The sequence below is a fragment of the Peromyscus maniculatus genome, chromosome X (genome assembly GCF_049852395.1).
Source record: "Peromyscus maniculatus bairdii isolate BWxNUB_F1_BW_parent chromosome X, HU_Pman_BW_mat_3.1, whole genome shotgun sequence".
Classification (NCBI taxonomy): domain Eukaryota; kingdom Metazoa; phylum Chordata; class Mammalia; order Rodentia; family Cricetidae; genus Peromyscus; species Peromyscus maniculatus.
The window spans coordinates 1,015,743-1,265,202 of NC_134875.1; the positions used below are offsets into that span (position 1 = coordinate 1,015,743).

A 249,460-nucleotide genomic window follows, 5' to 3' on the forward strand; every position below is an offset into this window, starting at 1 on the left:
CTGTTTATTAGCTGTCCTTACACAGAATGTTAGCTTTATGAATGCAGGGAGATTTTTATTTAGTTAGTTCACTCCTATATACCTAACTCCTAGAAGATTCTCAGGCTTACAAAATAGAACCAAACTGGATTTCCCCACAAAAGATGTTCATAGAAGTATTCACAACAGCCAAAATTTGGAAACAGCTCAAATTTTTATCAGTAGATGAATGAAATGAGGTTTATCTATACATTGCAACAGTATTCAGCCATAAAAAGGAATGAAATACAGTGTGTGTGTGTGTGTGTGTGTGTGTGTTGTTATTGTTTGTTTGTTTGTTTGTTATAGGGTCTTAGTGTGTAGCCCTGAAATAGCCTGGAGCTTGGTTTGTAGATCAGGCTACCCTTGAACTCAGAAATCTGCCTGCCTCTGACTTCAAAGGCATATGCCACCATGTTTGGTTCTACTTAGGGTGTTTTTAAATTACAGAAATGTTCTAAAAATGGTATCGTGGTTATGGTTGTGAAAAACTAGGAGTTAGACAGACTCCCTGGTAGGCACACTGATTTAGAGAGGGGCCACGGCTAGGTAATAAAGGTGGTAAATTTCTGAGATGGCCAGCTTCTTCCTCACCTTCCTGAAACAAAGGCTTTGTAGGTTTTTGTCTCCCAGAAGCAGGCTCCTTGCTGATGGACTGACTCAACAAATTCAAGGCCAGATGAGGACATGCCTCATAACAGTTACAGGCCAATCAACCATCCTATATTTCTTCAAACCAACCCTACCTAAATCAGGCAAGGAAAAGTCTTCAGAGGCTTTAAAAAACGTCAGCCCTGGAAAAGAGACTGGACTTTTCCATTTCCTGATCTCTACCCCCCTTTACAGAGGGTCTTTTTCTCTGTGTCCTCTGTGCATCTGCTACATATGTATGTTTCCTCATGCCCAATAAACGTCTTTCTTCAATTGCTGATTCTGTCTGTGGTGCATGAGATTTTTCCACTGCCATCTGTGGTGCTTCAGATTTTTCCTGCCTTTTAATTCTTCAACTGGAAGAGAAAACAAATCCAATCAATAACCCTAGACTTTATGAGTTGCACATGATTTCAAGAATTGCTTATATTTTGATCTATCACTATTCCAAATTATAAAATTCAGTGAATTCTGTTGATTCTCTACAAGAAATTAAGGGCAACTTCGAGGATTGGGAGTCAGAAGGTTCCCTAACTCCTATTGAGCCTCTGTTGTTTTGTCTAACTGATGGTAGCTCCTTTCTTGAGTGAGTGAGTGATGGAGCAAGGAAGGGAAAGCTCATTCCCTTTAGGCAGACAATCTCAGCCACAGTTTCCATCTGTAGCAAAAGAGTTAACCCCTGCCTTGCCCCAGGACCAATTTAGCGAGCTAGAAGCTGCAGGAGAAAAACTTGTATTTGAAAACAATAGTAAGAATTCACTGAGTTTTATAAACAAATACCACATTTTATCTTGTGTGTAGTCTAGATTTTATGTTTGAAACAAAGTGTCATTGAGTAGTCAAGGCTGAACTCAAACTTGAAGCAATCCTTCTACCTCAGTTTCTAAGTACTAGCAGTGCATGGCCATGTTCAGTTTTTAACAAATTTTTAAGTTCTGTACTTTATTTATTTTTATAATTTAGTTAGCATACAAAATAATGGGTTTCAAGTTTGAGATCAGCCTTGACTATTCAGTGACACTTTGTTTCAAACATAAAATCTGTGCCATAGGCTTCTTCCTCTAAGCATCTCCTCAACTTTAGCATCTATATTACAATAATATGTTAGCTGACTTAAAATTATCTTTTTACTCCTGTTGGTCAAAAACCTTGACATTTCAATTATATAAATGTTCTCTGTGCACAGATATTTTTGTGGTGGTATGTATTCCCCAAAATATTGTGCACCCTAATAAACTTCTCTGGGGTCAGAGACAGAACAGCCACTAGATACAAAGGCTAGAAAATGGTGGCACTCACACCTTTAATCCTGGCATTCCAGAGGTAGAAATCCCTCTGGATCTCTGTGAGTTCAAGGCCACATTGGAAACAGCCAGGAGTGGTGACACACACCTTTAATCCCAGAAAAATGAGCCTTTAATTCCAGGGAGTGATGGCAAAAACAGGAAGATATATAAGGCGTGGAGACCAGAAACTAGTGGCATTTGGCTGGTTAAGCTTTTAACTGGTTAAGCTTCAGACTTTCGAGCAGCAGTTCAGCTGAGAGCCATTTGGGATGAAGACACAGAAGCATCCAGTCTGAGGAAACAAGACCAGCTGAGGATCTGGTGAGGTGAGATAGCTGTGGCTAGTTCTGTCTCTCTGATCTACCAGAATTGACCCCAATAACTGGCCTTGGGTTTGATTTTATTAATAAGAACTTTTAAGATTCCTGCTACATATTTTTTCTTTTTTGTTTTTGTTTTGTTTTATTTTTTGTTTTGTTTTGTTTTTCAAGACAGAGTTTCACTGTGTGTATCCCTGTTTGTCCTGGAACTCACTTTACATGGCATGAAAATATAAGGGGGACTATTGGGACAAACCTTCTCTTACCTCAGTTTCAAGTACTAGCAGTGCATGACCATGTTCAGCTTTTAACAAATTTTTAAGTTCTATATTTTATTTACTTTTTATAAATTAGTTTTAAAATCTCTGAAGAGTGTTCCTTCCCTAACTTAGGGTTGGTCAGTTTGAAGAAATATAGTATGGCTCATTGGCCCACAACTGTTGTGTAACATAACCTGGTCAGGTCTTGAACTTGTTGAACCAGTCCATCAGCAGGGGGCCTGCTGGTGGGAGACAAAAGCTTGCAAGGCATTTGTTTTAAACTGCCAGGCCTTTGTCTCAAGTCAGGAAGGTGAGGAAGAAAATAGGCCATTTTGGAAATTCTGCACCTTTATTGCCTAGCCATGGCTCCTCACCTTTATTGCCTAGCCATGGCTCCTCTCCTTGTCTGTGTGCCAACAAAGGTGTCTGTCTAATTCCTAGTTTCTCATGATGCTCTCCAGTTGTATTGATTTTTCTGCAAATGCCTCAGTTCCATTTCATTATTCCGTATGGCTGGGTAAAATTCCATTGAGCATGTGTGTGTGTGTGTGTGTGTGTGTGTGTGTGTGTGTGTGTGTGTATGTGTGTGTGTGTATCACTTTTTCTTTATCTATTCATCTGTTGGTGGACATATAGGCTGTTTCTATAACTTGACTTTTATGAATATTGCTACAATAAACATGAGTATGCTTAGATACTTTTCTTTCTTTTTTTCTATTTATTTATTTTGTTTTTTTTTTTTTTTTGAGATAGAATTTCTTTGTGTAGCAAGTAGCCTTAGCTTTCCTGGAACTCGCTGTGTAAACCAGGTTGGCCTCAAACTCAGAGATCTGCCTGCCTCTGCCTCCCAAGTGCTGGTATTAAAGGCCTGTACCATCACTACCCAGCTATGAATTAGATTCTTTAGTTATATTCCCAAGAGTGGTATAGTCGAATTATATGATAGTTCTAGTTTTAGTTTTTTGATCTCCACAGTGCTGTGGGATGGTCTGTATGTCAAATTGCTCTGATTGGTCAATAAATAAAACACTGATTGGTCAGTGGCTAGGCAGGAAGTATAGGCAGGACTAACAGAGAGGAGAAAAGAAAGAACAGGAAGGCAGAAGGAGACACTGCCAGCCGCCACCAGGACAAGCAGCATGTGAAGACGCTGGTAAGCCACGAGCCACGTGGCAGGGTATAGATTTATGGAAATGGATTAATTTAAGCTATAAGAACAGTTAGCAAGAAGCCTGCCATGGCCATACAGTTTGTAAGCAATATAAGTCTCTGTGTTTACTTGGTTGGGTCTGAGTGGCTGTGGGACTGGTGGGTAACAGAGATTTGTCCTGACTGTGGCAAGGCAGGAAAACTCTAGCTACACCATAGTTGTGAAACTGGTTTATATTCCTACCAGTAGTAAATAAGGGTTCCTCTTTCCCCAGGTCATTACCAGCATTTTTTGTCATCTATGTTTTTGATGACAGCCATTCTGATTATCCCAGACCTTTACCTGAAGGGGACAGTGGAGTTCAGTTGACAATAAACATTGACTTAAGAAAGTGTTTTGCTAATATATACTTCAGGCTATTAGAGTCCCATCCCAGACTGTATTTCAACATACTGTCTTCACCACAATCTGGCCAGTTTCCAAAACAATATTCCCACAGTTATTTGAAAAATCATCACTGAACATGAATGACTGCTTCTGGCATTAAATGCTTTACTAGTAAGAAATGGGTTATTGTATCATTACTTATTGATGGGACAGTTTCTTAAAAAATTCATCATTAGGTGATTTAACTGTTAGACAAACTTCACAAAATGCACTTACACAAGCCTAAACCTAGGAAGTATAGTCAGTTATAGTGTAGTCTCCTGATGCAATCACAAGATGAATAAATTTTTTTTTATTTGTTTGTCTTTCAAGACAGGGTTTCTCTGTGTATCCCTGGCTGACCTAGAACTCGCTCTATAGACCAGGCTGGCCTCAAACTTACAGAGATTGTCTTGCCTTTGCCTCCTGAGTGTTGAGATTAAAGGCATGTGCCACTACTGCCCAGCTAAGATGAATGAATTCTATAGTGAGCTTTTTAAATGAATATGTATACACTCTAAAATAATGATAAATGTAGTAGGAAAGTTTCTCTGGTCCCACCAGGCCCCTGCAGTCCCATGACCCACTTATAAAATAATCATTCAGAAGCTCATATTAATTATAACTGCTTGGCCATTAGCTCAGGCTTATTACTGACTAGCTCTTACACTTAAATTAACCCATATGTTTTAACTATGTTTAGCCCTGTGGCTTGTTTCTTTTTCTCAGTTCTGCCTTGACATCTTGCTCTCTCTTTGTCTGGCTGGTGACTCCTGACTCAGCCCTTCCTCTTCCCAGAATTCTCCTCATCTCCTCACCCTGCTATACTTCCTGCCTGGCTACTGGACAATCAGCATTTTATTTATCAACCAATCAGAGCAACATATATTCACAGTATACAAAATGGTATCCCACAACACTTCCCCTTTTCTGTCTAATCAAAAAGGACGGTTTTAACTTTAACATAGTAAAATTACATATAACAAAACAGTTATCAAGCAAGAATTACAGTTACAATATCTAGTCTATTTGTATTGGCAAAATTAAAGAAAATATTCTATCCTATATTTGTGAGTCTAAAGTTTCATATCTAATTTATTTTTTATCATAACCAAGGAAAATTATAATTAGAACTATCTAGTCTTCAAATACATCAAAGACTTCAGAAGGATATAATATTACCTAAGTAAACAGGAAATGCATTGTAAGCAACTTCCAAAATTCTGGAAATGACAGAGATAGCTGCCTGCCTGGACAGTCATCCAAAGTTCCTCTGCAACACTGGGGCATCCATCTTCAGCCTATAGGCCTAGTCTCTCAGTTATTTTTCTTTGTGTCCTGTAGAATGTCTGGCAGTCTCCTCTGTGAAGCAGGAACCTGAAGGATCATCTTGTCTTGCAAAGTTTAGTGGTCACCTTTCTATGGGTTCTGCATGTCCAGTTTATACAACATTTTTTCAAGTAGTCCAGGCAAGAACAGTTTCTTGCCCAAATGGCTATTTTTGCCAAGAAGAAGATAAATTCCATAAAGAGTGTCTTTGATGCCCATGTTTCTCTTTGAAATAAATCAGTGCTGACAGGAGCAGACATGTCTCCCTGTCCAGAAAGCCTAAGTTTTTAAAACATTTTAAATGCCATATTCTGTAGGTCTTTGAAGGGTTTGAAGATTACCTACCTAACTGAAATATATCTATGTATGCCTAGAAAACTTAACAAATATGACTATAAGTTTGACTATAATAGATGACTATTAATCTGTATTTCTTAAATATACACTACAATTTCAAGTGAGCTGCACAAACATAATACCTTAAACAAGAGTAGAAATATACATACAGTATAACAAAATTAACTTTAAATTTGTAAGAAACTAAAATCTATAGCAATGTAAAACATTTTAAACAAGTTGTTGCTCTTTAAAAGTAGGCTCAATAATCTATCCTTTTATTCTATCATATTTATACTATCACCTTTTCTTCTTTAGAAAGAGATTGCATTTATAATCAACCCCATTTCAATAAAAATAAACATGTTTAAACAATATTTGGGGAATTTGGGTGTAGCTTCTCATACCAGTTCTTGCTCAATGGGGGCACTGTCACTCTTGTATGGATCCCGAGAAAATTAGAAATTATGGTCAGGAGCTGGAGAGATGGCTCAGAGGTTAAGAACACTGGCTGCTCTTTCAGAGGTCCTGAGTTCAGTTCCCAGCACCCATATGGTGGCTCACAACCATATCTGTAATGAGATCTGATGCCATCTTCTAAATAAATAAATCTTAAAAAAAAAAAAAGAATTACAGTCAAGTCCTGACAGGAGTAGTCTATGAGGCTGCATTGTCTGAGCCAGTTGCCTTGAAGCTGATCTGGATGTTGGGACATCTGGAGACCTCTTAGGGGGTCTTCCTTGATCAAACCATTATAGCTTAGAAGCAATCCATAGGTTCTCATCTTCTGAGGAAACAAAAGCAGAACCTCTTTTTCAAAGCAACATATCCTTAGACACAAATTTTGATGTCTTTAAAATATATATATTGATTTAACTCAGCAGCCTTTACAATCAAATGTATTTCTGCAGTTAAAAATCCCAAAGATGACACAATCCAGATTCTCTGTGTAATATCCATCTTTACGTGGCTTATTTTTTTTTTTTTTGTTTTTTGTTTTTGTTTTTCGAGACAGGGTTTCTCTGTGTAGCTTTGCGCCTTTCCTGGAACTCACTTGGTAGCCCAGGCTGGCCTCGAACTCACAGAGATCCGCCTGCCTCTGCCTCCCGAACGTGGCTTATTTTTTATATTACCTTTACTGTCTCTATAAAGACTTTATTTTTTAGAACTATTTCTTTATATAACTGTCTATATTTGTTTTCTTCTCTCTTCCAAGCCTACGTACATTTTTACACACATTGTAGACTATTTAAAGTCTTATTTCATCTGAATCTGCCTTATTGTGAATCTATTGCTTTAAACTGCAATGGCTAGTACTGAAGCGCAAGCCTTGACTGCTGACTCTGCCCATTTTAGCTTTTCAACATTGCAGAGGTAATGCACCTCCACCTCTGGGAGCCATGCTCTCCCCTGACTCTGGGAGGCAATGGGTCCATGCCTCCATTCAGCAGTGTGTAGCCCAGAAACCTTTTTTTTCTGTACTAGCAAAAGCTAAATCCACCATACAGCGTACTGTGCAGCTTGGAGATGCCTCTGTGTACCATATCAGGAATCCACCATGCTTCAGGTCAAGCCCACACACTGCAAATCTGCCATACTGTAGCTCAAGTCCATAGTCCATGGCTGGCCTGAGAGACACACTAGGAAGCTGTTTTAAACTCTGTTTTGAATCTCTTTTTAAGTTCTCTTAAGTTTTAGGTGGAAAGTCAAGCCAACACATTGGGCAGCCAAATGTAGCTAGAAGATTTCTCTGTTCCTGCCTGCCCGGTTGGAACAAATCTCTCCCACCCGCATCCTGCAGCCACTTGGTCCCAAATAAACATACAGAGGCTTATATTAACTTTAAACTATATGGTCTGATAGCTCAGGCTTCTCACTAGCTAGCTCTTATACCTTAAATTAACCCATCTCTATAAATCTATACTTTGCCACATGACTTGTGGCTTACCAGTATTTTCACATCTTGCTTTCCCTGGTGGAGGCTGGCAGTGTCTGCCCCACTCTCCTTTTTTCTCTCCTCTCTTGGATTTTTCCCACCTAACTCCATTCTGCCCTGCCATAGGCCAATGCAGCTTTATTTATCAACCAATCAGAGCAACACATATTCACACCATACAGAAAGACATCCCTCAGCAGTTAAGAGTGTAATACAGTGAATATATAAGTCCTTTATTATCAAGTATATATTGTATGTAAATATCTGTGCTATACTTCTATGCCTCTGGCCATGATGTATGCCTGTTAATACCAACATCACCACAGAAACATGGTTAACTCATTGCTTTATGAGATCATTAGGCAACAGGAATTTTCAAGCTCCATTGTGCTCTTTCATGTGTGGTGCATGCATGTAAGTATGAGGGTGCATTCACTCATGAGTATGCATGGAGATACCAGAACAGAACATCAGATATCTTCTTCTATAATTTTTTACCTTACTGCTTTGAGATAGGGTCTCTCACTGAATCAGAAGCACACCATTTCAACTAAGCTGGTTGGCCAGAAATTTCTCAGGCGTCACCCATCTCTGTGCCATCCCACATAGGCATGTGTGTGTTGCTAGAGTTTTCCCCAGTCCTGCTTGGCCCACCATCAAGACAAATCTCTCTCACCTGCCCGTCCCACAGCCGCTCAAACCCAACCAAGTAAACACACAGAGACTTATATTGCTTACAAACTGTATGGCTGTGGCAGGCTTCTTGCTAACTGTTCTTATATCTTAAATCAACCCATTTCTATTAGTCTATAAGTTGCCACATCTCTTGTGGCTTAGTGGTATCTTAACATCTTCTCATGGCCATGGCTGGCAGCGTCTCTCCACCTCAGCCTTCCACTTCCCAGAATTCTCTTCTCTACTTGTCCTGCCTATACTTCCTGCCTGGCTACTGGCCAATCAGTGTTTTATTTATACAGAGCAATATCCACAGCATGTGTGGCTTTTTACAAGAGTGCTGGGGATTTCCACTCAGATCCTTGAGCTTGCAGAACAAGCATTCTCACCCACTGAGACAGCTCCCCAGCACCTGGTCTCTTAACCAAAAATGAAGTTTATTAGAAAGGTGGAATTTGGGTCATGGATCCAAAAAAGGACAAGTTTGAAGACTGAATATGATATATAGAGTTGGCCTTCATTATCTATTGATTCCACGTCTGAAGACTAAAAGATAATTGAGACAATATTGTGTCTTTACTGACCATGTATAGATCTTGTTTTCTTGTCATTATTCTTTAAAAAGTATAGTATAACAACTATTTACATGATATTTGTGTTGTTTTAGGTATTATAAGTGATCCAGAGATTGTTTAAATACACAGGGGGATGTGAGTATGTTCTAGAATCAATTCCTTATAGATACAAAAGGACTATTTTGTATCTGTATCATCTATTTATAAACAAGAAAGAGGAAGATTGAGATATCACAACTTACAGCAACCTGAAAACATTTATGTCCTTAGTTTAGGTTACCACTGCTGCATAAGAAACCATTACAAAATTTAGAAACATTAAGAAACCATTTCATTGGGCTGAGGAGTTCTTCATGCTACAAATTCAGGCAGGGTACAATGGAAATGGTTACTCTTGATCCATATTTGAGGCCTTGCCTGAGATGACTTGAGGATTAGCAGTGATAGAATAGTTATAAGCTATCATCTTCTGTAAGTTGCACCCCTAACATGTCTGTTGTCTGCACTAGGGTAGCTGGAAGTCTGGGTTCTAGTAATGAAGCACCCACTTTGTAGGACTTTCCATGTGCTTTGGACTTGCCATCATGGGATGACCATATAGTAGTCTGATTTTTCACTTTGTAGTTTGAGGTTTGAAAACTGAGTGTTAGAAGAATAAAATTGCATCACCTTTTGTGACAGCCTGGGAAGTCTCATAGCATCATGTTTTTAGTATGCTATGGTTGAAACAGACAAAAGCCTGTTCAGGTTATACTGACTCTTCCTCCCCCACCCCACCCCCCCACCCCGCCCCCATCACTCAGTGGAGGAACGTGTCAAAGAATTTTGGATTCTCAACTCAAAATTGACACATTTGCCAAGATGTGGAGGCCAAAATGGAGCTTAATAAGGCCATCATTTATACTTTGGTGAGAAGAACTTCCAGATGTTTTCACTTGTATTTTTCTGCTGTGATGATCTTATTCTTCAGGTAGAAAATCATTGTGGGGGAGGGGCTGGAAAGATGGCTCAGTGCTTAAGAGCACTGGCTGATCTTCCAGAGGTCCTGAGTTCAATTCTCAGCAACCACATGGTGGCTCACAACCATCAGTAATGAGATTTTGTGCCCTCTTCTGGCCTGCAGGCAAACATGCAGGCAGAACTCTGTATACATAATAAATACATCTTTAGAAAAAAAAAAAAGAAAATCATTGTGGTGATGCTGATGAATTTTTTACTTTAGCTATTCTGGTAGATTGTGATTTAATATACACTTCACTAACAGATAGTCAGGTCAAACATCTTTCCATGTATTTATTTTCCATGTTCATTTCCATGTGTTTATTTGTATGTTCTCTTTAGTGACATATTTCTTTATGTCTTTATTTTCTAATTGGGTTATTAGAGTTTTGTTCTTTTCTGTTGAGTTTTAGTACATCTTTCTCCAATTGGCTTTTTTATTTTTATTTTATTTTGAGACAGTCTCATTTTGTAGCCTAGGTTGGCCTGGTATTCACTATGTAGCCCATAGCCATTCATTCGCCTTGAACTTATGCCAATTTTCCTGTCTCAGCCTCCCACATACTGTGATTATAAGCATGACCACTACTGTCTGGCTCTCTTCATAGCTTTTTGTTAGACTGTATAATTTTAAAGTTTTTTCCCCAGTATGTAGCATGTTTTATTATACTCTTAACAGTGCAGTTTTTTTTAGAGCAAAGGTTTAAATTTCAATCAAGTGCAGTTTATTATTGTTTTTATAATTATATGTCTAAGAGTTTATCAAGTCCCAGGTCCCAAAGATATTCTCCTGCTGTCTTCTGAAATTTTTATAGCTTTATATTTTATGTCTAGGATTCATTTCTTGCTTATTTTTTTAATTTTTAAAGATTTATTTATTTTTATGCATATGAGTATTTTCCCTGCATATATGTTTGTGTACCACATGAGTGCTTAATACCATGCAAAATCAGAAGAGAGCATCAGATCCTCTGGAACTAGAGATACAGATGTTTGTGAGCTATTATGTGGGTGCTGGGAATTGAACCCTAGTCCTCTGCAAGAGTAGCAAGTGCTCTTAATAACCAAGTGATTTTCCCACCCGTGTGTGTGTGTGTGTGTGTGTGTGTGTGTGTGTGTGTGTGTTATTGTGTTCCTCAAAATATTGTGCACGATAATAGACTTACCTGGGGTCAGAGAAGAGAACAGCCACAATATTAAACATAGAGGATAGGCAGTGGTAGCACACACCTTTAATCCTAGCATTCCAGAGGCAGAAATCCCTCTGGATCTCTGTGAGTTCAAGGACACATTGGAAACAGCCAGGCATGGTGACACACGCCTTTAATCCCAGAAAGTGAACCTTTAATCCCAGGGAGTGATGGCAGAAAGCAGAAAGATATATAAGGTGTGAGGACCAGAAACTAGAAACATTTGGCTGGTTAAGCATTCAGGCTTTCGAGCGGCAGTTCAGCTGAGATTCATTCTGGTTGAGGACTCAGAGGCATCCCATCTGAGGAAACAGGATCAGCTGAGGAACTGGCAAGGTGAGGTAGCTGTGGCTTGTTCTGCTTCTCTGATCTTCCAGCATTCACCCCAATAACTGGCCTCAGATTTGATTTTATTAATAAGACCTTTTAAGATTCATGCTATGTGCATGCGTGTGTGTGTGTGTGTGTGTGCGTGTGTGTGTGTGTGTGTGTGTGTGTTGTGTGTGTGTGTTGTGTGTTCTTTTTTGAGACAGGGTCTTACTATATCAGTGGATGGCCTGGAACTCACTACGTAGACTAGGCTGGCCTCAAACTCACAGAGATTCTCTTGCCTCTGCCTCCTGACTGGAATTAAAGGTGTCCAGTTTTTCATGAAGTGTAGTGTTAGCCATAGGTCTTTGTAGACATGCTTTAACAAGTTAAGGGTGTTCTCCCTCTGTTCTTTGTTCACTGAGAGTTTTTGTCATGGAATGTGTGTTAGATTCTGTCAGATGCTTGTTTTGCACTTATTAAGATTAGGACATGGCTTTTCAATTTTTGTCTATCAGCCTAGAAAATTGTGTTTATTAGTATTTAATTACTGAACAAATCACCCTTTTCTTGATATAGCCCACTTGATCATGGTATACAATTATTTTTATGTATTTTTTTTTTAGTTCTGTTTCTACTTTGCTTAGGATTTTTGTGTATATATTCATGAGCCCTATTGGGTTGTAGTTTTCATTTCCTTTTCAAAACCTTTTTCTGATCTTGGTATCACAGTAATAGTGACTTCATAGAATGTGTTGAGATGTATTTGATCTAGATTTGGGACAATTTCTTATAATTTTTAAGTATATAAATAATGATTATGATGTTAGAACTTTCTCATGAGACATGAGAAACAGTATAATTTGCAATAAAATTTTAATAAAAACAAAATAAGAAAAAGCCAAGTTTCAAACTTAAGATGGATATTTGGAAATGGCCTTCATTTACAAAGAAGCACTTTGTAGATGTTTACATAGGAAAGAGTGGGTTAGTCTATCTAAACATATATTCTAGCACTTTAGGCTTTTAAGCCACATCCTTCATAGATTTACTCAAATAAAAGATGAGCAAGAAGTAGGAGATATAGAAAGGCACAGGCTTTCCAACCTTATTATTGGCCTTTATACAGAACATGTAACTCTTTCCCCAAGTCTGTTTATTGTGGTGGCATTGTATTCTCCAAAATATTGTGCACCATAATAAATTTATCTGTGGTCAGAGACGGAACAGCCACTAGATACAGAGGCTAGAAAATGTTGGCACTCACGCCTTTAATCCTAGCATTCCAGAGGGAGAAATCCATCTGGGATCTCTGTGAGTTCAAGGTCACATTGGAAAGAGCCAGGCATGGTGACACATGCCTTCAATCCCAGGGAGTGAGCCTTCAATCCCAGGGAGTGATGGTAGAAGGCAGAAAGATATATAAGCCGTGAGGACCAGGAACTAGAAGCATTTGGCTGGTTAAGCATTTGGCTGGTTAAGCTTTCAGGCTTCTAGCAGCATAGTTCAGCTGAGAGCCATTGGGATGAGGACACAGAAGCTTCCAGTCTGAGGAAACAAGACCAGCTGAGAAGTTGGCCAGGTGAGGTAGCTCTGGCTTGTTCTGTCTCTCTAATCTTCCAGCTTCACCCCAATAACTGGCCTCAGGTTTGATTTTATTAATAAGAACTTTTTAAGATTCATGCTACAGTTTATGATTTGGATTTTCCAATTTTTTCTTCTGAAAAAAAATTCTGTGGCAATGTTCTTTTCAAGTTTTCCCTCTTCTCATAGTGAAGAAGTCAAATGCACAGTCCTCATGACCATTTAAAAAATGTGGTGTGTAGGTAGAAGTTCAGGTGCCCATGGAGGCCCAAGGCACTGGTTCCTCTGGAACTAGAATTAAAGGCAGTTGTGAACTCCATGATTGTGAGTGCAGGGAACTGAACTAAGGTCCTCTGTAAGAACAGTATGTACTCTAAACCACTAAGCCATTTTCATGACCTTCTTGACATAATTGATAAAGAAACTTCTATAGCCGGGCAGTGGTGGCACACGCCTTGAATCCCAGCACTCGGGAGGCAGAGGCAGGCTGATTTCTATGAGTTCAAGGCCAGCCTGGGCTACAGAGTGAGTTAAAGAAAAGGCGCAAAGCTACACAGAGAAACCCTGTCTCAAAAAACCAAAAAAAAAAAAAAAACAAAACAACAACAACAACAAAAAAAACAATAAACAACAACAACAACAAAGAAACTCGGGGCTGGAGAGATGGCTCAGAGGTTGAGAGCACTGGCTGTTCTTCCAGAGGTCCTGAGTTCAATTCCCAGCAACCACATGGTAGCTCACAGCCATCTGTAATGAGATCTGGCTCCCTCTTCTGGCCTGAAGGGATATATGCAGGCAGAACATTGTATACATAATAAATAAATAAATTTTAAAAAAGAAACTCTTCTGTAATGGCAATCATTCATTTCTATGACTCCTTCTAGTCATAGGATTTAAAATACTGAATGAACTACAAAACTAACCCCAGAGATGAACACAATGCTACCCCGCCCATTTTCACTAGACCTATTTCAAGTAAATTGTAAAAGTTCCAAAAATCTACTTGCTGTTTGAATTCCCTCCCTTTCAAGGTTAGACTGCTCTTTCTTACAAAGGTGTGAACAAGGTTGAGAATCATCCATAAATGAGACTCCTAAAAACAGCTGATAGTTTCATAGTCAATGCTCCATCGCTCAATGTTCCCTCAACCAAGACCAACAATGAGTTCCCCTAATGTAGTTGAGTTCTTTGGGGGGACCAACCAGGCACCTGGCAGCAGAAATTGGATCACATCCACTGGAAGGGCAGCAATTTGTTTTCAGTTTAGTAGAAACTTACTTTTTCATGGATTTATTTTCAAAGCCATATTTCTGCTGGCTCTCCCACTTACTGGATTAGCTATCTGTTTGTATTTGCAATACTTCAAGTAACAACACTTCTCACCAAGGAAATCATCATAATACTTTGAACTAGTGACTATCATACAACATTGCTTCCCCAAGGTCAGGATTGGTAAGAGTCTGGAATTAAGAGCTGCAGTCTGCAGTATCTCCTCTTATGATTACTCATAACAAACCACTCTCTAAGTGTTTCTTTCCATAACCAGAACTTTGAGCTCTTCTGGTTAGAAAGTCTTGGTTCCCAATGGGAGGGATACTTCTCCAAGGATGAGACATTGGTTTTTGACACATTGAGAATTGAGATTGTCACCTGGCCATTTGACATTCTTTATGCCAGGAAACTTTGCAACCATAGATCCTACTTAATTGGCTGAATGACTTATGTGATTATCGAGTGGAAATTTTTATCAAGTGTTGTATTTAAACAAGGAGACCAGAGGGACTATGTTTTTTAATCCACAGGATCCTCAGGATATCTCCTGACAGTGAGATATCCAGGTAAGACCACTGGGGATCTAGACTTACCAGAAGGAAAGATTCTCAGCCTGCGGATCCTGACCCCTTTGGGGGTTGACCAATCCTTTCACAGGGGTCACCTAAGACCATTGGAAAACACAGTCATTTAAGATTCATACCTGTAGCCAAATTACAGTTATGAAATAGCAATGGAAATAATTTTATGGTGTGGGTGTGTTGGGGGGTCACCACAACGTGGGGAACTGTATTAAAGAGTTACAGCATTAGGGAAGTTGAGAATCACTGAACTAGACAAAGAATCTGGGTATCCTGGCTAGAAAGCAAATAGAGGAAAGAAATTAGACATACCAATTAGTCTTATGAGCAATCACAGAATATTGTAGTTCTGTTCTCCCTCTCCTCATCTTTTCCTGTCTTCCTTTTGTCTATATTTTATGCACATCAAGTAAAAGTTCATAAAGCTTGGCTTTATGATTTTTCTTAGCTTGTAAGTTATTGATATGGAATGGTACCTGATCTAGTAGAGAAATGACTATCCCAAAGACATGGCTACATTAAGTAATCGTACAATACAATGGAACCATTTATCTTTGTTTTAGGAGTGTTTTCTTAGTTTGTAGGAAAGATAATGACATTGCTTTGTGTGAATGTGTTGTTTCTTTCTTTCTTTCCTTTTTTTTTTTTTTTTTTTGATTTTTCAAGACAGGGTTTCTTTGTGTAGCCTTGGCTGACCTGGACCTCACTCTATAGACAAGGCTGGCCTTCAACTCACAGATCCGCCTGCTTCTGCCTCCTGAGTGCTGGGATTAAAGATGTGCATCACCACTGTCCAGTTGGATGTGTTATTTCTATACTTTTTCTAATTTTGTGTACAATGAATATGTATGTGTATTAAGTAGCAAGAGGAGTATTCTATGTGCCTCAACTTAGATTTCCCCTCTATATTTGGAGAGATAAGAAAGCCAAATAAAGATATTTAATTTTCTCTTACCTAGATTTCTCCATGAGAATTGGGTTTGGCTAATTATATAGGCTAGTATGAGACTTGAAAAATCAGAGAGGAGGCAGATGGTTGCAATGATAGAGTGAAATGGGGTCTGAGACATGAGTTGTCCAGCTTTGTGACAGAAACAGAGTCTCAGCCTCTGCTTTGCACTCTGGATGTGCCTTGAAGCCCTGACTAGTGGCACTCCTTAATTTCATTGCTCCTGTACAGCCAATGAGTTTGCTAAGAACCACCTTTGTGAAGTTAATCCCCTCCCCACATGAAACACCTCAAATGAATTCTTTTCTCTTCATTGATCCCTGGTTGTATAATGACAACAAATCCTGCCATATAGATAGTCCTCTCTCCCTAGACATTGTGAATGTGGTGTGATAAGTAAGTGTTTTGTAAATTTTTTATTTCTAAGTGTCATTTCCAAGGGAGACGCATCACACGAGGGGAAAAGACCATTGCAGATTAGGAAGCTGACCAGATGCCAGCAAACATCATGTGGATGCTATTTACATCTTGGATGCTAATTCTAACTTTATTATGGTGCTTTTCAGTTTTTAAAGTGTGTTCACAAAGAGCAAGTGTTGTTTAGAAGGATGAGACAGACAACTCCTGAGGCAGACAACTAACTAACTGCTGAGTGACTTCCTGAGTGTATGTTCTTTTTTTTTTTTTAAATTTATTTATTTATTATGTATGCAGTGTTCTGGTATATATACCTACACGCCAGAAGAGGGCACCAGATTTCATCCTAGATGGTTGTGAGCCACCATGTGCTTGCTGGGAATTGAACTCAGGGCACCATGTGGTTGCTGGAAATTGAACTCAGGGCCTCTGGAACAGCAGCCGGTGCTCTTAACCTCTGAGCCATCTCTCCAGCCCCAGTGTATGTTATAGAACAGGGGACATTATTGTTCTGTTTCTCATCTTACACATGGGCAAACTTGACTTAACAGTATAGTTTATAAGGTGTTTGTGTAGATGCTGTGAAGCACTTATGACAATGACTGGCATATGGTACTCAGTAAGGTCACAATAAATATTAGTTGTTTATTTTTGTTATTAGAGAACCCAGCACACAACCTGGCCCAATCAACTTTAGATTCATCCTTTAAAGCCCCAGAGTCAAAGAGGATGTAGATAGTACTACTTTTGAATTCGTATCATTTGTGTTCATTAGAACATTTAAACAGTTCTGCCCAGGCAACTTATCACTGAACACAATAATGTTTGGAAGAGGAGCATAAAAAAATCACAGTATTCTGAAAGCAACCAAGTGGAACAGGCAAGTGGAAGAGGAGTCCTTCTTCCTCTCTGAACTATATACATGACAGATGTGGGCCATAGGTTTTTGTTCTTGAACCTCTGAGGCCAACAGACCGACCCTTGTTGGCATGGCTTTTCAGGGATGGTGATGAAGGCAACAGGTTCCTTGTGATGCTGCCACTAGGTCACTTAATGCCTTTCCCGTGGGTGGGCTCCTTGCTTCCTTTGCTATGACTATGAAAATAGCACTCTAGGCACTTTGGTGAGAGCAGCAGGGCGTCCTGTTTGGGGTCTCCAGAGGCAGAGCCTCTTGTGGCACAGTAACTGCTCAAAGTGGTTTCCTTGACTTTGCTGCTTGTTTTTCGTCCCCGATGCCCTCTAGGCTCTAGAACAGCGGCTGGCTACTGTCCCTTCCTCAAGTCTAGGGGGGCGGGAGGTGGGGGCGTCGCTTGGCTGCTTGGGGCGGCGCTTTGCGAGCAGGCCCGCCCCGCAGCATCCCTAGCTAGACTTCCTCCTGCCGCAGGCGGCCAGCCCAGCTGGAGGAAGCAGCAGCAGCGGCAGTGGCAGCCACGATGAGCACGGGCGACGCCGTGTGCACGGGCTGGCTCGTTAAGTCGCCCCCCGAGAGGAAACTGCAGCGCTATGTGAGTAGGGGCGCCGACTCATCCCTGGCCTTCGTGTCCTCGGTTCTCTGCTTGTGGGGTGGCCGCGCGTGGTCCTGGGGAGTCCCTGGCTTTAGGCGCGCCAAACGTAGCTGTTCCCAGCGCCCTAACTGCAGGCGAGGCCAATGGACGACGGAAAGTGAAATCGCACGTCGAGCTGTGCTGCTGCTGCGCCCTGCAGCAGGCTAGCCTGGTACCTCTTGCCCGCTGTGTTCAACCGCTTTATACTACCAGTCAGCGGTGGAGGGAGGTGGGTTAAAACCCCCCAAAGTCAGTTTGTTTTCTGGAGCAGCCAGAGAGACATCTCTAAAGGGTGTTCCATTTCCCAGTGAGGACAACAGGGTGAGGGACAGGGAAGTGGATAGTAAGAGGAAACCTGTGTGGGCTACTTAGTGAAGCTGTTGCATTCCTCTTGGACTGTAATGAGTACTGTCATTGTAGCTATCGTAGGACACTCATGCTGGGAGCCTACCATACAGTGTAACTCTTTTCTCTTCATGTTCCTTCCCAGCATATTCTTGATGATGACACTATGCTTTTGTAGGACAGCAGGAACCATTGACATTTACTATTATGAAATAAGGGACACTTGGAAAAGCACATCTTTCTACACATTGTATGACCATCTTTAAGCTGCACACAACTCAAAAGTGCATTATATTTAGTGTTCTCAGGATAAGATCTTTAAAATATTCTGCTTAAAGACCTAACTGCTACTGATCTGTCTTTAGCCATTAGCAAAGCAAGAACCACTTTAGTCCCCAGGGAGCTGCATATAAATAGATATTAGGCTTTCTTGCCCCTTTGTGGGGGAGGGGGACTGGAAGTAGCTTGATGTATCCCTATCCTTCATAATTCCTAGTTTCCTAATTTCTCTGAGACACCAAACCATGCTATCCCGCTGAGGTTTGCACTCTGTTGAGGTATCCCACCCCAAATTGTGTTCTACCTGGTACTTGTGTTTATAGCTTTCCAACCAGTATCCCTATTTTGTCCTTATTTCACTAGTACTTTTCTGTTTCCATATTGAAGAGCATGTATCATGTAGAAGTTCAGGGGTGGGATTATAAGAAGAGTGCAATAATGCATGGATACTTCTAGAATCTGTAACAAAAGCTCTTCCTGAATATCAAGTTGCCCAGTGCTCCTCTCTCCTGCCCCCCATTTCTGGGTTAGACAGTACTTCACTCTTAGGAGTCTTTGGAAAGGTTTTTGTTGTTTGTGTTGCTAAATCAAAGAATGTTGTTCTATTTAGTATGTAGCCATCACAGATGCAGAAATATGAGCATTTCTTTGAATAATACCAGTATCCCCCTGCCCCCCCCTTTTTTCTTGAGAAAGGGCCTCTCTACATAGTCCTGCCTATCCTGGATCTCTCTCTGTAGCCCAGGCTGGCCTCAAACTCACAGAGATCTGCCTGCCTCTGCCTCCCCGAGTGTTGGGATTACAGGTGTGTGTCACCATGCCTGGCCCTGCATCATTTTTTTTTTATTCCACAAATTCCTAAGCACAAAGTACCACATCTGTCATCCTTTGCACCATCAAGTTGCTTCCCTAAGTTTTTGGCTGTTTTGAAGATGCGCTGATACCGAGGAGGCAGGAGGCAAAAACATGCTCCTAAGCGCTACATGTGCAGGTGAGGCTTGCAGTGCTGTTCCCTGGGTGGCTTTCCTTGCTGCCCTTAATAAGAGTCATTTAAAGGATTACTGGATATTTTCAGAGTGGCACAAACTTTCCAGTAGCTGATTCAGAAAGATGATGAATCTGGAGAACAAGGTTTATGGATGATCCCCCAACCCCCACTCCAATCTTGGTTTGTATTTTGTCTTCAACAGGCTGGTTTAGAAAAGTTTATTAATGTTTCATGATTTTGGGAAGACTTTGGTAGATCTTTTGTCATATGTAGTTTATTGTGGTGCTTTTTGTTGTTATTTTTGGTGAAATGGACCTGTGGTAAGAGTGGATAATGAATAGACTGCAGATGTGTGGAGTATATGATGATGGACAAGACTGAAAATAGAAGAGGACCTAGGTGACATATTACCAACTTTCTAAGGCGTAAACCTTGACTTTTTAGTCCCTGGTTGAGAACTTTTTTTTTTTTTTTTTTTTTAAGAGACTGCTTTTTTTTCTATCCCTGGAAAATCCCTCGGATTGGTAAGGGATGCAGGAATCCCCTTTTGCCACTAGAGGGCAACAATGAGACACTTCGACAAGGTCAGGCAGTGCTGTTAATCTGTTTAATTCAGCTCTTGTGAGTAGTTTCTACTTCCTTCCATTAACTGGGTGCCATCTCTAAACTAGGCTCAGTGTTTGGTGCTCAGAAGAAATAGAAAAGACTTTATTCTATTCCTCACACATTCCATAGTCATAGTATATTTAACACAGGAATGTAACAAAGCTAGTTAGCACAATTGGAACAATAACCCAGTTCTTTGTGTTGGCAGGCCATCAATGTTTGTATTAACAAATGGAAGCTCGGTCTGTTTTGAGGCAAATTTTTCAGTACATTGTATTTCATTTACTTGATTATATGAGCCAAGGCCATCAGAAAGTTAGTTTTTATCATTGCCTTTTTTTTTTTTTTTTTTTTTTTTTTGGAGGAAAGTTGATTCCTTTGTTGGGTTTCACAAGTAATCTAGACATTTATTCTTATCATCAGAATTCAAACACTGTAGGAATGAATAGAATGAAAAGTTCCCCCGCATCCTACCCTTCTCAGGATTGTCTCTAAGGACAAAAGATGTTAGCTGTGCGGTAGTATTCCAGAAATTTTCATAGAAAATACATAATTTTCTTTTCACATATATGGGATTGTCCAATAATTTTCTCTTCCTTTTTACAACCTGTCTATACATTGTTCCAAGTTAGTGCATATACATTGACTTCATTTTCAAACCACTGTGTAATATTCCTTATAATATATTTATTATAACTAGTTTTCTGTTGATGAACTTTTAGCTTACTTCTATTCCATTGGTTTAAGTAATGTTTAAATTGCTTAGAGGGTTAAGGAGATGACCAAGTCAGACCTGAGTTTAGGTTCCCAGCACCCATGTAAAAGCTGGGCACATGATGTATACCTATCATGCCAACAATGAGGTGGAGACATGAGGACGCTGGGGCGTGCTGGCTGTCCAGTCTAGCTGAATTGGTGGGTTCCAGGCTCAGTGAGAGGCACTGTCAGAAAAAATAAAGTAGAGAAGTGATTGAAGAATGAAGCCCAATGTAACCGCTGGACTTCACACACATGTGCAATGCCACACTAAGCTAATTTATTAACTTGTCAACATAACACTAAGAGACAGGTGTTGCCTTTGCCTCTGGATACAAAATTTTTTGTTGGATATGCAATATGCAAATATTTTCTACCACTCTATAATTTGTCTTTTCTTTCTCTTTACAGTATTGTTTTTTGGAACCAAGATTTTATTTTATTTTTTTTATTTGAGACAGGTTCTCATACTATAGTTCAGACTGACTTAGAATTCACTATGTAGTCTACATTGGCCTCAAACTCATGGCAATCCTTCTGCCTATGAAATGCTGGAATTAAAAGCATGAACTACCATGCCCAGCTAAGACTTTAACAAATGTGAAACTCAGAATATCAGATTTTGAATGTCTATTTTATTGACCAACTATTTGTTCATTTCTATGCCAGTATCATACTTTGTGATAAGCATAGCTTCATAAAAGTTTAGTTTCAGCCTTCTATCTTTGTTTTACTTTTTCTGAGTTGGTTTAGCCATTCTGAGTCCTTTGTTTTTCTGTAATAATTTTAAAATTACTTTGTAAATTGGTTTTATTGAGATTATATGCTACATCCTTGCTTAAGTCACTTATTAGTACTTGTGGCCTTGCTTGTACTTAGAAATTGCAGTATGATCAGTGTTTTATAGAAATGATGAGAAAAGACATCCTTCACATCTTAAGGATAACAGCATTTAATTTTTTAATTTCAAGTATTTTAACTATAGGTCTTTTTTTAGTTTGTTTTTTGTTGATTTATTTTTGGTTTTTTCAAGACCGGTTTCTCTATTTTATCCTTGGCTGTTCTGGAACATGCTCTGTAGACCAAGTTGGCCTTGAACTCACAGAGCTCTGACTGCCTCTGTCTCCTGAGTGCTGGGACTAAAGGAATGTGCCACCACCACTCAGCTAAAGTTTATTTGCATTTTATGTGTATGGGTGTTTTGCGGGCATGTATATCTGGATACCATGTGCATGCAGTACCTATAAAGGCCAGAAGAGGGAGTCAAATCCCCTGGAACTTGAATTATAACAGTTGTGAGCCACCCTGTGGGTTCTGGGAATCAAACCAGGGCCCTCTACAAGACCAAAAAGTGCTCTTAACCACTGAGCATCTCTCCAGCCGCAACTATAGGTATTTTGTAGACACTTTTTTTACCAAACTAAGTACGTTCCCTGTATTGCCAATTTACTGAGATTGTCTGTCTGTCTTTAGTTTTTTTGAGACAGGGTTTCCCTGTGTAGCCCTGGCTGTCCTGGAACTTGCTCTGTAGACCAGGCTGGCCTTAAACTCAGAGATCTGCCTGCCTCTGCCTCCCAAGTGCTGAGATTAAAGGCGAGCATCACCACCTCTCAGTTTACTGAGATTTTTAAAAAATGTGAATTGATACTTCTTTATCTATAAAGTAATAATTTGCTTTTTTTCTTTAGTCTGTTACTATGGTGGCTTCCTGACTTTTTATTTAATTTTTGCTGTTTTTGAGAAGGATCTTGCTGTGATTTCTTTCTTTGTGATACTGGAGATGGAACCCAAGGGCTTTCCACATGCTATTAGTAAGCACTCTATTACCAAGATACACCCCTAGACTTCTTTTTTTTTTTTCAATGCTGAGGCAGCCATGAACTCCCTGGATAAACTTCACGTGGTTGTCATGTATTCTTGGACTTGCTTTGCTAGTAGTTTGCTGAGGGCATTTGTACTTCCGTTCATGGTAGATACGGACAGTTTTCCTTCTTGTATGTGTGTGACTATCTTTGTTTGGTTCTGATATTAGCATAATGCTAGCCATGTAAAATAAAAAGGGAAGTGTTCTCTCTTCTCTTGCAATTTTCTGAAAGATATTTCATACAATTAGTATTCCTTCTTCTTTAAATATATTTGGTTGAATTCACCACTGAAACAATTTGAAATTGACCATCTCTTTCTGGGAAGGGTATTTATTAACTTAAAATTATATTTCTTTAAATAAGTATTTAGAGGATCCATATCTTCTTGAATGATCTGAAGTAGTTTAGCCTGTCAAGGCTTTTCTTAGTTTCTACTGAATTGTCAGATTTATTGAAATTAAGTTAGTTCTTAAGTTATTCTTTCTTGTCCTTTTTTCTTACAGAATCTGTAACAGTGCTTTGTTTTTCATTTATTATTCTGTAACTTAGGTCATCTGTTTTTTTGTTTTCCTCATCACTCTGGCTAGAGTTTTGTTAAATTTTCTGATACTTTCTAGGAACTAGCCTTCATTTTTGTTGATCCTTACTATTGTCTTTGTTTTTAATTTCATTGGTTTAGTTACTCATATTTATTATTTCTGATTGTTTTGGGCTTAATTTTATTGCTACTCTGGCAAGTTTCGTTAAATTAAAAATATTAATTTTATTTGTTGAGCTTTGAGATTTGGCTAGCAGTCCCTAAATCAGGGGAACAGTCTGTGGGAGTCTCATGTTTGTTGCCCAGACCCCGATTGTCCTTGCAAAGGAGTTCTTCCCTTATCACACTGGCTGCTAAGCTCAAGGAGACTGTAGTTTAAGATGGCCTTGAACTTGCATTCTTCCTGCCTCATCCTGCTGAGTAGCTAGAATTGTAGGCCAGATTCAACTCTTTCTTTGTCTTTGTCCTCCTCTTCCTCCTCTTCTTTCTTCCTCCTCCTCCTCCTCCTCCTCCTCCTCCTCCTCCTCCTCCTCCTCCTTCTTCTTCTCTCTCTCTCTCTCTCTCTCTCTCTCTCTCTCTCTCTCTCTCTCTCTCTCTCTCTCTCTTTCTTTTTTTTGAGACAGTGTTTCTCTGTGTAGCTATGCTGCCCTGAGACTCTCTCTATAGACCAGGCTAGTCTCAAACTCAGAGAACCGCCTGCTACTGCCTCCCAAATACGGGGATCAAAGGTGTGCACCACCACCACCTGGCCAGTTTGCCCATTTCTCTTTGTAGTTTGTTTTGTAAAAAAAAAAAAAAAAAAAAAAAGTGATACTTTTTTTGGGACAAGAGAAGTAACTCAGGCCTTACTTATGGTGCCCAAATCTTCTTTCAATGAGCTATACCTCTTAAATTATATCTTTTTGTGCTGATCTTCATAGAGTCAGTTTCTTGTGGTACTCATAGAAGTGTTTCACTGTCTGTCGGGCTTATTCTATGGTTGCTGGCCTGATAAGTACTTGATAGGAGTTGTGGAGAAAAAGCCTGAAAGAATTCAACTCCCCTATACTTACAATGTCCAAGAGCCCCACCTTTGACCAATATACCCCACCTTCTTAAACTGTGGGTTATCACACAATATAAGGTTGTATAATTGAATGTGGATATCGAGCAAAATTTGGCAACAGTAAAACCTTACTAAATGTGTACCTATCAAAAATTAATTAAAAACCAAATGAATAATGAATCCAATGTGTTTCTGGCAGTGCTTGCATGCTGTATCCTACAACTTTACTGAAGTCTTGGCTCTGAACATACATGCATACTTTTCATGTGCAAGCCACCACATCAACAAACACTTTCTAAAATACCTTGGCACAGGTTATTATGCCATTATTATGTTATAGAGTATATTATTTCTACAGTTCATAAAATTTTTCTGCTCTTATAGAAAGATAATGACAAAAAAATAATTTCAATATTTTCTTATTGCATTTCTCATTGTATATCTTTGCATTGTATTATGTTAGAATCTTTGGTCTTAAAAATTGCTGTGTGCTGGCTTGCATTTCATAAAAAAAATCATTAAATAAAATTTGACCTAGGATTAGTACAAAATTTCCAACAATTTCAGGAATGGCCCTAAATTTTTTGTCATTTTTTACTACATATTTATGCAAAGCAATATTCTCAACGTTGATGATTATAAAATCAAAGTATCAATCACCTCTGAAAAATACTCTATCATGAAGAATTAAATATTCAGGTAAATTTAATTTTTATATTTATTTGGTATGTGTGTATACAAGAACATGAGCATATGTGCACATAAGAACCATAGTACACATTATGAAGGTCAAAGGACAACTTGCAAGTGTCAGTTCTCTCTTTCCACCATGTGCGTTCCAGGGATCCAACTCAGGTCTTCAGACTTGGTGACAAGTGACTTTGTCTACAGAGCAGGCCAAAGATTTAATTCTTTATTTAAAATAAAGAATTTATTTAAAAATAAATAAGCAGCTGGGCGGTGGTGGCGCATGCCTTTAATCCCAGCACTCGGGAGGCAGAGCCAGGCAGAACTGTGAGTTCAAGGCCAGCCTGGGCTACCAAGTGAGCTCCAGGAAAGGCGCAAAGCTACGCAGAGAAACCCTGTCTTGAAAAACCAAATAAATAAATAAATAAATAAATAAATAAATAAATAAATAAATAAGCATATACATTATATTAGTATGAAAATTTGCTTTCATCGAAGTAAATGATAAGATTATATGTATACCAAAAACTTTAAAAATATTTTTCTTTATCATTTATTATCAATGGATGCTTGATTTATATACCTATTTTACATACTTATGTGCTGGTATTGAATAAAAAATTCTTGGATGAAAGGGGAGAATCACAAGTAGAAAAAAAGTTTAAGAAGCCCTGCACTGGACTACATTCTGCTTTCAACTCATTGTTTCAGCTGAATTTTTCTTACTGACACAGTAATCACTGACCAGGTAAGCAAGTGCTGTTTTTTTTTTGTCCCTCCCTGCAGGCTTCTGTATCTCCCCATATTTCAAATTCATAAGCTGCCTTGTAACCTGAGATCTTTTAGAATTGTTTGGCTAATTGGCTCATTTTTTCTTAGTTCTATGTATTTGTCATTTTACATTAATGTTTAACATTTTCATTTAAAGCATTCTTTTTGTAGGTGGCTATAGTTAATCATGCTTCTCTATTCAATTTGACAGCCTTTTTGTTTAGATCATTTACACTTAATGTGATTGATTTTTAGTCTGTCTTGCTACTTGTCTCATTTATTCTTTGTTTTTATAGGAACACTCCTTTTTGGGTTAATATTTTTTCCTTTTTGAGACAAAATCTCACTGTGTATCACTGGCTGGCCCAGAACTCATTATGTAGAGCAGGCTGGCCTTACACTCAAACACCCATCTACCTTTGCCTCCTGAGTATTGGGATTAAAGGAATGTGCCACCATGCCTAGTTTGGATTAAAATTTTTTATGATTCTGTTTTATCTTTTTTTGTGGTTGTACCTCTTTGTGCATTTGTATCCTAGTGATTGGTTTAGGGTTTTTAAAAATACTCACAAGCACTTTCATTGATGTCATGCTGTTATTGTCATGCATTTTACTTGTACAAATGTTATAATGGCCTACTCTAAACTGCCATATTTTTGCCTTAAAGGGATAGCTACTTTACTTCTACTCACCTGTTTACCACACCTGGAATAATTTATTTCTTTTTTACATCCACAGTTACTTTTAGAATAATTTTTTCTGCTCTGTAAGTCTACTATTAATAATTCTTCACTTTTGTATGGCTGAAAACATCTTTATTTATGTCAATTATTGCACTGGAGCTTAGTTTAGTTAACAGGTCAAAAAATGATTTACCTCAATTTTTGAATAATATTTTTGCTGGTAAAGAATTTTTTTTTTTCTACTTGACACAGCATCTCACTGTGTAGCCCTGGCTGTCCTGGAACTCACTATATAGACCAGTCTGGTCTCAAACTCACAGAGCTCTGCCTGCCTCTGCCAGCCAACTGCTAGATTCAAGGTATGCACCATGCCTGGCTATATTAATTTTGATTGTATATGTGTGTGTATGTGTATACGTATGTATGTATGTGTGTATGTATTTATGTATGTATGTATGTGGATGTGTGTATGACACCACATTGCCCTTGGAGGCCAAAGGTGTCATGTCAGGTTCCCTGGAGCTGGAGTTACCAGTGGTTATGAGCTGCCCAACTTGAATGTTGAGAACTGATTTTGGGTCCTTTGCAAAAGCAGTATACATTCTTAACCACTGAGCCATCTCTCAGCTTCTATCTTTTTAGAGACAGGGTCTTATTGTGTAGCCCTGGTTGGGTTGAAAATCACTAGGTTAGCCTTAATCTCAAGGGGATCTCTTGTCTGTTTCCTGAGTGCTGAGATCACAGGAGTAAACTACCCACACAGCATTAAATTTGATAGCTTCAGTGTTTCTTTACCTTGATGTTATTTCTTTTCTTCATTCAGAGAAGCTGAGCATTCTCATTTTTCCTTTCTTCCCTTTTACTTTTCTTTTCTTTGTGACAGTCTTATGCAGCCCAGGCCTTGAACTTCTGATCATCCTCCCTCTACCTCCCAAGCTCTGGTATTACAGGTATGTGCCAGGATAAAGAATTCTTCCTTTTGAATATTTTTTTTTTTTTGTTTTTCGAGACAGGGTTTCTCTGTGTAGCTTTGTGCCTTTTCCTGGAACTCACTTGGTAGCCCAGGCTGGCCTGGAACTCACAGAGATCCGCCTGGCTCTGCCTCCCGAGTGCTGGGATTAAAGGCGTGCGCCACCACCGCCCGGCCCTTTTGAATATTTTAAGGTGTTTTCCAATGTGCACATCATGGTGCTCATTGACCTTGGATATATGGGTCCATAATTATTCCTTAGTTCCAATTATACTTTAAATATTTATTCTTTTTTGGGGGAGGGGGAAGGACAGGTTTATTTGGTTCACACTTCCACATTACAATCCATCACAGAGCAAAACGAGGGTAAGAACTCAAGCAGAAACCATGGAGGACTGGTGCTCGCTGTCTCTCTCAATGACTCATGCTTAGCTAGTTGTTTGTTTATTTGATTTTTTTTTTCATACAACTGGGACCACCAGCCCAGGGAATAGTGAGTTGGGCTCTCCTACAGTCAATTAACAATCAAGACAACTCCCCTGCAGGGTGTTTACCCACCAACCCCACAGCTCCCCAGAGTTTTCTTGAGTGCGAGCAGTGGGAAATATTAGATAGAAGGATTTAGAGTGTGGAGATAAACAGACAGAAAATAAAGGATAGCCTCGAGAGGGCCTGGAACCTATTCCAATGGGCCCCGACTGTCTCTGGTCCAGGGTTTTTATAGAGACGCCAAGGGGTGGAGCAAAAGACCTCCTCCTCCAGCACAGCCAAGTGCAGACCATCTTCAGGCCTGTGGTCCTAATCATCCTCTATGTGGACCTGCTGGGTAAAGCCACTAGGAACCTGAAAATGGGCTCCCACAGGTCCCCCTTTCTTTATATATATATAATTAAATATTTATTTATTTATTTTTTTTTTTTTTTTAGTTTTTCGAGACAGGGTTTCTCTGTGTAGCTTTGCGCCTTTCCTGGAACTCACTCTGTAGCCCAGGCTGGCCTCGAACTCACAGAGATCCACCTGGCTCTGCCTCCCGAGTGCTGGGATTAAAGGCGTGCACCACCACCACCACCACCGCCCGGCCTAAATATTTATTCTTGACTTCATCACTTTCTTTTAGCTTGGAGACTCCAATTACACCTATAGTAGGCTGTTTGTTTCACACCTCACCGATGCCATATTCTCCGCACCTCTTTTGATCTGAGTATCATCATAAATGTGAGGAATTACTTAGTGCTTAAAGTTTATTACTTTCTTTTCTGCACTGTTTAGTCTGCTGTTAATTCTTTTGGGTAAATTGTTCAGTATTTTATGTCCTTCCTTAATATGTTCATGCTTTCCTCTTATTTCTTGAACATATATTAACTGTCTTAATGCTTTTGTCTACCAATAAATGATACAGCAATTTTTCTTTCCTTTTGGAAAGCATAGCATGTTCCATATCATTGTATCTGTAGAAACTTAACTTCAGGCCTCAGTCCTCTGATATTTATAGAATGAATCACACACTTTCTGGCATGCCAAGTTTAATAAAAGATACTCTACTTTGTGCTGAGCAGGCCTAATCAGAATACTGTCATTATTATAGTATTTTCTTTTCTTTCTTCCTTTTTTTCCCCCTTTGGTTTTTCGAGACAGGGTTTCTTTGTGTAGCCTTGGAGCCTGTCCTGGAACTCACTTTGTAGATCAGGCTGGCTTCGAACTCACAGAGATCCGCCTGCCTCTGCCTCCCGAGTGCTAGGATTAAAGGCATGTACCACCACTGCCTGGCTTATTATAGTATTTTCAGTGTGATGCTTTGTAACATTCTGAAGTTATCAGTGTCTCTGCTGACTAGATTAAATCAGGCAGCAGCAGACTTTACATACTTGAAGCAAGATCATAGGGTTGTATTATGTCTCTGAGAGTTGAAAGTGATTGCTTCAGCTGTCCCTGCAGCTTGATAAAAAGATAAAAAACATTTGGCATATCAAAAGCTGTATACCAGGTGTCAGGGCTGTGTTTATTTGGTTTAGAAAACAAATCATGTCTGGAAGAGTAGCTATAATAGACATCATTACTATATAATGTTTGTCTTGGAGTTTTTTATTGCTGTGAAGAGATATTATGACCACAGCAACTCATAAATAAAAACATTTAATTGAGGTGACTTGCTTACAGTTTCAGAGGTTCAGTCCATTATCATCAGGATGGAGAGCATGGCAGCATGCAGGCAAATGTGGTGCTGGAGCTGAAAGTCTTACATCTTGCATACAATGGAAGTTGACTGACACACTGGGTGGTATCCTCAGCATAGGAAACCTCAAAGCCTGCCCCTACAGTGACATACTTCATCCAACAAGGCCATACTTTCTAGTAGTGCCACTCCCTTTGGGGGGCATTTTCTTTCAAACCACCACAATGTTTATGATAACATACTCTTTATGCACATTCTGTGCAAGTCAAACAGGCATATCAAACTTTTACATATCTCAAGGGATTGATGGTGGCTAATTGTGTTGCAATATTGCTTTGAATTACTATTTTGGTAATTTGTGACTTTTGTCTACCTAGTATTATAGCCATCACTCCATAGACAAGGACTGGTGTGCAAATTTGATCAACTGACAGTAATATTACTTGTTCCAATTACAAGCTCAGAAACGTAGAAAATGATCATAGATCTGTTGTGTACTTGCTCAAGTGGAATTAGTCATTACTTCATGGAACTGGAGAGATGGCTCACTGGTTAAGAATATATATTGTGGGGCTGGAGAGATGGCCCAGTTGTTAAGAGCACTGGCTGCTCTTCCAGAGGCCCCAGGTTCAATTCCCAGCACCCACATGGCAGCTCACAACTATCTGTAATTCCAGTTCCAGGGGATCTGATACCCACACACCAATGCACATAAAATAAAGTTTAAAACATATTCTTTTTTTTAAAAAAAGTATACATATTGTTCTTACAGAAGACCTGAGTTTGGTTCCCAGCTCTCATATCAAGTGGTGCACAAATGACTGTAACTATAGCTATGGAGCATCCTCTGGCCTTGTGCTTATACACATATGCAGACACAGACATTTGTGTAAATAAAAATTAAATTAAAAAATTGTCTATTACTTAGCCTCCATAAATTCTTTTGGCCTATTTGTAGTCACTCTCCAGTCCCATCCCTAACTCCAGGCAGCAACTGATATCTTTCCTGTCCCTACTGATTTGTGTTTTGGGGACATACCGTATAAATGGAACCCTAGAGTATATGATTCTTTTTATATGCCCCTTTCCTTTAGCAGTGACCACAGTACACGTTCTAAGATTCAGTTAATGTAGAAACTGAGACCATTGGTAGGGTTGCGTGATGCTCACCTCTATGGGTATAGCAATATGTCAGTAGGAGCCATTTTATTGCTATATTACTTTAGTGGAATAATAGTGATACGTTTTCTCTAGGCCCACGACCTATCTAGTCTCAAGAACTTAGCCATTCTAGCAGTGTTGCATATGGGTTCTGTCTCATGGAGGAGCCTAAAATCAAATGAAAATATGGTTGATTACTCCCACAATATTTTTGCCACTATTGCACCAGTATAGCTTGTAGGCTGTTGTAGCTTATAGGGCTGAGTGAAAAATTGAAGATTACTTTTCTCCTCCAGTAGTGTGCAAAATAACTTCCAGCATCATGAACATTAGTCAGTAAGGGTGAAGTTGTGTACCAGCTCAATCTTTCCATGTTTGATGACATAATTTGTATCTCTAGCAATAGGGCCTTTCTATCAGGTTATGGAGAATAACTAATAGCCTTGGTAATAGCCCATATAGGAACTTTTTAATTTGATGTGATCCCATTTGTCAGCTTTTTCTGTTGTTTCTTGAGCTATTGGAGTCCTATTAAACAAGTCATTGTCTAGGCCTGTGTCTTAACTCATTTCCTTTGCGGTGCTAGTGATTGTACCCCAAGCCTTCTACATGCTCAGCAAGCACCCTACTACTGAGCTACATCATCAGCCTGCCTATACCTCTATCCTAAAGTGTTTTCCTTTCTTTTTTCTCCTTAGCTATTTTTATTTATTTAAAATTATTTAATATCTGGAAATTTTATTTAAAATATTACAAATGAAAAGGCACACACTGAAATTACCCAGACTCCTTTTTCTTTTTCATTGTTTTTGCATGAATTTGTGTGTGGTGTGCATGAATTTGTGTGCACATGCATGAAGAGACCAGAGATTGATGTTGGGTGCCTTCCTCACTCACTATTTATTGAGACAAAAGTCTCTCATTGAACCCAGAGCTTATTGATTCAGCTACTACCAGTTGGCCCCAGGGATCCTTTGCCTCCACTTCCTAAGTAGTGGGATTACAGATGGCCTACCATGCTTACCAGCTTTTTGAACAATTCTGGGGATCTGAACTCTAATCCTCATTCTTGTATAGCAAGTACTTTATCCACTGGCCATCTCCCCAGTCCCGGGAATATTTTCTATATGAGTTCTCCCAATAGTTTCAAATTTTCAGGTCACACATTAGGAGCTCTGATTTACTCTGAATTGATTTTTTTTTGTGTGTAGGCTGAGCCATAGGGATTTAGATTTAGTCTTCTACACATAGATATCTAATTTTTTAAGTACCATTTGTTGAAAGATAATGTTGTTCCTCCAATATACACTTAGATGACATCAGAAGTGTGGAGTTTTTTCTGAATCCTATATTTTATTTCATCTGTCTACCTGTCTATTTTTGTGCCAGTATCATGCTGCTTTTGTCTCTATGGCTTTGCAATATAGCTTGAAGTCAGACACTGTGGCATAGACAACTTAAGGGAGGACTTGTTTATCTTAGTTCAGGCTTTAGAAGTTTCAGTCATGGTGAAAAGGGTGTGACAGAGCAGAGTAATTCACATCATGACAGTAATAGGAAATGGCCAGCCAAAGTTTGCAGAACCTCTCAAAATAGTATCACCAACTGGGGACAAGTGTTCACAATATAAGCCTGTGGAGAACATTTTAGATTAAAACCCAAAAGATGTTAGTTATCTCATAATATAAAATGCAGTTAATTCAACTTCAAAGGTGCCTATAATCTTAATAGTTCAAACATTTTATACACTTATTCTATCGGACATGTAATTGGTAAACATTTTTTCCCATTCTGTAGTTTTGCTGAATGATAGAGTCCTTTGCTATACAAACAATTTTAAGCTTCAGGAGGTCCCATTTATTAATCACAAGTCTTAATACCTATATCATTTGGGTCCTATTCAGAGAGTTCTTTCCCTTGCTAATGGGTTCAAACATATTTCTCTCTTTCTCTTCTGTAAGATTCAGGATATCTGGTCTTATGGTGACATCTTTGATCTATTTGGAATTGAGTTTTATTCAGGGTGATACATGTGGATCTGTTTTCATTCTTCTACGGTTATCAGCACCATTTGTTGAAGATATTGTCTTTTTTACAGTGTATATTTTTGGCTTTTGTCAAAAATCAAGTGTGTGGAATTGTTTTTATGCCAGTGTCACACTTTTTATTACTATAGCTCTGCAACACAACTTGAAATCTGGGACGGTGATACCTCTAGCTATTCTTTCATTTTTCAGGATTTTCTTTTTAGCTATCATGTTTTTTTTTCAATTTCTGTGAAGAATTATCTTGGAATTTTGATGAGGATTGCATTGAATTTATAGAGTAGCCATTTTCACAATATTAATCCTACTAATTCATGATCATGAAAGATTTTTCTATCTTTTGATGTCTTTTTCAATTTCTTTTTTTCATATCTTAAAGTGTTCATTGTAAAAGTCTTTCACTTGCTTAGTTAAAGCCATCGCCAATTATTTTTGAGGCTATTGTGAAAGGTACTGTTTCTCAAAATTCTTTCTCCATATGTTTATTATTTGTATATAGGAAGGCTGCTAATTTTTGTGTGTTTATTTTGTATTCTGATACTTTGCTGAAGGTGTTTATCAGCTGTAGTTTTCTGGTGGAGTCTTTAAGGTTTTATATATGCAAATATACTTTGATTTTTTCTTTTCCTCTCTGAACCTCCTTGATCTCTGTCACTTGTCTTACTGTTCTAAGACTTCAAATACTATATTGATATATACAGAAAGAGTGAACATCCTTGTCTTGTTCCTGATTTTAGTGGAAATGCTTTGAGTTTCTTTCTGTTTAGATGATGTTGGTTAGAATATTATACAGCACTAAAACACCTGAACATTTAAAAAAAACCCACAAATAACCCAATTAAAGTGAGGCATAGAACTAAACAGACTTCTCAAAAGGCAAAATACAAATGACTGTGAAACACTTTAAAAATGTTAAACATTCTTAGCCATCAAAAAAACGCAAAGTAAAACAAATTACTTTGAGATTCCATTTTACCCCACTCAGAATGGCCAAGATCGATGAAACAAATGACAGCACATGCTGGCTGGTGAGAATACAGGGAAAGGGCAACACTTATTTATTGCTGGTGGGAGTATAAACTGGTACAGCCACTATGGAAATCAGTGTGGATGTTCCTCAAAAAGCTGAAAATTGCTCTACTGTACAACCCAGCTATACTGTTCTTGAGCATATACCCAAAGGATTTTACATCTTACTATAAAGATACTTGCTCTTCAGTGTCCATTGCTGCTCTATTCATAATAGCCAGAAATTAGAAACAGCCTAGATGCCTATCGACCAATGAATAGATAGTGAAAATGTGGTGTGGAATTTTATTTAGCTGTTAAGAAAAGTAAAATTTTCAGGTAAATGGATGGAGCTAGAAATAATCATCCTGAGTGAGATCAGAACATCACTCAACCCTTATCAGAGAATCTTTTTCTTGCAGTAGATGGTAACTAACAAGGAGAGTCACAAAATGGACTATGTGCAAAGAGCGAGAGATTTGAGGGCACTATGCTCTAAATGGGATGTCTTTATCAAACCCTTCCCCCTCAAGTCTCAAGGATCTATGTAGAAGAGGAAGCAGAAAGATTGTAAGAGCCAGAGGAGGTGGATGACTCCAAGGAAACAACATCTTCCTGACATAAAGAGACTGATACAGTATGAACTCACAAAGACTGTGACAGCATGCATAAGACCTGAACAAATTCAAACCATAGAAAATTCCAGAACTGAAAAGGGGAAGTGGACTCAAAGTCCCACTCCTAAGCACGAAGCTATTTACAATTGATACCCACTAGGAAAGGAAAAAAATCAATTTTCTCCAATAGAATGTCACTGGGTATATCAACCACACTCTAGGACAGGCCCCATGTCCAGGAGTAGTTGGCCAACACAAAATGGGTTCTGTGTGTTTGTGAGTTAGTAAGTGTGTATGTGTGTATGTGGTTTTTGTTTTGTTCTTTTTTAATCTTTTTTTTTTTTTTTTTTTTGGTTTTTCGAGACAGGGTTTCTCTGTGTAGCTTTGCGCCTTTCCTGGAGCTCACTTGGTAGCCCAGGCTGGCCTCGAACTCACAGAGATCCGCCTGGCTCTGCCTCCCGAGTGCTGGGATTAAAGGCGTGCGCCACCAACGCCCGGCGTTTTGTTCTTTTTTAATCTTATTGACTTTCTTTTTGGTTTTTCTTATTTTGATTTCACTTTTTGATTTTTGATTTAGAGAGAGAGAGAGAGGGAATGAAATTGGATGGGTAGAGAGGTAGAAAGGATCCCAGAAGAGATGTAGTAAGGCAAAGAATATGATCAATATACATTGTATGAACAATTTTAAATAAAAAATACTCTAGATACCTAGAAGTCAGGAAGAAGCTGGGGTGGGCTGAGGGGCCCCCAACTGGATCGGGCCCTCTGAATAGGTGAGACAGTTGATTGACTTGATCTGTTTGGGAGGCATCTAGGCAGTGGTGCCAGGTCCTGGGCTCGTTGCATGAGTTAGCTGTTTGAAACCTGGGACTTATGCAGGGACGCTTAGCTCAATCTGGGAGGAGGGGACTGGACCTGCCTGGACTGAGTCTGTCGGGTCGATCCCAGTCCACGGGGGTGGCCTTGATCTGGAGGAGGTGGGAATGGGGGGTGTGCTGGGGGGAAGGGGAGGGGGGTGGGGGGAGAGAGCAAGGGAATCTGTGGCTATTATGTGGAACTGAATAGTATTGTAAAATAAATAATAATAATAATAATAATAATAATAATAAAAACGTGTAGTTATATCTCCAGTTTCTGGGGCACATAATGGCATAATAAGCATTGCAACAGGTTTTGGAAGCCTCACTCCTGTGACCTTGCCATTTGCTGCACATACAGGCTCTATTTTGGGCTGGTTCCACTTGTTGCCTACAGTTTCTCAGCAGAGTTTCCATATTCTTGACATCTCTCTGTAGCTAGAGTTTTCCTGCCTTGCCCACAGTCAGGAAAAATCTCTGTCATCCGCCAGTCCCACAGTCGCTCAGACCCAACCAAGTAAACACAGAGACTTATATGGCTTACAAACTGTATGGCCATGGCAGGCTTCTTGCTAACTGTTATTACAGCTTAAATTAATCCATTTCCATAAATCTATACCTTGCCACATGGCTCATGGCTTACCAGCATCTTCACATGCTGCTTGTCATGGTGGTGGCTGGCAGTGACTCCTTCTGCCTTCCTGTTCTTTCTTTTCTCCTCTCTGTTAGTCCTGCCTATACTTCCTGCCTAGCCACGGCCAATCAGTGTTTTATTTATTGACCAATCAGAGCAATTTGACATACAGACCATCCCACAGCACTTCTCCTTTTCTTTTTTGTTTTTAAAGGAAGGTTTTAACTTTTACACATCTAAAAGTCCAGCTTGGTATATTTTCGAATTTGGGCATAGCTTCTCTTACTACTTCCTGCTGGAGGAGGGTACTGTATCTTATGGGGACACAAAGAAAATTTTAGGATTATGGAGTAGTCCATGAGGGTGTATCATCTGAGCCAGTTGCCTTGAAATGGTTATGAATGTTGGATCATCTGGGCCTTAGTGTCATCGGAGACCTTTCAGGGGGTCTTGGCTGGTGAAACCTGATGTATCAATCTGGAACAAATCCATAGCCTCTGGCTTTCTGTAGAAACAAAAGCAGAGCCTCCTTTCCAAAGCAACATATCCTTATATCCAAATTTTGAAGTCAAGGTACCTTTAAAATGTACATTTTGGCATAACTCAACAGCTTTTGCAATCAAATGTTTTTCTTCAGTTACAAATATCAAAGAGAACATAATCCAGATTCTCTGTGTGGTAGCCATCTTTATGTGGCTTATTTTGTATATTACCTTAAGCCTATTGCTTTAAACTGCAGCATTCTAAGACTGAAACAGTGCTGGCACTGTGGCTGCTGGCTCTGCCCACTTCAGCTTCCCAACATGGCAGTGGTACGTTTTCCACCAGCTTTAGGAGCCATCAATTCTCAGAAACAGTGGGTCTATGCTTCTTATCAAAGCAGTATGTAGCCCACAAACCTCTTTTTTGTTTTGTACTAGCAAAGGCTAAATCCACCACGCAGCTTAATGTGCCACTTGCAGAAGCCTCATTCCCGCCAAACTGCAGGTCGAGCGCACAGGCCAGGAACCCACCATAGTAGCTCAAACACGCAGGCTGCCACTAGCTTGAAAGACACAACTAGCAACTGTTTTTAGCTCCGTTTTAGAATCTTTTTTTCTCAGGTTTTAGGAGGAAATTCTTGCCAACACGTTGAGTGCCATTTGTAGAGTTTTCTTGCCTTGCCCACAGTCAGGACAAATCTCTGTCATCTGCCAGTCCCACAGCCACTCAGACCAAACCAAGTAAACACAGAGACTTTTTTTTTTTTTTGGTTTTTCGAGACAGGGTTTCCTGTGTAGCTTTGCACCTTTCCTGGGACTCACTTGGTAGCCCAGGCTGGCCTCGAACTCACAGAGATCCGCCTGGATCTGCCTCTGCTGGGATTAAAGGCGTGCGCCGCCGCCGCCGCCGCCGCCGCCGCCGCCACCGCCGCCGCCGCCGCCGCCGCCGCCGCCGCCACCACCACCACCACCCGGCCCACAGAGACTTATATTGCTTACAAACTGTATGGCCATGGCAGGCTTCTTGCTAACTGTTATTACAGCTTAAATTAATCCATTTCCATAAATCTATACCTTGCCACATGGCTCATGGCTCATGGCTTACCAGCATCTTCATATGCTGCTTTCATGGTGGCGGCTGTCAGTGACTCCTTCTGCCTTCCTGCTCTTTCTTTTATCCTCTCTGTTAGTCCCGCCTATACTTCCTGCCTAGCCACTGGCCAATCAGTGTTTTATTTATTGACCAATCAGAGCAATTTGACATACAGACCATCCCACAGCATCTCTCCAACATCCTGAGTCTGTATTGTTTAAGATGCAGCTCCATAGCTTCATGAATCACCCTTTCAGGAAATTCCTATGTGGAATCTGTCCCTTTCATACACTGCCTTGGAAGTTGGGGAGAAGCCTAGATGACCCTTAAGTCTTTCATTCTGAAGGCCTTTAAACCCAGAAGCATGTGGATAATGCCAAGATTTGTGATAGCTGGAACAGTAACCAGACCCCCTTGTCCTTGATTCCAGTGGCTTCTAATTGCCTGGGCAGAACCTGGAAAAAATTCTCTAGACATCTTGTATTAGTAGGAACCCTTAGAGGTGTTCCCTTATCATTGGAAAATCTTTCAAATTAGTTGACATATTTACATCATGGGAGCCTGAGATGAGTAAGATTTTGACAATTCCTGGAATGCTTTTAAGACACCCTTCTTGCTTCCTTACTGCAAAATGTTTTTCTTTAATGGTATTTAACAACTATGGCTTTGATTATTTAAAAATTATATGTATATATGTATGTCTGTGTATGGGCATGTGCATATGAATCTAGGTGCCCACAAAGTCCAAAAGAAGACTTCAGATCCTCTGGAACTGGACTTATAGGCAATTGTGAGCCACTTAACATAGATGCTAGGAACTGAACTCAATTCCTCTGTGAGAACAGTATATACTCTTAACTGCTGAGCCATCTCATCAGCCCTATAACTATGGTCTCTTGTGCACAATTTTAAGCATGCTCCTCTTCTAACCAAACTACATATTTTCTATATTTTTCTGCTCTGCTCATTGTTTCTGAGTCTCACTATAAATGTGGCTAAAAGCAGTCAGTAATAGCCATGCTTTACCCTGTATCCTATGCTATCTTGAAATTTCCTCCATTAAATTCTTAGTTGATTTCTTTTATTAAAAAATTTTTTGTTCATTTTACATATCAATCACAGATCCCCCTCTCTTTCCTCCTCCCCCACCCACCAGCCTTCCCCCCCCCCCCCCCCCCCGCCAAACCCATCCCTCATCCCCTCCTCTGAAAAGGTAAGGCCTCCCATGGGGAATTAGTAGAGCCTGGTACATTCAGTTGAGGCAGGTCCAAGGCCCCCACCCTTCATCAAGGGTGAGCAAGGTATCCCACCATAGGTAATGGGCTCCAAAAAGCCAGTTCATGCACCAGGGATAGATCCTGATCCCACTGCCAGGGGCCTCTCAAAGGGACCAAGCGACACAACCATCTCCCACATGCAGAAGGCCTAGTCCAATTCTATGGAGGCTCTACAGCTGTTGGTCTGAAGTTCATGAGTTCCCACTAGCTTGGTTCAGTTGTATCTATAGATTTCCCTATCAGTTGGTTTCTTTTTAATTCAGCTTCACTCAAATTTTTAGGACACAGGCAGAAGGTAGACAAATTTTCTGTTACAGTATAACATAAATGACCTCTTTCCTATTTCCCAGTAGACAGTTTATTCCTATATGCATCCTCGTGAGTGCAGTTTTTAAAATTGCGTGTCTCTGTGTGGGTATGAGCACATGAGTGCTAGTGCCTGTGAAGATAAGAGGCTCCAGATCTCTCAAAAGCTGTAGTTGCAAGTAGTTGTGAGCTGCCCTGTATGGGTGCTAGTAACTGAACTCAGATCCTCTACAAGAGCAGTATACTCCTAACCATTGAACCATCTTTCCAGCCCCAATGAGCACAGTTTTTAATATTTACATTTCTTCCTCTTTTTTGCTGCTACTGGAGATTGAAACTAGGATTTCATAAATGCTGGTAAAATGCTACATCAGTAATGTCCACACTTCTATTGGCATACTGGTATTCTGAATTCATTCTAGAAACACAATTAAACTTTTCATAAGCATTCTAGGACTTATGTATTCCACTTCTCCAAAATCTTCCAAATTCTTTCTGAAACCAGTTCTAAAAGACAAGAACCACATGGTCAAGCTTCATCACAACAACAAATCCACTTCCCTGGTATGATTTTCTATATTGCTTTTTCCTTTCTGTGAGCAAAATATCTGATATACACAACTTAGGAAGGAACAATTTATTTTGCCTCAAGATTTCAGAAGTATCAGTCCATCATGGCAAGTAATGCATGAAAGAGTAGAGCAGAGAAGTTGACAATATGGTACAGAAGATGCAGAAAGTGGCAACAAGTAGCCAGGGAAAGAATGTTCCTAAAGAGCTGATCCCAGTGGCCTACTTTCTTTAGATAGGCCTCACTTAAAGTTTCTAGGGCCTCCCAAAATAACACCTGTCAAATAACTTACAACACATAAAACAGCCCCCATCACAAGTGTGACACATATACACAATGTGGTTTTATTCAACCATAAAGAAAAATGTAATTATGAAATCTGCAGGAAAATGAATGGGCTTGAAAATTACTATTAACTGAGATAATCCAGACTGATAAAGACAAATACTGCATGTTCTCTTTCATATACAGATGCTAGCTTTTAATTTTTATATATGTGTACTTATGTGGATATGAATGTGGATAGAGGTCAGGAAACTAGAAAAGAGGTTTTAGGGAAGGGAATGTGGAGTGTACACATATGACATGAAAGTGGTGGAAGGGTACTGGGCCCAGGCAGTGTGGGAAAAAATATCAGCAAAGTACAAACGAAAATGCCATGTTGAAACCTATTACTTTGTCTGCTAATTAAAAAAAACAACACAAAAATAGAATTCAGGCTAAAATGCCAATAGTGTCAAATGTGAGGTATTCTGTTCTATGTGGAACAGTGAATTTCCTCAGTTTAAGTAAGAATCTTGGCCAATAGTATCCATTTTAATTACAGGAGCATATTTCTGGCTATCGTGAAGAGGAAGGTCAAGGCCCTGGGTTGGATGAAATAGTAGCTTATTCATGGGTCACGCAGCAGCTAGAGGCCTCTATACTTAGGATTACCCTGTAGGGAACTATCCTTCACAAACCCTATCCACCAGTCTTTGGAAGACAGTATTAAAGATGTATACTTGTAGATGTAACCAACCATTTTATTAAATAAGAAACACAAAGGCAATACAGAGATGAAAGCCAAAAGGTCAGAGCAATAGCTAAGAGCTAAAACCTTACCCTTCACTCTCGCGGTGGTCCTACCTCTCCAAAAGAGACCTATTTCCTGTGTGTCTGTCTTTATAAAGACTTTCTGTTTTGCCTTCTCATTGGTTGTAAACCCAAACACATGACCTCCTAGTCACTGCCCATCTATACAGACCTCCAGGTCTTCTATGGTTGGTATTGAGATTAAAGGTGTGTGTCTCCATGCTGGCTGTATCCTTGAACACACAGAGATCTACCTACCTCTGCCTACCAAGTGCTGGGATTAAAGGCATGCACCACCACTGCCCAGCTTCTGTTAAGGCTTGCTATTAGCTCTGACCCCCAGGCAACTTTATTTATTAACATACAAATAAAATCACATTTCAGTACAAATAAAATATCACCATATATACTTTTCTAACAATGTACATTTTCAAAATTGAGGTTTCACATAGCAAGACTTTGAAAGACATTAAACAAGCAGGCATGATGGCTCACACCTGTAATTCCAGTACTTAGGAAGCTGAGACAGGGGATTGCCATGAATGTGAGGGTACCATGGACTGTATGAGTTCCAGGACAGTGTGGGTTATGGAATGAGACTTTGTCTCAGCAAGCAAGTAAGTGACTAAATAAGAGAGTTAATATTCATGTTGCTGCAGAAATAAAGAAATGAAAAAAGGAAGGAAGGGAGGAAGAAAGAAAGGAAGAAAGGAAGGAAGGAAGGAAGGAAGAAAGAGAGAGAGAGAGAGAGAGAGAGAGAGAGAGAGAGAAAGAAAGAAAGAAAGAAAGAAAGAAAGAAAGAAAGAAAGAAAAAGAAAGGGAGAGTAGGACAGAAGGAAGGAAGGAAGAAAAGAAAGAAAGGAAGGAAGGAAGGAAGGAAGGAAGAAAGAAAGAAAGAAAGAAAGAAAGAAAGAAAGAAAGAAAGAAAGAAAGAAAGAAAGGGAGGTTAGGACAGAAGGAAGGGATAGAGAAAAGGAAGGAAGGAAGGAAGGAAGGAAGGAAGGAAGGAAGGAAGGAAGGAAGGAAGGAAGGAAGGAAGGAAGGAAGGAAAAAAGTTAAATAAAGTATAAGACTTGGTTTTAAAAAATGGTTGAACAAAATTGCTATTTGCTGGCATAATTGTGGGAGAGGTGAACATATAACATGTAGATAATAACCATATAGGCCCTACAGTGTTCGAAATAACTAAAGGAACAAACCATGTAGAGTTGAAAATGTTCTTAATTTCTAGAATTTTGGTTCCTTGTAATACTAAAAATATACCACTATTATGCTTGTTTTAAAACACCTAATCTGTCTACATTTCTTACATACTAATAAAATTTTGACACAGGGAATAGATTTAAAGATATAACTCAATACTGTATAAATTTAAAATGGCCATAGGGGGAGGGGACTGGACATGGTCCAGTGGTTAAGAGTGTTTGTTGCATAGTCCTGAGGACTGAAGTTCAGATTCCAGAATACACATAACAAGCTGAGTGCCCTGCAGATGGCCAGAACTCTAGCTCTGAGAGATCTGACACCCTCTTCTAGCCTCTGTACACAAATAGGCACAAACAACTACACACACACTTATGAAAACACACAGATGCACACACATAGACAGATAAACAAAATCTTCAAAATTTTTTTCATTTGGTCTGAATAGTAAGAGCCATTTGTGTGTGTGTGTGTGTGTGTGTGTGTGTGTGTGTGTGTGTGTGTGTGTGTTATGTCCAAGTTTGTGTGCCCTGTGTATGCACAAAGGCCAGAGGAAAATGTTGGATATCCTGCTCTTTCACTCTCCACTTTATTTATTTATTTTTTTGATGCAGGATCTCCCACTAAATCTGTAGCTAGGCAGGTGACCAACAAGCCCACCTAGCCTCCTGTCTCTGCCTCCTAAGGCACTGTGGCTGCAGTGGATGCAGTGGCTACATCTTGCTTTTTTGTGGATTCTGGGGATTCAAAGTCAGGTCTTTATGCTTATACATAAAGTATTCTTATCAATAGAGCCATTCTATCCAGCCCCTAAGAAGAACATTTAAAATGCTGACCAGAGAGAATCTTTTGCTAAATATTCAATACTAGGTTGATCATAACCCAAAAGTAGAAACTACAATTCTGCCAAGCATGTGTAGTAAGACTGCTCCTCAATACCCCTACAGAAGCTTCATTAGAATCATTTACCAAGTCATATGTTAACTAATTATGCACAATAAACTAGATTCCATCTGAAGTTCCACTTTTCAGGTAATAGCATCAGTCTATTTATTGGGCTAAATTTTATTTGGATAAACATTTGAGTCTCTGAAGTATAGCTGCAGTTTAGGATGATTCTTCTTCAAACAAAAAAAGTTGCCTGCTTTTAAAAGCTCTGTACCACATTTGAATTATACTACATCTTCCCATTTCACTTCACCTTCAATTCATGGTACAGTCACAAACACTTGAGATCTCCCAAGGTCTGCAGCATGGTAGGCAGCAATACAAGTGCCAAAATTTTATGAAAATTAACTGGTATGATGTAGGTTGAGTTTCTCTGTGTCTTAGCAGCTGCTCCCAAATAGCTATTCAGAGACTTATTATTAATTATGAATGCTCAACTGATAGCTCAGGATGGTTACTAGCTAACTCCTACTTTTTAAATTAACCCGTATTTCTTATCTACCCTCTGCCATGTGGCTGTACCTTCTTTCAACACTATACATTCATCTTGCTTCCCCCTGAGTAACTTGAGACTCCCAAGACTCCACCCTTCTTCTTCCCAGTGTCCTCTGTGTCTTGCTGTCTCGCCTATACCTCCTGCCTAGTTACCGGCTAGTCAGCTCTTTTATTAAGCCAATCAGAAGGCGCCTTGGCAAAGATATATCTTTAGATTGTACAAAAGGATTATTCCATAACAGTATGATACTTAACCAGCCATCGACAATCCACCATCAAAAGGCCACTCAATGTGAACACCTTTCTCCATAAAAGTAGTTTCACAAGTTGATTCACATACTCTTTCTATTGTGGTAACTCTATTCTCCTTAGATGTTGAAGGTTGCAGTTGATTGTATATAATGAGGAATCCTATGGTCTTGTATGTGATTTCCACTGGAATACAATGTTCATTCAAGTCATGTAATCTAGTTTAAAAACATTCAATAGGCTTATGAAATATTTTTTTAAATTTAATACAAAAAATGATGCAAAGAAACTGAAGTCTACTATATTGTACTCCACTTGAAATCCTCAGTGCTTTGAGTGTTAAATTGTGGGGGGGATGCAATATGTCACCTAAGAAGCAGCAGTGATTCTTCATTCTAGTAATACTGAGGCACTGAAAAGATGTTCACTAAGGTTTTACCCCATCCAGGTTGCAGTTCTTGTTAAATGCTCTGCAGATTTGAATTCAACATACCTGTGTATGTTAACTGTGCTTACAGGGCTTTGTAGTGAAACAGTAATAAATATCTATAGTTTAGTAATCTATAGAGTGGTCATGCTGTGCCTGACTGAAATCTCTACAGCAACTCAGAAATTCCACAGAACCTTTTATGTAAATGGGTTCTTTCTTGGAGTAAGGTCACAACAAAGTTGCTTACTGATAACTTTGCCCTCAGCTCTCCAAATGATTGTTGAACATTTCTCAATATGTTTATTTACCATTTCCTATGTCTATTTCTCCGTGTTTTGATCTCTATTTTGGATAAAAAGAGAAGAGCTGTATAGATTTTCTCCACTGGCCTTTTTTCATTTTCACTTTAAAATTATACTACATTTATTTATTAATTTTGGACGGGCACACGATGGAGCTTGTATAGAGACAAGAGGACCCTAGAGATTAAATTCATTTTTAGGTTTGGGGACAAGTGCTGAGCCATCCTATGGCTTCTTGACATTTGACTTTTGACATCCCGCATCCACATTTTGACTTTACTTAAGTTTTTTTTGAGTGTGTATGCATGTCCCCCCAAATTGTATCTTAATAAAAGTTGCCAATATTTTCTATTTTGTAGCATCTAGACTTTTATGTGGTGTGTGTGTGTGTGTGTGTGTGTGTGTGTGTGTGTGTGTATGTGTCTATATATTCATGTATAGAGGTCAGAGGTCAACATTAGGCATCTTCCTTAATTACCTTTCACCTTATTTTTTTGAGACACTGTCTCATATTGAACTTGGAGCTCACTGATTGGCTAAATGGGATGGCCAGCAAACCTACAGGATCTTCCTATGTTCTCTTGTATTGTCAAGCCTGGCTTTTTACTCTAGTCCTCATGCCTACATAGCAAATATTTTGCCTACTGAGCCATTTCCTTAGCTGCCAACATCTAGATTTTGAGTAGTGTTAGGAAGACCTTCACACTTAGTGGTTTGCAGGGTTTCTTTTTAACAGTTTTCCTAAATCCATGATGCATTTGGAGATTTTCATAGTGCAGATGTTAGGGATACAAAAAGATATAAGGGTAGCTAGGCACACTCCTTTAATCCCAGCACTCAGGAGGCAGAGGCAGGTGGATCTCTGTGAGTTCAAGGCCAGCCTGGTCTACAGAGCGAGTTCCAGGACAGTCAGGGCTACACAGAGAAACTCTGTCTTGAAAGACAAAAAAAAAAAAAGTTTATTTTGGTAAGTTTTCTTCATATTGACTTTCATATATTTATTAAGTTTATGCCTAGCATTTTTCAGTTTGGTTATTTGTAATTGAGGTCTTTCTCCATCATGTCTACTAACTGGTTGTTTGACTCTATAAAGCTATTGTTTGTGTCTTCACCCAGGTTTCTTAGAAAACAGGACTTCAGTCAATGCATTGTTAGAATCATAAACCTAATACAGTGAGGATAATGGAAAAAAGAATAGAAAAAAATATTTTCTTACTTAGTTTGCTACAGCTTTACAAGAAAATAGAGCCAGCTATTGAGTTATTTATTTATTTATTTAAACTGGTTCTATAAAAACTACTGCACCTCAAAATACTGTTTTGCAACAAGGAAGGAAGAAAAAAACATTTGCCACTTCCCTTAGAGCTCTCATCTCTTTTTGTCACTCTAGGCAGTCAGTGGGGAAGCCAGATTTCATTTTCTGTATCTTATCTGAATCAGGGATGGTAGAAGGAGTAAACAACACTTTTGAGAATTCCTTTGGGGTAGGCCAGGATATAGGTGCTGTTGTGGCTTTTGCCATGAAATGTGGCAGAAGGTGTGTCAGAGCCCAGCCTTTACTCTGGGGAAGTCAAACTAGTCAGGATAGTAGAGACTGTCATTTCAATAGGTCTGCTACCCTTGTTTTCCTGCTATGGAGGGTATTGGCTTTAAGGGCAAGAAAAGATGCATTTTTCCACATTGGTGAAGCATTTTACTGATTAAAAGATTTCAGAATTTCTAGAGATGATCATCTGATTGTTTTTCATTTTTTACTAGTAAAGCAACAATTCTTTTAATAGATTATTTAGTATTGGACCATTTGTACATTTCTGGAGTAAATCCCAGTTGTTCTGGATATTTATATTCATAAGTGAGATTAGTCTTTGGTTTTATCTTCTGTAAACCTTTAGAAGATTTTGGCATAAATGTTATATTTAGTTCATGAAAACTACAAACTTGCCATATTCTAGTAGAAGTCTTCTTTAAACCTGGACTGGTACTTTTTGTGTGCTTAGACAGTGCTGTCAACTTTCCCTATTTCTTCTATGGGACTTACTCTGTTTAGTTTCTGTCACTCTAAATCACTTTTGGTAAACTATGCTTTCCTAGAAACATGTCCATATCATCCTGGTTATCAGTTCTAGGTACAATGTCACAAAACAATTTCTATGATTTTTGTTTTGTTTTACTTTTTCCAGAGAAACTTTTTCATTGACATTGTGATTTTGTATTTCTCTTTTTCCCCTGCCATGAACTAGGTTTGCTGGTACTTTTTAAATTTTATTTTATTTTATTTTTATTTTTGCAGTGACTTTTTTTTGTTGATTGGTTAGTTCTATTTTTTTAAAAAAGATTTATTTACCTTTGTTTATGTGTTTGTGTGTTTGCCTGCTTGTCTGGATGTGCATGCCATGTGCTTGTCATGTGTGCAGGTGCCTGTGAAGTCTAGAAGTGGGTGTTGGATACTCTGGAGCTGGAGTCACAGGCAATTGCCAACTACCATATTGGTGCAGGGAACCAAATCTGGGTCCTCTGCAAGAGGAGCAAGTGCTCTAATCACCAATGTAGATGTAACCAACCGTCTTATTAAATAAGAAACACAGAACTGATGCAAAGAAGAAAGCCAAGAGGCCAGAACTAAGAGCTAGAACCTTACCCTTCCTCCTGCGGTGGTCCTACCTCTCCGAACCAGAGCTACTTCCTGTGTTAAAGTCTTTATATAGAGTTTCTGTTCTGCCTTCTCATTGGTTGTAAACCCAACCACATGACCGCCTCATCATGGCCTGTCTGTATAGACCTCCAGGTTTTCTATGATTGGTATTGAGATTAAAGGCATGTGTATCCAATACTGGCTGAATCCAATAACCCTGAACACACAGAGACTTATCTGCCTACCAAGTGCTGGGATTACAAGCATACGCCACCACTGCCCTGCTTTCCTATGGCTTGCTAATAGCTCTGACCCCCGGGCAACTTTATTTATTAACATACAAATAAAATCACATTTCAGTACAATTAAAATATCACCATATTTCCCCTTTTCTATTTTAATAAAAAGAAAAAATGAAAAAGCTTATAACTAACATAAGAAAAACTATATACAAAAGTACAATAACTATATATAATATATACAAGTAATAAATACCTAAACAATGTCTAGTTCATTTGTAATTGACAAATTCAGAGAAAATAATTCCATTATCTATACTATTGTATCTAATTCACTTTCTATCCTAATTAATCTTCAACTATAACTAATCTTCAACTCCCTCAGAGACCCAAGAAGGAAATAATATTAGCTAACAAAAATAAAAACAGGAAGTACATGCAAGCAACTTCTAAAAAATTGTGAATTGACAGAAACAACCAGCTGCTTGGACAGTCATCTGAGGTTTCTCCGCAGTGTTGGGGCATCATCTTCAGCCTATAGCCTTAGCATATCTGACAGACTCATTTGTGAAGTAGGATGTACACAAGGTCAACAGTTCAACCTCACATTGGGTGAGAGCAGTCTATATACCAGAAACACCTGAATTCCACTAGTGTCATGTCATGATTCAGGATTTTAAATTCTGGAAATTGTTGATGTTTTTTTAATTCAGCTGTCCATTCTTCTTGGCTATGTGTGTATGTGGCTTCATCTCAGCATCCCGTTCTTCTCCACATCCCTCTATTAAATGCCATTCTACTATTGAGAGGCGTGAACTTAATTACTCTTCAAGAATAACTGTTTCAGCTGCTGTCCTATTGCACATCAGAAGCCATCGACCCACTGCCTGTTCAGCTGCCTTTGAAGAAAAGGGCACTGTACCTTTTCCGGATTGCGAAGGCCACTTCAGGGATGGTGCCATATTGTCCTGGCCTCAGAAGATGCCTTTTAATAAAGCCATAACCACACTTGTTTTGGCAAGAATCAGTAGTCCTTTGTTTCGTGTCCTGTCTGTCCTGTTTGACAGCAGTTGATTCGAGGATACTTTGTTGTCCAGTGGCTAACTTTTGCCACAATGAAAGTTAATTCCAATTGCAGTTTTTTCAATGCCCATATTTTCTCTGAAGTAGATTGGTACTGCCAGGAACCGACATGTCTCATAGTCATGACAAAAAAGAAAAATTTTCTAAGTTATTAAAACATTTTAAATACCATATTCTGTAGATCTCTGAAGGGTTTGAAGATAACCTGTCTATCTAAAATATATCTACTCAATCTTGAAAACATACTAATATGACTACAAGTTCTATTATAATGTCTAACTATTAACTTTCATTTCTTTATATCCTAATAGTTGGTAATAACAACATTCAAGGATCAGAAAATTGCATTACATTGTTAAATGAATGGTATAAGTACAATTAGAAATATACATATAGCATTTTTTAACAATATCAATTTCAATATATATATAATTTGTATACAATATAAAACAATCCAATCCAATGTAAAGTATTTACATTTTTCTTTTCTTTTCTTTTCTTTTTTTAAAACAAGAACCTTAAATCTCATCTCCTTTGCTTAGCCCTTTTCCTAACCCTTGACAACAACTTGTAACCAACCCCCCTAAACAATGAAAATTATCCCAGACCCAAAACCCATTAAAAGACCAAAAAACCACCTGCCCCACACCACCTCTTTGGGAATGTGGGTGTCATATTCTTGAAATTGCTTCCTGCTGGGTATGGGCGAAGGTATCTTTATCCTGAAAAGAAAAAAATTTAGGTTAATTGTCAAATTATAGGAAAGGTAACTATATCCTTCCTTATCTAGTCTGTGTATAATGCCAAAGTTCAGGGTTTATCTCAAATCCTTATTCAAGTAGTCTTTGAGACTGGATCATCTCAGCTAGCTCTCTCAAAATTGCTCTGAGCGCCTTGTAGTTCAAAGCTGATCTGTAGATGATGTTTGTCAGCTTAGTGATGTTATTATTGTCCACGTGGAATTGTTGTTGTTGTGGGGCCCCATCTTCTTCCTGGAGACTTTATTTGATGTTAGGCCTGGCCATGAATTCCTGCAGAAAACTGATAAGAGACTCAAACACAAAGACATATATATGCAGCTAATTGAAGCCTTTTTTCTTTTTAGAATTAGTTAGTACTCTATATGACCATTCATATCTTAACAAAGTTTAAAATGCATATATATCTATATATATTAATCTTATAAATTTTGATATAAAATTCATACTTTAAGAAAAGTTTAAAGAATCAGAATAGAATCAAAGAGTTGAGATTAGTAATAGAATAGTCCCTTAATTAATTTGGCTTTTCTCCTGTCCCATAGCAGAAGATGGCTCTTTTATTCTGGCATGATACAGAGAGTTTGCATTTTCCTTTTAACAACATGCTTGAGTGTAAAGAAGGAGAGAGCCATTCTCCAATTCCAAAGTCAGCTTTAAATTTTAATTGAACTGGGACTATTAGAAGACCAATAGTGTTAAATCTTTAAAGAAAAGTAGAAACAAACATTTAGGAAGACATAAAATTTTTTAGATGATATACCCATACACCATTTCACTTTATTTCTTGGGATAGATGATTTGTCCCTTTTCTTCAGTTGTCTCATTTGTCCAGTGTTCTTCAAATTCCTTAACCTTCATTCTCCTTAAAGACAAAAACAAAACCTTTCCCCAAGGTTTTTTTGGGATGTTCCTTTTTGGCAAGTTATTATCTGATTAAATGAAAAGACGTGTGTTACTGGTATAAGTAAGTTTAAATTGGATGTTCATGCTAGTTGATGAACTATCACCTCCTCTAATTAAGAGGTCTCTCTTGCTCAAATCGAACCTTTATCAATTTTGATGGTACCCACAGCTTATCTTCTCCTGTAGAAACAAAAGCAAAACCTTGTCCCCAATGTAATACATACCCTGGTTTCCATTCTGAGGTCAGCACATCCTTAAAGTATATAGGCTGATTTAATTCTGTAGGTTTTTCTATTATTCAATGTTTCTCTGCAGCTGTTGTTCCTTTCTCATTGGCATTGAGAAAATTCAAAGTTAATAGAGCATTATGTAGTCTATTCCTGGGGGTTTTTGTTACCCCTTTCTGTTTATTTAGCATATCTTTTAGAGTTCTGTTTGATCTTTCTATAACTGCTTGACCTGTAGGATTATGTGATATACCTGTAATATGGTTTATATTATAATAAGCAAAAAACTGTTTCATTTTAACAGAGACATATGATGGAGCATTGTCAGTTTTAATTTGTGCAGGTATACCCTTGATGGCCGTAACTTCTAGCAAATGAGTGATCACAGAATCAGCTTTTTCAGAACTCAAAGCAGTCGCCCATTGAAATCCTGAATAAGTATCGATAGTGTGGTGTACATATTTCAATTTTCCAAATTCTGCAAAGTGAAACACGTCCATCTGCCAGATTTCATTCCTCTGAGTACCCTTTGGGTTATATCCTGCTGATAATGGCGTTTGATTATAGAAGGAACAAGTAGGACATTTTTTTACTATTTCTTTGGCTTGTTGCCAGGTTATGGAAAAATCCTTTTTTTAAATCTTTAAAACTATTGACATGATGTTTTTATGAAATTCTGAGGCCTCCAGCACATTTCTTATCAATAATTTAAATTTATCAATCTCATCATTGCCTTGTGCTAGAGGGCCTGGCAGACCAGTATGGGATCGGATGTGAGTTATATATAAAGGATGACTCCTTTTCCTGATTGTATCTTGTAATTGAATAAATAGTGAAGTTAATTCTGAAGCATCAGGGATAAATTCTGCAGTCTCAATATGTAACACCACTCTTTCAGCATACTGAGAGTCAGTTAATATGTTGAGAGGTTCTGAAAAATCCATTAATACCAACAGAATAGCATACAATTCTGATTTTTGAACTGAATTATAAGGACTTTGAACCACTTTACTTAAATTTTCTGATTTGTAACCTGCTTTTCCTTGTTTGTTGGTATCTGTATAAAATGTACGAACTCCAGATATGGGTTTTTTCCGCACAATTTGAGGCAAGATCCAATCAGCTCTCTTTATAAGATCAATTCTATTGCTTTTGGGATATTTGCTGTTAATTTATCCCAAAAAATTACTGCAAGCTTTTTGCTAAGCTTTACTTTCTATCCATATTTTTTTTTTTTTTCGAGACAGGGTTTCTCTGTGTAGCTTTGCGCCTTTCCTGGAACTCACTTGGTAGCCCAGGCTGGCCTCGAACTCACAAAGATCCGCCTGCCTCTGCCTCCCGAGTGCTGGGATTAAAGGCGTGCGCCACCACCGCCCGGCTCCTATCCATAATTTTTCAATGTCCTCCTTGGTTAAAGGTACAACAATTTCTGCTGTGTCTATTCCTACTAATTGACGAAGTCTCAATTTTCCTTTCCAAATCAAGTCAGAGATTTTTTCCACATAATTTTTTAATTTTTTATTTGGTTTATTTGGTAAAATATCCATTCCAATATAATATCTTCCATTTGCATTAATATTCCTGTTGGAGAATGCCTAGAAGTAAAATAACCAAAATGCAATCTAGCTTTGGATCAATACAATCTACATGCCCTTTATGTACTTTCTTTTCTACCAAGGCCAATTTTTTCTCAGCTTCAGGTGATAATTCTTTTGGACTATTCAAGTCCTTGTCACTTTCTAAGGTTTTGAACAAAATATTTAGTTCATCATTTTTTACCCCACCAATAGTTCTTAGATGAGAAATGTCTCCAAATAATCTTGGAAAGTCATTAAGAGTCTGTAGTGGATCTTTCCTAATTTGCACCTTTTGGGGTCTAATTTTTGTAACTCTATTTTATATCCTAAATAATTAATAGAATCTCCTCTTTGTATCTTTTCAGGAGCAATTTGTAATCCCCAGCAAGGCAAAATTTTCTTTACTTCTTCAAACATTCTTTCTAAAGTATCTGCATTTGAGTCAGCTAATAAAATATCATCAATATAATGATAAATTATAGATTTAGGAAATTTTTTACGTATCACTTCCAATGGCTGTTGTACAAAATATTGGCACAGAGTTGGGCTATTCAACATTCCCTGTGGGAGAACCCTCCATTGAAATTCTTTAACCGAATGATAATTGTTATAAGTAGGCACTGTGAAAGCAAATGTTTCTCTGTCTTTTTCTTCTAAGGGTATTGAAAAGAAACAGTCTTTTAAATCAATAACTATGAGAGGCCATCCTTTTGGTAACACCATACACCAAGTTATCTCGTTGGCTCTCAAATTAATTGTATTTAAATTTTTTCTGGAATTTTTAATTTCTTCTCTAAAAATTATTAATTTTATTCCAGTACTTTGATGTATTTTAGAGATAAGGAGACTTGGTCTGACCACATTCCATATAGATAATGTATTTGCTAGCCGGGTTTTACTTTGAAAGCAAACTGACCCTGACTGGTTTAAACATCAGTGAAAAGTGACTTATCAAAACAATATTGGGCCAGATAGTGGTGGCACACACCTTTAATCCCAGCACCTGGGAGGCAGAGGCAGGTGGATCTTTGTGAGTTCGAAGCCAGCCTGATACACAAAGTGAGTTCCAGGATAGCCAGAACTGTAACACAGAGAAACCCTGTCTCAAAAACAACAACAACAACAAAAAATTAGGTAGTTCACAGAAATATTGAGAGGGCTGGAGAACAAACTTTGAGGTTAAACAGCCAGGAAAAAACACCCCAAACCACATGTCAGATCTAGTGCTGGTGAGAAGTCTACTACCACCACTGCCTACTTGTTCCTTTCCTTTTGTATGAAAGGAGGTGGAATGGTCTGAGTGAGGCTCTTGTCTCTGCTGTGGATTCAGATGTAAATTTTACTCATGCCAACACATCCTAGACAAAATAGCAGGGAAAAGAAAGAAGAAAGAAAAGATTGATTACTAAAATGTCATAACAATGTAGAATAATGGCTATTTCATTCTATGATTTCCTTCTGTTCATCCAGTACCAGGTGCTTTACCAGTGAGAGGACCTAAACACTCAGTACTGAGAGGTCATCCAGGAGTTTCAGGCATTGGGAGATTAGTACTAAGAGTACTCTATTCCAGTTCTTAGGACTTCTTCAGCAAGCTCTCAGTTTCACATATGGTGCATGCCTTTGATCCCAGCAGTCCAGAAGCAGAGACAGGTGGATCTCTGTGAGTTCAAGGCCAGCCTGGTCTACAGAAGTGAGTTCCAGGAAAGCCAGAGCTACACAGAAGAACCCTGTCTCGAACTCATCCCCCCCCAAAAAAAAAAAGTTGTGGTAGAATAATTTGACCACTTCAAATATTAAACTCTGAAGCTTGGTTTTGTACTATTTCAGCACATGGTTGTGAGATATGAGAAAGAAAGTCCATTTTTAAAAACCATGCTTTGAGCCAAGAACTTAGGCCTTTGAACTTACTATCCTTCTTTGGAAACAATAGCTGTCTCAGAGTTCAAAAATGTCTACTGGTCTCATTATTATTTTGTGGTAGTGACAAATGGATCCCATACTCATCACCTATAGAATTCTCCTCAATCCATACATTATTTCAGACATGCGATTTTTTATAGGCAGCTAAAAAAACTACTGTGAGGTGTTAGGTCAGTGGTTCTCAACCTTCCTAATGCTGCAACCCTTTAATACAGTTTTTCATGTTGTGGTGACCCAAAACCATAAAATTATTTTATTGATACTTCATAACTGTAATTTTGCTACTGTTATGAATCATAATGTAAATATACGACATGCAAGATATCTATTATGAGACTCCTGTGAAAAGGTCACTTTACCCCAAAGGGGTATAAATCCACATATTGAGAAGCATTGCTTTACATAAAGTTATCAGCAAAAACTTTCAAAAGTGAAATCTAACTGTAAGGAACACTAGAAAAGACTATTTCTCTCAGTTATTGCTTCTATAAACTGCACTTCACCTTTTCTCTACCAAAACCTTACAAGGTAAGGGATTCATAAAAGGTAAAGATTTGGGGTAGCCAAAACAAATGGCAATGTTACCTACACAGATGCCTGCTTTACAGTCTGGAAGTCAGGTCAATTGAGATTAAATTGGAAAGTATCCTTTCTATTTGTTCCTAAGCAAGATGCCTTAGTCCAGGATATTAATATGAATGCAGCCTCAGAGAAAAGACTAGAATGATTTTAGAGAAATAATCAATGAGACTTGTAGATTGCTGTATTATAAGGTATGTGAGAGAGGGAGTATAAGCTTTTGAATGTAACAGGAGAAGGAACACTGAGAATTAGGATTATCCCAGGGTGAATTTCAGCAATCCCAACACTAGACACATTTTTTTTACTAGTCATTTGTTATTTGTATATATCCAGTGGCAGGAAAGTGGTGATATAATGTGCTTCTCAAATAATTTTGTGATATCTCTGTTTAGAAAAATTGCTTCTGGTGTTACCACTTCAGGATATACAGATCACATCAAATTATTTCTCAATTTGAAAGACCTGTAACTATCCATTCTAAATATTTGCAGTATATTCAGCTATTCCTTAGGGTAGAACAGCAAGTAGCATTGTGACTTCCCTCACTGCCTTGTCTGCCTTCCCTAAACTTATACCAGAGCTGAATAAACTACCCCTGACTTAGACTGTCCAGGGGCAGGCAGAGCAGTGCAATCACTCTTCATCAAAACTCTGCTTCTGAGAAGGCAGCTGGAGATTTCATTAGCTTTGTTCTGGCAGCTACACCATACTGTTGACTCACATTAACTTCCCTGTCAACTTAGTTTTCCTCTGTGCTTTTGCTAAGCTGTCTATTCTCCAGGCTGTTCTTGTGCTATTGGTGATTTTTTAAGCCAAGGAACACTATCTTATGTTATATGTTATTATTATTAAATCTCTCTCTCTCTCTCTTTCTCTCTCTCTCTCTCTCTCTCTCTCTCTCTCTCTCTCTCCCCTCTCCCTTCCTCTCCCTTTCCCCCTTCTCTCACACACAAACACACACACACACACACACACACACACACACACACACACACACACACACAAAACAGGTTCTTCTCACCAATACGTCAAAATCATTTTGCACACTGATTATGTCACAATAGAACCTGTGAAAGGGAGTATGTTAGAAGACTTGGTTTTAGGAGGACATATGGGTGAGACGGGTGTATTCATGCCAGAAAACGCCAAGTTTGAAATAACTGGAGAAAATGTGGAGAAGGACCTGAGCTCCAAATGGAGATTTGATTGCCCTTGTGTACTGAAATCATGGTTGTATATGAAATGATCTAAGCAAAATGTAATAAGTAAGAAAAAATGAACCTAGGATCGAATTCTGGAAGGTGCCCACAGTGAAAGAGTAAGAGGGAATGCATCATGAAGTTAGCTAGTTACCCTTTCTTCTTCTAAGCCCTTGACTGGTAGAACTGACAAGGAGGAGGAAATAAAACAGATAGAGGCAAAATAGCTGTTTCACAGCCAAAAATAAGCTGGATTAGAAACCATTTGGGCCTTAAACCAAAGTAGGATTTTTTTTTCTTATTAGTGAAACTAATTACTAATATTAGCAGTTTAGGAAGAGATCAGTGAAGTCAATGGGAATGATGACAGTGGTAGAGAAGAGGTAAAGTAGTAGTTGAAAGTCAAAGAGAGAAAGGCAAGGAGAGAGGGGCATTTTATTTCTAATAAATAAAAAGCCAGTGACCTAGATGACAAGACTTCGGACTAACAGAGAAAGAAATACAGCTAAGTGATGAGCAGAGATGAAAAAAATTCCCAAATGGACAGCTGTGTATCTAGGGCCTCAGTCACACGCTTTAGATGAATTCTGCTTATAGGCCCTTGGGACACTAAGGATAGCACCTTAATGGGGAAGCCTCCTGAAAAGCCCCTCTACAGTTCTTTCTCAGAATTTAGTAATAACCTAGAGCATAAGAATAAGATAGTGACCTGGTTCCTCTACAGGCCAGATTGGTTTTTTTTTTGTTGTTGTTGTTGTTGTTCTGTTTTGTTTTGTTTTTTTGAGGGGGCCACAACTCTAAAAGGCATTTGTGAGTAGTCTATAAATGTGATCAATTCATGGTTTTCTACAGAAAAATATGAGTGATATGCTCCTTTTACCTTGAGTAGACTCTTTCTCTTCCAGTATCTGCCCTCTGCAGTTCTTGTTTTAGGGACTGCTATTGGCCTGTCAGAAATCTTTTTACTTATACTTGAGAGAATTGAAAGTGCCTGGGAAATTGTATGCCCCATCCCTTAATTAGGAGATGGAATGGATGCTATTTCAAGAGTAGAGGACTTGTCTAGAGCCCAGGGGTGAGAGGTATAGTGGATAAAATGAAGGGAGTGATGAAAGGGCATGAGAACCCCTTATATAACTCTGGCAGCTGCAGGAATTGTAGAGACAAGTACAAAACCAAGGAGGCTAGCTAGGTCAGGAGTGATTGGAGTGCTGTAGGTGAGGGATAGTGATGACTACTACCAGGGAGAAGATGGTATAGTGGGTAGAGCTAGCAGAAGTCTAGAAAGATATCTTATGAACAGTCCATGCTTTAAAAAACTTGCTTTTATTTGGAAATTATCATCTTTGCTGTTTATTTTACTTAGACTGACAAATAGGATAAGACAACTAAAATTCAAGGAGTCATCTGTAGCTGGAGAGTTTTCTCTCCAGGTCCCGCCAAGCCCCCGCAGTCCGACAGCCCACTTATAAAATAAACACACAGACGCCTATATTTTTTAAACTGTTTGGCCTAATGGCTCAGGCTTCTAGCTATCTAGTTCTTACATCTTAAATTAATCCATTTCTTTAAATCTACACCTTGCCATGTGGCTCGTGACTTTCCGGCATCTTCGCATGCTGCTTGTCATGGCGGTGGCTGGCAGTGTCTCCCTCTGCCTTCCTGTTCTCTCAGTTCTCTTCTCTGTTAGTCCTGCCTATACTTCCTGCCTGGCTATTGGCCAATCAGTGTTTTATTTATCAACCAATCAGAGCAACACATTTGACATACAGACCATCCCACAGCACTTCCCCATACAAGAGCACAGAGATTTTGAAGGTATAAAAATGTGAGAACAGACTAGAATAAAAGGAAATATGTGGTTTGCTTATTCATACCAGAATTTATTTAACCCTTTTTATGGACATTTTGTTTCTAATTTTTAGCCGTTGTGTACATATATGAATGTTTTGCCAATATGACAGACAATGATTTTTTCATAAACTTTTTTTTTTTTGATCTTTCTATACAGGGTTTCTCTGTGTAGCCCTGGCTGTCCTGAAACTCACTCTGTAGACCAGGCTGGCCTCAGACTTAGAGATCTGCCTGCTTCTGCTTCCCAAGTGCTGAGATTAAAAGTGTGCACCACCATGCCTGGCTTCATAAAATATGTCTTAATATTTAGTTTTATTCTGTTTCATTTTCTATGAAAATCTTAATCATGTCTTTTGACCCTTTTCTATTAGGTCATTCATTTATATTTATTACGGTGCAACATAGTTTCAGTTTCATACATGTTTCACTTACTAAACTGTACAATTCCCTGTATATTAATCATCTTAACTTTGTTAATAGCAGTTCCTCACCATATAAATATTTTTTACTCTTAGTAAGTAAATCTGTTCCTTTATAGTTCTTGTGATTTTTTTAACCTTTATAATGACATTAATATAATAACTGAAGGTTTAAAAGAATTTTTTTATAGTCTTGAAACAGAGAAGGCCTTCAAACTTGTGGGGCATGCCTTAATTCAGTCAGGCTAGGCAGACAGGCCTGAAGAATGCTGTGAAGCCCTGAAGTGGTGATTGCAGATCTGTTGTCTCCATACCTAAGAACAGTGCTGGAGTTGAAACAGGGATCAAAGTTGGTTTCCTTCCTCTGTGGAGCACCCTTTCTGTTTATGTGTCTGTCTCCCTCCCTGAGCTGTTAGCCTGTGGGCACAGGGGCTGTGGTGGTTTTGCTCAATGCTACTGTCTTCCCAAGTCTCAGAGTGGACAACACCAAAGTTGGGATTCCTTCTCTTGTGGGTTGTACCAAGTACCTTGAAAATATACTGTAGCTGGGAGGAGGTGACGTATCCTTCAATCCCAGCAGGGATCTTCAATACCAGGCATATCTCTGTTAGTTTGAGGACAGCCTGGTCTACAGAGTGAGTTCCAGGACATCCAGGGCTACACAGAGAAAGCCTGTCTAGAAAAACAAAACACACGAACTAACAAAATATATGACTATGACTATATATCTATGATATGTGTATTCCTCCCAGAGCTTATAAGAATGTCCCAATGACCTGAAAAGTATGTGGGCAAAGACTTCACTATCCTTTATCACAAGCCTTTGGCCCTTCTTTATCACAATGCCTGTCAAGATAAATTGTGATTATTTCACTTATTCATATGTGTCACCTCAGTACCAAGCAAAGCTTTTTACTGAAGATTTTCTATCAGAGTAACTCCATTGACTATGTCTTCTCTGCAGACAAGAATTTATCTCCTTTTATGTTAATGTAAAGCTTTCTAAAAGGCAGAAGGAGCAGCATGATAGCAAGGCTACTTTCTCATGCCTTCAGATGCATCCTTATGTGTAGTTATTTCAGTTCATCACCACAAGGTCATGACTTCCTATTTCACAACAAGTGAGTCTGTTATGTTGTGGCTTTCAATGCTGACAAGAACACAGTGGTTTGGGGCCTTTTGGCCATGAGAACACCGTAATTACAAGTAAACTCAATCCAAGTTTTCTTACCAAATGAGACTTCCTTGTTTGACAAAAATCTACACATTTCAAAATCTTTATCTCCTAAATCTAATCACAATCCATATCATAATGTAAATATAAATGAGGTGACCTCCAAGAAAGGTATCTGACTCAAAAAATTTTTATATTTAAGTTATTTTATATTAAAATAAAAGATAATGCCCATGTTCTTGAAGCCACTTAGATAGAGGGGGATGAAGACTTCTTTAATTTTTTTTTGTATGATGCTACTGTGCTCTAATATCAAGTTGGATAAGGAAATTGCAGTATGGGAAAATGTCAGCTAATAGATATGACAAATCTATATTAAATAAAAATTAAATTTATATCTAAAAACTGTTTTTATTTAAAGGCAAAAATGAAATTATATAATCTTTAGAGAAAGCATTTTTTTTAGTCTTTCTTTCACATCATGCATGTCCATTCCATTCATTTCCCCATCCCTTCATATCCACCCTCTGCTCTTGCAACCTCCCCCCTCCCCCACACAAATAAAATAAAATTTAAGAGAAAAAAGAAAAAGAAGAAAGAGATGGGAAAAAAATAAACCTTGTCATGGAAGCTGTAGTGTGACAGACTGAGTCATGCAGTAAACTCTTTTATCCATATAGCTCTACTTGCAAGTGTTCATTGCAATGAACCATTAGTCAGGTTTGAAACCTCTGGTTTCTGCTATACTATCAATACTGGGCCCTCACTGGGAGTCCTCTTGGTTATCCTGTTATTGTCCTGTGTCATGGAGATCCTGCAGATTTGGATCTGCAGGACTGGTCCCTTTAAGTGCTCCAACAGATTGTGCTGTGGGATGTTCTGTATGTCAGATATGTTGCTCTGATTGGTCAATAAATAAAACACTGATTGGCGAGTGGCTAGGCAGGAAGTATAGGCGGGACTAACAGAGAGGAGAAAAGAAAGAACAGGAAGGCAGAAGGAGACACTGCCAGCCACCACCATGAAAAGCTGCATGTGAAGATACTGGTAAGCCACGAGCCATGTGGCAAGGTGTAGATTTATGGAAATGGATTAATTTAAGCTATAAGAACAGTTAGCAAGAAGCCTGCCACGGCCATACAGTTTGTAAGCAATATAAGTCTCTGTGTTTACTTTGTTGGGTCTGAGTGGCTGTGGGACTGGCCGGTGACAGATTTGTCCTGACTGTGGGCAAGGCAGGAAAACTCTAGCTACAGTAGATGGTGTGGATGTTGGGGTGGGTCACACATAACCCTGGTTCTGGGCCTGGTAGTTGCAAGGTTGGTCAGCCCACCAGCTCTCCCTTGTCTTCACCACCAGGGTGAGCTCTCCTGCATTGTCCTAGTGAGTTTACCCCTTGTAGCAATGAGCAAGGGGTGGGGCCAGTTCTCCTGCTTTCATGTCCTCAGAGATCCCCCACATCTACACCTTCAGGGTCATCTTTATTATGCTGACCACTCAAGGTATAGGGCCTTAGAGAGAACATTTTTAAACATAATAGTGGAATAAAAACTTGAGAGAGACTTCAGTTTTTTGCTATACAAAAATAAAACTTTTGTAAAAAAAATAGTATTTTCTGTTTATTCTTGGAAAATTCGACACATGTATACAATGCATTTTGATTGTATCCACTCCCACCTGTACAACTCCTTCCAGGACCCCCAACTACTCTTTTTGAAAAAATAACAACTAAAGTCAATTAGCACTGTGTCTTAGTTAGGGTTTACTATTGCTGTGAAGAGACACCATGACCACGGCAACTCTTATAAAGAAAACATTTAATTAAGGGTGACTCCCTTACAGTTTCAGAGATTCAGTCCATTATGATCATGATGGGGAACATGGCAGCGTTCAGGCAGACATGATGCTGGAGCTGAGAGTGCTACATCTTACAGGCAACAGGAAGTTGACTGACTGACACACTGAGGGAAGCTTGAGAAAAAGACCTCAAAGCCTGCCCCCACAAAGACACACTTCCTCCAACAAGACCACACCTCCTAATAGTGACACTCCCTTTGGGGGACATTTTCTTTCAAACTGTGACATGCTAGCTATATGCACATGAGTGTAGGGCCATCTGATGGGCCATGTGAAACCTACTGGTTGCTCTAACACCAGACAGAGCAAAGAGACACTTCTTTCCCCAGTAGCCATCAAGCCTACAAGTTCTCAGCTAGGGATGGAGCCTCAGGAGCCTTTCCTCCATCCATTCTGGAATTGATCTCATACAGGTCTTATTCAGGTAGCCACAACTGCTTTGAGTTCATGTCTACACTGCCTATGTCATGTCCTACAGAATTTCACAGGGCTCCTCCCCATACTCCTACGCTTACATTTTTTCTACCTTCTCTTTCTTGATGTTCTCTGAGTCTTGGGTTGGGGAAAACAAGTTTATAGAGATATCTCATCTAGGACTGAGTACTCACAGTCACTTATTCTCAGAATTTTGACCTGATATCAGTCTCTGTTTTAGCTGTTGCCTACTACAAATAGAAGCTTCTATGACCAAGATTGAGAACAGCACAAATCTATGCACATAAACATAGATATTTAGAAAATGTTTTGACAAAAATAATTGTAGGTTCTCCCTCTAAGCCCAATCACTTCCTAAGCCATGGTTTTGTTTTGTTTTGTTTTTACCAGGTTTATAGTACTAGACATGAATTCTATCTGCAGCAGGCCTCAAATGAAAAAAAGCAGTTGTTTACTCTTCTAACAGTTGCACCAGGGGTCATATCTTGCCCAATAGGGCAGTACTGTAGAATGCAGGATCCAGTGCTGGGTAAGATCATTGGTATCTTTTCTTCCCAAGAAGCCTGCAGCAAACATTCTGGTAGGGAGAGAGCTTCTTGGTCAGTCCAAGATTGATTTCTCTATGTCCTACACTCAAAGTATATAGTTTCTTCAGCTAGGTTTTTACCATTGAATACAGGCTCTTCATCTAGGGATGAGGCAATTCCTACCCCTCATCAATAATCTTCTTTTTACAGCAGATGGAGACTATTACAGAGATCCACAAGTAGCTAAAATGTAGAGAATAAGTGACAGTAGGGTGTCCAACTCCAGTTGGTTACATCTACAATGAAATCCCTACATCCAAAGCTTGGGGAACATCATCAAAACCAGGTTGGAAGGATTGTAAGGACCAGAGGGCCAGGATGCCTGCTGTGAGATAGTGCCTTCTAGACATGACAGGATGCTGCACCCATAAAACCTCAACAACATGGCTGCCTAAACAAGACCCATGTAATGACACCAGTCAACATGAAATTTTGACTGGAATTTCATTGAAACATATGTATGTTTCTTTGTAGGATGGCCTTTTTCTTAGTGGATTCTTTAGGGTATTTTATGTATAGAATCATATCATCTGCAAATTGTAATACTTTGACTTTTTCCTTTACTATTTATGTCCCTTTTATTTTCTTCTCTTATCTTACCGTTATAGCTAGATTTCAAGCGCTATATTGAATAGGAATGGAGAGAGTTGATATACTTGTCTTGTTCCTGATCTTAATGGTTATGCTTTTGAGTTCTTTTCTACTTAGGGTGTTGCATATTTTTTATATTGCTTTTATTATATTGAGATATATTCCCTCCATCCCTAACCTCTCCATGATTTTTTTTTATTATGAAGGAATGTTGAATTTTGTGCATCTGTAGAGACAATTATTTAATTTCTTTCCATGTGTTTATGTGGTAGTAACATTTATTGATTTACATATGTTGAATTATTTCTGAATCTCTAGAACAAAGCCAACTTGGTTATGACAAATGATCTTTTTGATATGATTTTAAATTTTGTTTGTGAATATTTTATTTAGAAAATTTACATCTACGTTCTGTAAGGAGAATGATTTGTAATTCTCTGTCTCTGTCTCTGTCTCTCTCTGTCTGTCTGTCTGTCTCTCTCCCTCTCGTGTGTGTGTGTGTGTGTGTGTGTGTGTGTGTGTGTGTGTGTGTGTGTGTGTGTTTATATAGTTTTGGTATCAGGGTAGTACTGGCTTCATAAAAATGTTTAGGAGCTGTCATTCTTTTTTTACCTTATGGGATAATTTGAGTAGTATTAGTAGTATTAGTTCTTTGAAGTTCTGGTAGAATTCTGCAATGAAATTATCTGATGCCAAGGTCTTTTGTAATTTTAATTTTTTACATTAGGAGACTTTTTTTTAATGCTTCAATCTCTTTGATAGCTATGGATTTGTTTAAATTATTTACTTCATCCTGGTTTAATTTTGTATATTGTGTGCACCTAGAAATTTATTCATTTCTCTTAGGTCTTTTTAATTTAGTAGAATAGATGTGTTTAAGGTATTTTGTTATGATTTGCTAAATTTCACTGGTGTCTATTGTAATAGCTCCTTTTTGTGGATTTTTGGTCTTTTGAGACAGGGTCTCTCTATGTAAACAGTCTTGGCTGTCCTGGAACTCACTTTGTAGACCAGGCTGGCCTCAAACTTACAGAGATCCGCCTGCCTCTGCCTCCCAAATGATGAGATTAAAGGTGAGTGCCACCACCACTGCCCGAAAGTATTTCCCTTTCCATGTCTAATTTTATTAATTTGATTTATCTCTCTTTCTTTTGGTTAATTTGGCTAAAGGTTTGTCAATCTTGTTTCTTTTCGAAGAACCAATTTCATTGATTCTTTGTGGTTTTTTTAAATATAATTTTTTATTGATTCTTTGGGAATTTCACATAATATACCCCATCCCACTCTTTTCCCAGTCCTTCCATATCTGCCTTCCACCCTTGTAACCTCTCCCACACAAAGAAATTTTAAAAAATAAAACAATAACAAAAATTAAAACATTTCATTGACCCTTCCGGGCAATGACATGCTCCTGTATTAACTGTAGTTTTCTCCCACATCCATAACAGCTATCTCATCTTCAACTCTGCTGTGTGTGTGCCACTACACTCCTCCTCCTTTCCCACCTTTGTATCATGTATTCATTTGTCAGTAGTAGCACTGGGAGCTGTGATATATCTTTTTGCCCAAACAGCTTTGCTTGCAAATGTTCATTGCAATGAGTAGTTGATCTGATTCAAGTCCTCTGGCTTCTGCTACATCAATACTGAACCCTCTTGTGGTTATGGTTCCTCCTGCTCTCCGGTGCCAATGCCACTGACTGCACTGCCTTGAGGTGGCCAGTGAAGGAGTGGCTGGGGGAGTAGGGGCAGCTCACCCTTGTCCACCCCATACCAGTGCAGTCCTTTGGCAAGGCTGGTGAGGGGTGAGGCCAACTCTCCCACTACTGGCTAAGGGTAGGGCCAGCTCAGCACTGCCCTCAGACATCAATATGGCTTCAATTAATAGCCCAGACCACAAGCATCCACATGGCTTTTGGTGATAATATGGGCCACAAACATCAACACAGACCCCTGGCTATGGTAGGACCATACAACCAGATATGACCCACAGCTGCAACATGAGCCTAGATGTCACCATGGCCTCAGGTGGCAGCACAGGCCACTCAGATCAGTATGGTCCTGGTAGCAGCCTGTCCTCGGAAATCAACTTGGCCTCTGACAACAGCCCAGACCATGGAAATCCACATAGTCCTTGGTGGTAACATGGCCACAGACATCAACACAAATCCCGCCTGCAATAGGGCCATACACATGGCCCAGATATCACGTGGCCTAAGGTGGCAATTCAGGCCACTCACAGCAGCCTGTTCTTCACTTCCTTTCTCCACACAGTACATAAACTGCTCTGCTTCTCTTACCCTCCCATCTCTCCACCACATACTTGCTCATCATAGTCGCACCAGCCCAGCCCTCAAAACGTGGTGGCTGGCTGCAGCTCTCTCCATTGATTTTTTGTATTGTTTTTTTTTCATTTCTATTTCATTATTTTCTGCTCTGATCTTGATTATTTCTTTGTATCTACTGTTTTTGGGGTATTGCTTGTTCTTTTTCCCCAAGAGCTTAGGGTGAACTATTAAGTTGTTTATTTAGGTTCTCTCTGATGTTTTTGATGTAGGCACTTAACATCATAAACTTTCCTATTAGAACTACCTTCAATGTGTTCCATAAATTTTGGTATGTTGTATTTTTGTTTTCATTCAGTTATAGGAATTTCTTTTATTTATTTCTTTAGTGATCCATTTATCATTCAATAATGTGTTGTTTTATGAGTTTGTGAACTTTCTTTAATTTTCTGTTTAATGGCTAACTTTATTCCATTGCAGCTAGGTAGAATACAGGATGTTATTTCAATATTACTATATTTGTTGATATTTGTTTTGTATCCTACTGTGTGGGTTGACTTTGAAGAAAGTTCCATAGACTTCTAAGAAGAATGTATATTCTTTAGTGTTTAGGTATAATGTTCTGTAAATGTCTTTAGGTATGTTTGTTTAAGGATGTCATTTAACCCTAGTGTTTCTGTTTATTTTTTGGGGGGATGCACTATCACTGTGTTGGGGTTAATATGTGGTTTTACATCTAGTACTCCAATGTTCAAGAGGTGTTACACTAGTTAAGAGCACATAATGACTGCTCTTCCAGAGGACCCAGGTTTGGTTCCCAGCACCCATATCAAGCATCTCACAATACCTGTAATTCCAGATTCAAGGGATCTGACACTTTTTTTAGCCACATTTGAGCGTGCGTGTGCACGCGCGCACACACACTAAATAAATAAACATACAAATAAGTAAATAAATATTTTTTGAATGATGGATACGGCTTTCTAATTCAATTTTCTAGTCTATGTCTTCTTATTAGAGAATTGAGACCACTGGTATTCAGAATTATTATTGAAAAATAAGAATTAGTTCCTGTTATTTTGTTAATTTTGAAATGTTTTCTCAGACCTTAAAAACATTTGTTTTTATCTATGTACCTGTGTATATGTATGTATGCCATGTGTATGCAGGTACCCACAGAGACCAGAAGAGTATGTCAGGTCCTCTGGAGCTGCAGTTATGGGTGGTTATGAACTGCTCAATGTGGGTGATATAAACTGAACTCAGGTTCTCTGGAAGAGCAGCAAATGCTCTTAATCATGAAGCCATTTTTCCAGTCACTCTTAGACCTTTTTTGGTGAATTGTCCTTGTATTGTTTATTTAAAAAGTGTGACCTCTTTGCTATGTTTATCCTTGTCTTCTGTCCAAAGAATTCCTTCCAGTGTCCTCTATTGAATGCCCTCTATGGCTTAGTGGTCATAAATTCCTTTAATATGTTTTTTTATCATAGAAAGCTTTTATTTTACTTATAATTTTAATGGATAGTTTTTCTGAGAATAATAGTCTGGGTTGGTAAAGCCCACCTTCAGTGACATACTTCCTCCAAAAAGCCACACTTACTCCAACAAGGCCACACCTCTTAATCCTTCTCAAGTAGAGCTATTCCTTGATGACTAAGCATTCAAATATATGAGCCTATGGGGTCCATTTTTTTTTACTTTAATAATATTTTTTGAGTTAACTTTTCTTTTTATTTTCTTTTACTATATAATTTAATTCTACATATCAGCCATGGATTCCCTTGTTCTCCCCCCTCCTGCCCCCCTCCCATTTCCCCAGCCCACCCCCCCATTCCCACCTCCTCCAGGGCAAAGACTCCCCTGAGGATTGAGATCAACCTGGTAGACTCAGTCCAGCCAGGTCCAGTCCCCTCCTCCCAGGCTGAGCCAAGCGTCCCTTCTTATTCAAACCACCACATTCCACATCCTGGTCCCATAGGCATGTAGCCATATCATGATGAAAAAAATGCATTCAGTCCAACTTCAAAAGTCCCCAGTAGTCTATAACAAGCTTAACAATGATTAAAAGTACAAAGTTCAAAGTCTCTTCTGAGACTCGTGGCAGTCTCTTAACTGTATGTAACCTCTGTACAATCAAAATGAAAAAGCAGATCACATACTTCCAATGCACACTGTCAATGGATATGCATTACCATTCCAAAAGGAAGGAAAGGGAACATAGTGAGGAAATACTGAACCAAAGCAAGATTGAAAACCGGCAGGACAAACTCCAAATTCTGCATCTTCGTTTCTGACGTCAAAGCACTCCAGATCTCCAACTCATTTCAGCTTTATTGACTGAAGCATACTTAGCTGTTTGGGGCTGGTTCCACACCCAGTCTGCAGGTTTCTTTCATTGGCAGGTATCTCACAACTCTGGCATCTCTAACATCTTAGGATTTTTAATAAAATCCAGGCTTCACCTCCATAGCTTCATATAGTGGCCCCTCAGAGCCTCCATGCAGGGATACCCCTGATACATGCCTGGCCTCAGCAGATTTCCTTAGCCACAGAGGGAGATTTCACAACTCTTTTCTTGTATCCTTGACTCTAAAGCCAGAACCACATGGCCAAAGCAGCCAAGCTCTTCTGCTTTCTGGGGCTGGAACTTGGCATCTCTTCTTTCAATTACATTTTCACCAGCTTTCTGTTTTTAATGATTTCCTTCACTGTTTAAATTTTTCTTTAATTCTTTTTTTTTTTTTTTTAAAGTTGTAAGCTTAGCTGGTTGGGGTCTTGCCCTGAGGTTACGAGTCCCTTTATTCCACTTAGCATCAGGATTTTCTTTAAACTTTTTATTTCCTGGAGCACCGGACTTAGCTCCATTACACTTCCTAGTGCCCTTTTTCTCCTAAAACCACACATTTTGTATTTTTCCTTGCTTAGCTTGCTTATAGATCTGCATAAGAGTGACCACTAATAACCACATGACAGAATCAATACTAGTCAATACAGATTTCAATACTTGAAATCTCCTCTGCCAATGGCATTAATCCAAAACTCTTAAATTTAGTCTCAGGAAGATTTTTTAGACAAGGACAGAAAGCAGCCACATTCTTTCTTGAGTTATGGAACTCCCTCACACCTGTGTGCCTTACCCTGGGTCCCACCCAAAAATATAGATTTAGATACATAGATGATATAGATATAGATAGATGATAAAGATATAATGAACTGGCTTTTCCTCATTTTCCTCTGTCATATAAACTTATAAAGTATATGATAAAGTATGAAAACCCTTTCATATCATATGTGGCAATCAAGGAATAATGCTTATCAATTATTATAACAAGATCAGCATAATTATTGTAAAAGATGTGACTAACAGTTTACATATGCCTTTAAAAGAACTCTACACATAGGAAATAATATCCAGGCTTATTAGGAATCAGATAAATACAAAATTAAACAAGATACTCTTGTTTGACCTACTATGTGACTGACAAAGCTTAAAAAGATGTTTCTGAGAAAAATATAAAAATGAAATTAATATAGACTTATAAGTATATGCTTATATAAATCCTCTCTGTTGTCTCATTTAAAAGAATTAAAAGTATCTAAAATCAAGAAAGAAATCCCATTAATTTGTGGGGAAGAATCTAATCCATTAATTAGATTCATTACACATCTCATCTTCCCTTAGAGATGTTACAAATTTGATAAAAGAAGAGAAAGATTTCTGAAGAATTTCAGTGAGAAAGTGTTTAACCTGGAGAGGAGATAGCTATGTCATGGACAACTGTCTTTTCTAGGGCAATAAGATGAAGAGGACCAGAGTTTAAGGAAAAAGTTATGTTGTGGAATAATCTTTTTGTACACTATGAAGACCTGTCACTCTGATTGGTTTAAAAAAAAAGCTGAATGGCCAATAGCTAAACAGGATTTTTGGGACAGAGAGGATGGTGGGAAGAAGGTGGAGATGTCAGGGGCACAGAAAAAGAAGAATGGGCACTATGGAGATGAGGTAATAAAGCCACAAGGCAGAAAGTAAATTAATAGAAATGGGTAAATTTAAGTTATAAGAGCTAGTTAGAAACAAGCCTAAGATATTGGCTGAGCTTTCATAATTAATAATAAGTCTCCCTGTCATTATTGGGGAGCTGAAAGTCCTGACAAAAAAGTCTGACTACAAAGCTAAGAGAGGGAGAAGAATGGGAACCAGGGACTTTCTTGCACCAAAGCAAACTTTGAGATGAGAGCTTATAAAGTAAACTGCTTGTTTAATTTATTATTAGCTTGTACCTATAGACAAGTTGTTTAAGCTCCTTGAGCCTCAATTTCTACATGTATATAGAATGGTAGGTGAGAATATATATCTCATGTGGGGTCCACAGAGAGTATCAAATGATGTAACCAACCCATCTAAAGCATTAGAAACAATTCTGGGACACATGTGTTTCTTATTATAATTGCATATTTTGAGGAGTCTGTGTTACTCCAGGATTTGTTGTTGCAATTTTGATTGTAATAATCCTCTTAACGGTGTGAAAATAATATTTCTTTTTCATTTTTTATTCTAGTAAAATATATAACAGTGACTATATTAACCATTTGTCATTGTGCAATTCAGTGACAGTAAATGCTTTCATATCATGTGGACATTATTGCTATTTATACCTAACACTTTGGTGTGAGAGTACTTTTAGAAAGCATATTCTTGGGCTAAGAGATAGCTCTATGGGCTAAATGTATACTGTATAAGCATGGGCATCTGACTTAATTCCTGAAAACATTTTTATGCCTTTGGTATGGTATTTTTCTCTTTCTTCTTTGCCAATAACTTTATTACAATTCAATCCTTTTCTTGAGTTTGATCCCTAGCACCTACATAAAAAAGCCAGGCATGTTTGTGCACACCCATAATCTCAGCTCTGGGAGTTGGGGAGGGAGAAGACAAGTAGATATCTGGGACTTGATAGCTGGCCAGCCTAATTGAATTGATGAGATCCTGCCTCAAAAAATAAGGTGGAGAGCAATTGAGAAAGACTTCCAGTGTTAACCTCTCATACAAATACATGTACCACAAAAGGAAGTATAGTCTCATGATTTCATACCTTTGAAAGTACCTTTGTTTAGAGTATTTTCCCCTCTCCCACACTGGTAGTGTCTCTTAAGGTCAGCACTGTCATCACTGTCTCTGTATTAAACATCTTTGAATCTGTCCAAACTTGATTATTTACTTTGTGTTTCCAGACTCAATCATAGCATTTATCAGTTTTAAATGCAGTTGTTCCTGACTTGGTCTTAGTTCATTATTCCAACCCATTTTGCATCTTGATGCTGGTACACACTATATTGGTGACTGGTGACACAAGTTTGTAACCCTCATGAGTCCATGTAGCAGCTCTTATTGACTGCTAAGAGTACCCACCCAAGGAATAATGAGGAATAATGCATAAAGAAGGTCAAGCATGTGTCATGCAGTGTGGCTATGCTTGAACATAACTCCCTTGGCTCACTTTATCTCTGCTGAACATTTAGTCTCAGGATTCCTCCTCCCAAAGCCCACATCAGTGCAGAGATACAAGATTTCCCTGCCTCTGTTGACAAACCATGGAAGTAGATCCTGTGGGCCAGGTCATCTCCAGCACAATCACAGGAAGTTATCCCATGCCTGGGACAAGTCCCAACTCTATCTGGCAGGGAGCAGAAGGTTACAGACCATCAGGCTGAAGGGGCACCAGCAATCCCTGGGCTACTGGAACTGAGCCAGGACAGAGAGAAGCAATGCAACCTGCTCCTGGAAATTCCCAACCCTCTGCCCTTGGGTCCCGTGACCTCTTTGGCAAGGAAATAGAGTAGACCTCAGCAGAAAATATAAGATTAACCAGAATTCTGTTTTTTCAATGATTCTCACTTTATGCAATTTATGAATACACCTAAACTTCCAGAGTGTATTCAAGGTGTAACTGCTGGAAAGAAAATAGGATCTCAGTGTACAGGAACAGGTCTTTAGAAGTTAGTAAAAACCTCCAAGTTGTTGCCAAATGTTTTCTTTCATTTCATGTTCTGGGATCACATCCAATATTCTTGGAGGCCTTACAAATTGCAGTCAGTAATTGAGTAGTTAGGTTTCGTAAACACTAACCAGAATTTACTAAGTATATATCATTTGCAGTAAGAGAAATGGAGCAGGGAAAACTTGTTCAGAGTCGGAGGGAAAAAAATGAGAAAGGACCCAAAAAGGAAATGAAGAATCATAATATCAGACAAAAGCACATCCTATTCTTCTTTTCTTTCTTTCCACTGTTTCTAGAGAATCCAAAGGAGAAGTTTTTAGGTGAAGTGAAAGACATGTTTTGAGTATAGAAGTAAATTTTGGAAAACAGCCTCGATAGTTCTATGTGATAGAACAGAATTTGCTGAAAGTGTTCTAACACATAGCTTTGAGGATGTTGTGCTATGTCACTACATTTGTATTCCAGTACCTCCCAGTAAACTTTCAGGTACGACAAGAACAACTAGCCTGAAAATCTTTCTGGTACAGTTTTAAGCTATCTTGAAAGCTCACCAGCTAACTTATAGAATGTACAATCTTCCTATTGTACCTCTGTTTTTTTATTTAAATTTCCTGTGTACATGTGTATGTGGCATGCACAAATGTTTGCATTTGTGTGGGCACACATGTATGCTAGTGCATGTGCACATGTGTGTTCATGCATGTAGAGACCAGAAGTTGACATCAAGTTTCTTCTCTATTCACAACATTTTAGAACATTACTTCAAATAAATGAGAAAATTAAAAATAAGAGAAGGGTCTAGGGAGATAGCTCAGTAAATAAAGCATTTACCACACAAGTGTGAGGACTGGAGTTCAGATCCCAGCACCCACATAAAAACTGGCAGGTGTTTTGACCTGCCTGTAATCCCAGGACTCAGGAGTCAGAGACAGGATCCCCAAGGCAGGCTGGTTAGGAAGACTATACTAATTAGCAGGCTTTGAGTTCAATAAGAAATATGGAGCCCTTGATAACATGTTACATGATAACAGTATCTTCCAAATGCAAACCAGATGCCTCTGCTGCAACCTGGAAACCTTCATCTTCCTTATGGCACACATACAGCTGGTGACCAAGTCTTATCAATCATGTTACTTATTTGTCTTCCATCATCTGGCCAAAGCCATCCTCCTAACTTCATTCTCTTTCACTTCAAACCTCCTGGTAGTTATGAACTTGGTTCACTGGACTGCTCTCAGCACTGCAGTTGCACACATCCCAAGGTTTAGCCCATAATAGGCATACGATAAGTACTTTTTCACTACAACATTGAGTATATTTCCATTTAAAGCAATAGTTGATGATTTTGGATTGAAATCCAACACTTGTATTTTATGCTTTTCTACTTGTCTCACCTTCTAGGGTTCTTTTATAATATAAAATCTATATTTTAAAATTATTTTGGATTGTGTATTTTTTAAGATTTATTATTTTTAAAATCAGTAGATTCACAGAAAGAAAAACATTCAGGAGGCTAGTGTAACATTTTCCCAGTTCTCTCATAACAAGCAAAGGACATTGATACCAACTAAGAGCTACTGTAGGTGGCTCCAGTTGCATGTGCACTTGTGTATGCATGTGTGCACACAGGGGTAGCTCATTACCTTGTAGATTCATGTAGCTACCTAAGAGGTCCATATACAGAATTGTGCCACCGCAGCAATCCTTCATATTGTCCTTTGAAGCTGCACCTCTTTCAGTCAATCATTTGATGAGCAATAATGCGCTGAGAATATCTTATATATTAAAAATACCTGTTGTACTTTAGAAACAAAGATAGGAAACATTCCTGCTGTCATAAAGCCTATAATCTTTGTCAGCACTGGTTAAGTTTCCAAGAAGCATTGGATGTCGGCTGGTGTTCATTGGCTATAGTTTGGTTTCTGGGCTTTTACTTGTAAAACTGCAGATGTTCCCAAACTAGTTCCACCCCTAAACTAACCTTTCTTCATATATAGTAGTGAAGAATATTGGGCTAGATCACATGCTATTTGAAGATAGGTTTATAGAAACAGTTTTTCTCCTCATTTTCTTCTAATCTAAGGCATCTTCTAAAGGTGTCTAATAAGACCAGTAAAAAAGCAGCTCAGAGAGATATCAGTGACTATAAGCAATCAGAATGTACGCACACAAATCCTGGAGCTATAGATACTTCTGGGCAGGACAGTGTGTAGCACATCTACGGTTCAAGAAAGGAAAAGGCCCACATACTTTTTTAAAAGCCAGTTAAGTAAGAAAAACAAAAATAAAACTGCCATTGCTGAAATGACAATACTAAAGATAAAAACTTGGAGCTTGAAATGAAGATAGCTGTGGGTTTTGCCCTCTCAGTCTGAGTAGGAAAGCCTGGTTGTGGAGGCAGGTTGCTGACCCATCCTGTGCACATGTGAAGGAAATGATTTCATAGCTTAGGGATTTCACCACTGCAGAGGGGCAGGGGGCCAATTCCGTTGAAACAAAGGGACAGTAATCACTCTTGCCAGAAAAGCAGTTTAAATCAGAGGCATCTCTTTATAGCCTCAGATACTTTCAGGATGTTTCCCAGTACACTTCAGTGTCTTTTGACAATGGATACAATCCAGACAGGTCACTTCATTTTATTAGAGTGAATTCTAAAGCCAAAGAAGTGACACTTGTTATAACCCTGCCTGGTTTGTTTTACTGTGCAAGTATAACCGAGTGCAGGAATAAAATGGTTCAACTTCAGCCTCAGTTGTCCATCCTACTGATTAATAAATGTTCATCCTAAATATGCTCTAGGTTAAAGTTACTATCTAGTCATTCTCACACCCAAACACATACTATAATATCTGGATAGAGCATTTGTCACATTTGAGTTAAGAGTGGAACTTTAAGCCTTCCCTGACAGCTTGAGTTCCAGGTTAGAGACCATGTGTATCTAATTGTTTCTAGAAAGTAAGTTTATGATGAGAAAATACTGGATATTAGGTTCATTGTAAACCCATAAAGAATCTCTCTCTCTTCATCTCCCTCTCCCTTTCTCCTTCCCCTTTCCTCTATGCTTCTGGTCCCCTAATCACTTCTTTAGTACGTAACATGGTGTGCCTATCTAGCAAATATTTCAGATACTGTAATATTTTTTTAACCTTTGCAAGTTCCATTTCTTCTTGTCTATATTTTCTGTTTCTCTCATAATGTACATGGTTTCCTTTAAATATCAAAGAGTAATTGATAAGATAAAAAGGGAGATCTTCCAGATAAATTTATTAGCGTTCACAATATTTTGGGGAACACAATACCACCACAAATAATAGTTGTTTTAGAGTTATTTATCTGTTTATTCCATAGTCTCTCTCATTTTTAGATCTCTTTCTGATGATGGTTGATTTTTTTGGTTATAGGTCACATTTTCCAGTTTCTTTGCATTTTTAGTAGCATTTTGGGATGTTGTACTTAGTAAATACATTGTTCAGCATCTTGATTTTGTTGTCCTCTCTTAAATTGTTGAATTTCTTGGGCAGGAAATTCAGTGATTTGTAGACCAGTTTGATTGTTCTAAGCCTTCTTTTAAAGTTTTTGTAGAGCAGACCAAGAGTAGCCTATACTGTGGGGCTAGCCTACCCTGTTGCTAAGGGTTGGGCTTTCTGGAGCTTGATAAATGTTACAAGTTTCTCCATCTTGGCAGATCAGAATTTACTCTGTGAGTTCTTGTAGTTACTCATTTAGTGAATCCTTTGAATCCAAGAACTGAATCCAAGAACTACTAAGTTCCTGGAGTTGTATCATGGAATTTCATTGTACATTATAGTATTTAGCCCTGCATTGATGGCCTTTCACACAATATTATTTATTGGGATAGTTTTTTAAATGATTTTTGTGGGTAGGAAGCAAGCTCCATTCCAGGTATACCAATAGGGCTGGCAGAAGATATGCTCCCCATATATGCTAAAGTTTAGGAAACAGCTCCTATAGAAAAACTCATTCTTAACAGAAGTTCATTGATTCTAAGTTTGAGAGATTACAGTCTGAAATCAAGGTTACAGCAAAGTCCATTACTTCTGAGGAATATAGAGGAAGGATTCTTGTTAGCTTTTTAGTAGCTGTCTTATCTCCGTGTTTCTTCAGTGTTTTTCTTGTGTACCACTTTGTGCCCTAGTATCTCCTTTTATAAGGACATCAGTATGTAATGGGCTATAATAATATGTAATTATAGCCCACCTTAATGGCCTTACTTTAATGTGATAAAGATCCTATTTCCCAGTTGGTTGACATTCACCCTATTTGGGAAGAGAGAATAAAATAATTTGTGTTGGGGAATACAATTCACCTGTAACAGGGAAACACAGGTTCGAGTGTCAATCCCTCTGCCATAGAGAGTGGATCATTAGTTAGAGGCCAGACTGGACTACATAGTGAACTGCAGACCAGCCTAGGCTATACAATAAAACCACTTCTCAGAACAAAAAGAACATCTGTGCACACTTAAGACTATGATACATCTTTTCAGCTTCGTGTAATTCACAGATCACCTCTCTATCATGTTATTTGTCTTTTAAAAATAAATTTTATTATGTATATTTCAGTTTCATAACATGATATTATGATAGTGAGATGGTTACCATACTGAGGTATATTACCATATATCTCACAGTTCTTGTCTTTGTGATACGAGTAGCTAAAATCTACTTACTATACAATAACATCCATTACAAAATATTTTTAAATTATAGTCCTCTATAAGTTAAACATTAGAGCTCTAGACTTATTCATCTTAAATGTCTTCTACTTTGTATGCTCTGACCTACATCTCCCTGTTTCCTTGTATGCTTTACCCTCATTAACCACCATTTCATCATCTCTGGACATTTGACTTTTAAAAAATAATTCCATATATAAATGGAGTCATATAATGTTTTTCTTTGTATATGGCTTATTTCACCTGACATATTTTCCAAATATACCTGATAAATGCTACACTGCTTCCTTTTTTAAGACTGAATGCCATTCCATTGTGTAGATGTACCACATTTTCTTTAACCATTTGTCCACTGTTAAACAAGTAATTCTGAAATGAACATGGCAGTGCAGACATTTTTACAAGGTGTTGATTTTTGTCTTCTTTTGGTATATATCCAGAAAAGGAATTTCTGGATCATATGGTAGTTCTAGTTTTAACTTTATAGTGGTCATACTAATTTACATTTCCCACTAAGCGTGTACAAAGGTATCCCTTTCTCTCTACCCTCACAAACAATTGCTCTTTCTTTTTAATAGTAGATAACCTAACTGGGGCGAAGTAATGTCCATTTGTTTTAATTTGTGTTTCCCTAATGATTGGTGATGTTGAACATCTTTTTAATACCTCTTAGCCATTTATGTCTTCTTTGTAGCGGTTTCTTTTCAGATCCTTTGCTATTTTCCCCCCTTAAGACAGAGTCTCACCATGTAGCTCTGAATGACTTGGAACTCACTAAGTAGACCAGGCTGGCCTTGAAATCACAGAGATCCTCCAGTCTCTGTCTCCTGAGTGCCAGAATTAAAAGCATGTGTTATCACACCCAACCCGTTTAAGTGGGGTTATTTTTGTCCTGTTACTGAGTTGTAAACATTCCATTTTAAAAATTTTATTGATTTAAAATATTTATTTATTTTTAATTATGTATATGTGTGTAGGGTGTTGTGTACATAAGTGCAGATGCCCTTGGAAACCAGAAGAGGGCTTTCTGGAGAGCCCCTGGAGCTGAGGTTATAAGAGGTAACAGGTGTGGGTACTGGGAAAGAATCTGGGTCTTCTTGTAGATCAGTGTGCACTCTTAAACAATGAGTTATCTTTCTAGTCCTAGAAGTTCTTTATAAATTTTAGAAGTTAAATCTAGTCAGTTGGATGTGGTGGTGCAAGCCTTAACTCCCAGTACTCAGGAGACAGATACAGACCAATCTCTGAGTGGGAGACCAACCTGGTCTACAGAGTGAATTTCAGGATAGCTAGGGCTACACAAAGAAACCATGTCTCAAAAACAACAACAACAAAACCAACAAAATAACAACAACAAAAAAACCCAATCTAATCAGAAGTGTAGCTTGCAATCTTTTTCACAGTCTCTTTTTCACAGTTGCCATTTAATTTTGTCATTTCCTTTGCCGTACAGAAGGCTTTTCTTCTCCATTATGTGTTGAACCTTGGTCTTTGACCTACTTACTTAGCAAACAGCTCCTAGGACACATTATTTTGGCTTTTGTTCAATCATAGTTCTCAGGCAGACATTTTAAAACCTAGGGAAATTCATGCTGGTAATCTTGAATGATTTAGCATTAAGATTGCATTATATCTTCCACAAGTTACTTATGTAACTCTTTTTCCTTCCAGCCCTGCCGAACTACTTGTGGACGACTTCATGTCTTTTCCTTCTTTGTGTCTTTGTGCATTCTTCTCCCTCTGTATGGCTTTAGTTATAGTGTAGTCACTACTTCTCTTTGGAGCCTTCCCAGACCTTGATCTGACAGAAGTCTTTCTTTTGTGTGTTCCCTTAGCATCTTGGTTATCTTTTATTACAACACTTGTCTTAGCATCTTGGTTATCTTTTATTACAACACTTGTCTCATTGACTGCAATTATCTAATTATCCATCTGCCCACTTCCCCTGCCACCCACACGACTGGGAGTGGCATGATATGTTACTTGCTCTTGACTTATCTTGACTTCTCCAATATCTGCACAGTATCTAGCATATTAGTAGATCAACTGATACTTTTTGAATCAATGAATTATAAACTTGTCTGTGTCATCTCCCTTCTGTGTTAAAAACACTTAACATGAAACTTGCTTCTGTGTTCATTTTTATTTCCTCTTTTGGAAACATTTTTTAAAGAAGTAAAACAAAGTTCCTCTTCACATTTCCTCACCAAAGTGGCCTATGGAAAGTTTGGGGTACTCCAGGCCTTCCGTGGAAGCTTTCCTTAGCAGGCATGCATGATATCACCCTGTTCTTTGTCCCTGTTAATCCCAAAGCTGGTTTCCTACCTCCTGTGTTCTATACCCCAAAGCAAGGTGAATTCCTCTCCTTGTTAATGACCCACTTCCATCCAGTTTTCTTGTTTCCAGCCATGATTTCTTGTTATTGTTATTGTTTTTTGAGACTGGGTCTCAATTTGTAGTCCAGCTGAACTGGAACTCACTTTGTAGGGTAAGATAGCCTTGAACTCATGGAGTCCCACCAGCTTCTGGCTCCCAAGTTCTAAGATTAAAGTATACATTACCATGCCTGGAAATGCCGTGTTTTTGCAACAGGCATTTGAGTCATTAATTTTTCTCTTTCTCCTAGATCATTCCTGTAAGCATACATTCATGTTGTTATTTCTCCTTAAAAACAATCATAGTGCTTCCATCTTCTAAGAGTCAAGTTGACATAAAACTGTCCAAAACACACACACACACACACACACACACACACACACACACACACACACACACACACTTATTTTATTTAATGTGTGCAAATGTTTTGACTGCATGTATGTCTGTGCATCACATGCATGCCTGGTGCCCATGAAATCAGAAGAGGACATCAGATCCCCTGAAACTGGAGTTAAAGGTGGTTGTGAGTTGCTATGTGGATGATGGGAACTGAACCCAGGTTCTCTACAAGAGCAGGAAGTGCTGTTAAACACTGGACAGCCAGATCAGTCCACAGCCCCTTAAATCAATAATTTGAGGTCATCTTTAGCTACACAGTGAATTTGAGTCTATTGTAGCCTCTATGAGACCCCCTCTCTCTCCAAAAATAAAAAGTGTTACTTTAGAATGGCAGTTTTTCTTCTTTCTTGCTGCCCTTGTCCTCCTATAAGGTTCTTGTCAGAGCTTGAGAAACACGAACAATTGGTCTAATAACTTCATGTCAAATTTCCTATACAGGCTTGGCGCAAGCGCTGGTTTGTCCTCCGACGGGGCCGCATGAGTGGCAATCCTGATGTCTTAGAGTACTACCGCAACAAGCACTCCAGCAAGCCTATCCGTGTGATAGATCTCAGCGAATGCACTGTGTGGAAGCATGCAGGCCCTGGCTTCGTTAGGAAGGAATTTCAGAACAATTTTGTGTTCATTGTCAAGACTACTTCCCGTACATTCTACCTAGTAGCCAAGACTGAGGAAGAAATGCAGGTGTGGGTGCACAGCATCAGTCAAGTCTGCAATCTCAATCACCTGGAAGATGGTGCAGGTAAGAGCAGGGTTGGAACTCTTATGAACAAAGGGATTGTCCAAGGTGCTTTGCTGGTGCTGGAAAGCTGCTGCAAATAAGTGATGCCTGCCTCTGTGAAGGTATTTTGGCAATCTAATGTATATTACAAGAGCTAATCCTACTAAACTCAATACAACACTGGAAAACACTGTCTTTTGCTTAGTAGTAGGACTCAAGTCCAAATGTGGAAAGGCAAAATCTGCCCATACATGTAACATTAGAGATCTCTGCTGGTAAACAACCTGGAAGTTGGCTCTGGGTCACTTTGGAGCATTGGGAGCAGTTAATTCAATCCTTTCCTCCTCCTTTCCCCTTTTCTTCCTCCTCCTCCTAATTCCACTCTCTCTCTTTCTCCAGCTCTTTCCCTCCCTCCTCTTTCACCCTGTTTCCACATACTACCATTCCCATGTAATATACAAGATGGTTATAACTTAGGGTTATAATTTACTTCCTTTTGTAGATTTTATTTTTGAGCCTGTAGTAGTAAAGGTTCTTTTAAGTAATAAAACTAATATAGTGTGTGTGTGTGTGTGTGTGTGTGTGTGTGTTTGTGTGTGTGTTTATTAGAGTGGCTTGTAAGTGTGGTCTGGCTAGTCCAGCAATAGCTGTCTCCTGGTGGAAAGGCCAAGAATCATATAGTTGTTCTATCCATGAGGATGTTTGTCACAGATGGTCTTCAGTCTACATTGGAATCCTTAAAAAGTAGGTTCTAATACCAGCAAAGGAATGCCTCAGTAGCAGGATAGATGAACTTGCCAGCGAGAGAGAGGGCAAGCAGGCAAAAAGCAAAAGCTTTCTCTTTCCATGTATTTTTATGTGGGCTGCTACCAGAAGGTATGGCCAAGATTTAGGTTGTTCCATCTCACCTCAAATGATCAAATCAAGAAAATCCTTCACAGGCTTACTCAGCCACTTGGGCTTTAGTTGATTCCAGATGTAGTCAAGTTGACAACCAAGATTAGCAATCACGGGGCCCTAGTATTATTTCACCAGATTCTGACATTTAGAATAGGAAATTTTGAATCTGGTTTTTTTAGCCTCTTTGTTTAGTAGAAAAAAATTGTATCCCTAATATTGGCACATACTTCAACATTTCAATAACTCCTTAACTCTTTTTGTCATCTACCATGGAAATATCCACATTCTAACACCAGGTGGCAATGCGGAGTCAGGGTTACATCTCTAAGGCAAAACATGCATGTGTGCTTCCTTTTCTTTTCATGAGCCAGCAAAGCTTATTAAGTGATACTATTTAGTAACATTGCTGAGCTTTGAAAGCACTCAAATAAAAGGAAATGAAGTGACAGCAAGTACTTTATCTTTGGTACAACAGAGAGAGCTTGCAAAGTTGCAGTATATCCATCATGCCTAGAGCCTGACATCAAGCAAACCCAGCAGAGCCTCCCTGACCAACTCTTCCAGTGGTGCTTGATGCTGGCCCTCCACTATCCTATTCTCTACCTTCAGCTAAACTTTTTTTTAACTTTCTTTCTATTTATTCGTTATGTCTTTCACATCATGTATCTTGATCCCATTTATTTCCTGCCCCTTCATATCTGCCCTCTGTCCTTGCAGCTCCCCCAAAATAAATTAAAATAAAATTTAAGAGAAAAAGAAATTATCTCATCATGGAAGCTGTATGGTGACACAGTGAGTCATGCAGTAAACCCTTTTTATCCATATAGCTTTACTTGTAAGTGTTCGTTACAAAGAGTCATTGGTCTGGTTTGAGACCTCTGGTTTCTGCTACACTATACATACTGGGCCCTCACTTCTCTTAGATATCCTGTTGCTGCCCTGTGTTGTGGAGATCCTGCAGCTTTTGAGTCTTCCAGACTGTCCCCTTCACATGTTCCAACAGCTCACAGATTGGGTGGATGTAGTCCTGGTTCTGGGCCTTGGTAGTTGCAGGATTTGTCAGCCCACCAGCTTTCCCTGTCCTCACCACCAGCGTGAACTCTCTAGCATTGCCCTGGCTAGTTCACCCTTTGCAGCAATGAGCAAGGGGTGGGGCCAGTTCTCCTGCTTTCTTGCCCTCAGCTTCCATGCTCATTCTTATGTCAATCTTGCAACATTAGTATAAGATTTTTTTCTTATTAAGTGAAAATATGTCACTTGTTTGTACTAACAGAAGCACTTTACAACTTTTATTTTACATAATTCAATTACTGAGATCATTATTCTTTTTTTTTAAATTTTTATCTATTTTATTTTACAATACCATTCAGTTCTACATATCAGCCATGGGTTCCCCTATTCTCTCCACTCCCACCCCCTCTGCTTACCCCCAGCCAACCCCCGATTCCCGCCTTCACCAGGGCAAATCCTCCCCCAAGGACTGCGATCAACCTGGTAGACTCAGTCCAGGCAGGTCCAGTCCCTTCCTCCCAGACTGAGCCAAGTGTCCCTGCATAAGCTCCAGGTTTCAAACAGCCAACTCATGCAATGAGCACAGGACTTGGTCCCATTGCCTAGTTGCCTCCCAAACTGATCAAGCCAATCAACTGTCACACCTATTCAGAGGGCCTGATCCAGCTGGGGGGCCCCTCAGCCTTTGGTTCATAGTTCATGTGTTTCCATTCATTTGGCTATTTTTTTTCAATAATTGAGTAAAAACGAAATTTATTATAAGCTACAGTCGTCCTAGGGACCTCCATGCTATATATATAGCCTCCATGGTTCTATGGGTTGTGGTCTGATTGTTCTTTATTTTATATCTAGAATCCACTTATGAGTGAGTACATACCATGACTGTCTTTCTGGGTTTGGGTTACCTCACTCAGGATGATTTTTTCTAGTTCCATCCATTTGCCTGCAAATTTCATGCTTTCATTGTTTTTCTCTGCTGAGTAGTACTCCATTGTGTATATGCACCACATTTTTTTTTTATCCATTCTTCCATTGACGGGCATCTAGGTTGTTTCCAGGTTCTGGCTATTACAAATAGTGCTGCTATGAACATAGCTGAGCATGTATCTTTATGGTATGAATCAGCATTCCTTGGGTATATGCCCAAGAGTGGGATGGCTGGGTCTTGAGGTAGTTTGGTTCCTAATTTTCTGAGAAACCGCCATACTGATTTCCACAGTGGTTGTACAAGTTTACATTCCCACCAACAGTGGAGGAGTGTTCCCTTTGCTCCACATCCTCTCCAACATTGACTGTCATTGGTGTTTTTGATCGTAGCCATTCTGACAGGTGTAAGGTGGTATCTCAGAGTCGTTTTGATTTGCATTTCTCTGATGATTAAGGATGTTGAGCATTTCTTTAAATGTCTTTCAGCCATTTGTGTTTCTTGTTTTGTGAATTCTCTGTTTAGCTCTTTAGCCCATTTTTTAATTGGACTGTTCAATATTTTGATGTCTAGTTTCTTGAGTTCTTTATATACTGTGGAGATCAATCCTCTGTCAGATATGGGGTTGGTGAAGGAGATCATTCTTCTTACACATTAAGGCTAATATTAAGAAAAAATACTTAAAAATAATCACTGTTGGTGCCATGACAACTAACTTGATAACAAAGAGGCTGCTGAGTGCCTGATGGGCACAATAGTGTAGATTGTGCATATGCTGGACAAAGAGAGGATTAAAATTCTAGGCAGCACACAGTTCATGGCACAAGAATTTATCAAACTATACATAATGCCTTACAATTTAAAACTTATGGCTTCTAGGATTGGAGAGATGGCTCAGTGGTGAAAAGTGCATACTGCTCTGGCAGAAGACCTAGGTTTGGTTCTCATAACCCACATCAGGCAACTCGTAACTTCCTGTAACTCCAGATCCAAGAGGTCCAAAGCTCTCTTCTGGCCTTCACAGTCACTGCATACACACACACACACACACACACACACACACACACACACACACACACACACACACACACACACTTTTAAAAAAAAAACATAGTACTTCCTTATTTCTGAAAATTCCATTTCATATTTTCAGACCAAGGTTAATTTTAGATAAATAAAAGCACAGAAAGGGACAGTGCAATAAGATGGAACAACTGTATGGTATTTACTTCTGTTTTGGGCAGTCGCTGTCTAGTCAACATTGCATCTTCCCTATGAATTTGTCTTAACCCATACTGACTCTGCCAGATATGCTGTTGTCACCTCTACTTTATAGTAGAGGACACTTGAAGAAAATAGATGCTAACTAGAACCTGGACATGATCCCAGGAAGTTCAGGGTCACTCTGACTGAGGAATCCTGTATCAAAAACTTGGTTCCAAGAAAAAATAAAAGCAAGCTTTTCATTGGCTTTTTATGATCTGGAGTTCCTATTAGTTCTTAATCCTGATTAATTTTTGAGCCCTGTTCTTAGGCTTTGGTGAGAATGTTAGTGTCCCTGAGAAACATGTGATACCCAGCCATAACAACACACTGTTCCTTTGTTTCTCCTTATATAAAACAATTATTAACACCATTCCATTTATGTGTTGCTTATGTGACTCCTCTGGTATAAGTGTAAACTCAAGTAAAGGCAGAATCTTTGTTTCTGCTACATTGCCAGAGTTAAAAAGGTTCCAGTCACATATGTAGATGTACTACTAGGTATTCTATACAAGAATATACACACACTTAATATAAGTATTTATGCATGCATAATGTGTTAGACTTGTTGATGAAGTTACAAAAACAAAGGGGGACAGATTTATTTTGCCTAGTGCTTTCAGTCCGTGATTGCTTGGTTCCTTTGTTTGTAGACCTATTGCTATGGGCCTGTTGTGAGGCAGAAGATGATAGCCACAAGAATATATGTTCATCACAGTTACTCACCTCACAGTAGCCAGAAACAAGGGGAATGAATGTTTATACTTGTGGGCTTCTTTCTTCTTTTTGTTCCATCCAGGACCCTAATTCATTGGGTGGTGTACACATTTCTCTCCCCTTAACCATTTGTGAAATTACCTATACTCAGAACTGTACCTGAATAACCTTTTAGTCATTTTTCAATCCAGTCAAGTTGATAAGATTAATCATCACAAGTCTCCCCTTTGTCTATCTGGTACCTTATCAAGTATCCTTAAACCATATTCAAACTCAAAATAAAGACGGTAACATGATCATAATTCTACATAACATGCTATAACTATCCTGTGTATAACTGAAAACACTCAAATTCTTTTCTCAAAGTGTCAACAGATTCGACATTGCTCAAATACAAAGACTTATATGGAAACTGGAGGCAATCTCTTGTCTGTGAATCCCTATAAAAAAATCAAGAAATAATTTACATACTCCCAACATAAGATGGCACAGAGTAAACACTCACATTCCAAAAGGCAGGATGGGGTATAAGAAAGGAGGGACAGGACCCAAGCAAATTCAAAACCCAGCAGGTAAAGTATTAAATCCTAGAGCTCCATGTCTATCTCCTGGAGCATAGTGTACTATGATGTGAGCTCCTCAGGTTTTGGAGAGCCATGCCCCTCTAGCTTTGTCAGCTACAGCCCAAGTGGTTTCCTCCCTAGGTTGGCTCTACTTCCTCCCAGTGCCTTTCTTTTTTATATTAATTTATTTTTATGTGCATTGGTATTTTGCCTGCATATAGTCTGTGTGAGTGAGGGTATCAGGTCCCCTGGAACTAGAGTTACAGACAGTTGTGAGCTGCCATGTGGGTGCTGGGAATTGAACTGGGGTCCTCTAGAAAAGCAGTCAGTGCTCTTAACTGCTGAGCCACCTCTCCAGGCTCCAGAGTGCTTTTCTTTAGAAGATGTTCCATGTTCTTGACATTTCCAGCTTCTTGTGTTCTCCTTTGTATCTTCAGCTTCATTATTACAGCTTTATACATTGTCCTCTCATTGGGCTCCTCCCAAAGACTCTAACCCTGATGCACATTGTCTGGTTTCTCAGGTTTTCCTTTGAAATTAGATAGACACCTCCAAGACCCTAAGACTTAGATTTAGTATCCTTGTAAAACCAGCATCTTGTGAATGATGCTAGTGTCCACCATCAGTTCATGGTGGTAGCTAGTCCTTCTTGAAACATATCTGTAGCAATATTCAAATACCTGGGCAACTGAACTTGGATAGCCTTGTGTGAGCAAGGCATCCTGTGAATAGCATTCTTCCTCTCAAGAGAAAGTCTTTCAAATGAGTTTATACCTTAACATTTTTAGACCTGTAATGGTTGGGTTATAATGATTCTTGAGGTATCATCAAGACATCTTTCCTATTTTCCTGGTGCAAAGTGCTTAACATTATTGTTGTTGTTGTTGTTGTTGTTGTCATTGCTACAAATTTTGAGATTGGGACCAGGTCCTTGGTCATGGTAAGCATGTACTCCATCACTGAGCTACATACCTTCCATCTAACTTCTTTTTAATGATGCCAATCTTGTTAAAAAACCATGACTTCTTTATTTACAACTTTATATGTATTTTTCAAGCCAAACTGAAGTTTTTTTTTTTTTTTTAAGTCTTTGCATTCTGAAGATAGAGAGATGGCTCAGCACTTAAGAGCACTGGCTGTTCTTATAGAGAACCTGGGTTTATTCCTAGCACCCACATGGCAGCTCACAACAATCTGTAACTACAGTTCCAGGGGGATTTGATGTCCTCTTCTGGCCTTCTTGAGCACTGCACACATACGGTGCACAGACATACATGTAGACAAAACACATGTATACTAAATAAAATTAAAAAATAAAATGAAATAAAAAAATCAGTTCTTACATTTTGCTTTTTGTTCCCTGATTCTCACTGTAAATGTGACTAAAATCAGCTAGCAACCCTGTAGAACAGAATGAAACTTGTGTTCCACAAGGTCTCAGGGCATGACAGAATGCAGTAATGTTCTTTTCTACTATGTAACATGAACTTCCTCTAATTCTATCCCCAGAACAATCTGCATTCTCTTGTGATACCTCAAGAGTACAGTCTTTTCTGTTTGGACTCTTACAACATTCTTATTTTCTAAATTCTTACTAGAGTCATCATGAAGTTCTGCTTACAGAATTCCAGATCTTCTCTAGCTCAGGTCTCAAAATTTCCAAATTCTTCCTGTAAACCAGTTCTAGAAGCATCTGAATCACATATTTAGGAGTAATTCCAGCAACATCCCCACCTCTAGCGCCAATTTTCTGTGTTAGATTTTTGTTGCTATGGCAAATACATGAGAGAGAGAAGTTGAAAGTAGAAATCTTCATATTTTACTCACCATTTCAAACGTTTCAAACTGTGGTCAACTGGCTCCATTACTTTGGGTCTGAGGTAAAACAGAATATTATAGTAGTAGAAGAGTTTAGCAGAGGCTGCTTGTCTTGTTATAGACAGGAAGGAGGTGGGGGCAGGATAGAATACAGCCCCCCAAACATGCCTCACTAGTGACCTCTTTCCTCCAAGGAGGCCTACCTCCAAAAGTTTCTACAACCTCCAAATAATACCATCAAATTATCAATCCTTCAGTAGATTAATTCATTCTTAAATGGGAATCTACATGATTCAGTCACTTTTCAATGATTAGATTCACTACTCAGTATCAGAGCCTTTAATACATGAGCCTTTTGGGAGGGGGGAGACATCATATCCAAATCATGATATTTATATGCCTGAATGCATATGTAAGTATATACATATAGATTTATTATGCATAAATTAAATACATATGCACAGATACATGATATTTGTTGAGTGAATAAACAATGATTCAAGGCTGTTGCTGAGGACTGTTAAGCTGTGGGTAGACTATTGAACTGCAGGTTTTGAGACCAAGAATGCTTATTTTTGTTTTTTTTTTCTCTTAATTGATTCAACACTTCACTCTTGGAACACTAGTCTCCTTTCCCAGACATTGTTTATAGCTTGAGGAAATGGTTGCCTCTACCAGTACAAACACCAGCTGTGATTTGCATCTTCTATTTGGGTCTTGGATACTGTTTGAGAAACTTTGATGGAGTGTTAGAGCCATTCTTAAAACACTAACCTGGGAAATGATTTTTCCAGCAGATTCTGTGGAGAGTCTCTCTCACATGCCCTCCTCCCTCCAGCCATCCCCTGCCAGTTCACTTCATACTGCCCATGTTGACAACTCTGCCTTGCCAAAAGATGACCCAAACACTAATGCCGTAGCCACTGAGGAAACCAGAAGTGAGTCAGAGTTTCTCTTCCTTCCTGATTATCTGATCCTGTCCAACTGTGAGACTGGAAAACTGCACCATGCCAGGTATGCTTACTTTGGGGACTAAGTTGGACCTTCTAGAATGTTCTACTCTGTTCACAGAACTCACACTGCCTTCTGCAGAGTCTGTCTCTGAAATGTACTCAAAGAACATAGCCAAATAAGTCTGTTTAGCAACAATGTTTTCTAGTGGGTGGGTATACTCTCATCTCTTTCTTACTACTGCTAATGATGAAGGAAGATCATTATCAATGTCACTATTGAAGATGAAGTAGTATACTAAATAAAATGAGCCAGGGGTTTCATTATTGTGGCTTTCATTTCTCACCTCACATTTCATACTCATCTGATGCTTTATAGGATGAAAAAAAACAGCAGATAGTTTTTCTTCACTGAGGAGTTGGTGTAACTGTGGGTTGTAAAAAGAATAAGTCTCTACAAGTAGAAAAAGGGTGACATATGACAACTTAGAATGAAGTACATTGTGGATTTTGTGTGTGGATGTCTATATATCATTCCAATTTATATGCTTTTCTTCAGTCTTCCCACCAGATGTGATAGTTGGTCAAATTCGGACCGTTCATTGGAACAAACTTCATTTGATGATGTTTTTCTTGATGGTCTGCAGCCATTTACCTCTAATAATTTGGTTCACCCCCTGCGCCATGGGAATGGATCTCAGGATGTGCCTTCCACAAGGCCCCAGGCTGCTCTAATCTGGAACAGAGAAATCAATGTCCCATCCAGGAACCACATGTCTTCTTCACCATTTTTGGAATCTTCCTTAAATCCCACAATTCATGTAGAAAAAAAGCAAGTTTCCTTACCCAGTGGGGCAAAAGAACTAAACATTATGTCCAACACTCCACCTCCTCGTCCTCCTAAGCCAAGTTATCTCTCTGAACGGCGCCAAGAAGATCAGCTCCTGTTGACTGGGTGCAGCAGTAGCAAGAAGCCAGGGTACACTATGGTGCCAAGAAGAATCTCTCTCTCTGGTTTAGACCATGTAGGGTCATGGAAAGGTAAGTGTTGGGTGCTAAGATTCAGGTACATAATTATGGGCAAGGACTATCCTTCACAACTCTTTATCACACCTTGTGTCCACATGGTAGCATTCATTGGTCAAACCAGCCCAGTTTCCTAATGAGGCTGAATGTACAATGAGAACACACAGAACTCTCCTGGTTCTAGGTACCTCCACCCCTCTTTTGAGCCTGGCCACCAGGGAAGATACTTAGGTTGCTAAAGATACTGTAAAAGGATGGAGTCCCTGTCCATTGTGAGTCCTTTCCCAACTGGTAAACTCCTCATCTGAGATTGAGCTGCTGAGTTTTGTTTGGAGTCACTTGAAGACATACTTAATACTGAAGGTCATGTGGTTTTGCTTTCACTGGATTCCATTCTCTTCTTCGCTTCTCACCTGCATAATGATCCTGGAGACTGTAGATCATAGCTCCTTGTGTTTCTTATCAATTTTGTTAGTCTCATTCAGCATCCCAATTCACAAGTTCTTTCTAGATCCTAACTGGCATATTTAATTCTCACCTAGCTTCATCAATTCTGGTCTACTGACATACCCTTCAGTGTGAATAACTTGCAGTTTTCCATATAGTGCCATTTTCTACCACTCTCTGCCCTTCCACTCCAGCTCTCTGAGACCGTCAGAAGCTGCTCAACACAAGTCCATACAATTATCCTCACTGTGGCTTTTTAGTAAACTCTTTACTGCTTTTTTGGGCAGTCTCATATTTTGCTGTGAGTTCATCAGCCTAAGCATCTTATTCCGTTCTCTCATGCCTATGGGTCTCAGACAGATAAAAAAAAAATATCTCTCTCTCCCTCCACCCAAATACAATCACACACTATTACTTACTAAGACTATATATCAAAAGAATTAGTCAAAGTGTAAGGAAGGCAAATTGGCTTTCAAATCTCTCATTCTGATTAGGAAATATGTCACCCTGGGAACACTCAAAGTTCTTTAATAATGTGACTAACCATCACACATCAGACAACCCCAGTGAAATGGGTGTGTGCTGATTACACAAAGGTTCTTAATGCATGAGAATAGTGACAAAAAGTGGGGGCAAATAAAAGATGGTAAGCAAAATTTAGAAACTGAAGCTGGATGGTACTTGTGCACTACTTTAATCCCAACACTTGGGAAGGAGAGGCAGGTGGATCTCTGAGTTCAAAGCCAGTCTGATCTACAGAGTGAGTTCCAGGACATCGAGAGCTGTTAAATAGAGAAACCCTGTCTTAAAAAAAATTAGAAACTGAAATTAATAAAGCTAGTAGAATAATAGAGTGTGACAATTGCTGTGGATATCAATCTATAGAAATAAAACACTGATGGCCAGTGACCAGACAGGAAGTATAGGTGGGACAAGGAGAGAGGAGAATTGGGGAAACAGGAAGAAGGGGAGAGAGACACTGCAGCCACCGCCAGGACAAGCAGCATGTAAAGATGCCGGTAAGCCACCAGCCATGTGGCAAGGTATAGATTTATAGAAATGGGTTAATTTAAGCTATAAGAACAGTTAGCAAGAAGCCTGCCACGGCCATACAGTTTATAAGTATTATAAGCGTCTGAGTGATTATTTTATATGTGGATTGTGGGACTGCGGGGCTTGGTGGAAGCTGGAGAGAAGCCCTCCAGCAACAGACAATGAATTGAAAGTTTTGAGACAAACAAAACAGCCAGGTTGTGTTCTTTCAGATAAAAACAAACACAGGTTAAAATAGATGAAAATAGGGGTTTTTACCATGAAGCAACAGTAAGGAGTAGAAGCAAATTGGGTTGGACAAAGCAGAGGGAACATGTGAAGTGGATCACTGCTTTTCCTTTGCCGTCCACCTGGATGTGGGGTTTGTGTGTGGAGGCAGAATTGGGAAAGGCCCATTTTTGTTGATTTGGATGTCCATCACATGATGGGGCTCCCTGTATTGAGAAGGCTGTTCTGTTCCCTCTGTCATAAATGAAACCATGTGTATAAGGGTCTCAGTCTGACTCGGCTTCCTGTCCTCTGCTATTCAACTTGTACCAGTACCACACTTTCTTAATCATTGAAACTTCCTGTCTTGATATCAGTTAGAAAATTCTTTCACCTCCTGTTTTCATATGCAATTTGTAAGGATGATCACAGATTACTTAGCACACTCATAACCATCTGTGTTTTACATTAAATCCTCAGAACTCACTTATGTTATAGTTAAAAGTTTAGACCTTTTGATAAACATCTAATTTTCTTGTACTACCATGTTTCTGGCAAACACAGGGCTAGGCCCCATTTTTATGAGTTAACTGTTTTAGATTTAACATGTGAGATCATGCAGCAGTTTTTCTTTGTCTGGTTGCTTTAATGTGATATATCTTTTCAAATTAAAAGATTTCCCATTTTTATGGCTGAATGACCTTCCACTGTGTACATGTACACGTTACTGTGTGCATACATGATGCTGTGTGTATGTATATATGCAAATGTATGTGCATGTATGTATATGACACATTTTTTCCTTTTACCTGTTGATTTTGCTGTTAATATATCTTAGTAAGTGTGGGACTGCAGATGTCTCTTTGAAGTAATGATTTCATTTCCTTTGGGCATATAATCCTGATCCTGGAACTGCTGGATCATATGGTAAGACTATTTTTAATTTGTTGAAGAAGCTTCATGATATTTTCCATAATTTCTGCACCAATTCACATTCCTACCACTGGTGTGTAAGTGTTTTCCTTTGTTCATATTCTTACCAGAACTTGTGATTTTTTTTTTTTGGTCATTTTTATGGTTGTTATTGTAGCTGGGCTGAGTTGATAATTTAATTTTGAACTTCCCTGATGGTTAACAATGTTAAACATTTTTCATATATTTGTTGGCCATCTGTTGCCTTCTTGGAAATGTCTATTCTTTTATGAAGGTTTATTTTTTTATATGTATGAGTGTTTTGTTTGCATGTATGTCTATGCACAGTGTTTGTGCAGTGCCTGCAGAAGCCAGAAGAAGGTTTAAGATCCTTTGGAACTAGAGTTATAGATGGTTGTGAGCCACTATGTGGGTTCTGGGAACTGAACCTTAGTCTTCTACAAGAGCAGTTAGTGCCTGTAACCACTAAGCCATCCCTGCAGCCTTTATTGACCACTTTAAATGTGGATAACTTGCTTTTTTGTTGCCGAGTTTTTGAGTTCCTTATAATATATTCTAACATATTTACTATTTTATGTTTATTTTTTATTTAAATCAGTTTTATTTAATAATTTCCAACAATGACCTATTTTATGTTTATTGTCAAAGACATTTTATTTGGCTCTTTTGCTGTTATATGAAACTCAAATTGACTTTGTATTTTGATATCCTATCCAATTTTTCTAATATGTAGATTATTTTTCATTTTTTGTATAGATATATCATCTGCAGATAGTAATAACATCAGTTCTTATTTTTAACTCCTATATCAATTTATGAATAAAGCTATTGTAAACATTATGTGAAGCTTTTTGTATGTTGACAAATTTTTAAGTCCTCTGGATAAATAGCAAGGAATTCAATTGCAGAACCATATGGTTGAAAATAGGTTTAGGTTTTTATAAAACTGCCATACTATCCTCCAAAGCAGTCATATCACTTTGCATTCCTACCAGCTAGGAATTATAGTTCCTCTCACTCTACATCTTCACTTAGTATGGGGTGGTGTCAGTAGTCTGGCTTTTAGCCATTCTATTGGTTATTTCATTTTCATTTCCTTAATATCATATGATGTAGAGCATCTTCTCACAGGCTTATTTGCCATCTGTATGTAGTTTATAGTAAGGTGTCTGTTAAGATATTTGGCCCATTTTAAGTAAGATTGTTTATTGTTTATTTTTAAACTTATTTGTATGTGTTGGATACCAGTCTTTTATCAGGTATGTTTTATTTTTGAAATGTCTCTTCCTTGTTTGTGCTTGCTTTCCCCTTCTCTTGATAGAGTTATTTAAAAAAAATTAATGACATCAGTTCTTTTTTTCATCACTAGATACAAGATCATCTAGGTTTTATCCTAGTAGCAGCACCTTAATTTTTCATTTTATAGTTAAGCCTAAGACCCACTCTGATTTAATTTTTGTGAAAGGTATAGGGTCTCTGTGTAGCAGGAATCTTAAAAGTTCTTATTAATAAAATCAAACCCGAGGCCAGTTATTGGGGCGAATACTGGAAGGTCAGAGAGACAGAACAAGCCACAGCTATCTCACCTCGCTGGATCCTCAGCTGGTCCTGTTTCCTTAGACTGGAAGCCTCTGTGTCCTCATCCAGAATGAATCTCAGCTGAACTGTGCTGCTCGAAAGTCTGAAGCTTAACCAGCCACATGCTTAACCAGCCAAATGCCCCTAGTTTCTGGTCCTCACGCCTTATATATCTTTCTGTTTTCTACCACCACTCCCTGGGATTAAAGGCTGGCTTTCTGGGATTAAAGGTGTGTGTCACCATGCTTGGCTATTTCCAATGTGGCCTTGAACTCACAGAGATCCAGAGGGATTTCTATCTCTGGAATGCCAGGATTAAAGGTGTGTGCTATCACCGCCTACCTAGTGGCTTTTCTGTTCTCTGACCCCAGATAAGTTTATTAAGGTACATAATATTTTGGGGAAAACAATACCACCACATCTCTGTTTAGATTTCTTTTATATGAGGACATTTAATTTGTTCCAGCATCATTTGTTAAGAAGATAATATGTTTTCTACAGTGCATAGCATTCACTTCTTTTTCAAAGTTTAGCTAAACATATTTATGTGGCTCTATTTAGCAGTCTCTATTCCAGTCCATTGAAATATATGTCTGTTCTTTCACCAATTCTCTCACCAGAGTTTTAGGAACAAATTTTAGGCCACAGGGTGGATCCCAGTGGACTAGGTTCAGCTACCTGTTTGAATATGCTAATTAAAAAAATAGGAAGAGAAAGAAGCTTTAACCAATGGGATTACACTAGATCAAATGAAACAAAACAATGAAAACAAAACAGATAAAGAGATTTCATTGACCCAGGTCTATCTTAAGGAAATTTTGAGAGTGTATAGGAGAGGAAATAAATCAAAAGAATTGAGGCATGCATAGCTGAGGGGGTGGTGATGTCAGATAGCTGACAGAGTTCTTGTTCAGGCTGGTGATATGACCAACCATTATCTCAGTTCTGGTTTTAGAGAAGTTATCACAGTCATGACTTGAAGGAAACAATCTGGTTTCCATGAGATGATTGCTCCTGATCCAGGGTGTTGCCTCTATTCCCTTCATGGAGAAACTGCCTCCATTTGTAGAACAACTTCATCATGGAGGTAATTTGTTTCTTGAGGCACATCATTTCTTGGGGAGAGTTTCAGTCCTTTGTTATAATGACATTTGTTCATTAGTCCTTACCTTCTAAGAATTCAAGGTACCTGAAGAAGAGTGAGTTAGAGGGAAAAATTTAGAAAGGGAACATAGAGCCAGAGCGGGATAAAATGGAATTAGTTAGGCTAGTGACTGAGTTTTCCTACAGTACTACACTGTCATGATTACTATAACATTAGAATAAATAATGGAGTCAGATAGTGTCAGTTCCTTAACTTTGTTCTTCTCTTTCAATATTATGTTAACATTTCTGTATTTTTGCCTTTCCATCCACTTAAACTTCATATGGAAACTATTTATATATATACACAATAGCTTTTTGTATTCTGATTAGAATTACACTGTATTTATAGATGAACTTGGGAATGGACAACTTGACAATATTAATTTATTCATAAATCAATAAGTTTCTTAAGAGAATGTGGTATTTCTTCATGTATTTAATTTAAAAATACGTATTTTTATGTTTGATCATGCATATATGTGTATGTTTGTGTGTGGATATGTACACATGTAAGTGAAAGTGCCTGTGGACTCCAGAAGAGGTCGTTGGATCTCATGGACCTGGAGCACAGGTAGTTGTCAACTACCTAGTGTGGGTGCTGGTAACCAAACTCAGTATGTCCTCTTAACTACTGAGCCATTTCTCTGGGTCCCATTTATTTAACTTACTGTGTATGGTATCTGCCTGGGTGTGTATATACGAATGTGGAGGCTAGAAGCCAGTGTTGAGTGTTTTCCTCTATTGTTTTCTATCTTATTTTTTAAACAGGCTCTCTCACTGAACCTGAAGCTCATCAATAAGCTAGATTATCTGGCCATTGAGCTTCAGGGATCCTCCTGTCTACACTTTCAGTTACAAATGTGGGATGCTGTAACAGCTTTTATGTGGATGCTGAGGATCCAAACTCAAACTCTAATGCTTACAAGATAAGCACTTTACTAACTTTATACCCCCTCCATTTATTTAGTTGTTTTGTTTTATTTCACCAAAATTTTCAGTTTTACACATATAGATTTTGTACATATTTTGTTAGGTTTATATGTAAGCAATGTATTTCATTTGGAGAGGTAGGTACTAGTGTAAATTATATTGTGCTTTTTTTTTTACTTAGAATTTCACTTAATTGCTATTGTATACGATACTGATGGACTTATGTTAACTTTATGTCCTGAAACCTTGCAGTGATAGCCTATTATTCCAGGAAAAATTCATTGATTTTTGTTCAAGGTTTCTTCTTAATCATATCTGTGAACAGAGACAGGATTTTGGGTGTTTTGTGAGACAAAGTCTTAAGTTGCCCATACTAACTTCAAACTCACCATGTACCCTAGATTGGCCTTGAATTCTTGGAGACCCTCCTGCCTTACCCTCCTGAGTGCTGGAATGACAGACATGCACCACCATGTCTATCAACAAAGACAAGTTTAATTTCTTCCTTCCTAATCTGTATATTTTTTTCTTTTCTTGTCACATTGCATTTATTAGTACTTATAGTACAATGTTAAAAAGCAATGTGGACAGAACTTTTCTCCAATGATTGATGGAGGCAGATGCAGAGATCAACAGCCAAACATCAGGCAGAGCTCCAGGCATCCAGTAGGAGAGAGAGAGGAGGGATTCTATGAGCAAGTGCATCAGGATCATGATAGGGAAACCTGTAGAGATAACCAAAGCAAACTAGTGGGAACTCATGAAAGTTGGGTCTATGGCTGTGGAGCCTGCATGGGACTGGACTAGGCCCTCTGCATAGTGAGACAATTGTGTAGCTTGATCTGCTTGGGGCGGGGGTCCTGGCAGTAGGATCAGAATCCATCCCTGGTGCATGAGTGGACTTTGTGGAGCCCACTACCTATGATGGGACACCTTGTGCAGCCTTGAGGCAGGGGGAAGGGCTTGGACTTGCCTCTACTGAATGTGCCTCCCTATGGGAGGCCTTGCCTTCTTGTGGGAGGGAGTGGGGGTAGGGCAGGAGGAGGGAAGAGGGGGAATCTTTGATTAATGTGTAAAATGAGTGAAAAAAATCTTAATAAAGAAAAAAAGCAGTGTGGAGAGGGAACATCCTTGGATTTTTCTTATTTTTAGGAGGAACATTTTGAGTTTCTTACCATTAATTATTGTGTTAGCTGTAGATTTCTTTGTAGGCTTACATTCCTTCCCCCCTTCCCTGTCTCCCTTCCTACCCTCTCTGTTCCTCACTACCTTCCTTTCTTAGTGCTACAGATTGAACTCATGGCTTTGAGCATGCTAGGCAGGCACTCTACCACCTAGCTACATCCCCTGCTCTGTAGCTTTCTTTACAACGTTGAAGATGTTCCTCTTTATTCCTAGTTTACTGAGGGTTTCTTTCTTTCCTTCTCTCTCTCTCTCTCTCTCTCTCTCTCTCTCTCTCTCTCTCTCTCTCTCTCTCTCTCTCTTCTCAGCAATGTACATGTATGCCTGTACAGTTACATGCATGTTAGTGCAGGTGCCTATGAGGTCAGAGGCATTGGATCTCCTTGGAACTGGAGTCACAAGCACTTATAAGCTAAGTGCTGGGAACTGAGCTTAGATGTTTTGCAAGAGCAAAACATGCTCTTAACCACTCAGCCATCTCTCCAGCCCCACTTTTTCTTTTTAAAATCATGAATGGGTATTCAATTTTGTCAAATGCTTTTTCTACATCTGTGGATATGATCATGTACTTTTATTATCCCCTTTTAAGTAACACGAGAAGTTTATTTGGCAAAAACTGTCATATTAAAATGCACATAACCCAATTTTACATCATAGTTAAACAGGCTTTTTGGGGAGGGCATGGACTTTTCTGCTGAGCAGCCACTGTTTAGGCTCTTTCCAAGACTTCTAACATGATGATGCTGTTATTTCCTCATATTATCACCATTCCAGTATTAATCTGGTGCCCACTAGTTGCCATCTCCACATACTCATCAATCTCAAGATTCATAAAGGGATCAAAGCCCTATAGTATTCCTTAAACTTAATGTGGAATATGGTAATTGATTTTCAAATGTTGAGCCAGACTTGCATAACTATTATAAATCCTACTTGATCGTGTTATGTAATTCTTTTTAAGCATCACCAAATCGAATTTATTAGTATTTTTAGAATGTTTGCATTTATATTCATGACATATCTTGATCTATAGTTCTCTTATAATATGTTTGACTTTGTATTAGAGTAATTCTGGCCTTATTTGATGAGTTAAGAACTCAATATGCCTTATAGACATTTCTTCTTTCAGTTAAACAACTACTCTAAATTTTGTCTCATTTTCACATCCATGTAACAAGTTCCTGATTCTAGATTAGTTCAAATACTCTGTCTTCCCAAGCCCATACCTGAGTATCTGTTTATTGTTGCAGAAAGATCACAGTCACTGACTCAAGGTAGCAGAGCTCAACTGAGCCCTTAATGCTGACCACAATGCTGTTGTTCTATGCTAAACTTGTTTTTTTTTTTTTTTGCTTACTACAATGGATATTTCAAACATTTTTTTCCTGAGACCCACAGGTCTATCCAAACTCAGAAGATTATTTTAATAAATTCAGCAAACATTTGTTAATTACTTGCTGTATCTTTTTCTGATTTATGAAGAGAACCAAAGCCATCAGACAACATAAGTATCTTTAGAATCTGGACTGATTTTCCATCTCTTGGGGAATGGATTCTGACTTCCAGTTACATTTACTATCAAGCTTTTTATATGGAAATTATGTATTATCCTTCCCTGCCTCTCTGGACCTATAGGCACAGGACCTGAGGAGTATAGGGACTTGGACTTTAGTTTCAATGGATATTGTCCTGCAGCACTCACCACTTTAGACTATCTTTCAGGTGATGTACAAATCCAGTCCTTAAGACACCGAGATAAGCGGCTCAGTTTAAATCTGGTAAGTTTGGCCCTTGCATTCCTTTAAGTTTCAGTTTGACCAGAAATAACCTGACCTATATGTGATATTTCCTTTAAGTCTTCTGAGATTCAGTACTCTGAATCTCTGAGAACTCTTCCAGTAATCTCCTAAAGATTTGAACTGATTTGGATAGCTATTAAAGCACTGCATTATACTTGAAGCATGTATTGTTATTTTTCTCGTTGTTGTGAAAAAATATCTGACTGAGCCACATAAGAGAAAGGTTTATTTTGCCTCCTGGTTTATTCAGTTCTGGATTCTAGGATTCCAGGAGGTTGGTACTGCCTACATTCAGAGTAGGACTTTCCTTCTCAGTTAAACCTCTCTAGAAATGCTCCGAAAGATGGGTCTCCAAGAAATCCCAAGTCCAGCCAAGTTGATAGTCAAAGTTAAGAGCAAATCTTAATTCAAAACCTTTAGTGTGCTAGCATTAGATCTTGGAGAGTTATCATCTATTCTCATGTGAATTCAGAGGCAGAACTTTGACTAGAGGCTTGTCCAATTTTCCCTAAGAAATTCAGAGTTACTTTGGGGTAATTTGGAACTCAAACTGTATGCACAGCTGTAGTGCCTACTAGTAGCAGTTTGAATTTGTGGTCTATAGTTTCCAACCTATACTTGCTCTGTTTTGCAGCCATGTAAGTTTTCACCGATGTATCCTACAGCTTCATTCAGTGCTGAAGACTCCTATGTGCCCATGAGCCCCAAAGGCACTGCTTCTAGTCTTAGACCCCATTACAGCCAGGATGACTACATCCCAATGAGCTCAAGCATGTTGTCGGAGTTACCTGCAGACTTGGAGCCACCTCCAGTGAACAGAGATCTCAAGCCCCAGAGGAAATGTAAGGCATTTGACTAGGATTGCTGTTTGGGTAGGAGGGCAAGCTCCTTCCATATTAGAAAGAGTCAGGCAGTGGTGGCCCACACCTTTAATCCCAGCACTTGGGTGGCAGAGGCAAACAGATCTCAGTAAGTTTGAGGCCAGCCTGGTCTACAAAGCAAGTTCTAGGACAGCCAGGATTGTTACTCAGAGAAACCCTGTCTTGAAAAACCAGAAAAAAATATTAGAAAGAAATAGATGGAGAAGAATTAGGAGATTGGGGATAACTTTTGTTCCAAGATTATTATAAAAAAGAGTCAGGGGACCTAAAGGTAATTAGTCTCTGCAAATAAACTTACAAATCCAATTTCATTCCAGAGGGCTTAGTTTTGTCTACTTCCATAATGAAGTCCCAGGAGTAAGTGATGAGAATCATAGTGGAAGCCACCAAACATCTCATGTAAATAACTCAAGTGTATAATACTGACCTTCTGGAAGGCAGGCAACAATGGTCATTGACAACAATTCTTTAATGTCCTTCATACTCAAGTACATTTTATAACTTATTGCTCTATGCATACCATATGTCAGCAGAGGTTGTAGTAGGGGAGGACTTCAGCTATGAATCATATGACTATTGTGTACAAAGAGCAACTTTTAGCCCCTGTGTTACTACTCTCAGGTAGCCCTTCTGATCTGCTAAACATCATGGACATACAAGGAGAAGAAAAAGAAAGAGAAAAGACAGATCAAAGTGAATTATTTTTTATTTTTTTAGATTATTTCATGTATGTGGGTATTTTACCTGCATTTATGTCTATGTACTACATGTATTCAGTGTCCACAGAGGCCATAAGGGGGTATCAAATCCCCTGAAACTGGAGTTACAGATGGTTGTGAGCTGCCATGTAGGTGCTGAGAACAGAACTGGGTCCTCTGGAAGGCCAGTAAGTGCTCTTCACCATTGAGACATCTCTCCCTCAAAGTGAATTCTTAACTTCATTGTTACCTTCACCTGCTAAGTAGGCTATATGATTATAAGGAAGCATTTGGCTATGTCTATGATCCTTGTCAGACAATATGGTCTGCTTCTGCTTCTCATTGCTCTTTGGAAAAACTACCCCTTCTGGTGGCCATGCCCAAAGCTGCTAAATGAGACCTTACTCAGGTCTGGTCCATTCCAGCTACACCTTTTTGGGTGTAAACCAACCATGTGTTGGTCATGCGTGCAGTGGTGTATTAGGCACCAGATAGTATGCAGGGATGGAAACCAAGGAGGGTCTTTGGTCTGAGGAGGAGGATCGTATATCAAAACCATGTGGAAGAAACAAAAAGAACTACAAAATCAGTATTAAATAGAACAGACTCTATCTTGAGCGGTACAGAGGAAATAACTAGCCATTCTAGTCAGAAACATCATTTAAACAAAGAGAAGGTATTTGATGGACTCAGGGGTAAACACTTGGTAGGTAGGTGAAAAGGTGGGAATATGAGCCAGGGTAGGTGAGTTTTGCAATGAATCCTGGAGTTCATGTAGGAGAGAACAGGTAGTGAAACCTGAAGACAACTGATTGTTATGCTATCAGGAGAGATTTTCCTTCCCAGGGACACTTCATTCATGTATTTCTTTTTATTTTTTTATTTTTTATTTTATTTTATTTTATTTTACAATACCATTCAGTTCTACATAACAGCCACAGATTCCCTTGTTCTCCTCCTTCCTGCCCCCCTCCCCTTCCCCCCATCATTCATGTATTTCTACATCCTGAGCCTAGATAGTTGCGTAGGCCCATGGTACCTAAGATAACAATTGGGCAGCAGGAAGGTCTCTGTCAGCATGTATTTCTGCCCATGTAGGTTAGTGAAGAAAATAGATATCAAAGCAGCCAGATAGGCCACTGAGGCAAGTACTAAGTGTGGAGGCTGCTGCCTTGAGCAAACCAAAAGGAAACCCTGTCATCTGGGATCACGGTATAGACTATAGTCAAATAATCACAGATAGTGTTTCATTAAAAACTGTGGGAGAAGTGCATGCAGCATAAGGAAACAAAAACATGAGGCCTGTGGTGAGGGATCTGGCACTGTCTGGAGGCCAGAGAAGACCACCCAAAGCAGGGGACATTGAACTGAGATGTGAAGATGAGTAACTAGGAAACAACATGAGGAAGACTATTTTAGGTGGGAGGACCATTAGGTGGAGACATGGAGACTGGAACCTGGTGATCATTTCTGCCTTTCAGACATGTAGAGTGTCTGGAATACATTGATTGGTCTTCCTGAGGCTACAGATTTCTGTATATTTGGTTAATATTGTGTTTCCAGTTTGGTTTCCTTTGTGATTCATGACTGATAGACTGAGTTTCCAATACGTGTTTGTTGACTAAATGTACAGTCTCATTTTGTTACCTCTAACATGCCATGAGGCCATTTATTTATTCAATACTTGTCCTTTTCCCCAGGGAATCAGGCAAGAATGGAATGTTGAAATTCTTACTCATTACCAGTAATTACTGTCAATACATTTAAATTTGGCATGTAAAAAAAGTGTATTGTGATAGCTTTTACAATCTTTAGATTCTCTGCTTCACCATACTGAATACTGTGCACTTTTTTTTTTTTTTTTTTTTTTTTTTTTAGCACGGCCACCTCCCTTGGACCTCAGAAACCTTTCCACCATTCGAGAACACACATCTCTAACCAGGACTCACACTGTGCCTTGGTAAACCTCAGATATTAGATCTCTTGTGGTTGAAGCTCATTTCATCTTGCTTAAGGGAGCCAAGGGAGGAGTTGATCTTGTTATCAAGAGCCAGGAGTGGTTTCTGGATCACAAAGGGGAAGGCATGTGACTGGGTTCCTCCAGATTCTGAATCCTGGAAATAGAGCAGTGTTGGGAACTTCTCTCTCGTCCTGCTGTACCTGTTCTCTGCAGAGCTCTTTTCTTTGTTGCATGATCCCGTTCTGTATTAGTCAGGGTTCTCTAAAGAAACAGAACTGATAAAATGAATATGTATATATTAAAAGAGGATTTGTTAAAGTGGCTTACAGGCTGTGGTCTGAGTAGGCCTACAATGGCTGTCTCCCAACATGAAGGCCAGGAATACAGTACTTGTTCAGTCTGTGATTCTAGATATCTCAACAGTTCCAATCTGGTACTGAAGACCAGGGAATGCCCAGAGGGATTCTGGCCTTCAGTCTATATTGGGATCCTAAGGAAGTAGGTTCTAACACCAGTGTAGAAATACCTCAGCAGCAGGATAGATTAACTTTCTAGTGAGAGTGAAGGCAAGCAGGCAAAAAGCAAAAGATTCCTTCTTCCACATCTTTTTATGTGAGCTGTCATTAGAAGGTGTGGCCCAGATTTAGGGTGGGTTTTCCCACTTCAAATGATCTAATAAGGAAAATCCCTCACAGGTGTACCCATCTGCTTCAGTTTAGTTGATTCTAGATGTCAAGTTGACAACCAAGATTACCCATTACATACTCCAAGTTTGTTTACATGCTTTAATTCCAGCACCAACAAATATGGACTATTTTTCGATCCCAATGCAGATATTCAAGGGAGACAAAATTATGGAATTCTGTCAGATTGGAATCCACTATGGCACAGAGTACACAGACAACACTAATAACTAGAGAATCTCAACTTTATGAATTATATCTGAGAAAAGAGCTCTCAGAGAAAGTGGGATAGTTTATGGGCTGGGTAAACAAACCTTAACACATCTGTGCCTGCTGATCTTACCTTCCAGAAGCTGCATTTTCCTAGCTCATGATAAATGTCACAGGACATGGTAACTTTTTTTTTGAGGCGTGGTCTCTCTATGTATCCCTGGTTGGCCTGGAGTTTACTATGTAGATCAGGAAGGGCTTGAACTCACAGAAATCTGCCTGTCTCTGCTTCCTGAGTTCTGGGATTAAAGGTAAAAGGATGCACCACCATACCCACACAGACATGCTAACTTTGTAAAGCAGAATTCTGCAGAGAGCTTTATTTCCAGGCCAAACTGCAGAGACACTTAGCCTGTTCATCCATCTCAGAAGGAAGACAGAAATTAATACACTATCTCTTCTTGTCCTGTTAGATGGATGAGTATACTTCCATACTTCTTCTGGCTACTTTGGAATAAAAAAGATCCAAAAGAAGTGGGAAGGGGTTGTTGTCTGGTTGCTTGTTTAGATTTTGCTTTGGAGTATTTTTTTAATTCTGTCAGTCAGCTTTATTACTTTGGAGTATTTTTGTTAATTTGTTGTCATTTGCTAAATACAATGTATTTGTCTGCATTATGTGGAGGGCTTAGGAAAAAACAATTGGGAAGCTTTTTCTTCTGAGTGAGACAGGGCTACTGGGAAGTGTCTTCTTCAAGAATTGCTTGGGCCAAAAGGAAGCTGTGTCTGGAAGGGGAGGGCTCAAACTCCACAGGACTGTGTTTGTTCCTGGCTATGTTTCAGAGCAGCTGTAAGACATTGCATTGATCTCATCTATATTTTTTGGTCTTAGCAATCGAACCAGCTTTCTCTCTTCACAAAGAAATGGTATTAATTCTGCAAGATTTTTTGCCACTCCTTCTTCCAAAGAAGAAGAAGAAAGCTACATCCAAATGGTAATCTTGTACTTTTTGTGTTCTTTTTCTTCTCCAAATCTATAATCTTGAGAATTCATTATGATAAAAGTACATTCCTCAGAAGTCTCTGTGTAGTCATAATGCACACTTGATTGTAAAACCAGGTCACCGTTTTTTTTTTTTTTTTTTTTTTTTTTTTTTAGATTGGGAGCAAATCAATTTGAAGCTAATTTCCTTTTTTTCTTTTTAATGTGTATTGTATGTGTGTGCATGTGTGTAGTATATGTGTATGCATGTGTGCATATTGGTGCATTTGTACATGTGTATGCACATGTGTGTGGGGACCAAAGGTCGACATCAAGAGTCTTCCACTATGTCTCTTCACCTTACCATTTTTTTCTTTAAGTTAATCTTAGGATAGGATCTCTCATTGAACCCAGAGCTCACTGATTTGCTAGGCTGCCTGGCCACAGAAATCCAGGGATTCATTTGTCTTCTCCTCCCAGCTAAGTACCTGAATTATAGATGTATATAATCATGCCCAGCTTTTATATGGGTTCTGGAGATCCAGATTCAGATCCTAACTTTTGAGTACAAAGCATTTTATCTATGGAGTCATTCCTCAGCTCCCTTGAAGCTGTTTTTCCTTCTTGCAGTATTCAGCTCCTTATACCATTTGAAGTTCATAATATTTCATGGGAACCTTGGACTTAGAGCCCATGCTGTGGAAAATAGAAATGGTAGTCAATTCTTTTTCCAAAAAACTGTGATGTTCTGTTTGATTCCAATGGATTTGTAATTCTCTAAATGTCCAAAGTCCAGGCTGTAAAAACAGGTTTATTGGAGGCTTTATTTTATAAAAACACCTGCTTCTGAACTTTCTGGAGATTTATGTTTTAGGGTCTTTCTGTAGACCTGAGTGTGTAGAAATGTGACATCTTTGTCTTTTGATTAGCCATTCACAGTTCAAGAGTGTTAGTATCTCCTCCCTGTCCTATTGCCCTATTCTCTTAATGTGGATTCCATTGAGATCACAAGTTTTGAAAATGCTTTTAGCATCCATAGCAATTAGAGAACCCTTTAGCCAGAACTATGTCTATCCACAACATAGAAACAGAGTTCCAAGAGAGAATTTCACTATGAACATTAGGTTTTGAAGAGATATTTTCTATCCTGCTAAGGCAAGATGATGTTCAAGGCACTGATATATGCTCTTAAGAAGATAATCTTATCCTCCTATGTGTGAGGAGACAAGGCAATTAAAGCACATTGTATACATTATGAAACTTGCATTTTCAAAGAATATATTAAAATATTATATAAAATTAAAGTCTAAAATGAATTGCCTCTAGGAAAGTAACAGCTGAATGCTTCATTTTGTCTCATTTGATAAAAGTTGTGCTGTGATACACTTAACTACATGCAGGTGGGAAGTGACACATGTATAAATCTGCTGTATTCTTCCCAATATTTCTTACACTTAGTAATGGCCCTTGGGAAATCCCTAGAAGAAAACATTCCTATAAAGGATTAAACAACTGTTCTCTGTTTCTGGAGAACAGAAAAGGGAAGTGAACCTTAAACATTATGGAAGCAAGTATAAAGTTATTCCAGATACCAACAGTTTGCTGATATCTGAGACAGTAAGACCAGTTATTTCATAAACAACACAATTAAATATTGGTTGCTTGCCTAAGTGTGTATAGGTTGTCAATGAATGTGTATTACTGAACAATATGACACAGAAGTTGAAGAGCTGGCAATACTGGTTGATGGTAGATGTGAGCGAAGAACTATGTGAAAAAGGTGAAGGGGTGTCTTACATCATTCAGGTGTGTTTGTTTAACTTCAGTTTACAATATACTCTGAAATGACTTGTTTATACCTAGTGCCACACAATGGCCCAATATGATAGTCAAAACTAACATGATTTATATTGATTTTTTCCATAATCATACGTGTTAATTTTTTTCACTGAAAAAAAGTTCTGATTTGATTGTTAAGAGTGATGCCAGGCAGCAGTTAAGATTACTGGCTAGGTTTGATTCTCAGCATCTACATGATGGCTCACCATCATCTGAAACTCCAGCTCCAGAGGATCTGATGCCCTCTTTTGGTCTTTGATAGCATCAGGCACACAAGTAGTGCCCAGATAAACATGGAGGCAAAAATATCATATACATAAATAAAATTAATTTTTTTTAAAAGGTGAGGCCGGGGATTAAAATACAGGTTTTGTCTTATTGCTATACAAGTGTTTTTATATATCCTTCAAATGTTTATGAAATGAAAGTTTAGAAGACTAAATATAATTTTAATGCTATTTCTTATATACCAGTTTTTCAAACTTTACAATTTAAAAAACTTGTAAGACTTCTTTTCTACTATATCTGTTTATGTATGTGTGCACGTGCATGTGCACATGTGCATGCATTCGTGTGCACATGCCACAGTTCATATGTCAGAACAACTTTTGGAAGTAGAATACTAGTGTTAAAACTCACATTAATAATTTTTATTATAGTGTTATAATACCCTTTTTGGAAAGAATCTCCTGTAACCCAGGCTGACCTTAACTCAGTATGTAGCTCAAGTTGACCCTGAACTTCAAATCCTTTTGCCCCCACCTCCCAAGTGCTGGGATTATAGATATGCATCATCATTTAAGGTTTATTTGGGGCTATATGAGTGCTAAGCAAGCACTACAACAATTAAACTATTAATAAACCCCAACCATACAATACTTTGTACATGTGTGTGATACACACACACACACACACACACACACACACACACACACATGTTCATGTATGAAGTTGTGGGGTGTTTACCCACCAACCGCACAGCTCCCCAGAGTTTTCTTGAGTGTGAGCAGCAGGAAATATTAGATAGAAGGATTTATTGCGGAGAATCTTGCAGAGATAAACAGAAAATAAAGGATAGCCTCGAGATGGCCTGGGACCTTTTCCAACGGGCCCAGACTGTCTCTGCCCCAGGGTTTTTATAGAGACTCCAAGGGGTCGAGCAAAAGACCTCCTCCCCCAGCACAGCCAAGTGCAGACCATCTCAGACACCTGCACTCAGGCCCGTGGTCCTAATCATCCTCTATGTGGACCTGCTGGGTAAAGCCACGAGGAACCCAAGAACAGGCTCCCACAGGTCCCCCCTTCTTAATATATAAAAAAATAACTATTAATGGCTTACAGCAATCTCCATAGCTGTTACACCTCCCAGTATGGGAGTAGAGGGTGATAAAGATGGCATTTCTCTTTTGAATTAAGTCCAAGGTGACTACAGCAGTCTTAGCTGCCTCAAGCCCTTTCTAAACCAAAAACTCTTAAGGCAACTACAAACTTAAAGAATCCCTTAGCTTCATCATTACCATTAACAGGTTAACATAAATATTGCTATACATAGTCACAATTCTCTCAATATTACAACTCAAAGCAAACTCTTAACAGAACCATTTGAATTAGAATATATGGTGCTATATATAGTTAACAATTTTCTCCGTCTTACAACTTTAACTCAATCATTTGAATTTTCTTGCTAACAGAACATAGAAAAAACTTTGATGTATTCACATCAAACTTAAATGTTTCCTTAACTCCACAAAACCAGGGTGCATTAATATCAATAGGTTAAATATAATTTCTGCAAACATACATTCAACCTTAATTCACTCATAACTCCTCCTTTTCTTTATAATTTTTTAAACAAAATCTCAAACAAAGTTAGAAAAAAACCCAAACTTATACAATTCCTACAAACCCATATTGAAAAGCAATATTCTCGCCGGGCGTGGTGGCGCACGCCTTTAATCCCAGCACTCGGGAGGCAGAGCCAGGCAGATCTCTGTGAGTTCGAGGCCAGCCTGGGCTACCAAGTGAGCTCCAGGAAAGGCGCAAAGCTACACAGAGAAACCCTGTCTCGAAAAAACCAAAAAAAAAAAAACAAAAAAAAAAAACCGAAAAAAAAAGAAAAGCAATATTCTCAATCTAATCATTAATACATTAATACTTTGAAAACTTTTAGCAAAACATCCAAAAGCAGTTTAGTAAAACTCTTTATACTTTAAAAGTAGTCTCTTAGGATACCCCATTTGCATTTCTTACAAAACATGACATTAATCCACTTAAACAATTTTTTAAATTAAGTAGACTAAGGAATATTAACGCTCCCTTTTCTTATAATTTTTTAAGCAAGATCTCAAGCCTAGTTAGAAAACCCAAACTTTTCTGTTTAAACAGTTCCATTTGTAACACAAAACCAGTTCCATAAGTAATTCCATTTTTACATAAACAGTGCCACAAAACAATTGCATTTTAAACACAGAACAGTTCATGAATCACCAGCATATATGCATACATAAAACTGCATCTTGAGTCAAGGTAGAAACAATAAAGTTCTTCATTTAAACATTCCATTTTTAACCTAATTCCAGAAAACAGTCCCTAGGTCATTACTATAAGTAAACTCAAAATTTCATTGCTATGAAATCTCTATTGTTCATTTCATTTCTTAAGTCCCAAAATTCAAATGATAAATTCTGGTACTAGGCTTCCAAATATGAAGAAATTCATAACAAAAGTCTTTTTGTAGTTTTATCTTATTATAAGTTCAAAAAGTTCAAACAAGAAATAAATTCTGGTATCAGGCTTTAACTTCCAAATATGAAGAGACGTTCTATAACCAAAAGTTTTTGCAGTTAACAATTTTAGTTCAAACAAGCGTCTCTGCAACTTTTATTCTCAAGCCAGAGACCTTTTTAGTTATAGTAATATTTTAAACTGCACCATTTTTGCCGTTAGCTCAGGTTTTTCTGTGCTGCGTTGATTTTCCACAGATCTCAGCTGCGGATGCCTTGTTGTGCTGGTTCTGGGGTCCGCCATTCTTAGCTTCTTAGCGGCTTCTGGAGCTTTTGAAACCATTCAGACTGCCTGCTTTGCCGTCTGCTAGGACACTAACATCTGTATCTCAGATTCTTTTACCATATACATTAAGCATAGACTCACACCCAGTATTTACAGTTTTTCACAAACTCACATATAACATGTACTTAAGCATAAAGTCACACAACATTTACACATTTTTACAAACTCACATATAACATTAACATCTACTTATTTATACTCTTTAAGGGCTACTTTAGCAAATATATTTTTATTACTTCTTATATACTTATATTCATTCCATCTTACTCTTATTTAAACTTACATTTACAACTAGTATCTTTACTTCTTATAAGCTTATTACTACATGTCTTAGGACTACCTTAGATACTTCTTGTAAGCTTATATTCTTAAAGGAACTCTATAGACTTATTTTACAAACTTATATAGGGCTACCATTAGCATATATTTAACTTAGCAAACACCTAAAGATTTCTTAATACAGAGATGTAAAAGACAGACTTTCTACAAACTCACATATCTTATTTTCATCTTTTTCTACTTCTTACTCTTAATTATCATCACTATCTCTATTAGATTTTCTTAACTAGACAGCAAATACATACATCATTTGTAAAGTTTAGAGTTTATAGTCAGCTTTGCTATAAAGCACTGGGATTTAGTGAGTGTTGTTGTTATAGAGTTGTGATACTTGTTGCTAGGGGACTGGAACCTTCTCAGGACGAAGCTACACCCCAAAGTTGCCAGTTCTCTCAGCAGTTCGGGAACTGGCAGAGATGCACTGTCAGCGGTAAACGATCTTTAACTAGAGGCTGTCCCTTCGCCCAAATTCATAATAGCTCCCCTAAGTGCTTCAATTCAGACAAGCGTTTCTATTACAGCAGTACTCTGGGTTTGCTCTACCGAAAAACTTCACTTCACGCTGAGGGTGAAATTACCGTATTTAGCTGCTGGAAAGCTCTTCGCCAAGTACTGCACAGCTATTAGGTGATATAAAGTATTTTTCTAAAGGAGCTAGTAAAACCAAAAGCAGCCCAGCTCTGAACTCTTATTTCCTCACTGTTTGCATTAACCAGTGACAAAACCTCAGAAACACTAATCGAGCCACTTTCATTCTGGTTCCTTTATAGGAACGTCATTGGAGCTGACTTTTCTTAGTTCCACGCTCTTTACAAACACCCTGGTAACCACCGAGCTTCATTCTCCTCTGGTGAAAAAACACAAACATGTCCTCGACCCTATATTAAAACAGAATCAGGACCCTTCCATAATCCCAAGCAGGGATCTTTCCATTTCACTTGAGCAAAAGTCGCTTGGGTGCCACTGTGCAAAAATCTATCTGCGGCAGACTGTTCATAGACATCCACATTCAAAAAGTTCAGAACAAAAAGAGCATGGTTTAATGCATTAATGTGGTGATTGAGGGTAAATTTCTTCCTTTTTTATTTTTATTTTTGAAGTTGTATTTTAAGACTGCTATGAGCCCTTTCCACAATACCTTGTCCCTGAGGACTATAAGGAATACCTGTTTTATGTATGATTTCCCATTGGACACAAAATTGTTGAAATGCCTTATTACAATATCCAGAACCATTATCAGTTTTAATAACTTTTGGTAAATCCATATATGAAAAACACTTCAAGCAGTGCATAATTGCATGTTTTGTAGCTTCCCCAGATTGTGCACTAGCCATTAAAAATCTTGAATAAGTGTCAGCCGGGCAGTGGTGGCGCACGCCTTTAATCCCAGCACTCGGGAGGCAGAGCCAGGCGGATCTCTGTGAGTTCGAGGCCAGCCTGGGCTACCAAGTGAGCTCCAGGAAAGGCGCAAAGCTACGCAGAGAAACCCTGTCTCGAAAAACCAAAAAAAAAAAAAAAAAAAAAAATCTTGAATAAGTGTCAATGGTCACATGTACATATTTTAATTTGCCAAATTCTGCAATATGCATAACATCCATTTGCCATAGATGATTGGGAAGAAGACCTCGAGGGTTTCTTTTTTACCAGACTTGCTTTCAAATTCTTGCCTGGGAGGTTTGAACAAGTTTTTTGCTTTTGCAACGGGAGATTTGAACAAGCATTTTACATTTTCAACTATGGGACATTGGGAGGTTTCTGGTCTCGCCTCAGCTGGCTTTAACAGGTGTCTCTTCTTCATTTGACACTGGCCTGGGATCAGAACCACACCTGCCTCATTAGCCAGCATTGAGGCTGGCATTTCTGATAGCAACTTTCCTAGGGGTTTGTGTTTGTCTTAGCCAGTCAGTGAAAAACAAGATCATGTACAATAGCTTTTCCATAGCTCTTTCAGAGAGATTTTCTCCCACTGATTTTATTCTCATTTTGCTTGTTCCTCGCCCCCGCCCCAGATGCAGAGCTTCAGGTATCTGTCTGCAGCTCTGTACCTCTGCTAGCTGCCTTTGGAAGTAGGGGCTTTTTTTCTCCCCCTGAATCTGCCTCAAATTCTAGCAGCTTTTCACGGGTCATGCATTTTCTGGGGAGGAATCTGTCCCTTCTGTTTCTTCAGAGTCTTTCTCCCAGACAGTTCCCAGTTTGGTCTCAGTTTATCCCCTCTACACCAGAAACAGTTTCCGACACTACAGTGGCGGCTTTCCCTGCTACTGAAGGTAGGAGCTTTTTTGTCCATTTGTTTTCGGGGTCTGTGTGGCTTGCATACAGACTGAAAATCTAACAAGGGAGGTTTTTGCCATCTCTAAACTCCCATTAAGACAGGTGTTTTGCCTCATCAGGCCTCCACTTGGCCCAGTCCCCCAGTGGGTTGGGTTTGTTTGTCTGGGAGCTTATGCCAGAGGCAATCATCCCTCAGGGCTACACTCCCTCATCTCATCGGAGAAAGTTGAAACAAAGCTTTTCTCAAAGAAGTGCTTTCTCTGACAGAAAAGAAAGCTTTACTCCTGGATAGTTCTGTCCTGCCCTGCCTGGGCTCTTTCCCCAGACAGCGTTCTGACTCAGCAGCACAACTGCTTCAGACACAGTTCAGCTTTACTGTTTTCCCAGAAAGGTCCTTTCTCTGATAGGAAAGCTTTTCTCAGATTTCTTTGTGCAGCTGTGGACCTATCAACCAGGGACTTGTAGGATAGCAGACAACTGTGCCTGTGCCGTTCCCACCAGCCTTAGCTTTGGTTGTTCATTATCAATCTTCCCCTGGGTCCTGCACCTTCCTGCCTCAGCTCTGTGCTCCAGGAAGTTTGCAACTGCAGGAACCCTAGTATCCCCGAAATGCACTCCAACTCAGAGACGCTGGCCACTTGCCTCTGGGTTTTTGGTCAGAAGAGAGGATACAATGCTTCAGGGGATCTTTGCCTTAGGAAGATTAGGAGCACCTTTTCAAAGATGCTCACTCAGAAACAAAACCCTTGATCCTTCAGCTTGGCTGTAACTGAAAGGCTTGGCTTTTTTTGCTTTTCTCAGGTAAAGTTTCCTGCCCTTTTGGGCTCTCTGTAGCTCTTTACCCACACTCTCCCAAGCGTTTCCCTCAGGGTACTCTGACCCACTGTCTTTTACTAGTTTAAAGAGACAGAGCTTAGAAGAGGTTTTTAGGAACTTGTCCCTGCCTCCTGCATTGCAGGGAGGATTTTTAAAGCTTGAAAGAGAACTTGGAGAGGTTTTGCCATCTTAAGAGGTTTGTTGTTTTCCCTTTGAGCTAATCACAGGTGGTCCCCATACTAATATCTTCAGGTGATTCTAATTTTTGTCATTCTGAGAAAGTTAAAGGCTTTAGTTTTTAAGAGAGCTTTTGAGAAAGATTAAAGCTTTTTTTTTTTTTTTTTTTTTTTTTTTTTTTTTTTTTTTTTTTTTTTTTTTTTTTTTTTTTTTGGTTTTTCGAGACAGGGTTTCTCTGTGTAGCTTTGCGCCTTTCCTGGAGCTCACTTGGTAGACCAGGCTGGCCTCGAACTCACAGAGATCCGCCTGGCTCTGCCTCCCAAGTGCTGGGATTAAAGGCGTGCGCCACCACCGCCCGGCACAAGATTAAAGCTTTTTAGAGAGATGTTTTCCCCCAAATTTTCCAAGAAAAGCTTTATAGTTTAAGAGAAAGATTTTTTTCCCCCAGGAGAAAGACCAACTTTTCCCAAAACTTCTGAACTTTAAACTTTTTGGCTTTTTACACCCGTATTTTTGCCTCAGGGAGAAAACACTTTCTCCTGCCGCTTGGACTTAGCATTTCAGCTGTCCCCAGGACAAAAGCTTCCATAGGAAACTTTTTCTTCCCCATAAGCTCAGAGAAGAGCTTTTTTACTACCCGTAAAGCCCAAAGAAAGATTTTTTCCCCCAGTTTGCATTCATAGCCCCCAAAGTTAGAAAATTGAAGTTTTTCTGACTTGTTGCCTTACTTATTTTTTCCTACATGATCTTATACTTCTAAGTTTTCTACACTATATTACTACCCTATACCTTATACTTATTTTTCACAGATAGAAATTGAGACAGGGATAGAAGATAGAAAATTTTGACAGAAGAGAATTTTGCTGCAGCATCGGACATCCTTCCAGTCCATTTTCCTTTTCTCTCGAGGATAAAACCCCTGCCTCTCAATAATATATATAAATATATACATATTTTTTTTCCATAACACTGGCATGCCTTTCCACTGGCAGGGCTGACTCAGCACTTTCACCAAAAACTCTGTAATAAAACTATTATTTTCCTTTATCTTTAGTCCCTATTACTTTGTCTTTAGTCCCCCCCTTTTCTTATTCCCCTCTTTTTTCTTTAGTCCTTTTTTTCTTTTTTCTTTAGTCCCTGTTCATGGCGCCATTCTGTGGGGCATTTACCCACCAAGCCCACAGCTCCCCAGAGTTTTCTTGAGTGCGAGCAACAGGAAATATTAGATAGAAGGATTTATAGCAGAGAATCTTGCGGAGATAAACAGATAGAAAATAAAGGATAGCCTCGAGATGGCCTGGAACCTATTCCAACGGGGCTCCAACTGTCTCTGCCCCATGGTTTTTATAGAGAGGCCAAGGGGTGGAGCAAAAGACCTCCTCCCCCAGCACAGCCAAATGCAGACCATCTCAGACACCTGCACTCAGGCCCGTGGTCCTAATCATCCTCTATGTGGACATGCTGGGTAAAGCCACCAGGAACCTGAGAACGGGTTCCCAAATGAAGTAATGCATATATATGTGTGCATACATGTGAAAAAATCAGAAAAACGTTGTCTTTCTTCAAGGGCTATTCACATTGCTTTCTGAGACAGGATCTCTCACTGGGCTAGAGCTTACCAAGCAGACTAAGCTTGCTGGGGGATATGCCCCAGGCTTTTACCTATCTCCACTTCCTTAGTACTGGGATTACAAGTTTATATCACTATGCCTGGCTTTTATTTGTCTGGGCTCTGGGTATTAAATTCAGGTCCTCATACTTGAAAGGCAAGCAGTTACTGAACTGTCTTCTTCTTCTTCTTCTTCTTCTTCTTCTTCTTCTTCTTCTTCTTCTTCTTCTTCTTCTTCTTCTCCTCCTCCTCCTCCTCCTCCTCCTCCTCCTCCTCCTCCTCCTCCTCCTCCTCCTCCTCCTTCTTCTTCTTCTTCTGAAGATTTATTTATTTATTTATTTATTATTTTTACAGTGTTCTGCCTGCATGTGTCCCTGCAGGCCAGAAGAGGGCGCCAGATCTCATTACAGGTGGTTATGAGCCACCATGTGGTTGCTGGGAATTGAACTCATGTCCTGTGGAAGAACAGTCAGTGCTCTTAACTGCTGAGCCATCTCTCCAGCCCCCTGAACTGTCTTCTTGTCCTATACTTTTTCCAGTTTGAAGAAAATATTTTTTTCCTTTTTATTTGTTTAGTTTTTTTGTCATACAACATATTTTGATCATATTTTCTCCTCCTTCAACTCCTCCCAGGTCCTCCCCACCTCTCTACCTACCCAAATTTATGTTCTTTCTCTCTTAAAAATCACACACACACACACACACACACACACACACACACACACACACAAACAGAAAAACAAAGACACAAAACAGAAAACTATACCAAAACAGAAAAAAATCAAAATGAAGAAAATAACCAAAAAGATTTTTTAAAATGCCAAAACAAAACAAAAAGGCACACAAAATAATCATGGAGTTCATTTTGTGTTGACCATCATTATTCTTGGGCATGGAGATTGCCCTAGAATGTAACTGATACACCTATTGGCACTCCATTGGACAAAACTTATTTTCCCTTTGCCAGTAACAATTGCAAATAGCTTCTTGGTTAGGGGTTGGATACTGTCTTCACTTTTTCTCAGTACTGGGACTTCATCTGGCTTGAAACTGTGTAGGTCTTTTGTGTGCTGCTACAATATCCATAGGTTCATATCTTCATCAGTTCTGCTGTATTTAGAAGACATTATTTCCTTGGAGTCATCTATTACCTCTGGTTCTTACAATTTTTTCACCTTCTATTCTCCATAGATTCCTGAGCCTTGAGGGGAGGGATTTGATGGACATCACATTTAGGACTAAGTGCTCCAAAACTGCACATTGTCCAGTTGTGGATCTCTTTGTTAATTACCATCTACTACAAGAAGCTTCTATGATGAAGGTTGATGGAGGCACTGATATCTGAGGATTTTGTTTGTTGTCCTGAGGTTTTTTTTTTTTATTTTCAGTTATATTTCAATTTGGGCTTTCTTTGGTGATTCTATTTCTTTATTAAATTCTACTTTTGTGTCTTAAGTTGTTTTCATTATTCCATTCAACTGATTGTGTTTTCATGGTCCTAATTAAGGCATTTGTTCATATCTCCTTTAAGGTCCTTGAACATATTCACAATTGATATTTTGAAGTTCTTCTCTAGTGCTTGTACTAAATTTGCTTTTCTTAGGGCCTATTGCAATAGGGTTATTGGCTTCTGGAGGAGGTATATTGTTGTTTGTTTGTTTGTTTGTTTGTTTTTGCTCTGGAATCTAGGCACCAGGAGTTATGATGTTTTACGTGTTTCTTGACATAGATATCTGGTCTTATCTTTGTTGGATAGGTGTTCCATTCTTTAGTTGCTGTTACCCTCTCTGGATTCTAGTTAAATATGTTGGTTGTGGGGGTCCCTGGTACAAAGTGTTTTCTGGGTTGGTGGTAACACAAAGGAATGGAGATGGGTTGAATCCCATCCTTGTGTGGTCACTAGGGGTCCCTAGTAGAAAGTGTTTGTGTAGGCAGCACAAAGGAATGGAGATGTGCTAGAAGGATGGGCTGAAGTGCATCCCTTTCTTGTTGGGCTTCTGTGAAGACAGATGCGTAAGCTACTGCTTTGTCTTCTATAAGACTTTTAAGTTTTGAAATCATACAGTGAAATTTCTTTCTTGGTTTGCAGTTCTCTTAGTTTGGGTATATGGAGATAGATGAATTTAGATAGATAGATGATAGATAGATAGATAGATAGATAGATAGATAGATAGATAGATAGATAGATGATAGAATTGTGTGAACTTTACCACAATCAGGATACTGAACATGGCCATCAACCCCAAGTACTCACTCATTCTGTCTCTTTATACTCTTTATACCATACTGCCACTCCTAACTCTTGGTAGTAACTGATCTATTCTTCATAACTATCATTTTAGCTTGTCAAGAATGTTGCATAGAGAGAATCATATAATATTTTTGAGTCTGGCCTAATTTACTCAGACTATTATCTGAAATTCATCCAAACTGATACATTTGTCACTACTTCTTTCTGTTTTATTGCTGAGTAGCATTCCCTTGTATGGGTATTCCACATTTTGTTTACCCATTCACCCACTGAGGGACACTTGGACTCTTTCACATCTGGGGACAAGTAGAATAGTTATAAACATTTTGTAGTATTTAATAAACAATTTACTGTAGTTATATACATAGCACAAAATTTAATTTTAACCATTTTTAGGTATATGATTAACAATGTACATACACATCACCACTGTTTATTTCCAGGCTATTTTTTTTCGTCTCAAGCACAAACCTCTGCCCATTAAACACTTATTCCCACTTCTGTTCTATTTTATATCTTTATATTCTAGGTCCCTTATAAAAGTGAGACTAGAGCTGTTAAAATGGCTCAACAGGTAAAGATACTGGCCTGACAACTGTTATGATCTGAGTCCTCTTCCACTATGGAGACAGCCAACTCCCACAAATTTTTAGGTATATGATTAACAATGTTACATACATTTTGTCCTCTGGCCTCTGCGTGCATGCTGTGGCATGTGTGTGAACACACAAATAAATAAATAGATGTTTAAAAAGTAGAATCATACAATATTAATTCTTTTGTATCTGTCTTTCATTTAGCATAGTGGTTTTTAAATATATATACATATATAGTATGTGAATAATATTTAATAAGAGCATACTATATTTTATTTTTCCACTTATTTGTTGATAGACGTGTGTTGTTGCCACTTTTGGGCTGTTGTGAATAATGATGCTGTAAATATCAGATACAAGAATATATTTGAGCACTTGCTTTCTCAAATCTTTTGAGTATTTGTCTACAGGTGAAATTGTTGAACCATATACATACATTTTATGTTGACATTTTAAGGAAACACCAAACTTGTCTTCCACAATGGCTGTGCCATTTTACATTCCTACCAGCAAAACACAAGGATTCCAAATTTCTCCACATCTTAACATTTTATTCTCCCTATTTTTGTAATAGTTACCCTAATCAATATGAAGTGGAAGGTCATTGTGGTTTTCATTTGTCTTTTCCAAATGAATAATGACATTAAATATCTTTAATGTGTTTGTTTACCATTTTGTTATCTTCTTTGGAAAAATTACTATAATATGTTGTCTATTTTTAATTAGGTTGTTTTCATTATTGAGTTTCAGGTGTTTATTCTATGTTATGAACATTAACCCTTATCCGATGCATAATTTATAGCTGTTTTCCCAGTTCTCTGAGTTGTCCTTTCACTCTATCATCTTTTCCCTAAACTTTGGGATCTTCTACAGGCTTTTATGTAGATAAAATTTTTCTTTTCTTAAGGGCAGTGTTCTGAATTGGCTATGATTTTGGCCCTCAAAGGACCCTGTCAGTGTCTAGATACAAAGCTAGAGTCAAAAGAGATGAAACAATTGGTTTCTAGTGGGAAGAACTAAAAAGTGATGCTACGGGGCCTAAAGAGATGTCTCAGTGGTTAAGAGCACTTGTTCTTACAGGGAACCTCGGTTCAGCTCCCAGCAAACCATGTTGTAGCTCAAAATCATCTGAAATTCCAGTTCTAGGGAATTTGGTGCCCTCTTCTGAACTCCATGGGCACCCAGCATGCATGTATCACATATATAAATGTAGAAAAAAACACTCATACAAATAACAATAAATAAAAATTAAAAGAAATGCTGTTATATATTCTACAATGTACAGTACATCCCCTAAGGGGGAAAAAAACCAAAACTGTCCAGCCTAAAATGTAAAGACACTACTATTCAGGTATGCATAACTAAGCTTTAGGTCAGTGCTTCTCAACCTTCGTAATGCTGCAACCCTTTAATATAATTCTTCATGTTGTGGTGACCCCCAACAATAAAATTATTTTGTTGCTACTTCATAACTGTAGTTTTGGAAACAATAGCTGTCTTAGAGTCCAAGAATGTCTACTGGTCTCATTATTATCCTGTGGTAGTGATATATGGATCCCACACTCCTCACCTATAGAACCCTTCTCCTCAATATACACATTATTTCATCAAATGTATATTTAACTTTGTAAAATACTTTATAAAGTACGTTTGTATCTTTATAAGACACTTTCTAAAGCATACTTTATAAGATATTGGCTTAGTGACTGCAGCATTTTCCCTCCTGCTAGTAAAGTATGAGGGCATCAGTGTTTCTCCATTCTTGTCTACATGATTTGAATTATCAATTTTTTAAAATTGTAGACATTCTAATAGGTGTACAGTGATATCTCAGTGTGGCTTTAATATTTATTTTTGCAAAAAGAAAATTAGCAGCCATTATTTATACAAAACATTGTTTCATTATGACATTTTCATCCTTAATCACCTTTCTCCTCCCATATAAAATTCATCTTGCTATAGTCACCTTCAAGTGTCACTTACAGTGTTGTTGATAATCAATTTCTACCATGTTATGCACCTAGGGACAGTTGCAATTCTCTACCTCTCAAGGGTACTTTACTTTTACTGTACACTGAGGTAGGACAAGCACAGGGACAGTTACATGGTGAAGTCTTTCCAACTCACACTAAAAAATGATTTGTTTATATTTAAGATTCTCTGGCATCTTATCACTGGTTAGTAAAAATAAATCTATTCAGTTTTCCCATTTCCTTGGAAAGGAACATAAGTCAAAGGTCACTTTCGGCCTTATTGCTCTGGGTAAGACATCAAACGTCATGTTGGAAAAGTTGAACATGAACATTCTTGTCTCATTCCCAATTTTAGAGGAAAACCTTTAGTTTTTTTCCCCATTTAGTGTATTGCTGGCTGTGTGTTTGTTCACTGAAAGACATTCAGATAGATAAATATCAAATGTTTTCTGTCATATGTGCAATATAAAGGAAAACAAAAGCAAAAAAAATAAAAATGGGACAATACTAGGCATTATTATATATATGTATATATATAATGTATTATATGGGTTTTTTGTTTTGTTTTGTTTTTCAAGACAGGGTTTCTCTGTGTAGCCTTGGCTATCCTGGAACTTTCTCTATAGACCAGGCTAGCCCCAAACTCACTGAGATCCACCTTCCTCTGCCTCCTGAGTGCTAAGATTAAAGAAGTATTACACCGCTCAGCTATATGTATTAGTTATTAAAGATAGGCATCTTATACCAGAAAATTAGATAAGGAGAGATGGAAAAAAAGAGGACAGATGAAAAAGATTTGGGTTAGGCAGTTGTCCAGTATCTTCAGGGTCTTGGGCCTTTAAACTGCACAGCTCCTTCGGTGTCTTACCAGGCCCGAGGCAATTATACTTCCTGCCTTGTTGCCCAGCATGGAAGGCTCTGCAATATGAGCCACCCACCATGCCAGATCTGCCAGCTCATCCATCGAAGCCATAGTGTGAGTGGAAAGAAAGCTAGTTTCTAAATATTATGTTGAGAAAAAATGTTATTAATGTATATTGACTGTACAAAGGAGTTTTATTATGACATTTCTACATATGCATATAATATACTTTGATCATATTCACTCCTCTATTACTCTTTGTTGTCTGCTCTTTCCTCTGTCTTTTGACACAATACTAAAAACAAGGTGAGCAAACAGATATGAGAATTCCCAGCAATTTCTCTGCCCTCTCTTTTCCAGGTCTGGTTGACACCCAGACTTTTATGACTGGTTCTGGAAGTTGGAAGATGATAGTTATCTAGGCTATTTCAGCAGCCCAAGAGGTCCTAGATCCTGATATTAGATGTTGCCAATCGAAACTAGCCAGTAAGATCCCCTTCAGTAAACTCCAGAGCTTACAAATCTCACTCACATATGCAAAGCTTTGTGTTAACCCTTTTAAAAAAGATGTGTGTGTGTGTGTGTGTGTGTGTGTGTGTGTGTGTGTGTGTGTGTGTGTGTGTATCTGTTTGGGGAGGGGTATGTGTTCATGATTGTAGGTCTTCTTGGAGACCAAAGGTATCAGATACATAATTTGATTTTTCTCTCTAGAAGAGCAGTATATGCTTTTAACTCTTAAGCTATCTCTCCAGCACTATATGTTAGTTTTCTGACCATTTGCTTTTATTGTTGTTTGGCTGCTTTATTTTTTTGGTGTTGGTGTTTTGTTTTGTTTTAAGACAAGGTCTCACCAGGTAGCTCTGACTAGTCTGGAACACTCTATGTAGACCAGGCTGGCCTCAAATTCACAGAGATTCACCTGTCTTTGCCTCCTTAGTGCTGGGATTAAAGACGTGTGCTTCCATTCTTTTCTTTGATCATTAATTTTTAAATATGAGTGACAACCAGTAATTTCACCTAACATTTTGGGAAAGCTATGGCATGAAAGACAGGGGTCTAAACAGATGGGAGGGAATAAAAACTGGCTATGTTGCTGGTTGTTTTTTTACTCTTTACTCTTTTGGGCTTTTTGGGGGGCAGCACCAGCCAGCTCCCAAATAAATCACACATTAAAAAATTCTTTTTTTTATGAATGCCTGGCCTTAGCTTGGTTTGTTTTTTTTCTAGCCAGTTTTTCTTTTCTTTTCTTTCATTTTTCTTTATTAAGAAATTTTCTACTCACTCCACATACTATCCACAACCCCCCACCTCCCTCTTCCCACTCTCCAGCCCTCTTTCCCAAGCCACCCCGCAACCCCACATCCCCCAAATTGAGGTCTCCCATGGGGAGTCAGCAGAGCCCCACACACTGAGCCTAGGCAGGTCCCAGCCCCTTCCCACTGCACCAAGGCTGTGCAAGGTGTCACACCACGGGAACCGGCTTCCCAGAAGCCTGTCCATAGACTAGTGTGGATCCCGATTCCCCTGCCTGGGTGCCCCCCAAACAGTTTGAGCCAAACAACCATCTTCCATATCCAGAGGTCCTTGTCCAGTCACATGGAGGCTCCACAGCCACCAGTCCACAGTTCATGGGCTTCCACTAGTGTTAGTCAGTTTTTCTTAACTCAAGTTGTCTCATCTATCTTTTGCCTCTGGTATTTTATCTTTCTCTATTCTATATACCTTTCTTTACTTCTTACTCTGTGTCTGGTTGTGTGGCTAGGTGGCTGGCCTCCGGCATCCTCCCTCCTTCTCTCACTCTTGCCCCTCAATCCCCCATCCTTTCCTCCCAGATCTCTCCTCCTATTTATTCTCTCTGCCTGCCAGCCCCACCTATCTTTTCTCCTGCCTCATTATTGACCATTCAGCTCTTTTTAGACCATTAGGTGTTTTAAACAGGTACAGTTAACACAGCTTCACAGAGTTAAACAAATGCAACATAAAAGAATGCAACACATCTTTGCATCATTAAACAATTGTTTCACAGCATGAACAAATGTCATACATCTTCACCTAATATTCTAAAACAGTGCTAGAAGGAGAAACCTTTTTAAAGTTGTGTTATTACCAATACTCTGTGAGATGAGCTATTAAAATAATAAGCCATAATATCTATTATGTTAATTATGAACATTAACAGATTAGAAGTTCCTGCCAGGAGGATATGAATTTAGATCCCCAGAATCCACATTAAAAAATCTGGACATGGCAACAAGTGCCCCTAACCCCTTACTGTATTATGTATGAAATGCCAACTTGTTTGTGTTTGAAGACAGGATTTCTCTCTGTGACAGCACTGGCTGTCCTGGAACTCACTCTGTAGCCCAGGCTGGCCTTGAACTCACAGAGATCCACCTGCCTCTGCCTCCCTAGAACTGGGATTAAAGGCATGCACCACCATTGCCCAGCTGAAATGTCAAATCTTACTCAAATGTGCAGGCCTCAGATCACCCTCTTATGATCCGGCAGCAGCTGCTTGGATGAAGCCCAAACTAGCTTTCTTTCCCAAATGCACCCTAGCTATTCGTTATTGATCTCAGTCTTATGATGTTGGTTCTTAGGAAGAATACAGAACAGTCAATTCTGTGAGTAGTAGTGCTCTTACTTGGAGAAAGAAATTCAGCCTGGATTATTTGGCCCTGGACTTCAATTCAGCATCACCAGCCCCTGTGCAGCAGGTAGGAACAATTCCCAGGTGATTTCACTTTTGCTTAGATTTTTCTTTTTTTAATTAAATATTTTCATTTATTTTACATACCAATCGCAGTTTCTCCTACCCTTCCCATTCCCTCCCCCATCTCCCCTCATCCCCCCCATATCCACTCCTCCTCTGTTCAGAAAGGGGCAAGCCTTCCATGAGAGTCAACAAAGCATGGCATACTAAGTTGAGGCAGGACCCAGCTTCTCCCACTGCATCAAGGCTGGGTGAGGCATCCCAGTGTAAGGAATAGGTTCCAAAATGCCAGCTCATGTGCTGAGCACAGGTCCTGATCACACTGCTAGAGATTTTTCTAATGATAAAACCATGTGTATTCTCCTAGATCTCAGAAGTACAAACACATATAATCAAAATGCTAAAATTAACCTTAATCCTGACACCTAGAAAGCATGAAATTCCAGTATGTTTCCTTTAGGATATTTTCTCTGGGTGCCTGTGTATAGATATGTGTAAGTTTCATGCTCTTAAAATTTGGGGCCCTAAAAGTTATAGAAAAAAAAAACCCTAAGCAGAGCTTAGGGTCAGGCACACACAGGCTATTGAGGCATAGGAAGGGTTTGTTTAGGGAACAAGTACTAGCCTTGTCTCTCTAGTTTTTAAGGAATGGTAAAAGGAGCTCTAAGTTAAAGTCGATCTCAGTGAATTACCTTGAATGTAGTTTCTATTCCATTGGGTAATATTCTCCTCTCTACAGTAGGGATCAGAAATAATGCCACCTACATCAAGGACTGTGAGAACTGAGTGATTAATAGGTGATATTAGCTATTAACTGATATCACTGACTTGACAGCCTCATGATGATGGTATGTGAGCAAGGGATGGCCATGATCTACACTAAGAATGTATTGTTTGGTGGGTAAAAAGCAGCCCATTGAACAGAATGTATAGAATGATTCTATTTGTGTGTCTCTTTACATTCCCAAACACTGCTCTGGCATTGAAGAAAAGCCAATGAGATGAGTGAGAGAAACTTCTGTATAGAAGGCCCATTTATCAGTTTGAGTAAGCTATCACACTCAAAGCAGAAAATTTCAGGTGCTTACAGCAACAAAGGAACATTTAGCTACCGCTACTGAAAAAGACTATTGTAGGCCAGGGCCTTTGTGTTACAGGGCTCTTGGCAGAGCATAAAAAGAGAGACAACTGAATTCCAGAATGCTTCTACTTAGTGCAGGATATATCACTTCCACTTGCATCCTATTGATCTAAGCAAATCAAATAACTAAAGAGATGCTTGCAAACATAATACACATATAGTATCAAGTTTCTATAGGAAGAAGAGGAAGCAAATGTAATCTGCCAAAGAACATTTAAATTAAGATGAAATTAAAACCTTTTTGTTCTCCCCCTTCAGAAACTTCTTCTTTCAGAAGAGCAGAGAGTAGACTATGTCCAAGTGGATGAGCAGAAGACACAAGCTCTCCAGAGCACCAAGCAGGAGTGGACCGATGAGAGGCAATCCAAAGTGTGAGAGGTGTGGGCTTGGGCAAAGTGTGCAACAGGGAAGCTTGGGAATATGTTTGCATTTTTTCCAATAAAAAATACACCAGTGGTCAGTGTAGGGCAAAACCAAGAGTAAATGTGTGGCTTAGGAAGTCTTAGCAAAAACCTTTAAAAAAGAGGGTATGCATTGAGTTCAGGGAGTCAAGTTCCCAATGCCAGAGCCTGTGGCAGAGATTCATTTTTCCAACCTCAGGGATGTTTGCCATTGATTCCACAGTCAGCAAGAAAGAGAATGCTAGAGCTACAGATGGAGATGTAAAAAAAAATGTCATTCATTCAGGCAAAGTAGGAACAACAACGACAATGACAAATGATTACAAAAATGTTTTTCCAAATACCCTGTTAAAGTTTTGTCAAATGGAGTATTTGGAGCAAAAGTTGGAACCAGTATTGATACCAACAGGATGACATAATTTGCCTTCAGTATCTGAAATTCTATCCTATCCCCTACATTTAGATCATCATAATAAACTATCCTAGCAAAGGAGACTTGGAGATGATCTTGTCACAATCTCTGAAGACATAGTTGAGGAGATCAAGTCTAGCAATGGTAGCAGGTGCATCTAAAGTCTTTACATCAAAGATTTCATCAGGTCAGTCATTTCTAGTCCCAAGACAGTACAATTGCAGCAATGGGTAGTGGGTATGTCTAGACATTAGGGAATGGCAAAAGTTGAAGTGTAACTCCTCAGTAAAGGCTCCATGATGAGCATATTAGATGACACTAGTAGCACTGAAGACATGCCTTCAATTTGCTATTCTGTTGCTGTTACCCTTTGCACAGCATGCTTTTGTATATATCACCTCCTATTTTCTAAAAGACTTCAGAAGCAAGACATAGCAGAGCCTATTGCTCTCACTTTCAAGAAAAGAAAACCAAGAAGCAGAAGAGTAAACTTATTGCCCAAGATCACATACAGAATTGGGACACAATGTCAGGCTTACAGTTGCCCAGACTGCTAATTGCAGTGTTATTCTTCTGCCTTTTATTACTGCTGAGAAGTCTGATTAATTCTAACAACTGAGTCAGTTTGGTGACCTGTAGGAAATACCTGCAGACATAAGATGAGCTATCACCTCACCTTTTCATGGTGATCTGCATAGGTGTTTTGGTACTTGAAAGGGAAACATTTCCAGTGAGGGGCTCTGTGTGATGCTACATTACCTCCTGGTGGCCAGTCTGAAATCCATTCTTGATCACATAGGCTCCTATGCAAGCCACATTTTTCTTTGCTTTGTGAACTGATGGATGCTGACAGAGAATTTTTTTTCAGGGAAGACATACATTGTTGCCAGATTCTCTATGAAGGACTGAAGCTTTTAAGTGATAAAAATGACCAGAAAAAACATTTATTCACTTATTTTACATCACGACTGCAGTTTCAAATTTAACAAACAGTTCTACCCTTTGGTTTCCTGGCTGTTTTTCTCCTCTACTTGAGAAATGACTAGGTCCTGAGACTGAAAATTCGGCTGATTTTTTTATGGTTCTGGAGGCTGAGGAACCCAAAACAAAGGTCTCAGTTGGGAATGGAGTGTTAGTTAATTTCCTTTCTGATCTTTCAGAGCACCTACCGATAGAAGATAAAACTAAATTGGCAAATTAACAGATCCAGCTCTGCCACTTCAACCTGGCTATTGTTTCTTATATATGAAGATGAATCAAATAGGAAGCCATCTCAATGAGGGTCAGTGTAGCCAGAGAAGTTGTAGGCTTTGTCATCAGGTATCAACATTTCACACTGCCTCAAATGAAAATAAATGACAAAATATTTTTTTCATATCATACAAGAAATCACTTTGATTTTCAAAACAGAATGTTGTGGATACATCTTTTTTTTTTCAATGTGGAAAATAGGGAAAATGTCAAGTACTTTAAACAAGTTCAAGGACCTTGGTATACTTGGACCTCATATCCAGCCCCAAACCACAACACACAGGCCAGAGCCTTCGAGGAGTTTCCTTCTTTTCCTTGTAACTGATAAACAATCACATAAAACCCTAGCAAGAATCTGGGGCTCCAGACTGTCAATGCCTATAGACAGGAGCAGAGCTTCCTCAGGTATGAGGTACTTATGTTTAGATCCTTAATTACCTGGAAAAAGCTAGTGCAGAAAATTATAACCCCCAGGGTCAAGGGCCACACAGGATGAAGATAGAAGTTACAGCTGAAGTTGCCAGTAGGGAATGTCACTCAATATACAAATTTATCTTACCTACAAAACATTTCTAAGAATGTATTTTAAGTATTAGTATATAAGTAATACAACCCTTTTAGATATATTAAAAACAAGAGTGCCCTAAATATGCACTCTTTTACAAGGTAAAAGATGACATAATTTCCAGGATGTATACAGTTATGCCCTCCTTTGATAAAACTGCTGAAGGATAGCTGCATAAGAGCACAGTGGAACAAAGTACAAGGAATTTGTAAGCTGGAAACAGCAGATGCTCTTAAGAAAGCTACCACTGAGACAAAGTGATGACATCTAAATCTTGTTTTTTGTGGAAACAGCATATATATATATATATGAAAAGGGCTGTGTTTCTAACCCAGGACCTGTTATTTCCTATAGGAATGATAGCAGAGGCCATTTTGAGTCAAATGCATATGACTAAGCTATACACTTAGCAGTGGACACCTTCTTGAGAACTCTAGGAACCAATTTAATAGGACAGTGCTGTTATTAATTTCAGTCTGTTTTCTGTAGCTCCTTTCAATTTTATTCCCAGTGCAGGATGGGGAACAGGAGGCCTTCAGCCTGCAAGTTGGGAAAGCTGCAAACCCAGGACCAGTGAGGAGTTAAGCTTTTCTTAGGAAAGAAGGAGGTCTGAGGTACACACAGCCTGCCTATAATGGCACAAAATAACCTAACTGTAGTTGCTTCACTATAGATCTGGAATCAGTTGAATCATCATGAAGAAGCCCCACAAACATTCCTCTTCTTAATGATCTCCTTAGTCCCCCCTGTTCATATCATCATCTCTGTACCCACAATGACACTGATTTCTCAATTTTATTTCACTTTTACTATTTCATTTCTGGCATTAATAAAAGTTTTATAAGGAGGAATTGTGACTGCAGTTTTTTCTTATTAATTTTAATTGAAGGCACTAGATGTAAATAAGGAACATGTTTGGAAAGCTGGATATTTGAGTAAAGCCTTCATTATAGTGTTCAAGTATGACAAAATTAACTGTACTCAGGTGCAACGATGCACCCATGTTACTTGAGTGCAAATAATTGAGTAGATGACTGTCAAACAATGCTTCTACTCAGCCAAATCTTGGCATCTCTTTTTCTTCATCAAAAACTAAATTCACAGCTGTGTAGAGGGTTCAATAGGTAAAACTGCTTGTTTTGCAAGTGTGTGGAACTGAGTTGGAATCCTCAGAACATATGTAAAGTTGGGCACAGTAGCATGTGTCCATAATCCCAGGGAGGGAAGATAGGAGGCAGGTGTTGGGTCCGGGATCATGCAATAATGGGTCCAGACCACCAAAGTCTATTAAACCAGAAGCAAATTTTATTCCAGAAGAAACCAAAGAAAAAAATCACATCAGGACACAAAAGCTTATCAGCTAGCTGAGACCACAGCCAGTGTTTGGGATTCTGGGGCTGTGGCAGTTGGAGGGGGGTTATGAGCCTCTTTTTATAGTCAGGGGAAAGCATTAGTCATGGACAAAGGAATTTTTACAATTTTTAAGTTAAACTTTTAGACACAAATTGCTTTTAGGTTTTTACAATTTTCCATTAACAAGGTTTTAGGGGGTTTCAGCTAAACGATATTTATATATCCCTGCAGCCCTTCCTGACTCAGTTAATTGATGTTTGTCCAAAACTACAACTTTTCCTGATATAACTGGGTTCCCATAGTGGGGGGAATATGAAACAATGCAAGGCAGGTTGTCACATAGAAATCATTAAAAGTTAACTTTGGTTTTGGTAGTGAGTGGTAGGGGGGTATCGAAAATAGCTAACCTATAGCTAGAGTTTTTGTGCCTTGCTCACAGTCAGGACAAATCTCTGTCACCCACCAGTCCCACAGCTGCTCAGACTCAACCAAGTAAACACAAAGACTTATATTGCTTACAAACTGTATGGCCATGGCAGGCTTCTTACTAACTATTCTTATAGCTTAAATTAATCCATTTCCACAAATCTATTCCCTGCCATGTGGCTCGTGGCTTCCCAGCATCTTCACATGCTGCTTGTCATGGCGGTGGCTGGCAGTCTCTCCCTCCGCCTTCCTGTTCTCTCAATTCTCCTCTCTGTTAGTCCCACCAATACTTCCTGCCTAGCCACTGGCCAATCAGTGTTTTATTAATTGACCAATCAGAGCAATTTGACATACAGACCATCCCACAGCACTGACCCCAGGTTTACAGAGGGCAATATTTAATAAAAAAGTAACCTTTGAGTTGTTGACAGAGCTGCCCATTGTAAAATGCAGAAGGGCCCAGTTAAAGGTTAATCCCTTTTTTGCTGGCCGGGCTGATGGCTGTCAGCTTCCGTCTCTTAAGCTTATTCCTATATTTCTATCTTATTCCTATATTCCTGTCTTATTCCTATATTTCTATCTTATTCCCATATTCCTATCTTATTCCTATATTCCTGGACACTTCACAGGGACAGGAGAATCCCCATGCTCACACATAGAAATCATATACATATACACAGAGAACAAAGAAAATTAAAAATATTTTGAAAAGCACCCTATATTCATTTATGACATAAGGGTTGCTGGAGAGCCACTGGGGTAGAATGGCTTTCCCAATGCAGGGAGCCCCATTGTGGGATGAATATTCAGATAAACAAAAAATGGGGCTTTCCCAATTCTGCCTCCACACAAAAATCCCTATTCAGGTGGATGGCAATGGGAAAAGAGTGATCAACTTTACATGTTCCTTCTTTGTCCAACCTAGTTTGCCTCTACTCCCCACTGTCTCTATTTCCACTAATTTTAACCTGTGTTTGTCAATGTGTGAAACAACACAACCAGTATTTATGTTAAATTTTCTAATTGTTTCAATGTTTGCCCTTATATTTCAAAATATTTCAAATATTTTGTTCTAAAATGTGAAATTTTTGGTTCAGTTCCATACTCTTTGGTGAGAGAAGTCAGAATAATGGTTTGACTGTATTAGAGAAATTATTTTTAAAAATATTTTATTTGTATTATTTTTATTTGTGTGTATGTACGTGCTGTGGTATTGTAGAACCAGAAGAGGGGTCCCAGATTCCTTGGAGCTAAAGTTATAGGCGGTTGTGAGCCACACAATATGTGTGCTGGGAACTGAACTCAAGTTTTTTGAAAGAGCAGTAAAAACTCAAAGTACTGAGCCAATTCTCCATGTCCTGTAGAAACTATTATTGATTGGAAGGGGGAATAAAGAACTTTCAGGAATGAAGGAAATATTCTGGTTCTCAGTATGAGTGGTGGTTACATGGATGTGTATACACACACAAAACTAATCAGTCTATGAATTTGATATTTGTCATTTGTTGCATATAAAGTATACCATGACAAAACAGTTACCATGGAGGAGGAAAGAAAGACTTTTGGGGCATTAGCAAGTTCCTGTAAGATACACAACTCTAAAACAACTAGAAGATAAGGAAACATCTATTACCTTGGATGTAGAAGATATTAAGCAGCAAGGCATTAAAAATGTTCATTTCTATTGACAGTGCTATTCAACAAATTTTAGTGACTACCTACTATGTTGCAGGCACTCTTGAAGACACTACAGATACATTACAAGTGAACTAAAGCTCTCTTTCATGAAGGAACTTACATTGTAGTAGGTTATAGTGGGCACTAATAGGGCTTCATCAAATTTCCAGGATCCTTTTTTCTGTTTGGTGTGCTACTATCAGCTTCAATGTGCTCCTGATTCTGAGATCCAGAATTTTGGGGACTCTTGTTTTTCTTATTCTGCTTCTCCCAATTTATAGGACCCAATTTTAATAATTCCCTTCTTGAGAAATAGCCACAGAAATGTTTCCTGTCCTGCTTACTTTTCTAGAATCTAGCCACTCTGCATTGAATGGTGAAGACTGTGTGCCTTCTAGAACCTGGGTAGAATTAGACAGTCACTATTTTGGCTACTGGCAAACTCTAGAGGGGATACTGATTTCTAAGGTAGGATCATATAAGGCAATACAGCTCACTATAGCTTCTCTTTTTCCTTTGCTTTTCCTCTCCTGCACCGTCCTTTGTGTGTTTGATGCAAAATTGGGATTTTAACACAGAAAAAAGTCCTAATGTTACCAGGATCTTGCTTTAGCCTACTCTTGGCTCTCTGGTCTTTGTCAAAAGAATTAAAACAAGGGGCTGGAGAGATGATTCAGTGGTTAAGAGCACTTGCTGCTCTTGAAAAGGACATAGGTTTGGTTTCTAGAACCCACATGACAACTCACAACCACCTGTAACTTCAGTTCCAAAGGATCCAGTGCCCACTTCTGGACTTCCTGGATACAAGGCACTCAGATGGTGCACATATATACATTTCCCTGAGCATCCTTACCTTGTTCAGGAGATGAATTGGTCCATTTTGATTAATGCTGTAGGACTATAGACCATTCCTAGGGGCAATGGTATGTTCTGACTCTTTATCAGAATGCTTCTTGCTGCACAACAGTCTTAAAAGTTTTAGGGTTCCTGTAAGCAGGTTTACATAGTTAGTCATTGTCTTATGGTTACTATTCCTTGTAAGACAAATTGCTAAATGATTTTATTAATAAAAACCCAGAGCCAAATATTTGGGTAAAAGCCAAGAGATAAGGGAAATAGGAAAAGCCACAGCCAACTTCACCTCACCAATGCCTCAGCTTCCAAAGAAACCTACTTTGTATATACCCATGCCTATATGCCTTTCTGTCCCTGCCATCTCACTTCCTCTCTCCACCCAGTTACATCACTTCCTCTTCCTGCCCAGCACTGTCACTTCCTGTTTGTCTGTCTGTACAGACCTCTAGACCTTTATGGCTAACTAGTGTTGGAATTCAAGGCATGTGCCACCATGCCTGGCTTTGTTCCCAGTGTGGCCTTGAACTGACAGAGATCTGAATGATCTCTACCTCCTGAATTCTAGGATAAAAGGCATGTCTACCATTGCCTGAACTCTACATTTACTATAGTGGCTGGCTTTCTCCTCTGATCCTCAGATAAGCTTTATTAGGGTCACAATATATTGGGGGACACAATGTATCACCACATTTCCCCTTTTTTGTCTAAAATAAAAAAGTTATAACTGACATAAGAGTGTATACAATAAGTACAATAACGATATACAATATATACAAGCAATAAATACATCAACAATGTCTAGTCCATTTGCATTTGACAAGTTCAGAGAAAATATTTCATTATCCATCCTATTCTTTTGAACCCAAAGGATTGTGTCTACTTTACCTTCTATCCTAATTTGCATTACCAAAACTATCTTTTGATGTCTTTCAAACTTATACACTTTACACCTCTTAGTGAGTTTCTTTTCTGAACTTCTTAATAAGGAAAACTATAACTATCTAATCTTCAACTCCCTCAGAGACCCAAGAAGGAAATAATTTTACCTAGTAAATCAGGAAATGCAAACAAGCGACTTCTAAAAAATGTGAGTTATGAGAGAAACAGCCAGCTGCCTGGACAGTCACCCAAGGTTTCTCTGCAACATTGGGGCACCATCTTTGGCCTATAGGCTTAGCATATCTGACAGACTCATTTGTGAGGCAAGATTTTCTAAAGAGCCTTCCTAACTTGTCTTGGCAAGAATCAGCAGTCCTTTGTTTTGTGTCCTGCTTGTCCATTTTGGACAGCATACTGTTAGCAGTTGATGAGAGGGCACTTTCATGCCCAGTGGATAATTTTTGCCACAGTGAAAGTTAACTCCATGTGGAGTTTCTTCAATGCCCATTTTCTCTGAAGTAGATTGGTGCTGCCAGGAGCAGACATGTCTCATTGTCATAAAAAAAAAAAAGAAAAGAAATCTATGTTATTAAAACATCTGAAATGCCATATTCTGTAGACCTCTGAAGAGTTTGAAGATGAGCTATCTAAAATATTTCTCTGCTTGACCTTGAAAACATAGCTAATATGACAAGTTCAATTGTAATAACTATATACTAACTTTCATTTCTTTATATCCTAATAGTTGGTAATAATAACTTTCAAAGATTAGCAAATTGCATTACATTGTTAAATGAACTATATAGGTACAATATCTTGAACAAGATTAGAAATATATGTACACTATTTTCTAACAAAATCAATCTCAAATGTGTATCAATATACATAATTTGTATTCAATACATAAAATCCAATCCAATGTAAAATACTTAAAACTAGTAGTTGCTTAGTGAAAGTAGATTCAATAATCTACCTTTTATCTTATCATATCTATATAAATCAATCTCAAATTTGTAGCAATGTACATAATTTGGATATAATATACAAAAATCTAATCCAATGTAAATATTTAAAACTACTAGTTGCCTTTTAAAAGTAGATTCAATAATCTATCTTTTTATCTATATCATATCTATATCCTCTCTTTTTTCAGAGTAGATTCAATAATCTACCTCTTTGCTCTACCCTCTATTTTTCAAACAAGACCCTTAAAACCAGTCTCCTTTGTTTAGCCTTTTTCCTGACCATTAACAATTACAACTTGTAACCAAACATCATAAACAATGACAATTATCCAAAACTCATTGAAGACCAAAAACCATGCACCCCACCTCTTGGGAATGTGGGTATCATATTCATAAAATTACTTCCTGCTGTTTGGGGATGAAAGCATTTTAGGGGATCCTGAAAAGAAAAATTTTGGGTTAATTGTCAAGTTCCGGGAGAGGTAGCTGTATCATTTGTAGTCCAGTCTCTGCATAATGCAGAGCTTATCTCAAGTCCTTTCTCAAGTAGTCTGTGAGGCTAGATCATCTCAGCTAGTCATCTCAAAATTGTCTTGCACAGTTTGTAATCCAGAGCCAATCTTTGGGTGATGTTTGTCAGCTTAGGTGTATTATTATCATCCTGATGGATTCGTCATTGTGGGGCCCCATTATTTTTTTTTTGGAGACTTCAAATTTGCTGTTAGGTGTGGTCAAGATTCCTTGCAGAAAAATGATAGAGACTCAAACATGAAAACATGTACAGGCAGCTAGATGAAGCCTTTTTTCTAGAATTAGTCAATACTCTATATGACCATTAAAATCATGACAAAGTTTAAGATATATATATCTTATAAATTTTGATATAAAATTCATACCTTAAGAAAAGTTTTAAAGAGTCAAAATAGAACCTCATAAATTATGAGATTAGTAGCAATAGAATAGTCCCTTAATTTTGGTTTTCTGTCCCATATCAGATTGGCTCTTCTGATATGATACAGAGATTTTGCATTTTCTTTTCACAAGCATGCTTGGGTTTAGAGAAGGAGAGAGCCATTCTCCAACTCCAAAGCCAGCTTTAATTTTTAATTCAACTGGCACTACAAAATACCATTTGTGTTAAGTGTCTGTAAAGAGCAGCAGAAACATTTAGGAAGACTTAAGAAATTTTGTATGTGATATACCAATAGGCCAATTTACTTTTTTTGGGGGGGGGACATTTTTTGTAAATAATTTGTCCTATTTCTTCAGATGTCTCATTTGTCCAGTGTTCTTCAGATTCCTTAGCCTTCATTCTCCTGAAAGACAAAAACAAAAACCCCTCCCAACCCTAACTTTGGGAAGGTTCCCTTTAGGCAAGTTATATCTGATTAAATGAAAAGCATTTGTTAGTGGTATATGTTAGTTTAAATTGAATGGTCACACTGGTTGATGAATGATCGCCTCTTCTAATCAAGAGGTCTCTCTTGTTCAAATCGAACCTTTATCAATTTTGATGGTATTCACAGCTTATCTTCAACTGTAGAAACAAAAGCAAAACCTCATCCCCAATGTAACACATATCCTGGTTTCCATTCTGAGGTCAGCGCATCCTTAAAGTGTATAGGCTGATTTACTTCTGTAGTTTTTTTTTTCTATTATCCAATGTCTCTCCACAGCTGTTGTTCCTTTCTCATTAGCACTGAGAAAATTCAAAGTTAATAGAGCATTATGTAATCTATTTCTGGGGGTTTTGTTATCCCTTTCTGTTTATTTAGCACATCCTTTAGAGTTCAATTTGATCTTTCTATGACTGCTTGGCCTGTTTCATTTTACCAGAGCACTGGAGCACTGTCAGTTTTAATTTGTGCAGGTATACCCATGATGGCCATAACTTCTAGCAAATGCATGATTATAGAGTCAGCTTTTTCAGAACTCAGAGCAATTGCCCACTGAAATCCTGAATAGGTATCAATGGTGTGGTGTACATATTTCAATTTTCCAAATTCTGCAAAATGAAACGCATCCATCTGCCAGATTTCATTCCTCTGAGTACCTTTTGGATTACATCCTGCTGGTAATGGCGTTTGATTATAGAAGGAACAAGTAGGACATTTCTTTACTATTTCTTTGGCTTGTTGCCAGGTTATGGAAAAATCCTTTTTTAAACCCTCACTATTGGCATGATGTGTTTTATTAAATTCTGAGGCCTCCAGCACATTTCCTATCAATAGTTTATCAATCTCATCATTATCTTGTGCTAGAGGGCCTGGCAGACCCATATGGGATTGGATGTGAGTTATATATAAAGGGTAATTCCTATTCTTGATTACATATTGTAATTGAATAAATAACAAAGTTAATTCTGACTCATCAGGGATAAATTCTGAAGTCTCAATATGTAAGACCACTCTTTCAGCAAGTTTCAGTCAGTAACTATGTTGAGAGGTTCTGAAAAAAACATTAATACCAACAGAATAGCATACAATTCCAATTTTTGAACCAAATTATAAGGACTTTGAACCATTTTACTTAAATTTTCTGATTTGTAACCTTCTTTTCCTTGTTTGTTTGCATCTGTATAAAATGTAGGGTCTCCAGCTATTGGAGTTTCCCATACTATGCAAGGCAGGATACAATTAGTTGTCTTTATAAGCTGAATTCTGACACTTTTGGGATATTTGCTGTTAATCTCTCCCAAAAAATTACCACAAGCTCTTTGCCAAGGTTCACTTTCTGCCCATAATTTGTCAATTTCATCATTAGTTAAAGGTACTACAATGTCTGCTGGGTCTATTCCTTCTAATTGATGAAGCCTCAATTTTCGTTTTAAAATCAAGTCAGAGATCTTTTCCACATAAGTTTTTAATTTTTTGACTCTGTTTATTTGGTAGAAATATCCATTCCAATAGAATATCTTCCCTCTGCATTAAAATTCCTGTAGGAGAATGCTTAGAGGGTAAAATAACCAAAATGCAATCAAGCTTTGGATCCACATGATCCCCATGTCCTTCTTGTACTTTCTTTTCCACCAAGGCCAATTCTCTCTCAGCTTCAGCTGATAATTCTCTTGGACTATTTAAGTCCTTGTCACTTTCTAAGGTTTTGAACAAATTACTCAGTTCATCATTTTTTACCCCAACAATAGTTCGTAGATGGGAAATGTCTCCGAATAATCTTTGAAAGTTATTAAGAGTCTGTAATCAATCTCTCCTAATTTGCAACTTTTAGGGTCTAATATTTTGTATGCCTATTTTATGTCCTAAATAATTAATAGAATCACCTCTTTGTATCTTTTCAGGAGCAATTTGTAATCCACAACAAGGCAAAATTTTCTTTACTTCTTCAAACATTCTTTCTAAAGTATCTGCATTTGAGTCGGCTAGTAAAATATCATCCATGTAATGATAAATTATAGATTTAGGAAATTGTTTACGTATTACTTCCAATGGAGGGTTGAGCTATTTAACATTCCCTGTTGGAGAACCCTCCATTGATATCTCTTAACTGGTTGAGAATTATTATTTAGACACTGTGAAGGCAAATCTTTCTCTGTCTTTTTCTTGTAACGATGTTGAGAAGAAACAGTATTTTAAATGGATAACTATAAGAGGCCATCCTTTAGGTAACAGAGTAGGCAAAGGAATTCCAGACTGTAGAGAGCCCATTTGCTGAATTACCTTGTTAATTGCTCTAAGGTCCGTTACCATTCTCCATTTACCAGATTTCTTTTTAATAACAAATACAGGATGATTCCAAGGGCTGGTTGATTCTTCAATATGCTGAGCATTTAACTGCTCTTGTACCAGCTCTTCTAAAGCCTACAGTTTTTCTCTTGTTAAAGGTCATTGCTGAACCCATACAGACTTCTCTGTCAACCATTTTGAAGATAGAGCTGTTGGTGTCTTTGGAAGATCAGCAGTTGTTGTGTCCTATTCTTGTACAATCCGGATGGCCAGTGACTGTTCTTTATAATACCTTCTAATATTTTTCTCAGAAATATGTATTAGTTTATTATTTATTTCTGGGGTTGGAGGAATGTTAATCTGGGTATTTCTCATAGCGGGAAAAATAACCCACCCAGAAATAAAATAAATGCCCAGCATGGTTATGCTGGTTAATTTCACTTGTCAATATTACACAATCCAGAATCACATGGGAAGAGATTCTCAGTGAGGTATTATCAAAATTAGGTTGCCCTGTGGGCATGTCTATGAGAGATTTTCTTTTCTTTTTAATTAAAAAATATTTTATGTGTATAGGTGTTTTGCCTGTATGTTTGTCTGCACCACTTAAGTGTACCTAGTGCCTGTGGAGACCAGAAGATGGTGTCAGATTCCCTGGGACTGGAGTTACAAAAGGTTTTGAACTAGCATGTGGGTGATGGGATTCAAGCCAAGATCCTCTGAAAGAGCATCTAGTTACCTTTAACCATGGGAGCCACCTCTCCAGCTAGACAAATTTTTCTTAATTAGAATAAATGAAGTGGAAATACACTGACATCATTTCATGGCCTGGGCCCTTCAACTGAATGAAAAGGAGAGAGCAACTGAGAATTGATATGTATGCATTCACTCCCCTTATGCTCTTGACTGTATGTGACCAGCTGCTTCAAGTTTCCCTGTTAACTTTCCTTCAATAATGGACTATAACCTGGAATTGTAAGCCAAATAAATCATTTCTCCATTAAGTTGCTTTTTTTCAAAGTATTTTGTCACAGCATTAGGAAATGAAAGTAGGACAAGAGGGAATGATCAAGCATCCTCAAATATATAGGCATTAACAAGAATGAATCAAAGATATAACATTTCATTTGGAAAGATTTACACTAGTTATAGAGGAGGAAAAGATTGCCAAAAATGTTCTTATGAGCTCAATTTTATGAAGCAGAAATGACAAAAATACTTGTATATTTATATGCCCATGAAAACAATTATCTTCTATTTTATTATACTGAAGGACATTAACATACTATTAACTAACTATTAACATAAATTACCCAAGGTTGGGTGATAGGAATCATATAAATGGAGATGCACAGGAAGGTGGGGTAGACAAAAGACAAAAAAAGAAAAGAAAAGAAAAATGTCTTCACTATATCTCCAGGATGCTTGAAATTACATTTATGTATTTTTGCAAAAGAAAATGAAAAGATAGGGAGATAACTCAATTGGTGAAGTGCTTGCTATGCATGAGTTTAAGTTTCATAACCTACATAAAAAAGTGAAGCATTCTCACTCATACAATCCCTCCTCTTTCTCGCCAATTGGACTCCCGGAGCTCCACCTGGGGCCTGGCCATGGATCTTTCCATCTGCTTCCCTCAGTCATTGGATGGGATTTCTAGCACAACAGTTAGGGTGTTTGGCCATCCTATGAGCGAGAATTGTTGAGACCAAGATTGGAAAAAGCACAGGGACAAATAGCCAAACAAATAGAAACACATGAACTGTGAACCAATAGCTGAAGAGCCCCCAACTGGATCAGGCCCTCTGCATAAGTGAGACAGTTGATTAGCTTGAACTGTTTGGGAGGCACCCAGGCAGTGGGACTGGGACCTGTCCTTAGTGCATGAGCTGTCTGTTTAGAACCTGGGGCCTATGCAGGGACACTTTGCTCTGCCTGGGAGGAGGGGACTGGACCTGCCTGGACTGAATCTACCAGGTTGAGCTGAATCCCCAGGGGAGTCTTTGCCCTGGAGGAGATGGGAATTGGGAGTGTTTGCTGTTTAAGCATGAGGACCTGAATTTGGATCCTCAGCACCTACATAAAAGCTTGGCATAGCTCAGCATGGCAGTGGGTATTTGCCAGTAACCATGTCAAAGGAACAGCAGATGGCAATTGAAGTTCAAGGTGTCAGCCCACCAGGAAGAAAATCCCTGATAACTAATTCCTGTATAGGCAAGGCTCCAAGACCACAGACTCCAGAATATCTTTTGCTTCTGCTGTGCCTTCACATGTCTGCTGCTGCCATCTTTCTCTGGTATCTGGCATGGTGTGATTGGGTGTGGGGAGATCCCCACTGCTTGTAATTTGTGTGTATTGCAAGGAAATACCCCATTCTACTGGCCATTTTTACCTGTGGATTATTATGAAGATGATCTCTTCCTAAGCTGTACTAACTAATAATAATAATGTTGCCTTAAGTAGAGATTTGATGATAAAAAATAAAACAAGGAAGTATCACACAGCTAGAACACATGAGTTTCTTTTGAGGAGTTATATAGACTATGGCTTAGGTTAATGATTAAGAAAAACAATTGTGGATAGCCCCGCCCATTGCAGCCCCAGTTGTAGGCCAGCAGGCAGGACTCCTGCAGGCAGACCTGACCACTACCAACTCCTACCAGATCATATTCCTACAAGCCCCACTCTACCTCTGAAACCCATCCTCTGAGACTGCACATATTCCCTGAGACACAGACTAAGCAAGCTCCAACTGGACCAAGAGCTCAAACTGGACCAAAAGGTGCTCACTGAGATATAGACTCTGCCAGTCCCCATTGAACCAAGAATGGCTCCCTGAGATACAGACACTGTTTGCACCAATTGGAGGAAGAGAAGGTTAGATACCAGCGCAAGAATACATTCAACAACATAAAGAATGATATGGTACCAACAGAACATAGTGGTTCTACATCAGCAAGACCTAAGCATGCCAATGTAGAAGAAGCAGAAGAAAGTGACCATAAAAATAACTTTAGGAGATGATAGAAGCATTTAAAGAAGAAATGAAAAACTCCCTTAAAAATTGAGGAAAAGACAAACAAAAATTGGAAGAAATCAATAAATCCCTTAAAGAAAGTCAAGAAAACAAAGAAAAAGCAATTAGACAGGTGAAGGAAACACTTCAACACTTGAAAACCAAAATAGAGACAATAAAGAAGACACAAACTGTGGGAATGCTGGAAATGGAAAAAATCTGAAAACAAACAGGAACTACAGATGCAACCATAACCAACAGAATGCAAGAGATGGAAGAGAGAAACTCTGGCATTGATACAATAGAGGAAATAGATTCATCAGTCAAAGAAAACATTAAAGCCAACAAAGTCATAACACAAAACATCCAGGAAATCTAGGACACCATGAAAAGACCAAACCTAAGAATAATAGAAGTAGAAGGTGGAGAAGAATATCAGCTCAAAGGCACAGAGAATATATTCAACAAAATCATAGAAGAAAACTTTCCCAACCTAAAGAAGGAAATGCCTATGAAGATACAAGAAGCTTACAGAACACCAAATAGACAGGAACCAAAAAAAGTCCCTTCACCACATAATAATCAAACCACTAAACATACAGAATAAAAAAAAAACATTAAGAGCTGCAACGGAAAAAGGCCAAGTAACATATAAAGGCAGACATATCAGAATAACACATGACTTCTCAATGGAGACTCTGAAAGCCAGAAGGTCCTGGACAGACATTATGCAGACACTAAGAGATCATGGATGCCACCTGAGACTATTATACTCAGCAAAATTCTTAATTGCCATAAACAAGATGTTCCATGATAAAACCAAATTTAAACAATACCTGTCTACAAATCCAGCCCTACAGAAAGCACTAGAAAGACCTCAACAATAAATCCAGCTACACTGAACTTGATAGAGGAGAAAGTAGGAAGGAGCCTAGAACACATTGGCACAGGTGACAACTTCCTAAATATAACATCAGTAGTGCAGACACTGAGAGCAAAAATTAATAAATGGAATCTCCTGAAACTGAGAAGTTTCTGTAAGGCAAAGGACACAGTAAATAAGACAAAACAACAGCCTACAGAATGGGAAAAGATCTTCACCAACCCCACATCTGACAGAGGGCTGATCTCCAAAATATATAAAGAATTCAAGAAACTAGACATCAAAATACCAATCAAATTAAAAAATAGGCTACAGATCTAAATAGATTATTCAAAACAGAAAGAATCCCAAATGACATTTAAGGAATTGCCCAACATCCTTAGCCATCAGGGAAATGCAAATCAAAATTACTCTGAGATACCATCTTACACCTGTCAGAATGGCTAAGATCAAAAACACTGATGACAGCTTATGTTGAAGAGGATGTGGAACAAGGGGAACATTCCTCCACTGTTGGTGGGAGTGTAAACTTGTACAGCCTCTTTGGAAATCAGTATGGTGATTTCACAGAAAAGTGGGAATTAATCTATATCAAGATCCAATGATACCACTCTTGGGCATATACCCAAGGGATACTCAATCCTACAAGGACTCTTGCTCACCTATTTTAATTGCAGCATTATTCATAATAACCAAAACCTGGAAGCAACCTGGATGCCACTCACCCAAAGAATGGATAAAGAAAATGTGGTACATATATGCAATGGAGTATTACTTGGCTGTAAAAAAAATGACATTTGCAGGCAAATGGGATGGAACTAGAAAAAATCATCCTGAGTGAGGTAACCCAGACTCAGAAAGACAAACATGGTATGTACTCACTCATAAGAGGATACTAGATGTAAAGCAAAGGATAACCAGACTACAACCCACAGCACCAGAGATGCTAAGAAACAAGGTGGACCCTAAGAGTGATGTACAGATCATCTTGGGAAAGGGAAACAGAGGAGATCCCCATGAGTAAACTGGGGATGTGGGGGTGGAGAATAGAGGGGAGAAGAGGGGGAATGAGAACATGAGGGAATGGGCTGGTCCAGATGGGGAAGGGACAGAGCGGGAGAGCAATGAAAGAGATATCTTGATAGAGGGAGACATTATGGGGTAAGGGAGAAACTGGGTGCTAGGGAAATTCCCAGGAATCCACAAGGATGACCCCAATTAGACTACTAGCAATATTTGAGAGGGTGCCTGAACTGGCTTACCCTGGTAATCAGATTGTTGAATAATCTAACTGTCATCATAGAGCCTTCATTCAGTAACTGATGGACGCAGATGCAGAGATCCACAACCAAGCACTAGGCCGAGCTCCAGGAATCTAGTAGAGGAGAGGGAGGATGGATTGTATGAGCAAAGGAGGTCAAGATCATGATGGGGAAATCCATAGAGACAACTGTACCAAGCTCAAAGGAACTCACGAACTTTGAACTGACAGCTGTGGAAACTGCATGGGACCGGACTGGACCTGCTGCATAAGGGAGACAGTTGTGTAGGTGGGTCTGTTTGAGGGGCAATGTGATCATGGTCTATCCCTGGTGCATGAGTTGGCTTTCTGGACCCCATTATGTATCGTCAGACACCTTGCTCACCCTTGATACAGTGGGGAGAGGCATGGTCCTGCCCCAGATAAATGTACCAGACTTAGCTGTCCCCCCATGGAAGAACTTACCCTGTTGGAGGAGGGGATGAGGGATGTGTTGAGGGCAGGGTGGGAAGGCAGGGGCAAGGGGTGAGCAAGAGGAGGGATGGGAGGGGGATCTGTGGTTGGTATGTAAAATGAATAAAAAATATACAAAAAAAGAAAAACAATTGTTTCCCAGTAGCCCATCTAGCTTAAATTCTTTTAACCTTAATGTTGAGAGATGTGTTCACAGGTTTCAGAGTGCATAATAACTGATACAAAGCTTTGAAAATAACTTAAAGTTAGACTAAGATGTTTTCATCAGATAACTTTGAGGTTTAAAAAAGCCCAAGAAGATAATCTAACATTTTAGAAAGGCACATAGTTTAATGCAGAATTCTTTAAGGTCAGGGAACAAGAACAAAGCAGCCCAATTATTACTAGCTGATGTACTTTTCTTGCTAGGATTGGTTGATGACCAAAGGTGATGATTAATTCCTTATACCCATTTTTGCCCTCAATCTCCTAATATAAAAAACTATTGATGAGTGGGTATGTACACTAAAGATTTAAAAGTAGAGCTGACTGATTGTTTCTTCATGTATAAAAGTTTAGGTTTGTGATTCTTTTAAGATTCCTTATAAGATTACCTTTCAATTCCCATCGGCCCCTCGTCGGGTTGCAGTGGTCGCAGCAGTTTCTGAGGTGGAAGCTAAGCAGTGAAACTCCATGACAGGTTCAGCGTCACAAGTGCCTCCCACTCAGCACCTCCAGGATGCCCAAGAAGAAGGTTAGCCAGGGTGAAGTGGCGAAGGCGGAGCCTGAGCCATGTGGCTTTTGGCCAAGCCTGCCCCTGCCAAGGTGGACATGAAGCCAAAAACGGTTGCAGGAAAGGATAAATCAGACAAAAAAAAGTGCAAACAAAAGGGAAGAGGGGAGCAAAGGGCAAACAGACTGAGGTGGCTGACCAGCAAACTACAAATGTGCCTGCAGAAAATGGAGAGACTGAAAACCAGAGTCCAGTCTCTGAAGTAGAAGAGAAAGAAGTCAAGTCCAACTAACCATCCATGTCTGTCAGTGTCCCCGCTTCCCTTCTTGTATAATCCAGAGGAATATCTTTATCAACTATTTTGTAAATTTGAGGGTAGCTCTAGAAACATTTTAAAAGGTGGGGGGAAGTCCCACCTCATCCCATTTTTTAAGTGTAAATGATTTTTTTAAAAAGGTTAAATCACTTGCTAGTTTTTTTTTTTCAGTACATCCAGAAATTAGCAGGATACTGAATCAGGAGAGGCTGTGACTATCTCGGGGGTCACCATAACATTCCGTAGAGGGGGCTAGCTTTATATCCTACAACACAAAGCATACTAAATGGTAATTTGTATGCATTTGTGTCTGGAATATTTTCAGTTATTTCTGGTCTCGTGTTTCTAGTAGAACTGTATCCTAGAAAACCACTCCTCAGTCCTTGCCCTGTCAGAACTGTCTCTGGTCATGGCAATCCATTTTCCTAATTGTGATAACGTGCTGTGAAAGACTGAAATTTTGAGTATGTACTGTATGTGGCATAAAATTGTGAGTCAGTGGAATTGAGGATTGTAAGCATTTGATTGTTATGTGAAGTCTTAGGGAAAACTAGTCAAGTTTAGGCTGGAACATCACTGGACGAAGTTGAAAGAGAAACAACATATGGCTCTTTTGGGTATGTAAACACAATGTAATTGTATGACTCTTAGAGTTTGGGTACATGTTTTAAGAATTGAAATGTCTGTGTATTCTGCTCCTAAACTAATAAAATCTTAGTTGTGAAAGAGTTAAACAATTACCTTTCAAGATAAGTAAAAAAGTAATTGGCCCGTTCTTTGTAACTGCAAAATGCAGCCTGCCAGTAAAAGGCCTGACTGAGAAGAATACCTTGATGATCACACGGTTAATCTCTAACAAGTTGCTCGGGTCTGAATGTATGTGGGTTCTTGGGATAATTTGTCTTTTACCTGTAATATGTAAAATTTTTAATCTTGTAGGGATATTAGAAAACATGCTGTTTTGTACTATTTGTTTTTTATTCATTGTAGTCATTCACTTGAAAAACAGAATGTAACCACATTGTAATTTTATATTGCCTGAAAAATTTTGCTGGGGTATATAAGCTGTAAGAGAAAGAACAAAGATAGAATTAAAATGAGCTAGAAGGAAAGCATCAAGAATGGGAGAGTTAAATGAATTAGAAGAAAAAGATCAGGAATGACAGAGTTAGAAGGAAAACAAGAATGAGAGAGCTAGAAGGAACTAGATGGGAAACATCAAGAATAAAGATAGAGTTAGAAGGAAAACATCAAGAATGAGAGAAGGAAATCACCAGAAGAATACAGAATAGAGAATGCAAAAGAAGAATAAAGAAAAGGTCTGAAGGGAACCATCAAGAGCGTGTGTGAGTGTCTTTTTCCTTAACCCCCTCAGATAGAAAAATCTTATTGCACACAGATGCCATGGATTCCTTTAGGTCCCTGTGCGGCAGAAAGCTGGTTCCCCAGATAACAAAAGGGATCTATAACCCTATTGCTGTCAGTATGGAAACAGGAAGATTCTGGAGGCTTACTGGTCAGCCAGCTCTTTGTTTAGTGACAGACTGTCTCAAAAATAAGGTAGAGAGCACTAGAGGAAGACACTTGAACTCAACCTCTATTCTCTACACACATGGGTAAACACACACCACACAGACACACAGAAACATACACATGTGTGCATGTGCACGCACATACACACACACACACACACACACACACACACACACACACACGAAACCTGAGGAGTGATATCTGATGTTATACATACATGCACACATGGAAGTACATGCACATCTACATGTGCACCCCCAAAGACACACACACACACACACACACACACACACACACACACACGTGTAGATGAATTTCTAAATGGCCTTATTAAATAAAAAACACGGAGCCAAATATAGGGGTGAAAGCTTTAGAGATCAGGGAAATAGGAAAGCCACCAACCTTACCTCACCAACTCTGCAACTTCCAAATGCAAGCTACTTCTCATCTACCCATGCCTTTATATGCCTTGCTGTTCTGCCCTCTCATTGGCTCTTAGACCAGCTACCTCACTTCCTCGTTACTGCCTGTCTGTATAGACCTCCAGGTCTCTATGGTTGGTACTGGGATTAAAGGCATGTGTCACCACACTTGGCTCTGTTCCCTAGTATGGCCTTGAACACAGAGACCCTGCCTGCCAAGTGATCAGATTAAGGGCGTGTGCTGCCTGACTTTGTTTACTTAAAATGGCTGGTCTTTTCCCCCTGATCTCCAGGCAAGCTTTATTTATCAAAGCACAAATAAAATATCACTACATTTCAGCACAAATAAAATATCACCACAAATAAGGAATTAGAAACACTGAATAACAGTAATCCACTAAGAAATATAAACTCATAAATTTATATACATAAAATTTCATAGATTTAAAATGTATAAGGCAAAAGCTGACATAATTATAGGAAGAAACTAACAAATAAATAATACTAAAACAAAATTTTAAGTCACTTCAACCAAAAATGACAGATCACAAATTACTGGTAAGGATATAGAATATTTGGACAAACTTAGATCAATATAAAAAACACATAAAAGCCCTGTCTTACTACATAAAGATTATGGGTTTTTTCTATTCATACATAGAAATGTTATAAAAATTGACCCAAAACTTGCTTTCAAATAAAGTTTTTATAAACCTCAAAAAAGTAAATATTATGAAGCTATAAAAATGGCTCAGAGTTTATGAGTACTTCCTCTTAAAGTGGACTAAGGTCTAGTTCCCAGCACCCATATGGTGGCTAACAACTTTTGTAACTCCAATTCTAAGGTGATCCCAATGCTGTCTTCTGGCCTTTCTTGGGCACTTCACTCATATGGTGCATTTATACACATGCAGGCAAAGCACTTATAGGCATACAAGAAAAATAAAATGTCAAAACCCATATCATAAACTGCATTCTTCAATTTCTATACAGTGAAATGCAAATCTATTCATTTTTTGTGTGTCTCTGTCTGTCTGTGAGATGTGGAAGTCAGAGGACAACCTAAGAGAGTCAGTTCTCTCCTTCCTTCCACCATGTGGGTCTGAGTGATCACATTCAGATTGTTAGGCTTGGCAGCAAGTGATTTTACCCATTAAGCCAATTCACCAGCCCCAAAACAAACTTTAAACAAAGCAAACTTTTAAAATAATAATTTAAGGTTGAATACATATATCTTTGGAACTCTAAAATGTACCCTTAAATAACATCAATAGTAAACAGAGCTAATAACGATACAGATTATGAAATTTTTTCTTTTTGTTTTTATATGCAGTGTAGTATATGTGCATATATATGTGTGTGTGTGTGTGTGTGTGTGTGTGTGTGTGTGTGGCATGAAAAGGCCAGAAGATGATGTTGGGTATCCTCTTCAATTGCTCTCTGTTTATTTATTTAGGTGGTGTCTCTCAGTAAACCAAGAGTGCTTTGTTTCAGGTAGTCTGACTGAATGACAACAAAATTATTACATACTAAAACCTATGGAAGGCACTGGCACTAGCCCTCAGAGAAAAATGTAGTTTTAAATTTAAAATATTGAGCCAGACATAGTGATGCATACCTATAATCCCAGCACTGGGGAGGCTAAGGTAGGAGACTCGCATCAGGTATGAGATCAGCCTTTGCTAGATAGAGAAACCATGTTTAACCCACTCCCAAAATAAAATAAAATAAAAAACAATGAAACAATAGATGGGGGAAACACAAAATCACCATTAGACACCAAACTAATCACTGCTGTTAGTGAGATATTTTGGTGCATGTTAAAATAAATAAATTGAAACTTTGAGGAATGTGAAGTTTCATAGCATCAAATATCATCAATAAAATGTTTATTAACCATCCCCAGAAGATAGAGCTTAATATTTCTCCATTTGAGGCTGAGCTAGACTTAATATTCCCTTTTAAAATTTATTTAAATGAGCTGGATGTGATGGTTCATGCCTAATACTTGGTAGATGGAGGTAGAACTGCCAGGAGTTCAAGGTCATCATCCTCATTTACATAGGTGAGTTTGAGGCCAGCCTGGAATATATGAGATGTTGTTGTCTAAAGAATTATAAAACAAGTAAGAATTTATTGAAAGGGAAAACAGTAACTCTTTAGTTGGATAAACTTGGGAACTACCATTCAAATCAAATGATCAAAGCTGGCTTAAGCAATGTTGAGATGATGTTCCCTTATGTTGGTGATGAGGCGTCCCCATGATGAGCTTTCTCAAACTCCAGAACCCAGCTCTAATCATGTGAAAAACACAGGACAAACCCAAATCAGGGCATATTTTACAAATGCCTCCCTAGAGCTCTTCAAAAGTTTCAGGGTAGGTAGGAATATGGCTCAGTGATAGAGTACATATACAGCATTTGTGAGGTCCTTGGTTCAACTACTAGCACCACAAAAAAGGGCAAGGTCATGAAAGACAAAGAAAGAATAAGAAACTATCACAGCTCAGAGAAGACAGATCCTAGATTAGATTGGAGGATAGAAAGAGACATTTTGGAAACGTGGGAAATATCTGATAAAATACACAGCTTGGCTAATTATACTAACTCAATGTTAACTTCTTGGATTTGAGTGTGCCATGTCTTTATCAGACATTAACTTTAATGAAAGCTGTTTGAAAGGTGTACAAAAATCATTGGTACTGTCTTTGCAACTCTTCTATAAAACTATTGTTTTTCATAATGAAAATATTTCAGAGATCTAAAAATATTTTAATGAAAATAAAGCATATTTGACTTGAGAAATTAATAGAATATGTATAGAATAAACCTAAAGAAAGCATAAGAAATACAAAGAGCAGTTATTAATTGAAAGGGAAAACAAATAAATGAGAATATTTAAAAAACATTCTTCAACAAGTGAGAAACTTTCAGGATGGTTGTGTAGACATTGCTAGCTGTCACTCAAAGCAGTATGGTGCCACACACCTTTAATCCCAGAACTCAGGAGGTAGAGGCAAATAGATCTCTGTGAGCTCATGGCCACTCTGGTCTACATAGTGAGTCCAGGACAGCCAGGACTACACAGTGAGCCTCTATATTTAAAGACATTTATATTCTTATCATAATATTTGTTACTTTCATTCTTTCACTACATTTCTCTGTCCTCCTTAAAACACAATTTATTAACTGAGAACATGTATACCACACCCCTAGACCTTCAATCACACCTACTTAATGCAACCTGACTGTTTTCTGCATTCTAGTTCATGGGTTGAGTAAACAACCAGAGGTTCACACCATAGGATGTTTAATTCTGGGCTACGAAGGTAATGTGAGTGCATTGTATTACATATTCTTGAAAATGCTTGTAAAGTAGTTTGTGGTATAGTATAATATTTTTCTTAATTCTTAATCCTTCCTTTCATCTATGTCCTCAGCCCTATGATGTTGAAAATTTCCCCTCTATTGACAAAATATACATACACTTTCTTATCCCACTGACATTGACTTAATCATATGACTACCACAACCTAATGCAATGTGGGCAAAGTAACAGCATGCTAATTTCATCCCCAGCTCTAAGAGCCATCACAGTTATCTCACTCACACTTACTTCTACCATAATTACAAAAGAACATCTTCAATATCCAGGTTACCTTCTTGCCCCAGAATAAGAGACTCATGTAAATATGGCCATTCTAGCTATGTGATGTTCTGTAGAATAGATGTACTGTAATTTATTTAGACATTACTCTAAAGGGCACTGAGGGCCTTTATTCAAAAACTTTCACAAGTCTAAAGAGTGTTTTAACAAGCATTTTGCACATACATGTTACATACATAGATAAGTACTTCTGTGGTGTAGATTCATTTAAGTAGCATGATGATATAAGATAACAAATAGTTTTTCCCTGTTTTCCTGGAATTGATGAGCAAAGTTCACAGTTATGAAAAAGCTTCACTATAAGGGAAAAGAGAAATTCCATTTGGATAAATCACCTCTCTGCACCTTTCTTACTAAAGGAGCAGAGGTGCTAGAATTAACTTTTGTGAGAAACAACCCTTTGTCTCAAGCTTTTCCGAGGTTGATAAGAATCAAGGGGCATGGTGAGTGACAGCTTGTTCCAGGTTGGATATTATAGAACTACCAGGCTTGCAAATATGTCACAGTGCTCTCTAAGCAGCCAGTTAAAAAGACAGTTGCCATATGGGGGCCATATCCCAAACAAATAGGCCACCTAAATGGTTGTTTTTCCTTGTTACTAAAATTGACCCCCTAAAGGCTGTTCAAGTTTGTATTCCACCTTGAATGACATTTCCTTAAACCCTCATCAACACTAAATGTTTTCATTTTGTTAATATAAGCAAAAAGTATCATCTATTGTTGCTAAACTGCAAATGCTTATTTCTTCTTTACAGAATTGAGTGTTTGTACTTTTTGACCATTTTCCGACTAAAATATTTATCATCTGTCTTAATTTCATGAGGTTCATCTATAAAGACCATTGGTCATTTTCTGTCATGAACTTGTAAACTTTGCTCATGTGGAGCTTGCATTTTAATTTTGCTTAGGACGCGTGCAGCATAAAGCAGTTTTATACTTCTGTCATAAAATTCCTGTTATTGTGTGACTTCAATTACTCAAAAGTTTTGCAAGTCCTTTCCCATTTCTGAAGTGAAAATCATAGATGTGATGTTACCAGGAAAACTAAAGCCAATCCAGGATGTTGTTGTGTGCTTGAGGCATTAGTACTTGACCCTACAAGTTACCCTCCTGAGAGCAGCTTTCACATCCTTATTTCTTAGGGTATAGATGAGTGGATTTAGCATTGGGGTCACTGCTGCATAAAATATTGAGACAATTTTGTCCCCATTGTGGGATGTTTTGCTTTGTGGTCTCACATAAATACATATAAGTGTCCCGAAGTATATAGTAACCACAATCAAGTGAGAGCCACATGTAGAAAAGGCTTTAAGCCTGGCCTCAGTTGGGTGAATTCTTAAAACAGCCTTGAGGATACAAAGATAAGAGATAAGAATAAAAATTAAAGGTACTGGCATTGAAATGACAGCACATGCCATCATCATAATTTCTAAAGAAATGGTATTAGAACAGAGCAATTTGAAGATGGCTTGAACCTCACAAGAGAAATGATTGACTGCATTATGCCCACAGAAACTGATTGGAAAGAGTAGAATGGGCAGAACAGTGAGAAGGAGGGCTGCCATCCAGGCAACCAAAGCCATGAAAATACATACTTGAGAAGACATGACCAAGTTATACCTGAGTGGATTTGTAATAGCCACAAGTCTGTCATAAGCCATAATGGCAAGCAGAAAACATTCAGTTAGTGCCAAGAAGGCCCTGATAGCTAGCTGGGTGAAACAGGAGCTGTAGGAGATAGTGGAAAAGTTGTACAGTGAATTCACCATGATTAGGGGTACAGCACTGGTGGAAAACAGAAGATCCAGTAAAGACAAGTTACCAAGAAAGAAATACATTGGAGTGTGCAGTTGAGAGTTGCCTCCTACTAGGAAAATAATCAAACTGTTTCCTGCCAAAGTGGCTATGTAAAGAAACATCAATGTCCAGAAAACAACACTCTGAGATGTGGGATGCCTAGAAAGTCCCACAAGAATGAATTCAGTCACTCTGGTATAGTTTTCCATTTCCTGGTAATTCATTTCCTTTATCCACAGCTACAGGAGTGGACAGAAAACAGAAGAATCAGCTCTTTGTCAACAGGGGATGCATTTATTATATTGCCACGTTGGTAAAAGCATAGCAACCCTTGGCACAAGTTCATCTCTAAAGTTTTAAGCCCCTAAACTGACAAAAGTTTCAGTAGCACACTCCTATCATTGATAGAAAAGCAAAAAAAAAAAAAAAAAAAAAAAAAAAAAAAAAAAAAAAAAAAAAAAAAAAAAAAAAAACCTTAGTGAAAATGATCAAGATTCTCAGACTTGTGTGGAGATAAGTATTTAATGAAGAAATACTAGATGATCCATTGAGCCTTCTGGACAACAAGCTTCCCATGAGTTTCCATTCTAAGCTAAATGAGGCCTAAGCACAGATGGAAACCAACTGATCCAATCACTCAGGCACCAAAAGATGATGCTGTGGCAGCACAGGATAGAGAAGAGACAAAAGAAAAATGGAAGATTGGTGAGTAAGGCTATTTAGGAAAAGGACCCTAAACAGGACCCTAAATTGAAGGCCTGACATGCTGGATGCATCTGCTACTTTCAGGGTGCCTATATGTGGGGAAGTGGATAGTGCTGACAGGCTGGGAAAACCAACCAAATATTCTTTCTAGTTGACAAAACATAGACTGATCTTCATTGCATCAAAATGATGAGATCTGAGATTTTGATCATTTTTAGCTTTTATCCTGAAGCAGCAATGACAGACTAAACAGACATAGGCAGCTTTTCATATGCCTAATAATTGTGGGCTTTCAAGATAAGAATTAGTGAGAAAAGTACTCACCTCAGTCCCAGAGAAACGGTCCTGATCCCTTACATTTTCAGTGCCCCAAAGTCTTTGAACAGCTTTTGTCAAGAAAAGAGGTCCTCCTTGCTGCCTCGTGACTGATGAGTCAAATCTCTGTCATATGACTCCTCACATTTCTCCAACTGCTTTCCCACCTTATGGCTTGGATGCTTTGAGTAGTGATGGATCCTGAAAAAAGTGTCCATCTTTCCCCAGAACTTAGAAAATGGTATGAACAAAACAGGGGTGCACAGTGGATGTAGAGAAGGTGAATTTCCTGTAACACATTCCAAGAAGTAATTATAATAACCATTTGCAGTGCTCCATATCACCTGCCAAAGCATCTGCCACTAGAATAGTAGACCTCAATATCTTTATTTATCTCCCCTCTAAAGAATTTTGGAAAACTGTTTACACACAGGCATTGAAAGATTATATTTGAATTTGTTTAGTGGCAAAGATATAATCTCTTGCTTACTACAAATACAATTTAAGACTACCCCTGCATTAGTATTCCTCAGAAAGTACTTGTTTACCATTAGCAGTGTGCACAGCTGATTTTAAATAGCACTAAGACCATTCAACCTGTCAAAGATCACTGGCAGAAATATTAAACGGTGAGCTCCTGATGAAAATGTTGCTGCCATAGTCTTCAGTCGAGAATACATCAGTCATTTTGGAAGGTGGTCATTTCTTGTTGTCATTTCCAACCTCACACAGAACTGTGTGTAACCTTTTCCTTGTCAAATCATAGCATGGTTCCCAAATTCAACAGTGTTTTAGAGAGCCATGAAGTCTTTGCTTACCTAAAGTATGGACTTCCAGTTCTCCTGGAAGATAATTGTCTATGTAGGCAGTGTAGTAGAAAATGAACATGGAAATACAGATGAGTATTTCTTCTTCCCCAGGGGCATTGGCCAAATCTCACTATCTCCATAACTATTAATATTTCCCAATGAGTTGTTCCCAAGATTCTGAGGTCCACCTGGGATAGGCAAAAGGGACATCTCCCTAGACACAAGCTTGCTAACTTCAGAGACTTGGGGTGTGGAAAGAAAATAATTTGAAATCAAGTTACTTATCTCCCTTCCATCATGTAAACTTCATTGCTTACAATTCAGGGCTACAGTGAAACCAGGCTACGTAATATGAAAGTCCAGTTGTCTTGGTGCAACTGATCAACAATATCTGGAAGAATATTAGGAAGAAATACTTCCTAGCCTTATGACTCAAAGTGTGGCACTGGAACAAAATCATGACTTTCCAATTAAGTTAAGGGGAGGAAGAGTTGGCTTAGCAGTTAACTTTGTTGGCCTTATCAGGCAGAGCAAGATTTAGATAGTACAAAAAGATCTTGGCAAAAAGAGCCTTAGGAGAAACATTTAGAAGTGTATGCCAGCTATAATACTGAAGTTGTGGGTAGCCTCTTTGGGTAGCTATGGTAGTAAATGTGCTCCATGGTGAGATAAAGAGAAGGACTCTCTGAGCCAAAGAATTACAAGTTCATACAGCAATATCACAGCCCAGCACATGGGATTTCTACACTTGGAATCTGTGCTGCCTAACCTTATGTCAACTTAACACACAAACTAGAGGTATATGAAAGGAGGGAAATTTAACTGAGTAAATGCCTTCATAATATCTGGCTATAAGACATCTTCTTAATTAGTGATTGATGGGAGAGGGTCCAGCCCATGGTGGGTGGTGCCATTCTTGGGCTGCTGGCTCTGGGTTCTATAAGAAAGCAAGCTGAGCAAGCCAGTAAGCAGCTACCCTCCATAGCCTCTGCATCAGCTCTTGCCTCCAGGACAGGATAGGTTTTGAGTTCCTGTCCTAATTTCCTTTGATGATGAACAGTGTTATGGAAGTGTAAGCAAAATAAACTCATTTTCTAATTTTTAAAATTTATTTTTATTTAATTTTTTTTTTTATTTTACATACCAACCCCAGTTCCCCCTCCTTCCCCTTCTACTGCTCCCCCTCACCTCCTCTGTCCCACCCAATCCCCTCCTCACTGGGGGTAAGGCCTCACTTGGTTAGTCAACACAGGCTGCCATACCAAGTTGGGGCAGGACCAAGCCCCTTCCCCCTGCATCACAGGATAGGGAATGGGCTCTAAAAAGCCAGTGCATGTATCCAGGATAAACACTGGTCCCATTGTCAGGGGACCAACAAACACATCAAGCCATGCAACTTTCACCCACATTCAGAGGGCTTAGTTTGGTCCCATGCAGGCTCCCCAACTGTCAGTCCAGAGTCCATGAGCTCCCACTAGCTTGGGTCAGCTGTCTCTGTGCTTTATCCCATGATGATTATAATTCCTCCTCCCTCTCTTCAACTAAACTCCAGGAGCTTGGCCAAGTGCTTGGCTGTGGGTCTCTGCATCTGCTTCCATCAGTCACTGGATATAGAATCTATGATGACAATTAAGGTAGTCACCAATCCGAGTACAGGGGAAGGCTAGTTCATGCACCCTCTCCACTATTGCTAGGAGTCTTAACTGGGGACATCCTTGTGGGTTCCTGTGGATTTCTCTAGCTCCAGATTTCTCCCTAACCCATTAATGGTTCACTCTGTCAAGATATCTTTTTCATTGCTCTACCTCTCCATCCCTCCCCCAACTCGGCCATCTTGAACATTCATGTTCCCACCATCTATTCCCTCCCCTTTACTCTCCCCTCCCAGTTTACCCAGGAGATCTTAAACCTTTGCCCTTTCTGGGGTAATCCATATGTGTCCCTCTTAGGGTATCCTTGTAGCACAAACCTTAAAAGGTCTTATTAATAAAAACAAACCCGGAGCCAGGTATTGGGGTGAACGCTGAAAGATCAGAGAAGCAGAACAAGCCACAGCCACCTCACCTTGCCAATTCCGCAGCTGATCCTGTTTCCTCGGACTAGAAGCCTCTGAGTCCTCATCCAAATGGATCTCAGCTGAACTGCTGCTAAAAGCCTAAGAGCTTAACCAGGCATCCTGATTTTCACGTCTTATATACCTTTCTGCTTCCTGCTAACACTTCCTGGGATTAAAGGTGTGTGTCAGCATGCTTGGCTATTTCCAGTGTGGCTTTGAACTCACAGAGATCCACACAGATCTCTGCCTTCAGAATGCTAGGATTAAAGGCATGTGTGCCACCATTTTCTGGCCTCTATATCTAGTGGATGTTCTGTTCTCTGACCCCAGATAAGTCTATTAGGGTGCACACTATTTTGGGGGACACAATATCACCACAGGTTCTCCTCTTTACCCAGCTTCTGGGGGGTGGAATATTGTCTGGTTATCCTTTGCTTTGCATCTAATATTCACTTATGAGTGAGTACATACTGTTTTTGTCTTTCTCAGTCTGGGTTACCTCATTCAGAACAATTTTTTCCAGTTCCATCTATTTGCCTACAAATTTCATGATGTCATTGTTTTTTTTACCACTGGGTAATACTCCATTGTGTAAATGTACCACATTTTCTTTATGCATTCTTTGGTTGAGGGGCATCTAGGTTGTTTCCAGGTTCTAGCTATTACTAATAATGCTTCTACGAATATAGTTGAGAAAAATGTCCTTGTGGTGTGGCTGAGCATTTTTGAGTACATGCCCAAGAGTGATATTGCTACATCTTGAGGGAGACTGATTCCCAATTTACTGTGATACCTCCATACTGATTTCCAGAGTGACTGTACAAGTTTGCATTCCCACCAACAGTAGAGGAGTGTTCCCCTTGCTCCATATTCTCTTCAATATAAGCTGTCATCAGTGTTTTTGATCTTAGCCATTCTGGCAGGTGTAAGATGATATCTCAGAATCATTTTGATTTGCATTTCCCTGATAGCTAAGGATGTTGAACACTTCCTTAAATGTCTTTTTACCATTTGAGATTCTTCTGTTGTTCTGTTTAGGTCTGTGCCCCATTTTTAATTGGATTATTTGATATTTGATGTCTAGTTTCTTGAATTCTTTATATATTTTGGAGAGCAACCCTCTGTCAGATGTGGGGTTGGTAAAGATCTTTTCCCATTCTGTATGCTGTAGCTTTGTCTTGTTGACCATGTCCTTTGCTCTACAAAAGCTTCTCAGTTTCAGGAGGTCCCATTGATTGATTGTTTCTCTCAGTGTCTGTGCTAATGGTGTTATATTTAGGAAGTGGTCTCCTGAGCCAATGCATTCAAAACTACTTCCTACTTTCTCTTCTATCAAGTTCAGAGTAGCTGGATTTATGTTTAGGTCTTTGATCCATTTGGACTTGAGTTTTGTGCATGGCAATAGATATGGATCTATTTGCATTCTTCTACATGTAGACATCCAGTTATGCCAGCACCATTTGTTGAAGATGCTTTCTTTTTTCCATTGTACAGTTTGGGCTTCTTTGTCAAAAATCGGGTGTTCATAGGTATGTGAATTAATGTCAGGCTCTTCAATTTGATTCCATTGATCCACATATCTGTTTTTATGTCAATACCAAGCTGTTTTTTTTTTACTACTATAGCTCTACAGTAGAGCTTGAAGTCAGGAATGGTGATGCCCCTGGAAGTTCTTTTATTGTATAGGATTGTTTTGGCTATCCTTGGGTTTTTGTTTTTCCATATGAAGTTGAATGTTATTCTTTCCAGGTCTGTGAAGAATTGCTTTGGGATTTTGATGGGGATTGCACCTAATCCATAGATTGCTTTTGGTAAGATTACCAGTTTTACTATGTTGATCCTACCTATCCAAGAGCATGGGAGATCTTTCATTTTCTGATATTTTCTTCAATTTCTTTCTTCAAAGACTTAAAGTTCTTATCATATAGGTCTTTCACTTGTTTGGTTAGAGTTACCCCAAGATATTTTAGGTTATTTGTGGCTATTGTAAAGGGTATTGTTTCTCTAAGTTCTTTCTCAGCCCTTTTATCATAAGGATATAGGAGGGCTACTGATTTTTTTTTAGTTAATCTTGTATCCTACCACATTACTGAAGGTATTTGTCAACTGTAGGAATTCCCTGGTAGAATTTTTGGAGTCATGTATACTATCATATCATCTGAAAATAGTGAAAGTTTGACTTCTTCCTTTCCAATTTGTATCCCCTTGATCTCCTTTTGTTGTCTTATTGCTCTATCTAGAACTTTTGAGTGCCATATTGAATAGGTATGGAGAAAAGTGGACATCCTTAACTTGTTCCTGATTTGAGTGGAATCACTTTGAGTTTTTCATCATTTAGTTTGATGTTGGCTGTTGGCTTGCTGTATATGGCCTTCATTATATTTAGGTATGTTCTTTTTATCCATGATTTCTCCAAGACCTTTATCATGAAGGGGTGTTGTATTTTGTCAAAGGCTTTTTCAGCATCTAATGAGATGATCACGTGGTTTTTTTCATGATCAGTTGTTTGTTTGTTTATATGGTGTATTACATTGACAGATTTTCATATGTCAAACCACCCTTGCATCTCTGGAATGAAGCCTACTTGATCATGATGGATGATTTTTTTTCCATCACAGGCAATTTATTTTGTTCTATTCACTCACAGTTAATACAGAAAATACTTGGAAACATTTCCATATAATGTTTGACACAGAAATTATCAAATAGAAGTATACAATGTTGACAGGAGACAGTACATTTATAATTTATAACCCCAAATGTATTTATAAATTAGAAATGGAAAGATCTACAAATGAAATTATGAAGGTTCACCAAAGTCATTTAATCTGTCAGTTTCTCATTCATTTTTATGTCTTAATAATATTCTATTGTATGAATAAGCCACATTTTATTTCTCTCCAGTATTTGATAGCTATTTGAGTTGTTTTAACTTTTTTACTACTAGCAACACACTGCTGTAAACCTTCATGTACATGTTTCATAGGTGCACATTTTCAGTAGTTTGAGGATATATTCCTAAGGGTAGAATTGTTGAGTAACAGAGTAACAATGTTTTGCATTTTGACCAACCACCAAACTGTTTTGCCAAAGTGGCACACCATTTTACAATCTCACCAAATCCTTGTTTTTAAGGCTCTGATTTTTGTACAAAAGCATTCAATCATTCTGTCAGACCAAACCAGGAAAAGTAAGCTATAGTTCAGAGCTGTTCTATTCAATTTACTATGCAAAGCCATTCTTGGCGTTTTCAACTCTCAGCCCTTTTGAGTATTCTTGCAGTGTTCACTTTTTCCTCCACCACTTTTTTTTTCTTCTTTTTTTCTGGTTTATTTCTATCTATTACAAATGTATAAAAAATCCTCCATCAACGCTGCTGATAGCAGCAGAACCTTGAGAAATATACCTTTGGTTTGCCTCAGAAAAGGAACACATATTGCACTGTAAAGTTTATAAAATTGGCGCAAAACATTGTGATAATGTTACAATACCAGTTTTAAGAGTTCAGTGACTGATGGGGAGCCGATGGGATACATGCAGAACTGTGAAAGCAATCTCACTTAGCCAACTGTACACGTAGACTGTAAATCTACATTTAGATCATTTCTGAACTAAGACTATCAGCTCAGTTTATCTGTTGAGGTCAACCAGGAAACCCTAGAATATACCTTGATTTTTGCAAAAAACAAAATAGGGGGAGGGGTTTCTTCAGCATTTCAGTCCACGAGTAACAGTATCCTAACAGGCAAAGTGTTCTCTCACTGTCAACATAGAATGAACTGCTGCTGGAGGTCAACTTGGGCTTTAATTTGCATTAGCACTTACATGCATAGTAGTCCAAGTTGTTGACCTCATGACTTTAAAAAGTAATTCTAAAAAAGTAAAATGGCCCTTCTTGGAAGACTAAAGAAAGACATCCAGCCACAGTTGTAAAAAGTCTCATCAAAACAATATACCCTTTTATGAATTATGCCTCAATTTAAAAAAAAAAGTAGCCCCCAAATAAGAAGCAGCTCTGAAAAAGAAAATATAACTTAAGATATTTGAAAAAAACAAGGTGAATACAGGTTCAAAAATAATTAATATACATTTTCCTAAGGTTACCTAGAATTAGGCTTTAAAGAATTCTACCATTTCAAGTTTACCACTAGTTACTAGATACCTATTTACAAACAAGATGTTCACTTTTTTGTTCCTTTATCAAGAGAAAAATCTACCTTCAGACTATGAGAGTGGTGATGGGGAGGGACTAGAAAACAAGATTCGAACAATCCCATGCAAATATCACATTTTTCAAATGGAAGAACTCCAAACTGCACTAGAAGTTCCAATCACTAAGACACTTTCCATTGAAATGATTTAAGTACAACTGCATGGCACCAAGGTTTAGGCCTAATATAGGCCTGACAACCTAGTCCTTGTTTTCTGGAAGAAAGGCCTCAAAAGTCCCACTCAATTCCACATAACAATACTTCAAAGATCAATTAGGTTTTCATTTCCTTAATATTTTTGTTTTTGACTTCTAATCTTAAAGACTAGATTAAAACTTAGCTCATTTCCCAGAAGGCATTGCTTCCCTTTGCTCTATGAAAGAGTCCACCAAGACCTCTTCCTCAAAACCATCTAGCCCCCAGCCTCCAGCCTGTGCTTGTGATGCATCTTTCTCAATATCCTGAAAAGGTAATGTAGGTAAAATATGCTCATAAACATTAAAACTAGTTGTTAGAAAGACGTAACTAGCTTTATAATTTAAGTTTTAAAACATAAATACTTGCAGCTTGATCTGCACTGACAATGATTGTCGGAGCCTAGAATTCAACATTTACAAATTCTCATTCACACACACAAAACACACTATTATCACACAACTTGTGTCTTAAAAGAATCTTCTGATTTTTAAATCTTTGGCCTCCCAGTCAATCCCAAGTTCAACCAACTTTAACTAAAACTTCACTCAGAATTTCACCAAGCTTTTCACCCACACATTAATGGTTGTCTTATCTTTCATCAACTGTCAAAATCTGAAGCCTGCTCAGAGATCGCCAGGTAAAAGAAAATAAATGAAATACACAGAGGTTATTTCAAAACAGAACATGACCATCATCAAAAAAAAAAAAAAAAGTCACGATTCCCGATTGGGATCATCCTTTGTTTACTACTAGTAAGAAAAATCCCACGTTGGACTATTTCACACTCCGGCATTGGCCAAAGGACACGAGAGCTGGTTCTGGAGCATGCAGTTTCTCACACAGGTGTCCCCAGAGGAACACCAGGAACAAAGTCACGTGAGGCCTCTCCCGTACAGAGGCTGTCTCACAGGGGCAGCGAGGACACCCACTAGTTTGTGGAGATCCCTGAGAAAGTATGATTCTTAAAATCTGGACTGTACATAATTCACATCAGCCCTGTTCAGGTACTCACTGGAAGAAAAGATGCAGCTGTTTGCCAGAACTCAGCACTTCACTCTAAATCAGCCATGTGGCCATGATGGTTTTCTCACAAGTGATATTCTCTAGTTTAAAGGATAATTATGTTGGGCTACAGATTTGCTATTTCCAAGGATGACTTGGAGTTCATCACTCATCACTTGATTTGAATAACCATCCCAACATCAACCATCTATTGAAAAAAGAAACTCTTCAAAGAATGACTTCTCACTCTGTAAGAAATAAGCTAGAAACAGCAAAGTAAAAAAACTCTAATGGCTGATACTGAGATTAAATTGTGTTCAATATGGGATCTAGTGGCTTACTGCAAAAACCAGACCCGGAGAGCTGTAGAATTACACATATGCTCACCATCAAAATAACTTACATGAAACTGCTTCTGGCATAGATCAAGAGGTTAAGATTAAAAAAATAAAAACAATGGATTGAACCTGCATGTTCCATTGCTCATAAACTTGCACACACTATTGTTCTGCAAAAAGACAACTGCAGCAAAGAAAAATGGCCCTTTTGCAAACAAGCCTAAAAGTAACCCCCAAAAAGAAAAAAAATAACATGCATATATGTATAAAGTGTTACTATTAAACACAATGCTATCTCTAGAGGGGGGGAATTAACTGCATATATTAAAAAAGAAAAACAAAAAACCATGTGCAACATCTTAAGCCACTAAAGCACCAAAATAAAAAAAAATTAAAAACCCACCAAAAATCACTTTTCATAATGATTAACATAGAAGCACAAAATATCGACCATAAGTCAGGAAGCTATTACCTGAACAGATACAATGTCCACTGTTGAAAGAATTTTTCTTCAATTTAAATGTCTTTTCTCATCTCTAAAGAAACCTTAAAGTGCTAACTTTACTTATATAAAGCAGGCAAATTCTTCAAGTAATTTGCTACGCCAATTTTAATCAGCCTAAACAAGAAACTAAAAATAGCAAGTGAAGTGAAAAGGGCAGAACACCCGACCGGTTCCACACAGGTAGACACCCCGGAGAACATCACCTACCATCCCGCCTTTCTTCGCTGCACTGCACAAGCTAACAGATTAAGTATCTGTTTTCTTACATTAACTCCCCAGGATTTACTAAGGTTTTTGCAAGTCACTAGGTAACACATACAGTCCTAAGGAAAAAATGTCACTTAAAAATCAGCACTGGACACTAATTAAAGCGAGCTTGTGTGTGTCTACTGCCTTAAACTAAAAGTGAGGCATTGCTTACAAACTGTGACGAGCTGCCCTCCACAGGCCGGCTCACTACTCCTGCCTCTCGGCTGCTTTTTCAAGGAAGTATACATTAACCAGATGGCGATTGAGGTGCTTGCTGCAATCCTTTTCCTTTCTGAAAGACTGATCACAGAAAATACAAACAAACTCTCCCTCGGTTATTTTAACTGCCAACCCCTCTTTCCCACTTTTTGAACTTGCTTCTTGTGGCACTGGCCGAGCCCCATGCAGCCCAGAATCATCACTTCACTCGGACATATTATCACTCAGGTCACCTCCATCATGGCTGTGGATGCCTTCATCTTCATCAATGTCCGGTGACTCGTTTTCAGCCAAAGTGATAGGAGGCGAGGCCGTTACTGTTGGTGATGGGACAGGAGGCAATGGTGACGCCGGTTCGGGTGCTGAGGCTTTCACAGGGACACTGTCTGGGTTCTGTTCAGTGTCCACTTCCATTTCACAAAGCCCAGCTGAACCAGTCTGACACTTAGCATGTAACATTTCACTACCTGACCCATTTGAGCCTTGTTCCAAGGGTAAGACACTGGTAGATTCCTTGGGAGCAGCAAGCGTAGATAGACTCTTGCCAGCTTCCTCTGTTCCTACTTTCTTGAGAGGGGCCATTTTATTTCCTTCCCCATCAGAGCCAATTTCTTGGTCCTTAGGTGTCTCGTCTCTTCTTGAGTTTCCCTTTGGAAGATCCTGTGCATGCCTGTTTCCCTTCAGAAGCTGGTTATCTCTAACAGACACCAAGCCAACTTCAATAAGGACTTGCTCCTGCCGTACCACCTCACTCCGCATGCCCGACTTCTCCTTGGTACTCTCTTTTCGGGGAGAAGACCTTTTGGTGACTGGTTTCACTTGAAGAGGTGGCTCCATGACAGCAGGAGGCTCTTTCTGAACAGATCCCATGTGAGGAGGCCCTGTCTGAGCAACCTCCACCTGAGCATGGTCCAAAGGACAAAGCAGCCTCTTCTGACAATGTCCCCGCTGAGACTCCATGGGAGGAGGCGGCACCTGTTGCTAGAGTTTTCCGCCTTGCCCACAGTCAGGACAAATCTTTATCACCCGCCAGTCCCACAGCCGCTCAGACCCAACCAAGTAAACACAGAGACTTATATTGCTTACAAACTGTATGGCCGTGGCAGGCTTCTTGCTAACTGTGCTTATAGCTTAAATTAGTCCATTTCCATAAATCTATACCTTGCCACGTGGCTGGTGGCCCACCGGCATCTTCACATGCTGCTGGTCATGGCGGCATCTGGCCATCAGTCCTTCTGCCTTCCTGTCCTTTTATTTCTCCTCTCTGTTAGTCCCGCCTATCCTTCCTGCCTAGCCACAGCCGATCAGGTTTTATTTATTGATCAATCAGAACAACTTGACATACAGACCATCCCCCAGCACAGCCAAGTGCAGACCATCTCAGACACCTGCACTCAGGCCCATGGTCCTAATCATCCTCTATGCGGACCTGCTGGGTAACGCCACAAAGAACCCAAGAAGGGCTCCCACAGGACATACAGAACATCCCACAGCAGGCACCATCTGATCAGGCTCCATGGGAGGAGGAGGCTCCCTCTGAGCAGGCTCCATGGGAGGAGGCTGCTCCATCTGAGCAAGCTCCATGGGAAGAGGCTGCTCCATCCCTGGAGGCTCCATGGGAGGAGGCGGCTCCCTCTGAGGAAGCTCCAAGGGAGTAGGCAACTCCCTCTGAGCAGGCTCCAGGGGAGGAGGCGGCTCCCTCTGAGGAGGCTCCAGGGGAGAAGGCAGCTCCATCTGAGCAGGCCCAGTCCGAGCAATATCCATGGGAGAAGGAAGCCCGGGCTGAGTAGAGCCTGTAGGGGTGACCACCACCTGAGTGAGTGCAGGACCAGAAGAGACCTCCTCCTGAGCCAGCTCCATGGAAGGAGGCTCTGCCGGAGCCGTCCCCTTCTGCGTCTCCTGAGCAGGTCTGCTGCCCTTCTCACTTGACCTACCTTTTTGAGGTTTCTTCTTTGCACCTTTTTTAATGGAAGTATTTTGCTTTTTATTGTCCCCCTTAGTCTCCTCCGTCTTGCTGTCATCCTTTGGCACCTCGGTACTATTTTTGGATTTGCTTTCCATCTTTTTTTTTTCCTTTTTGTCACTGGTTCCTCGTTTGCAGGCTCATCTGACGGATGGGCTTCAGCATCCACCTTTCTTTTGTTCTTCTTGGCTTTACTGACTTTTTCTTTATTATTTCCTGTATGTACATCTATGTGTTTCGTCTCTGCTGCCTTAGTTTCTGTCGCGGATTTCCGAGTTCTGGTAGTTACCTGGACCACTGAGGCATTGCCACAAGACTTCTTCTCTTTTGAAACATCCTTTTTCTCTAGATATTAGGATAGCTACACCAGCTTGTTTCTTAGGTCCATTTGCTTTGAAAGCCTTTTCCCAGCCCTTTACTCAGCGGTAGTGTCTGTCTTTGAAGTTAAGGTGTGTTTCTTGTATGCAGCAGATGGATGGGTTCTGTTTTCTTATCCATTCTGTTAACCTATGTCTTTTTATAGGTGAGTTGAGACTATTGATATTGATGGATATTAATGACCAGTGATTGTTAATTCCTGTTATTTTTTGTGGTTGTGTTGTGTTGTCCTTCTGTGGTGTATGTTGGTGTGGGATTATCTATTGCTTGATTTTTCATGGATGTGTTTAGCTTCTTTGGGTTGAATTTTCCCTTCTAGTGCTTTCTGTAGGGCTGGGTTTGTGGACAGGTATTGATTAAATCTGGTTTTATCCTGGAATATTTTGTTTACTCTGCCTATGATGATTGAGAGTTTTGCTGGGTATAATAGTCTGGGTTGGCATCCGTGGTCTCTTAGTGTCTGCATGAGATTTGTCCATGATCTTCTAGCTTTCTTAGTCTCTATTGAGTAGTCTGGTGTTATACTGATGGGTTTGACTTTATATGTTACTTGGTCTTTTTCCTTTATGACTCTTAATATTTTTTCTTTGTTCTGTGTGTTTAGTGTTTTGATTATTATGTGGCGAGGGGACTTTTTTTTTTTTTTTTTTTTTGGATCCAGCCTATTCGGTGTTCTGTAAGCTTCTTGTATCTTCATAGGCATTTCTTTCTTTAGGTTAGGAAAGTTTTCTTCTATGATTTTGTTGAATATATTTTCTGTGCCTTTGAGTTGGTATTCTTCTCCTTCTTCTATCCCTATTATTCTTAGGTTTGGTCTTTTCATGGTGTCCCAAATTTCCTGGACGTTTTGTGTTACGACTTTTTTGTCTTTAGTGTTTTCTTTGACTGACGAATCTATTTTCTCTATCATGTCTTCAGTGTCAGAGATTCTCTGTTCCATCTCTTGCAATAGGTTGGTTATGCTTGTTTCTGTAGTTCCTGTTCGTTTAGTCAGGATTTCTATTTCCAGCAATCCCTCAGCATGTGTTTTCTTTATTATCTCAAATTCATTTTTCAGATCTTGGAATGTTTCTTTCATCTGTTTAATTGCTTTTTCTTGGCTTGATTTGATTTCTTCCCATTTTTTGTTCGTTTTTTCTTCCATTTCTTTAAGGGAGTTTTTTATTTCCTCTCTAATGGAGTTTTTCATTTCCTCTTTAAGGGAAGTTTTTATTTCCTCTTTAAGAGAGTTTTTCATTTCCTCTTTAAGGAAAGTTTTTATTTCCTCTTTAAGGTAGTTTTTCATTTCCTCTTTAAGGAAAGTTTTTATTTCCTCTTTGAGGGAATGTTTTATTTCTTCTTTTAAGGGCCTCTATCATCTTCTTAAAGTCATTTTTAGGGTTGATTTCTTCTGTTTCTTCTGTCATGGTATGTTTAGGTCTTGCAGGTGTAGAATCACTAGGTTCTGATGTTGCCATATAGGTCTTTATGTTGTTGCCTGTATTTTTGCACTGGCGTCTACTCATCTTTTCCTCTGTGCGGTGCAGGTGGTGTCTGTGTCTGAGAGTGCCTTTCTTGTTCTAATTTTTAGTCTTGGTTTAGTAGGGGTTCTTGGTTAAATTGGTGCTATTGGGCTGTTTCTTCAGGGACAGCTGATTTCAGTCGGTGAATTATATACTTATGATTCTCATGATCTGGTTTAGTGGCTGGGTAGCTGTAGCAGGAATCTTAAAAGTTCTTATTAATAAAATCAAACCCGAGGCCAGTTATTGGGGTCAATGCTGGTAGATCAGAGAGACAGAACAAGCCACAGCTATCTCACCTTGCCAATTCCTCAGCTGGTCCTGTTTCCTTAGACTGGAAGCCTTTGAGTCCTCATCCAGAATGGGTCTCAGCTGAATTACTGCTCAAAAGCCTGAATGCTTAACCAGCCAAAATCTTCTAGTTTCTGATCCTCACGCCTTATATATCTTTTTGCTTTCTACCACCACTCCCTGGGATTAAAGGCTGGCTTTCTGGGATTAAAGGCATGTCACCATGCTTGGCTATTTCCAATGTGGCCTTGAACTCATAGAGATCCAGAGGGATTTCTATCTCTGGAATGCTAGGATTAAAGGTGTGAGTGCCACCATTTTCTAGCCTTTGTATCTAGTGGCTGTCTGTTCTCTGACCCCAGATAAATTTATTAGAGTACACAATATTTTGGGGAGCACAATACCACCACAGGTAGCGCCTTCTTCTGTGTTCCCAGGTCACGTTTTGTTCATTTGTCAACTCCTCAGCTGATCTTGTTTCTTCAGACTTCAAACTGTAGGCATCTGAATCCTCTCCCAGATGGGTTTCAGCTGAGCAGGGTAGTCTCACCAACCCCTCCAAGTTGTTGGGTTTCACAGGATCAGCAGTTGGGCCCTGGGTTGTCCCCAGATGGAGTGCCCAGACTCGCCCTGGTTCCGACCCACGGAGATAGCCTCTTCCCCAGGTGTTGGGGCTAGGGGCGTCCCCATTCCAAGCTGCGTCTGCTTGTCTCCATCCCCGGGCCTGTCCACCCCTGCGGCCCACCGCCACAGGCCCACCTGTGTCCGCTTTTCTCTGCCGCCGGGCCTGTATGTCCCTGTCAGCTGCCGCTGGGTCTGTCTGCCTCTGCGGGCCGCCACCAGGCCTGTATGTCTCTGCCGGCTGCCGCTGGGCCTGAATGTCCCTGTTGGCTGCTGCCACCGGGCCCGTCCACCTCCGAGGGTTGCCGCCGCGGACCCACCTGCGTCTGCTTGTCTCAGCCATGTGGCCTGTCTACTTCTGTGGGCCACTGCCGGGCCTGAATGTCTCTGTCGGCCGCCACCGCCGGGCCCATCCACCTCCGTCTGCTTATCTCCGCCACCAGGCCTGTCCACCTCTGTGGGCCGCCACTAGGCCTGAATGTCTCTGCCAGCTGCTGCTGGGCCTGAATGTCCCTGTCGGCTGCCGCCACCGGGCCCGTCTACCTCCGGGGGCCACTGCCACAGGCCTACCTGCATCTGCTGGATGATTTTTTTGATGTGTTCTTGGATTCAGTTTGCCAGTATTTTATTGAGTATTTTTGCATCAATGTTCATGAGGGAGATTGGTTTGTAATTTTCTTTCTTTGTTGCATCTTTGTGTGGTTTGGGTATCAGGGTAACTGTAGCCTCATAGAAGGAGTTTGGCAATGTTCCTTCTGTTTCTATTGTTTGGAACAATTTGAGGAGTATTGGTATTAGCTCTTCCTTGAAATTATAGTAGAATTCTGCACTGAAACCAAGTGGCCCTGGGATTACTTTGGTTGGAAGACTTAATGACTGCTTCTATTTCCATAGGAGTTAGTTATAGGTCTATTTAAATTGTTTATCTGGTCTTGATTTAATTTGGGTATATGGTACCTATCCAGAAAATTGTCCATTCCTTTTAGATTTTCCAATTTTGTGGAGTACAAATTTATGAAGTATGACCTGAGGATTCTCTGGATTTCCTTGTTGTCACTTGTTATGTCTCTCTTTTCATTTCTGATTTTGTTAATTTGGATGCTCTCTTTCTCTCTGCCTTTTAGTTAGTCTGGATAAGGGCTTGTCTATCTTGTTGATTTTCTCAAAGAAACAATTCTTTGTTTCATTGATTCTTTGTACTGCTCTGTTTCTATTTTATTGATTTCAGCACTCAATTTGATTATTTCTTGGCTTCCACTCCTCCTGGATGAGGTTGCTTCTTTTTCTTCTAGAGCTTTCAGTTGTGCCGTTAAGTCAATAGTGTGAGATTTCTCCAACTTCTTTTTTTTTAACTTTCTTTTTTTTGTATTATATTTTTTTCATTTTTAAAATTTATTTATTAAATTTAATTTTACATACCAGCCACGGATTCCCTTGTTCTCCCCCCTTCCGCCCCACACTACCCCACCCCAGTCCACCCCCCCCATTCCCATCTCCTCCAGGGCAAAGCCTCCCCTGAGGATTGAGTTCAGCCTGGTAGATTCAGTCCAGGCAGGTCCAGTCCCCTCCTCCCAGGCTGAGCCAAGCGTCCCTGTATAAGCCCCAGGTTCCAAACTGCCAGTTCATGCACTGAGGACAGGACCCGGTCCCACTGTCTAGATACCTCCCAAGCAGATCAAGCTAATCAACTGTCTTATTTATCCAGAGGGCCTGATCCAGTTGGGGGCTCCTCAGCTATTGGTTCATAGTTCATGTGTTTCCTTTCGTTTGGATATTTGTCCCTGTGCTTTTTCCAACCATGATCTCAACAATTCTCACTCATATAAACCCTTCTCTTTCTCGCTAATTGGAATCCCAGAGCTCCACCCAGGGCCTGGCCATGGATCTCTGCATCCAGATTCCTCATTCCTTGGATGGGGTTTCTGGCATGACTATTAGGGTGTTTGGCCATCCCATCACCAGAGTAGGTCAGTTCCGGCTGTCTCTCGACCACTGCCAGCCATCTATTGTGGGGGTATCTCTGTGGATTTCTGTGGGCCTCTATAGCACTTTGTTTCTTCCTTTTCTCATGTGGTTTTCATTTACCATGGTCACTTATTCCTTGTTCTCCCTCTCTGTTTTTGATCCAGCTGGGATCTCCGGCTCCCACAGGCTCTCTTTCCCTCGACCCTCGCCCTTCATTACTCCTACTCATGTCCAGGTTGTTCATGTAGATCTCAGCCATTTCTCCATCATTGGGCAATCCTCGTATCTTTCTTGGGGTCCTGTTTTCCAGGTAGCCTCCCTGGTGAAGTGAGTAGCAGTCCAGTCATCCTTGTTCCAACTCTAGTATCCTCCTATGAGTGAGTACATACCATATTTGTCTTTCTGTGTCTGGGTGAGGTAACCCAGGATGATTTTTTTCTAGATCCATCCATTTGCCTGCAAACCTCATGATGTCATTGTTTTTCTCTGCTGAGTAGTATTCCATTGTGTATATGTGCCACAATTTATTTATCCATTCTTCAGTTGAAGGGCATCTAGGTTGTTTCCAGGTTTTGGCTATTACAAACAATGCTGATATGAACATAGCTGAGCAAGTGCTCTTGTGGTATGGTTGAGCATTTCTTGGGTATATGCCCAAGAGTGGTATAGCGGGATCTTGGGGCAGATTGATTCCCAATTTTCTAAGAAAGCACCATATTGATTTGTAGCAGGAATCTGAAAAGTTCTTATTAATAAAATCAAACCCAAGGCCAGTTATTGGGGTCAATGCTGGTAGGTCAGAGAGACAGAACAAGCCACAGCTATCTCACCTTGCCATTTCCTCAGCTGGTCCTATTTCCTCAGGTTGGAAGCCTCTGAGTCCTTATCCAGAATGAATCTCAGCTGAATTGTGTTGCTCCAAAGCCTGAAAGCTTAACCAGCCAAATGCTTAACCAGCCAAATGCTTAACCAGCCAAATGCTTCTAGTTTCTGGTCCTCACGCCTTATATATCTTTCTGCTTTCTACCACCACTCCCTGGGATTAAAGGCTGGCTTTCTGGGATTAAGGGTGTATGTCACCATGCTTGGCTATTTCCAATGTGGCCTTGAACTCACAGAGATCCAGAGGGATTTCTATCTCTGGAATGCTAGGATTAAAGGTGTGAGTGCCACCATTTTCTAGCCTTTGTATCTAGTGGCTGTCTGTTCTCTGACCCCAGATAAATTTATTAGAGTACACAATATTTTGGGGAACACAATACCACCACATTGATTTCCAAAGTGGCTGTACAAGCTTGCATTCCTACCAGCAGTGGAGGAGAGTTCCCCTAGTTCCACATCCTCTCCAGCATGAAGTGTCTTCAGTGTTTTTGATCTTAGCCATTCTGACAGGTGTAAGGTGGTATCTCAGAGTCGTTTTGATTTGCATTTCCCTGATGATTAGGGATGTTGAGCAATTCCTTAAATGTATTTCAGCCATTTGAGTTTCCTCTGTTGAGAATTCTCTGTTTAGTTCTATAGTCTATTTCTTAATTGGACTGTTGGTCGTTTTGATGTCTAATTTCTTGAGTTCCTTATATATTCTGGATATCAGTCCTCTGTCAGATGTGGGGTCGGTGAAGATCTTTTCCCATTCTGTAGGCTGTCGCTTTGCCTTGTTGACCATATCCTTTGCTCTACAAAAGTTTCTCAGTTTTAAGAGTTCCCATTGATTGATTGTTTCTCTCAGTGTCTGTGCTACTGGTGTTGTATTTAGGAAGTGATCTCCTATGCCAATGCATTCAAGACTACTTCCTACTTTCTCTTTTAGCAGGTTCAGAGTAGCTGGATTTATGTTGAGGTCCTTGATCCACTTGGACTTAAGTTTTGTGCACAGTGACAGATATGGGTCTATTTGCAGCCTTCTACACATTGATATCCAGTTATGCCAGCACCATTTGTTGAAGATGCTTTCTTTTTTTCCATTGTACACTTTTGGCAACATACAAAAGTCAATGTAATACACCATATAAACAAACTCAATGAAAAAAACCACATGATCATCTCACTAGATGCAGAAAAGGCATTTGACATAATACAACACCCCTCCATGATAAAAGTCTTGGAGCAATCAGGAATACAGAGAACATACCTAACATAATAAAGGCAATTTACAGCAAGCCAACAGCCAACATCAAATTAAATGGAGAGAAACTCAAAGCAATTCCACTAAAATCAGGAATGAGGCAAGGTTGTCAGCTCTCCCTATACTTATTCAATATAGTACTTGAAGTTCTAGCCAGAGCAATAAGACAACATAAGGAGATTAAGGGGATACAAATTAGAAAGGAAGAAGTCAAGCTTTCCCTATTTGCAGATGACATGATAGTATACTTGAGTGATCCCAAAGATTCCACCAAGGAACTGATAAAGCTTATAAACATCTTCAGCAACATAGCAGGATACAAGATCAACTCAAAAAAATCAGTAGCCCTCCTATATACAATGGACAAAGAAGCTGAGAAGGCAATTAGAGATACATCACCCTTTACAATAGCCACAAATGACATAAAATACCTTGGGGTAACACTAACCAAGCAAGTGAAGGACCTATATGACAAGAACTTTAAGTCCCTGAAAAAAGTAATTGAAGAAGATGTCAGAAAATAGAAAGATCTCCCATACGCATGGATAGGCAGGACCAACATAGTAAAAATAACAATTTTACTAAAAGCAATCTACAGATTCAATGCAATCCCCATCAAAATACCAACACAGTTCTTCACAGACCTGAAAAGAATAATACTCAACTTCATATGGAAAAGCAAAAAACCCAGGATAGCCAAAAGAATCCTGTACAATAAAACAACCTTTGGAGGCATCACGATCCCTGACTTCAAGCTCTACTATAGAGCTACAGTAATAAAAATAGCTTGGTATTGGCATAAAAACCGACATGTGGACCAATAGAATCAAATTGAAGACCCTGACATTAACCCGCACACCTATGAACATATAATTTTTGACAAAGAAGCCAAAAGTGTGCAATGGAAAATAGAAAGCATCTCCAACTTCTTTATGTGGGCATTTAGTGCTATGAATTTCCCTCTTAGCACTGCTTTCATAGTGTACCATAAGTTTGGGTATGTTGTACATTCTGGCATATCTATCCAGTGGTGAGAGTTGAAATCTCCAACTACTAGTGTGTGGAGTTTGATTGCAATTTAAGCTTTAGTAATGTTTCTTTTTCATATGTGTGTGTTCTTGTATTTGGGGCATAAATGTTCAGAACTGAGACTTCATCTTGGTGGATTTTCCCTGTGATAAATATGTAATGTTCTTCCCAATCTCCTTTGACTGATTTTAGTTTGAAGTCTATTTTATTAGATATTAGGGTAGCTATACCAGCTTGCTTCTTAAGTCCATTTGATTGGAAAGTCTTTTCCCAGCCTTTTAAGTTGAGTTAGTGTCTGTCCTTGAAGTTGAGGTATGTTTCTTGTATGCAGCAGAAGGATAGATCCTGTTTTTGTATCCATTCTGTTAGACTGTGTCTTTTTATAGGTGAATTGAGACCATTGATATTAATGGATATTAATGACCAGTGATTATTAATCCCTGTTATTTTTTGGTAGTAGTGTTGTGTGTTTCTCTTTTTTTGGTATTTGGTGTGGGATTATCTATTACCTGTGTTTTATAGATACATGGGTGTATCTAACTTCCTTTGGTTGGGTTTTTACTTCTAGTGCTTTCTGTAGGGCTGGATTTGTGGATAGGTACTGTTTAAATCTGGTTTTATCATGGAATATCTTCTTTAGTCCATCTATGGCGATTGAGAGTTTGGATATAATAGTCTGGGTTGGCATCCATGGTCTCTTATTGTCTGCATAACATCTGTCTAGAGCCTTCTGGCTTTCAGAGTCTCCATTGAAAATTCAGGTATTATTCTGATAGGTCTGCCTTTGTATGTTACTTGGCCTTTTTCCTTTGCAGCTCTTAATATTTGTTCTTTATTCTGTATTTTTAGTGGTTTGATTATTATGTGGCTAGGGGACTTTTTTTGATCCAGTCTATTTGTTGTTTTGTAAGCTTCTTGTATCTTCATACACATTTCCTACTTTAGGTTGGGAAAATATTCTTCTATGATTTTGTTGAATATATTTTCTGTGTCTTTGAGTTGGTATTCTTCTCCTTCTTCTGTCCCTATTATTTTTAGGTTTGGTCTTTTTATGGTGTCCCAAATTTCCTGGATGTTTTGTGTTATGACTTTGTTTGGTTTTAGAGTTTTCTTTAACTGATGAATTTATTTCCTGTATCATATCTTCAATGCCAGAGATTCTCTCTTCATCTCTTGCATTCTGTTGGTTATGCTTGCATCTGTAGTTCCTGTTTGTTTACTCAGATTTTCCATTTCTACCATTCCCTCCGTTTGTGTCATCTTTATTGCCTCTATTTCAGTTTTCAGATCTTGGACTGTTTCCTTCACCTGTTTAATTGCTTTTGCTTGGCTTTCTTCAAGGGATTTATTGACTTCCTCCAATTTTTTGTTTGTCTTTTCCTCAATTTCTGTATTATTTCTTCCAATTTTTGTTTGTCTTTTCTTTGATTTCTTTAAGGGAATTTTTCATTTCCTCCTTAAAGGCCTCTATCATCTTCTTAAAGTCATTTTTAAGGTCAATTTCTTCTGATTCTTCTGCATTGGGATATTTGCGTCTTGCTGATATAGAACCACTAGGTTCTGATGGTGCCATATTGGTCTTTATGTTGTTGACTGTATTTTTACACTGGTGTCTACCCATCTCCTCCTCCATTCCATGCAAGTAGTGTCTGTGCCTGAGAGAGCTTCTCTTGGTCGATTGATACTCTTGGTCTAATGGGAGCTCTTGGTCTAATTCAGGTTCCTGGTGCAATTGGTACTGATGGATTCTGTGTCTCAGGGAACAGTTCTTAGTCCAGTGGGCACTAGTGGACTCTCTCTCAGGGGGCAGCTATTCCCAGTTGGTGCAGGGTGGGCTTATGACTCCAGTGGTCACTGTTATCATAGGTGATGGTTTTCTTGATGAGGGGGCAGGGGAAGAGACAGCTGCCTAGTCCCTGGGGCCCCAATGCCTGGGGGAAGGAGCACAGAATGTGCCCCCAGGGCCTAGGGGCTAGGGACATGGTCTGCCCAATCTGGAGATGGGATCTTACCTGTTCCCAACCGGTGCAGGGTGGGCTTATGACTCTGGTGGTCACTGGTGTTGCAGGGAAGCTGTTTTCTTGGCGAGGGGACAGGGGAAGAGGCAGCTGCCTGATCCTTGGGGCTCCAGTGTCTGGGAGGAGGGGTACAGAATCAGATCCTGTTTTCAATCCATTCTGTAAGCCTGTGCCTTTTTATAGGCTTATTGAATCCATTGATATTAAGAGATATAAATGACCAGTGACTGTTAATTCTTGTTGTTTTTGGTTTTGGTGGTGGTGGTGGTAGTGTGTATGTATATTTCCCTTCTTTGAGATTTGCTGGTGTGAGATTATCTATTGCCTGTGTTTTGGTGGTTGCAGCTAACTTCCTTGGATTGGAGTTTTCCTTCTAGTACTTTTTTGTAGGACTTGGTTTGTGGATATGTAATGTTTAAATCTGGTTTTGTCATGAAATATTTTGTTTTCTCCATCTATGGTGATTGGAAGCTTTGTTCAGTATAGTAGTCTGGACTGGCATCCATGGTCTCTTAGTATCTGCAGAACATCTGTCCAGGTCCTTCTGGCTTTCAGAGTTCCCATTGAGAAGTTGGATGTAATTCTGATAGGTCTGCCTTTATAAGTCACTTGGCCTTTTTCCTTTGCTGCTGTTAATGGTCTTTCGTTATTCTGTATGTTTAGTGTTTTGAATATTATATGGTGAAGAAAATTTTCTTTGTGGTCCAGTACATTTGGTGTTTTGTAAGCTTCTTGTACCTTCATAGGCATGTCTTTCTTTCTCTATGATTTTGTTGCATATTTTCTGTGCTATTGAGCTGGAATCCTTCTATCTCTATTATTCTTAGGTTTAGTCTTTTCATTGTGCTGTATTAAAATTGCTGGATTTACAGAATGGGAAAAGGTCTTCACCAACCCCACATCTGACAGAGGACTGATATCCAGAATATAAAAAGAACTCACGAAATTAGACATCAAAATGCCCAACAGTCCAATTAAGAAATGGGCTACAGAACTTAACAGAGAATTCTCAACAGAGGAAACTCAAATGGCTGAAAGACATTTAAGGAATTGCTCAACATCCCTAATCATCAGGGAAATGCAAATCAAAACAACTCTGAGATACCACCTTATACCTGTCAGAATGGCTAAGATCAAAAACACTGAAGACACTTTATGCTGGAGAGGATGTGGAACTAGGGGAACTCTCCTCCACTGTTGGTGGGAATGCAAGCTTGTACAACCACTTTGGAAACCAATATGGTGCTTTTTTTAAAAATTGGGAATTAATCTCCCCCTAGATCCAGCTATACCACTCTTGGGCATATACCCAAGGAATGCTCAATCATACCACAAGGGTACTTGTTCAGCTATGTTCATATCAGCATTGTTTGTAATAGCCAAAACCTGGAAACAACCTAGATGCCCTTCAACTGAAGAATGGATAAATAAATTATGGCCCATATACACAATGGAATACTACTCAGCAGAGAAAAACAATGACATCATGAGGTTTGCAGGCAAATGGATGGATCTAGAAAAAAAAATCATCCTGAGTGAGGTAACCAAGACTTAGAAAGACAAACATGGTATGTACTCACTCATAGGAGGTATGTTTTACATACTAGATGTAAAACAAAGATGACTAGACTGCTACTCACAACTCCATGGAGGCTACCTACAAAACAGGACCCCAAGAAAGACACAGGAATCACCCAATGATGGAGAAATGAATGAGATCTACATGAACAATCTGGACGTAAGTAGGGATAATGAAGGGCAAGTGTCAAGGGAAAGAGAGCGGGAGATCCCAGCTGGATCAAGAACAGAGGGGGAGAACAAGGAATAAGAGAACATGATAAATGAAGACCACATGAGAATAGAAAGAAGCAAAGTGCTAGAGAGGTCCCCAGAAATCCACAAAGATACCTCCACAATAGACTACTGGCAATGGTCAGGAGACAGCCGGAACTGACCTACTCTGGTGATAGGATGGCCAAAAACCCTAATTGTCATGCTAGAAACCTCATCCAATGACTGAGGGAACCGGATGCAGAGATACACAGCTAGGCCCCAGGTGGAGCTCTGGGAGTCCAGATGGTGAGAAAGAGGAGGGTTTGTATGAGCGAGAATTGTTGAGACCAAGGTTGGAAAAAACACAGGGACAAATAGCCAAACAAATGGAAACGCATGAACTATGAACCAATAACTGAGGAGACCCCAACTGGATCAGGCCCTCTGGATAAGTGAAACAGTTGATTAGCTTGAACTGTTTGGGAGGTATCCAGGCTGTGGGACCAGGACCTGTCCTCAGGGCATGTTTTGGCTGTTTGGAACCTGGGACTTATACAGGGACACTTGGCTCAGCCTGGGAGGAGGGGACTGGACCTGCCTGGACTGAATCTACCAGGTTGAACTCAATCCTCAGGGGAGTTTTTGCCCTGGAGGAGATGGGCATTGGGGGTAGGCTGGGAGGAAGGCAGGGGGGATAGCAGGAGGGGGGAGAACAAGGAAATCCGTGGCTTATATGTAAAATTAAATTAAATTACAAAATAAATTAATTAATTAAATAAATAAATAAAAATTGCTGGATTTAACATTTTCTTTGACTAATGAATCTATTTCCTCTATTGTATCCTCAAAGCCTGAGGTTCTTTCTTCCATTTCTTGTATTCTGTTTGTTATCCTTGCCTCTGTAGTTCCTGTTCATTTACTTAGATTTTCTTTTTCCTGAATTCCCTCAGTTTGTGTTTTCTTTATTGCCTCTATTTCAATTTTCAAGTCTTGAACTGTTTCCTTCACCTGTTTGGTTTTTTTTTTTTCTTTCTTGGGTTTCTTGGCTTTCTTTAAGAGATTTTTTTATTTCCTCCAATTTTTTGTTTGTCTTTTCTTCAATTTCTTTAAGGGAATTTTTCATTTCCTCTTCTCTTTTACAGCCTCTATCATCTTCATAAAGTTGTTTTTAAGGTCGTTTTCTTCTGGATCATCTGCTTTGAGATGTTCAGGTCTTGGTGTTATAGCAACACTAGGTTCTGGTGGTACCATATCGCTCTTTATGTTGTTTGATGTGTTCTTACACTGCTGTCTACCCATTTCTTCCTTTAATCTGTACAGGTGGAGCTCCAGGTAGCTCTTCTTCCAATTGGTTCAAGTGGGGCCTCTGGCTCCTGTGGTTGCTCTTCTTCCCAATTGGTGTAGGTAGGGAGTATGGCCCCAGTGGTCACTGGTGCTGCAGGTAATAGTTGGCAAGCAGGGAGGGAGGAGGCTGCTGCCTGGTCTCTGGGGCTGCAATAGCTGGGGGAAGGGGCACAGAATGTGCCCTGGGGGCTTAGGGGCTAGAGAACTTGGTTGTCTAGTTGGGCAATTAGGGCCTTACCTCTTCCCAGTCAGTGCAGTGGGGGTGTGGGGGGTGCATATTACAAAATAAACTCTTACATGTTGTAATGCTTAATGCTCAGTTCTAAATATGTACTTCAAGTATCTCTGTTTAGTTTCTTGTTAATCCATGAAATCTTCTGAACTCTACGTCCTTTAAGGCAAGAATTTGGATGTCTTCCTCAATTACTCTCACCTTATTCTACATTGAAACTTCAGTTTCCCCTCCCTCCTCTCCTCCTAGCCCCTCTCCCCACTCCCTCTTCGTTCCCACCCAGCCCCGAATCCATTCTGCCTCTGTTTCTCTTTAGGAAAGGGCAGGTCTCTTATGAATATCAACAAAGCATGGCATATCAAGTTGCAGTAAGTCTAAGCAACTCCCCAAGGGCAACGCAATGCAGTATGTGGGGTAGGGTCCCAAAAGTCAGTAAAAAAGTCAGAGACAGCTCTTGTTCCTACTGTTAGGAGTCTCACAAGAGGACCAAACTACAGAACTCTCACATATATATAGAGTGCCTAGGTCAGTCCCATACAGGCTCCCTGATTGTCAGTTCAGCTTCTGTGAGTTCCTATGAGCCCAGGTTAGTTGATTCTGTGAGTTTTCTTACACTGTCCTCTGGCTCTTTCAATCCTTTCTCTCCCTCTTTTGCAGGATTCCCCAAACTCTGTGTAATGTTTGGCTGGGGGTCTGCATCTGCCTCCATCAGTTGTTGGATGATGGCTCTCTGATGACAATTGGGCCAGGCACCAATCTGGACACAGGAGGTGGCCAGTTCAGGCTATTGCTAGGAGTCTAAGCTGAGGTCTCACTGGTAGATTCCTGGGATCTCTCACTGAACCTGGAGCTCACAAACATACCTTTTAAAAATTGGGTAATATAGCTGGGATCTCCCACTCCCACAGGCTCTCTTTCCCTCGACCCTCGCCCTTCATTACTCCTACTCATGTCCAGGTTGTTCATGTAGATCTCAGCCATTTCTCCATCATTGGGTGATCCCCGTGTCTTTCTTGGGGTCCTGTTTTCCAGGTAGCCTCACTGGTGATGTGAGGAGCAGTCCAGTCATCCTTGTTCCACCTGTAGTATCCTCCTATGAGTGAGTACATACCATATTTATCTTTCTGAGTCTGGGTTACCTAACTCAGGATGATTTTTTCTAGATCCATCCATTTGCCTGCAAACCTCATGATGTCATTGTTTTTCTCTGCTGAGTAGTATTCCATTGTGTATATGTGCCACAATTTATTTATCCATTCTTCAGTTGAAGAGCATCTAGGTTGTTTCCAGGTTTTGGCTATTACAAACAATGCTGATATGAACATAGCTGAGCAAGTGCTCTTGTGGTATGATTGAGCATTTCTTGGGTATATGCCCAAGAGTGGTATAGCTGGATCTTGGGAGAGATTTCTAATTTTCTAAGAAAGTGCCATATTGATTTCCAAAGTGGTTGTACAAGCTTGCATTCTTACCAGCAGTGGAGGAGAGTTCCCCTAGCTCCACATCCTCTCCAGCATAAAGTGTCTTCAGTGTTTTTGATCTTAGCCATTCTGACAGGTATAAGGTGGTATCTCAGAGTTGTTTTGATTTGCATTTCTCTGATGATTAGGGATGTTGAGCAATTCCTTAAATGTATTTCAGCCATTTGAGTTTCCTCTGTTGAGAATTCTCTGTTTAGTTCTGTAGCCCATTATCCCAGCTGGATCAAGAACAGAGAGGGAGAACAAGGAATAAGAGACCATGGTAAATGAAAACCACATGAGAAAAGGAAGAAACAAAGTGCTAGAGAGGCCCACAGAAATCCACAAAGATACCCCCACAATAGATGGCTGGCAATGGTCGAGAGACAGCCGGAACTGACCTACTCTGGTGATGGGATGGCCAAACACTCTAATTGTCATGCCAGAAACCCCACCCAAGGACTGAGGAATCTGGACCCAGAGATCCATGGCTAGGCCCCGGGTGGAGCTCTGGGAGTCCAATTAGCGAGAAAGAGAAGGGTTTATATGAGCAAGAATTGTTGAAACCAAGTTTGGATAAAGCACAGGGACAAATAGCCAAACGAATGGAAATACATGAACTATGAACCAAAGGCTGAGGGGCCCCCAACTGGATCAGGCCCTCTGAATAGATATCTGAAGTATTCGAAGGCCACCTGGCCAAACATCCTAATTTTCATGCTAGAAACCCCATCCAATGACTGAGGTAACCGGATGCAGTGATACATGGTCAGGCCCCAGGTGGAGCTCCAGGAGTCCAATTGGTGAGAAAGAGGAGGGATTGTATGAGTGAGTATTGTTGAGACCAAGGTTGGAAAAAGCACAGGGACAAATATACAAACTAGTGGAAACACGAACTATGAACCAATACCTGAGGAGCCCCCAACTGGATCAGGCCCTCCGGATAAATAAGACAGTTGATTAGCTTGATCTGTTTGGGAGGTATCTAGACAGTGGGACCGGGTCCTGTCCTCAGTGCATGAACTGGCAGTTTGGAACCTGGGGCTTATGCAGGGACACTTGGCTCTGCCTGGGAGGAGGGGACTGGACCTGCCTGGACTGAATCTACCAGGTTGAACTCAATCCTCAGGGGAGTCTTTGCCCTGGAGGAGATGGGAATGGGGGGTGGGCTGGAGGAAAGGCAGGGTGGGGGAGAGGGGAGAACAAGGGAATCCATGGCTGATATGTAAAATTAAATTTAATAAATAAATTTAAAAAATGAATAGAAAAAATTGGGTAATATAAAAGTGGCAAATAATTTTATTATCTGTTTAAGGATTTCCCACAATAGTCACTTAAAAGAGACTGCTATTTTACCTTTATCACAGTGGTGCACTTTAAACTACTAACATGCCAGCCACTCAGGCTGTGTAGCCTGGAGGGAATTCTATTCCCCCCAGATAATAGCTATGTTGCTGCCCTTAAAGGTAGCTTTAACTAAATCCCTATCATTCTAATAAAAGGCTAGGGTGAAAACATGTGAATTCCAGAGAGTTGGAGTAGCAACTGGCTAACTTTCTCTCTTTCCTGGCATCCCCAGAATCCCTCTCCTTCCATACCACCCCAACTAAAAAACCCATGCTATGCTCCTCCCAACTACTTCCTGACAACTAATTGCTAACCCCACCTCTATGAGCTCAGATTTATTTTATTTAATTAATGCAAATACAACATATCTTTACATAGTTAAACAAATGTAGCATAAACAAATATAACACATCTTTGCCTAGTAAAATATTCTACAAGAGACTTGTCAATAGTTAAATTTTTTCTTTTTCTTTTTTCTTTTTGTTGAAAATAGAGTCTTCTCTTATACATCCCAACCACAGTTTCCCCTCCCTCCACTCTTTCTACCTCTCTCCCACCTCAATTCTCCCCCAGAACCACTCCCCATCCATTTTCTCATCAGAAATGAGCAGGCCTCCAAGAGACAACAGCCAGACAGGACAAAACAAGATACAATCAGACAAGGCAAAAGCCCTCATATTGAGACTCAACAAAGCAACCCAATAGGAGGAAAAGAGTCTCAAAAGCAGGCAAAGAGTTAGAGATATACCCGCTCCCACTGTTATGAGTCTCACAAAAACAGCAAGCTAACAGCCATAACATATACTCAGAGGAACTGTGTAGTTTTGGTTTTCCTGCCTTGCCCAGTCAGGACAAATCTTTGTCACCCGCCAGTCCCACAGCCGCTCAGATACAACCAAGTAAACACAGAGACTTATATTGCTTACAAACTGTATAGGCATGGCAGGCTTCTTGCTAACTGTTCTTATAGCTTAAATTAATCCATTTCCATAAATCTATATCTTGCCACGTGGCTTGTGGCTTACTGGCATCTTCACATGCTGCTCGTCATGGTGGCAGCTGGCAGTGACTCCTTCTGCCTTCCTGTTCTTTCTTTTCTCCTCTCTGTTTGTCCCACCTATACTTCCTGCCTAGCCACTGGCCAATCAGTGTTTTATTTATTGACCAATCAGAGCAATTTGACATACAGACCATCCCTCAGCAGAACTGATGCAGGCCCTGTGTTTACCACTTCAGACTCTGTGAGCCCAGGTGAGCCCTGCTTAGTTGATTCAGTGGGCCATGTTCTCCTGGTATCCTCCATCCTCTCTGACTCCTATAGTCTTTCTTTCCCCTCTTTCAAAGGGTTCCCTGACTCCATCGGGAGGGACCCAATTGAGACCTCCAATTAAACTCTCTCTCCACATAATGTCTGGCTGTGACTCTCCACACCCACTCCCATCTGCTGCCAGAGGAAGCCTCTCTGAAAACGAGCCACTGATCTATGGAGTATAGCAGATTGTTAGAAATTATTCCACTGACTTTTTTTGCCATTGGTGTTTGCTTCTACCCTAGGTCTCTGGGCTATCCAGTCTCCAGTTCCTGGCCATCCTGGCAGTATTGAGCATAAGATCTCTCTCAAGGCATGAGCCTCAAGTTAATCCAAACATTGGTTGGCCATTTCCACAAGTTCTGAACCACCATTGCCCCAGTGCATCTTGCAGGCAGGACAGATTGTAGGTGGAGGGTTTTGTGGCTGGGTTGGTGTCCATGTTTCTCTTTCCATAGCCTAGAGAGTACCTTCCCACACCAAAGAGAATAAAACCCAGGGGTGAAGGCTCCAAGCCCACACCAGCTAGACCTCTCTATGTTCTTTAAGCTGAGTGGAAGTCCTCAACAATGGGGCCCCACTGTCAGTTTTCAGAGGACAAGCTTCTGTCCTAGCATCAGCCTGGGCTGTATAGAGATCTCCACAGGACTTCCTTGGACAACAACTCAACTAAGTGTAACCCAGTTCCAACACTGGAAGCCTTGCTGACTACAAAAGTTGGCCAGTTCAGACTCTAGATCCTCCATTATTGGGAGTCCTCACTATGGTCACTGCATAGATTCCAGGAAGTTTCCACGGCACTACGTTTCCACACCATTTCCAAATGCCCCCCAATTCCAGCTGTTTCTCACCATACTCTCCATCCCTCTCCCCCAACTGATCCCTCCTATTCCCATACACACCCACCCCCATCCACCTGTAGAATCTATTATGTTTCCCTTCCCACAAATATGGTGTATCAATTGACAAAAGTTTATTTATTCTGTTTTTTCGTCTCAAATTATCTCTAGCCACCATTGCCCAATATATCTCCCAGAAGCTTCTACAACAAGTTCACACTACAATTATTAGAATTTGCTCTAATTGTTACAATTTATTTAAAAATGGAAGGAAGGAGTCATACCATACAACAGGGCTCACATGAGAGGTTTATTGGAAGAGGATAAAGAAGGGACAGAGAAGGGGGCAAAGGAGGGGCAGGAGACCAGTCCCTGGGGACAAAAGCAGTGGAAGAGAAAGAAATGGGAGGTGGGCAAGGCCCACCTTTTATAAGGAAACATAGTGAATGAGCACAGGGTATGCTCTTAGTGGCTGCAGCTGAGGATGTATCCTGTCAGGACCCTAAGGATAGGCCCGTATAGATGCCTGAATGCTAACATTAATAATAAGTCCAGTCTGTTTAGTTGTTCCAAATATGAATTCTTTCCTACCATAGATTTTTTTCCCTGGGAAGACAATAAAGTTCAATAAAGTTCAAAATTCAAAAAATCAATACTATTTGCAAGTTTAAGTTCAATGAAATTATTTTAAAAAGCTCAAAATATGTCTATTGATCTATTAGGTAAAATTGAAAGAGACTGAAGTCCCAACTCACTCTCTCCAATATCTTTTCAGCCTTAAATGGGGTTCTGGGTAGTTTGTGCAGCCAGAGTTCTGAAACTTAAGCCAACATCTATGTTAGTTCAATGACTCATGATGAATTTTTTATTGTTTATTTATGACAACTATTTCACTTTCACAGTTACCTCCAGTGAAAGGTTCTTTGAGATGATTCTCTGAGCCTTTACCAATCATACAACAGAATCATCTGACTCACTCATCCTGTAATGGCCCCACTGATAGCACAGTTTCTAAACTGGCTATTTAACTTGTCTGTAACCTTGTTAATTTAAGCAACATTCATTTGGATTGATTCATGATCCTTGGTACCAATGATATGGTTGGGAGTGGAACATTTCTATGGCACATATGGTCTACAAAGTCACCTGTGTCATTTTGTATGTTCAAGCCATGCCTTCTCCCTCTGAATACAATGCAAGAGCAGAAAGCTCATGATGAATTTTATCTTCTAACTCACTGGGACTCACTTTCACTGTTTCAGAACATCAAACAATTTGCATAGGCAGAGTATCTTAGGTCTCATTTGAAGTGCCTTACTTTGAAAGTATTAAGTTTATAATTGAAACCTCTTCCTTTCCATTCCCTCTTTCAGGCCCATGCTCAATTATTATGGTTACAAAAGCTGCCTGCTACAAGAGTCCTATGGTCTCTGTGAATGAAAGCTCTCAGCTTCCAGGCCAGGCCTTTCCTGTGGTTTTCAGCTGTTTGCTGGCTTGGCTTACAGGTGTGTCCAACCTGTATCCCACAGGCCACATGTGTTCCAGCATAGCTATAATGTGGGATACCACATTTTTAGGTAACAACATATCTCAAAGTTAGAGTGGACATTCCTAGAAGTGGATCCAATGATGCTGTTACTGTCCCACATGATTTCTAAATGCAAAGAAAATAACGTCACAGCTTTTCTCAAAGCATATTCCACGGGTGCTAAGAATAATAGTTTTGAAGTCCTTTGTTTCCATTCAAAACAGAGTAGCTTTAGTTTTAGAAATTGTGGCCAAGAGGAGAGACAAAAAGACAGGAAAGAGAAAGAAGAAAGTCAAAGACCCAGAAAAGTCCTATTTCCTTGGAATAGTGGGAGCCCTTCTGGGAGTACATGCAGAGATAGAAATTACTGGAATGGTTCAAAGAGAATTGTGCATGATTCTAAGCTCATAGAGGGATGTTTGGGGTTCATGTTTCTCATTTTGTGTTGTACAAAGGGAGGCCTTCTCCCTGATGCTGTCTAGAACCCAACACTGCTCTCCCTCCTAGCCCCAGGAGGTTAGGCAACTCTATTATACCATTGTCAAGGTTCTGTAATTCTTATTACCTATGCTTTGTAATGATAGATGCCATTCCGGCAACTAAGAATGTAGATTGAAAATGGAAGTCTTTTAATTGGATTGTTTGGTATTTTGATGTCTAGTTTCTTGAGTTCTTTATATATTTTAGAGATCAGCCCTCTGCTAGATGTGGGGTTGGTGAAGACCTTTTCCCATTCTGTAGGTTGTCGTTTTGTCTTATTGACCATGTCCTTTGCCTTACAGAAGCTTTTTAATTTCAGGAGGTCCCATTTATTAATTGTCGCTCTCAGTGTCTGTGCTACTGGCGTTATATTCAGGAAGTAGTCTCCTGTGCCAATGCATTCAAGGCTACTTTCTACTTTCTTTTCTATCAGGTTCAGTGTAACTGGATTTATGTTGAGGTCTTTGATCCACTTGTTCTTGAGTTTTGTGCATGAGAATAGATATAAATCAATTTACATTCTTCTACATGTCTATATCCAGTTATGCCAGCACCATTTGTTGAAGATGAATTCTTTTTTCCATTGCATAATTTTGGCTTGTCAAAAATCAGGTGTTCATAGGTGTGTAGATTTATGTCAGGGTCTTTGATTCAAAACTAGACATCAAAATATCAAATAATCTTGTAGTTGAATTTCTAAATGGTCTTATTAAATAAAAAACATGGAGCCAGAAATTTGTGTTAAAGCCTTAGAGAGATAAGGGAAATATGGAAAGCCATGAGCTAACCTCACCTCACCAACTCCACAGCTTCCAAGGAGCGTGACTTCCTGCCTACCCAGGCTTATATTCCTTGCTTTCCTGCTCTCTCATTGGCTCTTAGCCCAGCTACCTGACTTTCTCTTCCTACACAGCTCTGTCACTTTCTGTCTGTCTGTACAGACCTCCAGGTCTCTATGGTTGGTACTGGGATTAAAGGCGTGTATTACCATGCTTGGCTCTGTTCTTTAGTGTGGCCTTGAACACACAGAGATCCTGCCTGCTAAGGGATTAAGGGCGTGTGCTGCCTGACTTCTTTGTTTACTTAAAATGGCTGGCCTTTTCCCCTTGGTCTCCAGGCAAGCTTTATTAATGCACAAATAAAATATCACCACATAATCCAATTAAAAATGTGGTACAAATCTAAACAGAGCATTCTCAACGAAAGAATCTCAAATGACTGAAAGACATTTAAGGAATTGCTCCATATTCTTAGTCATCAGGGAAATGCAAATCAAAACAACTCTGAGATACCATCAGAATGGCTAAGATCAAAAATACTGATGACAGCCTGTGTTGGAGAGGATGTGGAGTAAGGGGAACTTTCCTCCACTGCTAGTGAGAGTGCAAACTTGTACAGCTACTTTGGAAATCAATATTGTGGTTTCTCAGAAAACTGAAAACCAATCTACCTCAAGATCCAGCTATACCAATCTTGGGCATATACCACAAGAATGCTCAATCATACCACAAGGACACTTGCTCAACTATGTTCATAGCAGCAATATTTGTAATAGCCAGAACCTGGAAACAACTTAGATGCCCCTCAACCACAGAATTAATAAGGGAAATGTAGTACATTTACACAATAGATTATTACTCAGCTGTTAAAAAAAAATAATGACCTTATGAAATTTGCAGGCATTTAAAAAAATCATCGTGATTGAGGTAACCCAGGCCCAGAAAGACAAACATGGTATGTACCCACTCATAAGTGGATATTAGGAGTAAAGTATAGGATAACCAACCTACAATCCACAGCCCCTGAGAGGCTAGATAACAAGGAGGGCCCAAAGAGGGATGCATGGATTTCCCTGGAAATGGGAAATAGAAGATATCTCCTTGGTAAACTGAGGGTGGAGGGAGGGTGGAGGGATGGGAACTTGAGGGAGCAGGTTGGGTGGGTTGGGTGCAGGAGGCAGATTGGGGACAAGACACAGAGTGGGAGATTAACAAAGGAGATGTCTTAATGGGGGGCATTTTGGGGTTAGGGAGAAACCTGGCACCAGGGAAACCTCCAGGAATCCACAAATATAACACTAAATATAACCAGCTAAAACTCCTAGCAATAGTAGAGAGGGTGCCTGAAGTGGCCATCAATTGTAATCAGATTGGTGACTACCCTAATTGCCATCAGAGATACTCTATCCAGTAACTGATAGAAGCAGATGCAGAGATCCATGTAGCTGGAAGTTTCTCCTGTCCTGCCAGTCCCCATGGTCAGAACAAATTTCTTCCACTCATGTCCTGCAGCCAATCAGTTTCAAGTAAACACACAGAGGCTTATATTACTTATAAACTGTATGGCTTATGGGTCAGGCTTCTTGTAAGATAGCTCTTATATCTTAACTCCACCCATTTCTATTAATCTATATATTGCCATGTGGCTGTGGCATTACCAGTCTGATGACATCTTGCTGCTCCTTGGGCAGCAGGCTGGCATCTCTTCCTACCTGTCTCTTTCCCATATCTCTGCTTAGATTTCCTGCCTGCCTCTAAGCTGCCTTGCCATAGGCCAAAGAAGCTTATTTATTAACCAATGGCAACAACATATATTCACAGTGTACAGAAAGATAACCCATAGGAGATCCACAACCAAGCACTGGGCTGAGCTCCAGGAGTCTTGCTGAAGAAAGAAAGGGAAGAGGGATTGTATGAGCCATGGGGCCATGATGGGGGAAGCCACAGAGACAGCTGACCTGAGCTGGTGGGAGATTGTGGATTCTGGACCAACAATTAGGGACCCTGCATGGGACTGACCTAGGCCCTCTGCACAGGTGTGACAGTTGTGTAGCTTGGTCTGTTTGTAAGGCTCCTAGCAGTGAGAACAGGACCTGTCCCTGGTGCTTAGCTGGCTTTTGGGAACCTGGCCCCCATGCTGGATTACCTTGCCCAGCCTTGACACAAGGGCGAGGAGCTCAGTCCTGCCTCAACTTGATGTGCCATGCTTTGCTCAAGCCCATCGGAGGCCTGCCCCTTTCTGAATGGAGATAGAGGAGGAGTGGAAGGGGAGGGGATAGATGGGAAGTGGTTGGGGATGCAGGGGGACCAGGAGGAGAAGAGGGAAGGAAAACTGCAGTCAGTGTGTAAAATAAATGAAAAAAAAATGTTATCTAAATAAAATATAAAAAAAGAAAAAAATGGACATCTTGAGAGCCCTTTGTCCTTACTGTCCATTATAGAGAGCTGTGAAACTCAGCAGAGTGGAAGGAAATACTTATCGGGATATCAATCTCAGATTTCATTGCCCACTTTTGGCCTGAGCTGAATTTTATGGTTTTTGCCTTCCTTTCAAATCCACCCTGTTCACACTATAGTGATTGCACAACAGGGACTGAAGTTTCTGCAGAGCCAAAAGCTATAGTATATCTATATATCAAATCAAACAATAGTCACTGAGGTTTGGGCCTGGCCTCAGCTAGCTGTGTGACCTGGGGAAAGCAGTCCCCTTGGTGAGTGGATCCCAGAACGGCTCCCTTTCTGACCTCTCCTAGGACTTTCTGAGTTCTGCCTTCATTGCTATGTAAAGCAAGTAACAAACCATGGCAACTATTATAAAGACATGCTCTTCCTAAGGTGACACACTCTTCCTAGAGCCATCAGCAATATTTCTAAGGACTGTTCTCCATGTTCCAGACTAACAGTCTTGAAAACCACTGTCTGGGCTCTGGAAAGCTGTACTTCTAGGTAAGAGCCATTTGTTTGCTCTAGTGATCTCTGAACATGTCTACTTTGTTCTTTTCAGGTTACACAACAGAAGATGGTAACAGGGAGATACCTGATAAGGCAGGTTGCCATGTTCCCCCTCAGGCACAGATTTGGCACTCCCAGGTAACCTAGGCCTCTTTTCTAGGAGTGATCAAGAATGTGAGGAAAGATTAGAGGAAGATACGCTGGAAGTTTTCATAGTCTAGCAACTGCTCTGTGTCCTGGAATGTGCTTTGTAGCATCAAATATAATAAAAAAAGAAAACCACTTGAATGTCAAATAATGAGACTGATTAGACCTTAATTTATTTTTATTATGTTTTTCTTTACTTGTTATACTATGTGTTACTGATATGCAATTTTAATAAATTACAATACATTAACTTACAGAACACTCAAATAATGCAATGCAACAACTAGAAAAAATAAAGTAACTAATCTGTGCTGACTAAAATCCTCTCAGATATATTATTAAGGGTCATATTATTATAATAATCATCAGTTTGTATACCATAATCTCATTTAATATTTTAATGTGTTAGTGGTTACTGCATATATATATATATGTGTGTGTGTGTGTGTGTGTGTGTGTGTGTGTGTGTGTGTATCTATACACACACATGAGTGTATGTGTGGCAGTGCATATGTCTATCAGGACGTACAACTGTGTATGTCTGTGTTTGTATGTATGTGTGTGTGTGTGTGTGTGTGTGTGTATCTATACACACACATGAGTGTATGTGTGGCAGTGCATATGTCTATCAGGACGTACAACTGTGTATGTCTGTGTTTGTATATGTGTGTGTGTGTGTGTGTGTGTGTGTGTGTGTGTTTATGTGTGTATACAGAGTCTCATCTATCCCAATCTGGCCTGGAAATCACTATATAGCTCAGGCTGGCTTTTAACTCCTGATCATCTTGCCTAAGCTTCCCAAGTTCTCAGTTTACAGATGCATGCCACCATGCCCTGCAAAATGGGTGTTTATAGGCACAAGACAAAACAGAAGGAAATGGTTTTTCTTGGAGAATAAGAGAGAAGAATGGAAGGAGCAGAAAATTTTTACATTAACTGATCCTTCTTACTGTTAAATATTTTGATCATATATGATTTCTATTTTCAGAATTTTTGTATTTTCAAGGTTTAGGGCCTAATGAAAGAAAGAAATTCCCATATCTCCATAGCACTGACATGGGAGCAAAAAGTAGAAAAGACTGGTTATGGCAAAGCTAAAGTCAAGGGTATGCATCCAAAAAAGGACAGATACCCAGAATCACACTCTTATTCACAGTGTTATTAAGGGATAATGAAGAGACTGTGGGGGAGGCTGAGCATGAAGAAGGTAACTTGAGAGGCTGGGCTAAGTCATAGAAAGGGGTTAAGCTCAAGCTATTTGGGTTCCTGTTGGGGAAAGAGGCTGTTCACCTTGGCCTCTGCCAATCTTTTCACCAGAGTTTTTGTTACTATAGGTGGAGATGGCTGAAGAAGGAAGCTTGTGCTAGGATAGGCTCCAATAGAACACAGAAATTTGAGTAAGAGCTTATTGTAATATCTGGGGCAGGGCCAGTGATAGGAGCATGCTCAAAGGATGGGTCACTCAGGGAAAAAGGCTTTGTAGTACTCTGTTTTAATGTGAAAAGTTGGCATGTTGATCTGTCACGTGCACCTGTTAGGTAAATGTATACCAAAATACTACTCAATATGGAAACTACAAGTACAACCACCATCTTTGCCAAAGAAAGCCGTAATCAAAATCAGCTTTCTGATTTTGCTAGTACCACTCTGAGCCTCAGTGGTCCAAGTAGAAATGTCACATCCCCCCAAAATCAACTCTTTTGGTAGCAATCCCACTCCCATAAAGTCCTTAATGCTTAAAAAATTACATTTATTTATTTTGTTTTACGCATATGGGTGTTTTGTCTACATGTATGTATGTGTACCATGTGTGTGCCTGGTACCCACAGATGCCAAAAGCGAGTGCTATATCCCCTGGGACTAGAGATGGGGATGGTTGTGAGCCATCCTAGGGTGCTAGGAACTAAGCCTAGGTTCTCTGCAAGCACCTGGGCCATCTCTCCAGCACCTCTTAACGATTCTTGATTTTTCTGAATACCTAGAACCCCTGGAAACCTTCCCCATTTCTCATCCTGTGATGGAAGGGAGCATAGGACGAAAGCAGAAACTGACAATAAAACTTTTTGTTTCTATTTTGGACCAAGGCAAGGAGAAAGTAAGCATCTCTGAAATCAGACAAGGCATTGCTAATTTAACCACCCACTGCCCCTAAGTCTGTTCCAGCTCTGTCCTATTTATTCCCTGATCCTATCCTATAACCTAGTCTAGCCTTTTGCTACCTGTTCTTCTCTAGGCCAGACCTGGTGTCAACTGTGGAGCATGAAGAAATGAGAAACTGACATTCATTCGGAAACTCAACAGGTGAACAGGCTCACATTATTGGTGTAGTATTAAGGCAACTCTACGTAGTTAAAAGGGAGGTTTATTTTGTGGGGTAACTTACAAGTAAAGGGATAGGTTACAGGGTCCGGGAAAGGTGAAGCGCAGTCCAGCAGTGTTCTCTGGAGAACTCTGCTTGGTCTACATCCAGCGTCTAGGATCCAAGAACCAAGAGAGCCCATACATCTCAGGTCTTAAAGGCTCCCTCTCAGCCCTGCCTCATAGGTGTGACAGTTACTGGAAGCCTCAATGGGGATAGTACTTCCAGGTCAAAGCTGGAACACTCACATGATTATTAATGCTCCTACTATGTAACAGCCATTGCTTGAGAAGCAGAATGAAACACCAATCTTGCCATTCTGGAACCAATAAGGGGGTAAGGTAGACAGAGAAATAATCAGAGTTATAGGAATCAGTGGTAAACAATGTGGTTATAGGAGCCTGGAAGGCTGTGGGAGCATGAAGAAGGGACTAATTCAACCAAGAGGTAGGTTAGAGGAGACATTTAGGAGGTGACACAAAAATGAGAATATCCACAAAGAGCGAAGACACAAGGAAGAAAGCAGCTACTGCATGGTATGTGACGTTCCTCTCTGACTTCCTGTTCATAGCCCATTGAATGCAGAAATCCTAGGAGTTTGGAGGTGGTGGTAAGGAGATAACAATGTAACTTATGTACAAATTTGAAAGTATCTAAGGTTAACTAATTACACCTTCCTTCCTACAGGAATTCTGTATGTACATCACTTCCAACCAATAACCTTACAGGCTCAGTCTCCATGTAAACCTTATTTAATATACCCATCTCAGCCTCTACTCTTATCTCAGATAACTGTTCAAAATGTATAGCAACTCTGTTGGAAGCATTGCCTTAAGTTCTAGGAAAAAAACTTTATATTTAGATGAATTAAAGTACTCTCACACAAGCTGTCTTTCATTCTGTACCAACAAAGGGCAGAATTTTAAAAGCTGGTAGAATGAGGTCAAGGGTTATGCCTGGAAGAGCAGACTAGATCCCCATCTGTGAAAAGGGCTCTAGGATTTCTCACAGCTTAGAGAATTGCTAGAAGAATCTCTTTTCCAGCCCAGTAGTTCTACAAAGGAGACTAAAACATGGAACCATTGAAGAAAAACCACACCTTAAGCTCTGAATTTATTCTCTTAGGCTTTGGGGACCTGGCTGAACTACAGATTCTCTTTTTTGGACTCTTTCTAATTATGCATCTCATCACCCTAGCAGGCCATACAATTATTGTGCTCATCACCCTCATTGATACCTGCCTTCAGACACCCATGTATTTCTTCCTTAGGAACCTATCTGCCATTGAAATTTGCTACATATTAGTTATTGTCCCTAACATGCTGGCCAATTTCATGTCCAAAAACCAGCGAATGCCAGTCCTTGGATGTGCTCTACAAATGCACCTCTTCATTGCCCTGGGTGGAGCAGAGTGTTTCCTCCTTGCTGCAATGGCCTATGACCGTTTTGTGGCCATCTGCAACCCCCTGCGTTACACACTCATTATCACCAGGGCACTCTGTCTGCAGATGTTGGCTCTGGCATGCATCAGTGGTTTTACACTTTCACTTACCCTTACCACGCTGATATTCCTCCTGCCCTTCTGTCAGTCCCATGTCATCAACCATTTCTTCTGTGACATTCCTGCTGTTCTATTCTTAGCCTGCTCTGACACACGGGCCAATGAGATTGCAGTGTTCCTTGTTTGCATGCTGATTCTGTTGATACCCTTCTTGTTGATCCTGTTTTCCTATGGATTCATTATTGCTGCCATCCTCAGAATTCATTCAGCAGAAGGCAGGAGCAAAGCTTTCTCCACCTGTGCTGGCCACCTGTTGGTCTCTATTATGCACTATGGCTGTGCAATATTCATCTACATTCGTCCCAAGTCCTGCTACACCCCAGAACAGGATAAAATTGTATCCTTAATCTATACCAATGTAACCCCAATGCTCTACCCTATGATCTATAGCTTGAGGAACAAGGAAGTCAAAGGTGCCCTCAGGAGACTCCTGGTGAGCCACAACTGATGAGATGGCAGCCCAATACAAATTGAAAAGGAAGGCACAGACCAACAACTGTAACCAGATCATTTTTCAACAACTCAGTCATCTCAATGAACACTTTATATTCCCATGCTCTCTTTTGAGGCTTCTGCATGGTTCTGGGTGCACATGAAACTTACTGCTCACTTTTCTGTGTTTGGGAAGATGAACTGAGTCTTAAGATTTTTGAGGTGTGGAAACGATTTCAGAGTTTCTTATGGATTGGAGAATAACTAGAATATTCTGCATTTTAGATGCTTTTCTGTTCTCCATCATAAACAATTTGATCAGGAGCACTGCCAGAGAGGACACTGATGAGCAAGGTGATAGGATGACCCAAAAAAAGCTTCTCTGGCTAAAGAACCAAGGAGAATACAAATATAAGAAACTTCCTGATCAAAGCTAGGCAAAGAGTTAGAAGTGAATAAGCAGCCCAGAATCTGAATTCCTGTGCCACCAAAAGATAGCTTAGACATTACTTAAGAAACAATGCAAAGTGAAGGAGCAGCACTAACATTATGAATGAGGATCTGCAATCTGCCAACACTGTGATCTACACTCAACTTCCCCACTATCCTCCCCAAGGCACTTCAGAATTGGATTTCTTTCCTTTCACTCTGGGCCAAATGACCCCTCATGGCTTACTTCTTGCTAAAGGACCAACCTAACATTTAAAGCCATGCAGGCTGCCCATAGCTGACCCAGCAGCTGAAGGAGGTGTCCTTTCTCTTTGACCACATGTGCTTATGCATTTTTAGTGTTATAATTATTTGTATGCTCCATTTCCAGCCTGGGAGCTCCTTGAAGGTGAAAACTATGATTAATTTCTATTATCCCAGCACATAGCACATAACAGCTACCTAAGAAATGGCCATTTGGCTGAATTATGAAATCCCATGAGCTTTGGAACAAGAATGTATTCAGACGTTGATTGATTGTATACTTCTCTCTGTGTGTGCGTATAGTGCTTACATGTGTGTTCACATGTGAAGATACATGTGTATGTATGGGTATATGCAGGTAAAGGTACATGCATGGAGGGGAGCAGGTATATGCATTTATGTGGATGTAGAGGTCAAAGAACAACCTTGTATATTCTCATTCCACATTCCTTGTGTGCTGTTTACATTTTTTTTTTTAAAAAAAAAAAAAGGTCTCTCACTGGCCTTGAGCTCACAAAGCCAGCTAGACTGGATGTCCAGTGAGCCCTAGTGATACACCTGTCTCTACCCCTCCAGCTCTGGGGCTACAAGCACATGCCAATATGTTTAGATTTGTTAATATGTGTCCTAGGGATCAAATTCAGGCCCTTTTGCTCATACACTTTATTGATTAAGCTATCTCTCCAGTCTCTAAAACTATTTAATAACCTATCTAATTGAGATGTCACCTATGATCCTGGGACATAGTTTAGGTATACTGATTATGAGAAAGTATTTGATGATTCCATTCCTACCCCACAGACTGGACTGCATGTTATGGATGCTGTGATTCCCTCTACCATAATACTTAGAAAGAGATATATATTGAATGAATGAGCACCTCAATTGTCCAGGCACTGGATTAAACACTGAGAATACAGAAAACTTGAAGATAAGGTTCCTGTTCTCAAGGAGCTGGCAAACTAGCGTGGGCTATTAGACACTAAAACAATCAATTTTAATACAATGGTTACTTCCTATTTGTTCATTCCTCTCACCAAATATAGTAACTCTCATTTGTCTTGAGGGAGCTTGGCCCCTTGTTGGACCCTTCATTGAACAAATAAACATGACCATGGCCACATTTCTCTAGACTTTGTATTCAGTCAATTAATTTTTGTGTGGATTGAATTCAAGAAGCATTCTTAAATAAAACATGGAACAGAAAATCTTTAAAGACTATCTATCTACAACCTTGCTCAACTTTTTCAGTTTGTCCTTCCTATCACCTCTGTCATGATGCTTAAGTGGTGAGTCTGCCCTCAGAAGCACCAAAGGGTCAGAGATACCTGGAAGGACAATAACAATGAACAATGTAGCTTTATGGGGAAAACAGTCCTCCATATCCTGGCCAAAGTAATACCATTTAGTTGTTTTGTATACAGAGGCTGTGTGCAAACTGCAGCAAGCAAAACCATCTGTCCAATAGTTTGACAGTGTATGCTGTGATATTTGAAATTAATAATGAAGATAAAAATGTCATACTCCCCATCCCACACACAGTTCCTTTCTAGGTCTTCTTTACTTCTGCCATCTTCTGGAAGCTACTGAAGTGAGACTATTTTCTTAGAAGTATGTTGTATGATATTTTGATTACATTCTGACAACAAAGTTCGCTTTGAGTCAGAGGGCAGAGGTAGCCACTAGCTGAACAAAATTAACCATAGCAGTCTTGGAGGACTGAGGACAGATAGGAGAAAGGAAGTAGTAAGGCAGGGCTGAGAGGGGATCTCAGCCTTTTTGTATTGAGGAATGGAAGAGAGAGGAGGTCACTGGTGGCTTCTCCGTCATTTCTCTGATCATTCAGGTTCTTATATCTGACTCCCAATTGTTTTTGATAAAGAATAATTGGATAAATGCTTCAGAGGGAAATAGCTCAAAGGAGTAACTTAAGAATATGTGAGGAAGCCGGGCGGTGGTGGCGCACGCCTTTAATCCCAGCACTCGGGAGGCAGAGGCAGGAGGATCTTTGTGAGTTCGAGGCCAGCCTGGGCTACCAAGTGAGTTCCAGGAAAGGCGCAAAGCTACACGGAGAAACCCTGTCTCGAAAAACCAAAAAAAAAAAAAAAAAGAATATGTGAGGAGAAGCCTCTGAATTAGCTTTTGACTTGACGATAAAATTAGATGTAAGGGGACAATATAGAGAAAAGTACTCTTGATATCCCTGCCATCGCTAGACTCAACAGTGAGTTTCCTGTCCAGTCTACATCACTGGACTGTATCTTCTCTGGTCCTCTGTGAGAAAAGTATTCATTTAATATCTCCCTGTTCTCTGGGAAACTAGCTATCTTTTGTATCCTAAAAATAACTGTAATTATAGAGTTAACATATAAAGATTTGGGATCTTTTGCTTCTTTGCATGTACTGTTTTATTATGTAGTCATTTATAAATTTGTTTCTTTATGTCAAAAATACAATTTATATTCATCTCTTTTAAACAAATTAGTACATTTTGTTACATTATTATGTTTCATGACTAGATCTTTATGTAAAATATTTTTAGTAAACTAAAGAAAGCAATGAATAGAAAGGAACTAGTAAGTAGGAGATAGATGCAAAAAAAGTTGTAAGAGAATTTTTTTTATAAGAACTAATTTTGCATTGCAAAATAAGACTTTGTCCTGAAGTAAAATAAATGGATGGGAATAAGGGCAAAGCAAAAAGTTAAAAAAAACAAACAAACAAACATGTTGCAGAGATAATGTGGCAGGATCTGAGCCATGTTGGCATGCCACATGATATAGATGATAGTAAACCTAATATTGGTAAGTTTATGGAAAGCTCAGAACAGTAAGTCATCTAGGTAGAGATGGGGATGGGGAAGTGTATGCCGCATCTACAGCACTCCCTGTGTTGGAAACATAGAATTTCATGGAGTAGGAGCCCCCAGAATAGCTCCTCTGACAGAGTGGCAAAGGTTGCCTAAAAATGAGGGTCATACAGGATGACCAGAAGTTTCACACTGAAATATAAATATATTGATCCCCTTCTAATGTACAGACCACATGGGCTCTGGTGGACATGAGCATAGCACACTGTAACTTATGGCAATTTCATAAAAATAGAGAGGGCAATGGACATCTGTAGATAGATACAGAGAGGGAACGGTCTAAGAAGGCCAAACAGTTATTCTCCTCTAGGAATATATGGCTTCTTTTTATTCCCTGCAAGAAAACACACTAGGAGAAAAATGTACCTCTGAGACAAACTATACACAGCTGTCAGAGAATTTCACCTGTCTGAGAGTACAAATACTAAAGGCTGGGCAAAATGAGAGCCACATATGTGGTAGTTAAGGCTAAACCAGAGGAATATGAGGATATTATAGCCTCCCTCAAAAAAATTTAAAAAATTATTCATAGTGCTCTCTTTGCCACATCTACTTTGAGAGTGAAGACCATTCTCAGTAATCAGACTGTTGACATTCCAGAAAATGTCACCATCACTCTGAAGGGGATCACAGTCATTGTGAAGGGCCTCAGAGGGACTTCAATCACAGCAATGTAGAGCTGAGTCTCCCTGGAAAGAAAAAGAAGAGGCATTAGATTGACAAATGGTGAGATAACAGAAAGGAACTGGCCACTGTCTGAACCATCTGCAGTCATGTTCAGAACATGACTGAGAGTGTTGTGCTGGGCTTTCATTACAAGATGAGATCTCTGTAAGCTCATGTCCCCATCAAAGTTGTTATTCAGCAGAATGGATCTTTGGTTGAAATCTAAAATTTCTTGGGTGAAAAATACATCCACAAGGTTTGGTTGAGGATAAGTGTTGCTTGTTCTGTCTCTCAAGCACAGAAGGATGAATTCATCATTGAAGAAAATGATAATTGGACTTGTTTCAAGTTCAGTGGCTCTGATGCAGCAAGCCACAATAGTTAAAAACAAGCACATCAGAAAGTTTTTGAATGGCATCTGTGTGTCTGAAAAGGGAACCATGCAGCAGGCTGATGAGTAAGACTTAAGTTACCCAGCTCCAGAAACAAGATCCTGGATTATAAGAATGATTTGGCATGTCTCCAGGGACAATAAAAAAAACTTATATTAAAAAAATAACTCACAGAGCTAGAAAGACGGCCCAGCAGTTGAGAGCACGTGCTGCTTTGGTAGAGGTCCTGGGTTCAGTTCCAGCACCTACGTGGTGGCTCACAATGGCCTGTAACTCCAATTCCAGGGGCTCTGGTATCCTTCTTTTGGCCTCTGTGGGCACCTGCATGCATGTGGCACACATACATGCCCTCAGGTGTATACACACACGGATAAAAATTAAAATGAACAAATATTTTTTAAAAAATCATCCAAACAGTCTAAAGCCTCTTTAACACAGTCCAATATGGCCAGTAAAGAAGCCATGTGACTCCTGAATGACTGGATTATACAGAGATAATGAAGTAATACTCTCCCTGCTCATGCTGTTGTACCCAACATTACTCTCCTGACTAAACAATTGATACAAGTTATGATATCTCATATTCTTTGGGATCATCTTACATTTTTTCAGAATTCCTATTCCCATTGAGTCCCAGAACCAGTTTATATTTATTTTAAATGGACAACAATGGACCTTTAGCTTACTTGCACAAGGTTACTTGCACAGTCCCTCTATCTATTGTATGGCATAAGATGGTGGCTTGTAATCCTGCTTTCTTATCCTGGCCACCAACTGTAAAATGTTTCATTATTGTCTTAGGGTTTCTGTTGCTATGATAAAACACCATGACCGAAAGCAACTTGGGGAGGAAAGGGGTGTATTTCATTATACAACTCTCAGATCACACTCCATCACTGAGGGAAGTCAGGGCAGGAACTCAAGGCAGAAACCTGAAGGCAGGAGCTGATGCAGAGACCACAGAGGAGTGTTTGTTCTTTATGGTTTGCTCAATTTGTCTCCTTCTATAACTCAGGACCACTTGCTCAGGGGTGGCGCCACCTACAGTGAGCTGGGGGTACTCCCACATCAATCCTTAATCAAGAGAATGCCCCACAAGCTTGCTTATAGGCCAATCCTATGGATGCGTTTTCTGAACTGTGGTTCCCTCTTCTCGGATAAATCTAGCTTGTGTCAACAAAAAACTAACCAGGGCAGTCATATACATGAAATCATGTAAATCCATGAATATTTTATAGATTTAGAAAAAAATCTTGAAGATATATAATCAAACCTGAAGAGATGAAGGGGTCAATCCCCATAACATGCAAGGGCCTGACATAGCAGTAAATTTTTAGGAAATTTTGTGGTCATGTAAAACATCCATGGTATCTGAAAAAGTCATTGAGAAAATTTTACAGCAGCCTGTACTAATGAATGTGAAACAATGATGAGTGCTGTTTCTAAGACATCTGGGATACTGGCACATTTTTGTACCCCATCTTGTTTAAGTTGCCCATCCCTTATATGATGTGATAAATATGGGCCACATAGAATTGGAGTCAAGGGTTCAAGAAGCTTTTGATCAAGTTAAATTTTTTGTGCTGTATACATTGGACTTCCTTCTACGCTGTTTCATGACTGACACCAGAATCCTGTGGAAAAGGGTGGAAGCCAAACATACAACTACCAAGCATATATAAATCCATTGAACAGATAAAATCTATCACTGGACCTCCTTCAGTGAGGGATAAAACAACCTATCCATTAATGGGTTAAACTGAATTCCTTTTAGAGAAAAATTCCTTTCTGGGATTTCCCAAAATCAAACTCCATGAAAGTAGCACATGTACTTGTAAGGTTGTAGCAATGTGGTGTCTTATCTGCTAGTCCTGTGACAAATGCATGCAAGACATACGTATTGAGACTGATGGCCTCAACTATAACTACAGGATACCTGATGAATCTATCCACTGGGCACATGTAAAATCAGAGCATTGTGGTGGGGCAACATATCCTGGAAATTTACAAAGCCTTCAGACATCTTCAGAGAGTATTCTAACATTTCACATGATACACAGACACATAAAACTCATTCCCAGCTGGGACATCTAAAAGTGATTACACAAGCTGGACATAAAACAACATGTTGTTCAAATTCATAGGTAAGTATTTCTTTTATGTCTCCTTGGGAAATTCATGCAATGGGATTCTTTCCCCCTTGCGTCTATCTCAGTATATTCTTAGGTCAGAGACAAGGCTCAAAATGTCTTTGTGATAAAATGGTGAATATAATGTATGGCTGGAAGCTCAGAAATAAATGCAAAAGGTAGATTTTAAAAATCCCTGGTGTTATTGATTATAATGTTTAAAGATAGGCTGGCATTGAATCTGAATATAGTAAAACTGTTAACACCTCTTTGGATTGTAGTGAGGATTGCATGGAAAGATTCATGGAGAGTCACATTTAGCTCAAGGCCCAGAATCTAGGTGCCAAACCAATGACAATGAGGATTTTCCATAACTTAGGAAAGTATTGGGCTGTATTTCCATCTCAGAGTTGGGTAATGTCACAGCCTAGACTAGGCATACTTGACTATCATGAGGTCTTTGCTGGGAACTTAAGCAATTTATGTTTTTTGGAAGACAACCGGTGTGGTAGGTACATAAAATCCATATAGCTCTTGAGAGAGAAAAGGCAAATGGTAATAAGAGAAAGACTGGTCAAAAAAATAGCTGACAACTTTCTACTCCAGCCCCAAATGGCTTCTATGGTTCAAGGGACACACACTGCTCTTATATCCTATGGTGGGCAGCCATTCACTTGAGCAAGCTTAGGTTGGTTCTTCTTTTATTCCTTCAGGAAGCATTAGCTCACACTGCTTGACTCACTCTCCTGATTCTTAGGTTTACATCTTTGTGACTGGATGTGGTGGGTATGATTGTAAGAGACCAACATGAAGGAACTATTGTGTTGGAGCTATTCAGTATTATGACTGTGATAAACAGATACAAAGGTAATAAATCTGCTCCTACTTTCAAAATAAACCTATAAAATATTGACAATTACTTCAGCTCTGTGAAGCATAGTTTTTTTAAATGCTCTTTTCCCTCATGTTCTCATCCCCATTCCCTCCCCTCTAATGCTCCCCCACCCCCAGTTTACTCATGGAGATCTCCTCTGCTTCCCCTTCCCAAGGTGATCCTTATGTCCCTCCTAGTATCCTCCTTGTTTCCTAGCTTCTCTGCATCTGTGTGTGACTCACAAACATTAGACTAACAGCTGTGAAACCTGCATGGGACCAGACTAGACCCTCTGCGTATGGAAGAGAGATGTGTAGCTGAGTCTGTTTGAGGGGCCCCTGGCAGTGTGATCAGGATCTATCCTCAATGCATGAGCTGGTTTTCTGGATCCCATTACTTATGGTTGGACATCTTGCTCACCCTTGATGCAGCGGGGAAGGCCTTGGACCTGCCTCAACTGAATGTACCAGGCTTAGCTGTCCCGCCATGGGAGAACTTACCCTTTTGGAGGAGGAGATGAGGGGTGGGTCAGGGAGGGGAAGTTGGAGTGGGATGTGGGGAATGGAGTGGGAGGAAGGATGAGGAATGGGTCAGGGAGGGGAAGGTGGGTCAGGTGGGGGGTGGAGTGGGAGGAAGGCTGAGAGGGGGAATCTGTGCTTGATATGTAAAGTGAATAAAAAATTTTAAAAACGTTCTTTTCTCTGGGAGATCTGGGTGTTCCCCCATGAACTCTTCTTGTTACCTAGTCTCTCTGGATCTGTGGATTGTAGCATAGTTACCCTTTATTTTATAGCTAATATCCACTTATGAGTAAGTACATACCATGTTTGTCTTTATTAGTCTGGGTTATCTCACTCAGGGTGATTTTTTTTCTAGTTATATCCATTTGCCTTCAAATTTCCTGGTGTCCTTGTTTTTAACAACTGTGTAATACTCCATTGTGTAAATGTACTACATTTTCTTTATTCCTTGGTTACTCCATTGTGTATATGTACCACATTTTCTTTATCTATTCCTTGGTAGAAAGGACATCTAGGTTGTTTCCAGGTTCTGGCTATTACAACTAAAGCTGCTATGATCATAGCCAAGCAAGTGTCCTTGTGGTAGAATTGAACATTCTTTGGGTATATACCCAAGAGTGGTATAGCTGGGTCTCGAGGAAGATTGATTCCCAATTTTCTGAGAAACCACCATACTGATTTCCAAAGTGGCTGTACAAGCTTGCATTCCCACCAGCAGTGGAGGAGAGTTCCCCTTGCTCCACATTCTCTCCAACATAAGCTGTCTTCAGTCTTTTTGATCTTAGCCATTCTGACAGGCATAAGATGGTATCTCAGAGTCATTTTGATTTGCATTTCCCTGATGGCTAAGGATGTTGAACACTTCCTTAAATGTCTTTTCACCATTTGAGATTATTTTGTTGAGAATTTTCTGTTTAGATCTGCACCCCATTTTTTTATTTTTTTTTAATTTTACATATCAGCCATGGATTCCCCTGTCCTCCCTCCTCCTGCCCTCCCCCTTCCCCCAACCCATCCCCCATTCCCATCTCCTCCAGGGCAAGGACTCCCCTGGGGATTCAGCTCAGCTGGTAGATTCAGTCCAGGCAGGTCCAGTCCCCTCCTCCCTTCACCCAGGCTGAGCAAAGTGTCCCTGCATAGGCCCCAGGCTCCAAAAAGCCAGCTCATGCACTAAGGACAGGTCATTGTCCCACTGCCTAGGGGCCTTCCAAACAGTTCAAGCTAATCAACTGTCTCACTTACCCAGGGGGTCTGATCCAGTTCCACGGGGGCTCCTCAGCTATTAGTTCATAGTTCATGTGCACCCCATTTTTAATTGGATTATTTGGTTTGTTGATATCAAGTTTCTTGAGTTCTTTATATATTTTGGAAATCAGTCCTCTGTCAGATGTTGGGTTCCCATTATGTAGGCTAGTTTTGTCCTATTGATGGTGTCCTTTGCCTTAGAGAAACTTTTCAATTTCATGAGGTCCCATTTATTAATGGTCAGTCTTAGTACCTGTGCTATTGATGTTCTGTTCAGGAACTTGTCTACTGTGCCAATACATTTGAGATTATTTCTCACTTTCTCTTCTATCAGGTTCAGTGTATCTGGATTTTTGTTGAGGTATTTGATCCACTTGGACTTGAGTTTTATGCAGGGTGGTAAATATGGATCAGTCTGCATTCTTCTACATGCTGGCATCCAATTAGAACAGCACCTTTTGTTGAAGATGCTTTCTTTTTCTCCATTGTATAATTTCAGCTTCTTTGTTGAAAATCAGGTGTCCATAGTCTGTGGGCTTACATCTGGGGAAGGCTCACACAATCAACTAACCTGGGGTCATAGGGGCTCCCAGAGTCTGAACTGACAACCAGGGAGCCTGCATGAGACTGACCTAGGCACTCTGCATATATGTTATAGTTGTGTAGCTTGGACCTCTTATGGGACTCCTAACAGTGGGAACAGGGGATGTCTCTGACTCTTTTACTGGCTTCTGTGACCATACTTCTCATACTGGGTCGTGTTGCCCATCCATAATACATGGGGAAGTGCTTAGTCTTACTGCAACTTGATATGCCATGTTTATATATATGTAAAAATTCTTTTCTCCACTTTTGTGTAGATGTGCACTTTTGTATAGAAATAATGTGTGTACAGTAAACTGACTCTGATGACTATGGTGCAGGTGAGCCTACCCCGAGGGTGAGAGCATGGGAGAGCTAGCCCACTACCTGTCTATCACGTGGTGGCATGGGCTGGGCAGAGATGCCTCCCCCTTGCCCCTCACCCATTGTTGCCTATGGCAGGTGGAAGAGCAGGCCACTAGATCAGGAGAGTAAAAGGGTTGGCCATGCCCCTCACTGGTTGGAGCACTGAGGAGAGTGGGCCTTGCACCTCTCCTGGGCAGCACAGTAATGCTGACACTGCAAGCAAGGATGCAGGTGAGCTGGCCCAGAGAACATGAGTGTAAGAGATCTGCCCCCGCCCCTCATCTGCCATAGAGTAGTGAAAGCAATGGAGAGATACCCCCTTCACCCCACCCTACTCCCACCTCACCACCTGTAGCAAGTGGGAAAGCTGGCCCTGAGGTTATGAGAATCAATTAACTGGTTTGACACCTTACCAGCTGCAACACTCCAGAGATTAGGCTCTGCACCACACCTGGGCACCACAGTAGAGTTGGCCCTGCTGGTGGAGGCATGGATGAGGCTGCCCAGAGAGTGTGAGCATGGGAGAGCTAGCCCACTTTCTCTTCTATCAGTCTCTCCACTACTTGTCTGTCATGCCTCCCTTAGCCTCCCCTTGGCTCCTGTGTCAGGAAGGTGGAAGAGCTGGCCTTGCACCTCACCAGCTGCAGTAATTAGGGGAGCAGGCCATGCAGCTCACCTGGGCACCATGGTAGTGCCAACTCTGCTGGCAGGGGCATGGGTGAGCCTGCCCTGTGGTCTGAGAGTGGGAGAGCTAGCCCTAAACCCCTCGTCTGCCATGTAGTGGTGAGGGTGAGGGAAAGATGCCCTCCCCCCTCATCCCTTGACACCTGCATGCCTGGCACCTCACCTGGGCAACACAGTTGAGCTGACCATTGATGGAGGTATGGGTAAGCTGGTCCTGAAAATTTGATCGTGACAGATCTGTCCCCACCTCTCATCTGCCATATGGTGGTGTGGGCAAAGGAAAGAAACATGTCCCCTGCAGTCCCTTGAGGCCTGTAGCAGGTGGGAGAAGCTGTCCCTAAGGTCATGAGAGTGAGAGAGCTAGCCCTGCCTCTCACCAGCTGCAGCACTGGGCATAGTGGCCCCTACACCTCACCTGGGTGACACAGTAGAGCTGGCCCTGGTGGTGTAGGTGTGGACAAGCCAGCCCCAGGACCTGAGAGCATGAGAACTGGCCCTGCCTCTTGCTGCTTACTACATAGGGTGAGCTAGCTGGGGCAGTGCTAGAGAGCTTACTCTGGTGTTGAGGATGAGGGAGAGCTGGTGGGCTGACCAACCCAGCTACCACCCAGGCCCAGAATCAGGGCTATGAGTTGGCCCAACCCAATATCCACCCCACCTATGATCTGCTGGAGCACATGAAGGGGCTGATCCTGTGGACCCAAAGTTGCAGGATTTCCATGAAACAGGATAACAGGATATCCAAGAGGAACCCTGCTGAGGGATATCTTTCTGTATGCTGTGAATATGTGTTGCTCTGATTGGTTGATAAATAAAGGTACATTGGCCTATGGCAGGGCAGGATGGAGTCAGGCGGGAAAAATCCAAGAGAGATACGAGAGAAGAAAGGAGAGTGGGGCAGACACTGCCAGCCTCCACCAGGAGAAACAAGATATAAAGTACCAGTAAGCCACAAGCCATGTAGCAAGATATACATTTATAGAAATAGGTTAATTTAAGATATAAGAGCTAGCTAGCAAGAAGCCTGACATGGCCATAGTTTGAAAATAATATAAGCCTCTATATGTTTAGTTGGGTCTGAGCAGCTAGACCCAACTACTCAGGTCTGGGTGGGACATAGAAAAACTTCCAACTACAGAACCCCATGGAGGGCCCAGTATTGATGATGTAGCAGAAACCAGAGGCCTCAAAACAGACCAATGACTCATTGCAATGAACACTTATAAGTTATGATATATGGACTAAAGGGTATACTGTGTGACTCACTGTGTCACAGTACAGCTTCCATGACAAGATTTTTCTTTTCTTTTAAATTTTATTTTGTTTTATCCTGGGCAGGGGTATGTTGCAAGGATAGATGTTGGATGAGAAGGGACAGAGAGGTGAATGGGATTGAGATGCATGATGTGAAAGCCAAAAGAATCAATAAAAAGTTAAATTGGAAAAAAATGTGTAATAAAACATTTTAAAAGTTAAAGATTACTAATTGGACTCATTAGTCTAGACAGTCTAATTGTCCTTTCCCTACCACTCTATACACACACACACACACACACACACACACACACACACACACACACACACACACACACACATGCACACACTCATGCACTCATGTGCACATACATAGGTACACAGATTTTGGAGATAGGGTAGACAGGGATGGAATCAGGCCACTCCTAGTCAGGAAGACAAGGCTTTGGCAGCACACAAAGCCCCAAGCAAAAGTAGTGCATAGATCAGGCTATGGGGACAGAAAGGAAAAAGACACCATTGGTAGGGCCATCTATGGAAGGTGGCCTCCCAGTCAAGTGGGCAGCAACTGAAGAATAAGTTAGCTTCTCAAAGCAGAATGACTTCTGTTCCCAAACAGATATGCTGCCCCTTCGTGGCTGTTTTTCATTGTCATCAAATAGTGGGAGGATAGGGGAAAGGAATTTCAGAGCACACCATTGATACAAAGACTCCCTACCCCAAGTCACAGATCCAGAACAAGAGCCCCGAAGGAACTGGAGGTCCTCAGAGATCTCCAAGGGAAGGAAAAAGTTCAGGCCCACTATCTGTCAGGTGTAGCTGGGCCTTCCCTGGTCTATGCCAATTAAGCCTATGCCAGCTGCATGCCCCTTCCAAGAGGGAGAATGCCACCTAGACCAAATCTTTACAGGAAAAATTCCAAGAACATGAAATGAACAGGGGAAATACTTTGTCCTCACACAGGTGAGAGATGTTGCCCTCTTGGCATCTGGTAACCTAGGGAAATTGGATAGGACACAGCTAAGACAACTGGTCAGGTAGAAGGGGAACTAACAGTCTGTGAAAATGCATATCACCAAGACAGAACAAATAAGAGAGATACATTTGGGAACTGAAGGAAATACACAATAGAATTGGTTAGGAGTTGGTTAGATTTGATGTGACCATGGGTTATCTAAATTCATGTGCTATATACTTGGCCATCCAAAATTTTTAGAGAAAACTAACATCAAATGGATTTTTTTCTTTCTTGTTTATTATTATTATTATTATTATTATTATTATTTATTTTACAATACCATTCAGTTCTACACAACAGCCACAGATTCCCTTTTTCTCCCCCCTCCCACCCCCTCCCCTTCCCCCCAGCCAACCCTCCATTCCCACCTCCTCCAGGGCAAATCCTCCCCCGAGGACTGCAATCAACCTGGTAGACTCAGTCCAGGCAGGTCCAGTCCCCTCCTCCCAGATTGAGCCAAGCGTCCCTGCATAAGCTCCAGGTTTCAAATAGCCAACTCATGCAATGAGCACAGGACTCGGTCCCACTGCCTAGATGCCTCCCAAACAGATCAAGCCAATCAACTGTCTCACCTATTTAGAGGGCCTGATCCAGTTGGGGGCCCCTCAGCCTTTGGTTCATAGTTCATGTGTTTCCATTCATTTGGTTATTTGTCCCCGTGCTTTATCCAACCTTGGTTTCAACAATTCTTGCTCATATAAACCCTCCTCTTTCTCGCTAATTAGACTCCCAGCGTTCCACCCAGGGCCTAGCCATGGATCTCTGCATCCAGATTCCTCAGTCCTTGGATGGGGTTTATGGCACAGCTATTAGGGTGTTTGGCCATCCCATCACCAGAGCAGGTCAGTCCCGACTGTCCATCCCTAATCATCAGGGAAATGCAAATCAAAACAACTCTGAGATACCACCTTACGCCTGTCAGAGTGGCTAAGATCAAAAACACTGAAGACACTTTATGCTGGAGAGGATGTGGAACTAGGGAAACTCTCCTCCACTGTTGGTGGGAATGCAAGCTTGTACAACCACTTTGGAAATCAATATGGCGCTTTCTTAGAAAACTGGGAATCAATCTCCCCCAAGATCCAGCTATACCACTCCTGGGCATATACCCAAGAAATGCTCAATCATACCACAAGAGCACTTGCTCAGCTATGTTCATATCAGCATTGTAATAGCCAAAACCTGGAAACAACCTAGATGCCCTTCAACTGAAGAATGGATAAATAAATTGTGGCATATATACACAATGGAATACTACTCAGCAGAGAAAAACAATGACATCATGAGGTTTGCAGGCAAATGGATGGATCTAGAAAAAATCATCCTGAGTGAGGTAACCCAGACACAGAAAGACAAATATGGTATGTACTCACCCATAGGAAGATGCTACATGTGGAACAAGAATGACTGGACTGCTACTCACATCACTAGTGAGACTACCTGGAAAACGGGACCCCAAGAAAGACACGGAGAAATGGATGAGATCTACATGAACAGCCTGGACATGAGTGGGGGTAATGAAGGGCGACGGTCGAGGGAAAGAGAGCGGGAGATCCCAGCTGGATCAAGAACAGAGAGGGAGAACAAGGAATAGGAGACCATGGTAAATGAAGACCACATGAGAAAAGGAAGAAACAAAGAGCTAAAGAGGCCCACAGAAATCCACAAGGATACCCCCACAAAAGACTGCTGGAAATTCTTTTTTTTTAATTAAGAAATTTTTATTCATTTTACATACCAACCACAGATCCTCCTCTTCCCTCTTCCTGCCCCTCCAGCTTTCCCCTCACAACCATTTCCTCCTACGAGAAGGTAAGGCCTCCTATGGGGAGTCAGCAGAGCCTGGCACATTCAATGGAGGCAGGTCCAAGCTTCTCCCCCTGCATCAAGGCTGTGTGAGGTATCCCATGATAGGTAGTGGACTCCAAAAAGCCAGCTGATGCACCTGGGATGGGTCCTGATCCTACTGCCAGGGGGCCCCTTGAACAGATCAAGCTACACAACCATCTCACTTATGCAGAGGGCCTAGTCCAGTCCTGTGGAGGCTCCATGGGTGTTGGTCTAAATTTCATGAGTTCCCACTGGTTTGGTTTGGTTGTCTCTGTAGGTTTCCCCATCATGATCTTGGTGCTCCTTGCTCATAGAATCCCTTTTCTCTCTCTTTAACTGGATTCCTGAACTGGCTTATTCCAGTAATCAGAACAGTGAATACCCTAACTGTCATCATAGAGCCTTTCTCCAGTAACTGATGGAAGCAGATGCAGAGATCCACAGCCAAACACCAGGCTGAGCTCCAGGAAAATCTTTTTTAAAAAATTACATCTGTACTAAAATACAGAGTTCTTTTCTTACCATTGTTCTCTAAATAATACAGTATAACAACTGTTTGTGTAGACTTTACATTGTGTTAGAAATTAAATGTACCCTAGAAACCACTTAAAGTGCTGGGAGGATAGGTTACATGCAGATAATATGCCATTTTATATAAAGGACTTGAGTATGAGGATTTAGGCATCTAAGAGGGCCCTGGAATCAGTCTCTCACAGATACTAAGAGATAATTGTCCTTCTTGAATTTCAGTATTCTAAGAAATGTCCTAAGTATCTGGAAAATAGATATTTGTTTAATTTCCATTTTCCTCAAATTTATATACTCAGTCCTGTCACTTCTTAGGCTTAACTACTACAGGTTGATGTTTTCAAATGTTTATTACATTCTGAACATGTCTTCTATGATACATAAACAGGAAAGCAGTGATATTCAATGTGTTCAGGCTAGGGCTGGCCACTATGGAGAAGAGGGCTTTCTATTTGTTAAGCACTTGCCTTGTATGCATATTTTTTGTGTGATTAAGCATATGTGAGTTTATATGTGAGCACTTGAAGAAGCAGAATACAAATGCCACTGTATAATATTGACAAAATGTTGATGAAGCAAGCCATCAGTGGCTCTCTTGAGGATAACTTTCAAGATCAGATGAGTATATGTGCAGAATTTTGCAAAAGTTGCTTTTTAGAAATAGCTTAAAGTCACAGAAACAGAAAAAACTCCATTGTGTTGGCCCCATGGTGACTAGCCCTGGACCCAATGCTCAGTGGCTTCAGGGACTTCATTATAGTATAGTCCTCCTCACTGCATGGATAACAGGGTACCAATTAGAAGAGCTGTCAGAGGAATAATTCAGCCTTCAACGAATTATACAGGATAATTAAAACTTCAGCAAAGCAAATCACTTGGGAACTAATTAGAAGTTTTTCTCAACAATTGGTAAATAACTTTCTTAAACTTGTTTTGCTTACAAATGTGATACATGTTAACTATAAAAAAATGGGCAACTATGGAAAAGAATGTAAAAATACACCACCATCTTGTCATTAAAGGTAGTCATAATGAAAATATATAATATTTAGATAAACTAATTCCTATTTAGTGCTTAGAGCAGTGATTACATGAAAATTGCCCAGTAAGTGTCATTGGTTGTTACTATTCAATTGCAAGTGGATTCAAGAAAAGTATGTCCCAATCCAAAAATCAAAGAAAATTCATCTAAATTTTCTTCTTAATATTTTGCTTTATTTATATATATACTAATGAATACATTATAGTTATAAATAATTCAAACAATATAGAAATACTTTTACATGTAATATTCTTTAACATACAAGATATACATTTGCTTAATAAGTCAGTAATTATTTGTCCATTCTTACTTCTAACTATTCATTTCATTTTATTTATTCAATAACCAGTTGTACCTCAGATGTGTCTTCCAAAGAGTAAGGGACTGAGGCATTCATATTTTCTTCATTCTTTCATACAATACATCTCAACCACAGCCTCCCTTTCCTCCTCTCCTCCCAGTCCTCCCCCACCTTCTCTCTCCCTCAGATCTAGTGCTCTTCCATTTCCCTTCAGAAAAGAGAAGATCTCCCAGTGATATCAACCAAACATGCCATTTATACAGTGTTATGTGAGATGTGAAAAATTATCTGTGGAAGTATAAAGGTCCTGTATACTCTAGAGATGATGGTAACCAGAACAGATTCAAAGGGGAAATAGAAAATACAGGAAAGAGACTAATAGCAAAACTTTTCATTTTTAACCTTCCACATCCATTTTTTTCCCTTTACAGTATCATCTAGATGGACCCCAGTTATACCAAAGCCTGGAAGTCCTTTTTGACAATGGTCTTCATTTTCTTGGGCACTGAAAAGAGGAACAAGAGGTAGAGCCTAGGAACATGAGGACTGACTTGCTAGGGTGACAAGGAGAAGAGGCATCTATTTTTGGTGGGTTGTGGTATTTTTGGCATTTTATTAAAAATGGAGAAAGTTATTTTTGTTAGCACTCATGGTGCTTCCCCTCCCCCCACAGACAGACCCCCAAACTGTCAAGGAAAGGCAAGCCCCCTGGAGGGATGGGTAGAGGCTAAAGCAGGGGCTGCTATGGCTACCAAAGGATGAGCTGGTGATGTGAGCTGGGGGGTGCCTGTCACATGACACTCTCTACCACGACGACCTTGCTGCTCTCGGACACTGGAGTCAGAGTGGTCAGGCCCCTGACATCTGCATCCTGAGCTCTGTATTCCAAGTGGTGAAGGCCCCAGATAGGCTGGGTCAGGTGCTGCCAGCGCTGTGGGAGAGGAGGGCATGTTGAACCTCCCATGAGTCACTTGTTCCATCCCATGGCAATAGCTTCTGCCTCTCTAGCTCCTACTACCTGCCACCAAGGCAGGTCTGTTTCTCTTAGGGCACCCTTCCAGGCCATGCTCCCTACAATGGGAAGCAAGGTTAAGTGGTCCTTGTGTGGAAAATGAGAGGTAGGCCTTGCTTCCATGTTGCCACATGAAGCCATGATGGGTTAGCTTTCCTTCCATTTACCTGTAGTCTGAGCTGTGTTTCTGGATGATGGTTTGCCCCTCCCAGGGAAGAGTGGGGTAGGGATCTTACCTCTGCCATGGTTCCTTTTGCCCTGAGGAGACAGCCTAGGAGGTGGAGGGGCACGCACACCATGGAAGAGAGTGTGAAGCCTATGGTTTGGCTCCAGCACAGATACCTGCAGGTGATATCGACCAACTTCTTGGAATACACAATTTTGAAGATGAAGAAGCAATGTTTGGTAAAAATTTTAGATATTTAAGAGTTTCTATTAGAATCAGAGTGTAGTGGTATAGGTCTTTAATCCCAGCACCTGGGAGGGAGAGGAAGGCAAATCTCTGTGAGTTCAAGGTCTACATAGAGAGTTCCAGAACATCCAGATCTATATAGACAGAGCCTGCCTCAAGAAGAAAACAAAAGAGTTTATATTAGAAATTAAGACAAAAAAAAAAAAAAAGAAAAGAAATTAAGACAATCTCAGATATTCTTTGCCATTGTGAGTTGGAAGTATGTAATTTGCTCTTTGATTTTACAGTGGGTTACAATTAAGAAACTACCTTAAGTCTCAAAAGAGACTTTGTACTTTTAAAATGTTTAAGCTGTAAAGAACTGTGAGAACTTTTTCATTATGATGTGATGTCTTAGATAGGGTTTCTGTTGCTGTGAAGAGACATCATTGCTGTGGGATGTTCTGTATGGCAAATGTGTTGCTCTGATTGGTCAATGAATAAAATACTGATTGGCCAGTGGCTAGGCAGGAAGTATAGGCAGGACTAACAGAGAGGAGAAAAGAAAGAACAGGAAGGCAGAAAGAGTCACTTCCAGCTGCCACCAGGACAAGCAGAATGTGAAGATGCCAGTAAGCCACGAGCCATGTGGGAAGGTATAGATTTATAGAAATGGATTAATTTAAGCTATAAGAACAGTTAGCAAGAAGCCTGACATGGCCATACAGTTTGTAAGCAATAGAAGTCTCTGTGTTTACTTGGTTGGGTCTGAGTGGCTGTGGGACTGGCGGGTGACAAATATTTGTCCTGACTGTGGGCAAGGCAGGAAAACTCTAGCTACACATCATGACCAAGGCAACTCTTATAAAGGAAAACATTTAATTGGAGCTTGCTTGCAGTTCAGAAGCTTAGTCCATTATCATGATGACAAGAAGCATGGTAGTGTGCACAGACATGGTGCTGGTGAGGTAGCTGAGATTCCTACATCTTGATCCACAGGCAGCAGTAAGTGAATGTCACACTAGACCTGGCTTGAGCATTTGAGACCTCAATGCCTAGCCCCTAGTGACGTACTTCTTACAACAAAGCTACACCTAGTCCAACAAGGCTACACCTCCTAATAGTGTTATTCCCTATGGTCCTATGGGAGCTATTTTCATTCAAACCACCACATTTCCACTCCCTGGTCCCCAATAGGCTTCTAGCCATATCATAATGCAAAATGCATTTAGTCTAATTTCAAAATCCCCCATATTGTGTAACAGTCTCAAACTTGCTTAAAAGTTCAAAGTCTCTTCTGAGACTCACGCAATCTCTTAACTGTAACTTCCTATAAAATAAAAATAAAAAAGCAGATCACATACTTCCAACATATAATGACACAGGATACACATTACCATTCCAAAATGGAGGAAAAGGAGCATAGGGAGGAAATACTAGACCAAAGCAAGACCAAAAACTATCTGGGAAAGCTTCAAACTGCATCTCCATGTCTGATGTCAAAGTGCTCTTCAGATTTCCAACTCCATTCAGCTTTGTTGACTGCAACACACTTCTTTTTCTTGGATTGGTTCTACTCCCTGTTGGCAGCTTTCCTCAGTAGGTATCCCATGGCTCTGGCATCTACAACATCTTGGGGTCTTCAAGGCAATCCAGGCTTCTCCTTCACAGCTCCACAAAACAGCCTCTCCAGGCCTCCATTCAGGGACACCCATGACACATGCCTGGCCTCAGTGACTTTCCTTAGTCATGGAGAGAAATTCCATAACCCCTTTCTTCTATCCTTGACTCTAAAGCCAGAGCCATGTGGCTAAAGATGCCAAGTTCTACTGCTTGCTCGGCATGGAACATGGACCCCTCATTCAAATACATTTTCACTAGCTTTATGTTTTTGATGGTTTCCTTCACTGCTTAAGTTTTGCTGTCCTGGAACTTGATATGTAGATCAAGCTGGCCTCCAATTCAGAGATCCACCTCACACTGCCTCCAGAGTGCTGGGGTTAAAGGTGTGTGCCACCACAACCAACCCGAAGATTTTTCTTTAATTCCTTGTCATAAGTTAGAAGCTTAGCTGGGTGGGGTCTTGCCCTGAAGTTGCAACTCCCTTTATTCCATTTAATGTCAAGTTTTTCTTTAAACTTTTAATATCCATGAACATTGGACTTGACTCCATTGCACTTCCTGGTACTCCTTTTCTCCTCAAACTGTATACTTTGTGTGTGTGTGGTTTTTTTTTTCTCAGCTTGATCCTTTTTATTACAGATCTGTATAAGTGTGGCCATTAATAACAAAGCAATAAATAAAAGAAAAACAAAACAAACAAAAAATAACAGCAAAACAGTCAATACAAGGTCACATGTCCGAATCCTTTCAAATAATGCTATTCCCTATGAGCGTATGGGGGCCATTTTCATTCAAACCACCATAGTGACTTATTAGTGAAATTATTAAGGCCACTCCACATAGTTAAAAGGGAGATTTATTTTGTGGGGTAACTTACAAGTGAAGGGATAGGTAACAGGGTCTGGGAAAGGTGTGGCACAGTCCGGTGGTATTCTCTGGAGAACTCTGCTCGGTCTACCTGCAGCGTCCAGAATCCAAGAACCAAGAGAGAAGGTGTATCTGGATCTCATGTCTTCAGGGTCCTCTCTTGGCCCCGCCTTATAGGCGTGACAGTTACCAAAGCCTCAATGGGGTTTGGAACTTCCAGATCAAAGCTGGAATGGCTACCCACTATAGTGACTATTGTGAATACTGCAGCAATAAACATGGATATGCAAGTAGCTCTGTGGTATGTTGACTTACAGTTCTTTGAGCATATACAAAAGTGATACAGCTGGAGCACCCTTTTTTTTTCTTGGTTTTTCGAGACAAGGTTTCTCTGTGTAGCTTTGCGCCTTTCCTGGAACTCACTTGGTAGCCCAGGCTGGCCTCGAACTCACAGAGATCCACCTGCCTCTGCCTCCGAGTGCTGGGATTAAAGGCATGCACCACCACTGCCCGGCTAGGAGCACCTTTTCTATTTTCAGGTTTTTGAGAAAAATCCATATTCATTTCAATAGTAGCTATACCAGTTTATATTCCTACCAGCTGTGTACAATAGTTCTTGCACATCTTCACAAAAATTTGTTATCATTAGATGGAATCTCAATACAGGATTAATTTACATCTCCTTGATGTTTAAGGATGTTGAACATCTTTTCAGGTACTTACTGCCCATTTGTTTTTATTTCTTTTGAGAACAGATCATTTAATTCATTTGCCCATTTATTGATTGGATGACTTTGGGTTTTAAAGTTTTGGAATTCTTTATAGACTCTAGATATTAATCACCTATTAGATATTGACTTGCCAATATTATATTGAACTAGAAAAAATTAAAATATTTCCTCTAAATTCATATCAAACTACATATAAACAAATAGGTAGCTTTGAGTACATCATACTAATCTCATTAAAAAAGAACAGGAAAACAATTTTTTTCAGAATTGCCTCAAAAATATTTAGCAATAAACATAGAGCTTAAAGGCCTCTATGCTGAAAACTATAAAACACTGAAAAGGGAAACTGAAGTACACACTGGAGGATGGAAAGATACACAATCCAAACAGATCCACTAAACATTGTGCTTCTTTCTTGGTGGTGGAAGGGGGCAGGTGCAATAACTTATCCTTCACCTTAGAAGGATCATCTCTGCATGCCCCACACCACTGGACTCCTAAGAATTTCACTGAGGTAGAAGGTCTTTGAATTTTAGTTGGATTTAGTATTCATCCTCTCACATGCATATGTGTTACCAATGAGTTCAAAGTGTTTGATACCTCCTGATCACGTGGTTCAATCAGCATAATGTCATGAATTATGACATTATAATGAATTATAATGCACCAGTGTGATATTTTGTGGAAGAGACAGACAATTGAGATCTCTTCTAATTAAGTTATGACACAGGGCTGAAGAGTTAATATATCCCTAAGGTAAAACTGTAAAGGTATGCTGCTGGCCTTGCCAACTGAAAGCAAATTGCTTCTGGTGATCCTTATGGACAGATACCAGAAAAAGACATTTGCTAAATGAATTGCTGCATACCACATACCGGGGAATGTGTTAATTTGCTCAAGTAAGGACACAACATCTGGTACAGTAGCTGCAATTGGAGTTACTACCTGATTGAGTTTTTGACAGTCAACTGTCATTCTCCATGATCTATCTGTCTTCTGCACTGGCCAGATAGGAGGAGTAAACGGGGATGTCATGGGAACCACCACCCCTGCATCTTTCAAGTCCTTGATGGTGGCAATAATTTCTGCAATTCCTCTAGGGATACAATACTGTTTTTTATTCACTATTTTCTTTGGCAGAAGCAACTCTAAAGGCTTCCATTTAATTTTTCCAACCATAATAGCCCTCACTGCACAGGTCAGGGAACCAATGTCAGAATTTTGCCAACTTCTAAGTATATCTATCCCAATTATACATTCTGGAACTGGGGAAATAACCACAGGGTTTGGGGACCTACTGGATCTACTGTGAGTTGGAATCAGCCAAAATTCCATTAATCAGCTGACCTCCATGCCCCTACTTTAACTGGGGGGCCACAATATTTCTTGGGATCTCCTGGAATCAGCATCAATTCAGAACCAGTATCCAATACACCCTGGAAAATCTGATTGTTTCCTTTCCCCCAGTGTAAGTTACCCTTGAAAAAGGCTGTAGGTCCCTCTGGGGAAGAACTGGAGAAAGACTAAGTGTAAAACTTTTAGGTGTCATATCAGGATCCTTCCTCAGGGGAATGTAGCCACCCCTCATTCAAAGGGTTCTGGGTCTGCAAACTGACTCATGTGGAAATCAATTCACTGGCCAAAATTGTCTTTTGCCACAATCCAATGCAGCCTTTCTTTCACTTGAGAATTTTTCTGCTTATACAGATCAAAGTGAAATGCAGTAGGCTTCTTATCTATTTCATGCCTGGAAATACAATGATTGATTAGCCAGTACCAAAGGTCTATACAAGTCATATCACTATAAAATTCACCTTGCCTATACTGACCATTATGAATTATGCTGTGGGATGGTCTATATGTCAAATTACTTTGATTGGTCAATAAATAAAACACTGATTGGCCAGTGGCTAGGCAGAAAGTATAGGCGGGACTAACAGAGAGGAGAAAAGAAAGAACAGGAAGGCAGAAGGAGTCACTGCCAGCCGCCACCAAGACAAGCAGCATTTGAAGATGCCGGTAAGCCATGAGCCATGTGGCAAAGTATAGGTTTATGGAAATGGATTAATTTAAGCTATAAAAACAGTTAGCAAGAAGCCTGCCATGGCCATACAGTTCGTAAGCAATATAAGTCTCTGTGTTTACTTGGTTGGATCTGAGTGGCTGTGGGACTGGCAGGTGACAAAGATTTGTCCTGACTGTGGGCAAGGCAGGAAAACTCTAGCTACAGAATTAGGCCATTATGAACATTGTTTTGTCTACATTGCCCATTATGACAACTATGATCACCTTACCTCTGATGATTCAATGCTGCCATCTGGCCCCTGCTACCTCAGGGTCCTATTAAACCCATTGCATTTAATTTATTCAATTGAGCAGCAGAATCTCCAACCGTAAGGTCTAGTACAAGGAAAAGGGTGACAACAAAACTCTTCAAATGTGCTGGTGCCACCTCACCATTTTGCATCTTATAGGATTTGTAAAGGGCACATCTTCTGGACCTTCCCATCATGGAGAATTAGGTTTTATACTGTTGTGACCGCATTGCAAGACCCCCCCCCCCCCCGAGCAAGACCACCAAAGAGCTGATATCTGATGCAAAACACACAGGGTTTTATTACAAGCCTGGACTTGGTCCGCGTCCAACACACTGGCTAGCCAGGTGAAGGAGGATGGCCCTGAGCTCTCAGGGTGAGGGGCATTTAAAGGGAAAAACCACAAGCAGGGTGGTCCAAGCCTGGGTGAGGGTGTGTAACCTTTGAATTTACTGATGGGAGGTTACAGTTATCATCTTGGGGGCAGGTCTGAACAAGTCCCAGGCTTTGTCCTTAAGCTGCCAAGGGTGCTGGCTGGCCTAGCACGTACTAACTATGGGGCTGACTAAGTGGCCAAGGCTCTGTCCTTGAGCAGCCATGGAGGCTGGCTGCCCTCACACATTCACATTGACCCATGCACGTAGCTCTAAGTTGGTGAGGGGTCCCAGACAGTAAACAATTGGCTGAACCTTGAGCAGTCAGAGTACATGCAGAAAGGGAGCTACTACAAGGACTATGTCATAGCTTTCTCAGAAACTGCTTGCTTAAGTCTCAGGTAACTGAACTTGAGGCCTAATCTCTGAGAAAAGACTGAGCAGTCTGTTATGGTATCTGCTTGGTCCTTTCACAGCGTACCCACTCGAGCATTGCAATTTCCCTGAGCCTTAAAATCCCTTCATATGTAAAATTAAGTTAAAGTATAAAATAAAAATAAAAAAAAGATTTAAACAACTGCAGATTAATAAGAAAAAAAAAAGATTCTGAAACTCAAAAAAAAAATCCCTTCATCAACACTAAACCAAGGAATATCAGTCATCTCCAACTCCTTTTCTTTACGCCATCTTTTGATAAACTCTTCAGTCAACCATTCAAACTTTTCATACCTTTTTTAAATTATGAGGGTTTCCATATTAAACCTAGACTCTCCACTCAAAGGGTCCATATCAATAAACTCAGCCTGATCTAGTTTTTCTTCCACCCTTAAAATCCATTCCCACACATACTCCCCAGACTTCTGCTTGAATAAACAATTCAGTGAACAAATTGAATGAATCAATTGAATGAATTAAGCTCCTTAGTAGTGTAGCTCACATCCTTATGGACTACTGTGGTGGTTTGAAAGAAAATGGCCACAGAAGGGAGTGGCACCATTAGGAAGTATTGTAGCTAGAGTTTTCTTGCCTTGCCCACAGTCAGGACAAAGCTTTGTCACCCGCCAGTCCCACAGCCACTCAGACCCAATCAAGTAGACACAGAGACTTATATTGCTTACAAACTGTATGGCCGTGGCAGGCTTCTTGCTAACTGTTCTTATAACTTAAATCAATCCATTTCCATAAATCTATACCTTGCCAGGTGGCTCGTGGCTTACCAGCATCTTCACATGCTGCTTGTCATGGCGGTGGCTGGCAGTGACTCCTTCTGCCTTTCTGTTCTTTTATTTCTCCTCTCTGTTAGTCCCGCCTATACTTCCCGCCTAGCCACGGGCCAATCAGGTTTTATTTATTGACCAATCAAAGCAACTTGACATGCAGACCATCCCACAGCACAGCCAAGTGCAGACCATCTCAGATACCTGCACTCAGGCCCGTGGTCCTAATCATCCTCTATGCAGACCTGCTGGGTAAAGCCACGAGGAACCCAAGAATGGGCTCCCACAGGACATACAGAACATCCCACAGCAAGGTATGGCCTTGTGGGAGGAAGTGTGTCACTGTGGAGGCAGGCTTTGAGGTCTCCTGCTCAAGCTTCCTTCAGTGTGACTTTCAGTTGACTTACTGTTGCCTGCAAGATATAGCACTCTCAGCTCCAGCACTCTGTCTGCATGCTACTATGCTCCCCACCATGATGATAATAACTGAACCTCTGAGCTGTAAGCCACCACCCCAATTAAATGTTTTACTTTATAAGAGTTGCCATGATCAAGGTGTTTCTTCACAGCATTAAAAACACAAACTAAGACAACAATACTTTCTACCTTCCCTCTAGGAGGCAGCTATTGGTGGGCCTTGAGGGACATCAGTATTGTCTTGTATGGTATTTCCTTCAGAAAAAAATCACTGCTGGTTTGGCAGACACTGAAAAATTACTTTCCTCAGTAGAAGGTAAAAAGGGTAATATTTGAAGGGGTGGGGCTGAATGTACTACTTCTTCAGGTGAGATAAACTGCTGCGGTCCGCAGGAATATAATATCATAAGAACTCAGCTGGTTATGGCAAAGTCACTACCTGGAGGGATCAGGGAATTCCTCCAGAGGAAGCCAAATCCCAAGGAGCTTTTGGTGTTACTTGGCTTGTTATATATCAGCTGTCTTCTGTTATGAAAATCATGTGTGCCTTCATAGTTTTTCCAATTGACTTTCCCCTAAGAAGGACTAACAGTGTAGACTGATCACTCTCTAGACATACACATTCCAGGCATTTGGCGAACAGCCTCAGGAAAGGCTTTCTCTGGAATCAGATATCTCCCCTAGCCACTTTCAAGGACTAAAGGAGACATCACCCAAGTGGTCACCCAATTTCCGAGGATTAACAGTGATAACAACCCACAGGCGAGTCTCCTGACTTAAGGTAAATTCCACAAGGGGACACTGCCCAAGTCAGGTAGACATTAAGTAATAGCTTTACACAATTTAGCTCAGACCCCTCCTTTCTTACAGCCTTACTAACTTTATAGACCTCTAACTACTTACCTAACCACTTCTAGGAATATTTAGATAACCTTCTGTGCTAACAGCTATGCTCAGCTAGAACCCCAGTTCAAGCCTCCCTGTAATTATCATTATTGGTAGCATCCGGCCAGGTCCATCACCGGATGGAGGAAAGTACCTTATCAGAGATACCTCTGTACTCTCTAAGAACAGACTTAAGCATCCAGGCCACCTGTTTGAAAAGGCCTGGTGGATGTGCTAATTAAACTTAACTTCCTCCTTTCCCAAATCTTACCTCCAGTTCCAGATCTCCCTTTAGCTATCACCAGAGGCATCTAGCTGTACACAGGTTGCCTAGAGACTGAGCACGCTTTTCCCCACCCTGCAGAAAAACGGCAGACAGCTTGGACAGATAGGAGCCACAGGAAAAAAGAAGACAGTTTTATTTTCTCCCATTGACCTAGCAACTTATAGATTTTTAACATCCTTTACCAAACACATTTAAGATTATAGTTGTGCACGTAAGATCCCTCTTCTTAGATATTACCCATATTTAGCCTTTAGTTAATTCATTAGTCACTTCCCCTTTGGGTCACAAATGGTAATTAACAACTAGTGCCCCTCTTTGTAATTCTTATCAACCCTCCATTTGATCCTGATAGCAGACAATCACTGCCTGAGGAAGTTCAGGCTGAGTGTCCTGGGTGGAGGGGAGGATTGTGATTTTGGGGAGATATATAACTGTAAAGCAGAGGACAGAGAAGAGAGAAGAGAATGGAAGAACTAGATGGGTAAGAACTTGAGAGGAATGAACTGAGATGGGGAAGAAGTAGATTGAAGGGCTACAGCAGAGTACTAGAGGAATGAGATGGAAGATGAGGAAGAGCCAGATGAGAGAGAAGGAGACGGGAGAGGAGATGATATGGGAAGGAACAAGATGGATGAGAACCTAGAAGGGGCAGAACTAGACAAAGGAATTAAGATAGAACATAGAGGGTACAGTAGATAAATATAGAGAGAAATCAGGCAAGAAAGGAGCTAGACATGAGAACAGAACTGAAGCTGTGTATAAAGGATGTTATGCCAGAGGAATTAAAGCAAGTGGACTATAGAACTCGGTGTGCTGAGATTATATTTCCTGATAATAGTCCTCGCCGTTAGTAGTTCTCTCTCCTGAGCCCCTGGGATGTATAATATTAAGACTGGTCCCTCTAATATTATACAAGAATAAACCCTTGAGAATCTGAAGGTTCAAAATTTTCAGCTTCAGTAGGGTCCTTCCACATATCCTCATCCCACACAACAAATGGAAGTTGGTACCAAGGGCTGGAGTATTGCTGTGATAAGCCCAGCCATGTTTTTGTGTGGATAATATGGACTTTGGGACTGTGGATTAAAAAAGCAGTTTAACATTTTAAGTGCTGTTTAATGGCTAATAGGAGCATGGAAGATAGTAGTGCTGAGTGTGATTTGATGAACTGTAGGGCCCTTCCTCAAGAACTTACAGATGAGAATAATTTTAGTATGTTGCCTAGAGATTGTTCTTGTGATATTTTGGTGAAGAAAGTAGCTGCCTTTTGCCCTTATCTGAAGAGTCTGCTTGAGGCTAAAGAGTTTTGGATTCTTTCCATTGGTAGAGAAAAATATCAAAACAGCCTAGTATAGACTCTATCATGTGGATATTAGTGGTAACTCTAATGAATATAATGAAAAGGAGCAAGCTGAGCAGTGTAAATTACAAAATGTAAATATTGAGGAGAAAAAGAGTACCAGGAAGTGGAATGGAGCTAAGTCCTATGTTCAAGGAGATAAATGGATTAAGAAATGGAATAAAGGGAGTGGTGACCTTAGGGCAAGACCCCACCCAGATAAGTTTCCAACTTGTGAAAAGGAACTAAAGAAAAGCTTAGAGCCAGTAAGCCTTTAATCCCAGCATTCAGTAAGGCAGAGGCTGGCAGATTTCTGAACTTGAGACCAGCCTGAATCTATTGCCTTTTCTACAATGTGGATTTCAGTACAGATTACAAACAGAATGCTAATGTGTCTAAAACTTATCTCTTTTTGTTTTTTTTTAACTTAATTTTTATTTTATTTTTATATATATATATATTTTTTATTTTATAATTTAATTTAATTTTACATATCAGCCACAGACTCCCTTGTCCTCCTTCCCGCGGGTGGGGGGGGCGCAGAGGGGGCGTTCCCATCTCCTCCAGGGCAAAGACTCCCCTGAAGATTGAGTTCAACCTGGTAGATTCAGTTCAGGCAGGTCCAGTCCCCTCCTCCCAGGCTGAGCCAAGTGTCCCTGTATAAGCCCCAGGCTCCAAACAGCCAGCTCATGCACTGAGGACAGGTCCGGGTCCCACAGCCTGGATACCTCCCTAGCAGATCAAGCTAATCAACTGTCTTATTTATCCAGAGGGCCTGATCCAGTTGGGGGCTCCTCAGCTATTGGTTTATAGTTCATGTGTTTCCTTTCATTTGTATATTTGTTCCTGTGCTTTTTCCAACCTTGGTCTCAACAATTCTCGCTCATACAAACCCTCCTCTTTCTCGCCAACTGGACTCCCGGAGCTCCACCTGGGGCCTGGCTGTGGATCTCTGCATCCGGTTCCCTCAGTCATTGGATGAGGTTTCTAGCACAACAATTAGGGTGTTTGTCCATCCTATCAGCTTTTTGGGGTCCCCAAAGGTGTTGATGGCCCCAAACAACAGCAAGCAGTCTAGAGAGCATGGTGCCCCCATTCCAACCTCACCAGCTACCACTTCCTATTTCCTCATTTTTTTATAATAAAAAAGGGAGGAATGTTAGTTCCTGCCACAGCCACCAGCCTGCCTTGGCCACCTCCTCTAGGTGCCTCCTGGTGCCTTTTCACCATCAGCTATACAACACAGGCATCCCTTAAAAGTGCCCTTCCATCACAGCCCCCTCTCTTGATCTTGCTCCTCTTACTTTCCTGTCTGTCTGTCTGTCTGACTACCTTTCTCATGTCCCCAATCATTCTTTCACTCTCCCTGTCCCCCAATAAACCTCTTGCACTAACTCTGATGCACATAGCAGGTTCTCTGTACCTCATGGAACTATCTCCAAAATTTACCACAAAGCAAGTCTCAACAGACACAAGAAAACTGAAATAACTCCCTGCATCCTATCAGACCACCATGGATTAAAGCTGAATATCAACAATAACAGAAACAACAGAAAGCTTACTAACTCATGAAAACTGAAAACTCTCTACTGAATGAAAACTGGGCCAAGACAGAAATACAGAACAAAATTAAAAACTATCTGGAATTCATGAAAATGAATATACAACATATCCAAACTTAAGGAACACAATAAAAGCAGTGCTAAGTTCATAGCACTAAGTGCCTACATAAAAAAAGTAGTTGGTCCAGCTACTCTGAACCTGATAGAAGAGAAAGTAGGAAGTAGTCTTGAATGCATTGGCATAGGAGATCACTTCCTAAATATAACACCAGTAGCACAGACACTGAGAGAAACAATCAATCAATGGGATATCTTGAAACACACTAAACACACAGAATAAAGAAAGAATATTAAGACCTGCAAAGCAAACATGCCAAGTAACATATAAAGGCAGACCTACCAGAATTATGCCTGACTTCTCAATGGAAACTCATAAAGCCAGAAGGTCCTAGACAGACATTTTGCAGACACTAAGAGACCATGGGTGCCAGCACAGACTACTATACCCAGCAAAACTTTCAATCACCAGAAAGCCTACAAATTCATGGAAATGAATAATGTTCAACTGAATCACCACTGGGTCAAGGAAGAAATAAAGAAAGAAATGAAAGATTTCCTAGAATTCAATGAAAATGAATCCACAATATACCCAAACTTATAGGACATCATGAAAGCAGTGCTAAGAGGAAAATTCATAGCTCTAAATGCCCACATAAAGAAGCTGGAGAACCCAGCACTTGGGAGGCAGAGGCAGGCAGATCTCTGTGAGTTCAAGGCCACCCTGGGCTACCAAGTGAGTTCCAGGAAAGGCGCAAAGCTACACAGAGAAACCCTGTCTCGAAAAACCAAAAAAAAAAAAAAAGAAGAAGTTGGAGAAATCTCACACTAGTGACTTAACAACACACCGGAAAGGTCTAGAAGAAAAAGAAACAAACTCATCCAGGAGGAGTGGAAGCCAAGAAATAATCAAATTGAGTGCTGAAATCAATAAAATAGAAACAAACAGAGCAGTACAAAGAACCAATGAAACAAAAAGTTGTTTTTTTGAGAAAATCAACAATATAGATAAGCGCTTATCCAAACTAACTAAAAGGCAGAGAGAAAATATCCAAATTAACAAAATCAAAAATGAAAAAGGAGACATAACAACAGGCACTGAGGAAATTCAGAGACTCAATAGATCATACTTCAAAAACCTGTACTCCACAAAATTGGAAAATCTAAAGAAATGAACAGTTTTCTGGGTAGGTGCCACATACCAAAATTAAATCAAGGCCAGATAAACAGTTTAAATAGACTTATATCCCCTAAAGAAATAGAAGCAGTTATTAAAAGTCTCCCAACCAAAAAAAGCCAGGGCCAGATGGTTAGAGTGCAGAATTCTGCTAGAATTTCAAAGAAGAGCTAATACCAATACTCCTCAAATTGTTCCACACAATAGAAACAGAAGGAACATTACCAAACTCTTCTTATGAGGCTACAGTAACCCTGATACCAAACCACACAAAGATGCAACAAAGAAAGAGAACTACTGTGGTGGTATTCTAATTGTACTGAAATGTGATTTTGATTGTATGTTAATAAATAAAGTTGCCCGGGGGTCAGAGCTATTAGAGCCATAGACAGAGTGTGGCGGTGGTGGCACACGCCTTTAATCCCATAGATCTCTGTGTGTTCAGGGATACAGCCAGCATTGGAGACATATGCCTTTAAGACCTGGGGGGCTGTACATACAGACAGTGACGAGGCAGTCACGTGTTTGGGTTTACAACCAATGAGAAGGCAGAACAAAATACTATAAAAAGACAGACAGACAGGATATAGCTCTCTTTCAGGAAGCTGGGACACCGCAGGAGGAAGGGTGAGATTTTAGCTCTGAGCTCTGACCTCTCGGCTTTCTCTTTTACATTGTTTCTGTGTTTCTTATTTAATAAGACTGTTGGTTACATCTACATATGGTGCCCAACGTGACAAGAATCCATTAAAAACTGCTTGGCTTGGCGGCAGGTCCACTTTCCCGCAAGGGCGGCAGGCCGGGCGGTCGGTTTCCTAGTCCGAGTGGTGGCCCCCTAGTCCGAGCGGTTGGCTTCCTAGCCCGGGTCTAGGTCTGCTTGGCCTCAGGCTGGACTAACTGTGAGCTGCTTGATTAAAGCCTGCTTGCTTAAAGCCGGTGCTACAAACAACTCAGACCTGCCCTGCCGAACAGGGCCCTGCCTGTAAAGCTAACACAAGTGGTCGGAGCTTAAGGAAGCCAGACCCAAGCCTTGACTCAGCACAAGAGGGAACATGTGGCTGGATTTAAGCTTTAGCCGGCTACGCTTTCTTGTGCATTCTCTCTCTCTCTTTCTCTCTCTCTCTCTCTCTCTCTCTCTCTCTCTCTCTCTCTCTCTCTCTCTTTCTCTCTCTCTCTCTGGAGTTACACCTCGGACACTAGGTGGCTGTTTTGAAAATCCCCTCGGATTTCTACTGTTCTACGCAGATTTGGTAAGTCATAACATATCAGATATTTTAAAAGAAACTAAAAGAGAATTTTTTCCACATTAAAAAGAAAATGGGTTTTATGTGTACATTGGAAGAAAATTGGGTTTTGTTTGAAATTTTAGGCAGTCTGACAATGGAACAACTATATGAAAAGATTAATGTTGATCGAATTATGCAGTTTATTACCATGCTTATCCTCATTTTACTATTTAAAAAGATAGTCAATTTAAGTGCCAGGATGACAGCTTTAGAACAACTTGTTAAACCTGTAAAAATTCAGACAGAAGAAATTAACAGCGAAGTTGTTTCAAGTTTGGATCATAAGGTTATAGAAAGAAAGCCTGTTTTCACACAGTCACCCTTAATTTATCCTGTAACCGTACAGCAGATGCCTGATCAAATGGCTACACAAAATATTTGGGCTCCAATTGAAATGTTGGATTTAAAAAGGTGTAAGGAGGCAATAGTATCTTATGGCATGCATTCCCCATATGTAAAGCAAATGTTAAACTCTTGGTCAACATATAATAGGATTGAACCACAAGACTGGCGGGACCTTGCACAAGCTGTTCTGGAACCCAGCCAGAGACTTCAATTTCTGACCTGGTTTAAGGATGAGGCGAAAAACATAGAAAAACAATGGAGGGATAAAGGAATACAAGTTTGCCAGGATCAGCTTATTGGAGAAGGCCAATATGCTTCAGTACGAACACAATGTTTATATGATGTCCAAACCCTAATTTTATGTCGAATGGCAGCCTTGAATGCATGGGACAGAGTTGAGGAACCAGGAAAAAATCTGAGCCATTTACAAAGGTGATGCAAGGCCCAAAAGAGTCTTTTACAGATTTTTTACTGCTTCAGCAGTAAAGAGAATGGTCTCGGACTCAGAAGCTAGTAAGACAATAATTGAATCTTTGGCCTTTGAGAATGCGAATGCAGCATGCAAAAGAATAATCAGGCCATTAAGGGCAAGATCTGTACCTTTGAAAGATTGGATTAGAGAAACAGTTAATGTTGAAGCTGATGAGCATGATGATATGTGGGTATGAGAAGCAATTTCAAAATGTTTGAGGAATGTTAGATGTTTTAGATGTGGAAAGCAAGGACATTTGAAAAGGGACTGTAGACAGGTCATTCCTAGAAACAATGTTTCTTCAAGGAACAATGGCAACAGAATGCCCCTTCCTTCTGGAGTATGCAGAAGGTGTGGTAAGGGAAAACACTGGACCAATGAATGTAGATCAACAAAGGACAGACAGGGTAATCCTTTGCCTCAGTCTTCGGGAAACTCCCAGAGGGGCCTCACGCAGGCCCCCGTTGCAAATCCAGTTCAAACCTTTCCTGCAGCCATAGAGGAAATCCCTGCTCTGAGCGATTAAATAACAAAATGCCTATTGGAATAAATCATGCTGGTCAGGATGATGAAACAGAGAGAATAGAAAATTCAGGAGAAAACATAAAGAAAATTTTTTGGCAAACTTCTATTAATGAACAAAGACCAAAATTAACGATAAAAATAAGCCGGGCGGTGGTGGCGCACGCCTTTAATCCCAGCACTCGGGAGGCAGAGGCAGGCAGATCTCTGTGAGTTCGAGGCCAGCCTGGACTACCAAGTGAGTTCCAGGAAAGGCGCAAAGCTACACAGAGAAACCCTGTCTCGAAAAACCAAAAATAAATAAATAAATAAATAAATGGTGTTTTGTTGTCTGGTCTGGTAGACACAGGTGTGGACGTTACCATAATTGCACCAGAATTTTGGCATCCAACTTGGCCTCTTCAGGAGGTAAACGTTCAACTGTTAGGAATTGGGACATTATCTCAGGGGAAACAGAGTGCAAGATGGCTCAAATGTATAGGTCCAGAAGGACAGAGAGGAAAATTAAAACCATATGTGGCTAACATAACTATGAACCTGTGGGGTTGAGACTTGTTGCAACAATGGAATACTCAGATGAACATCCCTCCAATCTCAGAAACAAATCATAAACTAGCACATGTTACTGAGAGAAATATTAGAAGATATTGTTCTAATGAGTGGTCACCAGCCATCCATATTATACAAGAACAGGGCACAATAACTGATGATCTTCCAAAGACACCAACAGCTCTTCCTTTAAAATGGTTAACAGACAAGCCTGTATGGGTCCAACAATGGCCTTTAACAACAGAGAAACTCCAGGCTTTAGAAGAGCTGGTAGAAGAACAGTTAAATGCTCAGCATATTGAAGAATCAACCAGCCTTTGGAATTCTCCTGTATTTGTTATTAAAAAGAAATCTGGTAAATGGAGAATGGTAACAGACCTTAGAGCAATTAACAAAGTAATTCAGCCAATGGGCTCTTTACAATCTGGGATGCCTTTGCCTACTCTGTTACCAAAATGATGGCCTCTCATAGTTATTGATATAAAAGACTGTTTCTTTTCAATACCCTTACAAGAAAAAGACAGAGAAAGATTTGCTTTTACAGTGCCTACTTATAATAATTCTCAACCAGTTAAAAGATTTCAATGGAGGGTCCTCCCACAGGGAATGTTGAATAGCCCAATTCTGTGCCAATATTTTGTACAACAGCCATTGGAAGTGATACTTAAAAAATTTCCGAAATCTATAATTTATCATTATATGGATGATATTTTACTAGCTGACTCAAATGCAGATACTTTAGAAATAATGTTTGAAGAAGTAAAGAAAATTTTGCTTTGCTGGGGATTACAAATTGCTCCTGAAAAGATACAAAGAGGAGATTCTATTACTTATTTAGGATATAGAATAGAGCTACAAAAAATTAGACCCAAAAGGTGCAAATTAGGAGAGATAGACTACAGACACTTAATGACTTTCAAAGGTTATCTGGAGATATTTCTCATCTATGAACTATTGTTGGGGTAAAAAATGATGAACTGACTAATTTGTTCAAAACCTTAGAAGGTGACAAGGACTTAAATAGTCCAAGAGAATTATCACCTGAAGCTGAGAAAGAATTGGCCTTGGTAGAAAAGAAAGTACATGAAGGGCACGTGGATCGTATTGATCCAAAGCTGGATTGCATTTTGGTTATTTTACCTTCTAGGCATTCTCCTACTGGAATATTAATGCAGAGGGAAGATATTATATTGTAATGGATATTTTTAACAAATAAACCAAATAAAAAATTAAAAACTTATGTGGAAAAAATCTCTGACTTGATTTGGAAAGGAAAATTGAGACTTCGTCAATTAGCAGGAATAGACCCAGCAGAAATTGTCGTACCATTAACTAAGGAGGACATTGAAAAATTATGGACAGAAAGTGAACCTTGGCAAAGAGCTTGCAGTAATTTTTTGGGAGAAATTAACAGCAAATATCCCAAAAGCGATAGAATTGATCTTATAAAGAGAGCTGATTGGATCTTGCCTCGAATTGTATGGCAAAAACCCATATCTGGAGTTCATACATTTTATACAGATGCCAACAAAGAAGGAAAGGCAGGTTACAAATCAGAAAATTTAAGTAAAGTGGTTCAAAGTCCTTATAATTGAGTTCAAAAATCAGAATTGTATGCTATTCTGTTGGTATTAATGGATTTTTCAGAACCTCTCAACATAGTAACTGACTCTCAGTATGCTGAAAGAGTGATATTACATATTGAGACTGCAGAATTTATCCCTGATGCTTCAGAATTAACTTAACTATTTATTCAATTACAAGATACAATCAGGAAAAGGAATCATCCTTTATATATAACTCACATTCGATTCCATACTGGTCTGTCAGGCCCTCTAGCTCAAGGCAATGATGAGATTGATAAATTATTGATAGGAAATGTGCTGGAGGCCTCAGAATTTCATAATAAACATCATGTCAATAGTAAAGGCTTAAAAAAGGATTTTTCCATAACCTGGCAACAAGCCAAAGAAATAGTAAAGAAATGTCCTACTTGTTCCTTCTACAATCAAACGCCATTACCAGCAGGATATAACCCAAAGGGTACTCAGAGTAATGAAATCTGGCAGATGGACGTGTTTCACTTTGCAGAATTTGGAAAATTGAAATATATACACCACACCATCGATACTTATTCAGGATTTCAATGGGCAACTGCTTTGAGTTCTGAAAAAGCTGATTCTGTAACCACTCATTTGCTAGAAGTTATGGCCACCATGGGTATACCTGCACAAATCAAAACTGACAATGCTCCATCATATGTCTCTGTTAAAATGAAACAGTTTTTTGCTTATTACAATATAAAGCATATTACAGGCATACCACATAATCCTACAGGTCAAGCAGTTATAGAAAGATCAAACAGAACTCTAAAGGATATGCTAAATAAACAGAAAGGGGTAACAAAAACCCCCAGAAATAGACTGCATAATGTTCTTCTAACTTTGAATTTTCTCAATGCCAATGAGAAAGGAACAACAGCTGCAGAGAGACATTGGATAATAGAAAAAACTACAGAATTAAATCAGCCTATATACTTTAAGGATGTGCTGACCTCAGAATGGAAACCAGGGTATGTATTACATTGGGGATGAGGTTTTGCTTTTGTTTCTACAGGAGAAGATAAGCTCTGGGTACCATGAAAATTGATAAAGGTTCGATTTGAACAAGAGAGACCTCTTAATTAGAGGAGGTGATAGTTCATCAACCAGCATGAACATCCAATTTAAACTAACTTATACCTGTAACACATGTCTTTTCATTTAATCAGATAATTACTTGCCAAAAAGGAACAGCCCCAAAATTAGTCTTGGGGAAAGGTTTTTGTTTTTGTCTTTTAGAAGAATGAAGGCTAAGGAATCTGAAGAACAGTGGACAAATGAGACAACTAAAGAAAAGGGACAAATCATCTAACCCATGAAACAGAGTGAAACGGTGTATGGGTATATATTATCTAAAAAATTTTATGGCTTCCTAAATGTTTGTTTCTGCTTTTCTCTAAAGATTTAACACTATTGGTCTTCTAATAGTCCCAATTTAATTAAAATTTAAAGCTGACTTTGGAGTTGGCGAATGGCTCTCTCCTTCTTTAAACTCAAGCATGTTGTTAAAAGGAAAATGCAAACTCCCTGTATCATGCCAGAATAAAAGAGCCATCTTCTGCTATGGGACAGGACAAAAGCCAAATTAATTAAGGGACTATTCTATTACTAATCTCAGCTCTTTTATTCTATTCTGATTCTTTAAACTTTTCTTAAAGTATGAATTTTATATCAAAATTTACAAGATTAACATATATAGATATATATACATTTTAAACTTTGTTAAGATATGAATGGTCATATAGAGTACTAACTAATTCTAAAAAAAAAGGCTTCAATTAGCTGCATATATATGTCTTTGTGTTCGAGTCTCTTATCAGTTTTCTGCAGGAAATCATGGCCAGGCCTAACATCAACTGAAGTCTCCAGAAAGAAGATGGGGCCCCACAACAACAACAATTCCACGTGGACAATAATAATATCACTAAGCTGACAAACATCATCTACAGATCAACTTTGAACTACAAGGTTCTCAGAGCAATTTTGAGATGACTAGCTGAGATGATCCAGTCTCAAAGACTACTTGAATAAGGACTTGAGATAAACCCCGAACTTTAGCATTATACACAGACTGGATAATGAAGGATATAGTTACCTTTCCTAGAATTTGACAATTAACCTAAAATTTTTCTTTCAGGATAAAGAAAACTTCGCCCATACCCAGCAGGAATCAATTTTAAGAATACGCTGCCCACATTCCCAAAGAGGTGGTGTGGGGCGGGTGGTTTTTTGGTCTTTTTAATGGGTTTTGGGTCTGGGATAATTTTCAGTGTTTAGGGGGGTTGGTTACAAGTTATTGTCAAGGGTTAGGAAAAAGGCTAAGCAAAGGAGATTAGATTTAAGGTTCTTGTTTAAAAAAAAAGAAAAGAAAAGAAAAAAAGAAAAGAAAAAGACAATTACTAGTTTTAAATACTTTACATTGGATTGGATTGTTTTATATTGTATACAAATTTGAAACTGATATTGTTAGGAAATGCTATATGTATATTTCTAATTGTATTTATACCATTCATTTAACAATATAATGTAATTTTCTGATCCTTGAATGTTATTATTACCAACTATTAGGATATAAAGAAATGAAAGTTAGTAGTTAGACATTACAATAGAACTTGTAGTCATATTAGATATGTTTTAAAAATTGAGCAGAGATGTTTTAGACAGGTCATCTTCAAACCCTTCAGAGATCTACAGAATATGGCATTTAAAATATTTTAATAACTTAGAAAATTTTTCTTTTTTGAGACATGTCGGCTCCTGGCAGTACCAATCTACTTCAGAGAAAATATGGGCACTGAAGAAACTGCATATGGAGTCAATTTTCATTGTGGCAAAAGTTAGCCACTGGACAACAAAGTATCCTCGAATCAACAGGACAAAATGGACAGACAGAACATGAAACAAAGGACTACTGATTCTTGCCAAAACAAGTGTGGTAATGGCTTTATCAAAAGGCATCTTCTGAGGCCAGGACAATATGGCCCCATCCCTGAAGTGGCCTTCGCAATCCGGAAAAGGTAAAGTGCCCTTTTCTTCGAAGGCAGCTTAACAGGCAGAGGACCGATGGCTTCTGTTGTGCAATGGAATAGCAGCTGAAAGCTCACACCTCTTGATAGTAGACTGGCATTTAATAGAGGGATGTGGAGAAGAAGGGGATGTTGAGATGAAGCCATATATACACAGCCAAGAAGAATGGACAGCTGAATTAAAAAACTGTCAACAATTTCCAGAATTTAAAATCCTGAATCATGACAGGACACTAGTGGAATTCAGGTGTTTCTGGTACGCGGACTGCTCTCACCCAATGCGAGATTGAACTGTTGACCTTGTGTACATCCTACTTCACAAATGAGTCTGTCAGATACACTAAGCCTATAGGCTGAGGATGATGCCCCAACACTGCGGAGAAACCTCAGGTGACTGCCCAGGCAGCTGGCTGTTTCTGTCAACTCACAAAATTTTTGGAAGTTGCTTGCATGCACTTCCTGTTTTTATTTTTGTTAGCTAATATTATTCCCTTCTTGGGTCTCTGAGGGAGTTGAAGATTAGTTAGTTATAGTTGAAAATTAATTAGGATAGAAAGTGTATTAGATACATCTTGGATTTACCAAAATAGGATAGATAATGGAATTATTTTCTCTGATTTGTCAAATACCTGTTTAGGTATTTATTACTTGTATATATTGTATATAGTTATTGTACTTTTGTATATAGTTTTTCTTTTGTTAGTTATAACCTTTTGCTTTTTTTCTTTTTATTAAAATAGAAAAGGGGAAATGTGGTGGTATTCTAATTGTACTAAAATGTGATTTTGATTGTATGTTAATAAATAAAGTTACCCGGGTGTCAGAGCTATTAGAGCCATAGCAAGAGTGTGGCGGTGGTGGCACACACCTTTAATCCCATAGATCTCTGTGTGTTCAGGGATACAGCCAGCATTGGAGACATATGCCTTTAAGACCTGGGGGGCTGTACATACAGACAGTGACAAGGCAGTCACGTGTTTGGGTTTACAACCAATGAGAAGGCAGAACAAAATACTATAAAAAGATGGACAGACAGGATATAGCTCTCTTTTGGGAAGCTGGGATACCGCGCAGGAGGAAGGGTGAGATTTTAGCTCTGAGCTCTGACCTCTCGGCTTTCTCTTTTACATTGGTTCTGTGTTTCTTATTTAATAAGACTGTTGGTTACATCTACATCCTACAGACCAATATCTCTCATGAACATTGATGCAAAAATACTCAATAAAATACTGGCAAGCTGAATCCAAGAACACATCAAAAAAAAAATCATCCACCATGATCAAGTAGGCTTCATCTCAGAGATGCAGGGATAGTTCAACATACAAAAAGATGTCAATGTAATCCACAATATAAACAAACTGAAAGAAAAAAAACACATGATCATCTCATTAGATGCTGAAAAAGCCTTTGACAAAATACAACACCCTCTTGCCTTTAATGGCCTAATTACCCTTTTGCATTGTGCATTAGCATTTTCAAAAGCCAGAAATTCAATTATTACCCATCTAGCTTCTGAATTTGGGATCATTCTATTTCCTGCTGAAGACAGCTTTTGTGAGAAATCCATGAAGATTTCTTTTGGGCCCTATATAACTTTTGTAAATGACTCAATTTGCTGTGGATATCGCTCTGTATAAATAAAATGCTGATTGGCCAGTAGCCAGGCAGGAAGTATAGGCAGGACAAGCAGAGAAGAGAATTCTGGGAGGTGAAAGGTTGAGGCAGAGAGATGCTGCCAGCCGCTGCCATGACAAGTGAGATGTAAGGTACTGGTAAGCCACAAGCCACATGGCAACTTACAGACTAATAGAAATGTGTTAATTTAAGATAGAAGAACTAGATAGCAAGAAGCCTATCATGGCCATACAGTGGGCTGTTGGACTGCTGGGGCTTGGCAGGACCTGGAGAGGAAACTCCAGCTACATTAATTTTCTTTCCTACTTCTTCAGTTCTGTCCCAAACATTCAAGGCTACCATTTGGCATAAAGCTAGGATATGGTCATCACACAAAGATTTTCTTTGTATATCAGCATAATTGCCTTCTCCAAGAAGTTGATCTTGGGAAATTTCCATACCTCTAGCTTTACTTAGTTGTTCAGTGGTCTTAGCCTCATCTTTCCACCAAGTCCTCTATTGTAATTGAGGGCCAGCCTCTAAGACAGCTATAACCAACTCTCTCCAGTCTTGAGGGATAGATAATTCTATTACAAATTGACCATGAGTTTAACATCTGCTTCACAAATGGGAAATGCACATCATATGAGACTATAGCTTCTTTGGATCTCCTCAAACATTTGCACAGGAGTCCAGTCAGCTCTTATACAGCCTTGAGCATTTGGCAATTCCTATAAGGTTACTGGATAGATTAAGGTTGGCTGTTTGAAAACCTTAGGCTGTTTCTCTGTAATCATATAATTTAATTCTGAGATAGGTTCACCTTTAAATTATTCTCTCTGGGTATGAATTTCTCTATGACTTGTTTTAACAAGTTTTTCTAAAACTTTTTTCTTGGCACTCAAATTAACCAACCTTTTTAATGATAAAACAAAAATAACCAAATAATAAGACAAATAATATTAATAATTGATGTTAAAATCCCATCAACATTAATTATCCTCTCATTTAATTGTTCCATTTTCAGACCACCTAATATGTTATCAAAGAGAGTCCAAATTTCCTCCATTGTGAAAATGTTTAAAAATTCTCTTTTAATTAATTTCTCCCTTTAAGAAATCTTGACTCTACAAATTTGCTGACAATGATGATTCAGATGTAAGGCTGACTCCTCCGCAAAGAACTATAGAAGCCCAAGCAGGTTTCAAAACAGCTACTTAGTATGCTATCAACTCAAGATGGGGATCCAGAGAGAGCCCACAACCCACCAGGAGAGAAGAAGTGAAAGATCCAACTATCTGGATCCAGCTGGTTAAGGACTCAGGCTCACATGGGGTGGAGACTCTGGCTGAATGCAGCTTGGGACTAAGCCAGGGGCCTGCAAGGCCACAGGCAAGTGGCTTTTTGTGTGAATTCATGCCACAAATGCTGGGGTGTCAGATGTAAGACATATTGCTAAATGGTCTTATTAATAAAAAAAATCCAGAGGCAGGTATTGGGTTAAAAACTGAGAGATCAGAGGAATAGAACAAGCCACAGCCAACCTCACTTTACCAACTCCTCAGCCTCCAGAGAGAGCTACTTCCTGTATACTCACGCCTGTATACCTTTCTATGCCCTGCCATCTCACTTCCTCTCTCTGACCAGCTATAGTACTTCCTCTTCCTGCCCAGCTCTATCATTTCCTGTCTGTCTGTACAGACCTCCAGACCTCTATGGTTAACTAGTGCTGGGATTAAAGACGTATGACACCACACCTGGCTCTGTTCCCAGTGTGGCCTTGAACTCACAGAAATCTGGATGGTTCTCTGCCTCCTGAATGCTAGGATTAAAGGTGTGTGCTACTACTGCCTGACCTCTATGTTTAATATAGTGGCTGGCTTTTTCCTCTGATCTCCAGGCAAGCTTTATTGGGGTGCACAAACAAAATATCACCACATTTCTCCTTTTTTGTCTAAAATAAAAAAGTTATAACTAATATAAGAAAAACTATACACAATAAATACAATAACTATATATAATATATATGCAGACAATAAATACATCAACAATGTCTAGTCCATTTGCATTTGACAAATTCAGGGAAAATATTCCATTATCTATCCTATCTTGGTGAGTCTAAAATGTATCTAACTCACTTTCTATCCTAACTTTTATTATCAACCAAAAACTATCTTTAGATATCTTTCAAACTTATACACATTATAACTCTTTAGTTTCTTTTCTGAATTTGTTAACAAGGAAGACTATAACTATCTAATTTTCAACTACTACTTTTCATTTAATCAGATATAACTTGCCAAAATGGAACCTCCCCAAAGTTAGGCTTGGGGAAGGGTTTTTGTTTTTGTTTTTGTCTTTTGGAAGAATGAAGGCTAAGGAATCTGAAGAACACTGGACAAATGAGAGGATGCAACAAAAACTTAGCCAGGGATTAGGGACTCAGGCCCACATTGGGTGGAGACTCTAGCTGCATGCAGCTCAGACCTGAGCCAGGGCCTACAAGGCCACAGGCAAGCAGCTTTTTCATGAATTTGTGCCCCACTAGTTGGATGCCAGATGTTGTTTGAATCTTAGATGGTCTTTTAAAACAAACTACTACTGCTTTTAATTTTCTTTTCAGTACAGCCCCTCAGTGATCACCTGGGATGTAGCTTACCCACGCTGTACTTTCTGGCATCTTGGTTCTCATTTTCTAAGGTTCCCATTCTGTGTAGCTCATTAGTTGTATAATTCCCCCCCAAGAGTATTTCTGTAAATTATTATGCAGCCCCTGTGCTCCCTAAAGTCACATCAGTTTTTCCAGAGGGAAAGTAAAAGGGAACTGTCTTGTAAAAGTAAAAAATAATAAGAAAATAAATAAATAGATAGACATAGATGATAGAAGATAGATAGATAGATAGATAGATAGATAGATAGATAGATAGATAGATAGATAGATAGATAGATAGAAAGAAAAGTAAAAGAGGACTCCATTGGTTCGGGTAGAAGAAACGAAGTAGGCTCTCCTTCTGCCTTCCTTTGAAAGATGGTTTAATACCCAACTGCTAACAGGTCACCAAAGTGGTGAAGATGGCAATGGATAAGAACCCCATATGAACACTTGTAGAGGTGAATTCCTGAGATGGAGAGAGGAAATAGCACATTGCTGTCATGGTGAGGGAGACACAGCACTATTTGCAGAGTGAGACTGAGCTGTGTGAGTGTCTTTATGCATTTGTACCCATCTCTGTGTCCATTGACATTTACCTGTGGTAAATTGTCTTTGGGCTGTTTTCAAATTGTGATTGTTATTAATAAAGCTGATAAGAAATATTACATATAAGTCTTTGTGGAGGCATATTTTTTAGTCCTCTTGGGTAAATGATGAAAGAAGAATTGCTGGTCATATGGTAAGTGTGATTTTAACTTTATTAGTAACTGATAAACTGTTTTCCAATATGGCCACATGTAGCTAGAGTTTTCCTGCCTTGCCCACAGTCAGGACAAATATTTGTCACCCGCCAGTCCCACAGCCGCTCAGACCCAACCAAGTAAACACAGAGACTTATATTGCTTACAAACTGTATGGCTGTGGCAGGCTTCTTGCTAACTGTTCTTATAGCTTAAATTAATCCATTTCCATAAATCTATACCTTGCCAAGTGGCTGGTGGCTTACCGGCGTCTTCACATGCTGCTGGTCATGGCGGTGACTGGCAGTGTCTCTCTGCCTCCACCTTCTGCTTCCCAGAATTCTCCTCTCTTCTTGTCCCACCTACTTCCTGCCTGGCCATTGGACAATCAGTGTTTTATTTATTGACCAATCAGAGCAACACATTTGACATACAGACCATCCCACAGCAGCCACATCAGTCTACCTTCCCAGCAGCTTTCTATTTCATCTATATACTCTTTTAGCCATTTTTTTACCTTCCAACTTTTATTCCTCTTTTTCAAATTTGGTTTACCTATTCTAGATCCTTCGCATCTCTATGCCCATTTTGAAAGTGGCCTCTTAATTTCTATACTTTATATAGTCTAGATTTGGAAACTTGCATTTATTTTTATAAATAATGTGATGAGAATGGACACTTTAATAGTGGGTCTTCCAATTTATGCTCATGTTGTATTTCTCCATTAATGTAAGTCTTCTTTAGATTTTCTTCTTGACAGTTTTTAGTTTTTAAGTAAAAAAGTTTTATGTTTTAAAGTGCTTCTCTGAGTAATTCATATTTGGGGGATGCCATTGTGAGTAATGATTTTTTTTCTTTTCCCATTTGTTGTGGTGTATATGTTTGTGTATGTGCAGATGTATGTGTATACAGCGGCAAGAAATCACCCTCCACCCTATTTTTGTGAGGGATAATCTCTCATTTGAACCTGGAATTGACTGATTCACTTAGACTAGCTGGCAACAAGTGCCAGGATCACTTTGTTTCCATTTCTAGCATTAGGCATGCTTGGCTTTTTGCATGGCTTTCGGAGATTCAAACTCAGGTTCTCATACTTGCATAGCAAGCACTTTCCCAAATAAGCCATCTTTCTAGCCCTGATTTTTTTTTTTAGGTAAAGTATTGCTACATAGCCCAGGACATCCTGGAATTAGGCTTGACTCAAATTTGAGATCCTTCTACCTCAGCCTCCCCAGTGTTGAGATCACAAATATGCCACCACATAAGACTGCTAAGTGAATTCTTAAATTTCACTTTTTTTTCAGGTGGCTTAAGATTTTTGAGGTACACAAGCATGACACTTGTGGGAAAAAAAGATGGTTCTATTTCTTTATTCCAAAGTATGTAACTTTTATTTCTTTCTTGGCTCATTCACTGTTTAAGATTCCCAGAAGACTATTGAATGCAATGGTGAAAGTACAAAGCTTTGTTCCTCAGCATAAGGAAGGGTATTCTGCCTTTCACTATTATGATGTGAACTGTGAGATTTTTGTTAATTCCTTTTGTTATGTCTCAAAATTTTTCCCTCTATTCCTACTTTCTTTTCTAAGTGCTTGGTTTTGGTTTGTTTGTTTTTTTTTATTTTATTAAATTTTCTATTCACTTTACATACCAACCACAGATTCCCCTCTCCTCCCCCCTCCCACCTCCCAGACTCCCCTCCTAGCCCACCTCCCCTTCCCACCTCCTCCAAGGCAAGGTCTCCCATGGGGAGTCAGCAGAGCCCGGTACATTCAGTTGAGGCAGGTCAAGCCCCCCCCCTCCTTGCACCAAGGCTGCACAAGGTGTCCCATTATAGGCACTGGGCTCCAAAAAGCTGGCTCATGCACCAGGGATGGATCCTGATCCCACTGCCTGCTCCCCCACCCAGGCAGTTCAAGCTAAACGACTGTCTTGCCTATCCAGAGGGCCTAGTCCAGTACCATGGGGACTCCTCAGCTATTGGTCCACAGTTCATGTGTTTCCACTAGTTTGGCTGGGCGTCTGTGTATGTCCCTTGCTCATAGAATCCCTCCTCCCTCTCATCGATTGGACTCCTGGAGCTCTACCTGGCACCTTACCGTGGATCTCTGCATCTGCTTCCATCAGTCACTGGATGAAGGCTCATGGGGGCTCCTCAGCTATTGGTCCACAGTTCATGGGTTTCCACTAGTTAGGCTGGGTCATCTCCGTACTTTTTTCCATCATGATCTCAATGTCCCTTGCTCATAGAATCCCTCCTCTCTCTCATCGATTGGATTCCTTGGAGCTCAGTATGGAACCCCACCGTGGATTTCTGCATCTACTTCCACCAGTCATTGAATGTGGGTTCTATGATGGCAGTTAGGGTATTCAGTCATCTGATCACCAGAATAGGTCAGTTCAGGCACCCTCTCAACTATTCTGTTAACAATTATGAGATTTGCATTTGTGTACCTAATATGACTTCTTGAGGGATACTAGTCTATGACTTTTGTGGTGCTAGACAAGACAAAGGTCTTGCACATACCAGTCAAGCACCCAACCACTGAACTATATACCCCTACATGGTCTGTTACCTTACTTTCTGATAATGTCTTCACCTGGGTTTTGTATTGTCATTGTATTTGATAATATTCAATAGAACAGCCATGTGGGTGTCAGCATATTTCATATCCAAAGATTTATAGCTATTAGACTCAGATCAGTTGGATGATTCATGTCATTCAAGGAATTTGTCTATTTTATATAAATTGTCAAAATTTCTGTAAACATTGTTCCTAATAGTCCTAGGTTACTCTATTGGTTGGTACTTTTAAAAAGCTTTCAGATTCATGGATTTTTCTGTATTGTTTGCCAATTTTATATTTTACTTGTTTCTTACCTTCATTATTTCTTTCCAGTACATATTTAGATTTAACTTGTGGTTCTCTATCTGATTTCCTGTGATATCATTCTATCAACTGCAAAAAATGAAGTGTTATAATTTTCATCTCTATATTTATTTATTGTTCCACACATTTATATGATTGTAGTTGTTTTTACCCCCACTTGCCTCTCTCATCCACTTGTCTCTCTGGATTCTGGCCTGCTATACCCTCCATATAAGCACCTACATGTTTTTCTGGCTCCTATAGCCTTTTATGCCTCTGGCAGGCTATACCCACATGGACATCTTACCTTTACTCCTGTTCTCTATGTCTCCCCATCCACCCCTTCCTGACTGACCAGAGTCCAGAGTCCTCTGCTCCAACACTTTTCAACTTCAGTATAGAGGATTCCATTCTGCCTTAGGTGCCTCCTCAACCTAACCTTCTTCCTTAGCCTCAACCTCACTCTCTGGCACTCTCTCACCCAGCTTCTCATTCCCATCCTAATTTGATCTCAACAGCTCTCTCCTCATTGCCTCCTGCAGCTTATCTAAGACTGAGCCTGTCTGGACCACTCTCTTTCAGCTCCCTCATAGAGCTTATAGAAATTCCCTCCAACAGAATTTTGTTACTGTGACCCTCTCTCTTCCTCAAACTCAAACAGCTTAGCCTCAGTACAGATCAAGGGTCAAAAATTGGCACACTTGATTTCCAAATTCTCACAGATTATATCAATTTCTGCCACGACACAAGAAAATGATCCCGAAGTCTCTTATCTCTAAAGTTTTATGACTTTCTAACCTTAAATCTTTTATCTCTGTGTTCTATTCTCAAGAAATGTTTTAAGACTATTATGTAAACAGTCTTAATCTCAGGATTTTTAAATTCATTGGGTATGGTTAAAGAATCTGTAAAATTTGTAACAAAATTTGGGTTTAAACTTAAAAGGCTTTAAGTTTAGATTAAAAATTAAGTTTAAGATTTAAAATCTATACATAGGCAATCTTTATTTGCTACAACTTACTGTATATGTAATTCAGCTCTTTTTAGAATATTCTCTATATTTAACTTAAATTCAACTCTTGTTTAGGAAAATAGATGTTATTTAAATAGCAACCATGTGGCTCTCTTCTATCCTGGCTGATGACCTCATCAAAATGAAAGCAACCACATGACTGGCAAACATCTTTACTAATGTTAAAGTGCACATGACATGTGCCTTCACCATCATCTTGGTTTAGATGACCACATGGTATAAAGAAACAATTATAAAACTTCTCAGTCCTACTAAGCCCTCTGCTTATCATAAAACTTTTTATACTAAGTAAACAACAACAGATCTCTAAAATATTTTGGATTGGTATGGATTTTTGTATGACGATAAAATTTTAAGGTTATAAAGGTCTACTCAGATTAACAAAAGCTGACTTAGAGATTTACACCTAACTATTTATGTCTTTGTTAACTGTTCAACATGAGACTTCTAGAGAATTTAGATAAGTAACAATATGTTTGACATATAAGGTATATTTGATAAATAAGATTTATAAATTCCTAACGTCTACTCAGGTTCACAATAATATTTATCTAGCTTCTTTGTCTTTGCTCACTTTGTTAAGCTTTATCTATTTGAATAAACTGAGTCATACAAGAAACTATGATATTTTATTTTAATGCTAAAGGTAATTCAATTAAATCTTCAACTCAAAATTTTAAGGCTTAAACTTAACAGGGATAAAGCTGTAAAAATCCTAATCTTATAAAAGCTACTAGATTATCATAAACTGTTAAAGGTAATTAAAACATACAAGTTAATAGTAAGTCACCTTATAAATAATCAAATTCTTTAATGTGTTCAGAACTATACTTATTATCATGCTAAGTACTAATATAATTATAGAAATAAGCCTTATTTAACCTCCTGCATGTGTTTTCAAAGTTAAACCTAAAACAAGTAAGTAAAGTATAATTAATAGGTAGATGGTCCTCAAACTCTTCAGAGATCTGCTGAATATGACCTTTAAAATGTTTAATAATTATAGATAAAAATGTTCCTAAGGGGAACCCAATAGTCTCCAAAGAAGACCGATGGGGCACCACGACTCCACCTGGATTGGTAACACTAGCCACTGGGAAAAACTGCCACAAACTGGACATTTTTGGGTTGATTGCCCTACTTTGCCTAGTCAAAGTGAGGTCAGTTTTCCCAAGTTCCTCTATAGGAATAATCTCAGACCTGGATCTGACAGCCAAAAGCCATGCTACTTTGTATTACAGCTAAAGATTAAATGCTGTCCTGTATGACAGCTGAAGATCTACAACTACAGCCCCCAACAAAACCTGTCTAAGGTAATGGGGACATTTCTGTCATTTTAACTGATACATAGATCATTTGGATTATACTTCTAGCTATAATTTATCCTTTTCAGATCTCTGATAATATTGACTAACTGTAGCTTTAACAGCAGCAAGCACCCAACTCTTCCCCCAAGGCTTCAGTTCTTCTGCCTTCTCAGTTTTCTTCACAAGTAAAAAATCAGGCCTCAGGGGTTGGAGATTTAGCTCAGTGGTAGAGCTCTTGCCTAGCAAGTGCAAGGCCCTGGGTTCGGTCCTCAGCTCTGAAAACAAAAAAAGAAAAAAGGAAAAAAATCAGGCCTCAGGCCCCACTTTCCTAGAGCTTTTAGGCCTCCAACTGAGAAAGGCAGTTTACCTTGCTACCAGACTCTAAAAAAAGATAAGTTCACAAAACAAGTTTCAAAGTAACTTTTTTTTTTTTTTTTTTTGGTTTTTCGAGACAGGGTTTCTCTGTGTAGCATTGTGCCTGTCCTGGAACTCGCTCTGTAGACCAGGCTGGCCTCGAACTCACAGAGATTCACCTGCCTCTGCCTCCAGAGTGCTGGGATTAAAGGCGTGCTCCACCACTGCCCGGCTTGCAATGACTATTCTCAATTTCATGATAAATAATGGAATTTTAAAAAGTTTAGCCAGGCGATGGTGGCGCACATCTTTAATTCTAGCACTCAGGAGGCAGAGGCAAGTGGATCTATGAGTTTGAAGCCAACCTAGACTACATAGTAAGTTTCAGGACAGCCAGAATTACACAGAGAAACCCTGTCTCAAAAAACTCAAAATATAAATAAATAAATAAATAAATAAATAAATAAATAAATAAATAAATAAATAAATAAATAAAACAAGAACAAGAATCAAAACCCAAAAACAAAACAAAATAAAAAGGCTGGGATGTTAGGTCTCAAATCCAGGACAAATGGCTGAAATGCCTATTTAACATATCAAAGCAGACATGGCCACCAGGTTCTCCCAGTATCCCTCAGTCTCTACCTGTTACAGGGGTCTCCTGGCTAGCATACCCCACCCACTATGCTAAACTTCTCCAGCCCAGGGGCTGGGCTGTCCTTCCCTATATAATCCAATCATTTTGGTTACCTGACCTTACCTCTCCCCACTTTCCTCACATGACTCAGGATCATGTCCACTCTGGACTCTCCCAGATGTCTCTGCCCCTAGCTATACTCTCCCTTTTATCTACAATAAATTTTCTTTTCCACCATATCTAGGAATAGTCATGCCCTTGTATTTTTATTTCTTTTTTTTTCATTCAGTTTTATTCTAATCTTTTATTTTGTTGGACAGTTTCAGGTTTTAGAGTGTTTAAACCATTTACAGTTAATATAATTAATAACATGGTTGAGTTTAAATCTAACATCCTTTTTATTATTTTGTTTTCATTTGTTCTTCATTCTTTTTTCTATCTTTTATATGATTTCTTTTATGCCAAGTATCTCTACTCTATATTGTATTAGATGTAGGGTTTCTAGTACATATTTTTACCTTGTTTTAGATTACCCTCAAGTTACTTTCAATGTTTTCACATTTAAGAATATCCCAGCCAGGCGGTGGTGGCGCACGCCTTTAATCCCAGCACTCGGGAGGCAGAGCCAGGCAGATCTCTGTGAGTTCGAGGCCAGCCTGGGCTACCAAGTGAGTTCCAGGAAAAGGCGCAAAGCTACACAGAGAAACCCTGTCTCGAAAAACCAAAAAAAAAAAAAAAAAAAAAAAAAAAAGAATATCCCAGCAGGGGGCTAGAGTGATGGCTTATCAGTCAAGAACACTTGTTTTTACACAGGACCCAGATGTTGTTCCCAGTATTCACATGGTGGCTCACAACCATAGCTCCAGTTCCAGAGGAATCTGACCATCTCTTATGACTTATATGGGCATTAGCCACAAATATGGTATACATACATTCAAGTAAAGCACATAACTAAACAAAAATTTTTAATAAAGGAACATTCCAACAATACTTGAAATTACATTTTCACAAATTTTCTTCTACAGAGGTTTATAAACCCTACAATGTTATTTTTAAAATCGGTATTATATTTTAAAATGGGGAAAATATTTTACATTTCCATACATTATATCCATTCTGAAACCTTCACACCTTTTGTCAATCCAAATTTCTATCTGGTATTATCACCTTTCCTTGTAAAGAATGATCTTTAACATTTCATGTAGTGCAGGTTTCTGTTTAAAATAATTTCTCCTTGATTTTGTATGTCTTAAAAGTTCTTTATTTTACCTTTTCTTATTAAAGTAAAAGTGACACAATATAAAACATTTTAAGGTGAACAACTTTATGATATTTTAGTGCATTCATAATTGAGTTTGATTGCCAAAGGATGAGATGCAGATAACAGAAGGAAAATTTGGCCTTTGGTAGACAGGAGGGTGGAGCCCTCTTCCACCAAGGCATACTTAGGCAAGGATGTATGGTACTGTGGGTTTATCTGAAGATGCAGTGTGGAGGAAGAAGCCTATAGGTTTCAACATTGCTGGCGAGAGAGATGAGAGCAGATGTCAAAGCACAGAGGTCATTTGAATCATGGGAGAAACTTTGGCTTTAGCCTTGATAGAGATAGGTGTTGAGAAGTTCTGACCTGAAGGTTGGAACCTTGCTGATGTCTTACTATTTTTTTAATGAAGAGATTTTCCATTCATTTTACATACCAACCACAGATTCCCCTGTCCTCCTTCCTCCCGCCCACCCACCCCCACCTTTCCCCCGCAACCCACCCCCCATACCCACCCTCTCCAAGGCAAGGTCTTCCATGGGGAGTCAGCAGATCCTGGTACATTCAGTTGAGGCAGATCCAAGCCCCTCCCCCCCTGCACCAAGGCTGCACAGAGTGACTCACCATAGGCACTAGGCTCCAAAAAGCAGGCTCATGCACTAAGGACAGGTCCCATTCCCCTGCCTGGGGGCCCCCTAAACAGTTCAAGCTAAACGACTGTCTCACCTATCCAGAGGGCCTAGTCCAGTACCATGGGGGCTCCTCAGCTATTGGTCCATAGTTCATGCATTTCCACTAGTTTGGCTAGCTGTCTTAATGTCTTACTATTGATCCTAAATAGGATTCTCATGAGTTAGTGACAGTGAAATAATGGAACCATTTCAGATAGTTACAAGAACCACAGTCCATTAATTAGATAGAAGGTATTTGGGGATTGGCTTTGATATACTCCAAGAGAAGGCTCAGTCCTATAACTTCAAAGTCTATATACTTCTTGGTATGAAGACTGAGGTGTAGCTAGAGTTTTCCTGGTCCTGCCTGGACCACAGTCAGGACAAATCTCTCTCACCTGCCAGTCCCGGAGCCGTTAGACCCAACCGAGTAAACACACAAGAGACTTATATTGCTTACAAACTGTGTGGCTGCAGCAGGCTTCTTGCTAACTGTTCTTATAGCTTAAATTAATCCATTTCTATTAGTCTATAAGTTGCCACGTGGCTTGTGGCTTACCGGTACCTCACATCTCGTTTGTCATGGTGGTGGCTGGCTCTGCCTCAGCCTTCCACCTCCCAGAATTCTTCCCCTCCTTATCCCGCCTACCCTATCCTTCCTGCCTGGCTACTTGGCCAATCAGTTTTATTTATTCAAAACATACAGGACATCCCACAGCACTGAGGGATTACTGATAGGAATTCCAACCATGCCCCATGGTCGTGCATGACTGGTGGGACACTTAGTCATCTTCACCTAGTCATTTCCGGGTCATAAGTCCTGCGTAACCCATGCACCATGATGTGAATGTGTGATCTCTGCGCATGGGCCTGTGTGTGCAGGTGCATCCTGGCCTTTATAAGGCAACGCCATGTTCCCCTAGTCTCTCTCTCTGTGCCTCTCTATCTGTGTTTCCTCTCCACCAGGCCAGTCTCTCTCTCTCTCTCTCTCTCTCTCTCCACTTCTTCTAATAAAGCTGTGAAAGTTACCACTGGGTTCTGTTGTGATCATGGCCTTTCCACACCAGCCACCAAGCGCCATTTTCCTTCCAGTTACCATTTATATTATCCTAGCCTTTACTTTAATCTTGGTCTTTTGAGACTAACCTCATTCTTCCCAATCTAGGTCTCATTTGTGTAAGTTTGAAAATGTCTACTTTGTCTTCAGACCTTCCCCTATTCTTATTCACACCTATACCCTCATCTGACTCTGGGTTGGACCCTACAGGTTCAGATTTCTGTGCATTGTTCCATATAGCTGGGAAATGGAATCCTGGTATCCCAGTTTCTTCTGGAAGGCCTGACAGACACAGAGGAGTTGAGGTCCCTGTTGTTCACCATATTTTTGCTGATATATCTGCTGGCTATAATTGGGAACCTTGGCATGGCCAGCCTTAATGTCATAGACTCCCAACTCCACACTCCTATGTACTTCTTGGGCAAACTTTCTCTTCTGGATGTCCCCTATATCTCCAACATGGTGCTTCAGGTGCTGCATGCTGCAGGCTAATGTACCCACTCATATCACCTTTATATCCCTACTCAAGTTCTGTGGGCCTTGCCTTATAACATACTTCCATGATCTTCCTCCCTTACTGAAACTTTCTTGCTCCAGCACATAGGGCAATGAACTTTCCCTGTTTTTCCTCAGCTTTCTGATGGCTCTTACACCCTGTGCCCTGGTTGTGATATCTTATATACATGTTTTGGCTGCTGTTCTCAGCATTAATTCTGCTGAGAGTCTAAGCATTCTATCTGTGGTGCCAATATTACCCTGGTATATATTTTCTACCTTACTTCAGCCCTCTGCTACATCCTCCCCAGCTCTGGTTTGTAAGACTGAGTGCTTTCAGTGTTGTATGTGGTCCTCAACACATACTCTTCTGTTTGTTTGTTTGTTTATTTATTTATTTATTTATTTATTTATTTATTTTGGTTTTTCAAGACAGGGTTTCTCTGTGTAGTTTTGGTGCCTGTCCTGGATCTCACTCTGTAGACCAGGCTGGCCTCGAACTCACAGAGATCTGCCTGGCTCTGCCTCCCAAGTGCTGAGATTAAAGACATGCACCACCACCACCTGGCCTCAACACTTATTCTTAATCTGATGATCATCTATAGCATGTGGAACAAGGAAGTCAAAAGGACTTTGTTCAAGGTCCTTGGGAAATAGAGGGCCATCTAGGCATCAGTCATATCAAATAAAGTTTGCATCCCTCCACAGAGAACATGGCACATTCCTAATGTTCTGTGCATGAATCCATTCCTATCAGAGTTTGAGATCTAGGTAAATGTGAGGATCCCCCTTTTCCTTGAAGCCTGTGAGCCACTAGCACATGAGGCAAGGGGCAGAAGTAATGACAGAAAGCCTTGGACAGCCTGTGAACATGACAGAGACAACTCTCTGGGAGACAACTTAGGTGAATCTGCTCAGCTTTATCCCAGAGTATAGGGAATATATAGGATTGGGAACAGTAACTAGGGAATCACCTAATTTGCATTAAACAGCACACTCCTATCATAAAGCTCCCAGTACAAGTCTTAGTTATCATATGTGGAAGCATAGTCCTATTCTAATGTTCCTAGCACAATGTCTAATTACCATATAGGCAACTGGGGGCGGGGAGAAAAGCTTCTGCAGAGAACTGCATCCAGGATCACACTATAGAGAAGTCAGGGATCTGGGCCTAGAGACAGTCTCCAAATAAGATCAGGTAGAGAACAGGGTGCCTTCCCCCAGGGGGAGGGAGTAGTCCATGTTGCTGAGCTCAGAGAGAGTTGCCAGGCCATGGTAGACTGCAACCTCCAACCAGCAGGGCCTTCCAGCAGGTAAATGATCCATTTGTTGAGGCTATTTTTGTGTGCCAGACTCTTCCACATTCCAATAGAGATCCCATATTTTTATTCTATGTTTACTTTTGAATAATTGTGTTTGCATTGTGATTTTGGCTTTGCAAAGTAAAATATGATCATTAGGTAAGTTGTGCAGTTGCAGAGACATAAAATGGCACATAATGAAATATTCTCCATAATCTTTCCATCCCAGGAGAACTGATGGGAATATTTTGATGGTTTTCTTTCATATTTCTTTATGAACTACAAATATATGTGCATCTATACTTGAAGCAGGGAAGCAACCCTGGAGTCACAATCTCTTCATGGTTCTGCATGCTACAGGTAACTATGAAGATGTTATCGATGTTATGAGAAAAAATGCTACTGAGGATATGGAAGGGCCCTTATATAATTATAATGGAAATTAGTGTAGCTATTATATGATGGTTCTGTGGGGCGTTTACCCACCAACCCCACAGCTCCCCAGAGTTTTCTTGAGTGTGAGCAGCAGGAAATATTAGATAGAAAGATTTATTGCGGAGATAAACAGATAGAAAATAAAGGATAGCCTCGAGAGGCTCCTGGCTCTCCATCACCAACAGGAGCACCAATGACTCTGTGACTCCAGAATATCCTCTTCCTTCATCCCCAACTGCAGCAGCAGCAGCAGCATCTTGGTCTTCAGCCTGCATGGTTGCTCACCCTTCTTACACACCTAACAGGAACCCACAGTCCCTCACCACCTGAACGCCTCCAAGCAGGAAACACAACTGGGCAGACAACCCGCCCCCTTACCCCCGCAGGAGGGAAACACAGGGGAAACTCTACCCCTGAAAGCACTCCTGGCTTCACTGAGAGTGTAAATACAACTCTTTCACATGACAAAGGGCGAGCTTGTGTGCTGGGCTCCAAACAGAGGCTGCTGCTATGACAGATGGTTTCTGTAAGCCCACCCTGCTTATGGATCACAGTAATCAAGGGCTGTGATGAGCTTACTCTTTCAGTCACACTAATCAATATCACTAGGCCTTGCCCAGCTGAAGAGCACTGAATTGTGTATGAGGGTGTTGTGGGTCCAGGCAGAACCATCATAGCAGGGTCCTGACATGTCAGGGTGTTCGGGACACTGGTCAGTCAGCTTGCACTCTGAATACCCAGGTAGCACCACCCACCCACTCCTGCTGCTGGGCTGAGCTTCCCTGGCAGCTAGCTTGCTGGGATCAGTGCCGCTCATGGGTGGGGCAGTTGGAAGAAACATATATTGGAGAGTCCCATATACCCCGCAAGGAAGGAGCTGTGTGAGCGAGCTGTACTTTGTGGGCTCTCAGAGACGCACTCGCACCCGCCCGCGGGGCGCGCTCACGCACGCAAATCTGAACAGAACGGAACGCTAGTTTAGCGGGGAACCAATCCTCGCGAGATCTTGTTTGCACATGCGCAGTGGGCCTCACGTGCTGTTCTGTTTAAACCCGCTGCACTTGGCACAAGAACTTCCTTTTCTCGGCCGAGTGTGAGTGGTCCGGATGTGTTAGTGGCAGGGGTTAGGGTGCTGAGGGGAAAGCCAGAGTAGTCATGCAGGACCCTGATGGGGGCATAGAGGGGAGAGCAGGGGCTGAAGAAGGCGAGGACGGGCAGCAGAGTCCTCAAGCACCCGAAGGCCAGGCTAGCTCTCAAAGTTCGGCGACCGAAGGTGACCATGGCAGCTCCCCTCAGAGTGGCCCACAAGATTCCAGTAGCCCAGCTGCTCCTGGTAGCCCAGCTGCTCCTGGTTGCCAGGCTGCTCCAGGCAGCCCCAGCCCAGGGAGTCCTGTAGGGTCCGGTGCAGCCGCTGAAGAGGCGGCTGTCGTTCCCCACAGCGAGCAGCCACCACTTGTCCCTGGACCCAGCGGAGATACTGCATCAACAACTGGAAATCGACTCCTGGAGTTGTATCCTTTCCTAAGAGACCCTTGGCAGGGGCCACTGAATCATAGGGAGGCTAAAACTTCCGTGGAAGGCTTTCGGGGCACGGGGCACAGATGACTAGGGAAAGGACAGGTGGGTGTAGTGTGGACAACCCAGTGCAGCAGTTGACATCCTGACAGGACAAGGAGACTCCTAGCCTTAGAGGGCTGAAGTGTATAGAAGACCCGAACCACTGGGGAGGTAGGAGGTGATTGGGCTCGGGTGGCAGGAGCGCTCATTGCCAGGCAGGCCTAAGGAAGTGTATCCAGGCAGAGGAAAACGAAGTAGTGGATGGTACCTTAACCTTATCTCCTCCCAGCTCTGTAACAGTGCCTTTCAGGTCTGCAGTGGAGGCAGACATGGCCCGCAGATCCCTGGTCTCCAATTCCCGTCGCCAGCAAGTGATGGTTCAGCAGGAGCTCACAGTGAATGACAGTATCTTGTCTGTGTCAGTATTCCTAAAGTCTGGAGTAGGGGTGCCTCAGGGTTGGGAGGCGGTGTGCATTCTAGGGGTGCCCTAATGGAGACATTGGTGGATTTAATGTAAGCAGGAAGGCACAGTGTGGTGGACCTGAACAGGTCCCTCATCATTTCCCTGACAGTGCTTCTTTCTCTCAATTTCAGTAGGTGGACTACTGAAGACCCTGTCCTCTTCAGAATTTCCATCAACACTTTCCTTGACCAGCTCTCCCTGGTGATGAGAAACATTCAGCGCCTGGAGTTTGTTGCTGTTGTCAAACGAGGACGAAGAAGAAGCCGTGAATCCTAACGTGTTGCCAGATACAAGAAAAGTCAGAGGCGTTTCACGTTTTGAGTAATTGTTATTTTGCCCATAAAGGTTCAGTGTTTCAATACTGTGTGCCACGTATTAGTCTCGTGGTTGGATTGTTTCCCAGTTGCTAAAGGAGTGGGTGTTTAAATGTTATTGGACAAAATAAAAATTAGCAAATATTTTTCATCTGACTTTACTTTTGACTATGGCAAAAAACCGCCAGATTTTCTCATCTGTGTGCTTTTGTGGAGGAGAAGTTCTGGGATTTAAATGTTTGAGCAGTCCAAAGTAATTTAAGACAATTTAGAATATGGAAGGAAAAGTGGATTATGTAAGTCCAGTCATGCAACAAAAATTATAGGCAATGCTTTTGAAGTGCAGGTGTTTGTGTATGTACATGTTCATGTTATGAGGGTCACCTGTGTGCACATGCATGTGTTTGTGTATACACACTTATGTATGTTCTGCATGTGGAAGCTAGATGACAACCAGGGATGTCTATTCTCGGGGCCTGTACACCATGGTGTTTTCTTTTGTTTCTTCAATAGGGTCTCTCAGTGATTAAGGCCTTCCAATTTGGCTATAATGACTGGGCAACAGGCTATAGGGATCTGCCTGTCTTAACCTCCCTAGCACTGGCATGATGATGTACTGCCACCACCTCCAGCTTTTTATGTCATTGTTGGGAATTGAACACACATCTTCATGCTTAGGCAGCAAGAACTTAACCAAACTGACCCATCTCCCTAGATCCAATGCATTTTTGAAGTAAGAAACTTTGGAGCTAGGGTTATAGCTCAATAGTTGGGTGCTTGCATAGCATGCTAGAGATCGTGGGTCACAAGTAATATAAAAATAAGAGTATCTTTTAGTAAGATAGTTTTCTTCATGTATTATGCCAGTAAATGGAGCTATAATTAATTAAGGCTATTGTATCTTTTTCAAGATATATTTCTTTTAAATACTATCTTTTCCATTTTCTAAAACTCTACATGAAAAAAGCCCAACAGTGCTTAGTGCTTTCCAGATTATTTTCCCTATCATAACTAAATCTGTGCATGAATACTTCTTTTCTTAAGCTAAATTTTAAGAGGGATGCTTACTAAGTTAAGTATTTATCCATTTTTTAAAGCTCCTGCATCTATACTATACAGATGTTCTCCTAAATGTACCTTCCTGCCAAAATAATAGTTCCACATCCTCACCACCACTGGCTTATCTTCCAGCCCAAATTCACAATGACCTTCATGTGAGATCCTAAGAACACAGAAACACCAGAGCAGTATATTTGTGGCTCCTGGACCCTCTTTCATATTAGTGTAGAGAAGCAATCAGTGGGGTAATTGATTGTGCTTGTGAAGTAGTGCCTAGCTGTGTACAAACGGCCTGCATGCAAGAATCTTGCTAAAGTCACTCATTAGTTCTTGTGACTCTTTTGTAGGCCCCATTTTATATATATATATATATATATATATATATATATATGAATGTCAGTAAAGGCAATTTTATTTCTTTCTGATCTGATACTGTTTCTTGATTGTTTTCTTTCTTTACTCTGTCTTGGATGTTCCCTGGCCTTCGATCTATCACTGGTATGTTTTGAGTGGGGGATCAGGCCTCTCTGAGAACCCTGCCTACTGCCTCCTGAAAAATGAGGCTTTCTATGCAGGTGGTCGGGCACAGACACAGGCTCCTGGCTTGATTAGGTTGGGCACTTACCTATGATCTTGTGGGGATTGTGTGTGGGGTGACCCATTCCTGGTCTCTAGTAGTTTCCTCATGTGCTGGGCTTGCAG

General features: G+C 39.8%; 4 protein-coding genes and 2 pseudogenes across 12 annotated transcripts; 4 read left to right on the forward strand and 2 right to left on the reverse strand.

Moving 5' to 3' along the window:
• Positions 1–17,644: 17,644 nt before the first annotated feature.
• Gab3 (GRB2 associated binding protein 3) lies at positions 17,645–185,682 on the forward strand. 9 transcript variants are annotated; one of them, XM_076561759.1, is made up of 11 exons: positions 17,645–17,768; positions 78,504–78,807; positions 86,778–86,997; positions 87,493–87,974; positions 97,158–97,213; positions 97,869–98,076; positions 100,692–100,773; positions 102,556–102,658; positions 121,048–121,164; positions 122,560–122,679; positions 185,443–185,682. In XM_076561759.1, exons 1-10 carry the CDS (start codon positions 17,697–17,699, stop codon positions 122,674–122,676), a joined length of 1,761 nt encoding a protein of 586 aa, XP_076417874.1. In that variant the 5' UTR covers positions 17,645–17,696; the 3' UTR covers positions 122,677–122,679; positions 185,443–185,682. The 9 variants fall into 9 exon arrangements, with proteins under 9 accessions (XP_076417874.1, XP_076417875.1, XP_015846321.1 ...); XM_076561760.1 differs by lacking the exon at positions 185,443–185,682 and adding an exon at positions 135,345–135,413; XM_015990835.3 differs by lacking the exon at positions 185,443–185,682 and adding an exon at positions 125,442–125,781.
• Positions 148,134–160,214, reverse strand: LOC102920307 (olfactory receptor 13H1-like). Its single transcript, XM_076562289.1, has 2 exons — positions 160,158–160,214; positions 148,134–149,087 (listed from the first exon to the last, which is right to left on the reverse strand). Exons 1-2 carry the CDS (start codon positions 160,212–160,214, stop codon positions 148,134–148,136), a joined length of 1,011 nt encoding a protein of 336 aa, XP_076418404.1.
• On the reverse strand, positions 180,537–181,770 carry LOC121825795 (small ribosomal subunit protein eS21 pseudogene; annotated as a pseudogene).
• A 2,131-nt stretch (positions 185,683–187,813) lies between the features above and the next one.
• On the forward strand, positions 187,814–190,574 carry LOC102909762 (olfactory receptor 10K1-like). The gene has a single exon (XM_006992491.3). The coding sequence runs from the start codon at positions 188,970–188,972 to the stop codon at positions 189,903–189,905; it is 936 nt and encodes a 311-aa protein (XP_006992553.1). The 5' UTR covers positions 187,814–188,969; the 3' UTR covers positions 189,906–190,574.
• A 2,748-nt stretch (positions 190,575–193,322) lies between these two features.
• On the forward strand, positions 193,323–197,022 carry LOC102910088 (large ribosomal subunit protein uL6 pseudogene; annotated as a pseudogene).
• A 49,377-nt stretch (positions 197,023–246,399) lies between these two features.
• LOC102917594 (EKC/KEOPS complex subunit LAGE3-like) lies at positions 246,400–247,843 on the forward strand. The gene is made up of 3 exons (XM_006992423.4): positions 246,400–246,876; positions 247,212–247,340; positions 247,517–247,843. The coding sequence occupies exons 1-3, from the start codon at positions 246,521–246,523 to the stop codon at positions 247,659–247,661; spliced, it is 630 nt and encodes a 209-aa protein (XP_006992485.1). The 5' UTR covers positions 246,400–246,520; the 3' UTR covers positions 247,662–247,843.
• The last annotated feature ends 1,617 nt before the right edge of the window (positions 247,844–249,460 follow it).

What these genes read in the sequence shown, in the direction of transcription:
- Gab3 (XM_006997868.4), top strand. Translation starts at nt 17,697, where the DNA reads ATGAGCACGGGCGACGCCGTGTGCACGGGCTGGCTCGTTAAGTCGCCC. An exon ending in GGAAAACTGCACCATGCCAG is followed by an intron (nt 86,998 to 87,492) that starts GTATGCTTACTT and finishes GCTTTTCTTCAG; the next exon opens with TCTTCCCACCAGATGTGATA. An exon ending in AGGACTCACACTGTGCCTTG is followed by an intron (nt 100,774 to 102,555) that starts GTAAACCTCAGA and finishes TTTTGGTCTTAG; the next exon opens with CAATCGAACCAGCTTTCTCT.
- LOC102920307 (XM_076562289.1), bottom strand. Translation starts at nt 160,214, where the DNA reads ATGCGGAGTGAGGTGGTACGGCAGGAGCAAGTCCTTATTGAAGTTGGC. An exon ending in TTGAAGTTGGCTTGGTGTCT is followed by an intron (nt 149,088 to 160,157) that starts GTTAGAGATAAC and finishes CCACTCCTGTAG; the next exon opens with CTGTGGATAAAGGAAATGAA.
- LOC102909762 (XM_006992491.3), top strand. Translation starts at nt 188,970, where the DNA reads ATGGAACCATTGAAGAAAAACCACACCTTAAGCTCTGAATTTATTCTC.
- LOC102917594 (XM_006992423.4), top strand. Translation starts at nt 246,521, where the DNA reads ATGCAGGACCCTGATGGGGGCATAGAGGGGAGAGCAGGGGCTGAAGAA. An exon ending in GGAAATCGACTCCTGGAGTT is followed by an intron (nt 246,877 to 247,211) that starts GTATCCTTTCCT and finishes ATCTCCTCCCAG; the next exon opens with CTCTGTAACAGTGCCTTTCA. An exon ending in AATGACAGTATCTTGTCTGT is followed by an intron (nt 247,341 to 247,516) that starts GTCAGTATTCCT and finishes TCTCAATTTCAG; the next exon opens with TAGGTGGACTACTGAAGACC.